Raw genomic sequence first — 243,793 nt, 5'->3', positions numbered from 1 at the left:
CATAAGCCGTAGCCATAAGCCGCAGCCATAAGCACTAGCCATAAGCCGTAGCCATAAGCCGTAGCCATAAGCCGTAGCCATAAGCCGTAGCCATAAGCCGCAGCCATAAGCCGCAGCCACAAGCCGTAGCCATAAGCCATAGCCATAAGCCGTAGCCAAGCCATAGGCCAAAGCCATAGCCATAAGCCATAGCTATAAGACAAGCCACCAGCCAAAGCTTTCAAATACAACTTGACTTACATGTCACCGTTAGGATGGGTCCACCAGGGAATCACCGAGGACAAACTCCCAGGTAAATGCAGCATAGGCTATCACCACATAGATGACGATAGCTACCACAAGTAAACCTGTCATAAGACAAAATAGGATGCACCAGCTACACCGTAGCACAGGATATTCAGCGCTTGCCCTGTAAGCGAAGAATGAGCACAAAAATTGGCGGTAAGCAAAGCCATGAAATTGGACCCAGGTGTTAATAACAAATTACATGAGGAACATTTGCAGCAGTTGATACAGCATTGGATGGAGTATTTTGTGTTTTAGTCAAGGCATTTTTTATTTTTTTACCTCTGCATTTTTTAATGCCCAGAACTTGAGATTTGTACAGAGTGGAAAGTAGCCTACAGATACTATTTACAAGTATAGGATGTCTCACATGCAATTATTTTAAACATAATTTCAACCTTTTTTTATGGACTGCTCAGTTTAATGCTATTAATACTGTTTATATTGAGTGTTGTCAATATCCTTGGAAAAAGCTTAATTGTAGAGTAGAAGATCCGACCCACATAGTGTACATACATTGTAATGTAGGCTTTTATTTAGACTTTTCTTGATATTTGACAACTTTTGAAATCAGATTAGAGTAGGAATAACATCATGCCAAATTTAGAAGTGTGTTTCCGTTTAACAATTTCCTCACAAATTCAATTACTAACAGTTTCCCCCTTTTTTCATTGAGACAACAGTTTTGAACAATATTTATATTTGCAAGTTCTTTCCAATTCCCACTTACGAGGAAAAGATAACTTAAACAAAGATTATTGTTTGATTGTTGAATAAAATTAAACTCTTAATAGTAAACTCTTTCTCCTTTAAAAGAAAACAAGATTAGTTTGGCACTCATTCGTGCACAATACCTTTAAAGACAATGGACACTATTGGTAATTGTCAAAGACTAGTCTTCACAGTTGGTGTACTGGTATCTCAATGTATACATAAAATAACAAACCTGTGAAAATTTGAGCTCAATCGGTCGTCGAATTTGCGAGATAATAATGAAAGAAAAAAAACCCTTGTGTCACGAAGTTGTGTGCTTTCTGATGCTTGATTTCGAGACCTCAAATTCTAAACTTGAGGTCTCAAAATCAAATTCGTGGAAAATTACTTCTTTCTCGAAAACTACGTCATTCAGAGGGAGCTGTTTCTCACAATGTTTTATACCATCAACCTCTCCCCATTATTCGTAATCATAAGGTTTTATGATGATAATTATTTTGAGTAATTACCATAGTGTTCACTGCCTTTAAATTTAATCACGTCAAATGTGATAACTTGGTTTACAATGGAAAATATCCAAACCTGTGACAAAATTTAGAGGTTTTCAGACTCTCAAAATTATTTCACTTAGAGGTCGGATGGTTTGGTCATTATACAAAAGAGCCGAAGGCAAATTTAGGGCCCAGGGTGTCAAATAAAAATTCTTGAAATCACGCAAAATCTTGACAAATCAATGACCTGATTAAGGGATTTGAAATGGAGTCAGTGATTCAAGTTTCTACCATCACTGCATTCAGCCTGTAGTCTTTTTAAAATGTCTAAATGAAGTTTGGTTTAACCTCAAATATGAGAAATAAACAACATTATAATACATTCATAGAAAGTTCACAATAAAATTATCTCTGATGACGCTTCGATTGAAGGTCCAAAATCAGCTTTGATTAATACTTGGTTCAATTTATCCTTTATAATAATCAAAAGCATTTGAAACATGAACTACTTTAAAATCCTTATAGGAACACTTTACAACATCATAAGGCACTTAGTGAGTTGAATAGTAACCTCCGGGCGGCTGGTGATCACTTTCACTGGCGACCACACCGCCTTCACTCCCATCATCTGCCGACCACGTCCAACTAGTCGTTGAATTCCTCTCTCCGCTGGGGTATTCATCAACAACGCCCTCTGTGGTTTTCGTTCCCTTCTTACAATACGCAGCCGGACCCTGGTAGTACGCCGGGGACGAATGAGCTATTGGTTGAAGCCCGCCCTCTGCTGACCAGTTCTGACCAGGCAAGGTTGATCCCTGGGGACTGTTGGACCGATTGGGGTGTTGAGAATCGGGGTTCAGTTGATGCTGACCTCTGAAATCTTGCTGACCTTTATTAAACTCTTGACCCCAAGAGGGTGCTGTTTGTGGGTTGTTGGCTGCCTGGCACGTTGCTACCCTGGCCCACAACTGCAGAAGCTTTTCACCAACAGAGGGCTCCAATTCCTAAGGTCAAAGCAAAATCAATCCAGAATTAACATAAACTAACAAAACCTTACTTTAACTCATCGTTTACTCTGAAAACGACAACTGCAACATGACAAATTTTTGAACATTTTACTACATGCACTAGGCATCAAACGACATGTAGAGTTTTGCGAAAGATCATGCGATAGGGCAGTCACACAGTCACATTGTAAAGTGTCCTGCATGCTGCCATGAAGGAAATGAGGCTGAATTCTTGGCCATTATTTATCGGCCGGTCTCCAGCAGGAATGTTCTGCCATTGTGTGATCAACTTGTGACCTTTTGTTGACACAGCACCAGCCTGATGTGTGCATTGCCTGCCGGACAAGGGCCAGACTGATTATTAATTTCAGTTTGCGATGCGAAACGCAGCAACGGCTTTTAAGTATGAGATAAAAGTAACTTGATTCCCAATCGCTTCCAAAAATGACACCACAGATACAAGGAGACTCGGGGGGCCCCAGCCCAAAATGCCTAGAAATCTGTGACAAACCCACCACTATTACACAGTCTACCCCATTTGGCTTCTTCCTCAACACCAAGAACACCTAGACGATAGTCATAGTCCATTCTTGATTCAAATGATTTACCTGACCGTCTCTGTTCATCTGCACTTTCTGGTTGAGCAAAAACCGTGTCTGGTTGAAGCTGACATTGGCTCTATGAAGGAAACAGAACAAAAAACTTGGACTTGGTATTTGAAATTTTGCAAGGAGAAAACAATTGCAGACCCGTTAGTGTGAGCATTATACAAAACTATTTGTGTGGTAAAGCTCACATATTAGGACTGAGACCATCCATTGAAAGTTGCGTTAATCTGCCTGTGGCAGTCAGCAGCCCTACTGGTTTGTGCAAGATCCAATTAGGTTACTCTTTGGAAGAGGAATTACATGGAGATAACAGGTGTTAGATGTCAGATGGAAAGGATGTTTTAGTCTAGGCTCTTTCTTTAATGGAGCTTTCCCCTAATGACTTAGTTTTATTTTCAGAACTGTTGCAGATCAAGTTTTTGGCCTTGATCTGAATCTCAACTCACTGTAAATGAAGATGTATGTAATATAATGTAAGTTTTTGAGAAAGTTTTTGAGAAAACGAAAATCACAGTGCAATGTTTTCAGGAGAGTCGCGTAAATCCGTTGTACAGGCTAAAATAACTTTTGTCTCAATGAGAACAAATTTTTTTTGTGAATTGTTTTACTAGTTTCTCAAAAACTACAGCACCAAAGCAAGTAGTATTTTACTTTCTACCATCATTATCTTTATTACGTGAAAGTTTGTGTTAAGTGTCCCACATAAAGTACCCAAACCCTTTAAAGCCATTATACAATTTCGGTACAGAAAAAAAAAATTCACAGATTTACAAATAATTTACAGGGTTTACAGAAGGTAATGGTGAAAGACTTCTCTTGAAATATTGTTCCATGAAATGCTTTACTTTTTGAGAAAACATTAAAACAATATCAATTCTCGTTAGCGAGAATTACGAATTTATTTTAAACACATGTCATGACAAGGAGAAACGCGCAAAAACATGAGTGGGTTTTCCCGTTATTTTCTCCCGACTCCAATGACCAATTGAGCCTAAATTTTCACAGGTTTGTTATTTTATATATTAGTTGTGATACACGAAGTGTGGGACTTGGACAATACTGTTTACTGAAAGTGTTTAATGGCTTTAAGCCCACTGTTCAGAAAAGGAATTAAATGGAGATAACAGGTGTTAGTAGTTAGATGAAAAGGATGTTTTATTCTAGCCTCTTCATTTAATGGAGCTTTCCCCCATATTGACTTATTGGATAGGTTCACTGAATCCAAGGAAACTACCTTTTGATCCACTGCACGCCAACTTCAGCGCCGTTCCTCATGGAGCCATCTCTCCACTCCACAGTCTGTGAATAGCGAATGTCCGACGTCATCTTGCTAAATCCCTGAAAGTGATTACTGCCTTGGATTGCAAAGAACAGGAAGATAGCTTGGGACGTCTGTAGAGATACAATCAAGATTTGCATAAATGGATTATACATACAGTTTTCATGTAGGTTTTATTAAATGAAAGATCGCCTAACATCATAAGGCCACACAGCCACTTCAAGGTGAGAGCTACATTTAAAGGCAGTGGACACTATTGGTAATTACTCAAAATAATTATCAGCATAAAACCTCCATTGGTAACGAGTAATGGGGAGAGGTTGATAGTATAAAACCTTGTGAGAAACGGCTCCCTCCGAAGTGACGTAGTTTTCGAGAAAGAAGTAATTTTCCACGAATTAGATTTCGAGACCTCAAGTTTAGAATTTTAAGGTCTCGAAATCAAGCATCTGGCATAGTTATCTCGCAACTCTGACAACAAATCGAGCTCAAATTTTCACAGGTTTGTTATTTTGTGCATATGTTGAGATACACCAAGTGAATAGACTGGTCTTTGCAGTTACCAATAGTGTCCACTGTCTTCAATTGATTCAGGCTATCCAATATAATTGTCACCAGGGGCACGTTAACACCTACTCATGAGGCTTTCATAGTCCCTAAGGATGTGGGCATGGGTGTCATCCAGTAGGAGCCTGGCTGGTAGAGACCACTCGGCCACAACACTCAGTTGAAATAAGTTCATACTAAGAAACAAAACCATTTCAACACACAAGGCCTTGTCCCAGGCCCCCAACCCGGACAGGTAAGGGCCCCACCTGCCCTGTCGTTCATGCTTTAATAACGGACCGCGTCTCCAGAGAAGGCTCGTGGGGGACAGTGCTTCGCTGGCCCCCACGAGCACTCTCCTACAAAGGCCTCTGGCTCCCTACTTTGCTGTGTCAGTAGGATAATACTGTACAAAGAGTTGCAATAAGGTTTTTTTATCACAGCACTATGGGTGCATTATTGGTCGCTTTTTTTTTATATGCTTGGTACAGGGCATGACTTTCCCTCCTTAATACTCACTTGGAATGCACTGCTTAGTATTTTTGCAGTAGTTGGAGACACACACCATAACCCATTGTGAAATGACAGCTCAATATTGAAGGGATCGTGACACTTCATGATGAAGTATCTTACTGCATTCAATGAGCTATCAGGACACTGTGGTACTTGCTGCCCTCCATAAGCCTCAACACCTCCTGCAGCCTTCATCCTGCTGCCGCCACTAGTTATCCCACTGCTGCCACCAGTAGTCCCACTGCTGCCACCAGAAATCTCACCTCTGCCACCAGCATTTCCACTACTGCCACCACTGTAAGATGCCTTCCCTTGCCAGGCAGGAGCTGAGGCGTTCAGGGTAGAAGCTGGCTTACTTGAAGCAGGAGTTTTGGTTTGGTTTGGAGGAGAAGAACAACCCCAATGTTTTTTATTGCCTGATGGTCCTGGTAAAAAACAAGAAGTTGTGAAACAATAAACAAGTTACTTCTTAAAACTTTATCGTTTTTTTAACGAGCAATACCAATGGCAGCATACTCCAATATTTTACCCACACAGGTTGGAAACAAAATGTAAAATTCAAAGGCACTATTGATATTTTGTAAGTTTAATTCCCTTTCGAAGGACACTGCAATAATAGTTAAAGTGTCTTGCTTTAAGCCGAGACTTGAATCCACACTCAGCTGATAGGAAACACCAGAGCTTGAGTTCGGTTGTCTTATCCGCTCGACCACAACATGACTCTTCCCTCATGCAATTTAAGACTGAATTGCATGTATATATATGCCACTTGCATTCAATGGATGTGCAAAGCATTAGAAAGATTGAAAATATAAAAACTGGTTACAGATTTGCACATAACTGACGGTCAGGGTACAAACCTTCCCTTTAAATATTTTTGATTGAAATGCTATGGTTTTGAGAAATCAGCAAACCAATTAGTTTTGATCTTGTGAGTCCAAATCCTGACGATGAAAACATTGAAAACAAGTAAGGATTTCATTTCTGATTTTCTTGTGACTTCGATGACCTATTGAGCATAAACCTTCATTGTTATTTCATGTGTAAGTTGGGACACATAAAGTGGAAAAACATGTAGTGGTCTTTGACATTTACCAGTTGTTGTCCACTTGCATTAAAAACTTACTGAATTCTTGCACTCTGTCGTTGGATACGGTACTTGCCATCCGTGAACCTTGGTTATTCTGATGAGCTTGTTGATTGAACCTATTACCAACGCTCCGTCGGGGCGGGGTGTTATTGAAATGATCCATAGCTGTCAACCATGAATAAAGGATTTGTTAAAAAGTGATAAAAAAAATAAATAAAAAAACAACTTTTCAATCTTACTTTCGCCATGCATAAACAAGCATTTAAGTAAATATTTTATGGCTGTGCTTACCAAAATGTTAGAATCTGCACTAATGGAAGCAGGAAATTCCTTAATCAGACATGCCAACCTCTGGGATCACAAAACTATATTCTGAAACCCCAAAACCTGTGTTTTTCACTAAAAACCAGTATTTTTGATAAAACAAGCGTAAACAAGAATTTCAATTGTTTTTTTTCCCAAAGATAGGCAAAATAGAGAAGGCCATTATTGTTATCGAACAGGTCATAAGTTAAAAGTGAAGTAAAAATAATAACATAAAATAATTTTTTTTTTTTTTTTAAGTTATAATTTTGTTTTGTTTTTAAAGGACATATTTTGGCAAATTCTTTCGTAAACTATCACCATGTTTTTCGTCCATTCATTAAACGACCGATACCATATATGGGCATTTCCGACAACAGCGCCCTCTGCTGTTCAATGGATTGTGTTAGACTGGTTCCCTGTGAAATTCGGACGTCAGATAAACTGGCGTGTGGAATGCAAGGCAGATTTTCGCTAGCGTGCATGCAATGACGATGCGAGGGAAAACGATCTATGTGATGTGGTGAACATTAAATTAATACGGGGGAATATAGTTCACTGGATAATCATTGTACATGTATGCCATAAGTAGTCGGCCGAAAACAAATATTTGTGTCAATAAATAAAATATTGAACTTGAGTTAAAAAAAGGCAGAAAATTGTATTTTTTGTGGTGGTGGAGCTCAAAACTGCAAAATTTTTTGCAAAACCCGTACATCCGTATTTTTTACAAAAAACCTGTACGAAATACGGGAAAATTATACTAGTTGGCATGTCTGCTTAATAACTTCAAACGTATCTCAGATTATCTGGGAATTTTTGCATGTGCCTGTCCGTACTCCACATTTTCAGGCATTCTTCGCTTACACAGTTAATGCAGAAATTCCGCACTTGCATAAGTGGAGAATTGAATCGTAAGTGCCGAATTTGGAGCAAACCAGTGTCGTGAAATTAGGCCCAGGGCTCAAATTCATAGAGCTGCGTAAGCCAAAAAAGTAGCTAAGCATAATAAAACTACTTAGCAATATTTTCTGCTCAAGCAGCTCTATGAAATTTGGACCAGACACATATAATTTAACAGAGAGCTATAAACCTAATGGAAGGAAACTTTTCTAATAATTTACTGCTGGCAATCATGACCTACCCATGGGCTTTGGGCGCTGACCAACACCAACAGGTTGCTGCAATCCTAATGCCTGCTCTTCATTGCTAAGAACTTTGACAATGGTTCTCAAGACAGCCTAAAAATGAGAATGGTTATTCACAGTCAGGCCTATACAAATAAACTGTTTGTTTGGCGTAGCCTGTCAACCAATTCAATGAAAAAAATAGTTTAAAAAATTGTTCATGAAACCCATAAAAAAAAACTACTTAAAGGCAGTGGACACTATTGGTAATTACTCAAATTATTTATTAGCATAAAACCTTACTTGGTAACGAGTAATTGGGAGAGGTTGATAGTATAAAACATTGTGATAAACGGCTCCCACTGAAGTAACATAGTTTTCGAGAAAGAAGTAATTTTCCACAAATTTGATTTCGAGACCTCAGATTTAGAATTCGAGGTCTCGAAATAAAGCATCTGAAAGCACACAACTTCGTTGAGATGTTGAGATACACCAAGTGAGAAGACTGGTCTTTGACAATTACCAACAGTGTCCAGTGTCTTTAAAAGCAAGGATGAGATTTGACAAAATGTGAATAATTCTATAAGAGGTTTGTGCGTAGTTGCTCCTCCGCTTCTCACCAAGCAGACGTTTTTAAGCTGAAACTTCCACATGTGACTTTTATTGTATCTTTCTTTATAATGTTGCCTATAAATCAGCATTACGTTGTCAAAACTAAACGCTCTAATATTTCCTTGTGTAAATTGTTATTGTTTTTTCCCTATTTCAGCTTTTGGCAGTGATGGAAAATGTATTTTTTAATGTTTATAATAAAATCAATAATAATAATAATAATAATAATAATAATAATCTACTGACCTCATCGCCCGGTGTCCATGGTTTAGCTGGCATGCGCATCCTCCGTAGGAACAATGTGTGCCACTTCTGTCTGAGTAACAGTGCTAGATTAGCAGCCTGAAAAGAAAAACAATATCAATTTATCATAGTCTGAAGTTACACGACCTGATTTGTACAAAAATATTTTACTTTTAGTCCCCTTTTTTGCCCTGCATCAACCATGAACAATGAACAAAATAAATGTAACATGAATTTTTTTTCTTCTACATTGCATGCTCATGGATGTGAGATAATGACAGGGTCCTCACCATAATTATCTTATAATTTTTAACCCATTACCACTTATCATTGGCTAATTTGTTCACGGACCCCGAAAAAGACTGGCTTTCCTGGTAGTCACCGTGGTTAAACTGCAAAACTTGCCATCACAATGTTATGGGTTCAAAACCTACCAAGCTAACAACTTCTAAGATCAGTTTGCATATCAATCCGTAACATTGGACACATTCGGAAATATCTTGACAAACACACCACTGAAATACTTGTTCACGCTTTCATTACTTCCAAAACCGACATGGGCAATTCACTGCTTTTTGACATTAGGAGAAACCAATTAAAACGTCTGCAGCGTCTACAGAACATCGCTGCCAAACTAGTTTCTCTCACCAGTAAATATTCCCGCATCACTCCTGTATTACAGGATCTCCACTGGCTGCCAATATCACACAGGATTACAAACTTGCCCTATTCATTTTCAAAATTCTTCACAACAATGCTCCAGAATACCTCATCAACCTCATCCACCCATACACCTCAGCACACACCGGACTGCGTTCTAATGAGCTCATGATGCTTCATCACCCCAGAACTTCCACTATTTTCTGTAGCATCAGCCTGGGTGTGGAACCAACTCCCATTGACTGTCGAATCATCTCCATCCATCACAACATTCAAGACAAACTTAAAATCTCACCTGTTCAAACAAGCATACTCACACAATCCTCAGTCCTAATTTGTCTTTCTCTCCTAAGGCGCCATGAGCGCCTTCCTGAGGCGGATACCGGCGCTCTATTATGTGTTCTTTATTATTATTATTATTATTATTATTATTATTATTATTAACTGATTTCACAATGACTAGAATAAATACTGTCATCTAGTTTTTGAATCAGAATTTCTTGATTTGTGCAATACACGTAAAAGAAATGTTGTTTGAGAGAGATTGGCTATTGCCAGCTTGATGTTGATATCCCCCAAGTGAGAGTTTTGAAGTTCCCTTGATGGGAAGATAATCTAAACAAAAAAATAACAAACGAGAATAAGTACCAACCTCTGTGTCTGCCCTGAGAACGATCCAGTCGTCTAGTTTCAGTCCTGCCCTTTGACCTTTCTCCTCGTCGTCAGCATCGCTGTCGCTGTCGTCCTGGTTGGCTCCGTTGGCGATGTTGTCTTCCGGCTGAACGAGGGCATCTTGAGGAAGACGAGACGGGCCGGTGAAGAGCGCCACTGCGAGGGGGGAAACAATGGTTGTGCAGCGGATACTCGTGTGGCGGTGGAACCTAGGGGAGTGGATCAATAACTTGATTATAGGTTGTTTGAATGATTCATTTAAAATTCAAAGACAACAATAGATTGCTTTGTCTGAATTAAGGCCTTTTCGGCGTTTTAGGCTGAGCAAATAACAACACCCGACTCAAGATTTTGTGTTTCTGATCAGCAGAGTGTCGGTTTGAGTCCCTGTCATGACATTATTGCTGCGCCATTAAGATGTTATGTAAAATCACAGGTCCTGTGTGTTGTGTTATGCATGTAAAAAAACAGTGCACTTATTGTAAAGACTTCAAAACTTCAGGCTAGTCCTAAACTCTGGACAAGACTAGTCTGAACTCTTTGTGAAACCCACCCTAGACACCTTCTCTCTCTTCAAACAGTCTTTATTTTTCTTGAAGCTTTCACCTTTTTGGTTTTGATACCTTTTGTAGATCAAGTTTTTGGACATGACATGAATCCCTACTCACTGTGAATGAAGGTGTAATCTAATTTAGTTCTAGCTTCATTAATCATCAAGTTTTTGAGAAAAAAAAGTAAAAATCACAGAGCAATATTTCTAGGAAAGTCAGGTAAATCTGTTGTACATGCTAAATTAAGTTTCTTCTTACATAGACAACAACAAATTTGTGAAATTATTTTACTTATTTCTCAAAAACTACAGCACCTCAGCAAGTAATAATATTGAGGGAACCTTTCTACCATCAATATCTTTTAAGTTTAATGTAATTCTGTGGATGTTTGTAAAATAAAAATAACTTAACTAGCTCACCTTGTCATTTCCTCGTAGATCAGCCAATCAGTGGGTAAAGAATCTATGATCCCTTGTTGTGCCATACCCATTGATAGCTTGTTATTGGAGGAATCGTGTAGCACCGAGTTGGGATGGAATCGGATCTTGCTCTCTGTCCTGTATTACAAGGTATACACAAACAAAAGTTTCCATGAAAAGAGTAGTAGTTACTGTAGCAAACTGTTTACCAAACAAAATGATCTGCAGTATAAATGCCAATGACTTTTAAGTGGACCCTGGCAGACTGCTTCTTCAAGGCTAAATAAAATCACCATTAAGTTTGCACATTGAGTTGTGGGGAAGTGCTATTGTTGTTCTTGTATTCCATTTTCCAAAGAATTGCCTTTTTGATACCCAGTTTAACACAAAAAAAAGTTGTGGGAACCTTTGTTCATTTGTATAAAAGTCCCCACATTTCTGTGTATGTCATAACACTAGTAAACAGCCTTTCTAATATATTTGTATTTGCTCTTCACTGCTCCTTTACAATACAATGTACATCATCATTATAACGAGCCAGTTCTCTAGAAGCCCAGCAGCTTAGTCTGGCTCTTCCACCTTCCCTTCTACCCCTCCCCCCCCCCCTTCTCAACACTTACTGAGTTGTAAGTTGTTTTCTCTCCCGGTCCACCTTGATGATGTTAGGGTACATGCCGGCACACAGCGACGCCTTTACCACTGCCCAGTTCTCAGAGTTGGTGTTCAGATCTCGGATGTCTCCCGGTCCTCGAGCTCGCACAAATCCAGAAGCTCTGAGCTGGCCTAGAAGCTGGGTCCTGAAACGTAGTTTAGCTTTCGTCAATTTATTTCATTTTTTTTCTTCTTTCATCTCTAAACTACTTCAGGTTTACACTCCTTCAAGGAATCTTTGATCCAGTACCATGCTTCTCCCCAAGGAACCCAAGTCTTGACACTCGTGGGGTCTTTGTCTGTAGCTGTGCTACGCATGTGGAACATAACACTTAATCTTAGATCTTAGTACCACACAAGTTTATTAGGCTGTTTCTCCATTACAAGTTATTTTCAGATTATGACATAACTTCTTTTTCAAAAGGTCATTTTAGAACTAAAAATGACACAGGCGAGACACAAAATTACACAAAAGGTCATAAAAGTGTGTAAAATATGTCAAAATGAAACTTGTATTTTTGTTCACGCATGTAAAATAAACCTCTATAAGTCAATTGTTTCCCCTGAGACTTAAATTCGCAGAGACAATCAGGATTTATTAATTGTCTTTCAGCCTGGAAGACGCTTACCTCATTCCTACTATCATCTCCATGGTGGCCTGAGACAAATAGTTCCTGACGCAGAATGCTCTCTCCCAACCATCACTACGAGCTCTCTGCCACGCCTAGATATCAAACAGGAACATTGTAATCTCAATAATAATCCTTCTATTACACAACTTTTGGATTTTGTTCTGATTTTTGTTATGAGAGATTGCCGATATCTCATGGCTACAAACGGCCACGTCACATTTTCTTTGGTGTTTAGTCTATGGAGAGTGTTAAAATGACAAAAAAAGTCCATATGTTGATAGCCATTAAAAATTTTGTTTATGAGATATTGCCTAGTATCACAGACGGCCACTTCAAGGTGAGGGTTATATTGACTTAAATCACCATGGGCATGTTGCCACCATCCCCTGAAGGTGAAAGGGGGGAACCCCCCCCCCCCATCATAGTCCATGGTTATCATCCACTAGGAGCCTGGCTGGTAGAGCAGAATGTACTTCATACCCAACTTTGAACAGACTTTTATGGTCACCTTAGAGCACACTGATGGAAACGTTGAGTCGTTAACCACCTGTTCTTTTCAGAATCACTACCACTCAAAAGAGATATTCACATAGTGTTACCGCAAACCTCTCGTAGCACCGAATGTACAAAATCTATGCAGAGTTAATGTTTCATTAATTACCTGGAATGCTCTGAGTAAGGCCATGTGGTCGCTGTAGGTATTGGCAGCGTACTTCTTACGGACGGCCATTGCTGCTCGCTTCTCGGAGGGATGGTTTGGCAAAACGACTGCATAAAAGAGATGACAGCAAAGGTTAGGAAGGTGCTGTGGTGCAATGTGCACCAAATAAAGCCCGGAACACCGAGGTAAGCCCTTACTCTTAAAGACACTGGACACACTTTTGGTAATTGTCAAAGACCAGTCTTCTCACTTGGTGTATCTCAACATATGCATAAAATAACAAACCTGTGAACATTTGAACTCAATTATTGGTCATCAATCTTGCGAGAAAATAATGGAAGAAAAAAACACCCTTGTCACACGAAGTTGTGTGCTTTCAGATGCTTGACTTCGGCACCTCAAAATCTAATTCTGAGTAGTCAAATTCGTGGAAAATTACTTCTCTCTCAAAAACTGCGTTACTTCAGAGGGAGCTGTTTCTCACAATTTGTTATACTATCAACAGCTCTCCACTGCTCATTAATACCAAGTCAGTTATTATGCAAACAATTATTTTGAGTATTTACCAATAGTGTCCACTCCCTTTAACAGTAAGTGCATTAGGTTCCTTGTGATAACAAAAGACTGACGGCTTTAAATCCCATCCAAAGGATGAAGCAAAAAATGGTCTAGTGTCTTGCTTTAGGACACAAGTGTCATGACCCAGACTCAACCCACTGGGACTCTACTGATCAGAAACACAAAAGCTTGAGTCCAGTGTGATTGACCGTTCGGGACACAACAAGCCACGCATTTACAGAAAATCTTGGTTAAAGGCAGTGGACACTATTGGTAATTACTCAAAATAATTATTAGCATAAAACCTTTCTTGGTGACGAGTAATGGGGAGAGGTTGTTGGTATAAAACATTGTGTGAAACGGTTCCTTCTGAAGTGCCATAGTTTTTGAGTAATTTTCCACAAATTTGATTTCGAGACCTCAGAACTTGAGGTCTCGAAATCAACCATCTAAACGCACACAACTTCGTGTGACAAGGGTGTTTTTTCTTTCATAATTATCTCGCAACTTCGATGACCGATTGAGCTCAAAACATTGTGTGAAACGGTTCCTTCTGAAGTGCCATAGTTTTTGAGTAATTTTCCACAAATTTGATTTCGAGACCTCAGAACTTGAGGTCTCGAAATCAACCATCTAAACGCACACAACTTCGTGTGACAAGGGTGTTTTTTCTTTCATAATTATCTCGCAACTTCGATGACCGATTGAGCTCAAATTTTCACAGGTTTGTTATTTTATGCATATGTTGAGATACACCAACTGTGAAGGCTAGTCTTTGACAATTACCAATAGTGTCCACTGCCTTTAAACTACACAAATTACAAAATAGTAGTAAATTAACCCATATATCAATATTGTACAGCAACCAAGGAGATATATAGAATTACATCCAACATAATGGGGGCAAAATTTCTAATTCATAGATTTTCAAGTTTGTTCATCATAACATGGAAAGATTTGACTGGTTTCAGGGAACTTGCTGCAAAATCAGGGAGAATTATTTATAAACGAGTTCTGCATATAATTTTTTGTTGACAACTTTTTAGTCAAGTACGTCTTTAAAGACAGTGGACACGATTGGTAATTGTCAAAGGCCAGTCTTCTCACTTGGTGTATCTCAACATGTGCATAAAATAACAAACCTGTAAAAATTTGAGCTAAATTGGTCGTCGGAGTTGCGAGATATTAATGAAAGAAAAAAACCCTTGTCACACGAAGTTGTGTGCTTTCAGATGCTTGATTTCCAGACCTCAAATTCTAAACTTGAGGTCTCAAAATCAAATTCGTGGAAAATTACTTCTTTCTCAAAAACTACGTTGTTCAGAGGGAGCCGTTTCTCACAATGTTTTATACTATCAAAAGCTCCCCATTACTTGTTACCAAATGAGGTTTTATGCCGATAATTTTTTTTGAGTAATTACCAATAGTGTCCACTGCCTTTAATTTTGGAGTTATTTAGGCATACTCCAGTCACATGGATCCCTATACGCCAGAGCACACACTATACGCCTCTCTTAATATTTATGCATGAGGTACGTCAAAATGCTCACCCAAAACGAGGCGATGGGCGCAGCCACTGCAAGTGATGGGGGAGTAGCGCCCACAGCCTCATTTTGGGTATGAATTATGACGGCATGCATAAATATTAAGAGAGGCGTATAGTGAGATATTTATAAAAAAACAAGTTCTGCATATCATTTTTTGTTGACACCTTGCAGGTCAAGTACATCTTTAATTTGTTATTTTAATAAAAGTCATTGTCTACTCACATGGATCCCTGTAAGCCAGAGCACACACTATAGTCAGCACAGGATCAAGGCACTTGAGTACGATGGAGTACAGCATCATCTTGCCTAATCTAGGCTCTACTGGTAGATCAGCAAGGTGGTGACCTAACTCAGTCAGATCCTCCCAGTTGTCTATTGCATCAATGGCCTGCCACACAACCAAAAGAAAACATGATTAATTGCGCCATTATGCACGACCGTTACTTTTTTTATAGTCATGGCATGGCAAAATAAAAATGCTCATAAGCACCATATTCTATATGGGTCTGATTCTTTGTTCTTGCAAGGCTTAAATAGTGAGGAAAATCCCTATAGCTCACCATTTTTACAGGACCAGCATGACCAGAGAAAAAGTTACACAGTTTCACATGTAACAACAAATTATTTGAAAAAGCACAGAGAAAGTTTAACTCATTATTATGGGTGATACTTTTGTTTACTCAACAGAATTGAAAGATCAGACTTAAAACTCAACACTTGGACACCATTTCTTGTTTTTTAAAGGTATTTATTCAATTGAAAAACACAAGACTGCCAAACTTTTCTGGTTGGAATTTACTGGCCCTGGCCTGGGGCTCTTTCACACTTGGATTGCTTTACAACTAATCACACCCAGTAAATGGGCAAACCCCTCTAATAACCACCCTGCTTTGGAGTAGAGGTAATTAGTGGGGTAAACAAATTCCCAGGGCCTCTCGAGGACTGTATTCCAATGGGATAGAGCTACGATGCGTGAAACTGGCTATAGAGGACACATGCCCTCACCCCCGGAGGACACATGCCTTCACCCCCGGAGACAGGACAGCCCCTTTCACCCAGAATCGCCCAATGGTGTTTCTCGACAGATTGTTTACCTTGAGAAGCTGGACGGCATTCTTGACGATGAGAATTGCTGGTGGGTCTGCCGCTTTGGAGAGGAACTCAGCAATGGTCATGTTGACTGGTGCCAAGAGTTTTGTGTGTAGGCACAACTCCTACAAAGAAATATACAGCACATGTTTGTTTGTGAGTGTGTAGGCGACTCTAGTCCGAACATCTGGGCCCAATTTCATAGCGCTGCTTATCGGTAAGCAAATTTTTTTGCTTACTGTAGCAGAAAAATTTGCTAAGGTATTAACGTACTTCACAGGTTAGCAAGAAAATCAGGCAGCCATCTTGCGCGTTCCACATGCAGACAATCGAAACTACAGTTAACTGCTGGTGTATGTAGCTGAAAAACTATGTCATATCGGAGAAGACCAATCATAATGCAAATATTGTAAGCTTTATCCAATGAAATCATTGGGCCTATGAACCATTGCCTGCCTTTATAGGTGACTTCCACTCATATTCAGTACCTTATGGAGACCAAGGAAGAAAAAAAACCCAGTGAAAATAAAAGGTCTCCATTGGAAAATGTTAAACATTTGGGAGCTTCACAAGGGAATATTTGTACAAAGTAGTGTGTCGTGGCAGGGGGTTGGGGGGGGGGTTCTCCAACTGACCTGTAGAGGCAGCCGGAGAATCTCTGGCGTCTGGAAGGCTGCCAGACTCTTATAACGAACTCTACTCATCAGGTGGAAGCACATACCTGGGCGACAGCGACCAGCCCTACCCTCAAAGAATACAAAATATATGTTGATATACAAAGAGAGGAATTACATAATGTGAATAAAATATCCTTTGAACTACAGCTTGAGGTAGATATAAAAAGAATCTAAAACTTGCCTTCCTTTTCTCTGCTTAGCGCTGGCCTTTGAGATCCAGTTGCTCTTCAGCATGGACACAGAAGTCAGAGCGTCAAATGATTTCTGTCAAAAATGCACAAAATGGTCCTTATACTAAATAGTTTTTAATTATTATTATTATTATTATTATTATTAAGTATTATTTATACAGGGTAGCCCCATCAGTGTAAATACACTGTTCTCCCTGGCAGCCCTGTTTTGGTTAAACGATGTAAGTCATTTTTTTGAAATTTTGAGATAAAGCCATTTCCCAGTAAAGTGAGGGCGCTCTTTCCGATTCTGAAAATCTTATCGTCAACGGATGAGTGGTTCAGAAGATACAAACTGTATGTTGACCTGTACAACTCAAAGTTTGTGACTTTAATTCACAAAAAAGATGTATGTCACACTTACACTTATTTTACAAACTAAAAATATGGTAAAATGGTGTATCTCTCTGACATACACCATTTGAGCAAATTAATCAACATCCCAAATGCTTTTTAGTATACCATTGTTATGCACCAGATTGACGACATACGCTGTGTGCATTATTTCGGTGAAATGATGTATCTTTGAATAAACTGTAACAGTTTCTTCAATAATGTTCAAAAACTTATAACAAAATATGGAAACTTATTTTCAGTTATTACATTAGTGAAAAACTTTAACAAAATGACAATCCAATATTCTGAAACAAAAAGGCAGTTATTTCAACTTTAAACCTATTTTTCTTGAAATTAGCTTTTTTGAGATACATCGTTTTACCAAAACAGGGCCGCTGGGGGCCCTGTAGAAAAGCAATACACAGAACAAGAGATAAACAAATACATGTATAAAGAACCCACAAAAGCCAAGACCAAACTGCTGCCGGAAGCCCTTTTCACATTGCTTTTATCCCCATGGGATACAGGCCTGGGGAGGCCCTGAGACTTGTTTTATTCCACGGTTACCCCGGTGCACTTTCACACTGTGTCTCTATTCCATGGGGGTTCCTTTTCCACGCTTCAAGAATACCCCAAGGTTTTAACGCTTACCCTGGAGCACGGGTGTCTATTTCCTGGGGTATACCCTTTTGCCAGGGAAGACCGGGGACCAGACCAGGAAAGCGATCAAAGTACATCAAATTTCTTACAAAGGCTATATTTTTGACCCCCCCCCCCCGCAACAGTTGTTCAGCTTACAATGATAAAGAAACCAGCAGTAGGTGTGTTATAATCTAATTAATTCCTTGCATATACACAAATCACTCACCTCTTTGACCTTTCCAGAATCAATGACAAACACAACATCATTGATGGTTACACTCGTCTCTGCAATGTTTGTAGAAAGAACCTGAAGGGCAAAAACAAAACTGGTTAAAAAAAAGAAAAATGTATAATACGATGGGAAACTGTTGGAGACACTAGGTGGCAGCAGACTTACCAATGAAATTACTTGTTCTCGTTAATGTGTGTATGCTCAGAACTATGTAAACAATGGGAATTTACCTGGTAAATCTGCTGCCATACAGCGTTCCAAAGTCTCCCATTATCAGCTTCCTGTATGACTGACTGCTCCATTAGAGTAAAAGCACTGGTTCATACACCTCCTCTCACAGAATGCCTTGGTAAGCAGAGCCATGACAATGGGCCATGGTCTGGGGCCCAATTTTATGGAGCTGCTTTAGCTGGAGATATTGCTATTAAAACATTTTTTCTGCTAAGCAAAAAGTAGGCAGGATACCAGTCACAAATTGTACATGTTACATGGTGTTTTGGCTGCTAACTTTCTTCTGATCAGCATAGTTTTGTTTTGCTTAGGATTCCATACTTAAGCAGCTCTATGAAATTGGGCCCTCTCTAAGTACAACGCTTAATTATAATCATGATAATTAGAGATTTCTATTGCGCCATTTCCACAACAATTTTTAACAGTGCATTGCACCAAGAAGTATTAAAACATTAGAGAAAAAGTACTGACAAATTAAATACTACTAAAATCTACAATCTTACAATTTTGCGGACTCCAACGACGGATTTCCTGAATACTTTCTTCTGATCAGAGCTTTGCATCGAGGAGTGGAGTGTGTAGACTTGGTAGTGACTACTATCCGAGAACATGCTGTCATCGCTGAGTAAGGTGTCTCGAAGGGACACAATGTCGTCATACCCGGGCAAGAAGACGAGGATTGCACCTGGAGGAAAGGGACAGAAGAAATTAATGAGAAGGAATTGAAATTCTGCATGGTGGAAAGAAAGACTGGAACCTCCGAGGACAGATATTGACAAAATAGGGAGAAGGCGGATAGGGCTAGAATACAAGGATTGCACCTGGAAGAAGGGACAGAAGAAATTAATGAGAGGAATTTAAAACTTTTAACGGTGGAAAGAAAGACTGGAACCTCACAGGAAAGATATTGACAAAATAGGGAGACGTTCAATAGGGCGAGAATACAAGGATTGCACCTGGAAGGAGGGACAGAAGAAATTAATGAGAGGGAATTGAAAATTTTGCTGTGACCTCCGAGCATTTTTGGGTGGAAAGGAGGACAAACCGCCTGGTATTGGACACCATAGAGAATGAGTTGATGCTGAGAAAACAGATGGCTGTGCGAAAGATGCGTTCCTTTGGACATTTCATACGTCTAGGGGGTTTCGACAAAGAATTAATCCAGGGGTCAGTCAAGGGGAAGAGAAGAAGAGGTCGTCTAGTAACATCTTGGATGAACGACATAAAGAAGTGGAGCGGGCAGGGAATGGCAGCTGCAGCGAGATCAACAGCAGATCGAGACCTTTGGCCTGAACTTGTGATGACCACCGCAGTATGATTTGTACAACGTTCAATAAAGGTATCATTGACCGTATTGAATAACCCCTGTTTTGCTATGAAAGTCGCCATCTTGTAGGGCAAACCGTATGCACGTCCAATTGCGTACATCAATGAAGCACGCATCACGCAGCATTCCCGGTTTGATTTTTACGGCACAAGCACGCACACGCACAGACGCCATGCTGTAGGTCAGATATTTGAACGGTGACGTCATATTCAATACGGTCTATCAAAAAATAAAGTGCTGGAGTAAAAATTCATCAAAGGATGACAACTTTTATTTTTTTAAATAACAAATTAATGCATGAAGAAAGAGGAGAGAAATCACAAGACCCTTTTGACAAAACCAAATAAAATCCCAACAGAAAAATAATTGTAACCAAACTGAGTTGGACAAAATAATAGTCTGGTGCCACGTGCAATGAATGTTAGCATTCATTACTGTTATTGGAAACAGGGAACATGACCAAGATGGTGACAGCATGATAAATGTCTATAACTACCTTCTTCAGAGTTATCTAAGATGTAGGTGAGTAATGCAATGATGAGTTTTATGTCGACTCTCTCATCATCGAAGCTGTGATGGTACGCCTGGAGTAACTCTTTGTCCTCGGCAGTGATGTCTGAACTGTCCTCGATAAGGTCCGTCTCAAAATCTGTCTCTGTCTGAGTGTTGGTGCTGTGGATGCAACAATTAAACACGTTGTGTTCAATCGAAAGTCATTTATAAAGCGCTAAAATCAAGCGTTTGCTCTAAGGTTTAAAGATGATGGTGGTAGAAAGATTCCCTTAAAATATTATTTGCTAAGCCAATCATTATTTTAGCATGTACAACAGATTTACGTGACTCTCCTTAAAACATTACTCTGTGATTTTCACCTTTGTCGACCAATAAAGCTGAAACTTCTACAGGTAAATTGTATTACATCTAAATACATCTTCATTCACAATAAGAAGGGATTCATGTCATGGCCAAAACCTTGATCTACAAAAGGTATCACACCCTTTAATCCTAGAGTACATTGAAACAATGGGACACCTGTTTCATCTTTACTGAATAATAATAAATCAACAATACAAAATTTGATGTTTTGGACACAACCAGGGCTTTGTCTCTCTACACCTCTTTCAGTGAAATCTGAAAAGAGGAATGAGGTAAATGAAAAACCCTGAAAGCAGGAGAACAAAAGCCTGACAAATCACAGGCCTTTCTAAACTCACATGTGAGCCTGAAGAACTTCTACAACATCAGTCTGGTTGAATTTCTTGGCCCAGTCTATTGCAGTCCTGTGAAATTAAAAGAGACACCATCATCACATTACTGGATACTCCGCTATAATAAACATCTCTCAAAGATGTTCCTTGGCGTGCCGTGGCCAAGTGGCTAAGAGAAAGCGACTCAAGGTGTGGTGTTTCTGATCAACAGAGTGTGGGCTTGAGTCTTGGTAATGGCACTTGCGACCTTTAGCAAAATACTTGACAAAAATTTGGATGGGCCATTAAGCCGGAGGTCCCATGTACTGGGAAGCACCCTTGTTTTCTCAGGCTTGCAAGCTACAGTGATTAAGTTCAATTATGAGGTATCCTTTTGTTTTATTACCAGGTACATGTATACATAATTATAGTAATAATAATAGGATTTGTTTATAGTAGATAAGGCACATTGATTCAAGTGAATGGGGAAACAAAATAATAAATCATAATAGTTAAAGGCACTGGACATGTTTGGTAGCTGCCAAAGATCAGTTTTCTCACTTTCTGTATCCCAACTAAGCTTGGGCGATATCGATTTATTTTCTTCACGATATATCGCCGACAATATATCGCGATATTCGATATAATCGCGATTAATTAAATTTGACATCATCAGTCTTCAAACTCCAAGTAAAAGTTGTAGAAGAGACAGTCATAGCATAAGAGAGGTGTTCTAATGACCTATTCTTCTGGTTTTACTCCAAACCCATGGGGTGCAAGATGTCTAAGCTAGCAAATACATCGCGATATTTAATCGATATCGCGATATATCGCGATATATCGATATTTCGATTAAAACCAAATCCATCCGATATCGAAATCGTTTCCAAATTAATATCGCGATATTCGATAATATCGTGATATCGCCCAAGCTTAATCCCAACATACAATAACAAATCTGTGAAAACTTTGGCTCATTTGGTCATCTAAATGGCAAGAAAATAATTCCTTCTTGCACAAAATTGTGCGCTTTCAGATGCCTGAAAAAATACTTCAACTTCAAATATTTTAGTGAGAAATTATATCTCTCTCAAAAACTACGATACTTCAGAGGGAGTCGTTTCATACAATGTTTTTATACAACAGCTCTCTGTTGCTTGTTACCAAGTAAGTTTGTATGCTAATATTTTGTTTGAGTCATTACCAAAGTGTTCAGTGCCTTTTAATAAATAAATTATCAAAATCTTCTTACAAAATCTTCTTACATGTCATTTGAAGCTCTCTGTGTAGCATTAGCTCCTAAGCTTAGCAATCTCTCTACGATTTCTACATTGCCTCTACCTGCTGCAAGCATTAGGGCGGTAGCGCTGGTCTCAGCGTGGGCATAGTCAGCTATTTAACAAACCACACCGAAGAAACAATTTGAAAAGATATTTTCAGTGAATGTTGTTCCAAGTTTGTTCCATACAGAAAGTGGGCCGTGAAAATCCTGGTTCACTGATTCTGTGTCCTTCAATGAGACACTCAGACCATAATCGCTTTGTCTTTCCGACATACATAGTATTCAACAATATGTGTTTTTTTTAGGGATACTTGAACTTTCTTTGTAATTCCTTGAACCAGTGAAGCATCTATTTTACAGCAGTTTGGGTGCTCCAATACAGAAGGGTTACCTCCTCTGGTTGCAACCCCCATTTGTACTATAAACTTAGTTTTTATATCTTTATTTATTTACTTGTAACTGTTATTCCTGTAATTTTGTCGTTGTACAGATGGAAATAAAACAAACAAACAAACAAACAAACAAACAAACATACATAATAGGGAACAAGTTTCCATATCAGGGAGATATACAATTCAATCAGATTAGAAAAGATTGGTTTATTTTTATAAATTTTGAATAAGGGAGAGTTGGCAGCACTCAACATAAGATGTTAAATTGTAGGCTGACAAAGTTAACACATCATTAAAAAGAACAAGTGCATAGTCTAACAGTAGGAGGGTTGACTGTGTACTGTGTAGATGCATACAACACAGAATATCATATTGCAGGCTGGCATATAGTTTTACATATCAATCAAAAACCACAGTACGTCTGCTCAGAACTATAGGCTCCTTAGTGCAATTTGTATGGATTTCTTAAAAATGCCTTTGCATATTTTGGAGCTCGTAAAATGGGGTTTATTGATCAAGGGTGGTCCTCAAAGTATTTGTTTGGCAAAAAGAAACATTGTTTTCTATGTAAAACATTAAAAAAATTATTTGGATAAATGTTTCTAAAACTTATATGCATTTTTCATTTAGTTTACTTTTGATCCGTACAAATATAAAATTGTCGTTAACGACCTTATAACTCGAGTAGATGATAGTGGATCCCCCAGGATAAGGTTAGCTTTTGCAAAATCCTTTGTTTCATCACAAGAAATAATCATAAGAAATAACAACTATATCTGTTGCTCACCACTGACGTTCTCCTCCAGTACAAGATGCATGAGTTGCGCAAACGCCTCCTCGGTGCCTTTCAGCCAGCAGTCACCGAGGGCGCTATCCATGTCCTTCTGCAACCAATCTGGCATGTCTGCTACATCCACAGATGCCTGTTTGAAATTAAAACAAAATAAATAAATGAATAAAGAAGAATAAGCAATCACTGATAAATTTCTTTATATTTTTTTTTATGGTGTAGATGTTCCCATTTTTTTTTATTTTGTGCTACCAAAGTTTTTTTTTTTAAAGAGATTTGGCTGGTTGCCAAGTTACCTGTTAGAATTACACGTAATAAACCGCAAGAAAAACGGATGACTGGGTGAATTTAACTCAATTTTGGGTGAACGAAGATAAATTAACTAGAACAGGATTTTAAGGTATGACCTTCGAATTAGCGCCAGGGTGCGATCTCTGGTTGTACGGCAGTTTAAGATTTAAAGGCAGTGGACACTATTGGTAATTACTCAAAATAACTATTAGCATAAAACCTTACTTGGTAACGAGTAATGGGGAGAGGTTGATAGTATAAAACACTGTGAGAAACGGCTCCCTCTGAAGTGGAGTAGTTTTCGAGAAAGAAGTAATTTTCCATGAATTTGATTTCGAGACCTCAAGTTTAGAAATTCGAGGTCTCGAAATCAAGCATCTGATGAAAGCACACAACTTCGTGTGACAAGGGCATTTTTTTCTTTCTTAGTTATCTCGCAACTTCAATGACCAATCGAGCTCAAATTTTCACAGGTTTGTTATTTTATGCATATGTTGAGATACAGCAAGTGAGGAGACTGGTCTTTGACAATTACCAATAGTGTCCACTGGCTTTAACAGCTTCTGGCAGCACAATCAAACAAAGACATTGACTTAATAGGAAGACTGCCATCATAGGGCTCGAGACCTCAGTTAGAAGAGCGCCGGCAAATTACTTGCGTCCAACCCTGCTCTACCTTGTAACTGGCGTTGTACAATGTAGCTAGACCAATTTTTAGTGGTAGTCTCTAAATCCAACTTAGTCCACCAAGGGCAAAATTATTCATGTTTAGATATGGGCCCCTCATACGATGCTACACGTGCAATCTGGGGGAATCTGTGCTGGGCAGCACAGTGTATTTTGCTTAGAGTGCCGGGCGAAATTTGTTGGTTCTGGGCCGGCCCGTCAGGCACCGCCCAGTGTATACAACACTGCTTGGACATGTACCATTACACTTACATCAAGCAATGCCTTGTTGGAGTTCGAACCCCCGCCCAGCCCAGTTGCAGAGAGGTCCCTGGTTATTTTACCGACTCCATCCTCGTTCCTTGAAGCAGCTCCTTTGACTACGCTGGGCTCTTCATACCACTCATTCAGCTGACTCTGCTGTTTAGCCACTGAAAATAGTGATTCATTAACAGTTAATTGTAATGGACACTATTGGCAATTAATCAAAGTAATTGTTAGCACTCTAAAAACTTACTTGGTAATGAGCAATGGATAGTTTAACAAGAAATGAAACCCTCTGAAGTAGTGTAAACAATTTTGCACTCAAATAATTAAAAGACTGAATGTACACCAGGGTGTCTCTTCTTTCATCATCCTCTTGTAACTTTGACGACCATTCGAGTACAAATTTTCACAGACTTGTCATTTTAAGTGAGAATACTGGTCTTTGACAATTTAAAAGGTGTCCAGTGCCTTTAATACACATTGGTGTAAATAAGTTGTTCTAAAAACAGTGTTTAATAATAGTAATGAACAATAATCAAACATCTTACACACGGCGCATTATTGCAATGATACTTACACTTGGACTTTTCCTTGATGAATTTCTGCATTCTATCATTAGTGTACCCCGTGCTGTCATCAATGAGAGTAAAAAGAAAGTAAGAAAGTTAGAAAGTGTAGGTATTACAAGGCAGACCTGGGGCCGATTTCACAAAGCAATATAATTCATCGCAACACAAATTTTCAGTATCACCATAGTGATTTGTATTGTGACATCACGTTTTACTAAGCAACTACGATTGATTTGCAGTTACGATCAATCTTAGATCTTTGTGAAATCGGCCCCTGATACTACATAAAGGCATGGAAAGGCAACAGAAGGTAATAGCACTCCTTGCCAGTGGTCATTTTGATTTAACCATTAGGCCATCAGAAACAAAATGTATGTTTGGTGTAACCTGAACAATTCTAAAAATGTGCAAAAAAAAGAGGTTACTATGGCCTAATGTTTCGACTCTAGCAGAGTCTGTCCCGAAGGCTAAGTAACAACACAACAAATAGCCTTCAAGAAAGACTCTGCTAGGGTTGAAACGTCAGGCTGTTAACCTTATTTTTTGCATTTATACCATCAACCCTTTTGATGGGTAAGCTATTTGCAATAGCTAATTTTTTATTTTAGGATTTTTACCACAGAAAGAATTGATGAGGATATTTAAACAAATTGGGATAACTTACCATTTTAGTGCATCCTCAAGAAAGAGTTCCTCCACCTCAAAGATTTTACCAGGAACTGCGAGAAAAATAGAAACAATTACATTGCCTTTGTTTGTTTTTACAGGGCTCCCTGAGTAATGCAGACAGCTATCCATTTAACGTTATTTTCACAAAGATTATTCTTAAATTGTACCTACCCGAAACCAGAGGGCAGTTGTTGAAGTATCGAACGAAGAGCTCCGTATCCAGAGCGGCACTCATGAGAATGACTTTTAAATGCTTCAATCTGACCATGACCTCTCGCAGTTGGATCAGTAGGAAATCACAGAAGCGGTCTCGTTCATGTATCTCATCCTAATGAATGTACACATGAATAATTCATAAACTAAGAGAAAAGGACTACGCTTAATAATAATAATGATACCGATAATAATATACCGTTCTTGGGTTGTAATGGCCGAGCAGATGGTGACACTGGATTCAAGGTCTGGGGTTTCTGATCAGCAGAGTGTGGGTTGAGTGCTCACCAACCCAAAGTGTTAAGAATCTTATAGGTGCGTGTTAAGTTTGTAGAAAAACTGAAATACAACAATTACTAATGGTCTCACTTCTTTACCCTTGGAGATTTTTTGTCATTTAGCCTCCAAGGGTCGAAAAATCAGGCCCCAAGCTTGGGCGACTAGTTCTACTAGCATCGAAGGCGCCACAACTACTACAACAAGTCGGACTACCTGCTTGGTGAACCAGTTGTGTCGCTCACGACGATTCACGACAACATAATTTACAATTAAACACAATCAAACATCAGTGGCACAATCCTTCCAGCGTGAACTTTACTACATTGAGCCTGCGACAAACAATATCCCTTAATGCATCTTGGGAATTCAAAATTGGTCGTGACGAGTGTTAAAGTCGCAACTATATGAGGCGAGACTAGACGAGTAGTAAATTTCACTAGTCGCCCAGGCCTAGTCAGGCCATTAACAAAAATTTCAGCTATAACAAAGGTACTGTTGGTTGAAAAACAGTTAAAAAACACCCAATTCCCTTTTCTCACAAATTGAATAGTAAAACCCCCCTCTTTTTTCTGCGATAAAATTTTGTACGAACATCTTACCACGATAATGTGTGTGACAGACTGCAGTGCATTATCACCTGCCATCAATGTCCGAAGCAGAACTCCATTGGTGCAGAACGTCAACACTGTCTTAGGTGAGACCCTGTCATGTAAATACAGGCAGATTCAAAATAAACGGCATAAAAAAATCATTCTCTGAATGATGCAATTCTCACATCAAGGATAGAGAACTATTACACAATTAGATCCCGACGTCTTCAAGTGAATGGTTAAAACTGTGAATCCCCACAAACTCCTGGAGCATTCTTTTATCCTGTTTCCAGCTCAACAATTCATAATTCCTGCCAATGCGAGCACCTCAAACTTGCAACAAAAATTGTGTCGCATTCGCAGGAAGTATGCAACCAGGCTAAAGAAAGTTGTAAAGATGCCCAATCTTCTTTCCAGTCTGTACAAGTCTAGTACAATTTGTGACTGTATCCTGCTCATTATTGCTCAGCAGGGATTTTTAAAGCAATTTTCCGCTCGATGAAATTGGGCCAGAAGCACTGCAGAGTGCAAAGGTAACCATACAGACACCTCAAATGTAAGTAAGTTTCAAAGACGCCTTACCTACTCTCCAGTCTGATCTGATACCCAACAGCTTGGCCGATACTTTCCCCTCTCTCTGCAGCGACCCTCTCAGCAATAGACAAAGCAGACAGTCTACGAGGCTGAGTGCACAGGATACGACAACTCTGCTTCTGCTGGAAAGACTCGTCTAGGATGAACTGCGGAATCTGCAGGTAGGAAGAGAGATCACAAGTTATGACTAATGTTTCTGTTTCAAAATTAATATTCTTTATCCCCGATGCAAATTTAACATCTATTAAATCGTTGCGGAACCCGCGGCTAAAACATAGGACTTGAACTGCCACTAGCTACCGCCCAATTCCGGTGGTCTAGTTGTAAGACACTGCTCAAGGGTCGTTGGTTCGAATCCCACCCGAGTGATGCTTGTGATTTTTTTGTTTAAAGGACTCGGGAAAGTAGCGAGTAATACAGTGCTAACACACATCTGTGCAAGGGAAAAAATCAAAATCAAAATTCTTCTTCTCGTGTATAAAGTTGTTCATAAACTGCTCATTTCCAGCTTTCCTCTGAGACCCCATACCATGAGTGATTCTCTGAACCTAAGTGGGCCCTGAACTTTGAGTCCTGTGCATGCACCAAACCATGGCCCAATTTCATAAAGCCTGTAAGCACAAAAACTTGCCAAGCACAGAATAGAATCGCTTAGCAATAAAAGTTTCCAGCCAAATTTAGATTAAGTTGGCATGGCTGGTGCCACACTAAATGCTTGTCAAAGCGATTTATCAAGCAGTATTTTCTGCTTAACAGTTTCAATTCAATTCAAGAATACAGTTTCATGAAAATGGGCCCAAGACAATATAAACACAGAACCTGAGTTGTCTTTCCCGATCCAGTCTCTCCAGAGATCATGACGACTCTCTGTCGATTGATGGCTTGCATGATCTCATCCTTCATCAAGTACACCGGTAGCGTCTGCCGGAACGAGTCAAGATCAGAGCCTGCCCTCTTTGCTGGGGTTTGCGCAATGCCGTTGTTGAGCCGACCAGTGGTTTTTGGTGTTTCTCTGGGTTGTCCACCTGTGAGTTGTTTTGGTTTAACGTTGCAGAAAAAAATTTAACATGAGATTATTTCATTAAAAGCCTTACTTCTTGCCTGCAGGGCCCAATTTCATAAAGCCTGTAAACCTAAAACCTTGCTTAAAGGTTTTTAATTTCTCACTAAAATAATAAAAGACTTCTAGCTAGAAGTCTTTTATTCTTAAATGAAAGCACACAAATTCGTCCAACAAGGGTTTTTTTTTCTTTCATAATTTTCTCGCAACTTCAATGACCAATTGAGCCCAAATTTTCACAGGTTTGTTATTTTATGGTTATGATGGGATACACCAAGTGAGAAGACTGGTCTTTGACATTTACCAAATGTGTACCTTCCCTTTAAAATGAATTTCAACAATTTTGTGCTGACGTTGACCGGAAAAACCTATACTATTATTGATTGAGTAAAGAATACAAGATAACAATATGTAAATGTTAGTGTTCTGACCAGGTACACCATAGCGTCTTCTCTCCATCCTAGGCTGAAGCTCTAACCTCTCTCTCTGGTTGACTGGGAAGCGTTGGAGTAGACCGTGGGACTCATTACGTGAATCTCGGGTGAGATCAAATGTTGCTATGCTGCCTTGTTTATTCTTCTCCTTCTTGAACAGGGTCAAGTATCGACTGGCTCCTTTGCTGTAAGAAAGCAAAGATAAAAAAAAATATTATTTTGTTTTTACCCTAGTAAAAAAAATGCTCATGCAGTTCATAGAACTTGGGAAAGTACCAAGTCTACCTTGCTTAAAGGCAGTGGACACTGTTGCTCAAAATAATTATTAGAACAAGACTTATTTGGTAACGAGTAATGGGCAGAGGTTGATAATATACAACATTGTGAGAAACGGCTCCCTCTGAAGTGACGTAGTTTTCGAGAAAGAAGCAATTTTACACGAATTTGATTTCAAGACCTCAGAATTAGATTTTGAGGTCTCGAAATCAAGCATCTGAAAGCACACAACTTTGTGTGACAAGGGTGTTTTTTCTTACATATATCTCGCAATTTTGACGACCAATTGAGCTCAAATTTTCACAAGTTTGTATTTTATGCATATGTTGAGATACACCAAATGAGAAATACACATTGGTGAGGGTAAAAGCTAAACTATATTCTTCATCTTCATTACATACCAAAAATAAACATCTACTAAATAATTGTGGGACCTGTTGCTAGGGAATCAAACTGCCTCTAGCTGTCCGGCTAGCTTGCAGTGCAAGCGTCGTGGGTTTGAACCCCACCAGAGTGATTTGCCTGTGGATTCTTTTTAAACTGAACTTGCTTGAAGGCCACTTCAAGGTGTGGGCTACAACTATTTCTTTCCAGAGGCTGTTGCCAGACCTGCTCCTAGGGCTGAAACGGGGTTACCCCGTTTACAGTCCATATGGATGTAGGCTTGGGTATCATCAACCCGAATACTTGTAAATCTGTAAGTTTCAACATACCCTTTGCTTTTAGATTTCAGTCCAAAATTTTGGGCCAGGCCATGAATGTAGGCTCTCTCTGTGTTGTTCAAAGAAGATGGAAACTCTAGCTCTAAAGAAAAAGGGAAAAAGGTTTAAGGTATGTGTAATAGTGTGGAGATTTCATTTTCTTTTATGTAAGTAGGCAAGATCAATTTTAATAAGTAGAAATGAAATTTGTGAAATTCTGTGTGTTATACAATGCACATAAAAGCACTCATAACAGAAGGGATTTTTCTCGTCGTTTCTGGCAGTGGCTGCCAAGTGCACAAAAGCAACTTGTTAACCCTTTTAAGGTGTTACTTAAATTGTTCTCAGAATTTCCAATGCAAGTGCCCATATTGCAAAATTAATGGCCTCGCCTTCTCCAACATGATATTCCAGGCCAATGTATTGAATGATCAGACAGTATAAGAAAAAATGATATACCTTTTTTAGTCTCATTATGTCTAAATTCTTGAATAGCGATGTTGACTGATATCTTGATTTCTTCACCCACGAGAACCTCCTTGGGATTGTTCCTCTTGCCCTTGTAGTTCTTCGGCATGTTGCTAGGGTTGATGTCTCCTCCACCGTCAATGGGAAAACCACCTCCAAAAGTGGGAGAGTCAGTTGAGCTGCAAAGAGACGACAGCTGGCCGGATGGAAACAAGTGGGACTGCTGACCGAAATTCCTGTAAATTATACAGAATGATGAGTAAGAAGATCTATGCTTTGTTTTAGTTAGTTGCGATAACCCTCCTCCCATCAGGAGGAGGGCTACATTAGTAATATCACAAATTTGTTTTAATGTGATGTTTTAAATTGCAATATATATGTACATTATCCCATGCAGCATCCTGTTAAGCAGCATCCACCAACCGATTCCAGTATTCTCCTTGAGTCCTGAAGACAATCAGAGCAAACTGATCAAAATGTTGAGTCGTTAACAGTCTGTTCTTTTCACAACCAGTACCACCACTAGGGATATCACTCAGAAGGGATATTCACATGGTACCTCCATGCATGGTGTTACCGCAAACCTCTCTTTAGTTCATGTAGTTATACTTCCACCACAGAGAGTTTCAACTTCTTCATATCTTGCAATTATATGTTGATTATTAAGGAAAAGCTTCCGTATGGCACCACCACTTTTTCATACGATATGAAATAACACAGTATCTAATTAACCTCAATAAGATATCCCTTTTTGTAAAAATTTTTGAAAAAGTGGTGGCGCCATACGGAAAGTTATCCATTATTAAATTTGTATTTGCTGAACGGTAGCTCAAAGGTTCTGGTTTGGGCCAATACCTTGTTTTACGTGTACTACACTCAGCCCCTGTTCACTCAGGTTAATTCAGCTAAAGAAAACATCCAACTTCAATCTACACTACAGATAAGTCTGGCTGAACATTTTTTTGTACAGAACATTTCCTTTAAAAAAAAAATCTTTTATTTATATTATTGCAGATTTTCAACAGGGAACAGGGTGAATTAATTTCTAGACCACTACTACTACATAGTATACACATAATGAATGTTTATGAATGCAATGGTGCGAATATGTTCATGAGTTGAAAGATGGAATGTTCTATTCAACGAGGCGGAGCCGAGTTGAATGGAACATTCCAGCTTTCAACGAATGAACATATCCGCACCATTGCACGAATGAAAAACATTCATTATTTGTTTTATATAACATCCAAGTAGATCTTTGTCATTTTGATTGAAAGATACAACTTTCAAAACAAACAATTTCAACTGTAGAAGCCGAATGCTAGTAATTTTACTATGCCTTCTTGCAGTAACACCTGCTGCATTACCAAAGACACGCGCACGCAGTGATGTTTTTACTCAGCTTTTTCGTTCCATCCGAAAAGTACCATTGCACTCTGCCAGCGTGCAATGGTACTTTTCGGATGGAACGAAAAAGCACGGTGAGTGACTCAGCGTGCAATGGTACTTTTATTTGCTATCACGTGACGGACAATCCTCCAATCAAATGGCAAGGATCTGCTTGGGTGTTATATAGTACATACTAATATAAGAGCTATAGGCTCACTCACTCTGCCATCTGCTGGATAAGCTGGAGTACAATACAAATAAAATTCAAAGAATACACACTGCACACACAGACAGACCCTAGTATGATTGTAAGTTAATATATTTTTGGGGAGATTTGGTTCCCACCCAGAGGAAGAAAACTGTTTGTGATATGATAAAACTATATCCTGGTGTCATGTGTTTTCAGTAGGATAACAGGAAAATTGTTCACAATCAAAAACTAATTTTTTTTTTTCTTCAAATCATCTATCCAATTTTTTAACAATAACACTTACACTTCATGGTGTGTTGAAATTGTTAAAGTTTTGGTTTTACATTGCGAGAGACAGTCCGCCATTAACAGTGCTTATGCATGCACGACATTGGAGCAACGTCATATGTTTTCACACCTTTCATTTGAATATTTGAATATTCAGAAGCTAGTATGGCGTGCAAAATAAATCAAAAAATATTATTCAATTACTACTTAATTACTACTTAATTTAATTACAATTTTGTCCTAAGGCATTTTGGCTACTATATTTAGAATCCAGAGATATCATTAGGCATGAAAGTAAAACACCCCACCCCCTTGAAACACACACACTTCATAACAATCCGTTTTCCCCCATTTCAGACCAGTAATGTTTGGTTTCAGGAGATAAGAAACCAATCTATGATATTTTCTCTTTAATGTAGACTTAATATTTATTACTCTTATCGGAATTTATTATAGTATGCAGTAAATTAAAAAAAAAATTTTTTGTAATCTTCACTTAAAATATTTTAATATTTTCCCATATTGGCACACCATAGAATCCCAAATCGTAACCACCTCACGTGATACATCTAGTGACTTAAGCAGAATGAAACTCAATCTAGCAGATAGTAATTTTGATTTGAACTTTCGAGGTTGGATGTTTCTTTGACTCATTTGAATGTGGGCATAATAATGCACTAGTGATTAGTACCAAAAATCAATCATTTTATAAATGTTTGAGCATAACCAACGACAGGAAACTTTTTTCTCAGCATGATTAAGCCTGATGAAAATACAGACTGTGAGTAAACTGCATAGCTTCTGTCACCGGTGCAGCTTGCACAATCTCGCGGTAAACAGGAATCAAAGTTGGGGACCGAAAACATATGACATGTATGAGGGTCGATAACGTATGACGCAATGATATATAAAAAAAAGGGCTGGGACAGTGGGAGGGTTCTACTACAATCTACATAACTAGGAAAATAAAATGTTGTGCTGAAGTGGTTTGTTTGAAGATGAAGCTGTCATGGACTCATGGCTGTACGAAGTGGAGAAACACAGACCATGCACCGACACGCATGAGTCCATGACACACAGCACAGTTTGGTGGATCGTCAACTTTGTATTCCCAGCATGCGTCGGAATCGAGAATTTACACTCGATCTTCTTCTTCTTGTCAATCATTGCAATCAAAATGTCAAAGACAAAATGGTTAATATAAAATTAACCCATTTCTTGTTGCAACTCAACTATTAAGTATTATAATAATAATAACTATAAGTATAAAACACATTACAGTTAACTTAAAATACCTGTGGATGCAAACTTCCAAAGCTACTTCCAGTGCAGTTAACCATCTATGATCTACACCATCCGGTATTGCTCATTCATTGACAGAAATCCCAGAGTCAGACAACCAAGCGACATTCATTTTTGACACCGGATTGTACGCGTAATATTTGCCGCCCTCAAGCGACAACTTGTTTTCGTCATTGAAAAGGTGAAAGTTTTTCAACTTTACTTACTTGCTAAAAATAGAAGTACGATTTCTCAAACAAAAGTTTACACGTTTTCTATACATTTACCTGCTTTCCTCTTCCAGCGATGATCGACACTGCACATTGTTAGACCTTAAATTTGTTGAATTTCCCCGATCAAGTTGAAATGCCATTGTTGAGTGACAGGAAATTTAAAAAGTTGGAAGTAAAATAAGTTTACAATCTGGTCCCGTTCTAATAAAAAAATCGATGGTTTGATGTAGTGTACAAGCACTTTGAAAGAGGAACATAGGGTGCCAGCTTTGAATGGAAGCGCGGCGGGTTGACCTTTTTTTTCAGGAAACATTAATTGCTATTTAATGTTTATTAATATTAATTTACAGAAGGATTTTATAGAATTAACTGTCGAATGGAGTATATTAAATTTTTTAAGAAATGTAAATCAGATTGCCGTTGAGCTAACCATTTTTGTTGCAATCTTGTGAGAGTACGCGCATGCGCAAGATACAAGGTCAGCAAACTTTGATAAACGGACATTGTCATCACGACATGACAAAGTACCCAGATTGAATGACAGCAACTTTTGAGATTGAATGCCCCCCACCACCTTCCCGCCAAACCACAACTTGGCCAGAACAACAACAATGTGTGAAAAACCACTTGCCTGTGTGTACAGGCCCTCTGAAACAAACCCACTTGGGCAGCGCAAGAGCACTGGACTACTGGTTATAAGAATTGACCTGGGGCCCGTCTCAAACCACGGCTTGGAGGTAACTGATCAAACTCATGCCTCTCAACAAGAAGTTTATGACCACACCACGTGGTGTACAACAAGTGTCCTGATCAAAGGCTTGAATGAGCTAAGTATTGGTCTCGAGACGGTAGCTAGCTTCGCTCGAATCATTTATTTTTAAAGGCAGTGGACACTATTGGTAATTGTCAAAGACTAGCCTTCACAGTAGGTGTGATGCATAAAATAACAAACCTGTGAAAATTTGAGCTCAATCGGTCATCAAAGTTGCGAGATAATAATGAAAGACGAAAACACCCTGGTCACAGAAGTTGTGTGTGTTTTTTGGTTGATTTCGAGACCTCAAGTTCTAAACTTGAGGTCTCGAAATCAAAATAATTCGTGAAACATTACTTCTTTCTCCAAAACTATGGCACTTCAGAGGGAGCGGTTTCTCACAATGTTTTATACCACCAACCTTTCCCCATTACTTGTCACCAAGAAAGGTTTTATGCGAATAATTATTTTAAGTAATTACCAATAGTGTCCAACTTCTTGTCGTTCCAAAATGTGGCCTATGCAAAGTAAACAGCGCCCTCTGTTGGTTAGATCCTGTACATCGTACGTGCCATAACAACCTGTTGACGCCGTCTGAAAGTTCACCCACAATCTCAGAGGGGTCATCTCGTACCTATTGAAAGTTGTGTTTGTTTTCCCGTTCGATCCAATCGATGCAGTGCGAAACAGAGCCACTTCACTCAGTTCATATATGCTCAGTTTGTTGTTCGTGAATCAGAACTCAGTGTTGGGGGACTTTGGTTCTTGAATGGAACTGTGTGATTACGGTGTACATTTTGTAGCCATTTTGTTACAGTGTGAGTTGTTGCAGTGACTGAATGGTTACGGGCCCGGGCTTACAGAGTGCAATACCTTGTGCGCATTGTTTTCTTCTCCAAAATAATAGGGTATTGTTTTAGAGAGATAAGCCTACAATAAGAAACGCTCTTGTAAAACCGACGCTAGAGAATGGCTCATGAAAAAAACCTTTAAAACATCATAACAACATTAGACCTGTCATTTCGAAACACTGGTGATGATACGCAGGGTAAATATTGTGTCAACTCTGGTCTAGTGTTGAGTCTCCAAGGGGCAGTCCAGTTCTGCATCCAGCCTGTGTTCCGGATGCGCGATGTGCCACGCAGATGTGAGTAAGTCAATTCAATGGTTCTGGGAGGATATTGCTATGTATGCCACCGTTTTTGGGGGTATTTTACAAGCTAAATTACCCATTCATAGCTCAAAAAGGTAGTTTTTACTTGACGTAATTTACAATCGCTCTAACGAAGATGACCTCCCACCTTTAAAAATATAATAACAATACAGATTCACCCATTGTCACGAAGGCACGATTAATGGAATAAGCCTATAATCGTATCGCCAATCCACCTGGTTGATTTTGCTGAACAGAAAGACACTGTGGGAAGTAAAAGGTGGTTCCCACAGCGGGGTTCCTATTTATTCAGCGCTTTTCGGTCATTCATCAAAATCAACAGGCAGCAGTAACTGTGACTGTTCACGCAGGAAAAACCCAATAAAACCTAGCCCTGGCGGCCATACACTTTCTATTATACTAGACAGAGGAGAAGAGTCATAGGGCTAAATAAAACCTTAAATTTTACATCAAGAAGAGTGTTGAGACTGCTCATCATCTTTCTTCTCTCTTTTTTTTCTCTCGAATGTACGACTTTAGTGAACATAATTAAAGCTGGTCTTTGCTCTGATTGAGGAGCTTAGCTAGAAAAAGGGTCACTTTGCTCTCCCAAACATGTTTTGGGATTTGACGCAACAAGTGGGGCAACATATTGTGAAACTTGTTTAATTACCGTTTGTAACAACCCCTTCGATTTGTTTTTTTTTCGACTCACTACTTCTTGATCACAGCATTCAATTAAAAATGCTGTTTTTTTATGTGTTGGATGCAAATAGTGCTACACTAACTTTGTATGACCTTTAAAGGCAGTGGTAACTATTTGGTAATTACTCAAAATAATTATTAGCTTAAAACCTTACTTGGTAACAAGTAATGGGAGATGCTGGTAGTGAGAAGCGGCTCTCTCTCTGAAGTGGAGGTGTTTTCGAGAAAGAAGTAATTTTCCACGAATTTTATTTCGAGACCTCATTTTTATAATTATTTTGAGGTCTCGAAATCAAACATCTGAAAGCACACAACTCAGTGTGACAAGGGTGTTTTTTCTTTCACTATTATAATTATGTCGCAACTTCGATGACCGATTGCGCTCATATTTTCATAGTTTTTTTATTTTATGCGTAGGTGAGAAGACTATCCAGTGTATTTAAAGTTTTTTTGTGCTTCTTGTGCGACTCAAATAATATAAACGTACACGGGTGTACACTAAACTCACCCGGTTGTAGAAGAAAGCTTCCTCTAACAATCTGAGGTGCTCAGTGAGACGAAAATCATTAATTTTGTACAACAGATTTATGGGGCTCTCTTGAAAACATTGCTCTGTGATTTTAACCTTTTTCCCCTGAAAATCTTGACGACTAATGAAGCTGTCCTTTTACAGGTATACAAACATCTTTATGTCACGGCCCAACACTTGATCTACTTGGCTTAGGCCTATACAAGCCAACACAGCACTAATAATTATTTTAAATTAATGTACCAGAACCATCTTGTCCCTCTTTTTCCCCAAAACTGCAGGAAACACTCGATATGAAATGACAGATTCACCATAGGGTTGAGCCCACCCTTGCCATGCCTTCCGGCTCCTGCCTTGGGATAGGCCTATGTAAGAATGTCAACACAGTATCTAGATAAATCAGGTACAAAAAATGAGGACTTAACATTGGGTGGTTTTAAAACGTGGCGGGTCCAGAAAAACCTGTAGATTTTTTCAGTAAAAAAAGGCAAAATCTATATTCTGTTATGCACATTTTCATGTCACTAAGGCAGTAAACAATGCTCAGCAATTTTCTGCTAAGCAAAAAAAAAAAGCAAGAATGTTACACGTGGCTATCTTGGTTAGTAACATATTTCTGGTAAACAGAAATAAGCAGCTCTAGCATCCCATCCAAAACTGGCAAATTACGTTTGCATAATGTCAGACAATGTTTTACACAAAACTCTTAATTTCTTTGTTCGAAGAACGCATTGTTCTATAAACCTATTTATTTTTCAAAGAACGTATGTAAAAGAGCCAAGTCCACTTTGATAAGGTTTTCATGCATAATAAGCAAAGAAAAAATAGCTCAATGCAACGTCTATTGTGAGCTTATAGATAATGGATTGGAAACTGTGTGGTTTCGTGCAGCAAATGTTTTTTATTTCCAACCGTAAGATGAAACTTCTAATGTTTTTTTCCAGGGTTGTGTTTTCTTCACGGACGACGATGGGACGAATCCCCAGCCGCAAGCCAGCCTTCGGGTTGCATCAAAGGAAACACATCTATCCGTGAAGCACTGCAGGATTTCTACACAAGAAAGGTAGAAGTACCTGAACACATAGCCGAACTGCGTAAAGCCAAACTCGACCAAATCTTGCCCGGTCTACTTGCCAGAGTCCAGAGAAACACGTCACGAGTCAGGTGCCTTGACGCTATCTACGTTGGCAGTACAGTAGAGGACTTGGTCATCCGGGGCCATGCTGATTACAATGTTATTGTGCCGCTGTCTGTTGTAGGGACGATCACGCCTGTTTCGGCGGGAAAACCTGAGCAGTTTGTGTTGAGACTCCCGCGCCTTTTCAACATCAAGGAAGTAAACGAGGACCGCTGGGCTGGTTGGAGGGGCGAACGGAACTTTCTCTGTCCTACCTTGGCAAATAAAATGTTCCTCAAGTTCATCAAAAAGTGGCATGAAGTCAGGCAACACAGTGACACGGTAGTTATTACAAATTCTGGCGTGAAAACTTCCCCAGTACGAGTAGTGACATCACTCGGGGCTGACGCCACGAATGAAAATACAGCAGTTACCATTGAAATAATTCCAGGGATTGTACTAGGAAAGAAGAGCGCTGATACACGGCGACTTTTCATCGCTAAAGATTTTTGCGGGAAAGAAGTTTCGGCCACAGATGATCCGGTTTGGACGCAGGTAAGCTACGAAAGCGAGAGGGCGCTCTTGCTCAAAGTGAATCGTGCAGACGGGAGCTGCAGAGCACGAGCTTTGAAAATCTTCAAAACATTACGGTCCAAAGATGACACATTGGCACATCTCACCTCCTACCAGATGAAGCACGCCCTCTTACACCTGTGCGACGAGCAAGTTGATCAGTCTCGATGGCAAAGACGAACCATAGAACACTGTTTCGCTGAAATACTTTGCAAATTGACCGATTTCATTTCGAGAAGAGAACTGCCGCATTTTTTCGTCAGCAATTTGAACCTCCTGGAGGACATTCCTGAGAGGACGTTGGCCAAAGTAGAGAGCCGTTTGAGGGTATTGTCCAAACGCGAAAAGGAACTCGGAAGACTACTCAGCAAGGAGTGAAAAACGATCATTTTGCCAAATAAAAAATTGCAATAAGGCAAACAGACTTCTGAATGAAACAAGCTTGCCTGAGCAGATTTAGTCATGTATTTGTCTTTTTCTTGGTTTTTTTCCGGCCAATATTTATAATTCCCGGCTTCTGCTCAATTTAGTTGTAACGGCATTTACAATTCAAAATCAGTTTCTGTCCAAACGTGAAAAGGAAATTTGTAAACTTCTGAGCAATGAGTGAATAATGCTAAAAATAAAATAAAATATTGTGATAAGCAAACAGACTTGTGTGAAACCAGCTGGACTGACAGCATGTGTTTGTCTTTATATAGGTTGGCTATTTTAAACACTACTCGGCTCAATCAATTTCGTTTAAAATTAATTCTCTGTTGCACCAGCATTCAACACGACAAGGCGGAAGTGTTGCTGCACATTGCTGGAAAACACGTCGGACCGGACCACTTTGCAAACTGACCCCATCTTTAGTTGTTTTGATGCATCCAGCAGTAATCACCTGGTCAACTTTGCCGGAAAATTGCAAGAAAATCACTTTATTTCGAAACGTATCTAAACTCACGACTTGGACTTGCATGTACTTGCACGTACGTGTGTTTGATGTTAGATCCAGGCAAAGTCTGCCTCGAATGACGTCACAAAAGGGGTAGGCGGAGTCACCCCAAGCAACTTGATCTAATTTTTAAACAAACATCGTTACACACCATTACTCAAAAAGTTATTTTGTTGTTCATAAACATTACTCTATAATAATGTACGAAGGAAAAAAATTATGTTTCCAGGTGACTTTAATAATTATTTTTTATCCCCAATGCAAATTTAACATCTATTATGGGTGCGTTCGTTTAGCTTCCCTGGGTCGACCCCGGTGTGTGGCGGATTTTTTTTCTAGGACAAACGTGGCCTCTGCCTACGTTCGTCCTGGGGAAAAAAAACGCCACACACCGGGGTCGACCTGGGGAAGCTAAACGAACGCACCCTGTAAGACAATCATTATATCACTTGTTATCCCCCAACATGTGAATAATAACATTAGAAGCAATGTTGCGGTAACGCTTCTCATAGTGTATTCCAATAGCAGTTTACTCGTCCTAGATATATAGCGACCTCTTTTGAATCATCCCCTTCAGCCACATGCCGTCTCCGTCTTGGTCATGTTCCTTGTATCGATTAACAAAACATGAATGCTAATTATCATTGTGCAAATTAATAGGAACCAGACTACTTTGTTCTTCCAGCCTCGGTTTGGTTATATTGGTGTCAATGGGGAAAATAGGATTAGTGCATTACGATGACGGTCAGTAGTTTCCCAATGTTGGCGTGACCTGGCGAATCGGCCCACGTAGCTAAAAAACAACGTTTCGAGAAAAACGCTTTTGAAGTTATTCACGTTTTGAATTCACCGGTCTTTTAAGTTAAAGTGTTAGTTGAATAACACAATTAGATGTTTTTTCTTGGGTGTTGTTTTTAGAAAGCTGTTTCCCCAAATGAATTAATTTTGACGGATTCGCCACTTCGTGAAAACGGTAACAATGGGGGACAGAATTTCCGCCGTTTTTATTTCCCTGGGACATCGGTGTCCCCTTTATATTATCTTGGATGGTGTGGAGGTACAATTTTGAACCTTTTGGGCGTTGAGATAAGGACTGGCCTGACATGCCTACAAGGGTAAAAGTAACGGCCTATTGAGGGAAAAGAATTTTAATGCACACTGTAAAATGTAATTTTGGGACCAGCTTTAAACCAGCTCAAGGATGTACATAATGTGTACCGTTTAAACATAAATCAAAAGTTCACAAATTTACTGAAGGTTGGTGAACAATTCCCTCTTTTGAAATATTATTATTCCACGAAATGCAAAAAAAAAAAACCCAAAACAAACAATAATAACATAAGATTTGTCAATCCTTGACTACGAGTAAGTAAATATTGCCTAATATAAATATTCCCAACCGTGGGCTTACAAAAAAAGTTGCTCATAGGCCTAATTTTCATAATAAGTTTTTCAAATTCCGAATGTCACTTCTCTTTTTTTTTAGTCACAAAAAAAACCAATAGCGTAATCAGTAAAGAAAAGGAGTAGGTCTAAGTTGTTTTGAATCCTTGCTCTTAAGTGAAAGTTCAAATCACGGACCCGTGCCTAATTGTTGTGAACCTTCGAGTCAGAAGGCCGCCCGCAGGTCCAACGACACAAAACGCCCGCGCCGGCCATCGCATCGTCTCGACGGTACGACGGACGACCGGGTAGTGTGAAGTGATCAACACAAAAAACAAGCAACCGTCTTGGCTTTGCATGCACTGCACACACACTGCTGACTGCCCTGATGCGCACACCATGAAGGTAGAACACACATGTACATTGTATTCATGTACATGTACATACACGGATGTCCACCAAACAAACGGCATGCATGACATACGGCAACAAACGGAAGCAGTTTTAGCCCGGTTTCAACCCTTGTGTGTAACATGAATTGAATGATGTGAAATCCCCATGTCTCCTTATCATGATACAACGAGTACAATGTCCACCAAAGGATAACTATTGGCGACCAGCAATGTGTTATTTACAGTTCGACAGCAGCTAGTTTGTAATTATATGCAAGTAACCACGCATCTTGGTTGAGCTGATGACCTCATTACAATGTCACGTATTCTAAGTTAACGGTGACTGCTTGACAACAGACGACAATCTTTATATATAACGGCGAGTGTACACACATATGAACTTATTTTATGGACCAGTATTCAGTAATGCAATCAGCAAACACAGTACACCGATGACCAAAACATTCCCCGTATTGCTAGCTGGAGGAGTACGGAACCACACACGGCATTTAAAAACATGGCTGTCTTTTTATTGATTTTACGGCAGTGATAAGACTTACTCCATTGTGTATAAAACCCGTGTGTATCGACACCGGGGAGGAGTGTTTGGTGCGTGGATGGAGTGTAGTGAATTACAGCAGACAACATCAGCAGAGCAGCTGGCTAGTTAGCAGAGCTCCTCTATCTGCACGTTATGGAACTATCCTTCACACGGTCAGTAAATCATTTTTGTCATGTCAGTGTTGTATTGAATTTATGAGACCTAGAGCTAGACATAACCCATAATGCCACAATGCTTAGCTCGCCTCCAAGAATAGTATTATTACTACAAAATAATCGTCGCACAATCTAGCTAGTTCACTATTTGTGACATACTGGCATGACTGGAGAAATACCTGAGAGTGTACATTCCCTTGGTAGAAACAAGCATGCATTTTAAGTTGTCTATTGTGACGGTCAAGGTTAAACAACTAACAATGAACACCCTACTTGGTAGAGAAATGGAGCATATTTTGGACTTCATTATTTCCAGCTCTTCATGATGGTTCATTAATACAGTCATGTCAAGGTAACAACTAACAGGAACACTGACGACCACCTACCTACTTTGTACAACCAATAATAGTATTACATCTATACACTTTAATTATAAAAAACCCTCATTCACTGCAACTTGTACTGCCTTGACCCTTGGTAAAGCCAAACAGCGTGTATGCCCCAACTAAATAGATGGCCTACACTATCTTAAATAAAAAATACCTGATTTAGTGATGACCATGGACGATAAATGTTTTTCTCATTATTGAGACCTGCTCGACACGGATTGGTATACAATTTGGTGTTAATGTTCTTTCGGGCTCCTGGAGAAACCATTAGAACCGCAATTTCGTGTAATTCTGTGAATTATTTTAAGAGGTAGGGGAAAAGCACCGGGAAATCTTGCTTAGCAAAAACAGGTCACCTTGCCAACAATGCATTGACTTTACACTGATGCGAATGGTGCCCCACTCATCTTGTTGTGCTTGGTTACACACCTATATTCCGACACCCCTATGTTCCGACACCCCTATGTTCCGACAACTCAGCCTATATTCCGACATCCCTATGTTCCGACACCCCTATATTCCGACACCCCTATATTCCGACACCCCTATGTTCCGACAACTGAACCTATATTCCGACACCCCTATTACATAGGGGTGTCGGAACATAGGGGTGTTTTGGTTATCGGAATAAATGGGTGTCGGAACATAGGGGTGTCGGAATATAGGGGTGTCGGAACATAGGGGTGTCGGATTATAGGTTGAGTTGTCGGAACATAGGGGTGTCGGAACATAAGGATGTCGGAATATAGAGCAGTCACCGTTGTGCTTAGCCGAGCAACTGTCAAGCAGTATTTTCTGCTATAAAACTGAGCTTCATGAAATCGGGCCCTGCTAGGTGTAGTTAGATAACCATATCCCAAATGTTGTCAAGTATTAACTACAAATGATCTATACTTAACATAATTGAAAATGGCCTTAATTTTGTTAAACGTACAAACACGAAAATATTTCACAAACTTACCTAAAGGTTTTGACCCTGCACCACGGTTTGCAAAAAATGTGTATGTTTCGAAGTGCATAATTATTTTCTATCTATAAACGTCTGTCCAGTGAACGATTTCCCTAATATTAATAGCAGAGCAAATAAAGGCTACGCAAAATGTTCCAGTTGCTACACAAGAATCCCCATTTGCTACTTACTATTATTAGTATTCACTGTGCACAAAATCTGTTCAGTCGAAATATTTTGCTATGTAGACTTGTTGTATGAAATCGTTCCCTGCCGTCATGAAATGAACAATACAAATGAGTATTTTCTACTAAACGAAAACATAGTGGAGCAGGAAGGGAAAATAGTTGGCTGAATTGTGCCTTCGATGACAAACAATACGTGGAATTTGGCACACGGATAGCTCGGGGTGACACGATATTATTATCAGCCATTGCAGAGCATGCCCTAAGATATACATACAGAATGAAAAGAAATTTTTTTCAAAGTGGCTGCCGTGCGTAAAAGCATGACCTCAGCATCTTCCATACAAAAGGCATTACAAACCAAACAAAACAACACTACACCAAAATAACCCGTTCGAAGTGAAATATTGTTGTGTTCAATAGTTGGTTCGTAGTCCAATGTCACTTAAAGGAACTGATATAGACACCTTTGGTAATAGACCCTTCCCATGAAATATGTAAATTTGCACATAATGGCTAGACAGTGACACCTTGGTAATTGTCAAAGACTAGCCTTCACATTTGGTGTATCTCAACATGTGCATAAAATAACAAACCTGTGAAAATTTGAGCTCAATTGGTCATCAAAGTTGCGAGATAATAATGAAAGAAAAATAACCCTTGCAACACGAAGTTGTGTGCGTTTAGATGGTTGATTTTGGAGACCTCAAGTTCTAAACTTGAGGTCTCGAAATCAAATACGTGAAAAATTACTTCTTTCTCGAAAACTATGGTACTTCAGAGGGAGCTGTTTCTCACAATGGTTTATACCATCAACCTCTCCCCATTACTCGTAATCAAGAAAGGTTTTATGCCAATAATTATTTTGAGTAATTACCAATAGTGTCCACTGCCTTTAATCTTTGATCTTAGTTTCTAGTAGTAGTAGTAGTAGTAGTAGTAGTAGTAGTAGTACAGTAGAGTCAAGGTCTCTGGTTGTCTCACAACAATGTTCCGGTTTATCGCTTATCATTACCACCATCATATACAACATTTTCTCTTCGTACCAGCAAGGCAAGGACACGACGTCATACAACTACACTTTAGCCCTTCTCACATGACAGCAATTTAAACAGGGGCCGGGTACCTTGCTTAAATTTAGCATGGTTGTGAAACCTAACAAACAACACTTCGTGTGGAAGGTTAATATTTTGACTGTCCATGGTCCCCTACTTAGCGAGATCTTCTAAAATTCGCTGTAAAAATACTATAAAGTACTTAAAGGCAGTTGACACTATTGGTAATTACTCAAAATAATTATTAGCTTAAAACCTTTCTTGGTGACGAGTATAGTGGGGAGAGGTTGACGTTTTAAAACATTGTGAGAAACGGCTCCCTCTGAAGTGCCATAGTTTTCGAGGAAGAAGTAACTTTCCACGAATTTGATTTCGAGACCTCGGATTTAGAACTTGAGGTCTTGAAATCAACCATCTAAACGCACACAACTTCGTGTGACAAGGGTGTTTTTTTCTTTCATTATTATCTCGCAAGTTCGATGACCGATTGAGCTCGAATGTTCACAGGTTTTTTATTGTATGCATATCTTGAGATACACAAACGGTGAAGGCTAGTCTTTAACAATTACCAATAGTATACACATAATGAATGTTTATGAGTGCAATGGTGCGAATATGTTCATGAGTTGAAAGATGGAATGTTCTATTCAACGAGGCGGAGCCGAGTTGAATGGAACATTCCAGCTTTCAACGAATGAACATATTCGCACCATTGCACGAATGAAAAACATTCATTATTTGTTTTATATAACATCCAAGTAGAACTTTGTCATTTTGATTGAAAGAAACAACTTTCAAAACAAACAATTTCAACTGTAGAAGCCGAATGCTAGTAATTTTACTATGCCTTCTTGCAGTAACACCTGCTGCGTTACCAAAGACACGCGCACGCAGTGATGTTTTTACTCAGCTTTTTCGTTCCATCCGAAAAGTACCATTGCACGCTGGCAGCGTGCCAGCGTGCAATGGTACTTTTCGGATGGAACGAAAAAGCACGGCGAGTGACTCAGCGTGCAATGGTACTTTTATTTGCTATCACGTGACGGACAATCCTCCAATCAAATGGCAAGGATCTGCTTGGGTGTTATATAATGTTGAATGTTCACTGTCTTTAAATAAAAGGTACAAAAAAGTGTTTAAATTGTTCTTCTTCTTTCCATCAAAATTGCCACTGTCGCTGTGCTCTTCAAAATGGGGGAAATTTATAAAAATATTATGATTTTTATTCGAGTATGGCATTTTTATACTGCAGAAGCACAGCAAACCAGACAAAGTTGGACGTTCTGTTATCAGATCCTTGCTATTAATTATAATGTCGCGAACTTTGGTCGAGATAAATATTTAATATTATATTAATGAGGCCTATTAAAGGAACACGTAATTGCCTTGGACCGGTCGAGTGGTCTTAGAAAAGCGTTTGTAACCGTTTGCTATAAAATGCATATGGTAGGAAAGGTGGTTTAAAATACAATGATCCACACAATATGGGAGTAAATTTTTTGACTCCCATATAAACGGCCGACCGTGTTAGTTCGCAAAGGAAAACCCCGCAATTTTGAGGCAAATTAGTGTGGGTCATTGTATTCTACTTTTAAAACATCTTTCCAACCATATGCATTTTATAACGAACGTTTACAAATAATTTTTAAACTGCCAACTCGTCCGATCCAAGGCAACGTGTCCATAGGAATTGACATAATATCGGATCATTTTTTCCACACAATGGAGTGACAGAATTTAACACATATTTCCAGGGATTAAAGACACTGGACACTATCGGTAATAACTCAAAATAATTGTTAGCATAAAAACTTACTTGGTAATGAGAAAGAGAGAGTTGGTGATTGTAATAAAACATTGTGAAAAATGGCTTCCTCTCTGAAATAGCAGAGTTTTGAGAAAGAGGTAACTTCTCACTAAACAAATTTGTTTTACTATATGTTTAAATGAAGCAAACAACTCCTTATAAATGCAAAGGAGTGAAAAAAGGCACTATTTGAAGAGCCATATATACATGTAAGGGACAACTCTTTTTAGACTTTGTCTTCCACTCTTATTGAAGTTTGCATCTTTTTGAGTGATTTTCACTCTGCCCTGGAGTAAAACCCCTCTAAAAGAGTGAAATATCCACCACTATGTTTAAAAGCCATAATGAGGGACAACTCGAAATGTGTTTTTTTTTTTACTCTTTTACATTTAGAGAGAAGTATAAGCAACAAGGGTGTTTTTTCTTTCATTATTATCTCGCATTTTGGACGACCAATTGTGTTCAAATGTTCACAGATTTGTTATTTTATGGGGATCAGGTAGACACTGGACTTTGGCCATTACAAACCGTGTTTAAAGCCATTATACACTTTCGGAACAGACAAAAAAAATGAAAGTTCACAGATTTACAAATAACTTACAGGGTTTACAGAAGGTAATGGTGAAAGACTTCTCTTGAAATGTTATTCCATGAATTGCTTTAATACTTTTAGAGAAAACATTACAACAATATCAATTCTCGATATCGAGAAGTACGGATTTATTTTAAACACATGTCATGACACGGCGAAACGTGCAGAAACAAGGGTGGGTTCGACTCCGATGACCGATTGAGCCTAAATTTTCACAGGTTTGTTATTTTACATACAAGTTGTGATACACGAAGTGGGGGCCTTAGGACAATAATACTGTTATCAATGGAATGGCTTTAATCAATTCAGATAATCTTTTTTCTGAAACTTCCCCTGGCAATTGTATTGTTCCGGACGAGACAAGTTGAAAACAAAAGAGGAAGAGGTAGACAATACTTTACATAAAATGTTCATGTTGACAAAGGCCATTTCCTATTTTCCAAACACATTAAACTTATTTGAACATACGGAAGCCTGGCTACACTTGTAGCTAATAAAAATAAAGACTTTAGTGAACGACCACAACTGTTACACAACCCACAAAGTCCCCGATTCCGTCATATCCTAATTAACATAATCACGCGTCAAAACCGAACAAAGACGTCATTAGACGTTTCATAATCGAAACAATAATGGTTGTGAGGAGGGGAAATGACTTATTTCAAATCACAAATATGTATTTAGTAAACATGATATTTTAGTAGGCTGCCAACAACAAAATTCATTTATTGTCCATGCGTGCAGCATGCATGAGCAAAATCCGGAGCAGGAGAAATGACGTGTAATGTAACATTCATTTGTTTTACAAAATCAAATAATATGCCACAACATTCATGATATATAAAGGTGATTACCTGGGTGTTGAAGCCACATGTTGGTTGGTGTAGTTTTAAGGGGGGGGGGGGGGTTGGGCTCCAAGTTCTTTTTTCCTTTTTTGTAGGAAGGGGCTTTTGGTATATGCCAATTTATTTATGGATCTAAAGGGGGCGGGGTCCTGCTCCCTGCCCCCCCCCCCACCCCCTCCGGCGCTGGCTTCCGGGGTACTTGGAACTAAAATGCCCAAAGTACGTGTACGGTGCCTTTGGATAGAACTTGGGTTTGTCAGTTGTTAAACAAAGGTGGTTTGTTTGAACATAATATTAGACAGTTTGTATTATGTAAACACTGTTATGGTTGACTAATATTGACTTGATCCACTCTAAACATTGTGTAATCGTGGGTGGCTCGCACACGTGGCATTATTTTACAATCAATATTTATAATAACGATATGAAAGAATGTTTATAGACGCATCATAATGAAATAAAAAAGGGGAAAAACTCGAAATCAGAAACTTGATACCAAATAGGAAGATTCATAGTCATGTTTGTTTCCCTTTATTTAGTCTGAGTCCATTTGTATTGTTGTGTTTAACTTAAGTTGAGTGTTAGATGTGAAGAGGATATTGAACTATAAAATGGAGAGAAAAAAAATCAAGATGGTTTGGAGAGATTGTGAATATAGACATAATTTGTGATACATCACTTACTTTTCAGATAGTCTCTTGTAATACTCTTAACAATTATTATTCGTAAACATTTAGAATAAATTATTTTCCGTAATATGGGGCGCACATGTTTGGATGGGAAAACAGAATAGAAAGAGTTTGCATAGGAAAATAGAATTGTTTTTCTTCAAACTTTAGAGTATATGTTTCTGAACATAAAATAATGTTTGGAGTAATACGCCTCTCTTAATATTTATGCATGACGTCATAATTCTTACCCAAAATGAGGCTATTGGCGCACGTCCCCCCATCACTTGCAGTGGCTGCGCCCATCGCCTCGTTTTGGATTAGCATTGTGACGTACCTACCTCACGCATAAATAAAGGCGTACTATATTGTTTTTAACGATTTATATGTTTAAAAAAAAATATATCGTGTGGGGGTGACTCCGCCTACCCTTTTGCCTCGATCGAACATCGAACACACGTACGTGAAAGTACATTCGAGTTTGTACGTTTCGAAAAGGGTTTATTTCCTTGCATTTTTCCTGGCAATGTCGACCAGGTGTATTGCTGCTGGATGCAGCAAAACAACTAAAGATGAGGTCAGTTTGTAAAGTGGTCCGGTCCGACGTCTTTTCAAGCGCTGTCTTTTCCAACACTTCGAGCCGTCGTGTTTCGAGAATCCGGAATACATGTACACTACACATTTTGACATGAAGAGAAAAGTTCTTTTCTAAAACATGACGCCATCCCACCAATTTGTCCAGCTAGTGGGGGAGTCGAAGAAGGTACCTGAAAGACGTACATTTGCCAAACGTGAAAAATATCAGGTATTGTTTCAACTTTGAGGGCATGTTTTTAGCTTGCGCCAAGCGTCACTATCTTAAGTTGGCACTGCATGCGATTCACCGCGCCTCCATTGACGTCACGAACAGCGCCCTCTCGGGTCGGGCTTTTTTCAAATTTGTAAATAACATGCAAAAACTATTTTTTTTTTTAAACCTTAGTTAGTTGTTTATTCATATTCCACTCATCAAAATAAATACATTTTAGTGTAAAAAACCTTTATTTTGACAAAATACCACTTCCAGGTGACTTTAAAGGCAGGGGACACTATTGGTAATATTTAAAATAATTATTAGCATAAAACTTGACTTGGAAACGAGTAATGGGGAGAGGTTCTTGATAGTATAAAACATTGTGAGAAACGACTCCCTCTGAAGTAAGTAGCGTAGTTTTCGAGAAAGACGTAAATTTCCACAAATTCTATTTCGAGACCTCATCGAATTAGATTTTGAGGTTTCGAAATCAAGCATCTGAAAGCACGCAACTACGTGTGACAAGGTTGTTTTTTTCTTTCATAATCATATTTATCTCGCAACTTCGACGACCAATTGAGCTCAAATTTTTAAAGGTTCGTAATTTCAGGCATGTGTTGAACTACACCAAGTGAGAAGACTGGTCTTTGACAATTACCAATAGTGTCCAGTGTCTTTAGTTAATGTATTTTGCTTTAGGCTACGTATCGATTTGGCACCGCTGTGCTGGACAAGCCGTAATTCATCACATATTCTTTGTTTCCCTTTATGGATTTATGTCAATACTTACGAACACCTGTTTCAGAATCAAGTTTTCAATATCACTCCCCAGTCCCCCACTCTCTTTCTCCCTCCCTCTCTCTCTGCTACAGTTCATGTCTATATACATGTATCATGTTAGATATCAGAGATATAAAAGGCGTATTCGAAAGAAATGCTGTAGGCTGCATATACATGTACTATACATTTTAATGTATTTTTGAAAAACAAAATAGTCTTTGACTTTTTTATTTGGTAGTGTATTTTTTTTACACATCGAGAAAACTGTTTGGTTTTGATTTCTTTGCAATTTGACGAGCTATCAACAACACTTTTTTTCATTGATTCAAACACTGACCCAACAATAGCCGAACACCTAGTGTTTGTTTCTACAAACACTATATCTAGTTAGGTGTTCGGGCAACAGCCCGAACAACTCATTGTTTTTGTTCGTTTTTTTTTTTTTTTTTTTTTTTTTTTTGGTTTTTCTTATTCTTCTCGCTGTCGATTGTCCGCAAGAAAAAGCATAGATGCGAAACTCGCATTAAGTTGAAACTTTGCACACAGGTAGACAATAACCAGTAGATGATACAAAAGTTGACGAGATACACTCATTCAAAGTTTATTATTTCAAAAAATCATAACTTTTGATCTGCATGACGGATTTTTACAATCAATACATCATCGGAAAGGGCATTAAAAACTCCGTAAACACCTCACAGACATGACCCCATTTTGATCTTGTCTTCCGGTTCAAAATCGAGGTTGAAAATTCTAAAATTCATGTATAGGCCTAAAGGACTACAAAATTCCCCCATTGATTGCGCGTAAAGACTTTACAATTACATGTACATGTACTTTGTCACCACGTGTAAGCATGCGGTGCATTGCGGTCACCACGTGTAAGTATGCGATATTATTTTAAAAAAATCATAACTTTTGATCTGCATGACGGATTTTTACAATCAATACATCATCAGAAAGGGCATTAAAAACTCCGTAAACGCCTCACAGACATGACCCCATTTTGATTTTGTCTTCGGCTCAAAAGAGAGGTTAAACATTTCAAAATTCACGTCTAAAGAACAACGTAAATCCCCGTTGGTATGTGCATAAACATTACACTTGGGCATACACACAACGTGTAGTGTAATAGCTGTGCTGGAGAGTCACGCTCCAGTGATCATCCATAGAGCGCGAAAAAGCTTCATGTAGAATAGTCTTCGTTCAAGGTGTTAACCTTTTGATCTTGTCTTCTGATTCAAATCGAATTTATTGTACACTATCTACGACCGTACTGCGTTGATAACACCGGTTCCCGTCCGATCACTGAAGTTATGCTAAATCGGGCTTGGTCATTACTTGGATGGGAGACCAATTGGCGACCAAATTTTGTATTATTTATTTTTTTATTTTATTTTTTCTTCTCCTATTAGCTTCGTTTTTAGTCTGTTTTCAAGTCGTTTTCAACAAACATTTCTCTTCCGGTTAGTTAGTCTCCAGTCGTCATTATGCATAAGTTCCTATGCTTATGCCCTCAACCACAAAAGCTATTTTGACAATCTACATCATATGAAAGGGCTTTACGTACATAGTCTGTTTTCAAGGCGTTTTCAACAAACATTCCTGTTAGTTAGTCTCTTCTCCAGTCGTCATTATGCGTAAGTTCCTATGCCCTCAACCACAAAAGCTATTTTGACAATCTACATCATATGAAAGGGCTTTACGTACGTAGTCTGTTTTCAAGGCGTTTTCAATAAACATTTCCTTTCCGGTTAGTTAGTCTCTTCTCCAGTTCTCCACAAAAGCTATTTTGACAATCTACATCATATGAAAGGGCTTTACGTACGTATGTAGTGCCTTTAGAATGCTTTGAATGCTTTGAAAAAGGCGTTAACTAATGGCTTTTAGGCTGAAATGTACACATTAATGCTTGTGTATAGTCGCGTTCAAGGCGTTTTCATAAATACATTTCCCTCTTTTAATAAGTTAGTCTCTTCCACAGTCGTCAATATTTAATAAGTTCATATTTCCTCAACCACAAAAGCTATTTTGTCAATCTTTACATCATACGAAAGAGCTTTACGTACTTCATAAAAATGGAGATGTTGGTGACCTTCTCTTGACCTTTTGACTTGTCTTAAGCAAGGCTATGAAATGAACAATTTGCTAGGTGCGCCCAGTAAGCACAAAATCGACCGTTAAGCAGCTCTATGAAGTTGGGCCCTGCTCTAGCAGCGGTAAGAGATCTGCTCCAGCAGTGCAAACCTTGTAGGATCAAATCCCACCAGTTTTATAAAACACATTGTGTTAGGATTAAAGGGGTTAAGTTTTGATTTAAAAAAAAATAGATATGTACACCGAACAAGTGTTTGTAAATATACAACCACTACATGTAAAGTTTTTCTTTATACATCTATTTCGAAAGAGCCATATACCTGGAGATACTCGTGTAGTGGTTAAGAAATGTCAGTTTTAGATGTGGTAGGCAACCATTATAGAGGGAAACCCCAAACAATCACGTAGGGTCTGAACAATCAATCCACACGATTCAAGCCTTCGTCCCTAGATTTTAACTGGGGTGCACTAAAAGTTCACATGCTAAAATTTTCACCTAGTTTGTATTTGTGAATTATTCGTGTTTGGAGCATTATCAAGGGTGCCAACAGCCGGTGTGGGCGTTTTTTTATTGTCATTTATGAGCTAGCAACTATTAGTGCAACTTTTGACATTACAAATAATATTAGCTCCCCGTTTAACTGTTTACATCTGTTTTCATAAATACACAAGTCATCAATAAAAACTTAATAAGTTTTTTTTAATGACTTGTATATTTATGAAAACAGATGTAAACAGTTAAGTGGGGAGCTAATAGTTGCTAGCTCATAAATGACAATAAAAAAACGTCCACACCGGCTGTTGGAACCTTAACAATGCTCCAACAATAGCCGAACACCTAGTGTTTGTTTCTACAAACACTATATCTATTTAATTTTGTTTTGTTTTTTCTTCTCCTATAAATAGCTTCGTTTTTAGTCTATTTTCAAGGCGTTTTCAACTAACATTTATTTTCCGGTTAGTTAGTCTCTTCTTCAGTCGTCATTATGCATAAGGCTCCAACCACAAAAGCTATTTTGACAATCTACATCATTTGAAAAGGCTTTACGTACGTAGTCTGTTTTCAAGGCGTTTTCAACAAACATTTCCCTTCCGGTTAGTTAGTCTTTCCTCCAGTCGTCATTATTCATCAGTTCACATTTCCTCAACCACAAAAGCTATTTTGACAATCTATACATCATATGAAAGGGCCTTACGTACTTCACAAAAATGGGTATGTTGGTGACCTTCTTTTGACCTTATGACGTGTATTAACCGGATGTGCCTGTAAAATGCTTTGAAAAGGCATTATTTAAAGGCTTGAAATGTACACTTTTTGATGCTTTACTATAAAATTATTACACATCGAGAAAACTGTTTGGTTTTTGACGAGCTATTAACGAGCTATTAACAACACTTTTTTCATTGATTCAAACACTGACCCAACAATAGCCGAACACCTAGTGTTTGTTTCTACAAACACTATATCTAGTTTTTAATGTTCTTCTCCGAGTCGATTGTCCGCAAGAAAAAGCATAGATGCGAAGCTTGCATTAAGTTGAAACTTTGCACACAGGTAGACAATCACCAGTAGATGATACAAAAGTTGTTACGTCACGACGACGTCATCAGTTGACGAGATACACTAATTCAAAGTTTATTATGTAAAAAAAATCTTAACTTTTGATCTACATGAGGGATTTTTACAATCACTACATCATCGGAAAGGTCATTAAAAACTCCGTAAACGCCTCACAGACATGACCCCCTTCTGGTTCAAATCGAATGTATCGTATATTTTCTTCAAACGTACGTTTTGTGGTTGTATCTACGACCATACTGCGTTGATAACACCGGTTCCCGTCCGATCACTGAAGATAAGCAAAATCGGGCCCGGTCAGTACTTGGATGGGATACCACTTTGCGACAAAACAAATAATTTTTTATTTTTGTATTAATTTGTTTTTCTTCTCCTATAAATAGCTTCGTTTTTAGTCTGTTTTCAAGGCGTTTTCAACAAACATTTACGTTCCGGTTAGTTTTTAGTCTTTTCTTCAGTCGTCATTATGCATAAGTTCCTATGTCCTCAACCACAAAAGCTTTTTTTGACAATCTATACATCATATGAAAGGGCTTTACGTACGTAGTCTGTTTTCAAGGCGTTTTCAACAAACATTTCCCTTCCGGCTAGTTAGTCTCTTCTCCAGTTCTCCACAAAAGCTATTTTGACAATCTACATCATATGAAAGGGCTTTACGTACGTATTTAGTGTCTTTAGAACGCTTTGAATGATTTGACAAAGGCGTTAACTAATGGCTTTTAGGCTGAAATGTACACATTAGTGCTTTTGTATAGTCGCGTTCAAGGCGTTTTCAAAAATACATTTCCCTCTTTCAATAAGTTAGTCTCCTCTACAGTCGTCAGTATTTAATAAGTTCATATTTCCTCAAACACAAAAGCTATTTTGTCAAACTTTACATCATACGAAAGAGCTTTATGTACTTCATAAAAATGGAGACGTTGGTGACCTTCTCTTGACCTTTTGACTTGTCTTAAGTAAGGCTATGAAAAATCTCCCATTTAAATGTTTCTGAACCCCTCCCTTTCTTGAGATTTTTTTATTACAATGCTATAGGCCTATATTACCGCAATGCTTTTTACCAAGTTAGTTTGTTTGTGTCATTACTTTTTTGAGTACACCCTCCCTTTAAAGACAGTGGACACTATTGGTAATTACTCAATTTTTTTTTTAGCATAAAACCTTTCTTGGTGACGAGTAGTTTTACCAAGTTAGTTTGTTTGTGTAATTACTTTTTTGAGTACACCCTCCCTTTAAAGACAGTGGACACTATTGGTAATTACTCAATTTTTTTTAGCATAAAACCTTTCTTGGTGACGAGTAATGGGGGAGAGGTTGATGGTATAAAACATTGTGAGAAACGGCTACCTCTGAAGTGCCATAGTTTTCGAGAAAGAAGTAAATTTCCACGAATTTGATTTCGAGACTTCAGATTTAGAACTTGAGGTCTTGAAATCAACCATCTAAACGCACACAACTTTGTGTGACAAGGGTGTTTTTTTTCTTTGATTATTATCTCGCAAGTTTGATGACCGATTGAGCTCAAATTGTCACAGGTTTGTTATTTTATGCATATGTTGAGATACATCAACTGTAAAGGCTAGACTTTGACAATTACCAATAGTGTCCACTGTCTTTGACACTATACAGCAACTGTGGAGGCTAGTCTTTGACAATTACCAATAGTGTCCACTGCATTTAAGATACAGCAACTGTAAAGGCTAGACTTTGACAATTACCAATAGTGTCCACTGTCTTTAACACTATACAGCAACTGTGGAGGCTAGTCTTTGACAATTACCAATAGTGTCCACTGCCTTTAAGATACAGCAACTGTAAAGGCTATAGACTTTGACAATTACCATTAGTGTCAACTGTCGTTAACACTACATGTATACAGCAACTGTGGAGGCTAGTCTTTGACAATTACCAATAGTGTCCACTGTCTTTAAGATACAGCAACTGTAAAGGCTAGACTTTGACAATATTACCAATGTGTCCACTGCCTTTAAAGGTACACTGCAAAAACTGCAGTGTGCAATAAAACAGTTTGATAGCTGTTGAATGCCGTTTCCTCGAAAATGGCACAGCACCGGATGAACCTTCACCTATAGATTTCCACTGATAATGAAACCAGCTTATAATGGATAGCTATGCTTTTAAAGGTATAGACGATGTGACTTGTGACATCACATGTTTACAAGAGAGCCACAGAGCCTGCATTTCCGGCAGGCACGATTTTTACACAGCCTAGTGGAAGAAAACGTAAAATCTTATGTTTTATGGAGATTGCACTGTCTAGCTATTGTCAACTTCTGATATGATAACGAAAGGGGGCACATCTCAAAAAATGTCAAACTTTTACTTTCATGACTCTTGGATTTATGTGGAAATGTTAACAGAAAATAATATAAACTTTGCCATATGGTCAGTGCAGTATATTGCCTGCCAGAATACCCAAAGAATGTACAATGTCACACTCGTTGCGGTACCCGCTGCCAAAACATAGGATTCGAACTGCCTCTAGCTGCCGGGCAACCTCGGTAGTCTAGTTGGTAAGACACTGCTCTAGAATTGCAAGGGTCGTGGGTTTTCACAGGACTCGGGGAAAGTACTGAGTATACAGTGCTAACACACATCGGTGTATGGGTAAAAACCAAAATTAATATTCTTTATCCCCGATGCAAATTTAACATCTATTATATAATGTCACACTTATTGTAAAACAAGTTCACATCGTACTTTAGTAATGAATCCGAAAAAATCTGAAAGTTTAGAAAGTGTCAAAATCAAAATAATTCATCATCAGATACCAGCATGATTTGAACTACAACCGGATTATATTGCTAACATGTATTACACTCAGTGAACATCCACAAACTTAGGTTGTTAATAAGAGCAAGGTTGTTGGCATGCGACCATCCGTGCTTCAATTAAGTTCCTCGGTATGTTTTGATACTACTGAGAAATGATACGTCTTGTTCAAAACGTCTGGTTTAGTTGGAAACTTTAACTTGGGCTGAAGGAATGTTTCAAAAGAGTGCGCTATCAGAAGTAGTTTGTACACAGTTCACCGTATGGGGGGGGGGGGCATTATTTCCTGCCACACCTTTGATTAAAGGTGACTGTCTCGTGAAGCGTTAGGTGGCGGCAGACTGACAATCTGTTGTAAATCCGCATGCGCCTGAACTGACAATTTACGAAAATTGCGACGAAATTATCTCTCTGAAAAAAATACTTGCAGTTTGTCTCTCCGAAAAAATACTTCCAGCTCCATCTTAAATCCTAAGTTTAACAAGGGATACCAATCCAATTTTGTTTTTAATGCGATCACGTTTGTGTTTGCTGTTATTTCTATACTTTAAGGCTCAATTTTACATGCAAACTAATAACATTTGTAAATGCGGTGTTGAAAACGGGGAGGCTCCCCTGCCAACTATATACCGTTGCAATTAGAGCAGATGGGGCATACGATTGTGAAAATATTCTGATCATGTATCGTGTTGAGGATAACGATTTATCAAAAATATAAGATATGGTGAGATTCCTCAAATTGTTCTTGTGCATGGATCATTGGAGATTTTATGGATGTGCAGAGAAACAGCTGCACGTTGCAGGAACACGGTAGTCGCATACAAAATTTAAAACCATATACATGTATTGATAATAATCAGCAAGGCTCCCATTTTGCCGAGGAGGTTTCAAGTATGTCGTTTGCTATACAGATTACAAGTTCAGTACACTGTAGATGTAATATTCAAATGGGTATGTTATGCTGTGCTAATACACAATGTGCAATGGCTTTTTACGTGAAAAAGACTTGCTGTTTCCTTGTGACTTCCACGTCGACTTCCCTTTCTATTGAAATTGGAGCTCGGCATTTGTAATCATCGTTTTTGAAAGGGTAAGGATTCAAGGCATCTTCTTCTTGGTATAAGGCACCTTAGACTGAGGAAATTGTAAGTTTACTCGAGCATTTCAAGCGCACCTACGCAATGGGGGCATGGAGGCAGTATTTTCTGTATCTAGTCGAAAGCGTTGCTCGTACTGGGACATCGAAGACCATATATTAAAATGAACTCTTCGCTAGCTATCGGGTTAACTTAAAGGCACTCGAGTCACTCAATTACTCAAAACAATTGTTAGCTCAAAAACTTACTTGTTGTTAACGATTAATGGGAGCTGTTGACGGTATAAAACATCGTGATAGACGGCTCCCTTATGAAGTAACGTAGTTTTCGAGAAAGAAGTAATTTTCCACAAAACACAATAATAATTTGATCTCGAGACCTCACGCGTGAGTGTGAGGTCTCAAAATCAAGCATCTGAAAGCACACAACTTTGTGTGACAAGGGTGTTTTTTCTTCCATTATTATCTCGCAACTTCGACGACCGATTGAGTTCAAATTTTCACAGGTTTATTATTTTTGTGCAATGCATATGTTGAGATAGAAGACTGCTTTGACAACAGTTACCACAGGTGTCCAGTGTCATGTACAGGTTATATATTTTGGTTTTAATAACTGAACACGTTTTGAGATGTGCTCTGCACAAAACTGGGGTGACTATATTGGCACCATTCACCATGTGTTGTCACATATAATAATGATACCAAAGAGTGAATTAAAATTACATTTAACTATAGGTTGTGAAATTAACACCAATGTATTTGTTTTGGCAAAACCTTTTGGTGTTATTTTAACACCCTTTGGTGTAAAAGTCGATTCTTTTTCGTATTTATATTTGACAAACACCATAGTGTCAATTTATACACCCACTTTTTGCAGTTTGACCGCCCAACACCAGTTTATTTAGTCTACCAGGCTCAGGCGACATTTATAATGGGCTGAATGAACATCTGACCCTACATGTCATTAAATATTTGTACAAACATCAATTAAATCGGCCAGCGTTAAAAGAGTCTTAAAGGCAAAATAATTGTTGGGATACCAAATTACTTGGTATAACGAGCAATGAAAAGCTGCTGGTAGTATAACACATAACGATAAACGGCTCCCTCTGAAGTAACGTAGTTTTTGAGAAAGATGTCATTTCTCACTCGGTCGTCAACGTTGAAAGACCTCAGCCCTGAAGCCTTTTATTGTGCATCTGAGTGAAAGCACACAAAGTAATGCAGCAAGGCTGTTTTTTCTTTCATTACTCTTTTGTAAATTCGATTTCTAAATAACTGAGTCAAAGTTTTCAAAGATTTGTCATTTTGATGCATGTTGAGACACACAAAGTGAGAATACAAATGTGCCGTCGATTTCACCACTTTCAGACTAAGGACGAGTTAAGTTCCGTATCCAATAGACGTTAGGGCCCATTGAACCCATTCAAAGTTATAACGAGTTACTCGTCCTTACCCGAGATAGGATTAATCCTATCGTTTCATGAAATCGGCTGCAGTGTGCCTTTAATATACATTCTCATCCAGTTTTAATGTTATTATAAGTTTACAAACTGGTTCAGGGAGTCGTGTGTTTTCAAGCGAAAGGGGGGGGGGGGGGGGGGACACATATGTGCGTGGGTTTCCATGGCCCCTACGGGAGCCGAATGTATATAACTGAAACTACTCAGGCGTTTGCCATGCATAGCAGTGTGTGTGTGTGTAAATGCCAACGGGTGTAATTAGCCGGTTTCCCGGTGCAAACATCACTGGATAGTACATCAACCTCATATCGTCTGATGTGTGTTAACACATCTCTTAATTCACACTGTGTTATTTTGACGGGTGTTTCTAATTTCATCATTATTGTGTGGGGTGGGTGATGTTGTTGTTTTGGGTGGGGATAAGGGGGGGGGGGGGTCATCTGCTTGGAAGGCAATTCCATCTACGCGTTTGGTGCTGACCCCTTCTTGGTCAGACCAGTTTTAGGTCAGCCTGGTCCAGAAACTGCTTGCACCCGTGTGCTTAAAGGAACACGTTACCTTGGATCGGACGAGTTGGTCTATTAAAAGCGTTTGAAACCTTTTGTTATAAAATGCATATGATTAGAAAGATGTTTTACAAGTAGAATATAATGATCCACACAAGTATCACTCGAAACTGCACTGTTTTCCTTTTACGTCGCGAACTATCACGATCGGCCATTTATGGGAGTCAAAATTTTGACTCCCATAAAATGGCCGACCGTGTTAGTCGACAGGGTAAAAAGAAAACCACGCAATTTCGAGGCATATTTGTGTAGATCATTGTATTATACTTTTACAATATCTTTCTAACCATACACATTTTACAACAAACGGTTACATAACGCTTTTCAAAGACCAACTCGACCGATCCAAGGCAACGTGTTCCTTTAATTTCCTTGTTTGCTGTTGAGCTATTGTAGCAGGTATTTTAAACAAAACTAATTATCTGGTCCAATATATAGTACTATTGTTCAGATAATTAGTTTTGTGTAATATGCGGCAGTCTGAACTGAAGAAAAAAACAATGAAAGGGGACCCCAACCATAGTACATTGCCTTTATAAGACCGTCCTATAGCGTATTTATTTATGAATTTATGGTAAGCCATTCCACAAGAAACATTGAACACCTTCGGCATGCCGCATTCACGCCATTTTAAACTTCTTGCGGTTTATGAAGTCATCTTCAGGTTGCCGGTGTGGCATGAGATTCATTCACGCCATTTTAAACTTCTTGCGGTTTATGAAGTCATCTTCAGGTTGCCGGTGTGGCATGAGATTCTGTCCCCCATAGATTCGGTGCCCCCCCCCCCCCCCCATTATGGCAAACTGTGTACAAACTTCTTCTGAAGCGCCCTCTTTGTAGTCCTCCTCCTCAGCCCATGTTACTTTCCCATTTGGGGACCGAATCTCCGGCGTACAGAATTCCATGGGACACCGGTCTTTCCCGCTCTGTTTTTCCTGCTCTGCAATATATTTAATATTCAAAAATGTAGTACTAATTAATTACACCAATGTTTTTGAAAATTTTGAACAGCATAGAGCTGTCAACGCTATACCATCCCCGCAGTGTAATACAGTGTGTGTTCGGATTTATGAAGCGTGTATATCAGAGCGAGACTGAATCAATAACTGTTTTAAAAATTAAACCCAATGTTTGTGTGGTGGTTTCCATTCCATTCTTTCCCACAGCATACTGAATAGATATTGTGATGGCTTTCCAATAATGATGCACAGTCTGCTGCCTGTCCTCACAGGTCGGGGCCCAAAGTGTCATAGAGCTAGCTGCTAAGCACGAAAAATTGCTTGCAATGATTGTTTGTCCTTGATAAAAACAGGATTACCAACCAAATTTCTTGCACAATTTGTTGCACATTGCTTGTTACTCGTTTATTCAGCTGTTGTTTGCTTATCCTGAATATCTCGTGAAAATTTGGTTGGTAATCCTGTTTTTATCAAGTGAAAAATTTCACAACCTGTTTTTTTTCTTCACAGAACTCGGGGAAAGTACACCGAGATACTCAGATTGAAAAATGAGGTCTGTCCCCGAGCCACTATGGCTCATCGGACCGGTGTTTATATCCGGTTTCATTGGCATTAAAGACACTGGACACTATTGGTAATTGTCAAAGACTAGTCTTCTCACTTAGTGTATGTCAACATATATATGCATAAAACAACAAACCTGTGAAAATTTGAGCTCAATCGGTCGTCGAAGTTGCGAGATATTAATGAAAGAAAAAAATACCCTTGTCACACGAAGTTGAGTGCTTTAAGATGCTTGATTTCGAGACCTCAAATTCTAAATCTGAGGTCTCGAAATCAAATTCAGGGAAAATAACTTCTTTCTCGAAAACTACTTCACTTCAGAGGGAGCTGTTTCTCACAATGTTTTATACTATCAACCTTACCCCATTACTCGTAATCAAGAAAGGTTTTATGGTAATAATTATTTTGAGTAATTACCAATAGTGTCCACTGCCTTTAACGACTGAAAGTAATAATATTCCCCCTGGATAGGATGGCAATTCATCACAGGTCACTCCACGGCTCTCGCCGGTACTCATTTTGTATTCCAAGTTGGAGAGAAGCAATTATGATATTGATAAGTGTCTCGCTCAAAAAAACAAAAACAAAACGACCAGGTCAGGACTCAAACCTAATTCTGTAGTTCTGTAAATGTCAAAACTTGATTTCACAGCCCTAGAAAACTCGGCCACGACAAACTATCAATGAAAAGGTACTCAACTATATTATGGTCGTGTATGGCACCAAATGAAATATACTTAGACTAACGTTTGCGAACGCCACCATGTAGATAGGTAGGTTTAGCTGCACGTCCATATAAGAAAATTGTGTCGTTCACATCTCGCGTTTTAGCATACGTGAAGTTACCGTTTTTCACGTCAGTTACGTGCGTGCAGACGTCATACGTGAGCATAAAAAAAAACCCAAAGTGGCGACGTCACCCAGAAAAAACACCCTTTTTGACGGTCACGTTCACGCATTATTATTTGCTCTCGTCGTGCAGCTAAACCTCGCTTCAAATGGGTTGTGTAGATCTAATGTAATTATTGGTGGTGACAACTAGAAGTCTCGATCACTATGATCTGACTATCTCGAGAAGAAGAACATTTAAATAAATAAATCAAAATTGGGCTTCATTTTGGAGGTGCTTTTGTCATTAGCTTTGACATCTTGGCTCGTTTTTCTTTTAGGTGTTCCGTTCTCCGTTAGTTTTTCCACTGCTATTTGCGTCTAACCGCTCGTGCGTTCCACATGACTATGCCAGCCGTGCGAGATTGCTCGCCTGGCAATGGGACACCTAGAGCCCGCTGGCAAGACTCGTCAAACTCGCTAATAATTAATAAGCTCAGCCGGACTGAGGTGTCTGGAGAGGCCTTTCCCTCATTGCTTAAAGGCACTGGACACTTCTGGAAATTACTCAAAATAATTGTTAGCATAACAACTTACTTAGTAACAAGCAATGGAGAGATTTTGATTATAAAACATTGTGAGAAACGGCTCCCTCTGAAGTGACGTAGTTTTTGAGATGTGTAATTTCTCACTCAAATAATAAAAAGACTTCAGCTGAAGCCTTTTCATATATGCATCAGACATCTTCACATGCATCTGAAAAAATGCAACAAGGATGTTTTTTTCTTCCGTTATTCTCTTGTGAATTCGATGACCAATTGACCCCAAATTTTCACAGGTTTGTTATTTTATGCACTATGTCCAGGGATACACCAAGTGAGAATACTGGTCTTAAACATTTTTACCAAAGGTGTCCAGTGCTTTAATACAGGGATCAGATCAACCGAAACGTTAAGGGATGTTTTCTTTATTTCTCTGGTGAGCTGATGTGGGAACAATCACCAGGCTTTCAATCAAACGCAATGTTGAAAGGACGTGTTGGAAGCCCATGCAAGGGCTATATCTGTCAGTGTGATGGATGTGAGTTATTTTAGATAATGTTCACTATGTGAGCGAAATGTTTCAAGTTATATGCTGGAATCTCCGTGCCTTAAAGACAGCTTGATTTTTGTGTTTTGTTGTGTTTTTAAGACCTTGGTTTTCACATTGCTCGCCCTTTCATCGCCCATTCGTGGTATTACCGCCCCTTTCGAAGTGCGAGATCAGTGCGGGGTCCAGTGGGAACGGGGCCTATGTCCAGGAATGAGAAAATCTGCATGAACTGTTGTTTCAAAGTCCAGTTCATTTAATAGGCTATCATTCAATGATCGAAGCCTGGGTTCATTTTGAGAACTGTTTTCTGTATGGTTTTCTCACTTTGAACCAACATTCTCAAAAATAGATTTTCACATTTTAAGTGTTGCCGCAAACCTCTCTTCGTTATACACATTCCACAAGTTTCAAATCATATGTTTCAATGTAATCTCCTTTTTATATTGTATAATTAAATTTTAATCGTTGGCAGGGGTCTGGTTTTACACATCTTTTGATGACAGTTTTATACTTTTGTTTTAACCTTGACAGCCCCTGTACAACTTGTAACTATTGTGTATGTCTAAAGATTTAAAATAAATAAATAAATAAAATTGTCACCCTATTAGTATTAAAGATGATTGGAATAAAAAATAAAAAATCTGAAGACAATTTCACACAAGGCATTGTGTATTTACAGAAAAACCAGTTTCAGGCACTCTCTGGTAAGAACATTCATAAGCGTTTCAGTTTCCTCATCATATTTCTTGGAATAGTGAGTTACATCTCCGCGAATGTCTCTTGGGCTACGTAGGTGTCTGTTTTGCATGCAGTGCAGATGGTTGCCATCAAGTCACCTTAAAGAGTATGCATTATATTATATTTATAACACCGAATAAAAACAAAAATTCTTACAGATTGACACGACGTTCATGGTATAAAGATGATCATGGTGCAAAACTTCCCTTGATATTTTGTTTACTTGAATTAATACTTTTGCTTGAAATGCAATAATTTAAGAGAAATGAGTCATAAGTTAAAAACACAATGTTTGAAAAAAGTGAAAACAGATTTTCATCCCTTTTTCGTGTGAATGACCGATTGAGCTTAAAGGAACACGTTGCCTTGGATCGGACGAGTTGGTCTCTAAAATGCGTTTGAAAATGTTTGTTATGAAATGCATATGGTTAGAAAGATGTTTTAAAAGTAGAATATAATTATCCACACAAGTATCACTCAAAATTGGACGGTTTTCATTTTACGTCGCAAACTAACACGGTCGGCCATTTATGGCAGTCAAAAATTTGACTGCCATAAATGGCCGACCGTGTTAGTCGACGAGGTCAAAAGAAACCACGCAATTTCGAGGCATATTTGTGTAGATATTGTATTCTACTTTTACAACATCTTTCTACCCATATGCATTTTATAACAAACGGTTACAGAACGCTGTTCAAAGACCAACTCGACCGATCCAAGGCAACGTGTTCCTTTAAATTGACACAGGTTTGTTGTTTCATGTATACGTTGGGTTACATCAAGAGTGCGGATATTGGACTTTAACACCTACCAATATGACACGTGTGCTTTAAAATCATTAAATGTTACTAACTTTAAGGAATAATTTTCAGAGCATGCAGTGCCACTCGTAGTTGAACCCGCTGTCTGATGTTAGGCTTATAAGAGAGGTTTTAGGTTGCACTATACTTGACACGCCTGCAGAGTATACATTCCGTAGTCTGGCTTTTACAGTTTACATCAATCGACTCCACGGGAACAGCGGGCATTGGCTTTGGAACATTTGAAGTATCATTAATATTTGAGCGAGGGAGGAGTTATGCTTTCTCAGAAACAACGCTCACAGGGAGCCATTTTCCACAATATATGTACTATCAACAACTCTCTCCATTGCTCGTTACCGAGTAAATGTGTATGCCTTTTAGGGATAAATTTCACAGCATGCTATGGCACTATAGGTGAACCCGCCGGTTTAGGCTTTCAGTAGAGGTTTAAGGTTCTACTGTATTGACAGGCATTCATTACAGCGTCTGGCTTTTACATAAGGCCTACTTCAATTGACTCCACGGGAATAATTATCAACATCATTGGCTTTGGAAAGTATATTGTTAGTGCCGCCCACTAAAGTTGACAGGAGAAACCGAAGTGACATTATTCAGGCAAACATATTTCAAGGGAAGTTTTTTCACCATGCCCATCTACCATGGCTTGTAAGTTATCATGTGCAAATCTGTGGATTTTTTATTAATTTTTTTGCAAATCTGTGTTTTTATCCCTCCAATGTGCAATGACCGCCTGATCTGCTGAACCGTTCACAGAGTTTTTTTTAAGAGATGTTAAATTTGCAACGGGGATGAAGAAACTAGAAGTTGTACACTTTCACTGATGTGTAAAGCTTTGTAGTGCTCAGTAGCCTCTATAGGTACCGGCAATCTTGGTGGTCTAGTTGAAAGACATCTGCTCTATAGATTGGTCGTGGGTTCGAATCCTACCAAAGTAATCGCCTGCTGTGTGATCTTTCTTCACCGAACTCTGAAAGTATTGAGTATAAAGTGATTTATCGGTGTGTATGGGTAAAACCAAACAAGAAGAGATTGGATGGTGTGTTTAATAACAAACAAAAGAGGGACACATTTATACTTAAAGGCAGTGGACACTATTGGTAATTACTCAAAATAGTTATTAGCATAAAACACTGCGTTATTAGTTAACGGGAGAGGTAAATGGGAGAGGTTGATGGTATAAACGGTGTGAGACGGCTTCCTTTGAGTTGATGTGGTTTTCGAGAATGAAATAATTTTCCACGAATTTGATTTCGAGACCTCAGAATTAGATTTTGAGGTCATGAAATCAAGCATCTGAAAGCACACAACTTCGTGTGACAAGGGGTTTTTTTCTTTCATTATTATCTCGCAACTTCGACGACCAATTGAGCTTAAATTTTCACTGTTTTTTTAATATTTGTATGGATATGTTGAGATACACAAAGTAAGAAGACTGGTCTTTGACAATATTACCAATAGTGTCCAGTGTCTTTTAATTAAAACAAATCTTCGATTGTTAGGATGTGTGAATGAAAACAATAATTCTTTGTTTTGTGGGTTTTCTCTTGCAGGCTGGTGAGGTCTGTCTTCGGACTGTGTGTTTTGTTAACCGTCGGCTTATTTGCTGTCAAGTTCTACAATCTTGACGTGCCAACTCGTAACATCCAAAGCGGGACTTTGGAGTCAAGGTAAGGCTTTATCGACAAGAAAAATACTTGAAATTTATAAATATATTTTGTTTACATATTATTAAATTCATAATGAGCTTAAAGCCATTGGACACTATTGGTATTTACTCAAAATAATGTTCAGCATAACACCTTACTTGGGAACGAGTGAGAGATTGATAGTATAGGACATTATGAGAAACGGCTCCCTCTAAAGTAACATAGTTTTCGAGAAAGAAGTAGTTTTCCACGAATTTGTTTTCGAGACCTCAGATTTAGAATTTGAGGTCTCGAAATCAAGCATCTGAAAGCACACATCTTCGTGTGACAAGGGTAAACCCGTCATAAGTCCTGAGATGAATCTTAAGTTAGAAAGTTAGGAAGAGTTTGGTGAAATCGACGGCAGGAGCTTTAAGGGCCTTGTCAAAAAGGCAGTGTTAAGGCAATGTTTGAGCAACTGAAGTGCGTGCTGTATGTATAAAAATGGTTTTCATTGACCCACATCCTGTTTCCATTGTTTCATCCCCGTTGTACCTCTAAGATGGCGGCGTTGATGACGTCAATGCATGGTCAGTTGAAAAGGGTAACAATTTTTAAATCCATCTTTCCGTTTTCTTACAGTAAAAAGGTCCCCGACAACAACTTGATACAGAGATTTCTACACAATGTTTTGGAGCGGTCGTTCCACAAAGGGACGTCAACTCCCGTCACAAAGGAAAACAAAACTCTCACGATTATCAAAAGTTTTTCAAACAGTCAACCCGCCAACAGCACCTATGGGGACAAATTTTACAGGGAAATTGAAAATAGAACGAGATTAAGGAAGCCGTTATGGTCGCTTGAGGAGAAGGAGTACGTCCGAAGTAGTCAATTTATACATTACATGGTGAGTTGAAGTATAAGCCATTTTGAGATGTGGTGGACACAATACTACAACACTGTAGGGTTTGGGTAAATCTGTGTACACAAACCACAAATTGCCCTTCTATAATAACAGTGGCCACTATATATGTCAAAAAGGCTAATGGAGCAAGTTCTGGTTGCGACCAGACTTGACCAGGTCGACTAGACTAACCAGAAACCATAGAGCACAGGGAGATTTACTATATCGAACCATGCACTGGAGCATTGTCCACAATAGTCAATTCGAGAGTTACTTCACAGTTTACGGTAAAGTCTAGTCGCTCACCCGAACTTGCTCAAAGATGTACGCTCGGCTCCAGCGGCAAGATCTACCCAGGACCGCTGGGATTGGCTAATCAGCTTGGTCAGATTCCTGCCCAGGAAGTACGTCATGCGAGCAGTGCATATAGATATGGTGCAGTGTGAGTGTGCATGATGGGACTACGCATTTTCTTTCTCACACTACACGAACCAATAAGCGTGTTTGATACGTTTGCCACTCCCAACGCCGTTTGGCGCTGGGAACGAGTGAACTATAGATGTAGCTTTTCAAATACTTTGATGGGAGAGTTTGGAACGCTAGGTGGCAGCAGACCTTCCAATAAAATTTCCAAAAAGTCCCCTGCCAGTGCATCATTATCAACATATTTTAGATAGAATCATAAATAGTGTTAATCTTTGATTATACAACTTTTTGCATTTTCAATCAGTTGCAGCTATTGAGAGAAGATTTGAACTTAAGAAATTAAAGGTGTGGAATTTGAAGCGTGCCTTTTATGATACATGCATGGTATTTTGTCAAACAGTCGACAGTATTGCGTGAGAAAGATATTTGGCTATAGGGCTATTGTTCAAGATAAAATGTAATTAGACTACAAAGCAACGGCAGCTGTTTGAAAGTTATTCTGCAACGTGTTCCAGAGACACAAATTTGCGAAGGTCCTACTTATAGTCAATTACGTTTACCATCTGGGACCCACATGGATAACGACCAAGTTAGATTGTATGCAAAACCAACCACTCAAAGAAATCATGCATAGCATACGAAATTTAAGTGTACAAAAAAAAATCGTAAACTCTATTGTTTAAATTGTTTTTGTAAGAATTACATCAGGTGTTTGAAAGGAGCTTTTTAAAGGAGCGTTTTGGATAGAATTGTTTGAAACACCACCCGTTCGTGACGTCACAACGTTGCAAATAGTCTCGGTTCGAGACGGTCTTGGTGATTTTATTCCACGATTCACTGTCAGCATACATCGCGCAATACACTACCCTCGCCACACACACACACAACCGTCCGCCGTAGTGTATTGCGCGATGTTTGCTGACCGTGGATCGTGGAATAAAATCACCGAGACCGTCTCGAACCGAGACTACGTTGCAAACTGTAGTAAGTTGTGTCCATTTTAAAGAGCAGAAGTCTGTCATATTGAGAGACATTTATAAGGGGAATTAACACATATACCAGGACCTTCACGAAAACTTCAGAGCAAAGTTATCGCAAAGGCAAAATTTCTTGACGAATCGGCAATCATTAAATGGGATCGCGAAAGAGTCTTTCGTCAATTACGGAGTGACCCGCTTAAAGGCACAGAGCACTAATCATATGGTTATTACTCAAAATAATTAAAACTTACTTGATATCAAGCAATGGAGAGCTGTTGATAGTATAAAACATTGTGGAAAACGACTCCCTAGTTTTCGAGAAAGAAGTAATTTTCTACTAAAATATTAAATAATTCTGGAACTCGAAATCAAGTTCATAATGTTGAACTTGATTTGGAGACCTCATAATTAGTTTTTGAGTTCCCGAAATCAAGCACACTGAAAGCACACAGCTTCGTGTGACAAGGGTGTCACTATCTCGCAACTTCGACGACCAATAATTGAGTTAAAACTGTCACAAGTCTGTTATATTGTGCTCTTGTTGAGATACGCACAGCGAGAAAATGTGTAGTTGTCAATGTCACATTAGAAAATACAAGTCACATGTGAAAGTTTCAGCTGAACACAGTTTCTTGATGAGAAAACAGCAACTGCGGTATTTTCACACGCATGTGTCGAATCGATCCACGTTTTAGCGAGGTGACAGCTGCACCGGACCAATCTCCAGAATCAGCATTTTAGCGAATCGTATTAATAGCTTCAAATGGTTTGGGGTGAACAATTTTGCAAACATCTATTAAATTTTGCAAACCATATACTTCTAGGGGAATCCTTTTTCATTCGTTTTTATAATAACAGATGGTTAATACTATCACTATCTGGTGGTCAGGCTGGTGTAGAGGTTTCTTTACTTGCCTCCTAACTCTAGGACTCCGGTTCGAATCACGCCGGGTACTATGGGTGCGTTCGATTAGCTTCCCTGGGTCGACCCGCAGACCGGGGTCGACCCAGGGAAGCTTAACGAACGCACCCACTACGTAGATAGGGATTTCAGTCCCTTCCTGACTGTATGGATTTCCCCGGACTAGTTCTCTGTGGTTTTCATCCTGGTTCTTGGCTGTGGAATGATTTTAAAAAATGAGCTGAAATCAACAGCTATATACAATTCTTCTCAGATGTAAAAGCTTTTAAGTTCACTTGTTGAGAATGTATCAATATATTACCCTATAGGGTATCGTTCAGCGAATGTGGCCATTTTTATTTTGTTCCATTCCAACTCATTGTAACTAAACTGAGGCTGGACGAAATAACAGTCTAGTGACATGTTTGCGCAATGAATGTTAGCATTCACAACTGTTATTGGAAACATGGAACATGACTAAGATTGTTACAGCGTGATAAAGGTCTGTAATATCAGTGTGTCTCACTTTTGAACCCTTCACCGTGAACTTCTACGTAAGTGAACATTGACTATCCTTTCGCCCGCAGACTTGCCCCACAACAGTCAGGAAAAAAATGATGCTGGATGATTTCTCCAGCCGAAAGTTTATTCCGGAGATGCCCATCCTTCTGTGGAATGAACACTTCAGTAAAGCCGAGTACCAGCGACTCTCTACATTCAAAGGCATCAATGGCTGGTCAGACATCGACGCACAGGGTGAGTTTACTATGTCCCTAGCTTGGCCCCGCGGTTGTTTTTGACGAATTGTGCGTGCTTTGCGTGCGTGCTCAGGGCTTCAGACGCGAGAACGGAGCCTGAAGCCGAACCCGAGCGGAAGCCGTGGATTCGAAAAGGGCGGGTTTATGTGAAGACAAATGGAGTGTGGAACCCCTGCACAACGCGCAACGCACTTGCATCCCCCTGTCTTGTCCGCCATTTTGGGAGTTCCAAAATGATCATTCTTATTTTAGTTAGGTGCGCTCAACGTTATGTGCACGGGGCTATACATGGATTGCACATGACGTCTTTGTAAAAGTGCACCGTGTACGTGCGTTCACGACTCTCGGCCAATGATAGCTTTTCAGGCGTGTACATTTCATCAACTATGGCGGCCAATGTAGGGGTCTATCTGTCCTCCATTTTGAGAGTTAAAGTACGCACGAAAGAATCATTTGACTCCCAAAATGATTGAAATGGTAGACGCGCATTCTTAGGAAGTGCACATTCTTATGAGGTGCACCCATGTTGTGCCAGGGGTCTATATTCCGATCGAGTAGACCAATAATTGTACCCGATTTCATTGAGCTGCTAAAACATACAAAACTAGAACAGGGTTACCAGTCAAAATACCATGCTACATGTACGATCCGTGACTGGTATCCTATTTATGCTTCGCAAAAAAAAAAATGCAACATTTTATGCGTAAGGGCACTGGACACTGTTGGTAATTACTCAAACTAATTATAAGCATACAAAATTACTTTGAAGCAAAGGAGAGCTGTTGATGATAATATACAAATATTGACTGCTGTAACTCGTTCTATGGTTAAAACTATGACTCCCTCGGTGATACCCGGAGCGTTCTATTTTCCCTCGGCTTCGATTCGTGAAAATAGAACGCTCTGGGGATCACCTCGGGAGTCATAGTATAACCATAGAACGAGTAAACGTAGTCAATATTTGTTTTATAACACCCAAAACATTTCTTAATACTGTCTTATTAAGTTACAGACCTGAATGCTACAATAAATCGAACCAACATACGACTCCACTCCTCAAGTTTGTGATTTTTTTTTTACTGTGCTGCATGTAGTGTCATGTAATCCGAAATGGTTGCAGACTATTTATCATACTCGCACACGTAACGTTCGCACGCTATATGTAGATACACAGATGCACAGCTGTTTGGGTTTGAGGTTGTTAAAAAGGACGTCTAGGTACTGGACTATCACACGGCAAACGATGCACTGTACCACACGACCATCGTTTCTAGTAAAACTAATGCATATCATGTGACGCACTCTAAACCAATGAAAAGGCACAATATTTGTAAGGGTGTTTAATAGGGGTAGTATAAAACATTGTTATCAAACATTGTTATAAGGTGTGTTGTAAAACATTGTGAGAAACGGCTCCCTCTGCAGTAACGTAGTTTCCAAAAAGAAGTTATTTTCCACTAAAATATAAGACTTTGATATCGAGACCTCAGAATTAGATTTTGGGGTCCCGAAATCAAGCACCTGAAATCACACAACTTTGTGTGACTGAGTGTTTTTTCTTCCATTTTTCTCTTGCAACTTCGGCGACCAATTGAGTTCAAATGTTATGTTCACAGGTTTGTTATGTTGTTAATTGAGATACTGGTCTTTGAGAAGACTGGTCTTTGACAGTTACCAATAGTGTCCAGTGTCTTTAAGGAGCTTGATGAAGTTGGGCGATGGAACTATTGTCCAAATAGGAAGTGCTTATTCATCGTCTGCTCATTACTATAAAGGCCATCTACCACGATTTTTTATTCGTAATTATCAAAAACATAATTAAATCACCTCAAAATTGGAAAAAGAAATGTTAGCGTATTCTGCGACCACCTTTTCTCTGAACACATCTCTTTAACAATAGATTGAAGAGAGTATTAGGAATAGAGACATCTGTAAATACTGGATTTATATTTATTTAATGAATGTATTTTTAGAATAACTTCCAATTTCCCACGGTTGATCGTAAAGCCACATTTTCGTTTACTGTTTCAATACTTGCGGCAGCTGGTATGAAGTGGTAAGCCATGTACAATTTCACAGAATCGATCATTTTTTGCACACCCAATTTAATCAAATCTAATTGAAACGGCCTTTAGATCAACATTTTACAATTTGTTTGTTTCGACCACATGATGTAAAACTTTAAGACAAAAAAGTCAGTTGAGCAATGACGTATTTGTCAGTAAATAAATCACTTTTTAATATTTTGAATCGACTGTTGTTATTTTTTATTATGATAATAAATAACATATAGTGCAGTTCTTGGAACGTTTTTAAAATCGCATTTCTGTTTTCACCTGTCTTCTATTTGTTGTTTGTTTTTGTAAACCATTGTTATAATATTATCTGTCATCGGCGAATTTTATTTAGTTATCCATTAAACAGCCAATAAAGGATGATCTCAAATAAATAGATATTACAGTTTTCTAACAGCTGCAGTCCATCCAGGAAATGTAAAAAAAAAAAAACGAGTCTCTAACCTCACGTTAAACATGGTAAAAATGTTTTTTTCTCTCTCCTGAACGCTCCAAGCCAAATTTCTGAAAAACGTGGGGTCAAACAAACCCGCGCGACAAAGGAATCGTAACGTCAGTGGCGGCTATTTGGTGTGGAAGTGCCAAAGCTGGAGAACTGTGTTCAAAACCAATAGGGGAAATTCGTCACGTGCGTCCAGGGTAATTTATAATAGATAAGCCGTTTTTGACTCTCGGCTGAAAAAGCCGCGCGGCCGGGTGCATTTTTGACTCGAGTTATTTATTACTAAATGCAAATTTTGAGAGTAAAATGGTTATTAACCGGTATCTGCGATGTCTATTTGGCCATAAAAAGGTAATAGTTGACATATTGAGATCATCCTTTATTGGCTCTTTAAGAATGCAGATTAGGTTTAGCTTTGTGCTATATAATATTGTGTGTGTCTGTGGACCTTGGTTCTAATCACAGCACTGACCACAGTGGGGTTGTTTGGTTTGTGTGTTCAGCCCACACACCGCTGTCTACGTTTTCATCGTCTCCTAGTATGTAGCTATAATCAGGCTATAATGAAAGTACATTTTTTGACAATCCGTTTGTTTTATAACAAGGAACTTAGATGTCATTTAGGTTTTCTGTCCCATTTCGTCAGGTTCATGACCACGCATTCAATTCCCATACAATTTCTTAGTCTATTCAAACTTTCCTTTTAGCTAATCTATTGCATTTAATATCGTTTTCGTGTCATGATTTTGTTCTTCTCAGTTTCGTTTCAGACATTCTATTCAACTTAATATTATTGTATTGTATTTAATTTTATTCAAAAAAACGAAACAAACATCATTGTGGCCTAATGAGTGTGAATTATCTTATTTAATTCACTATGTTATGACTGCAGATCCAACTAAAAATGTTGTTAAAATTGACGGGAAACCTACGCTAAACTAAAATTATCGTGTTTCTTTCAAAATAAATGGTACACCTTTTTGGTCTCCCCAGATGTCTCCGACTCCTTGCAGTTACTGAGTGCCCCAAGCAACAGGTACTTGTTCGACGACCGCATGGTCAACGGCGTCATTCCTAAAAAGCCAGGGTGCACGAGGTGCGCTATCATCGGTAATGGCGGCGTGATGAACGGCTCCAACAAGGGAGAAGAAATAGACGCACATGACTATGTATTCAGGTAAACGAACACAACATGTTTTAGTTATTAGCATTATAAAACTCATGTCTAAAGCATTCGTGGAACATTCCGTTATCGGTATAAGGCAGCATGGTGAACGGCTCCAACAAGGGAGAAGAAACATGCATGACTAAGGGAATCAATGTATGGTGAAGAGGTTTTCAACTAGTGGTTTAAACCCGCCGAGTATGGAACGCCAAAGAGGCATTTAATAATCGGTGATGGTCTTTTGCAACCGGTGATCAAATGTGTCATCGGTGGTGGTCCTATGCGATCGGTGATCAACTTTAGCGAGCGGACGAAGTCGAGGTAAATTATCAAGAACCAGGCCTACCTGTGAACCTTGCAAAAGGAGTCTCCAGATTATGGAAAAGTGTAACGGAAACGATAGTGTAATCGCAAACGAGACTGTGAAAATTGTTTCATTTTTTTTTTTTTTTTAACTATAGGCATGCTGAGTACAACGAATGGATACCACCCGGGACTGAACATAAAATTATCATAATGATCGGCACTAGTTTTGTTTCAGAGGGTTTCAAGACATTGGACACTATTGGTAATTGTCAAAGACCAGTCTTCTCACTTGGTGTATCTCAACATATGCATAAAATAACAAACCTGTGAAAATTTTAGCTTGATTGGTCGTTGGAGATGCGAGATAACTATGAAAGAAAAAAACACCCTTGTCACACGAAGTTGTGTGCGTTTAGATGGTTGATTTCGAGACCTCAAGTTCTAATTCTGAGGTCTCGAAATCAAATTCGTGGAAAATTACTTCTTTCTCTAAAACTATGGCACCTCAGAGGGAGCCGTTTCTCACAGTGTTTTATACCATCAACCTCTCCCCGTTACTCGTCACCAAGTAAGGTTTCGTGCTAATAATTTTTTTGAGTAATTACCAATAGTGTCCATTGCCTTTAAAACAAGAAACGCAAGTCCCAGCATGAAGTCGTTTAATTTACACATGTGTGATTGTGTGATTGATCAAATGAATAAGCACTGTATATACTCGGTACTTTCCCAAGTTATGTGAAACAACTCACAGCCATAATGTAGAAATTGTCATGAACTGTAAGTTTAATTATAGGTCAATGTGTCCATCAGGAAACTATTTCATTTCCTGCATGATTTATTTATTGGACAAGTTTTCTTTTTCCGTTTCGGTTATGATTATCGTACTATGCGGTTTCTGTTTATGCAAATGTATGATATGTTTTTTGTTAAAGACACTGGACACCTTTGGTAATACTTGTCAAAGACCAGTATACTTGGTTTATCCCAACATAATGCATAAAATAACAACTCTGTGAAAATTTTGACTCATGGTCATCAAGTTACAAGAGGAGAATGAATGAAAAAACCCTTGTTGCACAAATTTGTGTGCTTTCAGATGCCAAAGAAAAGGTTTCAGCTGAAGTATTTTATTATTTGAGTGAGAAGTTACCTCTTTCTCAAAAACTACTTCAAAGGAAGCCGTTTCTTACAATATTTACACTTAATCAGAAAATGCCAGACAGCTTTGTTCAGAATTATTTAAAAATGCCAAATTTGTTGCGTGTTATGGCCGAGTGGTTCAAGGGCATCAAATTCAAGTTCTGGTGGTTAAGTCATCAGAGTGTGGGTTCGAATCCCAGTTGTGACGCGTGTGTCCTTGAGTAAGATAATTTACACCAATTGCTTCTCTTCAACCATAGAGTATAAATGGGTACAAATGATCAGGTACAGGTTGATATGAAAGAGCCTTTATTTTAGGAGCTATACGGTTGCCCGGGTTGTATACTCCCCAGGGAGTTGAGAACGGTTAAAGCCATTGTACACTTTCGGTAAACAGTAGTGTCCAAGTCCCACACTTCGTGTATCACAACTTATATCTATAAAATAACAAACCTGTGAAAATTTAGGCTCAAATAACGGGAAAACACACCCTTGTTTCCGCACGTTTCGCCGTGTTATGACATGTGTTTAAAATAAATCCGTAATTCGCGCTATCGAGGATTGATACTGTTATACTGTTTTCTCAAAAGGTAAAGCATTTCATGAAAAAACATTTAAAGAGAAGTCTTTCGCCATTACCTTCTGTAAACCCTGTAAATTATTTGTAAATCTGTGAACTTTTTTTTTCTGTACCGAAAGTGTGTAATGGCTTTAATATTAGGAATGATTATTGACCAAATGACCTTGGGTGGATTTCGCAAAGAATTAAGATAAGTCTTAATCTCGAGTTAGGACGAGTTACTCATCCTAATTTAGGACTACCCTTGAGTTTTTATTATTATTATTATTATTATTATTATTATTATTATTATTATTATTATTATTATTATTATTATTATTATTATTATTATTATTATTATTATTATTATTATTATTATTATTATTATTATTGCATAACAATGTTTTTTTGTTTGTTTTAACCCACAGGGTGAATGTTGCCTTAACCAAAGGTTTTGAGAAAGATGTTGGATCCAAGACTTCATTCTACTGCTTCACGATGGTCACCCTCTCCAATTCATTACGGGGTGCTGGGCGGTATGGATTTAAAGCCCCACCCTATCAAAAGGTCAGTTCCTGAAAGAAAGAAGAAGAAAAAAGAAGAAAAACTAAATATTAATAATAATAATAATAATAATAATTACAAAGTACATAAATAAATAGAAACATAAAAAAAAAGAGAAAAGAGACATTAATACAAATTTGCTACTTGTATTCTATGTTTGTCGTTCTGCTGGTGAGTGCCATATGAAACAGTTATGGTTAAATTGGCTTCTAATTTGCCAAAATTGACCGAGAAAATCTATATTAAAAAAACTTGATGGACTAAACATGAATAATTTACTGATACAAACTAAAGACAACGTTTACTATGTGGTGGTGAAACTTTATAGACTAATATAAGCAAACAATCCAATCAAACTGAAAAGCTTTTCAAAAATGGATTTCAGAAACAAATTGCAGATTTACCAGGTGAATTGTTATTGTTCAAGTCATTCTGAGAATGTTCACATTTCCTAGAACAGTGGATTTACCTTGTAAAAGTCTGCTGCCACCCAGCGTCACAAAAAAAGTCTCCCATTCCTGCAGGCTTAAAGGCAGTGGACACTATTGGTAATTACTCAAATAAATTATTATCATAAAACCTTACTTGGTGACGAGTAATGGGGAGAGGTTGATAGTATATAACATTGTGAGAAACGGCTCCCTCTGAAGTGACGTAGTTTTCGAGAAATAAGTAATTTTCCACGAATTTGATTTTGAGACCCCAAGTTTAGAATTTGAGGTCTCGAAATCAAGCACCTGAAAGCACATAACTTCTTGTGATCAGCATGTTTTTTCTTTCATTATTATCTCGCAACGTCGATGACCAATTTACCTCAGTTTCACAGGTTTGTTATTTTATGCATGTGTTGAGATACACCAAGTGAGAAAACTTGTCTTTGACAACTACCAATAGTGTAAATTGTCTTTAAATCCCAACATACAGTGTCAAACTATGATAGCTTTATAAAACTGCTCGTTTATCTTTAGGCGTTCAGATAGTAGAAGTGTTTGACATTTTGTGTTTCTTTCTATTCCTTTTCTTCTTCAGGGAATCAAATATGTTTTCTTCGCCGATAATGAGTGGACGTACAACTATTTGAATGCTGTTTTAAGAAACAAACCGCCTCCTCGTAGCAACGACAAGTACAACAGGTAATAAGGGAATGAAAGGGTAGCAACGAGTTCTTATGCGGCGGCCGTTTACAGCTGGCAGGGTCGAATTGCCGTGTGATAAAGGCCCAAGCCGAAGGCGAAGGCCTTAAGCGCACGACATCGCCATGCAAGGTTTTAAACCGACGTTTAAGAACGAGTCACTACTCTTTTATTCCCATTCATAAATGCCCTTTTGTTAAAAAACGTTAAAAAAATACAACTACAGACACATTGACAGATGAAAATTCGAGGTTTAAAATATTTTTTTCAAAAACTTTGTGAAGAGTCTGTTACGCATGGGTTGGGTGTACGCGCGCACGCTTTGAAAAAGATGTCGCGCGCGCGCTTAGAAGTAGATTATGCGCTGTTACCAATACGCCTTTCTTAATATTTATGCATGAGGTACGTCACAATGCTAATCCAAAACGAGGCGATGGGCGCAGCCACTGCAAGTGATGGGGGACGTGCGCCCATAGCCTCATTTTGGGTAAGAATTATGACGTCATACATAAATATTAAGAGAGGCGTTTAGCTAGCTATGAATTGGTTTCTCAACACCAGCATAAATGAAATGATATGAAATGACTTATTTTTGTTGACGCGGTGTTACTCTTAATGTTCAATACAATGTTTTGTTCATGCCCCAATTGCAGAGGTCCGCCCAACTTTGTGGAGCAATTGAAGGCAGAAGATGTTAAAGTTGTCCATCCAGACTTCGAGAGATATCTTAAATGGAGGTATATATTAGTTTGCTTATAAAATTATTTGGTTGTATTTGACAGGGGCGATTTGTCTTGAGAGTTCTATCTCAGAAGTTATACCCTTCTATTTCTCATTTGTCCTGTTCTTCAAGCATTTTAAATTCAGACGGAAATCTTTAAAAGGTGTTTATTTGTCGCTTAAAGGTATTAACAAATCACTGTGTAATTTTCTTTTTTGTTGCGGATAACGACAGAAGATCAGTGTAATGTTGTGTGTTGCCGAAACATTCAACTTCATTCTTCATGATAATAATTACTGCCTTAAGAAGGGGCTGGGGGCGAAAACCGAAGAAACTGTTCTGTATTTTAAGTTTAATTGTTTTATATATTTGTTTTATGTCCCAGTTGGGTTAACTCCACAGCTCAACACAAGTCTGTCCATAGACCTACAACAGGAGCAATTATGCTTCTTCTTGCTCTGCACACGTGTGATGAGGTAGGTAGATGATATTTTTTTATTTTTTATTAGTTTATTTCATAAAAACATTACAAAGGAGAGGACAGTATGACAACCGATATGGTTGAATTGCACTAGAACATGTACAGTATAAAAATTTCCTTAAAAAGAGCTAAAGGTTAAACAGTTTAAACACACATAATGAGCAAGTATTACAAACAATAAAAACAACAAACAATCAACCAGCACTATAACCAATAATTCATAAATAAATGATGTATTCATTTATTTATGAATTATTGGTTTTATTTACTTTTAACCATTTTTTTCGGGGGGGGGGGGGGGGTGATTGCTTACATCAATGGTTGAGTGTTCATAATAGTATCATATTGTCGATTTATCGGTCTGCATGTCTGCAAGCCATCAAGGCGACCATGGAACCTATTGCCCCTGCTCTTGTTATTAGTGCCCCAGCTGTATGATTGTTAATGAATCTGTATAGCCCCCTCTGTTGACAACGTACAGTGCATATTAATGGTGTAAAAGGTTGAGGTTCATAGGTCAATAAAGTTTAAGGCAGTTGACACTATTGGTAATAACTCAAAATAAATATTAGCATAAAAACTTAGTAACAAGTAAGGGACAGTTGTTGATAGTATAAAACATTGCAAGAAACGGCTCCCTCTGAAGTAGCAAAGTTTTTGAGAAAGAGGTAATTTCTCACTAAAATAATAAAAGACTCCAGCTGAAGCCTTGTATTATGCATCTGAAAGCACACAAAATTGTGCAATAAGGGTGATTTTTCTTTCATTATTGTCTTGCAACTTCGATAACCAATTGTTTTAAGGTTTGTTGTTTTATGCATATGTTGGGATACAACAAGTGAGAATACTTGTCTTTGACAATTTCCAAACGTGTCCAGTGCCTTATAATGATATTTTGTTTCGTCTTCATCTGTTCAGGTCAATGTATATGGCTTTGGTGGTAGCTACACCACCTTCTCTGAACACTACTACGACAAGAGCTTCGTCCGCCATGTTTTCTACGCCAATCACGACAACAATGCAGAGAACGCCTTGTGGAAACGTCTTAACGACCTGGGTATAATCAACATGTACATCAGGAACTGACGAAGGAATTTCACAAGCTTGATATGGACAACTCAAAAATGCCGGTGTGCCAAAAAACAACTGATTGACTTAGATCGGCTGCTAAAATGCAGAGATGTGTCACTTCTTTGGTGCTTGTTTTCAATTTAGATACATTATCCTAAGACTTATTTCGGGCTGAAGTTCTGTTGTACCTGACAAGAGAGGCAACACGAGGTAAACATCGAAGAAGGCACTTGCCTCTCTAACAATGGAAACACCATTATCTACAGCAACATCAAAGATTCAAAAGAGGACTGTGGTACTATGAGTTGGATGTAAGATATAAACCAGTTGGAGATTTGGGTTCTGAACATAAGAACCAAGTTTGTGCGGCATCTTTAACAATTTGTTGAAATTTCAATTCAGTCGAACCGTTCATCCTTCTCAATTGTTTTTTCGTTTTGACGAAGAGAAGGCGATGGATGGCAAGACGATTGCATTATGGTGTCCCAGGGTATTCTGTGTTCCATAGATTCTGTCCCCCCCCCCCCCCCATATGGGAAATTAACATGGGCTGAAGGAGGAAGTTTCACAAGAGGGCGCTTTCAGAAGAAGTTTGTGCACAATTCGCCATATGGATGGACAGAATCTCCTGTCACAGGATGCATGTATGTGTGTGTGAAGTAAACCCCTCAATTTCTAGCCCATTAAAATGAAAACCTGCACGTTCAAGTTCCCTACTACTTGAAGCTTCATATATTTTACTTTTTGGTAAAAAGGATTGGGATAACTCTACACTACTGGCATGTTCTTCTTCCAAATATACATATACATGTATGTATAAATCATGTGTATGTTTATTTGTATTAGACTAGCAGAATGTAATTTTCAACGAAACTCACATCCGAATGTTTTGCCTGTAGATTTTGTCCACACACAGAACAACTCTGGAAAGTACTAAGTATACAGTGCTGCAAAAAGTAATAATAATAGTAATAATTCTTTAGGACTAGTTTAAAATTCGTTCACATTTCATGGAAACAAAAAACATTTTCATTTATGAAAGTACTAACTCGTCGATTTAATTGAACTGTGATCGCACGTTGCCAAAGAAAATGACTTGTTAACAAGTACCAGTACTACTTGTGTTATTATACAAGGTCAGAAAAAAAAATTAGCTGTTGCAAACAACTTACCAACCAAATTGACTGATGGTTTAAATGCAAAAAATAGTTAGTGGCCTGATGTTACAGGGTCATTAGAAAGGTCACGAGCTGTGATCAGAGTAGGTCACAGGGACAAATAGTATGTACTCTTAAACCCTTGTTATCAGTACCGAAGTCAGAAACTTCTCCATAAGCCTGAACGTTGTGCCTTTTCTTACTTCTACCAAAGACGTTCTAGTCGAATATTGTACAGTACTATATGTATCGTGTGTAAATATTGTATGAACAAACTAGTGTTGAAAATTATCCACAATTTCTCGTTGCATATGTTTTACTTCGATTTGTAAGTGAAATTAAATTTTGTTTGGGCTTGCAAGGATGGTAAGGACGGCCATGCTAGTCAATATTTCAAGGCAGGGTATTACTATTCCACAAGTTAATAACAAACTTACTTGGTCAAGAGAACTGCAACTGTTGATAATGTATACTAATTTGAGAAACGATTCACTGGAACGGAATGGCACATGTGGATTGTAAGAGAGAGGAGATTCAAAAATCGATCCAATCTGAGAGAAGTTTCTGCATAAAAGGTTTCTCAGATTGTGTATACGGATTGTTCTTTTTGCGTGGACATGACCGCTCAAGATGTTTAGCAATTATTTCAAAACCGCAGGTTTATTGTATACATCTAGATGTATGTAGGATTTAAACAATAGAATAGTTACAAGAACGAAAGGTAATCTTTGCCTTTAAGTTGATATGAGTTACCCAACAAATTGGCAAACAAAAGTTTCTATATTATAGTTTTGGTGATTCTTCCTATTTGGGACATGACATTATTCTCTACCTATAATGGAAACCGGAGATAACAAAATGTCCTCAAACAATTATTTTTAAAGGACGGATGTTCCGGAAAGACCGTTAGGTTTCCGTTTTTCGCAAATGGTTATTATAATTTTTGTTTCATATTTATTTTGGACGATTTTTTCTCGACAACTTCCGCTTAGGCTATGATTGCATTTCTTTGGTTTTCAATTCCTTAAAATGAAAGCAATTTTTCTCGATTTTATTAAAAAAAAGCTCTCTGAAGTTAAAAACTACATTGTCAGACCTATTAAATATACAAATCGACACAGGGATGCAAAAATGAGCCTTTTTGAGATATGGTGGATACTATAGGAGTGCACTGGTGTTGGTGTATAAAGACAGATTTACCCAAACCTAAAGGGTACCTTAGTGTTGTGTCCACCATATCTGAAACTGGCTTGTGGGAATCTGACGGGAAGGTTTCCCCCATCGATCATCTAAAGTTGTGGTGTACATGTAGTATACAGTTGTAAATATTTATCTGTTGATTATGTTTAATTTAATTTGTCCGGGCTCTAAGCCCCTAGTTGTTAGAATCTACCATGAAATGGGTATGTATAGAGCAGATGAATTTATATAAATTACGGAGTACAAAGTGTATTAAGAAATTAAAACGTTTTAATTATTTAGCTTGTCAGTTCACGTTAGAAGGAGACTTTGGAACGCTAGGTGGCAGCAGACTTACCTATGTTTACGTAGTTCTGAGCATGCGCACATTACCGGGAACAATGGATTTTACCTGGTAAGTCTGCTGCTACCAAGCGTCCCGAAAGTCCCATATTATTGGTTGTTGGTACTGATGAATTTATTAAGTGTTAAAGATGTGTCTGGAATATTGGAAGAAAAATTAATGAGTAGAAGAAACTTGGGTTAATCTTCCTAACATTACTCGCTGCAGCTGAGAAGCTTTTTTTTTACCCAAGGATGCGGCTACAACGTTGTGGAGTCGTATCCTTGTATAAGACGCATTGTGGCAGCCAGAATTTGAACATCTCGACATTTTAAAGGCAGTGGACACATTGGTAATTACTCAAACGAATTATTATCATAAATCCCTTCTTGATAACGAGTAATGGGGAGAGGTTGATAGTATAAACATTGTGAGAAACGGCTCCCTCTGAAGTAATGTTTTGTTTTCGAGAAAGAAGTAAGTTTCCACTAATTTGACCTCAGATTTAGAATTTGAGGTATCGAAATCAAGCATCCGAAAGCATACAACTTCGTGTGACAAGGGTGTTTTTTTTTCTCCATTATTATCTCGCAACTTCGACGACCGATTGAGGTCAAATTTTCACATGTTTGTTATTTTATGCATAGTTTTGTTAAGATACACCAACTGTTAAGACTAGTCTTTGACAATTACTAATAGTGTCCAGTGTCTTTAAGTGTTAACAATTTGTCTGGAATATGGAGAAGAAAAATTGTTGAGTAGAAAAGAAACCTAACTGTCATTTGGGAGGTTAATGTTACTCGCTGTATTTTAGCCAAGTATGCGGCTACAACGTTGTGGAGCCGCATCCTTGTATAAGGCGCATTGTGGCAGCCAGAATTTGAACATCTCGACAAAGTGGGTATAAGAATTATAAAGATTGGTTACTTGTTTTTAAGATAGTTGATGATTCGGACTGAATAATTGTGGCTTATTTGTCGCTTTACACACTGATTAGATTTTCACTCCACCTGTTTCGAGAGAGAATGGTCCTGAAGGTGCTGTTAAAAAGTTCACAAATTATTTTACAGAACGCAACTAATCCTTGCTTAGTAGCCAAATTTAGTAGCCAATTTACGCTGTTTTTGTTTTGCTTTACGCTCAACCAGCAAATGAACTCGTTAATCACTTGTTTTCGCTTAAGTAGGTTTTTGAAATACCTTGTTAAACTTGGGATTACACCAACCATGGCTGAAGGAAGGTACTCGTCACATGAGTTGACTATATCAATTATCTCAATAGACATTTATCACGGTGCAGCCATCTTGAATATCTCCCATTTATATCAATGTTACCAAATCGAGGCTGGAAGAACAAAATAGTCTGGTTCCTATTTGCAAAATGATTATTAGCATTCATTATTGGTATTCGATACAAGGAACAAGACCAAGACGGAGGCAGCATGATAAAGTTCTATTGTGTGTTGAGGATGTTGTTTGTTGATTTTGCTGTTTTAATGTTTTTTTTGAAATGTGTTATAAAAAAATGTGGCACTCCCTGTTGCTTGATATTGGGTAATGCTATAGAGCTCCTTGCAATGACGCAATTTGGTCAAAATGGTGCCTGCCTCACACCACTGCGTGTAAAACGAGGGAAATGGGCGCGTTTGATTATTATAAGCTTCCCTGTGTCGACCCCGCGGTGCTCATTCGGGTGAGCCCTTGACAAGAGCTAATCGAACGATCACTCACCCTCTCGTGGTGACGTCATGCACCTGAGGCCAGCCCCAAAGCGACCCACTCCTCAAGCAGAACACTTGGAGTGAGGCCTTTGAATGACGTCAAAGCTGTTCGAACGTACCGCGGGGGCAATCGGGGTCCACCCGGGGAAGCTAGTCGAACGCACCCGACCAAGGTATGTTTGTGGGTGATGACGTCAGATGATTTGAGTCAATATACATCACCTCTTACGTTGACTTGGCATACCACAGTATCTGAAGAAATGTGCAATATTTGCAAAAAAAGTACAAATCGTTTATTCCAGATAGTTTGCATGACTTACAACTTTGTCTTTATAGTAAAGCCGAGTGTGAACCATTTCCGCTACAGGGTTTCATTGAGATGTTTAGCCTTGATTGGTTGAAGGATAATACTTATTATTCGATTCTATCTGTGTCTCATAAACCGTTACACAAGGAATCAATAGGCTGACTCTCTAGGAATCAAGACAAGGTTGAACATTCTTAAAACAATAATATTAGACTGTTGGTCGATAACGTAAAGCAAATCTTGACGGAACTCCTCTAACTGGGTTTTTTATTTTGTTAGTCTCTTTGCAATAAGACGCAGCTTAAAGGTCTATGTACAAATAGGACAAAAAATATCCACAGATTTACACTAAACGTACGTAATTTAAAAATAATGATGGTAGAAAGTTTCTCTGAAAATATTATTCGCTGAGGTGCTGTAGTTTTTGAGTAATGAGTAAAATAATGTCATGAAAATAATTTTCGTCTCGGTGATCTAGAGACGAAAATTATTTTAGCATGTAAAAACGTATTTTCATGATATTGTTTTACTCGTTTCTCAAAAACAACAGCACCTCGGCAACTAATATTTTAAGGTACGCTTTCTACTATCACCATCTTCAAACGGTGTAAGTTTAATGTAAATCTGTGGACATTGTGTTTTGTGTTTTTTTTTGGGGGGGGGGGTGGGATTTGGATTGAGACACCTCACATTCAAACATACATTTCTTCCATATTATGAACACCTTGTTTTCCCGTTAAAACTACTGTTGCTTTTGTTTCTTTGTATAGTTGATTCAAGCTGAGTTTGTTGAGAAAACAACATGTTTACGTTCAGAATGCTATATTATTCACTTTTCATGTTTACGTTCAGAATGCTATATTATTTACTTTTGATGTTTACGTTCAGAAGGCTTCTATTATTTACTTTTACAATATTTTATTTGACAACACCTACAAATAACGGCACAGAAGTACACTGTAAAATAATTACCGTCAAATGTACGGTCCTTTACCTGGCAGCTCTGGTCCCTGTTAAATGACCGTAAACTTTACTGTGGAAATTTTGTAAAATGTGCCTTTATAAAGGGGTAATTTGCAAAACTTCCACCGTGCAATTTAATACCATTTCTTGACCTGGCACTCCGGATACAGCACCGCAAATTTTACGGTTATTTTTGTACAGTGTAAATTTGATTGGTTATCCGAAAGTTCAATATTACAGTCCCCGGTACCGTATTTTTGTTTACAATTTCATAATTAATGCATATTTTTGGCTGATTGGAAAGTGGTGTTTGAAGATTTTCATAGTGTGAACAAAAATAGGAAATATATAAATATTTGTATTGTATACAGAGATTTAGTACAAGATTGTACCCGCAAGTTAACTGTGTTTTTTTTTAAAAGTTACTTCATATGATTGGGTAGTCGTTATGTTTTTATTTGTTCCTTTTGTTGATGGGTTTTGGCTGTAGATGTTCTGTGCTTTACTTTCAATATTCAAAAAGAATGGAAAATAATGGGCGTGTGATGCTTTATAAATAAGTTGGCAATTCAAAGGAGTTTGTTACAAAAATCCATGTTCTATTTTATGTATTCAACATTGGTTCACATTAATTAATAGAAAATATTTTTGGGGTGTTGACGGCTGCTTTTGAAAGTTCGCATGTAATGGTAACATCTAAAGAAGGAATCGTTGTCATTTGCACGCGAATATATCTATTAGGTGGTATCAGATGTAAGACCAATTTTGCCTGCCAGAAATAGTAACCAGTTAAAAGACCATGATTTACGTTGGCTACTTGTGCCCTGCTTATTTTTGCTTAGCAGAATTTGTTTAAAATAGCATCTGTCTAAGCAGATCGATGACGTTATTTTTCAACCATTTAGGCAATTTCAGTCACGTGCAGATTTTTGAATAATGGATTTGTCTTAATGATTTGTGATCGTTCTGATGCTTTCTGATAACATGTATTTTTTGTTCTTTTACAGAGTTTGAGGTTTGTTTTATAGATATTTGAATGAAATTATCACAAATTGCAGTTTCTAAACCAATTTCCAAAGAAGTAGTAACATGCTTTATTATTGCTAACGGGTTAAATTGTACTGGTTAAATTAAAGGGTGATTTTTCTAGAGAAAATATTTTTCAATAAATGTTAATGTGTCGTTATGAAAATCTTCTTGGCTTTGTGGTCTTTCTTCACAATATGAAATGGTTCATTAATTTAACTGAACGTTGTTGTCTCTCTGTGAAACTAGGTCTAAATATTGATTGGAGCTTGTACGCTTTTTCAGTTGCTGCCCCATGTATCTGGACTAATACCGCTAATAAACAATTTGGGGGAATAAATATTCCTTTGCGTGAGTCGGGGGGAAATGGTGAAAAACCATGCAACACTTTTTTGGTAGTAACAACCGAAATCAGCGTTTAATTGTGTTTTTTTAAGGTTGTCAGGAGAACGCAGGTTTTTTTTTTAATATAAAGGAGGTTTAGCTGCACGTTCAACGTGAACGTGAATGTCAAAAAATTATGTCGCTGAAATCTCACGTTTTAAGCATACGTGAAGTTACAATTTTTCATGTTGTGTACGTACGTGCGCGCAAACGTCATACGCGAGCATGAAATAAGCCCTAAGTGGCGACGTCACCCAGAACGTTCACGTATTTGCTCGCGTAACGGACGTGTAGCTAAACCTCTCTATTAGGCCGTATCCGAGTTGGCGGCTACGGCTACGGCTGGATCGCCGCGTCGTCATGCATTGAAGTATAGGACGCCCTTAGCAACACCCCTGGCAACGTTCGTAGCCGCAGCCGTAGCCACCAACTCGGATACGGCCTAACTTCATTTCAGAGGAAAATTATTTCACAGGAAAACAATACCTTCAACAGTTTTGATAGCTAAATAAAAATACTTGGCTCAGCAAAAAAAGAAAAACATGCATCAGCGTCGTTCCTAATTTTGAAAGAAAACATTATTTTAAAGACACCTTTGGTAATTGTCAAAGACCAGTCTTTTCATGGTCGTCGAAGTTGCGAGATAATAATGGAAGAAAAACATCACTTGTCACACGAAGATGTGTGCTTTAGATGCTTGATTTTGTGACCTCAACATCTTAGTCTCGAAATCAAACTCATGGAAAATTACTTTTTTTTCTCTCGAAAACTACGTTACGTTGTCCACTGCTTTCAAGTAAAGCTTTTAGCAGCATCAAGCAGCATTATTTTGTTCTGCTCTAGGGTTGATGCATCTCTAAAATTCCTAACATTCTTTGAGCCCAAGACTTTGTAAAATTGAACGCATTAAGCTCTTTATTATTCAAATGAGACGATTCCGTATTTCTTATGGTTACGACCTAAAATGCAATGCTTTGACGACAGCCATTGGGCGAAACGCCTGTTGTAGGGTTACACGGGTGCAGTGGTTCGCAGTGGTTGAACACACAAACTCGGCCATGACACACGAAGGCATTCACATTGAATGTTCGCACTATCAACTCGGGGATCGATAGACACTGTTTGAAAAAAATACTCCAGTGCTACATACCAATGTCTTGTGGCTTGCATTGCAGTACTTTCCCAAATTGCCTGTACAAGTCGACTCATGTGACAGGGTCCTTTACACTTGCTCTTCATCACACCACTGCTCTTCATGTCTGTTAATTAGAAACCAAGCAAACTGTCAACATTCTATATCGTATTATTAGCAAGTTAATGTGTGGTAGTCAAGTCGTCACGGTGTTGAGTCTCAGGCATTTTTTTTTTTTTTTTTTTTTTACATAACTCCGTGCTATTCCCGTTACCAGAGAAGACGAACTCAGCACCGGGGGAGCAGAGCTGTAGCAGACGGCCCAGCAAAGATGGCTACGGCCGCTGCGTGTTTAATAAGAGAGAATGGAGTTCATGTTTACCACTGCATATTGAGGAGCACGAATTTAAAAAGGTAAAACAAATACCTATAACTCTTGTGTATAGCTGTCTGAAGAAATTATGAGTTGTCTTCATCCCTCCAGATAGTCATGCAGGATAAATCAGTTCAATGGATCAGTTTTTATATTGTTGGTAGCCATCGTATACTGAAATCCTTGCAAAAGGCCAACCGCAAAAAGATTGTAATAATTACAGCACACAACAATTAAAACATTGTAGGCCTAGACCTGAACGTTTGAACGTGAACATTTTTTATTGCAAGGCTAAACAAGTCCACTTAATAATTAATTGGTTTGTCACAAATGGGGGACTTTGCAGAGCACGTGGTGGCAGCAGACTTACCATAATTCTCGGTAATGTGCACTTGCTCAGAACTAAACACATCAACAAAAGTAAGTGTCCCCCCCCCCCCCCCCCCCTCAACAATTCGTCATAACATCGTCAGGTAAAACATTTTACCAATACAACTAATACGAAATCATTCTGTGACATGTTTCCTAAGTGTTGTTGAAAAATGAAAGATGTCCATGAATTCATGGCTGAATGAGCTCAAATGGAAGACAAAAACTGCCCTTTTCAAAAGTCGCAAAGGTTATGTTGTGTTGCTCACCAATGAAACGAGATGTTGCCTGCGTCACATACTGATGGCCGGAGACGGGTGTGGCGTCGAGTTGGAGAGCAACATGCAGAGTGCTGTGTTCTACGGTTTTGGCGGTAAGTCTCTGGCGTCTTTCACGAGCCTCGAAGTGTGATGTCAGATGATCAGGCTACGTAAACGATGGCAATTTACCTGGTAAGTCTGCTGCCACCTAGCGCCTCAAAGTCTCCCATTGTTTGCAAGTTCTTGACCGAGGTGCCAGATGGTCTACACATTGAGTAAACTAAGACTTATTAAACTAAGTATTTAAAAATACATATGTCTGTCTTGTCTTTCAGATCTTATCACCGACTCCGACTGACCATTGAAGTTGAAGATTTCTTTGGAGATTGTGGTATTGGTTTTCTGACGACGTGGAGTTCTAAATAGGTAGGACAAGATCTTGGGGACATCTAAAGGTAACATAAGATCTAACCAGATTCCCTCCTTAATAACTTTTTGCAGAGTGTTCAAAAAAGTGCTTGCAGTATGTTGTCAACTTGTATGGTTCTATGGTCATATCAGCACATTCTGCGGGCTTTTCCTTGTATGGCATATTGGTCGTGGCCAGTGAATGCCCCTTTCTTAGGTTTGGATTTAACTTCTTTCGGATAGTTTTCCTGAGGAGTTTTAAAAACTGAAGCTTTACTTTGGCATGTTAAATTTATAAAATTGCCATAGAAATGTTGCCCGAAAACCATGTTATTCAACACTTACGTAATTACTACTATAACGCCATAGGGTTCAGTTGCACATTTTTTTTTACCTTTTATTAGGGCCTACGTAACAAGTAAATTAGATATGTATAATCTCATACCTAATTTTGTTGTATCAAGGCCACCTCACTTTAGTCAACATATCGGTACTGTTTATAATACAGACTGGCTAAGTTTCGTTATAAACATCACAATAAATTGCAAAAGATCACTTCTTTAAAGGCAGTGGACACTATTGGTAATTACTCAAAATATTTATTAGCATAAAACCTTTCTTGGTGACGAGTTATGGAGAGAGGTTGATGGTATAAAACATTGTGAGAAACGGCTCCCTCTGAAGTGCCATAGTTTTCGAGAAAGAAGTAATTTTCCACGAATTTGATTTCGAGACCTCAGGTTTAGAACTTGAGGTCTCGAAATCAACCATCTAAACGCACACAACTTCGTGTGACAAGGGTGTTTTTTCTTTCATTATTATCTCGCAATATCGATGACCGATTGAGCTCAAATTTGCACAGGTTTGTTATTTTATGGATATGTTGAGATACACCAACTGTGAAGGCTAGTCTTTGACAATTACCAATAGTGTCCACTGCCTTTAACGGTCGGCCTTTTCTTTCATTTTCAACATCATCAAGCTCTCTCATGAGGGCGCTATTACATTTTCATGGACACAGCACACCCTAGAGCACAACTAGAGACAGAGGACACAAACTAATCTTGTGGCTATTATTTCTTACATGTACAACAATTAACACTATACACTATGTCTATACCATGGTCTATAATATAAGACACAGGGAAATGCACTTTTGTTTTGCATTCCCGTAAATGTTTAATTTGTTTCTTCAACACAGTGAAATAAATGTGAATTTGACTTGAATATGAATAATGGCATTATAATAAAACAATGTTTTAGACAGTTATAAGGGTTACCACATACCAAACCAGTTGTCAGATAAAAAAATGAACTTGAATTTCAAACTCCTGTAATCTGAAAACAGAAAAAGCCAGTAACAGAGATACAAGTGTTTATTAACAATCAGTTGTAGTTTCTTGATTTCGAAACACTTATTGTTTAAAATTCAGTAAAGATAATAGACCCTGTTAAAACTCCAAAATCGGGAGCATTGAGCACCATTACTCCACTGTTTACGTAACATGTTCTTGGAAATCATGAGTTCACCACCACCGATTCTATAAAACATTTTCGTTTCCCCCAGAAAGTTGGTTTTCCTCCCGAAATGTTGGTTTTCCTAGACCGCATGTAAAACTAAATAATGTCTACATGTTCTCGACACGTGTATCTTTAAGCACTAGGCGCTTTTGAGGTTTGTTCTATAATTAAATTAATATTTAAAATAATAGTCTTCAAACTACTTCAACAAATAATATGGAGCCGAAACGGAAAACCAATCGGCTTGTATACCAATCGGCTTGTATACCTACTTTAAAAGCTTCCTAGTATATAACTATCTAAATCATTGTAAACTTTCATATCCTAAGATACTAAGTAATACTGTAAACTATTCATAATTTGAATATATTTATAAAACTTTGTAAAATGTGTAAGTTTAAATGTAGGGCAGCAATGAAATAAATGTGTGCAAATACAAATACAAATACAAATAAGGGAAACTATCACTACAATGGTTTTCTTGTAAGACCAAAAGGATAAACATAAACACAAACACCGACAACAATACCCACTTCTTACCACTATATGCAATTTGAATATTTACTGTCTTGTGTACAGATTGATTACTCCCATATTATGGAGTGTTATCCATAGTTCCTTTTCGGCGTTGCTGTCGTGGTTGGCGTACTGCACGTGTTTTCTAAACTTCGTGTCGTAGTAATATTCAGAGTATTTTTCATAACTCCCTGCGAATCCGTAAACGTTTACCTGTAAACCAAAGTAAACGTTAAAATTTGAAGAAGAAAAAAACTTGCGCAACGGTTTCCCCGTGTTTTGTCGAACCAGGTCAGTGTCGTAGGGAAATCTGCCCCGGAGATCTTGTCCACATTTGTCCTGCCGGACCGGCAGTCTTATCACAGGTAAATTTCATTTGTTTGCGTATTTCTGAACATTGCGCATATTTCCGGAAACAATGGATTTACCTGGTAAGTCTGCTGCCACCTTCCGTTTAAAAAGTCCCCATTGTAAGCTATGAGCATTCAACCGACATACAATACAAGTTAAACAGAATGTCAGAAACTAATTCACTATGAATATAATGGGAAGAATGAAATCATGTATGCACGATTGCATGCAATACGAACTAAAAGAAACACAATTTTTAATAAATCAGAGAAACATTCTTGAATCTGAGTGTGTATTTTATAAAACTGAATTTATTTTTTGCTGCAGTTCACGCGGGAACACCTACATTTATTATTACAAAAACTTACCTCATCGCACGTATGTAACGCTAGGAGTAACATGATTGCTCCTGTAGACGGTCTGTGAACCTCGTGGTATTTTCTAGAAGAGTTAACCCATCTGGTGACAAAAAAATTGGTTTCTTTCAAAAGGGTCACAAAAATGAGTCACCCAAAATATGAATACATAATATAATACTATTGCTTGTATTTTGTTTTTAATTGTCATAACCATATCCTTTTTATCTTTTCCCACTTCCCACCTGTTCTTCTCAGAACACTTTTAATATTTTTCCTTCCTCTCTTAGCCACCAATATTGTTTCTGAAATAGGAACTTTGATTGGCTGTTATTTTCCCGCTTCTTTCTGGATCCTTTCCTTAATCCCTTTCCCCCTCTCTTTTTCTATAAATGGATATGTATTTGTTTGTACTTGTTTTATGCCTCTGAAGAAGGTCCGGATTGGATCGAAAGCTAAGGCCATCTACCCTATTCATTATTATCATTAAATATAATACTATTGATAATGTACACATCCACTTGTGTTTCGGGTATTTTACCTATACAATTGTATACTTTGTATCTAAAGACAGTAGACACTATTGGTAATTACTCAAAATATTTATTAGCATAAAACCTGACTTGGTAACGAGTAATGGGGAGAGGTTGATAGTATAAACATTGTGAGAAACGGCTCCCGCTGAAATAACGTAGTTTTCGAGAAAGAGGTAATTTTCCACGAATTTGATTTTTAACTTGCATCTGAAATCACACAACTTTGTGTGACAAGGGTGTTTTTTCTTTCATTATTATCTTGCAACTTCGACGACCAATTGGGGTCAAATTTTCACAGGTTTGTTATTTTATGCATATGTTGAGGTACACCAAGTGAGAAGACTGGTCTTTGACAAATTGATGTCCAGTGCCTTTAATTCAATGATTACATGTACACTCTGAATCTCGCATAGTTTCAGATGGATCGTTTTTACGTAACTGAATCCTTTTCCCAGTTTGTTTTGGCACACACCCTCTTGGTCTGTCGTCCGCAGGCGTTTGTGCTGGTCACCAAAGCTGTTCACTTTGTTCATAGGGTCGAATACTTTTTTATATAAACCTGTGAGTGTTTGGATCCATGCTAAAGTGTGTGATTCGGCTACCACGGTAAATATATCTGAACACGGAGTTTGTGCTAGACTTGTGGACAAGTCGTTAAATCGGCCCCACGCGGTAGAAGATAGTCGAGTTGTAGCGGTGCTCTCGCGAGATCACTGCTCTCTTACGAACTGCTGGAAATCGGGGAGTCAGCAGTTCGCGCGAGAGCAGTGATCTCGCGAGAGCACCGCTACAACTCGACTATCTTACCGCGTGGGGCCGATTTAACGACTTGTCCACAAGTCTAAGTTTGTGCCTGAATGTGCTTTTCTTATAATAATGTTCAAGTCGGTAAATAATAATCCCGCGGATGGTTGGCAAAACCCCAAACCATCACATATCGCTACATATAAATTATTTGTACTAGTATACAGCACACTCACTTGAATTTCAGGTATCTTTCGAAGTCTGGATGAACAAGTTTAACATCTTCTACCGTCAGTGCTTTGGGAAAATTCGGGGGGCTTCTAAAGTTTGTTGAGAAGAAAATTCTAATGTTAACATTTGACTCATCAAAATTAACTATAACAATCTATTTAAAAAATTCGTGTACTTTTTCAAAATGTCCGCAGATTTACATTTAACTTACAGGGTTTGAAGATATTGATAGTGGAAAGCTTCCCTTCAAATATTACTTACTAAGGTTGTGTATAGTTTTTGAGAAATGAGTAAAACAAGTCACAAAATAATTTTGGTCTCAAAAGACCAAAATTATTTTAGCCTGTATAATCCCCTTACCCAGTTATGATATTATACCAAAACCATAGCATAACTGGTTAATACGTTTTAACATGCTAAAACTGACACGAAAATTTGTACTTTTACTCATTTCTCAAAAACTACAGCACCTCAGTAAATAAAGTTTCATGGGAAGCTTTCTACTATCATAATCTTCAAACTGTGTAAGTTTAATATAAATCTGTGGATATTGTATTTTTGTTAGGAATAACAATATTGTCCAAGGCCCACACTTCCTGTATCACAACTTATATATAAAATAACAAACCTGTGAAAATTTAGGCTCAATTGGTCATCCGAGTCGGGAGAAAATAACGGGAAAACCCACTCTTGTTTCTGCACGTTTTGCCGTGTCAGGACATGTGTTTAAAATAAATCCGTAATTCTCGACATCGAGAATTGACAATTGTTTGAATGTTTTCTCAAAAAGTAAAGCATTTCATGAAATAATATTTCAAGAGAAGTGTTTCACCATTACCTTCTGTAAATCCTGCAAGTTATTTGTAAATCTGTGAACTTTTATTTTTTGTTCTGTTCCGAAAGGGTATAATGGCTTTAAGAGTCAATTTGCATCTAATTTACTCGTTCTCTTGATAAGCTGCCGCCAAGTATTGTTCTCGAAACCCCCGATAAAAGGTGGAATGTGATCTTGTTCCGAGGGTATTGCTCTCGGGCCAAGAACACTCCGCCCGAACTCAACCACTATTTATTTACCTTCCATCTACTGGATTGTTGGGAGCTTCTTGACCACTGAGTACGGCGTTCAGATACAAGTAGGCCCACTTGGTTTTCGGAAAGAACACATATCGGATACCCTATATGGTAGAAAGACATCGGAAACATGAAACGAAGCCTTTGATATTGTTTGAGATTGGAGGAAATAAAATAGCTCCTTTATTGGTTCGAATCCCAACTCGGCCAGCCGAACACGACACTTAACCATGATTTGTACTATAATCATATAGTGAATTTAAAGTGTGTTTGTTTCACCATAATATAGAGGAACTTCAGGCACATGCTGCCTCAGGTGTGCGGGTGCTTTCAATATGGAACTTAAAATATGTATGTTTGATCAGCTACACCTATTCTCGTGTATGCGTGTATAATAGTGACTTAAAAAGTGTGCTTGAACATAATATCATTTGACGGTATACATAACTCTCAATGTGTGTTTTACTCATGACAGCTACACAGCGAGCCTCATATTTGCTTGTCAACTTGAAATCAGTAGACTATCGGAATTCTAGTCCTCTGTCCAGTCTTGATAACAATACCCGGCCTATTCAGTGACGTGTTAGTTTCGGTACGCTGTGGTATCCTACCTTTTGATAGGGTGGTGCCTTGAATCCAAACGGCCTCCCACTCATGAGGGAGTTGGACAAGGAACGGAACGCAGCACAGTAAAACGAAGTCTTGGTTCCAACATCCTCCTCATGCCCCTCTGTCACTGCTACATTCACTCTACGCCGGGAACGAGGTTGAGAGACAAGGTTGACAATTGAATTAGACAAAATATCCCTTGAAGGCACTGCCGTCGATTTCACCAAACTCTTCCTAACTTCGGATTTATCACTGAGACCCTCTTCTAAAGGACTGGATTTGGCTTTGGATTAGGCCCAGAATAGCCCAGGTACGTCTAGCTTGGCCCCACGGTTGTTTTTGACAATAGACCATAGAGCTATATAGCTTTCACAGTTGGTGTATCTCAACATAGGCATAAATAACAAAACTGTGAAAATTTGAGCTCAATCGGTCATCAAACTTATAACAAAAATAATAATGAAAGAAAGAAAAAACCTTGTCACACGAAGTTGTGTGCGTTTAGATGGTTGATTTCGAGAACTCAAGTTCTAAATCTGAGGTCTCGAAATCAAATTCGTGGAAAATTACTTCTTTTTCGAAAAGTATGGCACTTCAGAGGGAGCCCATTCTCACAATGTGTTATACCATTAACCTCTCCCCATTACTCGTCATCAAGAAAGGTTTTATGATAATAATTATTTTGAGTAATTACCAATAGTGTCCACTTTCTTTAACCATAGCAATTAGGACGCATTGAACCCATCGCCAAACCGGCTGCTGGACACGTTTGGTAATATTGTCAAAGACCAGTATTAACACTTGGTCGTTGTATCCCATTAAGTGCAAAAAATAACAAATCATTATACACATTGGGCTGAACTATTGGTCATCGAAGTTGCAAGAAAATGTTACGAGCAAGTCGTTTCTTATAACTTTTTATAAACGCTCGTTACCAAGTCAGTTTTAAGGCTAAAACATAACATGGCTGTTAGTTTACTTAATTTTTTTATATATATACAGGATTAAAACAATCGAACGGTCACCTGTTCACCGTGGCACGTGCATTTATAAAAATCTGCTGCTTTTGTTGAAAGAAAATGATATTGATCGCTCGCTACGTATATTGACTTTTATCGAAATCTATAGCATCTGACGCCTGAATTTACTGTTTACACCACTTGAAAATTTCTACAAAAGCAACGAGTCCGGAGAGTTCCGGGGGGGGGGGCGGCTATAAGCATACTAATCTAGGTCAACAACATTGTAAGGGTAAAACCAAAATTAATATTTGTTATCCCCGATGCAAATTTAAACATCTATTATTATCGTTGCGGTACCTGCTGCTTAAAGGCAGTGGACACTATTGGTAGTTACTCAAATAATTATTAGCATAAAACCTTTCTTGGTGACGAGTAATGGAGAGAGGTTGATGGTATAAAACATTGTGAGAAACGGCTCCCTCTGAAGTGCCATAGTTTTCGAGAAAAAAAGTAATTTTCCATGAATTTTATTTCGAGACCTCAGATTTAGAACTTGATGTCTCGAAATCAACCATCTATAAAACGCACACAACTTCGTGTGACAGGGGTGTTTTTTCTTTCATTATTATCTCGCCAGTTCGATGACCGATTGAGCTCAAATTTTCACAGGTTTGTTATTTTATACATATGTTGAGATACAACAACTGTGAAGGCTAGTCTTTGACAATTACCAATAGTGTCCACTGCCTTTAAAAAAAAAAGAGTTCAAACTGCCTTTAGCTACCGGCAATCTCGGTGGTCTAGTTGGTAAGACTCTGGCTCTAGAATTGCAAGGGTCTTGGGTTCGAATCCCACCCGATTAAAATGCCTGAGGTGATTTTGTTTTTAAAAGGACTCGGGAAGGTACCGAGTATACATTGCTTACACACATCGGTGTAAGGGTGAAATCAAAATTAACATTGTAGTAAAGGTTTGCGGTAACACCATAAAATTATAACCTTTTAATGAGTTGGGGTGGTTCTGAAAAGAAAATCAGTATGCTCTGATCGTCTTCTGGAGAAAAGAACCAGCGATTCTTTTCAGAACCAACGGTTCTTTTCAGAACCAACCCAACTCACTAAATGTTTAGAGATTAACATTAAATGTTGTTAAAGGCAGTGGACACTATTGATAATTGTCAAAGACTAGCCTTCACAGTTGGTGTATCTCAACATATGCATAAAATAACAAACCTGTGAAAATTTGAGCTCAATCGGTCATCGAACTTGCGAGATAATAATGAAAGAAGAAAGAAAAAACCGTGTCACACGAAGTAGCGTGCGTTTAGATGGTTGATTTCGAGACATCAAGTTCTAAATCTGAGGTCTCGAAATCAAATTCGTGGAAAATTACTTCTTTCTCGAAAACTATGGCACTTCAGAGGGAGCCGTTTCTCACAATGTTTTATACTATCAACCTCTCCCCATTACTCGTCACCAAGAAAGGTTTAATGATAATAATTATTTTCAGAAATTACCAATAGTGTCCACTGCCTTTAAAATTAAAATTGTTTTCGTTGTGATATCACCTGAAAACGTACTCGTGCGCATCAATCTCCGACCCCTTCTTTGACCCGTTGAGTATACCACCGTTCCCGATGACCGCACAGCGGCGACATCCATCGTTCGGACCGGCCGATGCTTCGTCGAACAGCCACTCGTTGCTGGATGTGTTCAACGCGTGGAGCGCAGAGGCAATTTCTGACAAACGTAAAATACATAGAAGCTGTTGTTATATTGTTGTAAATTCAATTATTAATTATTATTATAATAAAAGACAGATGTTTGACCTGACCACAACAAAATTTAAGCACATGTCATCAGGGAGACAATTACATCACGTTTGAAATACAAAAGAATAACACTCTTTTGACCAACGCGCATTGCACATTTCATTTTGCGTTTCGTGCAATATCTCTTTTATTTCTAAAAAGCACATAATGATTATGATTGTTAAAAAACGGCGTCTATTAGTCATTTGACCCATCACATACACGAAATCACAACCGTGAAAAATGCAGGTTCATTGGTCAATAGAGTCAAAAGAGAACATTAAAACATATCTGTTTCACTATTTTAGAAACAAAGCATTCTTTCCTACGAGAACAAGCCAATTTGTTGTTCTCATTTTTCCAATTATAGCATTTCCAGCTTCACTATCAAGGGGAGTTTTCATCCACCAGACATTCCATTTTTTTAACCCCTGTGGAAAGATCTTTTGTTCTATCCATTGTTCCTGTACTTAAGATTTTCCCATAGACTTTTATACACAAAACTCCTTGTGGAGCACCCGGTCTTTAGAATTTCTCTAAATGGAGTCCTTTTAATTTCCCTTTTTTGTTTTGCCTTGGTCTCCAGAAAGTACAAAATATGAGAGCAGCTTCACGGATCCGGTTTGTTGGGGTCCTGCTATTGTAACAGTTATTATATTATTCTCTTGTCCAAGAATTCCCTTGTGGGGTCCAAATTGAAAGAATAACTCCCTTGCGGGGTCAATTGTGATAAAGACCCCTTTTCAAGTGCAGCTACCACCATCACTGAACTATTTTCACAACGTTCTGAAAAATGTAGTCTTGGTCCAAGACGATAGTAAGTGTGCGGCGAGGAGGGAGTGAGCGGCATCGTGATAGTTTAGTAATAGTGTGAAATAACAACGTCTTGAACCAAGACTACATTTTTTAAGACGGTGGTGAGCACGGTGTGATAAGGGTTTTACTCACCGGACTCTGTAGACTTATTCCAGCCGTAAATGCCTTGATATTTTGAGAGTCGTGCGTACTCTTTAGCGTTGTAATGCTTGTCCCACATTAAGATTGGCACCTCGGGCATGTATCTGTGCTGGAAGTAGGACCCCGTAGCCAGCATCTTGCGAACTGATGTTGGACAACCCTAATTTAAGTTGAAATCAAACAATCAACAATATCAATTTTGTATTTGGTTGAAGTTTCCCTTTGTGTGCGAAGTAGACATTGGACACTATCAGGATTTTCCAGCAATTTTGAGCAAGAGTAAAGCGTGCACAAACTTAAAACTTACTATGTACATAGGCAATAGTGAGTAGATGAAACCGCCACTGTTTGGGAATGATGACGTCATTGATGACGTCATTGATGACGTCATGGTAAGGTTTTTAAAGTTGAAAATGACATTTGCTTTTAGCTGTATCTCAACAAATATTAAAGCTTTGATGTTCATACTTGGGCAACGGAAAGATAAAGGCTTGGACAACATTTGAAAAGTTAACGCCAAAATCGTACGACCTTAACTTCCGGGTCGTTACCCTAGGTCAAAGTTCGCCTTCGTGTTTTTTTTTAGTTGAACCTTGGTATCAAGACACAACAGGCCTAATTACGTCATAATGACGTCATCGGGTATTAAATAACACAACGTTTAAAGTTAGTAAAAATCATAATCGAGGACAAAAAGGTGTATAACTTGGTGTATCTCAATACACGCATAAAATAACAAACCTCTGAAAATTTGAGCTCAATCGGTCGTCGAAGTTGCGAGATAACAATGAAAGAAAAAACTCCCTTGTCACAATCAGTTGTATGCTTTCAGAGATGCTTGATTTCGAGACCTCAAATTCTAAATATGAGGTCTCGAAATCAAATTCGTGGAAAATTACTTCTTTCTTGAAAATTACGTTTCTTCAGAGGGAGCCGTTTCTCACAATGTTTTATACTATCAACAGCTATCAAAGTTACTTGTTACCAAGTTAGGTTTTATGCTAATAAATATTTTGAGTAACTACCAATAGTGTCCACTGCCTTTAAGTTTCATTATTTTGAGTTATGGTTAACACTATAGATATGCGCACGGTATTGTTTGGGTGTGTACAGACATAGAAACCTTCAGGTCTGAAGTCCTTTACTAGATTCAAATACTAATTGAGTGAGAAATTACCTCTTTCTCAAACACTTTGTCACTTCAGAGGGAGCCGTTTATCACAATGTTTTATACTATGGAAAGCTCTCAGTTGCTCGTTACCAAGTTTAAGTGGTATGTTAATAACTATTTTCTCTTTTTTGGTAATTAACAATTCCAGTGTCTTTACTTATTGCTACGTGTTTAAAATAAGAAGAACAAATTGATCGTTCAGATAATTATACACCATACTTACCAAGTATTTTAGAAACTGTGTGTCACAGCTGTACTGGGTTTCGTCTGTGTTCCAGTCAGTTGTACGTAGGCCCTCTCTCGTTTGTATTCCTTTCATGAGTGCGTCTCGATAGGCTCGATTGGGGTCTATTTCTTGCATTAGAGTAGGAAGATCTTGAAGAAAGTTATCCTTTCCTTTGACGGTAGTTTGGTTTCGTGGCCAGAAAAAGGGGCGATGAACTTGATTGTCATCGGGCCTGCTTCGATTGCTGCGTTCGTAAAAACTAACGTTGATTGTAAAAAAGGTCTTTAAGCATTTTTGTTTTCTCAACTTGGACAGTATTTCCGAAGGACAGATTTTCTGAAGGAATGTCACCTTGTATAAACGCTTTAATCCTTAGTGCGTTCCACTACCAGTTAGCAACTGATACACTTTTTGTTGTGTCTTTTACCCTGTATATAGTTAAAATCCAACATTCCCTGATTTCTACGAGAATACGCCCGAGTAACATAATTTAAAGTTTAAGTGGTCAGGGTAAGGTCGTCGCTTACCCGCTGGAGTTTATACAACCATGGAGGAAGGAAGAGAAGGAGCGCGAACGAAGGAACTTCAAAAGTCCAACCCGTGGTACCGCAACCGTTTAACGACACCTCGTAATCACCCGCATACCTTACACAGACAATGGGCGACCTGGCGTATGTGAGTTTGCGCGTGCGCACTTGGTTCTTCACTCAACTATGGTGTCGTATGTCGTATGGATATAATACAGAAAAACAACTTTTTTGAGACCTGATAAAAATTGTGTACACTTGTGCTCACCAAATTGAAAAACACAATTGAATACCAACCACCCTCGTGTGCTAATACCCAAATGTGAACCACCGCTAGTGACCGGAAAGTCACAAAGAATGTAAAAATATGCCATGATGTTTCCGTGAAACACCACAAACGGTAAATGAAAACGTGTATATTCACAATTCTTGTGTCTAATGATTCAACTTTACACGCAGGCAAGAGTGCAGACTGGCGGTACCACACGTTCTGTACAAAAAGATTTAATCCTACTCGTTAATCGGCCGTCCAGCTGGAGGTCTCCTATCTTTTTCCACTGGTCAGACAGGGGCATTGTCAGAGTATTCTTTTGTTACTCTGCGGTTTTGCGGGTCGTTCGAGCTCCTTCTCTTCCTTCCTCCATGATACAACATAGACTGGTCCACTGTCTCAAGAGAATGTCCGTACACAAAACGATATTATAGTCTGTCGTGTAGTGTATAACATTGTTTGACCCCACTCGTGCAAATATTCATGGGCTGCCCCTGGAATGGTAAAGTTACAATCTCTAAAACAACAAGACTGTGGAATTGAATTAGTTTATCCCTCGGTATAAGACTAGTACAGTGAGATAAACATTGTCAGTTGCCAAAATGGTGTGTTTCTGATTAAGTATTGATGGACGAAAATGGTGGCCATGGGCAAATTATGTAATTAATTATGTTTTAATGTTTTATGTTAATAATTATGTTTCGTGTTCAATTCATGCGTTTTGATGAATGATGTTGTTTCTAAATCGAAAAACACACGAAAACTTAGCAGCAATGACATTACACAAAGTACGTGTGACAAGCAAAGTCGATACATGGCTGATGAACGCGAGCTGAAACCGGGATCCGATATTTTGATTACTTGTTGAATTAACCCGCTTAGCACTGGGGAGTGTTCACACAAGGCCTTTAATTGAATCTTGTACATTATTTAAGAATCTGTAAACTGGCTATTCAAATTTAAATTCGGGCCAAATCGGTCAAAATATGCCTATAGCATCTTTAAAGGCAGTGGACACTATTGTTAATTACTCAAAATAATTATTAGCATAAAACCTTTCTTGGTGACGAGTAATGGGGAGAGGTTGATGGTATAAAACATTGTGAGAAACGGCTCCCTCTGAAGTGCCATAGTTTTCGAGAAAGAAGTAATTTTCCAAGAATTTGATTTCGAGACCTCAGGTTTAGAACTTGAGGTCTCGAAATCAACCATCTAAACGCACACAACTTCATGTGACAGGGGTGTTTTTTTCTTTCATTATTATCTCGCAAGTTCGATGACCGATTGAGCTCAAATTTTCACAGTTTTGTTCTTTTATGCATATGTTGAGATGCACCAACTGTGAAGGCTAGTCTTTGACAATTACCAATAGTGTCCACTGCCTTTAAAGATGAGGTAAACGTTTGGTAAAAATCTGTGGCAATAAAACTTTGGGTTATATTATAAACATACAGCAGCTTTCGATGGTTTATTTGGAGAAAATGTTAACTTCGAGTCGAAGTAATGTGGTTATGGAATAATAATAAATCAGTTGTTGTGCCCCAAATTGTGAATCTGAGAAGCGTTACGGTAAGTAACGCTTCGTGTATTCCTATCATGGTTTATTCTTCTGAATGCCCCCTTTTTATGTAAAAATGAAGTTCTAAACTTACATGTGGTTCACTCTGATGCCAAGATTATCGTTTCCCATTCCAGAATAAGAAAACAAACATGTGACTGTAGAGCTTATCACAAAAACGAGACACAAATTTCTGTGCAAATAAAATAAAAGCGAAATATATATATAAAAGTGCAGAAAACAGAGAGAGAGAGAGACTAAAGGAGGGTGATAGAAAAACAAACTAATTTACTTAAAGACACTGAACACAATTGGCAGTTATCAAAGACTAGTCTTCACAGTTAGTGTATCTCAACATATGCATAAAATAACAAACCTGTGAAAATTTGAGCTCAATCGGTCGTCGAAGTTGCGAGATAATAATGAAAGAAAAAACACCCTTGTCACACCAAGTTGTGTTCTTTCAGATGCTTGATTTCGAGACCTCAAATTCTAAATCTGAGGTCTCGAAATCAAACTCGTGGAAAATTGCTTCTTTCTCGAAAACTACATTACTTCAGAGGGAGCCGTTACTAACAATGTCATATACTATCGACCTCTCCCCCATTACTCGATACCAAGTAAGCAACGGCTGAATTGAGAAAGAGTTAATTTCTCACTCAAATAATAAAAGACTTCAGCTGAAGCCTTTCATTATGCATTTGAAAGCACACAAGGGTGTCATTTGTTTTTTCATTTTACTGTTGCAACTTCGATGACCAATTGATCCCAAATTTTCACAGATTTGTTATTTTAAGCATGATTCTTGGGATACACCAAGTGAAAATACTGGCCTTTACCAATAATTACCAAACGTGTCCATGTGTATTTTTAAAATATATAATCAGGTGTTTACCTTAATACTGTACACCAACTTAGACAGTTGTAGGTTTGGCAAGTCATCCTGGTCATTGCGGAATCACCTTCTTTACTGAATATTGTGCAAGGCGTTCCAAGTGTGTGCGGATCATGATCGATTCTCTTACAACAGGCGTCAATACAGCGTAATATTTCTAGCAGGCGAAACGCTTCGATAAAACAAAACACACAACAGTTTTATTTGACCAACCGAGAGTAACACTGTAACATCGTGATGGTTTTGGTTGCCGTTCTGTCTCTCGTTGCTGGATAATTATTTTATGTTTTAAATCGATTTGCTCTCATCGGCTTGGTTTAACATGTGTTTTCTGCCTCAGTGAACTCGCCAACAGCCGGTGTGTGCGTGACCATATTGATGACCATGACAAAGAACAACAACAAACGTGAAAATGAATAGTCCAGATTTAACTGGCACATTTGTATACAATATTTCATCATTTTAAATTGAGGACTATAATCTTTTTAAATTACGCAACATAATTGTTCAACCGTATTTCAAAGACATTGGACACTATTGGTTATTGTCATAGACCAGTCTTGTCACTTGGTGTATCTCAACATATGCATAAACAAACAAACCTGTGAAAATTTGAGCTCAATTGGTCGTCGAAGTTGCGAGATAATTATGAAACAAAACACACACCCTTGTCTCACGAAGGTGTGTGCTTTCAGATGCTTGATTTCGAGACCTCAGAATCCAATTCTGAGGTCTCGACATCAAATTCGTGGAAAACCTCTTTCTCGAAAACTACGTCACTTCAGAGGGAGCCGTTTCTCATAATTTGTTACTCGTCAACCTCTCCCATTACTCGTTACCAAGTAATTACCAATAGTGTCCACTACCTTCAGAACAAACTTTAAACCAACAGTATAAACATAGTTTTTGAGAAAGAGGTAATTTCTCACTCAAATATTAAAAGACTTCTAGATAGAAGTCTTTTTTCCTATCTGAAAGCACACAAATTTGTCAAACAGGGGTGTTTTTTCTTTCACCATTTTCTCGCATCTTCGACGACCAATTTAGCTCAGATTTTCACAGGTTTATTATTTTATGTATATGTTGAGATACACCAAGTGAGAACACTAGTCTTCGACAATTACCAAACGTGTACAGTGTCTTTAAAGGAAATACCCCAGCGGTATACTTTTTACTATTTTTTTTATTGCTCACAAATAATACTCGAACATAAGCTATTGGTAAGGCAATCATGAGTTTAATTGACGACTTCGGCTTTTTTACAAAAATTCTTATGCATTTGAAAACCAAATTAATTAACCATCTCAATCTCCGAAAACAGAACTCTCTTTACAGTATAGACGATGTGACCTCTGACGTCACTCAAAAACCATAACATGATTATGGGCTTTCCCAAGGTTTTTCCTGATGAGACATGATGTAATTAAGATGTTTCTCCCACAAGTGTCTTTACAGTTGGTGTCCCAGCGCAATGTACGTCGAGGGGCAACGGCTCTTCAGAATGACTCTAGCATGTTCAGGACAGTTTTATAAACCCTACCAGGTGATGGAAGAGGGATTTGCTTTGTGCAAGACATCAACATTTGCTTTCCAAGACATCGACACAAGACGCTGGTTTCAAAAATGCTTGTTATGGTTATTTCTAAGGTAACCGTGTTGAAAGGGGGCATATACCGTTGGGTTCGTAATACCAGTGCCTGAATTTGGCCTCTACGATAACATGTAACCAGTCTATACTTCGAGGTCAATGATTGAACACCTCAAGATACCGGCCTTTAGAACAAACTACCTAAACTGGCATTTAGTTTGTGCATTATACAAAGCTGTGTGTCATTTATTGTCAGTCAATAGTCCGATAGTTGTGAACTGCCCATGGCGTTTGTCTCTACGTTAGTACATTGACACCCTAAAGTTTGTGGACCATAGCCTTGATCAAGGCGCTCCAGCCGTCCCCCATTCTGTCAGCGCACCCCGGCCCGGGCCCCATAATAGCACACAATGCATAAACAACTTCGCTATACTGTTCTCGCTGTACAATGTACATTGTACATTACATTGTTCGTGTATGCACTGCATGCAGCGCGCCGTGCGGGGGCACACTACGCATACAGCCTTGTTCAAGGCTATATGGATGAAGACTGGGGACAAGTCTATAAACTAAAGCAACCTCTTTTGTTTTTGTTGTGCAAAACTTTCTTCATATGATCTGTTCATCCAAAAGCTTTTTTTCGAAAAAAAACAACACCACTGTCGCTTTGCATAATATCGTCAATGATGCTCTAAGTACGAATAGACCTACACACTTTTTGTTTGCTAACTATTTCAATCAGTTTCAGAATTAGATAATCGTAACCTTTGTCAGACATGGATGAGTTAAAGATATTGCTCTTTTTCATTACACACTGTTCAGATCGGTGCATTCAAAATGGCATCTTTAACTTCACTAGTCTGACTATAAGTTAAAGGCAGTGGATACTATTGGTAATTACTCAAAATAATTGTTAGCATAAAACCTCACTCGGTAACGAGTAATGGGGAGCTTTTGGTAGTATAAAACACTGTGAGAAACGTCTCGCTCTGAAGTAACGTTGTTTTAGAGAAAGAAGTGGTTTCCACGAATTTGATTTCCAGACCTCGGAATTTGATTTCGGGTCTTGAAATCAAGCATCTGAAAGCACACAACTTCGTGTGACAATTACTGTAACAAACCGACTTGGAACACCCAGTCATTTTGTTTACGTAGTTATTTTTACTCACCGAATTCCTTTCCTTATAAGTAAGTTAAATTTATAAAGAATACTTCCAGTTCGCTGAGGCGTTTAGGGTGTGGTGCGGAGCTATACTGCACTGGCAGCGCTTGATCCTGCACAAGAAGCGACAGCGGCAAGACGTATTCTAAGTCTTTCGTTCTTGCCGTTATTTTTGGTTCACAACTTTAGTTAAATTAAGTTGTATAAAATCTTCAAGCAATTAATGTCATAATTGCTCCATGCCACATCCCAACGAAACCCGCTGACATCATTCCAACGAAGTTTCTGAGTGGTATAAATCCCTTTTGATGTCTCTCTCTGAGTCCAATCCTCTGGGTAGTTTAACCCGTCCCTACAACTTGTTGAGTGCGAATGGCACAACATCATTCCCCATTTATTTTGCGGTAGCCCCTTTTTTGTATGGCTTATAGACTTTAATTTTTCGGCTCTTTGCCCCATAGCCTTCCTAATTTGTTGTATTATAGTTTTGCTTTGTTTCATCTCAAATAAACCACTGTTTCAATTACATCTGGAGTTTTCCAAAACCGGTTCTTTATTATTGTGTTCCTTGCCACTTGGTTACATTACCAATAGTGTACAGTGTCTTTAAACTAGATTGTGAAACCATACATGGATAATTCCAAAGTAGAGCAGGGTTCGATTTTTCACATTCATCGCAAGACATAAATTACCCTAGTGATTAACTTCACTTAAGAAACTACGACGATTTGCAGTTAAGATCAATCGTAACTCTAATTCGACCCTGATCTGAGCTACTTAGTTGAAAACGCCGTACGCAGCCGTCAAAATAGCAAAGACGAGCGAAGCAGAATCTGATGTGACAGCAAGTCCTCCTGTGTGCAAAACATACAAACAAAAATTAGAAGCATATTGAGGACAACGCTGGGTGGCAGCAGACTTACCATGTGTCATGAGCAAGCGCACATGTTCGCTCGGCCCCAGCCGTCAGGTCTATCCAGGACAGGTTCTTGTTCAGGAAGTACGTCATACTTGCAGAGAGAGTGATGTGAATGTGATGGACACATGATGGGACTGAGCAATAATCAATGAGAGTTCGATACGTTTGCCCATCCCACTGCCTTCAATTAACGCAGGCGCTGGGGCCGAGCAAATTGCACATGGCTGAGAACAATGGATTTACTTGATAAGAAAACAAAGAGCGGCCTCATTAATATTTTGTAGGCCCTCAAAATATTACAGATATACATTATTTGAGAGCCCAGGGAAAACGTGATACAGTGTAAACATATCGCCAATCGTGATACCGTGGTGGAAAATTATTTCAAAGGAACAAACCGTTTTCTTTAGTGACCGGCGTAGCGACCGGCGTAGTCATCGGTGGCAGAGGAGTGCATGCTATCGCCACGTCCATGCGATGGTAACACGAGAGGGCCCCCTGTTCACTTTTTTCGCAGCTGTCCAAGGTTTCTTCATCTCCTTGACAGGACAAAGTCTGGACAAAAATCGGGCCTCCTTTCGTCTCGTTACTTTCAATCTGAAGTTAGTCACAAAATAACAGCTATTTTCAACAATAGATAATCATTACAAGAAAAATTACCTAAATTCTTCATCGTTGTAAAATTTCAGACGAATATAAACCCTATCGATAAAACAGGTTGCAAGATTTGCAACTTTGCAAGTCAGGATGAGGTATGCATTGATCGCATTCAGGAGAGGTGAGGGTGATGGTGGTGGTCGTCGTGGTTTTGTTTGCTTTTGCCGTTGCTGTTGCTGTTGTTGTTGCTGTTGCTGTTGATGTTGTGGTTGTTGCTGCTGCTCCTCCTCCTCATCCCCTCCTCCTCCCCTCCTCCATTCGATCCTCTGAATATAATAATGTTATGTTAACACCCTACGGTGTAAATTGTTGTTATTTGTTGGCATTTTTTTAATTCTTTGGACAACAACTATAATAACAAGCAGAGGCCAGAGGAGGGCAAAAGCAAAAACAAACAAACTATCATCCAAAAAGATGTGCCCTCCCTTCCAGGGCATGTATTATAATTGTGTCAAATAAACGCCCAAGTTTCGGTAGTGTACCAAAACGGTCAGTGTCCTAGATAATTTAAGAACAATTAGAAAAATAAGTTTCGTCTAATATTACCTGTGCTGTATCGGGTGGTCCCATTCCAAGCTCCCTGCATGCGACTTCAGCGTTGGCCATGGTCCAATCCTTGTTGCACACTGTTCGCCATCGTCCATCCTGGTAGATCAACAAAACGTTTCCGTCCTGCTTGATGGGCTGACGAGAAGCTATATCGGGAGCGAGAAGAGGGAGTGATTAGCAGAGTGTGGGTTCAAGTCCCTGTCTTGACACCCGTGCCCATAAAGACACTGGACACATTTGGTAATTGTCAACGACCAGTCTTCTCATACTTGGTGTATCCCAACTTATGCATAAAATAACAAACCTGTGAAACTTTAAGCTCAATTGGTCGTCGGAGTTGCGAGATAATAATGAAAGAAAAAACACCCCTGTCACGCGAAGTTGTGTGCTTTCAGATGCTTGATTTCGAGACTTCAAAATCTAATTCTGAGGTCTCGAAATCAAATTCGTGGAAAATTACTTCTTTCTCGAAAACTACGTTACTTCAGAGGGAGTTGTTCTCACAATGTTTTATAATATCAACATCTCTCCATTGCTCGTTACCAAGTAAGGTTTCATGCTGATAAATATTTGGAGTAATTACCCAAAGGGTGTCCACTGCCTTTAAGCAACTTGAAGACACTTAATATTATTGCTTCGTCCTTCGGATGGGCCGTAAAGCCACGGTGCCGTGTGTTGTGATTGCACGTACAAGAACCAATTGCACTTATCGTAACAGAATGGGTTTGACCCGTTGTTCCCGGTTTGATTGGCTGTATATTGCGTCAAAGCACCTTGTTAACCATAACATGATACTAGTGTAAATTAACAGTACTCATACTTCAACATACTTGCGGTTATTCTGCTCCATCTCAGCCACAAAAAACGCCACCACATTATTAGCTTTCACGCGCCCTAACTCGCAATCTAAGGATAAATTACGAAAGTTGATCACATGAAGTTGTAGTGGCTGCCAGGGCAGGACGACTAAAAAGCCACGATCAAAGACTTGGAACCAAGTCTAAAATAACTGTAACTTACCCTCTACCAGACCACTGCAGATGACACTGACCTCATACCGATCCGAACTGCCACTACACTCCTCCGGTGTCGTCCCAGTAGCATTGATGAAACACTGGGCAAAAGAAGGTTCCCCTCCGTAACAGTCGAAATCACCGACCATGACCGGCTGGAGAGAGCTAAGTCCGAAGCGATTGTCCGTGGGGGACTCCACGCCGTATCCCTGCCCGGCCTGCTGGCAGATGACGTTGGTCTCCTCGTAGCTCAGTTTGACATCGGAGCTTGCGTTGGTCTTGCAGATACTTCCCCATTCTCCGTTAATGAAGACTTCGACTCTCCCCTCTATTGCCGACCCGCCATCGGCAAGTCGAAGCTGGAAATCTTCAGGCTCTGTAATCGTAACGCCAATAAAGAATAATAATAACTAATGAACAAAAAAGTTTGCCACAAAATCTATCCAAAATTTGAATTCCGCAACGCTCTCTATTATCTGTATAGGTAATAAGCTCAATACGGAAAAAAAATAACCGATAATGCGATGAATCGTCAGTGGTTTTTTATTGCGGATAACAACCATAATGAATTCGATGGATGGTTGTTTGTTTGTATTGGGTACTCATTGATCACCGTACCTTCGATTCGGTTACAGCTGACTCCAGCCTCGTGCCCCGTGTCGCACTCCCCGTCCGGCAGATCATCAGCGGGGCACACCACGACGTTCCTCTCGCTACCCTCGCAGTTGATTCGGTCGGCCAGAAATTCCACACCTCCAAAGTTGGCTTCATCTTCCGGGTCGTGTACCCCGAAGTAAGACGATGACGTTGCCATGACCGCGGAGTGATATCCTGCTTGGCGGCAAATCACATCAGCGTTCTCCTTGTCCCAGCTGTCGTCGCATAAAATGTAGGGCTTTGCGTCTGTTACCCCGGGTTGTAATTTCATCAAGACCTTTCCCTCTGCCTTGTTTCCACCATTGAGTAGGTAGGTTGACGTGGTCGTACCTAAGGTCGTTAATATATTGGTTACGGTAATAAAGGCAGTGGACACTATTGGTAATTACTCAAAATAATTATTATCATAAAACTTTTCTTGATTACGAGTAATGGGGAGAGGTTGATAGTATAAAACATTGTTAGAAAAATCTCCCTCTTAAGTGACGTAGTGACGTGAAAATTCGAGCTTAATAATGAAAGAGAAAAAACACCTTTGTCACACGTAGTTGTGTGCTTTCAGCTGTTTGATTTTGAGGCCCCAAATTCTAAATCTGAGGTCCAGAAATCAAATTCGTGGAAAACTACTTCTTTCTCAAAAACTGCTCCACTTCAGAGGGAGCCTTTTCTCACAATGTTTTCTACCATCAACCTCTCCCCATTACTCATTACCAAATAAGGTTTCATGCTGATAATTATTTTGAGTAATTACCATTAGTGTCGACTGCCTTTTAAGCCAGTGTGTGCAATTTGTAATAGTCCACAATTATTTATTTACGATAACAAAATTTAATTGGTAAAAAGCACTGCACTGCAGATTATGTCTATATAGCATTTTGAAAAACGATAACTTTCTAAAGAATGTATGTGGTGTTAAAGAAAGGGATTCACAAATGATTAATCTAATAAAACGTTGCATGCATGAAACATGAAAAGTTTCTCAGATTGTGCATTCCAAAAACAGATTATTCTTCCCCTCCAGACTTTCTGAAGCTAACACCTTTTGAAATTAAATTTCCAAAGGTTTTTTGTGGTATATTATTTCATTTATTTTATTGTTTTTTTATTCAACATCCAACAGCGCAAGCGCCCACTGCAGAGCGGACTATCTACATTTATTTAAGATTAAAACAACTGAACGACTTAAAGGTGTACCTCAACATATGCATAAAATAACAAACCTGTGAAAATTTGAGCTCAATCGGTCATCGAAGTTGCGAGATAATAATGAAAGAAAAAAAACACCCTTGTCACACGAAGTTGTGTGCGTTTAGATGGTTGATTTCGAGACCTCAAGTTCTAAATCTGAAGTCTCGAAATCAAATTCGTGGAAAATTACTTCTTTCGAAAACTATGGCACTTCAGAGGGAGCCGTTTCTCTCAATGTTTTATACCATCAACCTCTCCCCATTACTCGTCATCAAGACAGGTTTTATGCTAATAATTATTTTTAGTAATTACCAATAGTGTCTACTGCCTTAAAACAACTGAACGGCTTAAGGACACTGGACACTATTGGTAGGTGTCAAAGACAAGTTTCCTCACTTGATGTATCTCAACATATGCAGAGTAAGAACAACAAAAAACTTGTCAGATGCTTGATATCGAGACCTCGAATTCTAAATCTGAGGTCACGAAATTAAACTCGTGGAAAAATACTTCAGTCTTTCTCGAAAACTACTTCACTTCAGAGGGAGCCCTCGTGCCTTTAATGTATCGCTTGTTATTTTGCTTTCCAATTAGACATTGACAACAAAACAATAGATAAGACTGAACCTACATACTTAGCGTCTCGTGTCCATAACGCATTATTTATATATCAGGGGCCTCTTGTAATGTATGAACTGTTTGTTTAAAAAAAACTAAAGTGTTGAAAATTAAAATTTTTGGTTTCTGCAAAGATATTGACTATGCTCTATGTTTACTGACTGACTCATATGTGCCATTACTCTTGCTCTATGTCACAAGAACTACGTAAATTCTGCCTGATGAAGCCTACAATTTGTAACGGCTCGGCGGGGGGGGGGGGCTGGGATCAACCTTGGTATACGAAAAGCGCAAATCTCTGGATTTATTTTAAAGGCACTGGATTGACGCATTTAGTAACTATTTTTGAAATAGTTATACTGGGGGCATAACAACTTTATTGGTAAAGAGTAATGGAGAGCTGTTGATAGTAAAAACATCGTGAAAAACGGCTCCCTCTGAAGTATGTAGTTTTTTAGAAAGAGGTTATTTCGAACTTAAATATTAAAAGACTTCCGGCCTGTAGCCTTTTTTAGGCATATGAAAGCACAATATTTGTGCCAAAATGTGTTTTCCTTTTGTAGTTATTCTCTTGCAACTTCGATGACCAATTGAATCAAAAGAATTTTCACAGATTGATATTTCATGCATATGTTGGGATACACTAAGTGAAATCGCATGGTCTTTGACAATTATCACTGGTGTCCAGTGCCTTTAATAGCGGTTGTGTTTTAGAAATTTTTGACATTGTGGAAATGACATTTATCTTGCCTGCCAGTACATTTAATAGAATGTCATCATGATCTTCGATTTCCTACATGATCAAATCAAAATCTGTACCTAGGATGGATTTCGTTGATATAAAGGACACATGTACATTAATTTGATATTCCCTTAAAATAAAAGGAATAAACAATATTATCTATATTATATAACAAAAAAAACACTAATCATTTGTTTATATTTCCATTTGATTGAAGGTTAAAACTATAGTAATTTATAAGAATAAACAAACTGTATACCAGACTAACATGTCTTATTGTACTGCTGAACAGATGCTTCGCGTTCGCTCGGCTCATGTGAGGCTAAAAGGAAGCATCCTTTTTGTCTGACAACTTACACCTGTCATCTTCATGTTATTGCTTTTCCAAACACTGGACTTATTAGATCATGTACAAACCAGTGTCTCTGCTGAATACCCCAGTCAAATTAACTGCTCATCCTTTAAGTTTAATTACCCAAATAAGTCATTGTAAATACACTCGCTAACTGAAAGGATGTACTTTCCGAGTTTTTGTGGCCATACTCTGGCACTTTCCCGTGATATTTCCAGTAAAGTAATACATTATCATATGACGCTATAAACTAATCTCACAGCCAGAATCTTTAAATGTGAATCTTTCAACGTATACAAGGCTGTAAGGGTTTTTTTCTGTCAAAAACGCAAATTGCCTTTTTTTAATCCGAAACAAAAGTGTGTACAAACCGTCAACTTCAGCCAAGTCATAACACGCAACAGTTGCAGGGGCATCAGCTGTACACGAGTATTCCGCCCAGCCGTTGCCAGAGCACAAATCTAGATTGGTCTCCGTCCCATCACACTGCACACCACTAAGCAACGCCGTCTCGGAACCGATTGATGCTTGAACATCAGACCATCCTGAGGCAACCCACTCGTACCCCAATTGTCTACAGACGACCAGGGCGTCGTAGAAGTCCCAACCCTCCTTGCACACGACGCCCCACACGTTGTTGTAGTACACCTCGACTCGGCCCGTTTTGCCACCACCAGTCACACGCACATCAAAATCTAAAACAATCAAGTGATAAAAATGTTAGTTACATGCAAGAAGCTGTGCTTAAATTTATATTCCTATGGATGGCAATACACTTTTCTTTGAATAGCACTACTTCATTGTTTTGCAAGATGACCCAGGTTTAGCAATGCCTTATGGGCCCCGTAATGGGAAATATCTGCATCAAATGGGCCAGAGCCTACCTACCCATATGGTGTGAGATGTTGGGATTTTCCCATTTTATTATGGGTTCCATTGGAAAAACATCGGCAATCCCATAATGGTCAGAGTATATACATTTCCAATCATTATGGGTGTCATATAAATGGGGAAAATTTGCCTCAAAATAAAAGCTATAGTTCAATGCAATTTCTACATGCTTCTAATACCAAGAAGCCAGTTTAGGAAGCTCACAATAGAATTAGTTTCTCCCAAAACAGAATAGCGCTAAGAAGCATTGTCATATGCATAATTCACAACAAAGTGCAACTTTAAACTATTTAAAGGCATTGGACACTGTTGGTAATTGCTAAAAATAATTGTTATCATAAAAAACTTTACTTGGTAAAGAGCAATAGAAAGCTGTTGATAGTATAAAACATTGTGAGAAATGGCTCCCTCTGAAGTAACATAGTTTTTGAGAGAGAAGTAATTTCTCACTAAAATAAAATAACTTGAATTATTTCGAGACCACAGCTGAGGTCTCGAAATCAAGCATCTTAAAGCACACAACTTGTGCGACAAGAGAAGTTCTCATATTCCATAATATCCTCACGCAATTTCGACGACCAGTTGAGTTCAATTTTTTCACAGGTTTGTTATTTTTATGCATAATGTTGAGATACACCAAATGAGACTGGTCTTTGACAAAGGTGTCCGGTGCCTTTAAGAAAGGATTCCCTTCAAAGTATTATACGATTTGATATTGTTCGCCCAAAATCGATATGAAAAATATATAAGGAACGATTCACACGTGAACCATTTGTAAAAGCTGCGACCAGAGACGATGTTGGTACCCGCTGTCAGTTCGCTATTAACGTGGAAGGATTCGACGTTCGTGTGTTAATATCAAGACAGTTTTTTGCTGTTTTCTAAGCAATAACGCAGACCCCACACTGTATTCAGCCGAAACTTGTACCAGTGGTTTTTTTTCTTTCTTTTCTTTTTTTTCTTTTTTTCATTATCTTTCTTGATATAATAATCAGCATAACTTTGACAACAATTACTAATTTATTTAACTATCTTTTTAACAAGACACTCACTCTTAAAGACACTGGACACTGGTAATTGTCAAAGACCAGTCTTCTTACTAGGTGTATCTCAACACATGCATAAAATAACAAACCTTTGAAAACTTGAGCTCAATTAGTCGTCGAAGTTGCGAGATAACTAGGAAAGAAAAAACACCCTTGTCACACGAAGTTGTGTGCTTTCAGATGCCTGATTTCGAGACCTCAAAATCTAATTCTGAGATCTCGAAATCAAATTCGTGGAAAATTACTTCTTTCTCAAAAATTACTTTACTTCAGAGGGAGCCGTTTCTCACAATGTGTTATACTATCAACAGCTCCCCATTACTTGTTACCAAGTAAGGTTTAATGCTAATAATTATTTTGAGTAATTACCAATAGTGTCCACTGCCTTTAAGCAGGTTGACAATATTATGCTAAAATGACTGTCAGAACAGACCTACACTAAATGAAACATGGCAAATCTCAGTTGCATTAATAATTTGTTCTTACCAAATTCACAAAAATGACAGGTCTCAAGCTTGAGATTCCAACTGAATGACAATTTATAATATAAAACTGAGAATATTTACTAGCATGTGTTGCAAACAAATCAAAATGGTGATTCAGTAATGCCTAACAACTTTTTGACATGGAAATAAAAATGAGAATAATAAAACATTAAATGCACTGACACGGCAATACTGAATACACAGAATATATAATCCGGAAAACCCGAGTCGGTTAATACCTCAATACAACATGCAATAACATTATTGACAATGACTAACGTCCATTTTTTTGCTGCGTTTTTTTTTTATGGGGAATAATTTCTCAAAAAAGAAATTATCATCAGTCGATGCTGCAAAAAATTCCACACAAAGACAAAATGCATACCATTAAAAATTCATTAATTTCATGCTTAAGTATGCTATATATCAATCTATATTCATTCCTCCAACTGTGCTTTATAATGTTATTGAATATGGCCTGGAAAAATCTGCCAGCAAAGAAAAGCTACAATTTTGAATTTTTTTTTTATAAGAATATAAATCCCTAATACCTTGGTCTCCATTTGTCACACCAAGCATCAAGGCCAACATCAACGAAGCAGTCCACAGCATCATTCTTGTAGACCTTCTTGTGATGAACAATTGGAACTATTAAGCTACTCCTTTTAGACCACACCCAGTGAGATGATAGCGAGTGATGTGGCGATCCGGTAAAACACACCCACAAAATGTGAAATTTGTTCTTATTCCTATGATTAGGGCTATTGCTTGTGGCCTATGCGACTCAATGATGTGGCGATCCAGCAACTGTGAAGGACACCCAAATGTATAGTGTGTTTTACTCCTATGACGGTTAGGGCTATTGCTTGTAGCCTTTATTACGGTCTGGAACTGGAAGGTCGAACACAAAACACATAGAGCAGCAGTTTAAAGGAATCCTTTCAAATATTTAAATAATTTTCCAAATTGTTCGGTTTGCGATGGTTTGTGTTCATTTATTTGGTTCCGATGTAGAGACAAAGGGCAAGAAAAAACAAAACAAGGGACAAGAAGCTAAGGTCTCCATACAGGGGTATATCTAAAGACGTAGGGGTGCTCTATAAGTATTTTTGTTGTGTAGAGTATTACGGGAGGATGTTAAGTACGGGGAAAATTTAGGAAAAAAAGATGTAATTTGAAGGAAAACAAAGAAACTTTGGGTGTGTGTAAGCGCGTGTGATGTGTTTTATTATGGTGATTTTTTTTGTCAAACCAAAATACTACCCATACCATACGTTTTCGTTATTTTTTTTTTTTTGACACAAAATAATGGGCCTGCTAGCCACGAACATCAAGTTGTATACTTCATTTTGTGTTTGAAAGCGCGAGTGTTTGGTGGGGGTTTACGGATGGAAATAAACTGAGCACATGCAAGCCATTTTGCAGTAGTCCGTTAAATAGTAAACAACGATTTCCTTGTGGTGATCATGTTCAAATTCAGACCAACCGTACAAACAAAACCACCTTTTGTTGTTTAGGGGGTGGGGTTTCTAGAACGGATTTGTTTTATTCAAACTTAGACCAACTCAACACTTTAAAATTCAAAATACTAAAAATCCATGGTAATAAAACAAAATATGTAGAACGAAAAAAATAATAATACAGAATATAGAACACATAGTTGTCATACTGCTCCTTCAATCCATTATAACCAGTGCTGATGTGTGAAAATGTCACATGCCACCCTACGGAAATAATCTCACCCTCGGATTATTATGCATTTGAACTCAGGGGTTCCTTTGATCGTTTTTGTATGTATATAGGCCAGACCTGATTTATGACAAAGGCTCAACATCATTATGATAATGCTGTAGACGTTTTTATGATACTGCTTTGCTTTTTGTCTTGTGATTTAGTCTTGTGTTTTCACTGAATCCCTCACCCGACTTGAGGCCACAAAAAAGGATAGTTATACTATTTCAGAATGTTGTGTATAACACTTCTGTTTTATGTACATGACTGTATAAGGAAGATGTTAATTATTTGTGCATGTCCAACTCTTTGAATTTGTATCCCCATTTCAGTTGCTTTGCACCTTCACACTTTTTGCAAATTGTTTGATTCAAAAAATCTAATGGCTTTTGCCTGCATGGGCTTCGGCTTGGCTGGTGGTTGACTTTTTGGGGGTACGGTTTGCCTGGTGTGGCTTGCTTGGTTATGGCTTGCCTGGGGTTTGACTTGCCTCTGGTTTTGACTTTCTTTGGGTGTGGCTTGCCTGCGGTAGCTTGGAGTTGCTTGGAGTGACTTGCTGTAATGGTTTGTCTTGCTTGGGCTATGGCTTTCATGGCTTAATGGGGACTGGCTTGCCTTAGGAATGACTTGCCTGCATGGGTATGACTTTCTTTGGGTATGGTTTGCCTGGGGTATTGCTTGGAGTTGCTTGGTGTATCGCTTGCTCGGGTAAGACTTGCTTTTGGTATGGCTTGCTTGTGGTATTGCCTGGGGTATTGCTTGCTCGGATATGGCTTGCCTGCATTGGGGGTATGTCTTATTATGGGAAGGCTTGTTTGTGTATGCCTAGGGCATGGCTTGCCTGGGACGGCTTTCTAAGACTTTGGCTTGCCTGTGTATGGCTTTCTTGGGGTTTGGCTTGCTAGGCTATTGCTTTCGTTGTGGGTATTGGCATGCCTTGGGTATGGGTTTCTTTGCTTGCTTGGGCTTTTGCTTGCCTAGGCTATGGCTTTCTTGGGGTTTGGCTTGCCTGGGGTGGCTCTCTTTGGGTTTGGCTTCACCGGGGTAAGGCTCTCTGTGTCGAGGCTTGCCTGAGGTATCGCTTTATTTGGGGTATGGCTTGCCTGCTGTGGTTTGGCCCTGCCATCGAAGAATATTAATTAGGTCGCTCTCATCCGTCGGCTAAGTATAGATTATTCTGCATTGCATGAGTCCATCAAAATGCATCTCTTCAAAAGCTTAGTCTCCCATAAGTCGCTTCCGCACCAACAGTACTTTCACTTCTCACATCTTGTTGGTAATTCCTTATGCTTCCTCATGATTTGCCTTTTCATTTGGTATGGAAATAAATGTGAGTTGAGTTGAATATTAAGTATCGGTGTGACTACGGTCTGATTCAATGCACTCGTGTGGAAGTGTAACCCGTGTATAGGTAATTCCTGAGCGAGTTCCTGCGGTGAATTATTGCACATTATGCCGAAGGATTACAGTATGGGTGAATAATGCTGCTGCTCACACCCAAACAGCCTCATGAAAATAGGCCAAGGTCTTGGTCCCTGGATATTCATGAATAAATAAATCCATACACAGACAAAACAGCCATGCAACCCGATGGAGTTTATTCTGTGTTGTTTCGCATTGCATGAAATAATTGGTCTCTACATTATGTTGAGGGAATCGATCCTTGCACACGGACATTATTATTAATCATCGTCCTCGTATAACAGTCATGATAAGTCTGTATTGTGTTAAAGGCAGTGGACACAATTGGTAATTACTCAAAATAATTATTAGCATAAAACTTTTCTTGGTGACGAGTAATGGGTAGAGGTTAATGATATAAAACATTGTGAGAAACGGCTCCCTCTAAAGTGACATGGTTTTCGAGAAAGAAGTAATTTTCCACGAATTTGATTTCGAGACCTCAGATTTAGAACTTGAGGTCTCGAAATCAACCATCTAAACGCATACAACTTCATGTGACAAGGGTGTTTTTTTCTTTATCATTATTATCTCGGAAGTTCGATTACCGATTGAGCTCAAATTTTCACAGGTTTATTATGTTATGCATGTGTTGAGATACACCAACTGTGAAGGCTAGTCTTTGACAATTACCAATAGTGTCCACTGCCTTTAAAGGCAGAGTGGACACTAATGGTATAAATTACTCAAAGTAATTGTTAACATAAAAACTTACTTGGTAACGAGCAATGGAGAGCTGTTGATAGTATAACACATGGTGAGAAACGGCTCCCTCTGATGAAGTGACGTGGTTTTCGAGAAAGAAGTACTTTTCCACGAATTTGATTTCGAGACCTCAGAATTAGATTTTGAAGTCTCGAAATCGAGCATCTGAAAGTAAAGCACACAACTTCGTGTGACAAGGGTGTGACCGGCAAATACTTTTTTTTAATAATCATGTCAATAAGTCACTGATCTTATGCAATTTATATTCTTATCTCATGGCCTGGATACAAAGGCAATCGGAAAAGCCTGTCTCAGTGTGATTTATTCTACTCAACGCTGATCAATACGGGTACGTTATTTTGTATTATGTATAGTATTCTTTGTCTTTGCTCCGCGTCCGCATTAAAAAATAATGGTTAACTTACCGATATTAACTCCAAAAATGCGAACCACCGGTAACTTACCTGTGGTAAATTATTGCCATACACGTAAACTTAACATGGACAAGAAGTCCAATACGAACGCACCATTAAAGCATGATAACATCCTGATTAAAATAATGGTGTGCATAATGTATAGACCCAGCTCCTTTACCGCAATCAAAGGCAACCATTTTGAAATGGCACACGTAGGCTTAATACTCGCCACGAGTTTCAGCCAATGGTAGGTTAGACCGGTCCCCTGTATTTATCTGAAAGGATGTGACATGAACGCGCTAACAGGCCCAAATGCTATCTGGGATGCGTTTTCGCGGTCTTAACCAATAACTGTTTTAGTTGAATTGGCCATTGGTTAATCACATGGCTGGAATAGTGTTTGGTCAGGCCGTACAGCCACAAAAACGCACAAGTAAACTTGCAGTGACGTATCTTTCAAATTTCTGCGTTATAATAATGGGTCTGCTTCGAGGGTGACGTAGTTTGTTAACCACAAGTTGTTATGCGTTGTTGCGGTTTTTATTATAACAAGTCTATTATGATGTCATGTAAACTTATTATTCACAATTTAATCGTCATGTAGACAAATAATGTAGATTAGCTTTTTACCGTTTCCGTAAAAATTGCTTAATTATTTTTCGTATAGTCTTAGACAATATTTTTAGTATTAATGTGAACCGCCTCGTCTTCCACAGTTATCAGGTGATTGTGGTTTAATTTTGTAAAATATTGAGAAAAAATGTATTTCAACAAGATTAACATAATAAATCTTGTTAACGAATCAAGAATGTCTTGTTTGGTTAAAGTTGGGTTAAATTTCTTAATTTTTCAACCATTATTGTAGATTTGCCAAAACATGGACGAGCGTGTTTCCATCAGCCACCTCCAAATACAAACACACGTCAGTATGATAAGTACGTTGCAGTTATGGGATTACCGATACTGCCATAGGTATTCTTTTCTAATATTTCTTAAGAAATCCTCTGACTACTAGAACAAAGAAACCCGTGGTATCGTTGTTCTATTGTATAGCCCTACTTTTCCCTTGCACTCGCAGTTTCCCGACTTTGCACAACAGTTCTCCATGTGGAGATCTTTCATTTTCCCTTTTTTCCCCAAGGTTTGTCCTTGGTCTTCACAAGGTGCCGAAGAATAATAAGCACATCGCAATGTGGCACTATAGGCTTGACAAAACGGCTCAAAATAGGCCGATGAGGTAGAATTAGGTAGAATTATATTTCTACCTCCATGGATCAACTCACGACAAAAGTATACAACGGCATTGAAACATAAATCTCATTAAAGCCATTGGACACTTTCGGAACAGAAACAAAAATTAAAGTTCACAGATTTACAAATAACTTACAGGCAATGAGAGGGTAATGGTGAAATCCCCGCCTTTGCAGTTTACAGAGAGACAATGAACACTTGAGGGCGGGCTTTAATGTAACCTGCTGCGTGCACATGGCATGCATGATATGAACAACAACATCAGCTGTTCAAAGCTATTTTGGTTGGTAAGTAATTTTGTGTTTTTGTCTCGAAATTATTTTTTGACGACTGTTCAAGCAATATTTGATTAACATTTCAAGAGTTGAAACAATGCAGGTTGTCATTATTTCACGACAAAACAAACGGGGTCTAGGCTACTCCGAGTCCTAGAACTATTTCGGTTTCGTCCGGCCGGTTATCGTCTCCCGTTAATTACGGGAGATGATAGCCGGACGAAACCGAAATAGTGTTTTTGTCTCGAAATTAACTTTTTGACGACTGTTCAAGCAATATTTGATTAACATTTTAAGAGTTGAAACAATGCAGGTTGTCATTATTTCACGACAAAACAAACGGGGTCTAGGCTACTCCGAGTCCTAGAACTATTTCGGTTTCGTCCGGCTATCGTCCTTACTATCGTCTCCCGTTACGGGAGATGATAGCCGGACGAAACCGAAATAGTGTTTTTGTCTCGAAATTAATTTTTTGACGACTGTTCAAGCAATATTTGATTAACATTTCAAGAGTTGAAACAATGCAGGTTGTCATTATTTCACGACAAAACAAACGGGGTCTAGGCTACTCCGAGTCCTAGAACTATTTCGGTTTCGTCCGGCCGGCTATCGTCTCCCGTTACGGGAGACGATAGCCAGACGAAACCGAAATAGTTCTAGGGGTAGGTCTAGGCCTACTCTCTCATGTAGCCAGCCCCATACATAAACTTGTTTTATAAACTTTTGAATACACCAGGGCCCAATTTCATAGAGCTGCTAAGCACAAAAATTTGATTAGCATGAAATTTCTTCCTTGAAAAAAAACATGATACCCAACAAAATTTCCATTTGATGCGCGTAAAAAATTATTGCCTGTGCTGATATTCAGCTGTTGTTTGCTTATCCTGAAAATCACGTGGAAATTTTGTTAGAAATCCTGTTTTCATGAAGGCCAAAATTCCATGCTAAGCAAATTTTTGTGCTTAGCAGCTCTATGAAATTGGGCCCTGTCTGTCATGCCTGTTTAATTGGTCCAATAATCCACTCCGTATGGCCGGCTCCAGCTCATGACCATCAGCACCATTGATGTCATTTCTCTGCTTTTTTGTCTGTAGCGATCTGCATCATGAAACTTACCGATCTAATGCTACTGAAGTTGTAGACGGCCCTACGCCGGGATCACACTTTTGGGTAAAAATCAAATCATTTTTAACTGAGTGTGATATTTTCAAAAAATCTCAACGATCTTGACAGCTTGCCATTATTTTTCGACTGCGCACACATTCTCATAGTTAGTCGGGCTCCCTTAACCACTTAACAATAACGATAAATCAATCGCTACAATTGAAGAAACCCGACTTTAAGTTATATGAGATTCAGAACATCTGATGTGTGCGCGCTTGGAAAACGTGCAAGTTGTCAAGATCGTTGTTTCGATAATGTAGCCCTCCTTCTGACGGCCGGACGGTTAGGCATTGTGTGGCTTGCCAACCAGGCTACATCTTACATGTGCGTGTGTTTATGGCTGATTGCTAATAAGGCATGCGGCACACAGCGCTGTACGCTCTTTTGGCTACACAGAGCCGAAGTTCCGCCCACCCAGGTTCAAATTCTCAACTGTGGATATTTGTGACCGTTTCGCTCCAGGCTCTTATAAGTTTTAGTCCCTTTTCTTCAAAATATTTCCTCAATGGTGTTTTGAGTGTCATGAAAAGATTCATTGGACATTGAGAATCAAGTTAGTGTTCTTAGAATTGGTGTCATGATTTTCGGAAGTGGTAAAAATGGGCCAAATCTGGTGACTAGGTGTCAAAATTGTATAGTACCATTTTGCCCTGTTGGTGTTGAATCAATCTTGTAACCCTCCAGCCTTATGTTATCGCACCTTTGCTCGTTCTAGAAGCGTGCACACGGACGTTCTCATGGATAATCTTCCGCACGTCGCCACCAATTTATCCGCCGTTAATTAACTCCAAAACCACAGAATTTTTTTCTTACCTGAGAAGAAGGGTTACCGCATATATACATACAGAAAAAAGAAAAAAGAAAAAAAAAGGCCTGAAGTTGGTGGCGAGGTCGTAAATTTGTCCGTTCTCATAATTAGTCAGGTTCCTTCAATTGAAGCAATTGCACTCACTGATGATCCACGGTAAGTAACTCGGAGAGAAACTCCAGTGGCAGTACCTGGTGCACTTTGTAATCGTGGCTTTTATGCCATCTAATTATAATTTGATATAGAAATTAAGATCTTTTTCTGAAACACTCAAATGTTTCTTGTGAATTTATGTCACTAAAATGTTAAATTCCACATCATTCTCACTCTCAGTCGGCAGGAAAGATGTCTTTAGTATGAAGCCAGGTGTTAAAACGGATTCTCTTTAACCAAGACTCTCTCCAGAATGGACCAGAAGGAAGATTGGACTTTGGAAGATCATTTTAAGAACCTGGTAACAGAAGCACGGGGTAAGGGTATTTGATGAAGTAATGAATTAACATAGCATGTCGTGGCTCTGGTGGTGTTTCAGTTCAGCAGATTGTAGGTTTGAATCCTGATGCAGTGACACTTATGTTCTTTAAAAGCAATACAACAATATTACTGCGTTCTAAGGATGGGACATAAAACATCGTTGGTTGTGTGTGTAATGTAATGCACATAAAAGAACCCAGAGCAGTAATACCTGAAAGAGAAGGAGTTCACCCAGGTGTTCCTGGGTTGATTGGGTGCATGTTGCCCCACAGCACCTTGTAACTAGGATTTTTCTTTCTTTCAGGGAAGTTTGTGGAATGGTCTAATTGTGTGTGCCTCATGACCAGGGTAACAATGTTGTAAAACGCCTTGATCAAGCTACTAGAATATTTGCGCTGTCTAAAAACCAAGTTTCCTTATTATTATATTATATGTTTAGTTGGGATGTCGTAGGTGGAGGCGGATCTGCAATTTAAAATTGATGCTCCTGACCTAAGTTAAAGGCAGTGGACACTTTTGGTAATTAGGCCTACTCAAAATAATTATAAGCATAGAAACTTACTTGGTACCCCACGAGCAAAGGAGAGCTGTTGATAATATAAAACATTGTGAGAAACGGCTCCCTCTGAAGTAACGTAGTTTTTGAGAAATAAGTAATTTTCCACGAATTTAATTTCAAGACCTCAGAATTAGATTTTGAGGTCCCTAAATCAAGCATCTGAAAGCACACAACTTCGTGTGACAAGGGTGTTTTTTCTTTTTCCGTATTATCTCGCAACTTCAACAACCAATTGAGTTCAAATTTTCAGGGGTTTGTTATTTTATGCATACGCTGTGATACACCAAGTGAGAAGACTGATCTTTGACCTTTACCAATAGTGTCCGGTTCATCTGACAACAACAAACTGATTTTTTTCACAGATCTATATTTATCAGATGAAGTTCCTTGCGTTGATGGTCCGCCAACTCCCTTGGAGTTTCATCGTGACTGGGTGTGTCCTAACAGACCAGTCATCTTCAGGAGGTGTATCGACCATTGGCCAGCTCTCTCTAAATGGACTCCTGCATATCTCAGGTATTATATTTAATGTACCATTATGTTTGGTTTGCGGTACCATGGTGTTCAAATGCCTTCCATGTTTTTGCATAAGTGTCACTGGTTCCCCTCTGCCCTTTACAATTATTAACATAGATCAGGCTATCAGGACCAGTGAAGAAACCATGGTCATGAGGCTGGTTCCAAATGTTCGACCACAGTAGTAAACCAATGGTCGACCACTGACCAGTCGGAGTCTGGGTTTGAGTCAAACCAGTCAACAATGGTGCACACTCAAATTTTCTCCAAGTTTCTGCAACTTGTATTTTCAATTTTGTAATGGGACTATCAACAGTTTCTGTTTGTATTAGGGATTTGTGATACATACAAAGCTGGTTGCTCAACATAGCAGACTGAGCACACGCTCAATGCAGCAATCCAACTTGCCACAACTTGTTTTTCATTTTGCAATGGGATGTTAAAGTAATTTGGGTTAAAAAAGACAAAGTGACTAGAGCAAGATTTGAACCAACTGTCGCTTAGTTAACATGCCTTCGCTTTACTAACGGATCTATCTTGCCTTCTTTGGCAGTCTCCCTATTTCGTAAATATCTTTCGTCGAGGGTGCCAGTCAGAAGTATTCTCAGCATTCAGGCTTTTGAGATCAATGGATCGGATTATTCCACCATTGATAAAGTTTTGATTTTTTTTCTTGTCTATCTCTCCAGAGACAAAATAGGTGATCAGGCAGTTACAGTAGCAGTCACTCCCAATGGTATGGCTGACGCAGTCTATAAAGACAAGTTCGTCATGCCAGAAGAGAGACAGATGAAATTCTCTTCCTTCCTTGACATCTTGGAGAAGAAGGAGAACAAACAGACACAGACCGTGGTTCCACTCCAAGAGGAGGGGGTGTTCTACGTCCAGAAACAGAACTCTAATCTCTTGTCAGAGTTCAGAGACATTATTGATGATGTCGAGACTGAGTTGGTTTGGGCTTCGACAGCTCTTGGTATGATAATAGTATAGGTTTTCTTGTTTCATTTTAGTGAATGAGTTGCCAATTTAACCACCAAGCTATTCTATTTCGCGCGAAATCGAACGCTACTGATAAGGGTCATTCGATTTCATTTCATGATTAGTCAAATGTAATGTTGTGTCATTCGATTTAACAAAATAATTATTCAATTTAACAATTCATCAAAGCAGCATTGAAATTTGCAGACGCTTCTTGAGGCGTCTGTGTCACTAAAAAGAATGACGATACGCTAAATTGAACACAGTGCAAAAGGAATTTGAAACTGGGTCATTTAATTCATTCCTTAAACAATCAGCCTGTGCAACAATTATGCGCTACTAAGCTAACTCAATCACAAGAACCATCTCTGCCCTCACAGGTACCCATTTACCCCTGGGTGGAGAGAAGCAATTATGATAAGGTGTCTTGCTGAGGGACACAAATTCAAACTTACACTCTGTTGAACAGAAACACCAGAGCTTGAGTTTAGTGCTCTTATCCGACGGCCATGACATCCCATCATAATAGGATATATTATCCGTGGAGTAACTCACACAGGCTTATGACTTTTCAAGATGATAGAAGGATCTGTATAGTTTGGGAATGACTCTGAAAATTAATGGCAATAAAAACTTACTTGGTTAGAAGTACAGCAGATTTTTATAGTTTAATGCATTTTGAAAGCATTTTCACTTCGAAGAAACAAAGTAACCAAAAGGTTTGAACTTTGACTTTTTTTCCAGGAAAACAGCCTGATGCCGTCAACTTTTGGATGGGAGAAGAAAAAGCTGTCACTTCCAGTGAGTATATATTTAAACTGTTTTTGTGTACATTAAGAGGGGGAAAAAAGAGGGAATCAGAGTGTGTGAACAAAGAAATATTACCAGAACAGAATTTTAACCTGTGACTTTCGACTTTACATGTAGGTGCACTCCTAACTGAGCTAGCTTATCCTATGTTGGCATTAAATTTGTGGCAATGTACCTCTCTGGGTAGCACTGTTCAGAAGTCAATACATAGAGTAAAAATAACAACGCAAAATAAATACCACAAGTATGTACAATAAAGACTATGGGCGTTTTTCCCCCCTGATTCTCCGGGCAGAGAAACCACTCTGTCTAGTTACAATGTAACACTGGGTACCACTGGGTACCTCTTGTGGCACCACTGGGTACCACTTATAGGGAGCGTCCTCAAAGGTAGAAACGGTTGGAAAGTTTCGCCGGGAATACGACAGCGATCCAGTGGGCATACGGCAACGATCCTGTGTAAACATGCAAACGGTCAATTGGAACTATGCAGTGTGCTCAGCGGTACATTCCGCTGGGAATATGCGGGCATACTCTGTTGTAGGAACGTTCCTGTAGATCGTTCTGTCAAGCACGCAGCAGGTAACCCAATCGCAAATCAGCATGAGGTCGAGGAAGAGCAGTTAATTAAAGCCTTTTAATTTATAAATAACACAGAATGAGATCACTGAAAATGACATTTTATATTTCCAAACTGTTAAATTGGTAGGCTACATGTATGTATTAATTATTATTAAAAATGTGGAAATATAGCTGTTCCGACTTGTGAGACGCTCCCTTATGGCTACCACTTATGGCTACCGCTTATGGCTACCACTTATGGCTACCACTTATGGCCACCACTTATGGCCACCACTTATGGCCACCACTTATGGCTACCACTTATGGCTACCACTTATGGCTACCACTTATGGCTACCACTTATGGCTACCACTTATGGCTACCACTTATGGCTACCACTGGGTACCCCTTAAATATTTGTAGCTCTGTGTAGCACTTGAATATCTGTAGCACTAAGCACTGTGTACTACTGGGCATCATTAGGTAGGAATGTATTTTAACCATCAATGTTGTTAACATCTATTAAATCGTATGCAGTACCCGCTGCTAAAACATAGGATTCGAACTGCCTCTAGCTACCGGGCAATCTCGGTGGTCTAGTTGGTAAAATGCCTGTGATTTTTTTTCACAGGACTCGGGAAAGTACTGAGTATACAGTGCTACACACATCGGTGTTTATGGATAAAAAACCAAAATTAATATTCTTTGTCCCCGATGCAAATTTAACATCTATTAAATGTTGTTTGTGTTTCCACAGTGCATAAGGATCACTATGAGAATCTGTACTGTGTTATTTCTGGACAGAAACACTTTATTCTCCATCCACCCACTGATCTGCCGTACATACCATATGGTAAGTATTCCATACTCTTTTTCTAGTTCACTGTCTGTCCCAAAAACTATTTCAGATGATGAAGGCATTATAGACAAAGGTATCACAGTAATTTGAACAACAAAGTAAGTTTCTAAAAAAACTACACTAAAACAGCACAATAAGACAATGAGTAAATGAGCTTTATAATGAGTTTAATTGGTTAAACCAACCAGCATGGTGAATGAGACATGGTAAACTATTCCAGAGATGCCAAAACACATCAGCAACTGACTAAAATTTAGTATGAAGTTTCCTTGCATACATTCTAGAAGACCCAGTGCTGTTTAGTTAGTAAACATGTGGGTACACCCATGTGTGTTATCTTTTTTGGAGGAGTGTTGCTTCTGAAAAGATTCACTGAGTACTGAAACCAATGTGTGTTACTAAAACGGTGTTGGAGTTTGATGGATTGAGTACTGTTTCTACGAGAGAACTGTTGCAGTTTGATTCACTCATTACTGAAGCCAATAGTGGTTTCTATAATGGTGTTGGAGTTTGATGGATTGAGTACTGTTTCCACTGTAAGAGAATTGTTGCAGCTTGATTCACTGTGTACTGAAGCCAATAGTGGGTTACTATAATGGTGTTGGAGTTTGATGGATTGAGTACTGTTTTCACTGTAAGAGAATTGTTGCAGTTTGATTCACTGAGTACTGAAGCCAATAGTGGGTTACTAAAATGGTGTTGGAGTTTGATGGATTGGAACTGTTTCCATAAGAGAACTGTTGCAGTTTGATTCACTGAGTACTGAAGCCAATAGTGGGTTACTAAAATGGTGTTGGAGTTTGATGGATTGGGTACTGTTTCCATAAGAGAACTGTTGCAGTTTGATTCACTGAGTACTGAAGCCAATAGTGGGTTACTATAATGGTGTTGGAATTTGATGGATTGGGTACTGTTTCCATAAGAGAACTGTTGTAGTTTGATTCACTGAGTACTGAAGCCAATAGTTGGTTACTAAAATGGTGTTGGAGTTTGATGGATTGGGTACTGTTTCCATAAGAGAACTGTTGCAGTTTGATTCACTGAGTACTGAAGCCAATAGTGGGTTACTATAATGGTGTTGGAGTTTGATGGATTGGGTACTGTTTCCATAAGAGAACTGTTGCAGTTTGATTCACTGAGTACTGAAGCCAATAGTGGGTTACTATAATGGTGTTGGAGTTTGATGGATTGAGTACTGTTTCCACAAGAGAACTGATTTACTGCTTTCAAGGCTGTTGTGTAGAAACTACTTTTAAGTTGTGCTTTTTAAGGTGCTTAGGTGTTCAAATCTGCTCATCTTGATACACCTTGATATTGTCTTAATTACAATGGACCAACTTGGTTTGGCCTTCTTTGTTGATGACATCTACATACCATGGATATAAATACTTTTCTTAGCTGCTCATACTTGGATCCATAAAAGACTGGGTTGATGGCAGAATTCACCAATAGCAGAAGTGCATAGACGTCCCATATGGCCATTTTAATATTGAAAGGGTTTAAAGGTAGAAACACCGTAATGGAATACCAGATGGCTCCAGGCAAGACAAGTATAAGGAAAGCTGTGGTGATGATGGCAAGAGTGCTGGTGACTTTCTTGTGAGCTTGGTGCAGTACTTGAGCTGGGCCCTGGATTCCTTGCTCTTCTAGGTTTCTGACTCCTTGTTTCAGGTTGATGAGGATTCTGATGTACATCCAAATTGTAGCTGCAAATGGTAGCAGATACAACAGCATTACTGCAATGCCAAAGACTATTGTCTTTTGTTGCTTTTTAGTCATGCAGTTTTCTGCTTTATATTGTTCTATAATGAAGATTGTTCGTGGCATATGGACCATCACTGGAATCAGCCAAACGACAAGTAACAACAGCGTGATCTTTCTTCTTGTGAAGTAGGTTGTGTAATGCAAAGGTCGACTGATTCCAATAAATCGTTCATAATTGGCCAACGTTAGACTTAGAATCGAAACACCATTGATGCAGTTGGTAAAAGTGACGTATACCCAAGTTATGCTTATTTGATGAAGCCTGTCTGTTGTACACAGGTTGCTGTTAGAATTTGATGAACTGTTTCCATGATGATATGCATGCTGTAAAGAAATATATGGCTGCGGAACATTTAATGCAGCCACCAATGCGTCTGCAACAGCGAGGTTGAGTATCATCAAATTGGTCACATTATGAAGTTTCTTTGTGTAGATTATAGTCACACATACAAGAACATTTCCAAGAAATCCAACACTTCCAACAATTGGCATCAAGACTTGTAAAACTGCGGACAAGTTTGTAACTTCATCCATACTGCCCATTTAGTCACTTTATGTGCAACAGTGTGACAGTGGTTTGTAGCTGTTCTTTTGGGTAGAGCAGACCTGTGTGTGGCTCCAGTACACCATAGTACAACAAATGTACTCAGATCTAGGATCATAAAAACTAGAAAATAACACAGTCAGTAATAACATCTAAAGTAATAATTAAGAGCGACACTCCAGGAAAGATGGACCATCAGCAGATATTGCTTTTCCTCTGCTTGTTTTTTTGTCAAACAAATAATATAAAGTAATCACAAAGCACAACATCTTTACCTAACTGTACAGTAATTAAATTTTTCGAAAGCCGTTTGTGTCATCTGAAACTAGCTTTGTGCAATTTCAAATTTTTAACTTGACTCCCAATACAAACAATCCTGTATGTGTTGCTCAAAATGTTGCTCATTTTGTGCTCATCACACATTTTTATTAAATTCTATAATGGGCTAACAAAAATGTGTGCGGGGTATTCTTCAAACGTACAGCTGATTAGCCGGGCGTGCAAGCCAAGAAAAAAAGTTAGCGCAAGGCCTGATTTGGGATGTGTTTACATAACAACAAAATTGGTCATTTAGCTTGATGAATGAGCAGTGTATCTGCTTCGGAAAGTCTGCTGCCCTTGTGATTGGTGTATGATCCAATAAATTCTCTGTTTGAAAGAGAAAGTACATGCAGATAACAGGTGTGAGTTTTCAGATGAGAAGGGAGTTTCATTCTAACCTCTTTCTTAACAGACACTGGACATCTTTGGTAATATTGTCAAAGACCAGTTTTCTCACTTGGTGTATCTCAACATACAGTGTATGCACAAAATATCAAACCTGTGAAAATTTGAACTCAATTGGTCATTAAAGTTGCGAGATAATAATGGAAGAAAAAACACCCTTGTCACACAAAGTTGTGTGCTTTCAGATGCTTGATTTGTATGAGACCTCAAAATCAAATTCTGAGGTCTCAAAATCAATTTCAAATATTTTATTGGAAAGTTACTTCTTCCTCTTGTTACCAAGTAAGTTTTTATGCTACAGTGATTACCAATAGTCTCCAGTGCCCTGTTTACTGGAGCTTTCACAAAATGCCTATAGACATTTATCGCGTTGTGACCTTCTTGATTTTACTCCATTCCAACTCAATGTAACCAAACTGAGGCTGGACAAAATAATAGTCTGGTGCCATGTGTGCGCAATGAATGTTAGCATTCATTACTGTTATTGGAAACGGTGAACATGACCAAGATGGTGACAGCTTAATAAAGGTCTATATTCTTACAACAGGTACCTATCCAGCAGCTCGCTACAAAGTAACAAACGGAGAGGACTTTGATGTCATGGATGAGCCTGATGTCGGTGAAGTCCCCTGGATTCCCATAGATCCTGTTCTTCCCAACTTGGAACGGTGGCCCAAGTATGGTAACTCCAAGCCAGTTCATTGCACAGTCCATGCTGGCGACGTACTCTATCTCCCATCACTTTGGTTCCATCACGTCAGACAAGAACATGCCACTATAGCAGGTATTTTGCACAAGGGGTGGAGTTCACAGAGAGTTTAGACTGGTCTTATCTCGAGATAGGACGAGTTACTTGTCCTAACTTAGGACTAGCCTTAAGTTTTTGTTGAATAACTCCTAAAGAGTCCTGGGACTAGTCCTAAGTGAGGACTATCTTTGTGAAATCGACTCCTGGGCCCATTTTGTCTTGCTGTATAATAATAATATAAGGCTTTTTTCCCTTTCTGTCCAGTCTCTGGACATATTCAATCACAGGCGAAAAACATCAAATTATGTCACATTTCAAATTTCTTTGGAGTTTTTAAATCATTCCTGTATTTGATAAGTTCAAATGGAGTTAAATTTTACCTCTTTACTTATGAAACATTCCTGTGTGGAATGTATACAGACCAATTTTATTGTTGTCAACCAATTAAGTAATATTTCAAATGTTGCTATCATTTTGCACCATTTTGTGCCTGCTCTGCATTATTGAGAAAATGAGTGCATCACAAAAAGACCCTCTTTTAAAAAGAAATGATTTTTGATGCCAACTTTCAAAAAGAGCACTATCTCAGCTTGCAAGCATTATACAGAACTTACAATGAAACTTGGAAGGGTTTTGAAATTACAGTACTTCAGAAAGTAATATTAAGGGAAGCTATCCATCAGCATATTATCTTTAAGCCGTGTAAGTTTAATGTAAACCTGTGGATTTTTTTAAAAGTATCTTACAAAAAGTACTCCAACCTTTGTAAACGTTTCATTTTGCAGTGAATTTCTGGTATGATATGGAGTATGACATCAAATACAACTACTTCAAGTTCCTTGAGGGCCTGGTCAAGTCCAACCAATCAGCATCAGTCAGGTGACATGAGTGAGGTGACAAGAGTCAGGTGGTGTCAATCAGGTGACATCATCAGTCAGGTGACATTTTTTAAACTTCTGTTTTCTGCATTTTCATTTTTACTATCTCGTTGCATCATCATCACCATCATCATCATCATTATCATCATCATCCTTTGACCTTGGACGGAATAGAGTAGCCTGAACATCTGACATCACATTTCGAGGCTGGTGAATAGCGCCAGAGAGTTGCCTCCAGACCGGAGTTTACTTTCACCTTTGACCTACCCTCATTTCACATAGAGATACGCAGCTAAATTCTATTGCGGACGTGACAGCAGTGACTGTTTGGGCATCGTACATCACTGCACGTTTATGCTGATAGGATTGTATCCAATGGAATCACTGGATCTAGCGGCAGGGACCTGTCTTTATCCTTGCTGATAAAGACATAGGCCCAGTCTAGGAATAGAGCAGCTTTGATGAAAAAGTACCAGGTTACTTTATCCCTAATGAGTTGTTGGGTCTCGTTTTGATTGAGAAGATCAGGTGCGGTATGGGTTGATCAGCTGTACGCAAACAGTGACCAGCAAATCTTGTTACACCTTGGCGTATTTAACCATTCCTCGGCTCAATGCTATAAGGTTGTTAGTTGCAACTTCATTCTCGTAGTAATCAAAAGATCCTTCAGTGAAAAATGTGCAAAAGTTAAAAAAAAAACAATAAAATTCTACAAGTGAAAACTATTCTTAGAAACTGAGTATTGATGCCACTTTTGATCAATAAATTCCATAAACCAGCAGCAGCAGCTCCAAAACAGCTCCAGAGCCAACAACTTAGAATTGTGACCTACTTTATTTAAACTTCCATATTATCTAAAGAGTAGGAGAGCTTTTACAAACTTGCTGGTCTATTCTAAATTGAGATGCGTTCAGGTGTTCTTAAAAAAATAACTGCTTCAAGAACCCCCCCCCCAAAAAAAAAAAAAAAGAAATAAAATAGTACAACAATATTACATCTTACATTTATAAAGATATAAATATAGAAAGGCCGAGTTGGTGTCAACTACATTTTATTTGTGCATCAACAAATGTTTTAGCCACATTAACTTATATGATATCCTGTCGAATGCAATAATGTTAACAAAAAGTACTGCCTCCTTTTCTCAACCAATGTTTTAGCCACCATTACTACGTGATATTTTCCTTTGTAAATGATATCACTTCACATGTTTCCTTCCCAATCATATACTGTTAATAAAAAGTACTGCCTTCTCTTTTATAGAAAATCTTTAGTATACTTTAAAATATTTGGAGACTTAGTCCTGCCTAGAAATATATATTTACGTGTATGGCCAACCTTATTTATGTTGAATGTCGTCATACTCATAGTGTGTTTACCCATTAAGTAACAGCAACAAATCATGATGAGACCCTACTGGTAAGGTCAAACAGCGGGCAATCTTGATAGTGTTTGAATACCCTGTGCATATACGTGCATATACGCCTCTCTAAATACTTATGCATGACGTCATAATTCTTACCCAAAATGAGGCTATGGGCGCACGTTCTCCATCACTTGCAGTGGCTGCGCCCATCGCCTCGTTTTGAATTAGCATTGTGACGTACCTCATGCATAAATATTAAGAGAGGCGTATAGCACACGTGTTAGAATGTTCCCTTCCCAATCATATACTGTTAATACAAAGTACTGCCTTATTTTTTTTCAATAAAAAGTGTTGTGTACTGTGGACTTTAGTCCTGATACTGTTCAAACAAATCACACACAGCTGTTTTGCAGTGGAAACATACACATGTGCATATGGCCATGGAATCCTTCCTCAATGTTATGGCCAACCTTATTGATGTTGAGTGTTGTCACATCGGTGTATGGGTAAACAAACCAAAATTAATATTCTTTATCCCTGATGCAAATTTAACATCTATTATATCGTTGCGGTACCCGCTGCCAAAACATAGGATTCGAACTGCCTCTAGCTACCGGGCAACCTCGGTAGTCTAGTTGGTAAAAACACTGCTCTGTTGCAAGGGTCGTGGGTTCGAGTCCCACCCGAGTAACATGCCTGTGATATTTTTTTCACCGGACTCGGGGGAAAGTACTGAGTATGCAGTGCTAACACACATCGGTGTATGGGTAAACAAACCAAAATTAATATTCTTTATCCCCGATGCAAATTTAACATCTATTATAATGTTGTCCTACTTTAGTGTGCTTATACACCCATATAACAAATGTTACAATGTTCGCTTCCCAATCCTATATTGTTAATAAGAAGTACTGCATTCTCTTTAATATAGAAAGTGGATTGTATACTTTGAAATATTTTAGTCCTGGGAAGAAATATATATATTTACGTGTATGGCAACCTTATTTATGTTGAATGTCGTCATACTCATAGTGTGTTTACCCATTAAGTAACAACAACAAATCATGTATAGAGACCCTACTGGTAAGGTCAAACAGCGGGCAATCTTGATGGCACTTGATACAATCTTAGAATACCCCCATAATAGAAAATGTTAGAATTATATATTCCTAAATTGTTTATACAATGTACATATAAAGTATACTTTAAAATATTTGGAGTCTTTAGTCCTGCGTACAAATACGTAGAAATATATGCATTTACGTATGTAATGTTGAATGTTGTCGTTTGTCATAGTGTGTTTACCCATTAAGTAACAACAACAAGTCATGTGGAGCCCCTAGAAGGTTGGGTCAAACTGCGAACAATCTTGATAGCGATTGATACAATCTTAGAATATCCCCATATAGCAAAGCGTGTGACAGAGATCTGTAATCTGGCGTCTATATGTCCTATAAAGTATAGAGATGTGTTCAATCTAACCATCTCTGCAGACTGTGGCCTTATAAAATAAAACCATCACTCACGTCATGACGTCTTTGGGAAACGGCTCACCATCCCAATCCATTTCCTGATTATGTATTTAATCATTGTCAATGCCAGTGCCCCCCCCCCCCCCCCCCCCATCACAACATGACGATTATTAGCTTCATGCTAACACTTTACCCTAAACATTAACTCACCTGTCATGGCCTAAACTTGATAAATTCACCCCAAAGTCGAAAATGATTCATAGTGAATTAATGTTGTTGCTTGAACATTTCATTAGCCGCACTTGTTCTCACAAAAGAAAAGTAACACCTACACAGAATCGTAACTGCGCTGGTTAACCTTTTGAGATGTGAGAAAAGGGCCTTCACTAAAAAATGATTCTCATGTTGGCAAAATCTTCTTTTTTTTACTTAAGACAATAGAAATTGAGAGATTTCATGTAATAATTACATTTGAATATTCATTGTGTTTTACCCATATACACCGATGACGTGTGTTAGCACTGTATACTCGGTACTTACCCGAGTTGTGTGGAAAAAAAATCACAGGCATATTACTCAGGTGGGATTCAAACCCACGACCTTTGCAATTATAGAGTAGTGTCATACCAACTAGGCCACCTAGATTGCCCGGTGGAGGCAGTTCGGACCCTATGTTTTAGCAGCGGGTACTGCAAATTACAGTAGACTTTTATGTTTCTGCTTGTGTTAGGATTTTCACAATGTAATCTACTACATATTCCTGTTGTGATGAGTGTTATTCCAGACTTTATCTTGATTTTTGTCTGGAATATTTTCGGTAATGAAATTCAGTCTCATGGACATTGACTCCTAAAGATTATTTTGATGATGACGTAAGATTAATTGGTTCTAAACTCTTACATAAAAATACAATAACAATTTGCGGAAAAAATATCGTTAGTGATTAGGAATAATGTATCGATACTCAAGGTATTTATACAGGAAACAAATATCAACACAACACAGCGGCTGTTTTACATATGGTTATGTGTCTTAAAAATAAGAATATGGCAAAACATTACTTAAAATATACTTACAGTAAGAGTAAATATTTAACATTTTTAAAGACACTGTACACTATTGGTAATGGTCAAAGACCAGTCTTTTCACTTGGTGTATGTCAGCATATGCATAAATTAACAAACCGGTGGAAATTTGAGATCAATCGGTCGTCGAAGTTGCGAGATAATAATGAAAGAAGAAAACAAAAACCTTGTCACACGAAGTTGTGTGCTTTCTGATGCTTGATTTGATTTGGAGACCTCAAATATTAAATCTGAGATCTCGAAATCAAATTCCTCGTCACCAAGTAGGGTTTTATGATAATAACCATTTTGAGTAATTACCAATAGTGTCCACTGCCCTTAAGGAGTGAAGACCCATTGTGACAATAATGTTGGAAGCGCTTCGCAGACGCCCTTCGCAGACGCCCTTCTGGCTGTGATAAAGCGCTATATAAAAACTGGTTATTATTATGAACCATATAGTAGGTGCAAGGAGATTTGCTCAGAGTGATGACAATCTCTTTGATTCGTTTTTTTTGACATTGATTAATGCCTATATATTATCATTTCCATCCATTCCAAGTTGTCTAATTGTTGTCTTCCAACGTTGGATATCGAACCTATGACGTTCGGGAAACCCACCTGTGTCAATCACACTCATTGGACGTCATTGACCGCCATCTTTGACGTAAAACAATGGACAAGTAAACGCGTGTATACGCTTGTTTCATCAATTCAAAGATGGCGGCCATTACAACTCAAGGGGTCTATTAACCAACGTGTTTAGAATGGTGATTTTGTAACTAATGGCTGTGCAATTAGCGGGACCACCGCCGAACACACCTTGCCATTTGTAAGACTGAAAGTGCGACGTACGAGAACCGCACAAACACGGCTCTTTTTATATCACCGCTCCACCATCAGCTCGCCCCGTCCTGGGTCCCGAGTTCGCGGTAAGAGATTGATTCTTCAAAGTCTCAAAGTACAGTGTTTCTAAAGAGTGTTGTAAAAAGATGAAGTCACTTATCTCCAACTATGGCCAGGAGATAATGTGTGTACCTGATGGACAACATGCCAGAACTGTTTTGCTATTTAGTGTTGAACTCGTTAGTCATTCAATGTGTCAGGTTGTTCTTTAAGAGGGTAGAAGATGGAAACATACAGCACTTGGCCATAGATTTTGTCAAGTTGTGATTTTCGCGATGTCTTGTGTTTATTCTTATTTGTTTCTCCCTTTTCTTTCTTTCTTTCCTTCTTTCTGTCTTTCTTTAGATTTGTATTGATTATTACTAAGCCCTTGAGGGGATTTTTGTACAAACTTGACCGCAGAGTGATTCCCCAATAGATGAGTTTGTGAAAGTAAAACATATCTTTGCCTCGAGTTCTGTGTTGCCTTTGTTGCTGTATACACTGTGGCATTTATAAAACGTTGCCTTCGTATAATAGTAAAATAAGATTGATTCCATGCACCTTTTGGATGTGAATGCTGCACGCATTTTTGCAGTGTTTAAAAGATAATAATTTTAAAGTTGGGAGAAGGACTTATTGTTCAGCCAAAATCATTTGCTATATCATTTTACACCAATTGAATTGAAGGCAAATTGTTACCACGTTAGTTTTGAGAAATCCTTTTTACCGCAAACTTCGATCCATAACTCACAAGTATTAACTGAATTAATGTTCAAAGCCATTATACACTTTCGGTAAACAGTATTGTCCAAAGGCCCACACTTCGTGTATCACAACTTATATATAAAATAACAAACCTGTGAAAATTAGGGCTCAATCGGTCATCGGAGTCGGGAGAAAACAACGGGAAAACCCCGATAACGAGAACGATAAAAATGCACGCACTTGATTGGTTGAATGAGCGTGGGCGTATTCTGCGTGGAGCATTTCAACCAATCGAGGGCGTGCATTTTTATCGTGCTCGTTTTCGTTCTCGTTATCGGGGCCTGTGTGACCGGGCCTTTAGGACGAATTAAGTTCCGTATCCATAGACGTAAGGACGAGTTACTCGTCCTAACTCTACATTGGATTAATCATATAGCGTTGCGTGTAATCGGCTGCAGTGCATTTAACAACCAGGGCCCAATTTCATAGAGCTGCTAAGCACAAACAAATTGCTGAGCATGAAATTTCTTCCTTGATAAAAACAAGATTACCAACCAAATTTTAATTTGTTGCATATTGCTTACTTCTGGTATTCAGCTGTTGTTTGCTTATCCTGAAAACCACGAGAAAATTTGGTTGTTAATCCTGTGTTTATTAAGGGATACATTTTATGCTAAGCAAATTTTCGTGCTTAGCAGCTCTATGAAATTGGGCCCAGGCTATGCCAATCGATTCAAAGTGAGCACTTTAGGCTGAAATGTACAGGTCAAGTGTGGCCATCGAACAGTTAATAATAAATGACAGTGTGTTAAAAAAAAATACCGCCAAAATTAATAACGTGAGTGCCACCGTGCAAAGGAAGACGCCAAGCCGGTTGCGTAAGTAGTTTGCTATTTAGAGTGTGGGAAAGCAATTTGTAATATCGATGTATACTCTTGAGATATGATGGTATAAAATAATTTGTTTTTTTCCGTAACGTAGTTTTCGCGGTGTTGCGTCGCTCTGGAGAAATCCTGTACTCACTGTAGAGTCACAGTTAATTATCTCCGTTTGTTTTTTTGCGGCTCCTAATTAAAGATTTGATGGTGATACTGTTATGTTCTCAATAATAATATGGCAACTTATTCGTGATGTAAAAGGGGTAAAGGAAATTACTGATTTTTTACAATAGCCAAGGTGTCAAGTGCCTTTAACAACTGTGACCAATAGTATAACTGGGAATATCATCAGCAGGATAGAAGACCCTTTTCCTTGGTTTCCTTTCACCTTCAAACTTTCTTTAAAATGCGAAATTTCGTACACTGAGGACCTTGCAGAGTACAATGATATTGCATAGGAACTGTGTCTGAAACACAATATTATATAGTGTGTGTGGACAAGATAAGAAGAAGAAGAGGCCTCAAATGACCAATCATTCAAATATGATTGAAAACTGTATGTCCATCATCAACAACTGTTTAACATTTTGATATTCTAACGGCACTATCTCCACGCAAAGAGGGGAAGTTTAATTATATTTTCATTTTTTTCAGGGTGTTTCGTGTTCATACGATCTCAACCCTGATTGTGTGGTGGACTCCGTGCCACAGAACGGGGCAAACTCCCTTCTTGCAATTGGAATTACTTGCTTCCACCATGCTTCCACCAATGCAAACAAAAGCCTTCCCCAAGAAATACAATATCTGATCTGCGATTTGATGACGGATATTTTTTGGTTTCCCCTCTTTATTATCGCCGTATAGTTACCGAAAGAATGCAGCCCTCTGACAACAATATTGTTTACACACAAAAATAGTTGTTACGGTGCGCCGTTACGGTAATAAAGCACGCTTTAACGGTTACTGGGAAACCATGAGACTCAAACCATCTTGGAATTAAACTAGTGTTTATGAATAACTTCAGTGAGCTTGGTGACTTTTCTTGGTAAAGATCGTGATCTCTCGATAAATGCACGTTGTGACATCGACCTATATTTGTAACTAAAGGAGTGCAGTGTGTACATCTGTAGAAAAACAATGGGTGTTTCCTTCTTTATTCTCTTGCAACTTCGATGACCAATTGAGCCCAAATTGTCACCGGTTTTGTTAATGTGTGCATTATGTTGGGATACACATAGTGAGAAATACAGGGGCCAATGTCATAGAGCTGCTTAAGCAAAAAAAATCGCTTAAGCACGGAAAAAGCTCGCTTATTTTACACATGTTACTGGCCAAAATTTCATGCCATATACATTGCTTGTGACTGGTATTTAGATGTTGTTTACTTAGCATAACAATTGAGTGGAGTTTTGGCCGGTAAATTAATTTTACTAGGCAAGGATTTTTTTGCTTAAGCAAAATTTTGTGCTTAAGCAGCTCTATGAAATTGGGCCCAGGTATTTGACAGTAATTAACAAACGTGTCCAGTGCCTTTAACACCTTCATAAACATACAGCGTTTAAATTTAGTTTGATTTTTGATTTAACGGACTTTCCCAACAACATCAGTGTTGTATTCGTGCGTGGGCCGGGAGGGAGCTTATATAAACAAACGGGTGTGCCAAGAACATTCCATGAAGTCATGCTGAGATAGGAGAAAATAACATCATTGACAATGAAACCCATGCATGCCTTAACACTTTCAAAAGCACAAGTTCAATTATACAATACATCCTTATGGACTGAAGGGTGTAGAAATAACCCTGTTTCAACCCTATGAGTAGGTGGCAGCGGCCCCTGGGAAATAGTTGATTTGTATAGCCCCCACCTTGAAGTGGCTTTCAGGCCTTGTGTGTCTGGTGACTGACATAACAAACAAAGTGTGAACAAGAAATATTTCGGGAAATATAGGGACTTCCCCCTTTACGTCAGTGTCGTTATTGTAAGCCGTGGGAGACTAGCTTTTTGTACAATGTGCGTTCCCCACGTCATGCTGTGAGCCAAGACCAATGGAAGGAAGGTGGCTTATTTCACGAGGGAACACTGGACACTTATTGTATGTGTTTTGAGATGTTTTAAACTCAGATGCAGAACCATAAAACTATACTTCCGCCCAGATTTCGTCGTTCGTGTAAAAACATCGATACTTGTTTCTGTTTCTCAACACATTAAAAGGCAACTATTCAGCTGAAACTTTCTCTTGTGACTTTTATTGTATCTTTCTGAATAATTTGGCATAAAAATCAGCATAACGTTGACAGCAACGAATTGTATTGGTATAAAGTGGCTGTTGGCTATATAGCAGCACTTTTAGTTAATAACATAACGTAATCTAAAACACCACCCAAAATTTACTCAAAAACGTAGTAGGCCCCTATACAATGTAACTAAAAATATTCAATTCAAAATTCAATTTACTTCGTATATGAAGCGATGAAACAAAGAACTCAGTGTTAATACCACACTAGTTTTTTTGTTTTTACCTGCACCTCATAAAATAGTCGTCAATTACTGAACATAACATTTTCTTAAAGCTTAAAACAGCCCTTACTGTGAGTATTATTTACTTTATTATTACCAAATCTTACAAAATCCTTAGTCAAAGTTGAGCAATATATAAGCCATATTGAGCCATGATTGACACATTACTAATAACACTATTTGGTTTAGGTTAATTTGTCCACCGCCTATTATTTACTCCAAAGTGTCCACCCTATCTCGACAAAGGGGCTAATTGTATTCATAGAGGGAAGGGAAACGGATTTAAAGTACAATTGCCAAACGAGCAATCAGCATAGTCATAGCAATGTGTGGCCCTGTCGCAGTGACCATTCCAACGCCATTACCAGGTTTGGTGGTATCGGCTTGGGTGCCTAATTCCGGTTCGGGGGTTTCCGGTTGGGTGGCTTCCGGTTTGGTGACGTCACCCTTGGCTGTAACCAATGAAAAGACATTGTTTGCTTGCTTTCCCTCGATGCTGATATACAGTATGCCGATTGGTTCATTGTTCGCCTCCGTATCATTCTGATTGGTCGCCTGAGGAGGGGCAAAACAAAAACATTTGGTATCGTGCTTAATACACCGAGGCTTCAAATATGCTTGACACGTACTTCGACGACCCCAGCCAAAGCATAAACTTACAAACATTATATACGAACAGTATTTTGGTTGGTAACCTTATTCTGAAAAGCATAAGGTTGTAGTGGATATTGTGTTTTGTGTCGTGCAAAGAGCTCACAAACCCTTTAAGAGTGTTACCAAACATGTATGCAGTTCTATAAAATTGGGCCTTTAAATACCGTCCAGTTGAAAAGTCGAGTGTCATACCTGACGTCGTCTACGGTCGTCGCCATAACCACTGCTCCTATTAAAGAACACGGTTCCAATGAAGATATCCACGGAGCCCTGTCCTTCAGTAGCTGTCAGTATGAAATCATTTAAGGCCGAGTTGGGTTTCTCAACGGTTGCCGATCCATAGACGACTATGGTACCATCGGTCGTTTGGAAGATCATGGTCGTACCCTCTGGGCCTATCTCATGTGCGAGGTTTTGTGTTTGATCCTGTCCGATTATAAGGTTGAACTCAGTGATATTATCAGGCAACACAGCAACTTCTGTCAACAAAAATAAATTCCAAGCATTTGAAGACGAGAATTTCTTTTACAAAATAATGTGGTGTCATAGCCGAGCTGTTGTGTTTTTGGTGTTTGTTTTTTTCAAAGTTACACCATTTAATCCAATAAATAAATGACTGCTAAAATAGCAATGGTCTTTAAATAAATGATGAAATGATGAGACGATCTGTGGAAAACATGTTTAACTTTAATGCTGGCTTCCCCCTTTCTTTTTCTCAGATTTTTACGGTTTTAAATGTCTTTTTAATATACCATGGGTCGATTTCCATAAAGTCCCGATTTGCGATCATCGCTATTATACACTTGCGATATTAACATCGCAAACCTAAGAAACATTGCTCTTGCGATGTCGCTGATTTTGCGCTTCACGAAAGTCATCGCATTTGCGATGACATTAGAAAGGAAAATAACGGTTGTTGTTTTTTTTTTTTTTTTTTTTGGGGGGGGGGGCTAAAATAGAAACCTTCGACATAAACTCGCCACAAAATTTTCGGTCATCGCGATTATAAAACGAAATGCATGATTTCCAGTTTTATCAATCGTTTTCTTGTGGTGCATAAAAAATAACAACAATTGCGGACGATGAAATAAAATTCACTTAATTTCTAGATTTCAATAAAAAATTGTTGTAACATTGATATTGATGATCTTTTGACTTACGATTACATGCATTGTCTTGGAGTGTAGCACCGATGTTGGGGATAGCGTCAAAATTGCTGACTTCGAATACGTAGGTATCGCTCGGTTTGTTTGCAATGGCGTTCAGCTCAGCCTCATTTATGTTTAACGTCACACCGACTGCAAAGATTTGAATGCCCTCTTCGCGGGCTCTGTCTGCTGGCACACGGACACGGTCAGGGCCTTGTGATTGACCATCTGTTATGACAACTGCCACACGTGGGATACCAATTTCCAATTCCCTGGCTCCGTTGGTAACACTGAAACCTTCATCTACCATGACATTCAAAGCATCCTCCGTATTAGTACCTCCACCCATGTAACTTATATTGGCAATCGCCTGTTGGGTTGACATTTTATCCGTGTATTGGTTCAGGTGAAATTCGATGTTTACAGAGCTGGAATATTGGATGACACCTACTCGAGTGTTTTCACTACCAATCTCAAAGAAATCTACAATGTCATTGACAAATGTCTTGGACGTCATAAAATCTGTAGCACCAACACTACCAGAACCATCAAGTACAAAGACTAAATCAATGCCCTTGCTTGAACATCCTGGTGAAAAAAGTGAGACCAAAATTTAAAATAGCAGCACTTATTATTAATGTTATACTAATTGCAATAAACATGTAATTTATTTTGAGTAATTATCAAGAGTGTCCGCAGTTACTTTACAACTCAGTCAGTAAACCTGTGATTGTAATAACAAAACCTTCATACCTGGTATTTCTGAGACTTCTTGGGAAAAATACGTCGTGTTGCCAGTAGGAGGAACGTGTGGGTAATGGTCTCGCCAATAATTTGCTTGTCCCTGAACAGACCAGCCCTGTGGTATCAATTAAGAAAACATGACATGTTTTAGTCAGGGATGTGATTCTTCAGACTTTTATCTGAAATCAGACTTTTTATGTCGGTCTAGTGAAGAAAATCAGACAATATTGTTTTCCACAATCAAGAAATCCTGCTCATTTGTCAACTTCTCTAGTGCTTGGTTAATGTTCTCAAAAGCTGTTTAGTGATCAAGGCTAGATGTAACAAAGAAAGCCATAACTTATAACTAGTTCTGCGACTCTTTTGGAGCGATTAAAAAACTTGAGGCTAGTTCTAAGTGGTTTTTTTTTTTTTTTTTTTTTTTTTTTTACCATTACAGATAAATTAATAAATGAAAGCAATTGAACTTACAGGTGGAATGACGGGGTTGGCGTTGTGGAGAAATAGACGAGCAGCAAGACCAGAATACAAAGGTCGGCGACAGTCTTCCCAGGTAACCTGGATCCAGATGATTCCCAGTTTAGTTGTTATCTCCTCAAATATGTCACTGTATTCATTTGTGTTGAACATCCTCATAGTCACATCAAACGTATCACGATCGACTCGCCATATCCCGCCGTGGTAGTTGGGGCCGGCGTAGGTATTCGGTGCCGTGCCGAACTTCGTTTCTACCCATGCTATTCGCAAGAGAAGCCTGTCGTCCGGTTGGAGTTGGCTGTCACGTTCTACTTCAGCTATCTTGCTTATGCTAGCATCCACCACAGCTCGACCATTGGTTCCCGGGACGATGGTGCTGTCTGTACCAGCCAGTGATTGCTTGAAGTAGGAAGCGACTATCAGAGAGGCCCACAGGGCAACTGCGAAAAAAAGTTTTTAGGAAGACGATCAACTCGGTGTTCACCCATTAAATACACTGGGCACAATTGGTAATTACTCAAAATATTTTAAAACTTTACTTCGTAACGAGTAATCGGGAGCTGTTGATAATATAAAACATAGTGAGAAACGGATCCTTTTGAAGTAACGTAGTTTTCGAGAAAGAATTCATTTTCCACGAATTCGATTTCTAGATCTCCGAATTAGATTCTGAGGTCTCGAAACCGAGACGGGTGTGCTGAAACTTCTTGTTTAGTTCCAGCGAGACTAAACGAAATTTACTTCTCAAATTGCTCTGAGGTTAACTCTGTGCTAAGAAACATGTAGTTATGCGGAAGCTACTGGTTCAATTTTAGCGAGTTAGAAGACAAACATTTTTCAAACTTCTCAGAATTGCTCTGAGACTAACTCTGTTCTAAGAAACACAGCTGTGCTGAAGGTACTGGTCCAATTTAAAGCGAATTTGGAGACAAATTGCTCTGCCGAGATGTATTCTGTACTATAAGAAAACATGGGTGTGCTGAAGCTACTGATTGAATTTCAGCGAGTTTGAAGACAATTTCAAACTTCTAAGATTGCTCTGAGATTAACTCCGAATATGTATGGGTGTATGTACTGAAGCTACTTGTTGAATTCCAGCGAGTTTTAGGACAAACATTTGTTAAACTCCTCAGAATGCTCTGAGATTAACTCTGTTGGCCTACTAAGAAACGTATAAGGTGTGTCTGAAGCAACTTAAGAAACATAGGTGTGCTGAAGCTGCTGATTTATTTTATTCAGCGAGTTTGATGAAAACAATTTTTAAACTTCTCAGAATGCTTTGAGATTAACACTGTTGGCCTACTAAGAAACGTATAAGGTGTGTCTGAAGGAACTTAAGAAACATATAGGTGTGTTGTAGCTGCTTATTTTATTCAGCGAGTTTGATGAAAACAATTTTTAAAACTTCTGAGAATGCTCTGCAGATTAGATCTTTACTTAGAATTAGGGTGTGCCTGAAGCGACTGGTTCAATCTCGGTGAGTTTGAAGAGCTCTGAGATTAACTATGTATAAAAGAAACATGGTGCGCAATAACTTGATTCCGAGACCTGAAGTTTAGAATTTGAGGTCTCGAAATCAAGCATCTGAAAAGCACACAACTTTGTGTGACAAGGTTTTTTTTTCGTTCATAGTTATCTTGCAACTCCGACGACCAATCGAGCTCAAATTTTCACAGGTTTGTTATTTTACGCACACGTTGAGATACACAAAGTGAGAGTGTCCAGTGTCTTCAAGGCATTGTAAAATTTATGCTATAACCCTAATTATCTTCTTGTGGATCACCTACCTTTTATCAAGCTCATCCCCATGGTTAACATTGATGACTGTTCAGTTCTTTATTCCGTTTAGCAAGAGTCTTGCAAAAATTGTGAAGAAAAACTATTGCAACACTTGAAGAAGTACTGACGCTGTAGCCATGCGCATGATCAGTTGAAGAACTGGGGACCCACGTCTTAAACTTGAACATGTAACCATGACAATACCGGATCAAAGCCATTTGTAGAGATTGACCCCTGCAGGTGTTTCTGGCTGTTTATAGACCTGATGTGAACTATGACATCATTTATGTTTACAAAAGAACCACATATAGCCTAAATTGACTTACTGCACGCACATTTTGTACACAGCTCAATGAAGAATTCAACAAATCTGATGTTGTACTGAGGTCGCACTTTTTTTGTTCAACTTTTGATATGAAGAAAGGGGACATGTCAAAAGCTGTGCAGCTATTGCTTTAGTAAATGTTGACTTTATGTGGAGAAAAACCCCACAAATTGTGACACATAATTAAAACTTTATTCACAGAAGAGCCACATACTGCATGCACGTACAAAGCTCAATGGAAGAATGCACGAAATCTTATTTTGTATGGAGATCGTAGGCCACCTGTTTGATTACTTCATCTTTTGATACGAAGAAAGAAAGACATCGCAAAAGCTGTTCAGCTGTGGCAGTGATAAATTTTGACTAAATATTGTGTGAAAATTAAGAAAATTAATTTTCTCCTATATATAGCCCGTCTGGATATGCGTTTACAAGGTCACAGCTTTGTAAACAATTGCAACATGGTCTATAGGCTCAATTTGAGCGGGAAATGTACCATTGGTATGCTAATGTTGTGGTTTTCCCGGATTTGGTTCCGTTTATGTTGCACCGAACAGAATCTGAAGACAGGTTGCCTTTTGCAAATTTGAGTTATTTTTGAAAAGTTGGTACGGACACAAATTGACGTGTTGTCATAATTATATTTTGACGACACATCAATCAATCAATCATAATCAATAAAGACGATCAGAGCATACTGATCGAACCACCCCAACTCAGAGATAGTCATTACATGGTGTTACCGCAAACCTTTCTATATCATAATCAATTAAGATTTGATGCTAATAATTGTTTTGAGTAATCACCAAAAAAGTGTCCACTGCCTTTAAGAAATGACTGGAACATGCTGAAGGATGTTGTGTCCCTGATGTGATTGGAAAGTTTATTCAAGAGTTTGGGTCCATATACCGAGAAGGCTCTATCAGCAAAAGTGATGCGACTCGTTCCTTAGCACAACAAAGTATGGTGAACATGAGCTATTTGATCTAAGGTGTCTCCGTTCAGCACCAACTTGCAGCATGCCCATGTCCATGATGATAATCAGAAGCTTGTTTGTGAAAGGCCTTGAAAATGAGAATGATGACAAGTGGAGCCTTTACTCACACATCGATTGACAAAATAAGTGTAAAATAACGGAATGATTGTAAAACGAGAAGTTATCAGTTTTATAGATGTTGGAGAAAACCCACGCAATGCAATGAACTAAGTTTACACGAAAGGCTCCAGGTCTTAGTTGGGACTCGAACCGGGATCTACAGAGGTGAACGGCAGGGAGAACCCGCTGAACCAACCCGATCCCAAGATTTTGAAGTGATTTTTTTTCTTTCTGAAGTTTGCCCGACCAGAACAAATTCTGCGACTGTCATCATGAACACACCCAAACTAAAAACAACAAGTGTAATACTAAACAAAAACATTCAGCATATCTTTAATGTTTTTGTTTTGTTGAGAAAGGTACAGGTCTACACAAACATGTAATATTTCGGGAAATATAGGGACTTCCCCCTTTACGTCAGTGTCGTTATTGTAAGCCGCGGGGGACTAGCTTTTTGTACAATGCGCGTTCCACACGTCATGCTGTGAGCCAAGACCAATGAAAGGAAGGTGGCTTATTTCACGAGGGAAAACTGGACACTTAGTGTATGTGTTTTGAGATGTTTTAAACTCAGATGCAGAACCATAAAACTATACTTCCGCCCAGATTTCGTCGTTCGTGTAAAAACAGCGATAATTGTTTCTGTTTCTCAACACATTAAAAGGCAACAATTCAGCTGAAACTTTCTCTTGTGACTTTTATTGTATCTTTCTGAATAATTTGGCAAAAAAATCAGCATAACGGTAACGTTGACAGCAACGAATTGTATTGGTATAAAGTGGCTGTTGGCTATATAGCAGCACTTTTAGTTAATAACATAACGTTATCTAAAACACCACCCAAAATTTACTCAAAAACGTAGTAGGCCCCTATACAATGAAACTAAAAATATTCAATTCAAAATTCAAGATAAAAAATAGTGTCATTTATTTTGTCATTGAACGAATTTCGACAGCGTGCTTGTCAAAAAGAAAAACCATACAAAAAAATTGAACAATGCAAAAAAAACATGCATAAAATGTTTTTTAACAATGTAACAATCAAGTTTGCGTGAAATTCTGTGACGCTAGGTGGCAGCAGACGTACCATTGTTTTTGGTAATATTTCGTGTCAAGTCGGCCAACAATAGGACTTTCACGTGGATTCTAAGGTAAAGCACACACTGTTAAGTGCTTACTTGAAATAGCTTACCAGCCAAACTCGGGTCATATTTACAGTGTGACCGGTTTTCAGCTTATTATTTGCTTACCAGATTTTTTTAGCACAATTGACTGCCTTATTATGTAGGTCTATAAAATTGGCCTTGCAATTATCGTTTTCTTTTACAAAAACTACAAAAAATGGTTTGTGTATTCTTTTAAATTTACTATTATTAAACGACCAACGAATAATTGAACATGATGCACATGTACTATTTTAAAGGTAGGGTTATATAATTGGTAAATACTTAACACATTAACGACCATAACAACATGCCTGGTGGGAAGCACTGCACTATTGTAAACTATTTTGAGAAAGAATTCCCTTCAAAATGTTTTGATTTATTTTTTTTGACATTTAATCGATTCGATGTTCTTGTAAAGAAAAAAAATTGATATAATTGTTGATGTTTGTCAACAAATCATAGACACCGTTCAGCTGAAGTTACTAGTGTGACTTGTGTCTTTCTTTATATTGGCCTATGAATCGTCATTAAGTTGAGAATAACTAATTCTATGACCCTACCTTTAATCTCTAACTGTCTGTGTAGAATTATATTGGTATATTTAAAATGGCTGTTGGCTATAGCAGCATTAAGGCTTTTAGTTTAAATTCTCTATGGTTTAACTTAAGGCACTGGACACCGTTGGTAGTTTCCAAAGACCTGTCTTCTCACTTACTGTATCTCAACATATGCATAAAATAACAAACCTGTGGTAATTTGAACTCAATTGGTTGTTGAAGTTGCAAGAGAATAATGGAAGAAAAAAACACCCTTGTCGCACAAATTAGTTGCTTTCAGATGCACTTTTCTCGAAATGTGCTTTCTCGAAACCAATTCAATTATTTCAGTGAGAAATTACTTCTTTCTAAAAAGTTTGTACTTCAGAGGGAGCCGTTTCTCACAATGTTTTAACTATCAGCAGCTCTCCATTGCTTGTTGTCCAAGTAAGTTTTTATGCTAAAATTTGTATGAAGTAATTACCATTATTAGTGCACAGTGCCTTTAATATAAAAATATATTCTAAAACACCACTAAGTTCAAGACCTTCACCTAATAGTTTTATACAGAGAGAGAACAAAAGACTCCCACACAGTGTAGGGTTTTGAATAAGGAGAACTTACACACGTCCACACAGTGTCTTTTTTACACTGTTGAGCTTATGCGAACCCATGCATGTCCACAGAGTGTATTCAATAAATGGGTTTGTATGGCCTACCCTCCGAGGACAAGGTCCTCACTAGTCAGTTCTTTGTTTTTATGGTCCTCACTAGTCATGTGTGTACAAAGGGATTGCTTCAATACAGGAACAACAGAAAGTACACCAGGTGTCCTCAAACGTAACGGTCAAATACAACTCTGTGCATGTGTGGGACGTGTTTAAGTACACATAGTGTTTGAAGTCCCTACATTATGTGGACTTCTTTGGTCCCGAGTTCCACACTTCGTATATGAAGCGATGAAACAAAGAACTCAGTGTTAATACCACACTTACTAGTTCTTTTTTTGTTTAGCTTAAAACAGCCCTTACTGTGAGTATTATTTACTTTATTATTACCAAATCTTACAAAATCCATAGTCAAAGTTGAGCAATATATAAGCCATTTTGAGCCATGATTGACACATTACTAATAACACTATTTGGTTTAGGTTAATTTGTCCACCGCCTATTATTTACTCCAAAGTGTCCACCCTATATCAAGAAAGGGGCTAATTGTAATCATAGAGGGAAGGGAAACGGATTTAAAGTACAATTGCCAAACGAGCAATCAGAATAATCATAGCAATGTGTGGCCCTGTCGCAGTGACCATTCCAACGCCATTACCAGGTTTGGTGGTGTCGGCTTGGGTGCCTTCCGGTTGGGTGGCTTCCGGTTTGGTGACGTCACCCTTGGCTGTAACCAATGAGAAGACATTGTTTGCTTGCTTTCCCTCGATGCTGATATACAGTATGCCGATTGGTTCATCGTTCGCCTCCGTATCATTCTGATTGGGCGCCTGAAAAAAATGCAAAACAAAAACATTTGGTATCGAGCATAACACACTGAGTCTTCAAATATGCTTGACACGTACTTTGACGACCCCAACAAAAGCAAAGACTTAAATAAAATTAAAAAAATGAATAGGGTAGATGGCCTTAGCTTTCGATCCAATCCGGACCTTCTTCAGAGGCATAAAACAAGTACAAACAAATACATATCCATTTATAGAAAAAGAGAGGGGGAAAGGGATTTAGGAAAGAATCCAGAAAGAAGCGGCAAAATACCAGCCAATAAAAGTTTCGATTTCAGAAACAATATTGGTGGCTATGAACCAATAGAAGTGAAGTGGCGAGGACAAAGGATGTTTAGTATGAAAGGATGGGTTACTGGACCATAAAAGTGGTAAATGTATTGTTTGACAACAATGCAGAGAGACATGAAAGGGTAGGATTAGAGAGCAAGTTGCATCATGATGCAACTAACCATGGTCAATTAATAAGAATAGCAAGATCAAAGGGACTTATAAAAATATTTTATACAAGCAGTATTTTGGTTGGTAACCCTATTGTGACAGTGTAGGTAAACCTGTGGATATTGTGTTTTGTGTCGTACAAAAAGTACACAAACCCTTCAAGAGTGGAAGGTCAAAACGTCATACCTGACGTCGTCTACGGTCGTCGCCATCACTGCTCCTATTAAAGAACTCGGGTCCAATGAACATATCCACGGAGCCCTGTCCTTCAGTAGCTGTCAGTATGAAATCATTTAAGGCTGAGTTGGGGTTCTCAACGGTTGCCGATCCATAGACGACTATGGTACCATCGGTCGATTGGAAGATCATGGTCGTACCCTCTGGGCCTATCTCCTGTGCGAGGTTTTGTGTTTGATCCTGTCCGATCGTACTGTTGAACTCAGTGACCATGTAAGGCAGCACAGCAACTTCTGTAAACCCAAACAAATTCCGAGCATTTGAAGGCGACAACTTAAAAAAAGATAATAATTTTGGTGCCATGGCCGAGCTGTTTAGAGCATCGATTTCAAGTTGTGGTGGTTTATAGGCATAAAGGTGTGGGATTGAATCCCTGCCATGACACTTGTGTCACTGAGTGAGATGCTTACTATCGCAGCTTCCTTTACCAAAGGGTATATATTGGTACATGCGAGGGCTAAGTTTGATATTGTGTTTGAGCGACCCGCCAGCCCGGGGATGTGTATACTCCCTGCGGTAGATTTCACAATGAATTAGGACTAGTCCTAACTTAGGACTACTAACTTAGGACCAGTTCTATGAAATATACTAAAGACCTGCTTAGACGAAAATTTTCAGTCGTGAACTTTGCTGAATTTAATTTAATTATGTTTTCAATGAACAAGGATATCGAGTCATATGATTATAAACAGATTTTAATTATGTAAAATAAACAATTTCGAATACCCTTATTCAGCGCTTTTCTGAGAGATTTGCGGAAAAGCTCCGTTATGCAATCACTCTCAAAACGTCATAATTCGGAGCTCCAATTTGTAAAGCCAGCGTGGAGGTTTAACAAAGACTCCCACAAATGACGTCAAAGCATTGTCCTTTCAGTTTTTCAAAACCTTTACGATGGAGGCCTGATTTTTTAGTCGATAATTACGAAAAGTTCAGAAGTGTACACATATCAAAATTTCATTAAAATGATGAACAAGTGCTTTATGAACAAGGCAAACACCATTTCCGTTAAAAACTTTCCGTTCAGGTAGCTGTTTAAAAACCTGAGGCTAGTCCTTAGAATGTGTTATGTGAAATCCATCCAAGGGAGCTGAGAAAGTGTAATGGAATGATTGACCCAATGAAAAGGGCACCAATGTAAAGCTCATTTAAAACATGATTTTTTTAAAACGAGTTAATATATTATTCAAACAATATTGTAAAGAAGATTGTATTTCAAAGTTTCACAATTTATTCCCAGAACAACATGACTGCTAAACAAAGGTTGAAATAATGACGATCTGTCACCACCATTTATCTGAAAACATGTTTGATTTAATGCCGGATTCCACCTGTTCCATTTCTGACATTTATTAGATTGTTATACTGTTGTAACTACTTACGCTCACATGCATTGTCCTGGAGTGTAGCACCGATGCTGGAGATGGCGTCAAAATTGCTGACTTCGAACACATAGGTGTCGTTCGGTTTGTTTGCAATGGCGTTCAGCTCAGCCTCATTTATGTTCGACGTCACACCGATTGCAAAGATTTTAATGCCCACTTGTCGAGCCCTGTCTGCTGGCACATGGACTTGGTCGCCCGATTGTGAGCGACCATCTGTTATAACAACTGCCACGCGTGGGATACCAATAACCCTTGACCCATTCTCTTCCTTGAAACTTTCATTTACCATGACATTCAAAGCATCCTCAGTATGAGTACCTCCATCCATGTAACTTATATTGGCAATCGCCTGTAGGAGTGAACTTTTATCCGTGTATTGGTTGAGGTGAAATTCGATGTTGACAGAGCTGGCATATTGGATGACACCTACTCGAGTGCGGTCACTACCAATCTCAAAAAAATCTACAACGTCATTGACAAATATCTTGGACGTCTCAAAATCTATGTCACCAACACTCCCAGAACCGTCAAGTACGAAGACTAAATCAATGCCATTGCTTGAACATCCTGGTAAAAAAAAGAGTAAGACCAACATTTAAAATACCAGCTCTTATTTTTAATGTCATACTATTTGCAATAAATATGTAAAACAAAAATAACCAGCTTCGTGTAAATTTACCTTTATTTACAAGCTTGTTTGACGTTTTCTTTAGAAAACTCCAACACATCAGATAAACATACACACAAAGTTATAACAAAGTTCCACATGGCTCTGTACTTGGTCCCACACTGTTTCTGGTAACATTAATGATTTGCCCGATGAACTTTTGTTTCAGCTCGCCATGTATTTAAATGAAACAACCCTCTTCTTTGTTTCCCTTACAAATAGTTTCAACAATGTTCCACAGGGCCCTGTACTTGGTCTGACTTTCTTTCTTGTTGACATTAATGATTTGCCCAATGAACTTTTGGCTCAGTTTGTCATGTATGTTGATGATACAACCTTCTACTATGTTTCCCCTTATACAAATAGTTTCAACAATGTTCCACAGGGCCCTATACTTGGTCTGACTTTCTTTCTTGTTGACATTAATGATTTTCCCAATGAACTTTTGGCTCAGTCTGTCATGTACGTTGATGATATTGTGTTTCCCCTAACTAATAGTTTCAATAATTTTCTTTCTTAATCCTTTCTTTCTTGTTGACATTCATGATTTGGCCGATGAACTTTTGTCTCAGTTCGCCATGTGTAAGGATTATACAACCCTCTATTGTGTTTCCCCTAAAACATAGTTTCAACAATGTTGTGTTTCCCCTAAAGCATAGTTTCAACAATGTTCACAGGGCCCTTTACTTGGTCTTACTATCTCTTTTTTATTTTTTTTTACTGTGTCTCTCATTACTCTTCCAACACTTCTTGCTTTGAGGTGACTCAATAATGGTTTAATGAATGTGCTGAGATGGTCGAATAATTGGCAATAGTAAACTTAAACCCGAAGGAGACTAACTGTCTCTATCCCATCGGCTTGTCCTGAGGTATCAGAGTTTCGCCTTGCTAGACATGATATCTCCAATTGCTACTTGGGAAGCTAGTTGTTCGGGCATTGCACCGAGTATACTAACATTTGAGTTGTTTATTGGCACTGGACACGTTTGGTAAATGTCAAAGACCATTGTTCTCACTTGGTGTATTCACATGAAATAACAAACGAGTGGAAATTCGGCTCGAATTGGTTATCGAAGTTGCAAGTTTGTTTGTTTGTTTGTTTGTTTGTTTGTTTGTTTGTTTGTTTGTTTGTTTGTTTGTTTGTTTTTTTTGAGAGAGAAACTACCTCTTTCTAAAAAACTACGTTATTTCAGAGGGCGCTGTTTCTCACAACAGTTCAGCTCTTCATTGCTCGCTACCAAGTAAGTTTTAATGCTAAGATTTTCTTTTGAGTAATTACCAAAAGTGTCCAACAAAACCTACCTGCTATTTTTGAGACTTCTTGGGAAAAATACGTCGCGTTACCGGTAGGAGGAACGTGTGGGTAATGGTCTCGCCAATAATTTGCTTGTCCCTGAACAGACCAGCCCTGTGGTATCAAGTAAGAAAACATGACATGTTTTAGTCAGGGTTGTGATTCTTCAGACTTTTATCTGAAATCAGACTTTTTATGTCGGTCTAGTGAAGAAAATCAGACAATATTGTTTTCCACAATAAAGAAACCCTGCTCATTTGTCTACTTCTCTAGTGCTTGGTTAATGTTCTCAAAAGCTGTTTAGTGATCAAGGCTAGATGTAACAAAGAAAGCCATAACTTATAACTAGTTCTGCGACTCTTTTGGAGCGATTAAAAAACTTGAGGCTAGTTCTAAGTGGTTTTTTTTTTTTTTTTTTTTTTACCATTACAGATAAATTAATAAATGAAAGCAATTGAACTTACAGGTGGAATGACGGGGTTGGCGTTGTGGAGAAATAGACGAGCAGCAAGACCAGAATACAAAGGTCGGCGACAGTCTTCCCAGGTAACCTGGATCCAGATGATTCCCAGTTTAGTTGTTATCTCCTCAAATATGTCACTGTATTCATTTGTGTTGAACATCCTCATAGTCACATCAAACGTATCACGATCGACTCGCCATATCCCGCCGTGGTAGTTGGGGTCGGCGTAGGTATTCGGTGCCGTGCCGAACTTCGTTTCTACCCATGCTATTCGCAAGAGAAGCCTGTCGTCCGGTTGGAGTTGGCTGTCACGTTCTACTTGAGCTATCTTGCTTATGGTAGCATCCACCACAGCTCGACCATTGGTTCCCGGGACGATGGTGCTGTCTGTACCAGCCAGTGATTGCTTGAAGCAGGAAGCGACTATCAGAGAGGCCCACAGGGAAACTGCAAAAAAAGTTTTGGGAAGACGATTACTCGGTGTTCACCCGTTAAATGCAGTGGACATTATTGGTGATTACTGAGATTAGCATAAAATCTTACTTTGTAACTAGTAATGGGGAGCTGTTGATAGAACACAACTTTGTAAGAAACGGCTCCCTCTGAAGTAACGTAGTTTTCGCGAAAGAAGTAATTTTCCAATAATTTAGTTTTGAGGTCTCGAAATCAAGCATCTGAAAGCACACAACTTCGTGTGACAAGGTGTTTTTTTCTTTCATTATTATCTCCCAACTTCGTAGACCAATAGAGTTCAAATTTTCACAGGTTTGTTATGTTTTGCATATGTTGAGATGCGAAGTCTGGTCTTTGATAATAATATAGTGTCCAGTGTCTTTAACATGCGCAGTATTATGTTTTACTTCAGTCTGATATCTGATTGTTTGAGGGTTCCCTTCCCCCTTTTGGGGGAGGGGGCATGCACTCTTGGTAAGGGGCTTCAAGAAGAAAAATTATATATTGTGAAAATAGCTCAGGGGAGCTGAAGGTATGACTGATATTCCTCTTAAAACAGTCTAGATTGTGGGATGCAGGGAAACATGCACCAAGCAATGAGTTCCAAAGAGATGCAGTTATAGCCTACGTGGCCGGAAGAGAGCTGTTGTGGTTGTTCATTGTTCTACATATCAGCATTTCAAGGTTTAAAGCCATTTGACACATTCGGTAAACAGTAATGTCCAAAGGCCCACACTTCGTGTATCACAACCTATACATATAAAATAACAAACCTGTGAAAATTTAGGCTCAATCGGTCATCGGAGTCGGGAGAAAATAACGGGAAAACAAACTCTTGTTTCCGCGTTTCGCCGTGTCATGACATGTGTTTACTATAAATCCGATGTCGAGAATTGATAATTGTTTTTAATGTTTTCTAAAAAAGTAAAGCATTTCATGGAATAATATTTCAAGAGAAGTCTTTTACCGTTACCTTATGTAAACCCTATAAGTTATTTGTAAATCTGTTAACTTTTATTTTATTTTTCTGTTCCTAAAGTGTATAATGGCTTTAAGTGTATGAAGAAGCAGAAAGTCTGGTTTCACGCCCAAAAATCTTATAGGAGGATCTAGGTCGGACACACTGGTGGCACATTTTACTATGAAAATACCCTGTAGAAATTGTTTGCTTAGAAAAATTTGCAACAATGTGTTATTTCCTGAAACGTATATTGTATCAAACAGTGCGTGTTTTGTCAGCCCTGACTCGTCCTAAATAACATTCCTTGTTTTCCCCACCAAGGCCAAATATCGTTCCTGCATGGTTGATTTAGTTAATTCAGATTTCTGGATGTGCCTTTGGCTCATAATTTGAGAAAGACTGACAGCAAACACTTTTGATTGATTGGTTAAACTTGTGTTGACGATATTTGCAGGAATGAAAAAAGGAAACACGAACTGAAGGTGCCTGTGAATGGGTGCGGCATTAAAGGTATTGTACACTTTTGGTATTTTGTCAAATACCATTGTTCTCACACAGGTGGTGTGCCCCCAACAAAAGCGAGGTTTAGCTGCACGTTACGCCAGCAAAAACGTGATCGTGAACTTCAGTAAAATGTTTCTAGATGACGTCACCGCTTTGGGCTTATTTCATTCTACGTATGACGTCTGCAGGTACCTACCTGACGTGGGAAAAACTTTCACATATACTTAATACGTGAGATTTTTACACGTTCACATTAATTTGTGCTCGCGTAACTCGCAGCTAAACCTCCCTGTTATTGAAGTAATAAATATGTTATAATTTTGACATTGTTCATCGAAGTTGAAAGAGAATAATTAACAAAAATAACATTGTGGCACAGACGTCTACTTTTAGATGCCTAAAAAGTGCTTCAGGGCTAAAGTATTTTATAAATTTGAGTGAGAAGTTATCTAAAAAAAAAACTATACGTTTAAAGTCACCTGGAAGTGGTATTTTTTCAAAACAAAGCTTTTGTCACTAATATATGTGTTTTGATGAGTGGAATGTGAATAAACAGTTAGCTAAGGTTTTAAAAAATCAGTTCTTATGGTATTTACAAATTTAAGAGTAGACCCCGACCCGAGCAATGTCGACCAGGTGTATTGCTGCTGAATGCAGAAAAACACTTTTTGAAATGTACCAACTCACGACTTGGACGTACATGTACTTTGCACGTGTGTTTACTATACGCATTGCAGGCAAAGTCTGCCTCGATTGACGTCACAAAAGGGGTAGGCGGAGTCAGCCCCCAAACAACTTTATATATTTTTTTAAACATATAAATCGTGACAAACAGTTACTTAAAAAATTGTTTTATTGTTCGTAAGCATATACTCTTATGTTTGAAAGAAAACAATTCTATTTCCAGGTGACTTTAACTTAAAAGGGAGTCGTTTTGTGTAACAATTATTGTGAGTAATATAATAATAATAATAATAATAATAATAATACACAGTTTTTATATAGCGCTTCACGCAAAAAGCCCCGAAGCGCTTTACAAGAAAAAAAAACCAACAACAATATTATAAATTATTACCAAACATGTCCTGTGCCTTTAAGGGAGAACGCAGGAAGTTATTTTCGATTGGAAAAGTGTTTTTCTTGAATGTTCTGACTGAGATTTTTCTAAAAGAAATTTCCCGGAATGCTCCGAGATTTACTGTGTTACACGGGTGTGTTGAAGCTACTGGTTCAATTTCAGCGAGTTTGAGGACAAACATTTTTTTTCACTTCTCAAATTGCTCTGCTGGGATTAACTTTGTACTAAGAAACATAGTTGTGCTGAAGCTACTGGTTCAATTACAGCGAGTATGAAGACAAACATTTGTTTTACTTCTCAAAATAATTGCTCTGCTGAGATTAACTCTGTTCTAAGAAACATATGTGTGCTGAAACTACTGGTTCAGTTTCAGCGAGTTTGAAAGCAATTTTGTTTTAAACTTCTCAAATTGGTCTGAGATCAACTCGTTTCTAAGAAACTACCGGTTCAACTTCAGCGAGTTTGAAGACAATAGTTTGTTTGTTTTACTTCTGAGAACGTTCTGACACGAACTCTGTGCTAAGAAACATAATTTTTGCTTTTTTATTTCTCAGATTGCTCTGCTGAGATTACGTTGAACTAAGAAACATCGGTTTGCTGAAGCTACTGGTTCAATTTAAAACGAGCTTGAAGACAATTATTTTTCAAACTTTTCAGAAAGCTCTGAGATTAACGCTGTACTAAGAAACATGGGTGTGCTGAAGCTTCTTGTTTAGTTCCAGCGAGTTGGAGACTAAACGAAATTTACTTCTCAAATTGCTCTGAGGTTAACTCTGTGCTAAGAAACATGTAGTTATGCGGAAGCTACTGGTTCAATTTTAGCGCGTTAGAAGACAAACATTTTTCAAACTTCTCAGAATTGCTCTGAGACTAACTCTGTTCTAAGAAACATAGCTGTGCTGAAGGTACTGGTCCAATTTAAAGCGAATTTGGAGACAATATTTTTTTTCACTTCTCAAATTGCTCTGCCGAGATTAATTCTGTACTAAGAAAACATGGGTGTGCTGAAGCTACTGATTGAATTTCAGCGAGTTTGAAGACAATTTCAAACTTCTAAGATTGCTCTGAGATTATCTCCGAGTATTTATGGGTGTATGTACTGAAGCTACTTGTTGAATTCCAGCGAGTTTTAGGACAAACATTTGTTAAACTCCTCAGAATGCTCTGAGATTAACTCTGTTGGCCTACTAAGAAACGTATAAGGTGTGTCTGAGGAAACTTAAGAAACATATAGGTGCGCTGAAGCTGCTGATTTATTTTATTCAGCGAGTTTGATGAAAACAATGTTTAAACTTCTCAGAATGCTCTGAGATTAACTCTGTTGGCCTATTAAGAAACGTATAAGGTGTGTCTGAAGGAACTTAAGAAACATATAGGTGTGCTGTAGCTGCTGATTTATTTTATTCAGCGAGTTTGATGAAAACAATTTTTAAACTTCTCAGAATGCTCTGTAGATTAGATCTTTACTTAAAATTAGGGTGTGCCTGAAGCGACTGGTTCAATCTCGGTGAGTTTGAAGAGCTCTGAGATTAACTATGTATAACAGAAACATGGTGCGCAATAATTTGATTCCGAGACCTCAAGTTTAGAATTTGAGGTCTCGAAATCAAGCATCTGAAAGCACACAACTTTGTGAGACAAGGATTTTTTTCTTTCATAGTTATCTTGCAACTCCGACGACCAATCGAGCTCAAATTTTCACAGGTTTGTTATTTTACGCATACGTTGCGAGCAAGTGATAGTGTACAGTGTCTTTAAGGCATTGTAAAATTTATGCTATAACCCTAATTATCTTCTTGTGGATCACCTACCTTTTATCAAGCTCATCCCCATGGTTAACATTGATGACTGTTCTGTTCTTTATTCCGTTTAGCAAGAGTCTTGCAAAAATTGTGAAGAAAAACTATTGCAACACTTGAGGAAGTACTGACGCTGTAGCCTATTTGCGCATGATCAGATGTAGATCTGGGGACCCACGTCTAAAACTTGAACATTATAACCATGACAATACTGGATCAAAGTCATTTGTAGAGATTGACCCCTGCAGGTGTTTCTGGCTGTTTATAGACCTGATGTGAACTATGACATCATTTATGTTTACAAAAGAACCACATATAGCCTAAATTGACTAACTGCATCACGCACATTTTGTACACAGCTCAATGAAATAATTCAACAAATCTGATGTTGTACTGAGGTCGCACTTTTTTTGTTCAACTTTTGATATGAAGAAAGGGGACATGTCAAAAGCTGTGCAGCTATTGCTTTAGTAAATGTTGACTTTATGTGGAGAAAAAAACACACAAATTATGACACATAATTAAAACTTTATTCACAGAAGAGCCACATACTGCATGCACGTACAAAGCTCAATGGAAGAATGCACGAAATCTTATTTTGTATGGAGATCGTAGGCCACCTGTTTGATTACTTCATCTTTTGATACGAAGAAAGAAAGACATCGCAAAAGCTGTTCAGCTGTGGCAGTGATAAATTTTGACTAAATATTGTGTGAAAATTTAGAAAATTAAATTTCTCCTATATATAGCCCGTCTGGATATGCGTTTACAAGGTCACAACTCTGTAAACAATTGCAACATGGTCTATAGGCTCAATTTGAGCGGGAAATGTACCATTGATATGCTAATGTTGTGGTTTTCCCGGATTTGGTTCCGTTTATGTTGCACCGAACAGGATCTGAAGACAGGTTGCCTTTTGCAAATTTGAGTTATTTTTGAAAAGTTGGTACGGACACAAATTGATGTGTTGTCATAGTTATATTTTGACGACACATCAATCAATCAATCATAATCAATAAAGACGATCAGAGCATACTGATCGAACCACCCCAACTCAGAGATAGTCATTACATGGTGTTACCGCAAACCTTTCTATATCATAATCAATTAATAATAAAGCGCCTAAATCAAAGGTTTGCTCAAAGGCCCTGAGGCACAGGGGAAATAAATAAGACATTGATTGCAGGCCTCTTGAAAGAAGTTGGCTTTAAAGTCACTGGACACTATTAGTAATTGTCAAAGACCAGCCTCACTTGGTGTATCTCAACAAATGCTAAAAATAACAAACCTGTGAAAATTTGAGCTCAATTGGTCGTCGAAGTTGCGAGATAGTAATGCAAGAAAAAACACCCTTGTCACACGAAATTGTGTGCTTTCAGATGCTTGATTTTGAGACACAAAATCTTATCCTGATGTCTCGAAATCGAATTCGTGGAAAATTACTTCTTTCTCGAAAACTACTCCACTTCAGAGGGAGCCGTTTCTCGCAATGTTTTATACTATCAACCTCTCCCCATTACTCGTTACCAATTAAGATTTGATGCTAATAATTTTTTTGAGTAATCACCAAAAAAGTGTCCACTGCCTTTAAGAAATGACTGGAACATGCTGAAGGATGTTGTGTCCCTGGGGCCGATTTCACTAACGTCTATGTTTGCGATCATCGCTAACACACTTGCGATGAGATCGCTAACCTCAAATCCATCGCAATTGCGATGTCACTAACTCTGCGTTTCACTAAAGTCATCGCAATTGCGATGACGTTAAAAGGGAAATAAAGTTTTTTTACGAGGCTAAAAGTAGTGACCTTTGACATCCCGCAACAAAATCGTCGGTCGTCGCTCGAAATGAAATGGCATTGTGCAGTTTATATGTAAATCGTTGTCATGTTGGTGCACACGTACGAACTATTGTGGACGATGTTTAGGCACTCATTTACAAAGGGTTAAAGCATTTATAGGCCTATGGCCTCTATTATAATTTTAGATTTTAATAAACAGTTTTCGTAAATCTGTTGTAACGGTGGGATTGATGACAATTCTGACATATCTGTCTAATAATACCATGGAGGAAGAAATAATACCAAGTTCACACTGTTAATTTGCCAATACATTACACATTATTTTTTTCTAAAAATGATGGTTAAAATAATCGAACCCATATAGTATCTCCTTTTTACCGATGATAAGGGGCTCTTTGCTGCAGTTGCGTCGCTGATAGTTGTCATCGGCAATCTGAGATTACCAGGTAAAAGACCGCAAGACTAAAATAATGTAGCGCCACTCATTTTACTCTAAATCATGGGCAATTTATACGTCAAAACGTACACCGCTAATAAGCACATAATGGCGCAATGTATCATAAGTTTGCGATGAACTTTTACTTTGCGACCACTAACATGTCATCGCAATATTGTCATCGCTAAATAAAACTTTGCGACGAGTATATTCATCGTTAAGTTTTAGTGAAGTCGTCGGCTAAAAATCCATCGCTAAGTTGCGATGGATTTTAGATTTAGCGATCGATTTCGGCGTTTGCGATGACCAAAACGCGTTAGTGAAATCGACCCCTGATGTGATTGGAAAGTTTATTCAAGAGTTTGGGTCCATATACCGAGAAGGCTCTATCAGCAAAAGTGATGCGACTCGTTCCTTAGCACAACAAAGTATGGTGAACATGAGCAATTTGATCTTATCAGTTTTATAGATGTTGGAGGAAACGCACGCAATGCAATGAACTAAGTTTACACGAAAGGCTCCAGGTCTTAGTTGGGACTCGAACCGGGATCTACAGAGGTGAACGGCAGGGAGAACCCGCTGAACCAACCCGATCCCAAGATTTTGAAGTGCTTTTTTTTCTTCTGAAATTTGCCCGACCAGAACAAATTCTGCGACTGTCATCATGAACACACCCAAACTAAAAACAACAAGTGTAATACTAAACAAAAACATTCAGCATATCTTTAATGTTTTTGTTTTGTTGAGAAAGGGACAGGCCTACATCTATAAATTAGTTTTGCTGATATGATTTCTTTCTTTGATGATGCATATACCTGAATTTGACTTCGTGTCAATATGAGGCAAACATTTTGGTTTATCATTTCGATTTGTTTGAAACATTTGCTTTACAACTTACTATTTGCTTTGGCCCCACTTGGCTACACCCAGATCATATTAGTCCTGTATAATTTGCATACAGCGAATTGAAAATGTCACGTGCATTCCAAGGGATAGTAAATAAAACGGGGTTTTTTTTCTAGTATGGCAACTCCTTGGCACAGTGTTTATTTATTTTCTGCAATCCCACGCGAACTACACCACAACAACCTGGTCGGGTTGGGTGTGCGAGCATGAACACAACCAAATGTGGTTGTATAGTGTGACCTTGCATTTCAAGCGGTTAGATAAACGGCATGGGGACTCGCATTCAATTGATTCCGCAAGTTTATAGTTTATGTGTAAACGTTGTTGAATTCCAAAAATAAATAAGTGACGTGATTTTTATGTAAATTAAGACCAGAAAGGTTGACCACTGAGAATGCAGAACAGGTTCAAGCATTTTGACTCCACCACTCGTGATTTGTTTGGAATCAGGAGGGCGGCACAACAACAAATCTTTAGAAAAGGCCCTCGTGACTTACATCGTGTGGTCTCCGATTCCAGTCGCTTCGCCGCTATACTTTGAATCCCGAAAATGGAATACCGTGGGCAGACAGTAGAGGGCGCCCTCTGTAAAGTGGGTACAGCTCCGTAGAGAGAGTTGCGATAACTTGCAATTAGAAAGCATTTTATGCCTAAATAAACGCACTGGCAAAATGCAGGGTGCCAGACAATAGACCTTTATCATGATACAGCCATCTTGAATTTCTCCAAACCGAGGCTGGAAGAACAAAATAGTCCACGACCAAGATGGAGGCAGCGTGTTAAATATTTGTAGTCCGCCAACTGGGTTGTGATGCGTTTAGACCGATAATGGCGTCCGGCGGCCACGTGACCAACGAGAATTTGTCCCTCTCTGTCACAACTCTCTAAATTCACCGCTGTGGGTGGTGGGTAAACAAAACAGTGACGGATTTGTTCAGTGAAATAAACGTAGGACAAACATTATTATTTAGACACTTTGTTTTAATGGATTTTCTTGAAATTAATGACACACGGTTGGAATTGGATAAAAGGTACGCTTCAAAGGGTAAAACAAAACCAAACATTTATCAAAAAAATTATTGCAAGCCCTTCCCAAAATAAATTATCTATGATGGAAGTTCTGCTCAGGCTTGGCTTGTTTATAGGCGTACAACAGTTTATTAACTTTTACCCTGAACCTTTTAGTCACCTGGACCCAATTTCATTAATTTTATTTATTCTCATCAAATAATGACATTTCAGGCAGAAATATTTCAAGGAATGTTTTGTACTATTATCACCATGATCTTGGACGAGCTTTGTTCTTAACAACTGTAATGTTCCTTTAAGCGCTGATGACATGAGGGCCAGATGTTAAGAAATTGAAGTTCATTGTTTTTGATTATCGCAACTTCTAATTATTGCAGACAAATTGAAATTGTCAATGAATCTTAACATTATTGCCAAATTTAAAACAGCCAAGCATATGCACATATCTTAGATTGTTATTTTAAATACCAGGTCCCAATTTTACATATAGCTGCTTAAGCACAAAATGCTGCGTATAATTACACTAAGTATAGATACTATTAGCAGATGTACCAATTACAACTTTTAGGCTGTGCGACATGTTAGTTTGGCCGGTAACCTATTTGTTTTATTTGGGTAAGCATTTTTCTGTATTGCTTAGCTATACTTTGTGTGCATTAACGACTCTATGAAATTGGGCCAAAGTCAATCATTACCATTGGCGAAAGTCAATCAACAAACACATAAATACAATATAAAACCGTTTCTGCTCTAACCAACTTAACATTGTCATCATCAGCCAGGCCTCAAACACGTATTCATCCTTGTTACTTGTGTGTTTCGTATGCCCGACCACGCTGCGTTGATTAATTCCCTTTAGTGGCAACGGGAAAATCACTTCAACATTTCAGGAAACCCGGCAACAATTAATAAATTTCTCTCAAAAAATAACAAACGCATACAAATAAGATTGGTTGTGTTTTAGTTTGAACTCCTTGTGGGGTACGTGTTTTAAGCTGTAACCGCCGGTAGTGTATTGAGCCTTCTGTGTGTGTACACAAGCATTCGTGTCCGCGCATACCATTCAGCTGTTATTACACAATCATAACCACCCACGTTTTTTTTTTTTTTCAAACAAGAGTGTTTTTAATGAATAAATTAGTTAAATCAGTTTGCGCTGTAACACTCTGGGGTTTCTCGTATATAGTTTTGCGTGCGTTTGCCCGTCTTGACGTAAAGCGTTAAAAGGTATACCTTGTCCTTCGTATGGTATCGTCCAAAAGTTTTAAACGGAAAATTCCCGCAAATTTCTATTTTTCCAGTCAAGTTTAAAGAGGTTAAGCTGCGGTTACTAGGTGTTGTTGTTTACTATGTACATTGTTAAATAATTAGTTGCATTGTCCAGACCTTGTGTTCTTTGCTGTGGAATGTTGGTTTGGAATGAGCTGTGAGAACGTGAGGGCAAGAGAAAAATAGTGGTAGCTTTTTTTTTTCTAACCAGGGGTCACCGTTAGGCCTACTTTAAAAATAGTTGCGACAACCTGTTTGGTGAACCAATTGTGTCGCTCACGACTAATTGTAACAACATAGTTTACCTACGAAACACAAACACAAATCAGGTACACAATCCTTCATACTTTTCTGCTTGAATTTTACTACATTGCACCTGCGGCAAACATAGCCACAATGCATCTTGAGAATTGAAAATTAGTCGCGACTATATAGCGGTAAATTTCACTAGTCGCACAGGCCTAGTCTTGATAAGCAAACTTTCATGAGAGGACTATTCATCATTTGCTAAAAAGCAAATGGTGACATGCGTGATTCATCCTTAAGCTGCTTATAGAATAGGCTCCTTTTCAAGTTGACCGTTTTATCTCCCTCCTGTCCACCTGAGTATTTAACTAAATAATTTCCTGAGAAAACAGTAGTAAACCTTTAAAACAATGTACACATATTTAACAACGTATTTACACAATATCATCACTCTTGTTACTGGCGAAAGTGGAAAATTTGGAACATTTATAGTGAGTGAAGATTTCCACACTGTTTCTCTGCACTCCAAAATACTCTTGGGTTAAAATTGACCCGAATTCCAAGTCTCATGGGGTCTGACTCATTTCAGGGTCAGTTTGACCCTGAATCTGTTTCAAAATGACTAAGAAATGGTTCAAACTGACATAGAATCCCGAGTATCACACTTTAAAGCCAATTTCGAGGTAACTTTGACCCGGAAGTAGGTGAGGCTCAACGGAACTCGGAGTCCAAGTCATTTCTGACACAGAGTTTTTTAGTCTGTGTTTCCCTATTCGATGAGAGAGCCATGTGGCGGACAACTCTTTTATTTAGAGCGAAACAGGGGTACTTTTAACCCAATTTGGAGTTAACTTTCACTCTCAAAAGAGCGATACTGACACCACTCAGGCAAGACAGTGAAACTGAGTGTAAAATTGTTGAAAACATCTTGCCATAATGCACCATTAAGAAGAGTTTACTGTAATAGTGAACTGCACGTCCTCTTGACAGTGCTAGAACTGTACATGTTTAACTCCATCTTCTTTGGGCGTTGTAGGTGAGCCTTCCTTGGGCGTTGTAACTTGTTTCATGAGTTCCATACTGCCGCAAAATCTACCATATTATATCAATCTCAGGAAATAATGTCGTATGCTTGGTAATTGTAAAGTTGACCTTCTTTGGTCGCTGTAAATTGTCCTATGAATTCCAAGCCGAAAAATTCACCATCGCAATCGCAGGAAGTAGTGTCGTATATGCTTGTTCAATGTAAAGTTGGCCTTCTTTGGGCGTTGTAAATTGTCCTATGAATTCCATACTGCGAAATTCACCTTTCACCAATCTCAGGAGGTAATGTCGTATGCTTGGTCGTTGTGTGACTGGGGTACGTTGACAACCGCCGCTCTCGATTTGTTGCAGCACCTGGCAAAACGCCGACACTTCTGGTTGCGTAGAAGTCGGCAGGCCGTTTCCCTCAAAGCTCCGTTCATGCAAACATAGATGATGACATTGAACCAACTGTTCGACAACGCTCCCCAGGTCACTAAAAAACCCAGCCATTGAGGGACCGGGACGTTCTGGATGCTACTGTATAAGATAGCCACGCTATACGGCAACCAAGCCACCGTGAAGGCTATCGTGATCACGCAGAACATTTTGATGGCCTTGTGCTCGCCTTGCGGTAACTGGGGAGCCGCGCGTTGGGGCTGCTGCGTCACAACGTCCCTCGACGTCGTCGGCACCGGGGCCTGGTTGGCTATCATCCGGGTGTGCTTCCGGCTTATCTTAAACATGATCCAATACATCACTATTAATACCGAAGACGGTAGTATGAAAAAGCACAGTGAGATTACGCACGCATAGATGATGTGGTCGTTGTCCCACTTCCAGGCACAAGTAGCTGAGACATTGCTGTAGAGTACCGGCGGGCTAACCAACCACGACCCGCCGATTGCTGCTACCGAGGCAACGCACACACCCACAGTTATCACCACAGCCTTTTTCCGTGTCATGATGTTCGGATAATGGAGTGATTTCTTAACAGCTATCATCCTGTCCACGGACAGACACACCAAGAAAGACACCGACGCAAGGCAGAAGATGGTCACGAGAGCCGCGGTGGCACGGCACAGTCCCTCTCCCCAGAACCAGTTGCCCGTGGCGGCCGGTACGACCGAAAAGGCCGCGATAACTCCCACGGAGAAATCCGCCGCGGCTAGGGCGATCATGAACACCTTCGCGCTGTCGGACAAAGTGAGAGTCCGGTATATCACCCATATACAAAATAAGTTGCTGAGGATTATGAAGACGGAGTCAACGGCGATGAAAATTGTCCTCAAGACCACAAGATGGGTGCTTATATCATCCTTCCTTGGTGTGAACACTTGCAAGAAAGCAGCCTCAGCTCCCAGATCGGATACGTTGACATTTTCACCAGCAATATCCATTGAATTCATCATATCCGCAGATGTTTATGATACCTTCCGAATTTATGAGAGTAAACCCAGCTGTGGAACACGCCGTCAAACATTGAGCAAATCCATTGCCAGCTATAGCTCTTGAGGTTGCGAAGTGGAAGATATATCAAAGCCACTATCGAATATGTTTCCTTGTTTTATATAAGCATGCACTCAGCAGTGAAAACAAACCACTGCATTGGTAGTTTATTATTAACTGAGTACATCGGTTATTCCATTATTCTTCAAAGGTACACGACTGAAATATTAAGAGTGAAAGCCACTGATGATAGATACAGCAAGTCAGTGACACGAGCACGAAGGGAAGGGGTCTTTCAAACGAATGGGTGGGCGTGTGAATGGAAAGAGTTATACACGCACTGTGCTTGTTCAGTTAAAAACAATATTTTAGGGGTCATCCGATGGGCGAGTTGTACTGCGATGCGATCTTTGGTTGCGGTTGCTGTTTCGGGTTGTTTTTATCACTGTTATTTATAGCTACACACAACATAAACATTGAAACAGCCAAAGCTCAAGTACAACGATGGTTATTCCTGGCCGAACCATAATGTTTTTTTGAGAAAGATTTGCGAGCGGCTAACGGGTGCCTGGGTGGGTTTGGTCTTTGACGTCACCCATGCACCCCTGTCCCTTCCCCCACCCTTTCTCGCTCTCATCACTCTTCTCTCTCTGGCATCAAACGGAAAAACTGTTATACGGGAGTTTACAAATTAAAGGCAATGGACACTATTGGTAATTACTCAAAATAATTATCATCACAAAACCTTTCTTTATTACCAGTAATGGGGAGTGGTTGATAGTATAAAACGTGAGAAACATCTCCCTCTGAAGTGCCATAGTTTTCGAGACAGAAGTAATTTTTCACGAATTTGATTTCGAGACCTCAAGTTTAGAACTTCAAGTTTAGAAATCAAGCATCAGAAAGCACACAACTTCGTGTGACAAGGGGATCTTTTTCTTTCATTATTATCTCGCAACTTCTACAACCGATTGAGCTCAAATTTTCACAGGTTTGTTATTTTATGCATATGTTGAGATACACCAAGTGAGAAGACTGGTCTTTGACAATTACCAATAGTGTCCACTGTCTTTAAACATTTCTGTAAAATTTGTATTCTTTTTTTCAACAAATATTGTTCACTTTTTGTTTGTATCTGTCGAATCATAGAGCAAAGACAGCGATAACGAATATACATGTTTATGCCAGTCTATATGCTCTACTTTGAATTCTTTTTACATAAAACCACTTATGGTAGTAATAAAAAAATTCTTTCATATTGCGCGCGTATCCGTCAATCAGTGACGCTCAATGCGCTTTAACATACAGTATTTTTATGTAAGGTTTGTGGGACTACGTTTTGAATTATGAGACCTACTCCTTTTACACAGCACCATGTAATGGTTAAACAAGGAGCTGTGGGGCAATATGCTACCAATCAAACCAGGAACACCGGGGCGAACCCCCTCTCTTTTCGATAAGTGCATGCACTTAGTTATTTTACGTGCAATGCAAAACACACGGGACCAACGGCTTTACGTCCCATCCAAAGGACGAGGCAGCCATTATGACGGAGGAGTCCTACAATTGATTATACTCGGCGTACATCAGTGCATTTGTTAGTATCGTTGGTCATATGCTCACTTAGAGCAACATGTTAGACTTAATGAAACAACTGTGTGGTTCGTAATGGCGCTTCCGTGTGTGTATACTTTCATTATCCCCGTCGGGTTATTGTAAATACCCCGTGACAGATACCGCCGATGTAAATTGATTGATGTGGTAGCGTGTAATAGGTATTTGATATTATTTAAGGGGCATGAAAGGGCACTAGAATGCTGCTCGATCACCGAGTACCTACATGTCGGTCAATCAGGGCATTCATTAACGAGTGAATTGGACGCGGTTTTTTAATTAATCTTTTGTACATCTTTATAATCCGTTGGTCAAACATAGATGTCCTCCATGAGTTAGGCCACTGTAGAAACGGAACAACAGCCTCTTTGGTTAAAGACTCGGTGGCTGTAGGGATAGTTCATCCGGCATCTCCGTCCTTCCGTTTCCAAGAAACAATAGAAATTTGAATATTAGATATTAATTTTTGCACAGGGGATTAAGAATGTTTAATTACCATAACGGTGTTTGTTATACGGTGTTTTGCAACGCTGTTTGTTAAGCACTGTATACTCAGTACTTTTGATATTTCTGTGAACAAAAATCCACAGGCAAATTACTTAGAGTTGAATTCAAACCCACGACCTTTGCATTGCTAGAGCAAGTGTCTAACCACTATATAGACCAACGAACTAACCCGATGGCTATAGACGCAGTTCGAAAGGCAGTTTGGTAAAAGAAATGATAACAATATAGAATATAATCACAAGCTATCATTGTTCAAAATGCTACTATGTTGCTTATAATTATGTTTTGATAGGGTGTTGTGGATGCCAGTATTTCCTGTTTTATTAGGCATACCACTGCCAGTTAATATTTTAACGACGAATTTAACAACCATTCTCTCGAAAGTGACACATTTGCAGACGGAAATGTTTGGTGACGTAATCTTGAGTTGCACTTATAAATTCCGATCTTAAAGGCGTTGGACGCTATTGGTAATTACTCAAAATATTTATTAGCATTAAACCTTACTTAGTAACAAGTAATGGGGAGAGGTTGGTAGTATAAAACAAATTGTGAGAAACGGTTTTCGAGGTCAGTGTATTGACCTACATAATAGTGATATCAGTTTTCCAGAATCATAAAATCATCAGAACTTGTAAGAGATACAGGGTCAACTTATTGAAGTATTTTTATAACAGGTGGTGGCGTTTCCATACCCCGTATTGATATAGCGTGAAGGGAAGCAGTCGATATATTATCTGTGCATGCAGCAAGACCTGAGAAAAGCTAACAAACTGCGTGAACACTCCGGTAATAGGGGTCACTGTACACTAATATTTAGCATATGGCAGGCCACGTCTCGCTGTAATAATATCGATGTTTGGGTTGTGTGTGTTTTCTGGTGCCATTTTCAGCTGGCCATTCCTTGTCAGTTGTCATTCTGATTTGGGGTAGCTGTTAAAGGCAGCTGGGGTAGCTGGTAAATACTCAAAATAATAATTAGTATAAAACCTTAATTGGTAACTAACGAGTAATGGGGAGAGGTTGATAGTATAACAGAGTGTGAGAAACGGCTCCCTCAGAAGTGGCGTAGTTTTCGAGAAAGAAAGCATTTTCCACGAATTTGAAGGTCCATTTAGAATTTGAGGTCTCGAAATCAAACATCTGAATCACACACCTTCGTGTGACAAGGATGTTTTTTTCTTTCATACTTATCTCGCAACTTCGACGACCAATTGAACTTAAACTTTCACAGGTTTGTTATTTTATGCATAGTTGAGATACACAAAGTGAGCAGACTGATCTTTGACAATTACCAATAGTGTCCAGTGTCTGTAAGACAATATTATGGTCCGAAAGTGTCACATGAAATCGACTGAATAATGACCGCTGCAGTAATGGTGTGAACAAAATATCTAGAAAATGCTAAACACGTCCAGCTGTATTTGACAAATCAATAGTGTGAAGAAGAAAAAACCTGCATGTATTATATTATGATTGTTTGTCTTTCTATGTAGACTTCTGTTGAACTGTTAACAATTGCTGTCTTCCTGAATACAAATTGTGTATTGGCATAAATGCCTTTTTAATGTGTTGAGATGTTTCGGTTGGTGTTTTTCGTTTGTTTGTTTGTTTGTTTGTTTGTTTGTTTGTTTGTTTGTTTGTTTGTTTGTTTGTTTGTTTGTTTGTTTGTTTGTTTGTTTGTTTGTCTGTTTGTTGGAGTGTTGTTTCTGTCCTTCTTTCTTTCTTTATTTTTTTCTTCGTTTATGAGATCATGAGTTTACCCCGTGCAATGCCAGTAAACAATAATCATGACATGTTTTCGCTATAATGATGCAGCAAACGATGCAGCGTGTGATGTTTGTTTTTTTGTTTGTATGTTGATTTATTTCCTTCTGTTTTCACTTTGAATGGCATTATGAGTTCCACCCAGTGTAATGCCAGTAAAAATAGCTTTATTTTTTTCGCTAAAGATGCAGCGTGTTTAATTAATTAAGGATACAAGGTTCGCGAATTGATAAGTCAAGATTAGACTTGTAGCTTTTCGAGATTACCACCACATACATGAAAGTGTGTACCGCATTATAAGATAACTATGTAAAGACAGACTGCAAATAGCTGTCATGTATAAATGATTAAAAAAAATGATGTCCGTTTAGAAGAGAAAGACCTAAAAATAGTCTGTTGAAAGTTAGAAAAAGAGACCGTACGAAGATTTACGCTTGTGTATACATCAGCTACAGTAAACATAGAGTTGAGCAAAACCTTGGTTATATATGTACTTTCACTTGGCCTTATATTTTGTGTACATTATAATAGCTAAGGTGGTGTTTTATAATAAAAGGTAAAATGATTAGATTTAAAAAAATTTGTTTACACTCTACAAATTCCCAGGTCAGAGTTGTCCATGTAATGGTTTATCACCCAGTAGGGAACCTGAACCATTTTTAGGCAAGCCTCATTCGGAATCATCATGTCGCCCGCAGTATACACATATAAGGCTGTGAACTGGCACATTGACACAGTTTCGGGTCAATTTGACACAGATTCTATGACATACTGACCGAATTGGGTCAGGTCTCTGCGACCTGGAATCCTAAACAATTCTGACCTAGGAACTGTTGAAGTGTAGAGATATGGGCAAGATAGGTTAGAATTTTAAAAGTACCTGGTATTATTGTAGATGAGGTCTGCAGATAATGCAATACTGATACAGTGTGACCTTTTTACATGGGCCATCCGTGATTATAATCTGTCACGCAAATTAACAGTTCACAAAAGACATTGTGAATATTTGTTTTACTGCCACTATCGCAATTTTGGGAGTCGAGTCATGTGTCACGTACACATTATGACAAGCGTGTAAACGTCACATTGTGTGAAACGCGCACTAAACTGTTTATAACAGGCAGAAACAATTTGCTTAAAGACACTGGACACCTTTGGTAATTGTAAAAGACCAGTCTTCTCACTTGGTGCATCTCAACATTATGCACAAAATAAACCTGTGACAATTTGAACTCAATTTGTCGTCGAAGTTGCGAGACAATTAATGGGAGACAAAACACCCTTGTCGCACGAAGTTGTGTGCTTTCAGCTGCTTGATTTACTCTAATTCTGAGGTCTCGAATTCGAATTCAAATATTTTAGTGGAAAATGACTTCTTTCTCGAAAACTACGTTACTTCAGAGGGAGCCGTATCTCACAATGTTTTCTACTATCAACACAGCTCTCCATTGCTTGTTACCAAGTAAAAGTTTTGATGCTAACTAGTATATTGAGTACCCAATAGTGTCCAGTGCCTTTGGCGTGACAAACATGTGATGTCTTAGGTGAATTGGGATAGCGAATACAACGTCTGCTTGATTTTGGGGGATAATTTCCTTTATTGAGCTGAACTTCTGCAGAAACATTTGTTATTTCCTTTAAAGACAGTCTAGATACCTCACGAGCATGCCAAACCTAGAACTTTCGTCTACACTTGATACTGTACATTGCAGCCATTTTGATTAATTGCATTCAAATCAAGTGTGACGTGTCGAGGTATACATCAATGCTTTTGACCCGTAAACATTCACAATGTTAAACCATTTGTGAACATCCCTAATCATTAGTTACAGGCACATTCAGTATATCCTGATGCACCATTTCACTGTGTATACAATCATTGGACACTATTTCCTTGGCACATTATTGTAACGCATATAGCTAAGAACTTGATAGTGATTGAGCACACACCTCCACCCTTAAAGGCGCAGTTGATTTCAAAAAGAGTTAGGACTAGTCTTATCTCGAGTTAGGACCAGTTACTCGTCCTAACTTAGGACTATCCATGTAATTTGTATATCTCCTAGGACTAGTCCTAAGTTAGGACTAGTCCTAACTCTTTGTGAAATCGACCCCACTTTTGGTAAATATACTCAAAATAGTTGTTAGCTTATTAGTGGTAACAAACAATGGAGAGCTGTTGATAGTATAAAACATTGTGAGAAACGGCTCCCTCTGAAGTAACGTAGATTTTGAGAAAGAAGTAATTTCTCAGTAAAATATTTGAACTGATGTCGAGACCTATAAATCAAGCATGAAAGCACACAACTTCGTGCAGTAACGTTTCTCAAATTGTATTTTCCAAATGCAGATTATTCTTCCTTAAGGACAAAGCCGCTCTGGGATGTTCGATAATAAAATTAAAAAACCGCTACCACCTTTGGAATTGAAATTTACACACGTTTAGTTTTATGGTAAATATCTTACAGGATTGAAACAAACGGTGGGTTCCATTGCTCTATGCGATGACCAAACGTATACAAACCCTTCAACATGATGACGGCACTTCCAGTGGAAATCACCTTTTCACCGTTCAATCACACAATTTTGTCCCACCTTTTCCGACTAAAACGTCTGTACATGCTGTATGCCCATGTGTTGCTTGACACACTGCATTTTGCTTATTTCTGTCAATTTACACATTAGCTCTATAACCCAATCTGACCTATAGACTATAATTATTTCCAAATAAATAAATGAATAAACATTGCACTGGATCATAATTTTAAAACAAATTTATTTATTGTTCATGGTATATGGCTGATTAACAAAGTTATTACGAATTGTATCAAACGTATAAGTTGTATACATTACCCTAGACACTGTAGCAAACAAGAAATCAGTGCATTAAAATAACATCATGCCATCTCAACTGAAATGTAGGGTTCAACGTCTGTTTTCTGTCAACGTAATGCTGATTTACAGGCAAACATTTTCAAGGAAAGTGTAACCAAAGTCACCCGTGTATGTTTCAGTTTACTAAAGTGTCTAATTTGTTGAGAAAACTTCATCATGAAGGTTAAATCCATCCACATATTTTAGTGAGATGAACAAGGCTCTGTGCCTGCCAATGATCGCCAAAATTTCAGAAACTTTTTCCACATAACTTTTAAAATTTTAAACTGTCCTTGTTTTTTTAATGAGAGATCACCTAACAAAACAAAGCCACGGACGGCCACTTCAACCCAAATCAACTGCCACCAGGGGCACGTTGCCACCTACTCCTGGGGTTGCAACAGTGTTACCCTCTTCATTGTCCGTTAAGAATGTAGGCATGGGTATCATCCACGAGGATCCTCGCTGTATGGTCAATTGCCTTGCTCAAGGGCACAAGTGTAGCGACCAGGTATCGAACCCACACTCTGCTGCTGACAACACCACCGCTTGGGTCTGGTAGACCGCGGGATGATCATAACCATCTTAATAACAAGAGGGCTTTCCGATAAAAAATTACACAATTTCTTTTCAGAGAAAAGGATATGACCATAATGTTGGTAGTTTTGTATAATTAAGTGACACAGTTCATGGTCTTCCTACTCTTTTTTGTTATACTATTACATGGACATGCCCAGCCACTACACAATACAGACAGTATCTATAAAGGCACCAATAATCATAATCAAGATGTCAAACACAGATAAGGGAAATGTCAGCTATGTTCATCTCTTCAAGAAAAGGATGCATTTCTCCTTGTGATAATGACAAAGATTGGCCATGATATCAAATACATGTACAAGTATACTGACACTCATAGCTAATCGTGCCCCCACGACTACTACAAAAATAGTCGCAACTACCTGTTTGGTGAACCAATTGTGTCGCTCACGACTATTCATGACAACATATTTTACTTACGAAACACAACCAGACATTAGTGACACAATACTTCAATCCTATTTTACTATGCTGCGCATGCGGCAAACATTATGCCGCAATGCATCTCGGGAATTTAAAATTAGTCGCAACTGGTGTCAAAGTGGCGACAATTTGAGGCAAGACTAGTCGAGTAGTAAATTGAACTAGTCGCCCTTGCTTACTCATAGCCAACGGCCATTAACTCGGTATCAAAAAGTTTATTGTGGATGGGGGGGCGAGTTTCAAGCTAAGATGCATCAGTTTTTATCCTGATCCGGCGATGTTGTGAATTTGTTCCTGAGCTCTGTTTCTTGTTGCTTTATATTCCTCATCAGGTCTTTCTCCGCTGATTTGATTAGTTTGAGTTCTTCTCTCTCCGTCTCCTCTGCTATTCCGTCCGTTATGGCCTTTTGTGCGTCCGCCGTTTGCTTGTTACTGAGATTGCCGTAAATTGCCATTGCCTGGTGGAGAGATATGCAAGAAAGTATTATTTGTGTGTTTTTGTCTTTATTCCTTCTTCTACAGGTTCAATATATCTCAGATGTAGACTTTCTTATAGCTGGTCCTTAACTATGGAACTCTATCCCAATCAACATCATTTTGTTCTCGTATTAACTCCTGCCTTTGTATTTGTTCTTGTCTTATTCAGTTAAGCGCTTTGATCTCTTTGTAAAGGCGCTATTTAGATACCTATTTCAATTATTATCATTATTTGTTGAGAAATTCTGCTTCAGCTTTTGGGCAGCAGTCCTTCACGAGTCAGACCTATAGATAGTTCCCACAAAAAAATCACTCAACAAGTGTAATCAGCCATCTTTATGAACAAATAATTAATTTTTGTAATGCACAACTATGCGATTTGTGCCATAATTCGTGTGGCCTGTTGGAGTTTTAAGTAAATGGCTTGTACAAACAACACAATGGTCAGTCTCTCCACTTATTGCATCTAGGCTTTTCAAACTGGCTTCCCTTGCGTAAGACCCATGCCCAAGACATGTTATAATACCATAGTAATAACAATAGTGGCTTTTTGTATAGTGCGCATATCCGTCACTTAGTTACGCTCAAGGCGCTTCAACATTCAGTATTTCTCTGAAAGATGTGGGACTACAATTGAACTATGAGATCTACTCCTATTCAGAGCACCATGTAATGGTTTACAAGGTGCTGTGGCGCAATTTGCTGCCAATGTTATATAACATGTATATTTTTGTTTCTGAGCTTTGCGTTGTCTTACCTGTCCAACCATACTACTGATGTCTCCTGTATTAGTCGGTAAAAGTATGGTATTCCCCGTTTTAGCGAGGTGACCAAACGCTGCTACGTACTGCTCGGCTACATTCAGGGAAGCTGCATTACCTCCGTCCTGTGCACAAAATATAAATACTTCTTTAACAACAAATTCAAAATTGCTGTTTGCACACGAATCATAAACAAACATTTATGGGAGTTTGACAATTTTGAACATTCTCAAGAATGAGTTGCAGGCTTGGATTCCATGATTCTAGACCCATAACCTCCCCAAATTTAGGATTAAGGCAGGTTTAGACACTTTCTCCTTTTGGATACTACTCATTTCGAGAAGTCTCATTGGGATTAAGATGCCTGAACCGCATTCAACACAAACACTGGCAACAAAAACTCTCACCCTTTTCCCAATAGCTTCAGCTACAAGTGCAAGGGCTTCGGCTCGCGCCTGGGCCTTAGCGATGATGGCATTAGCTTCACCAGACGCCATGTTGATCTGCTCTCGTTGTAAGGCCTCGGATGCTAAGATCTTGGCTCGTTTCTTTCCCTCTGCCACATTGATTTCTGATTCTCGAACACCTAGAAGTGTGTAGATTAATGCATTAGAATTAAAATTATAGCTCATACAATTTACAAAAAAAACCAGCACAAACAATATTTTAGAAGTCCTACCTTAGGAAATTTCCTTTCAAAGTGAATTCCACTGTAGTCTTTTGCGGGCATTAGGTGGCAGCAGACTTAACTGTTCATTGTCCTAAATTTCCAGGTACATGTATATCTATTTCAACCTACACTCCCGAAGTTTCCAATTCCATGGCGAGGCAATTTAAATAAGCATGGCAAAATCATCATAATCATTTTCAGGAATACTGTGCACACACATTAAAAACTATATTTTTCTTGAATCAACCAAAAATAAAAGTTAACCAAAGACATACATCCCATCAAACTTTTCCTTCTCAACCTCACAGGGCAAAATTGTAAAGAGCTGCAGAGAAGTAAAAAAAAGTAGCTAAGCACAGCAAAATGGTGTTTACCAGAACAAGGTTACCAGGTGAACTGCCATGTGGCATGAAGGCTTTATGGCTGGTAACCTGCTCATTTCTGTTTAGCAGACACTTGCTAAGCAATATTTTCTGCCAATGCAGCTCTATGAAATTGTTAGGCCCTGATCTGTGTCCGATAACGTACCTTCAGACTGTAATATGACGGCTCTCTTTTTCCTCTCAGCTTCAACCTGCATCTGCATGGCTTCCTGCACCTTGTCTGGAAGCTCAATGTCTTTGATTTCATAGCGGAGGCACTTGATGCCCCATGGCTCCACGGCAGCATTGTTTATGGCCTCTGTGGAGTGGAAGGAGGAGGAGGAAGTGTAGAGTGTCAAAATTGTTTACTGAGAGAGTTGCAACAACTTAGGAGCCAGTTTTGGTAAAAAAAAACACCCATGAGGCAAGACTAGAATGCTCAATGGGTTGTGCTACTCTTAACCTGAAAATGAAACCCAGAACACTTATGGGGGTGTTGGGCCAAGCGAATAAGAGCGTTGGACTCAAAACCCTGGCCGTGACACTCGTCTTCTTGAGCAAGACACTTAACCATTGCTTCTCTCCATCAAGGGTTAAAATGGGTACCTGTGAGGGCAGAGATGGTTTATGTGAATGATTAGCTTGGAGTGCGGCAACTCACACCACTGGCTGTTTACTCCCCAGGGAGCTGAGATGGTTTAAGGAATGATTCAAAGCCCAGTGACCAGCGATAATAATGTTGAAAGCACTTTGAGACGCCCTTCGGGCTCTAATAAAGCGCTTTATATAAAAAAATATTATTATTATAATTATTATCATGGAGAGTAGGGGCTAACCCTGTTGTTTCTGGTTCACAAAGCAAGCACCCTTGTTTACAGGTTTCCTCAGGCTTGCGAGCTACAGTAATTAAGTTCACTTATGAGGCATCCTTGGTTTCGTTACCAGACTGATACTTCAGGGAGGCAATGAAGGCCCCCCTAGTAGTTGCCTTGGTGCCCTTGAAATGCTCCAGTGGAAATTAATTTACCTCCTAGAGTGCCCTCTACTAAGGAAAAAATGCCTTGGTGCCCTTGCCATTTCAAAAATGAAGCATACAGGCCTAAAAAGTGTCTTATACCCACCTACTATAGAGATATTAAGCGACTCTCTCTCCTTGAAGACTTGATCCAAGGTGATTTTACCGATCTCAGATCTCATGGTGGTTTGTGCTAACTGAGTCACTGCATACTCTGGGTCCTCTACACCATAACTCGCCTAAAGAAATAGTTTTACAATGATTAAAGGGAAGGTATCCGTTTGGTATTCACTCTTAATAGTTGTAACAGTTTCACAGAAAATTTGATAGATGAAACTTGTGCATAGGGGATAAAGAATAGCATTTGTTTTTACCCTTACACCGATTTTTGTATCAGTATTAAGCACTGTATGCCATAACTTGCCTGAATAAATAGTTTTACAATGGTTATATTGAAGAAATAGTTTTACAGTATTATAATGAAGAAATAGTTATACAATGTTTATAATTGAAGAAATAGTTTTACAATGGTTATACTGATAGTGTTATAGTTTTAGAGCAATTAAAATTTGATCGGTATACTTTTGCATTGGGTATGAAGAATAAACAAAATTTTACCCAGACACCGATGTGTTTTAAGCACTATGCTCAGTACGGAGGTAAAGTGGTAAGATGTACCTGATGTACATGTAGCAATGCAAGAGGTCGGAAAGTACCGAGTATACAGTGCTTTTAGTGTAAGGGTAAAACCAAGGTGCAGTTCTTAATCCCGATGCGAAACTAACATCTTTTAAATCGTTGCGGTACCTGCTGCTATTATACATATGATTTGAACTGCTTCTAGCCACTGGGCTAGCTCAGTGGTCTAGTGGTAAGACATCTGCTCTAGAAATACAAGGGTAGTGGGTTCCAATCCCAACCGAGTATAATCATTGTTTTTGTCCTCCTTGATCAGACCCAACAAATTGAATAAATTGCAGTTTCAGTATGTTCACCTTGTAAGGATCAGTCACTCTTAGATACAGCACACCATCTATGCGAAGAGTTACATTGTCTGAAAGAAAAAAAATTACAAATTGGTTTTATTTAACTTAACGTTACTTCATCTCAATTGAAGACACTGGACACCTTTGGTATATGTCAAAGACCAGTCCTCTCAACATTTGCATAAAATTACAAACCTGTGAAAATTTGGACTCAACTGGTCGTCGAAATTGCACAAGTTGTGTGCTTTCAGATGCCTTGAATTCAAAACCTCAGCTGAGGTCTTGATTTTAATTCAAATATCTTAGTGAGAAATACCTTCTTTCTCAAAAACTACGTCACTTCAGAGGGAGCTGTTTCTCACAATGTTTTTATACTATCAACGGCTCTCCAATTATTTTGAGAAATTACCAATAGTGTCCAGTGCCTTTAAAGATGCAGAAACAAACAGCTGATTTTTTTTAGTTACAAGTTGAAAGATGCACACGCCTGGAATTTCATCTTTGAGTTAACAAGGCCATTTTATATTTGCAAAGGGCACTTCCATTGTAAAATGTTAACGTCTATAATGGGAAAGCGTTGAAAGGGCACCAAGGGAAGACCAGGGGCAACAAAGGCCATGGCCTCCATGGAATTCCAGGCCTGAATGTTTACAAGTTTATTTACTCAATTTGTTCCCTCACCATTTGTGATAGCACTCTGTTCTGGTATATCAATAGCGATTTCCTTCAGACTCTGAACATATTTGATCTTGTCGAGTACTGGAATCAGGAAATTAAGACCCTGGAGAAAGAAAAAAAAATTAGAGAAATTACTGAGCTTGTCAATCACAAAGATCTTTGGAATAAGAAATTGGCCAGTGAGTATAGAGGGCAGCCATTAGAATGTAGGCTTACATGTATGCTTCAGAATGTTAGAGACGACAAACACCCATACACAAGTTTGAATGAAAATGTATGGCACAATGGTACAAAGGGTTTGCCAATTTGGAGGTTGCTGTACAAAAATTGGCCCTGAACCATTTTACATAGCAAATCAGGCCTGGATTTTCATCTTCGAACACGTTGAAAGGGCAAGGCCATTTTCATTTTGCAAAGGGCACTTCCATTGGAAAAGCTCACAGTCAATGGGAAACTTTGTAGGGCAACAAGGCCAAGACCAGGGGCAAACAGGGGCCATGACCTTTGTGGTCTGGGTGTATTTCCAGGCCTGGCAACTGTCTCTATACATGTAGTATAGCTGTAACATGTGACTAAGCCAGTAATAGACCCTTCCCATGAAATGTGTAAATTGCACATAGCGCGTGCGCACTAACGTTTTGGTTGGCAAATTGAGGGAACATCGCGCTGTTTTGTACACGGCTAATGGGTGCAGGACGCAGAAGCGATTGTGCGTCTGCTTAGTGCACAACTCTATGGCGTTTGCCAACCAACAGGGTCTGTACGCATACGTGAATGTAATTAGCATATTTCATGGGAAGGGTCCATTGTACGAGACACTATTGAAATCTAGACCTTGCAATAATGACGAATTGCCTCCATCATTGTCTATGAAATATCGGGCCTGAATCGTTGGGTGTTGACCGATTCGGGACGGAACCCACACAAGATCTCCTCATTGGTTTTGGTTTATCCAAAGATCACAAATAAAACCTTTCCTGTTAAGCCCGGTTCATACTTCCTGCGAATGCGAATGCGATACGAATGTTGACGTCACAAATTCGCAATGAATAATTCGCAGCAGTTCAACTTTGCTCAACTCACTTGCGAATCGCTGCGAAAGGAGGGTTGTGACGTCCTATTTACGTCAAATTCGCGTCGCATTCGCATTCGCAGGAAGTATGAGCCGGGCTTTAGTCAGCACCAGTGTTGTAGCCACGGTGGGCAGTGCTGGGCGGGCCTGCCAAGGACTAAAACAATTCGCCCAGCACTCTGAGCAAAATACACCCCTATGCGGCAGCACAGATTTCCCCCAGATTGCACTTAGCAATAGATAGCCCCATATCTAAAAATGGATATTTTTGTTGAACCGTTCACCCTTGGTGGACTAAATTGGATTGAGAGCCCACCACTAAGATCTTGCTACAACACTGTTCAGCACTTACCGGACTCAGCACATTGTGAAATCTGCCCATTCTCTCGATCACCCATGCTTCCTGCTGTGGCACAAAGAGAATGACCGTATTGACCTGTCCACCTGACGCTGACCTTACTTGTACCTCTGATGTTAACATGCACTGACGGCGGAGAAGACCCTAGGAAAACACAAAAAACAAGCATTATTGTCATAAGTTCATTATTAAAATTGACAGCAATCTAAAGTGAAGAAAAGGTGTGATAAATCAACAAATTTATCATACATATCCTGGTATGGACAATGTAGCCGAAAGAACTTGTCCACTCTGAAAAATGTACCTGTCGACTCTGGTAGTGGCAGGGTGGGTGGGGATTAACATTAAATATAGTTTATACTGATGTGATAATCATAACCCCTCATCTCGCTGATGGTCGGGACCAAAGGCATGAAGTTAAAGGGTTATCGCCAACATTCATTTAGTTATTATTAGAGTTAAACACAGCATGAAGAAAATTGTAGATTTGAAGTATAGATGGATTGCAATACGCGTCGTCAACCGCCATCTTTGATGTATTAACAAGGGAAAAGTGCACATGCAGAGCATACACGCGTGCCATTTTCCCTTGTTAATACATCAAATATGGCAGTCAATGAAGCGTATTGCAATCCATCTATTGATACATGAATCGGCCAATTGTAAACTGCTTAACAACCCAAAATTGACCAATAAACTAGATGGTATCGATAGTTTTGGCTTTGCTAACTTGGCCCATGGAGGAAGGAAATGCACATGGATGTATTTCCTTCCTCCATTCCTTGGCAAAGTCTTTCCCTTTGCAAACTGCCAATCTTTCCCGTTGCAAATTCTTTCCTTTAGAAGGCAAAGCAAATACCTACACTGCATTTACTTAATTAATTAAATTAAATTCAGTTATATTATTATTCTAATAATATTATTTAAGGATAAGTAATAAAATTAAATAAATCATTATTATTGTCAGCTGAAACTGGAATCAACGGTTGGTGGTAAGAATTATTATTCATATTAGTAAAAAAGTTACAGTACTTCACTCGGGTGAATACCCATTCACTCGAGTACTAATAATAATTAAAAATGCACAGGAACAAGTTGTTGGCCTAATTGTTTTTTATACATTTAATTTTGTAATAATTATTTAACACAAAATATCTTAAAATTGAAGTGGAATAAACTACCTGCGCCAGTCGTGCATTCCTCATAACAGACAACATTATTCGACCTTTCTTGACTGTCTCACCAGGGGTATCAATGAATTACCCAAATCGTTGTCTCAATAATAAAACTGAGAGAGATGAAAGCCTAACTCTATTGATCCAGATAGTTTACTTCCAAGTTACATCATCACGTGTGATTCACAACTATTACGAACAGCAGCGCCCTCCTTAGTTCACATTGTCTTTGTTTCATGTAACGGCTTATGTCATTGGGCAATTTTTTCTCGCTCCTGACTAACGAGGTTTTCCATTGGCTACTACATGTGTTGGCTTTCAGAGCAGCAAGAAGGCTGACAGGTCAAACGTCAAAGGTCGTCGTCTTGCCGAAAACACAAGCTTTCGAAAAGTTGAAAAGCTCTATCGTTTTGAAATGAAATACTAAAATATAGAGAAATTTCTCCAATTTTAAAATGCCGATTGCGGTTAAAGATTACTCGTGGGACGAAACAGAGACTTTGGTTCATGTGGTAGTCCCGTTAAAAGGTGTCAAAGCCAGTAAAGCGGATATTTTTTCGACGGACGATTATCTGAAAGTGAGTTTATATTTTAACAATAATGAATAACTATAAATATTAATAAACTAGGCTTACAAAAGTACAATCATTACATTATTACATGAATTATTTACTGTACTACTAGCTACTACTACTAGGGGTTCAATCATTTGATCATCATGTATTCACCAGTAGTTGTGATATGATTAAAGCAATAGAAATAGGACAAATTTAGTGTTAAAAATGTAATATGATTATGAGGTCCTCTTCCGTTTAAAAAATATATAAATATATTATAAAATATGTAATTATTTTATTACTGGTGGTCAGGCAGAACATATTACAAGTAACGGGATAGGGGGGGGCCTATCTCAATCTAATTGTTTTTTGAGGTAAATTAGATACTAGGCCTAGGCCTAATTATTTCATATTGAATGAAAAAGTGGTGGCGCCGTACAAAAACTTAATTGGAAAAGTTTCCATATCACGCCACCACTTTTTCATTCGATATGAAATAATATATTTTAGTTCTGAGTTATAATTGTATCCAATTTACCTCAATGAGACATCCCTTTTAAGTTTTTGTAAAAATGAGTGAAAATGCGGTGGCGCCATGCGGAAAGTTATCCTTTTAAACGAACTATTTTTACTTGTAAATGTACTTTTTTCGGCCTGCTTGGCCGCCAGTGCAGTTGATAAATAAACCATTAACAAAATATATAAAAAAGTGAAAAAGTGGTGGCGCCATACAGAAAGTTTTCCTTGAAGTGAATTGAATTGAATTGAACAAAGTGATTTTGTGAGTCAGCCCTCGAACCTCATATGCACCTTCAAGTTCCGGAAGGTTTAAACAAATTCCATTTCTATTCTAGACCTGAGGCTGAGGTGCAGGAGCACCAAATGTTTGGAATGAACCGAAATTAGTGCGCCTACAACTCGATGTGATTAAATCGTAACCATCCATCCATCTGACTTTCACTCACTAGACTTGAGAGTTACAAAAGAGTGTGCGATTAATCACAAACCATTTTTGTCATTCAACTATCGAGTTACCAGATTTACCTAATTTTTACCCTTTTCAAAAATCATGATGGCACATAATTGTAAGAACGCAGATTTGATCTTCAATGTGTAATGAATCAGTTCAGGAAAAAAAATTGAGAGATTGGCAGACAAAAATTACCAAAAACACACTAGAGACTAGCCAAATTATCCAAGAATGGCAGTGCAGGTCATGAGATAGTACTGTACATGTATGTGATTTTGAACCCTGCAATTGCAGAATCTGGGGATTCTCGACCAATTAGCATAAGTGAAACCAAACCGCCGAGTAGGCTTTATCCCCACAATGGGATGAGTGTATTTAAACATTGTCTTATTTGGATGTTTTTTATTTTATTTTTTTATTTTTTTATTTATTTATTGATATACAACAGCGGATAGCCGCCACTTACAGGACTCATGAAAAACTATGTATAAATATAAATATAAATATAACAATATATAACACTTAAAATTACACAATATTGATAAAAACATTTTTAAAAGTAGACAAAAATAGTACACTGAAACCCACATCAAACAGACCAGGGAACACCAACAAGTACACCAACACACATCGGACATTAAAACAAACACATGAAGTAAGAATACACAAACAGAACAACACACGAAACCCCAATTAAGTACAACAAACAAACAAACAAAAAACAAAAGACAGACAAACAAACAACACAAACACCAACAACAACATAAACACAAACACACCAACAAACACCCCAACGAGCAAACAAACAAACACCTCAACAAACAGACAACTTAAACAAATTAATTTAGAAATAAACTGACTAAAATGTTAAAAGGGGGACAAATCCATCATTAAAAAACAATGTGATATTTTTGGTTGTTGCCAATACACCTCTCTTAATATTTATGCATGAGGTACGTCACAATGCTAACCCAAAACGAGGCTAAGGGCGCAGCCACTGCAAGTGGTGGCGAATGTGTGCCCATAGCCTCATTTTGGGTAAGAATTATGACGTCATGCATAAATATTAAGAGAGGCGTATAGCACCAATAGTGTTGTGTTTTGAGTCTAATTTTGTCCAATGTTGATATTGACCCCCTTTTTTTTCTTCAGGTGAACTTCCCACCTTATTTATTTGAAGTGGTTTTATTTGAGGGAGTTGATGACAGCAAGAGTGAGGCACAAGTTGGCGATGGTGTCATTACCTTCACCCTACAGAAGAAGGAAGCCGGGTTGTGGAACCGTCTCATTTCCATTAATTCTGGTAAAGCAATATTTTATATTAATGTGGACTTTGATATACGGTAAAGCAGAAATTCCAAGGATGTGCTCCTACTCACGAGTATGACTCGCGAATACATGTAGGTGTAACTGCTGAACCCTACGATACACTGTAGCTCTTTAAATCGGGGTAGACTGTGCAAGTCTCGCGCATATTCAAACTTCGTGAACCAAATTGTCCTGACCGAGCAGACAAGAGCACCCGACTCAAGCTCTGGTGTTTCTTTTCAACAGAGTGTGGGTTCAAGTCCCAGTCGTGACACTTGTGTCCTTTAAAGCAATCACACTTTGCTGTGTCCTTCAGCATGCTCAGACGGGTCATAAAGCAGTTTGTGTAATCCATGTAATTGTAAAGAGAAGGAGTTCACCTCAATGTTCCTGGTTTGATCATAGGAGCATATTGCGCCACAGCACCTTGTAAACCATTAAATACTTTAGAAACCCTGTTGTGTCACATGCAGTAAACTCATGCACAAGAATACAATCAGTCAATCAAAACAAAAAAGTCCAGTGTCATGAGCGTCCAAGATGTTTCAAGACTTATTGTGTCTGTGAATATTTTCTTAATATTTTCTTTGTGAACAAAATATATTTTGAGCAAAATGTCACTTCCTGAAATGGAGAATGATCTTCAGACTTACATAAGTAATTAACATGTTTTTTATTCACACACTCTACATTATTTTTTACTTTGTCCAGATGACAAGGAGTTGATGAAGAGCAAGAGGCAGGCAGCCATCGATGCAGCTCACAAGAAAGCTCAGGAGGAGACGAGGCGAAAGGCTGCTGAGAAACAAGGGAGAGATAGGCTGGCTCTCAAGGAGCAAATGAGGGTATGATATGATGAAAATAATGTATGATTGCGAGCCAGCTCAATCCTTGGACCTATAATCCCGGCCATAATTCTGAGCAAGGCTCCACATACACATGTTGGCATCAGCCTACTGGCTGTTTTATTTCGGTAGTAAGATCAAAAAGAAAAAGTAGGGAGTAGTCTCTGAAAAAGCAGTTTACAAAGTTTCCTTAAAAACACTGGACACCTTCGGGTAATTGTCACAGATCAGTCTTCTCACTTGTTTGGAGTGTCATGGCCTAACGGTTAAGAGCGCCGGATTCAAGCTCTGGTGTTCGATCAACAGAGTGTGGGTTTGAATCCCGGTCGTGACACTTGCTACAAAAAAGTTGGGGAGGTAGTGCTTTCTACCAGCCAGGATTCTGATTGATGATACCCAAGCCTACATCTTGGAGTAGGTGGCAGCGGCCCCTGGAAGAACAACAAATTGTAGCCCACACCTGACACCTAGAAGTGGCCTTGTGTGTCTGGTGAATTACATAAGATAAAAATAAAACTTTACTTTTTTGGCTGAGAATCCCCCCCTCTCTGTTCATGTTTTAGTTGGAGGAAGAAGAGAGAAGTCGAGTTGAAGGAGTGAAGGAATCAGAGAGACAGAAAGCCACCAGCGATTTTGAAGAATGGAAATCGAAGGAGCTTGCAGCCGAGAAGCAATTGCAGATGGAAGAAGAAGAAACACTAAAGTCAAGCCCAAGAATTATGTCAGGTACAAGAAATTATTCAAAGTCAAAAGATTTGAAATGTGATTGGTGATGATTCACAATAATTGTGACCAATGCTTATCTGGAAAGCTTAAGCCATATCTGAATTGGCAGCTACAGCTATGACTGTTTCTAAGGGTGTTAACATAAGGATGGACTTAACTCACAGAGTTATATGTAAGAACTATAGGGCGCACTGGTGATGCTTCTCGCACAAATGCGACGGGACCGCAAGGAGACACGCGCGCCATTCTGCACGCACGTTGAATATGAAGAATACGTTGGAGTTTGTGTTTATTGAACGCTGACGCGATGCTGTTTTGTCAACTTACAAAATGGCCGCAAAAACACACGCTAAGCAATGCCTGTTTGTTTAACTTAGAAAATGGCCGCCTGCGCGCATACGGCGCGTATATAGGCGAGTGCGCCCTCTAGTTCTTATATATAACTCTATGACTAAACTTCAATGCTTTGTTGACATGCCAAATATGAAATCAAGAATAAAGAAATCGACACAATCACTACAAAACAAAGGGTTTGTGTGTTTTTGATGTTTTCAATGGTTTCGTCAAACAAATTTAACTCCTTGATGACATTTTCTGTAAACTTTTTCAAACAACTAAGCACAGTGTAGCCCAAGTAAATATTTGAAGAATTTTTCTTGCTTTGCCAACATGAATAAAAACCTTCTTTAAACATCTTTTCAAACATGTACAATTTGAAAAAAATATCAGCTGAAAAATCTGGACAGTAAAAGTATAAAGAGATATCCAGCCATGGGAAAAATAAAAGAACACAATGTCAGACCATGACCTCAGCACCAGTCCTTGACACTACTGCACAAAATTTGTGCCTCGCCTAGTATCCTGCTTTTTCAACCATTTTTTTGACTGGCAGTATCATTGAAAAGGTTGTTTTTTATGATTAAAAAAAAAATGGGGTCGGGGGGTTTTGATTGGTCGGGCGGGGACGATCAACAACTTTTTTTTGTATTTGGCCTTACATGTAACATCCTCCTTGTCGTGGATCATTATTCAGCCGGTTGAGCAAAGATTTGAAAACATTATAAACTACACAGTTTCTGTGTGATGGCATAGAGAACAAACCCTGTACTTTGTGCGTGAATTTACCACATAATATCATATATTGCAGAATGGTAGAGTTTTATCTGTCATTCACAAATATCTGGGACAGTTTCCATTCTGATTGGTCAAGAAACCATATGTGGCCATGTTTAAACATGCGATAAAAAACATTGTGAGGAGTGTTTAACCATTAGATGATTGTGTGACACGTGCAAATTGTATGACCCAATTTAAGTTTGTAGGTCACATATTTGGCTTGTGCAAGTTTGAAATTCGCTTGCGGTAGTTAACTGTCAAATTTATTTTCGAAACTTTTCATATGTTTTTGAGATGTTTTTAAGGGAATGTTATTTATGAATGGGAATAAAAGAACCTTTTATAACATTGCAGGGTCATGGTCAAATACAAGCAATACACATCCACATTCCTGTCCTTTTAAACTGCTGTTCGAGCCCTAGTCGCCTACTAATTTATTCCCTTATTCAAAATCCGCAGTGGATAATATTAAAAGGTCAGACAGAAGGAGGGTTTTTAAAAAATTATTATTTACTTTCTTCACGTTGCCTTTATTAACTTCATCAAATCTACCTGGTGTTATACAATTTAGATGCAGCTGATATATTTGATACAGAAGATGTGGTACAAGCTCCTGTCATTTTAAATACAAGTGAGTAAATTGAACTACAACCTTTTGCACCTGGCTGCCAACAAACATTATGCAGTCGTGGGTTCGAATCCCACCAGAGTAACATGCCTGTGATATTTTTTCACAGGACTCGGGGAAAGTACTGAGTATACAGTGCTAACACACATCGGTGTATGGGTAAAAACCAAAATTAATATTCTTTATCCCCGATGCAAATTTAACATCTATTATAAAGTAGAATATGAAGTAAGACTATTCTCTAAAGAAAAAAATCTACACCTGACAAGTAGACACACACACATGATGTTCAGGTGTTTACTGCAAACCAATTATATCCAGTGTATTTGTATTAACCCTTTCACATCGGTATTAAACAAAAAAATACTGTGATGTGCCACTCCTGAGTATTTTTTTTTTTTTTACTTTTTGGAGCTACTTGAGTAATTGTTTTCCTTTTGAAAATAAAGTTCACAATGAAACCCTGACTTTACAAATGAAAGCAAACAAAGGTTATCATAATTAACACAAGGATACGAAATTGTCTTGTGATAAAATTGAGTGGGCTCTCACTGTGATTCAAATTGAGTGGGCTCTCACTGGGTGCGTTCGTTTAGCTTCCCTGGGTCGACCCCGTTGTGTGACGTTTTCTTTTTCCAGGACGAACGTGGGTAATTATCTGCACCTGTTCGTCCTGGAAAGAAAAAACGTCACACACCAGGGTCGACCCAGGGAAGCTAATTGAACGCAACCACTGTGATTCACAGAATCTCAGCCATGAGTCACTGCCCAATATCTGTTATTCTATCTGGAATCTGTGAATCTTGTCCTGTTGTTGTAAAAATGTGGCACATAAAAACGTAGTGGCTACCGCCATTGTTTATCATAGTATATGGATTAATGGGAAGCAAGTTTTGAGATTCCAGCATACCACAGCAGATCATCAGATTAATTTGTTCCTGATATGTTTTTTAAGCTCTGTATACTTTTTACTTTTCCTAACTACTTTCCAAATATATCTCTATGTAGTTTTATTGTAAGAATGCACACTAAAAGACAATGTTCATGTTTTTTAACAACTTTCATAATAAATTGAATTAAATTGGTTCCAAACACCAAAGGTATACATTCCTTTAAATTTAACACATCACAGTTGATCGTTTAGCTGTGGTTTCTCTTACAACTTTGTAGGACAAGAAAACAACTCCAAGGTGACATCAGGGAAGGACGTACCACCACCCAGGTCATCAGCGAGCATTCAAGTCACCTTCACACCCAGGGTCTTCCCAACCCCTCTCAGAGAATCCAAAGTGGAAGCAGAAGAAGAGGTAGGATATTGTTTTAATAAGGCTGGTCATTATCAACCGTTTAAACACCCCCACGTGACACGCTCTCCACCAATAGAAATAGCAAAACTGTCTGAGGTATTTATGAATAAATAGTAATTATGGCCATATGTAAGTGATGCGATCAAGCAAATTGAATCGTTTGTCGACCCAGGTTATTATTATTTTTTGTACATTTGAAAAGAGCATCTATGCTTTAAGACCGTTAAAACCCCATTTTGAAACCATCTTGGTTCAAAAGTTTGGAAAGTAGAAACACCAAGAGTCGGATAAAATACAACTGAGAAAAAGGATTTGTAATCGAGTTGAAAAAACATCTGCACATTTTCTTTCAGTGCAAATTCTAACCCAGTTTGGATTGTTTTGTTTTTTTAATCACGAAAGAAGTTGCCAATATAAAGTAAAATATATTTTGCCATTTATTAATTTATGCATACGTTGAGATACACCAAGTGAGAATACTGGTCTTTGAAAATTACCAAAGGTGTCCAGTGCCTTTAAGCATTACTTATTTGTACACAAGTATTGCATTTCCCTTTATAACTATGTATGTACATGTAATTTGTTGTTTTCAGTGGTTAAGAAAGCAAGCAGAGGCAAGACGGATACCAGAGATCGATGACCCAGACTTAAGTGAAGAAGAGAAAAATCCTGTCTGGCTCAAAGACAAAGGAGAGTAAGTTAAACCCATCTTTATAGTGCTGTAGTCGAGTCCCTGTGGTCCAAGTTAAATTTTGTGTCAGAGTCTTGGTCCCTATAGACTGATGATCCATTAAGCTCCGCCCCATTGCGTATTGACCAATCACAACGCAATGAAGGTCAGACACTAAGGTCCGACATGCGTGCGCGTATGCTTGGCGCGCGGCAGAGTTGTGCAGAAAGGCATTGGAGAGCCCCATATGTTCATGCTCACACGTGCAACGTGGGTGGAGCCTACTGGATCGGTCTATTGTCTAAGTCTAGGTCTTAGTCCATGTTGTCCAAGAGTTTAAGTTCCTGTTGCACAGTTTAATTCCATTTTTTCCAAGTCAGAGTCAAAGTTCTTGTTCCTAGGTCTGAGTCCCTGTTTTTCCAAGTCCAAGTTCAATTTCCTGTTGTCCAAGTCAGAGTGTTAAGTCCCTGTTTTTGTTTTAATTGAAAGAGCGTTTTAAGAGTCAAGGCCCCTGTTTTCAGAGTCAAGGCCCCTGTTTTCAGAGTCAAGGCCCCTGTTTTGAGAGTCAAGGCCACTGTTTTGAGAGTCAAAGCTCCTGTTTTCAGAGTCAAGGCCACTGTTTTCAGAGTCGAGGCCCCTGTTTTCAGAGTCAAGGCCCCTGTTTTCAGAGTCAAGGCCACTGTTTTCAGAGTCAAGGCCACTGTTTTCAGAGTCAAGGCCCCTGTTTTCAGAGTCAAGGCCCCTGTTTTCAGAGTCAAGGCCACTGTTTTCAGAGTCAAGGCCCCTGTTTTCAGAGTCAAAGCTCCTGTTTTCAGAGTCAAGGCCACTTTTCAGAGTCAAGGCCACTGTTTTCAGAGTCAAGGCCACTGTTTTCAGAGTCAAGGCCACTGTTTTCAGAGTCAAGGCCCCTGTTTTCAGAGTCAAGGCCCCTGTTTTCAGAGTCAAGGCCCCTGTTTTCAGAGTCAAGGCCCCTGTTTTCAGAGTCAAGGCCACTGTTTTCAGAGTCAAGGCCCCTGTTTTCAGAGTCAAGGCCCCTGTTTTCAGAGTCAAGGCCCCTGTTTTCAGACTCAAGGCCTCTGTTTTCAGAGTCAAGGCCTCTCTTGTCAGAGTTTAAGTCTCTGTTTTCAAAGCCTTAAGTCCAATTCCATTTCCCTATCGTCCAATTCGGAGTCTGAATCCATGTCTGTGTCCGATTCAGAGTCTTAAGTCTCGGTTAGAATCCCTGACCCCTGTTGTCCAAGTCCGAGCCCAAGTCTGGGTTGTCTGAGTAAGAGACATGCGCACAGAATTTTGCCAATAACTGACATTATTTTCAAGCAACTGATGTCTAAAGTAATGTAGAATTTCATGTCGGTTAATTCTCATAAATCATCGAAAACTCGCTCAAAGCACTCCGCTTGGCTATAATTTAATACTTGATGTATTTCTTTGTGTTTGTTATCCTCCACAGCGGTTTCTTCAAGTCAGGGAACTACCTAGCGGCCGTTAATGCATACAACCTGGCCGCAAGACTAGACAGTAAAATGCATGCGTATCCTTTTAAATGCTGTGACCAACGCACAAGAATCTTTTGAAATCAAGTCGCTTTGAAGTTCCCCTGCCTCAAAACGAGGGGGAAAAAGAGAAAAAAACTCAGCTGAATTCAGTGTCTACTTTACTGGTGGTTACGTATATCTGGCTGCAGCATCTGTGAACGGACACCAACCCTCGTTTTTCAGATTGAAATATTATTTGATTTCCAATCAATGGAGCCATTTCAGACGAAATAAATTCGTGGAATGCTTACTACCATTACCATTTTTATAACAAGTAATGTTTCAGAATTTTATCCAGCGATCATTACCAAAATATGACCCTACCCTTTAAGACTAGATACAATTTACACTTTTTATATGAAGAGGATTTTGTGCCGAAAGACAAAATGGTGTCTATGTTTTCCTTAACTGTTCTTGTAGCGTGTATTCCAACAGGGCAACTTGTCATCTGAAATTGAGGAATTTCATAAAGTGTATTGAAGATTGTTCAAAGGTAAACCTTTCATTTCCATTTGGTTTTTAAGTTTGATGTCGTCACATTTAAAATTTTGCTTTTAAAGAGTATCAACTAAAATGGCATGTTTAGCCATTTTAACGTGAAGTTAGACACTTACAAATTACCCCCACTTTCATGGTGACTGTATCTATTGCAAATTGAGTGCACCACAAAATAATTTGACCTTGGTACCCCCTAGAGATCAATCACAACATGTGTATTGAAAGTAATTCATTCGGTTTTTCTTTTTGTTTTTCTTTAGGCATTGGATCTGCTAACACCCCCAGTAGATGCAAACGCCAAGTCCAGATTAAGAGCTCATGTTAAACGAGGCACAGCATTCTGTGAACTGGAACTGTACATTCAAGGTATTACAACAATGTACATGTATGGGTGTCGTGGCCGAGCAAATAAAGCCTGGTTCATACTTCCTGCGAATGCGAAGCGAATCTTGACGTCACAAATTCGCAACGAACAATTCGCAGCAGTTGAACTCTGCTCTACTCCCTTGCGAATAACCGCTGCGAAAGGAGGGTGTGACGTCAGATTCACGTCAAATTCGCTTCGCATTCGCATTCGCAGGAAGTATGAACGGGGCTTTAGAGCTCCGAACTCAAGCTCTGGTGTTTCTGTTCAGCAGAGTGTGGATTCGAGTCCCAGTCGTGACACTTGTGTCCCTGAGCAAGACACTTAACTATAATTGCTTCTCTCCACCCAGGGATAAATGGGTACCTGTGAGGCCAGAGTTGGTTCTTTAGCCGAGATTGATTTAGCTGAGTAGCGCATATTTGTTGCAGGGGCTGTATACTCCACAGGGAGCTGAGATGGTTTGAGGAATGAATTATTAAGGCCCAGTGACATGGGGTAATAATGGTGTAAGTGCTTTGAGACGCCCTTCATGTTATTATTATATGAATGCTAGAAGTCCCCAAACTTTCCAAACCCATGGCGATATAAGTTTGTGGTGTTTTTGCTGTCAAACAGAAAGCATGTTTAAGACTTTATTTTATAAGAAAAACCTTCCTTTGCCAATTTTTGCCTCGATATTTTATGAGATTATTTCATAAAATTTGGGAAAAAAGTTAATCTTGTTTAACTGGGCATCACGGGAGAGTGCATTATGCGGCCAATCCAGAAACACCAGGCCCTAATCTGATGACACCTGTATAAAGCAAACGTTTTCTGTTCATGGAACGGTATTAGTAAAATTTTGGTTTCATAAACACTGCTAACTGTAAGCAAAGCAAACTGCACACCAGCTTGCCAAATCCATTTTGAACAACCTACTCAATGTCAAGTCTTTTTGTTGGCTTTATGAAGTTTGGCCCAGAGCCGAGCCGGCACCTCTCTTTGATGATTAGTGTTGTGGGTGTTTTATGTGCATTACACATTGCACAGGAACTACATTATTACATTTCAAACGAAACATGCAGGCTTAAAGTTAAGGAGCACTTTTGTGTCCCTAGCCTTGCTCAAGGCAGTCGAATTATTCACTCCGAAAAAAGACCGCCGCTGTATAAAAACCCGCCCGTATTCACTGTGCGCAACATCGCACGACACGATGCCCCCGTACACTATCCCCATGCATTGGTCGTCAGGCCGACAGCCTTGTAGGGTCTGTGTTGAAGCCACTGACCTCATTACTATAATAAGCGAAGAGTTCCCACGGTCAGCTCATTACCATAATGCCCGCGAAAGACGAGACATGTTTACATCACACCACCACCACGGACGCTCAGCGAGCATGATAGGGTCCAAAGGTCGTGATAAGGGAAGTGCGTGATTGGACGTCAAAATGAATAATTCATTTGCCTCACATCCTATGTTGTCTGATAATGTCTGACGAAAGATATACATATTCATGGGCTGCATACTAGCATTTCCGAGAGCCCCCCCATTTTTTTCCACTAGTGGACATTTTTTCATGAAACACATTAAACCCAGAAGTTACAGACCCGACAAGGCTGTCGGCCTGACGGCCTCCGCATGCGGCTAGTGGTACGAGTGCGGATGACTTGTGTGCACAGTAATCAGACGATGTGACAGTGTGTAAACGGGTGGGTCATGCGGTGTGATCACACGCACCACGCACAGGGTATACAGGTGGATTTACAGCGGCGTCTTTTCGGAGCGAATAATGCCACTGCCTAATTGTGCAAGGCTATTGTAACCCAGGCAAGTTATTAGCCACAAAATGGTTTTCCATCCAATTACTGGCCACGGGCAATGGTGGTTAACTTAGCAGTTATCTTTTCCATTGAGCTAACAATTTAGGATATTTTTTCTCATTTTACCAGGTTTACAAGATTACGAAGCAGGACTTAAACTTGACCCTAAGAACGAACAGCTCAAAGCAGACTCGGACAGGATTCGAACCATCATCCAGAGCACTGTGGACTGAAGCAACAAACATCTGGCACTTGAGGTGGTTCACTTTGATTATTGTCATGCCTTGCATTTACAAATAGTTTGAGTTGATATTAATATTGGTTTTTACCCATACACCGATGTGTGTTAGCACTGTATACTCAGTACTTTCCCGAGTCCTGTGTGAAAAATATCACAGGCATGTTACTCGGGTGGGATTCGAGTTTGAGTTGAACTCAGTTTGAGTTGGCCAGTAATTGGATGGAAAACCATTTTGTGGCTAATAGCTTGCCTGGGACACAAAAGGGCTCCTAAACTTCAAGCCTGCATGTTTCATGTGGACCATAATAATGTAGTTCCTGTGCAATCTGTAATGCGAGTTTGAGTTGAATTAATGACCAATTGTGGGAGCAGGCTTTGAACCTGCAACCTCCAGAATAAGGTGCCAGCGCTCTACAGAATCATTAAATAAATTTAAATATTCATTTTGGTTTTACCCATATCTATTAAAGGCAGTGGACACTATTGGTATTTACTCAAAACAATTGTTAGCATAAAAGCTTATTTGGTAACAAGCAATGGAGAGCTGTTGATAGTATAAAACATTGTGAGAAACGGCTCCCTCTGAAGTAACATAGTTTTCGAGAAAGAAGTCATTTTCCACGAATTTGATTTTGAGACCTCAGAATTAGATTTTGAGGTCCCGAGATCAAGCATCTGAAAGCACACAACTTCGTGATTTTTTTTCCATTATTATCTCGCAACTTCGACGACCTATTGAGTTCAAATTTTCACAGGTTTGTTATTTTGTGCATATGTTGAGATACCGTGAGGTAAGTGAGAAGAGATAAGTGAGAAGACTGGTCTTCGACAATTACCAAAGGTGTCCAGTGCCTTCAAAACTAAAATAAATAAACAAAACTTCATGAAATAATCAGACAATAAAAAACGCTGTATCAGTTCAATACGGTTGCGACAATTTATTTCAAGCAAATCTAGTGCATAACAAAGTGTACAGCCAAGCTTATAAAACGGCACAAGCATTTTAAAACTATTTTGTTATTAACATTTAATTAATAAATTTAATGTGAACTGTGCTGATGTGCAATCGTTAACATTTTTAAATTTGAAATTTAAACCATTTAGAGACCATAGCAGACTGCAAACCACTGAAACACCTGACCTACTTCCACTCAACCAAAAGATCAAAGCAAAGGTCATGACCTGAATTGACATTTTCCAATGCCAATGTTTGCTGTGTTAACAACATACAGTATTTTTGCTTCCAAAACAACATTTCTGTCATGTATTATTTTTTCAGACGCTTATTACAAAAAAAATTGTTTCAAAAAATCAACAATACAGTTTGGGAGTATGGTGATGATTATACAGAAATGAATGGTCTCTTAATGATTACCCAATTCTTGAAGCCTTGTCTTCCTTTTAAGCAAAAAGTTTTTTGGGAAAAGTGAACACTACATGTACATCTGTACATGTATAAAGGTAACGCACCAGAACAAACAAAATTCATAATTTCATAGATTTTACAAAAATACAATCCTTTTTTCCGTGATTTGTTCCTTCTCCTTGACCCAAAAAATACACTCCATTTGTTTTAAAATTGTTCACTAAAACTGTTATTCTTAAAAATATATCACACATTTTACTTATAGTTTTAAAGGCTTGGATGTCTTCCAAGAGTGTAGATATTTTATCATTGGTAAGATAATTAAATTGTTTTATAGCCCAGGTTTCCATTGATGTAAGTTTTACTTTCTCAATGTACTCCCTTCATAAAAATAAATTGAGAGAGATAGCCTACATTTCTCATGAGCTACAGTACTTGCAGTTCATTAGGCATTGTACAACAGTAGCAAGGTACATGTAGGCCCAATTTCATGGCGGTGTTTGACATGGAATTCTGCATTTGCGATCGCACTTCTTCGCTAACCATGCTTACACTACCAAACCTTGTTCCCAGGGGTGATCGATCTCGTGCACCATCTTTGCCAATTACCAAAGGTGTTCAGTGTCTTTAAGGTAAGTAGCAAGGCCATCATATTGGGCCCTGGTTAGCTGGTTACCCCCATTACAATCTCCAAAAAAAGAATTCTTTACTTTTTTGTTTAAACACATGGAATAAGAGCAACTTCTTTTCAAGGAGCATGTCATGTGCCATAATCAGTAAGCATTCAAATAATAAACTGGTGAGCTGGGACTGGAAAACATTTGCCGTAAAATGTTTTAAAAACAAATGTTACGCTGCATATTGTTCGTTGTTGCTGCGATCCCAGAATTAAATGCTTTTAACTAGTCTCACCCCAACACAAACTCTATCAGCTGCGAAAAGTGCAAGCAAAAGTATATCAGCCTATTTAAATAAAGCACTACAACAGCATAATTAGCTACTGACACGAATGGGTCATTCCATGTCAAATCATTACCCCTGCAAGGGTAAATCTCACAGATTTTCTGTAAACTAATTTGCTAAACGTAATGAGAAAACTGCAACATTCAAATTTACAGGTTGTTGAATTTTTGACCTGGCATTTTTTCACTGCTTTTTCTCAAAGTTTCAAATGTCAAAGATTTGTTTCTTAAAAGTAGGGTCATAGTTTGTTTTTTTGTCAACGTAATGCTGATTTATAGGAAAAAACTATAAATGAAGATACATTAAAAGTTGCATGTGAAAGTTTCAGCTGAATACAGTGTCTACTGATTGAGAAAACAGCAAAACAGATGTAAGGGTACTTTTACAAGGATGTCAAATTCATGTACATGTACGCTCAGAGGCGACAGCGGGTACCAACCGCAACTCTGGCCACAACATTCACGAACGGACACCAACCCTCAGAAAGCTGAGAAAGGATCCATGCATGAATCTTTTCTCAGATTCAAATTTTGTTATTGAAATATTTTGCAAACCATGTTACTTCAAAAGAAATTCTTTCTCAAAGGATTATACTTTCAACAGCTGCAGTAAGTTGTTAGGGTAATTAATTGGTTGGCGTATGTACCAATCTATGACCTAACCTTTAAGTTAAAGCTTTTAAACTTAAAAGAAAAATCAACTGAGCATTAATGATTGTAGCAAATTTTAAGAAAGTCTTTAAGGTTTACCCTTGGAGGTGTGTCAGTTTGACACGGAGTGACCAGAATACCGAGTACGTTTGTACATATTTCAGGTTCATACAATTTCATATTTTGTTATCACTGAACCAAGGCATCTAATCAGTACTTCAATTACAGTACTTCAATCAACATGTCTACGTTATGGCAAGATTGTCATAGCTCTACAAGACATTGTAAACTTTTGGTAATTTCTCGTATTTGGTGGGATGAGTGCTTTTGACTATTAAATAGCATTGCCGTCTTCTTATTGACCCAGGTCACCTGACCTGGGGCACATTTTAATGGTAAGCAAATTTCCGTGCTTACTGTAGCAGAAAAATTTGCTCACAGGTTAGCAGAAAATTGGGCGGACATATTGCACGCCAGTTACCATGGATCTGCATTGTGACGTCATTTATTTTCGTGCAGTAAGCACAGTAAGGTTAGCATGCCTTTTCGTGTGCTTACGGTTAGCAGCACTATGAAATGGAAATCGCACAGTAAGCACAAAATCGACCGCTAAGCAGCGCTATGAAATTGGGCCCTGATTTCATAGAGCTGTTGGAGCAACCAAAAAAAGCTTTAAAATGAGGAACGTGGGTTCAAATCCCACCCAACACCTGTTTTGAATATGAGAGATCATGGGTTCAAATCCCACCCAACACCTGTTTTGAATATGAGAGATCATGGGTTCAAATCCCACCCAACACCTGTTTTGAATATGAGAGATCATGGGTTCAAATCCCTCCCAACACCTGTTTTGAATATGAGAGATCATGGGTTCAAATCCCACCCATTGAACATGAGAGATCTTTGTTGAAAAGTTCCTTTTTGACGAATCGCCCAATTATTTGCTTGTTCTTGATATCATGTTTTGACAGCTGAAGAGAGATTTACCAAAAGCTTACACTGGGCTTGATGTTTTAATCTACATTACATTTACATAAATTATCTATGTACAATCATATACATATAATTCCCATTTTAATCGACCCTTATTCTGGAATGTTACTCTTTTATATATGTTATTTTTTTACATTAATTTGGCATTTTTACATGTTGTAAAAAGGTGTTATTAATAAGCCCATCCCTTCCACTTTGCAAACATCCAAACAAAAAATTTCTTAAAAATAAATATGAATATTGAATATAATCTTTAGTTGGCTTATTCCAAAAGTTACAGGGAATTCAGCATTTGTGAACAACCGCTTTATATTTAAACTTGTTTGTTGTGCTGTTGCATCATTCTTCTTCACAAGCTTGTCTCTTGAATTTGAAATTGAAAGAAATCTGTGCAGAATAAGGACCATAGTGCAAACTGGCTTAGCACTATTTCATAAAGCTGACCGAAAAAAAATCTTTCTTAATCAGGAAACAGGTTACCAGCCAAAACAATGTGTAGTAAATTGTTTGAGTCAGGTTGCCTGCTCATTTTTGCTTAGCAGACAAATTTGCTCAGCAGAATGTTCTCCTACTTGCAAAATAGGGCCCTTTAACGATCGACTACGCCATGATGTTTTGAAATGTGTGAGTCATACTTCCCCCCCACACTCCCCCCTCCCCCCCCCCCACACTCCCCCCTTCCTGAAAAATAAATAAATAAAATAATTAAATACCCACTTGAGATCCGAATTCCAAACGATCCCGTTCCCAAACTTCATTCTTGACCCCCTATATCAGCTGCTTAGTCTTCAGTCTCGCCAGCAGGCAATGAACTGGCCAACTGGTCTGGTATATTCTTCAGGTGGTCTGCCCAGTGGTAGTTGTAGGTCACACATGTATCGGAGACGGGCAGAGGCTCATGTTTGGTGTAGTACATCATGTAGAAGTTGCACATCTCATCATTTGTGGTCGGTCTGATTCAATAGAGAAAATAATAAATAGTTGCTTCTTACATGTACATGTTAACATATGTATAACGCTCGTCAGTGTTGTAGCCACGGTGGGCGGTGGTGGGCGGTGCTGGGCAGGCCTGTCCAGGACTCACAATTTTTGCCAAGCACTTTGATTGAGCAAAATACAATGTGCCGCCCAGCACAGATTTCAAAATATTGTGCATTCTCTGAGGCACAGCATAATGATAAGGAGTACGAAATGTCACAGCTAAAGAACACTGTCAAAAGGCCAATCAACTTATTACATGTATACATGGCCACAAACATTATGCCATAAGGTGACCAGTTTGGAAACCTGGGGTGGATTTCACAAAGGTAGTCCTAATTTAGGACTAGTCCTAGACAATGCTAAGAGATAGGACTGGTCCTAAGTTAGGACCAGTAACTCATCCAAACTTAGTACTGGTCCTATCTCTTAGCATTGCCTAGGACTAGTCCCAAGTTAGGACTACCTTTGTGAAATCCACCCCTGGATCCACTTCAGCAATAATGGCCCATGATTAGCCATGAATAATTTTATTGATCAGCTCGCCCTTGGTGGACTTTAAATAAATTTGATTTTTTGTTTTCCCATCACCTAAAATTGGTCTAGCTTCAACCCTGTCGCTCATATCCGTCACTCACTGACACTCAATGCCTTTCAACAGTTGGTATTTTCATATGCTTAAGGTATTTTTGAGCGAAAAGAGGATTTAAAGAGTATAAGAATAGGAAAAAAAAACAGAAAAAGTAATTGGAAAGTCTTGTTGCAAGACGTTTCTCGTTTTCCTATCACACACAGCGCAGCCACAGCGCCAGCATCGCCCGTAACGAGAAACGTCTTTCACCGAGACTAGCGCGTAATATCCGAAAACAACCGGTTATAAACAACTCCATCTGGTCATTATCAACCGTTAAAACACCCCCATGTGATGCGCTCTCCACCAATAGGAAGAGCAAAACTGTCTGAGGTATTTATGAATGAAGATTTATGTCCAAATCGAAATTGAAAAATAAAACTGCAATGCCATGGCTATGACTGCATTGTTTACTGTGACTGTCTACTCACCCAATGAATGTATCTGTGTTTCGATCACTCTCAAACGTACACCTCATGGCCTGAAGGAGATCATTCAACATAGAAATTACAACAACAAAAAACATGCAGAAGTATATGTAGTTCATGCAATACAACTGAAGTACTGTTTCTACAGGGGGTCCAATTTCCGCTCAATTTATATCACCCAGACATATTTTTGTTGCTGAAATGGTTTGTTTTTTTCTTCTTTTTCCCCATTTCTTTCTTGTAAAAGTGTCTAAAAAATTAATATAAGGATGTATCGTAAACTTGGGTGTGATCCCTGACCACTAGGCAGTTAACGGTTTTATGGCTTCTGACTAGCACCCCTAAATAAAGATATTGACAAAATAGGGAGACCTCCAACATGAGGCCAGATAGTTCGGTTGGTAGGGCCCATGCAACTTAATCTAGAGGTCATTGGTTCAAATCCCGCTCTGGTCATTTTTTCTTTGTTCAACTCAAAATTATTTAAAAATGTTCCCAGTCGGCTTATCACTTTAAAAAAGGGTGTATATTTATTTGGAAAAAAAATAACATAAACAGGTATTTGGTCTTGTGTTAGAAACATACTATAGGCTATTAAAGGCAGTGGACACTATTGGTAATTATAAATAATTAGTAGCATAAAATTTTACTTGGTAATGAGTAATGGGGAGCTGTTGATAGTATAAAACATTGTGAGAAACGGGTCCGTCTGAAGTGACAGGTTTTTTGAGAAAGAAGTAAATTTCCATGAGTTTGATTTTGAGACCTCAAGCATCTGAAAGCACACAACTTTGTGTGACAATGTCATTTTTCTTTCATTATTATCTCGCAAGTTTGACAACCGATTGAGCTCAAATTTTCACAGGTTTGTCATTTTGTGCATACATGTACGTTGGGATAAACCAAGTGAGACTACTGGTTTTTGACACTTACCAATAGTGTCCAATGTCTTTAAACGCATAAGGAAACATTAATGTTAATTCAGGTCGTGATCTTTGTCCTTGCTTGAGAGGAACTAAATCTTGCAGCCATTTCTGATCGCTACACATGTATGTTCTGAAGGGGTAAAGGAATCATTGTCAGGCACTCAAGCCTAATTGATTGCTAATAATTAATTGAAATCAACAGCTACTCTTACCAATGTGTCGCCTTTCTCGACGGTGAAGTCAGGGTTAGAAACGGGATAAAACATCTTTAAACAAACAAAAAACAAGAACTGGTTATTGTTTGTTTGGGGGTTTTGGGGTGGGTTTTTTTTCTTCATTTTTTTTCTTCTTTTTCATATGACATTTTCAATCTTTGTTTTCCTACCTCCAGGAATTCAACTAAAAGAAGCAGATTCTAAGACAATGCTGATAACACAACCACATCACACGTAAACGATTGAACAGCAATGAGCATTTTTCTACATCACTGGAATGTGATCTACGGTCAAGACTTCCAGCGTAGCCAAATTTCAAAAGGTGTTTCCAGTCAGGAAATTTTTCTCTCACTATGTACAATGTATGGAGCGCTATTGTGGCAGTTCAAAATAAGTACATGTACCTTAAAGTATGTGTATTTCATACACAAGATTACTTTGCAAACAGAACGGTTTCACCATGAACACAAGTATGCAAGTAAGATAACCATAACAAATCAAGGTGTGATGGTATGTTTTGGCTACAATTGTCTTCCAGTAGCCCTACTCAAAACAGGAGCCAACAGCTTCATTGTATAGTTCCCACAGAAGTCGCTCCAAATCTGATAATAAGTTTTTAGTTTTAAGGCACTGTACACGTTTGGTTATTACTTAAAATATATGTTAGCATAAAACCTTACTTGGTAACGAGCAACGGAGAGCTGTTGATAGTTTTTGAGGAAGAGGTAATTTCTCACTAAAGTAATAAAATACTTCAAGCTAGAAGCCTTTTATTCCCATCTGAAAGTACACTATTTTGTACAAAAAAGGTGTTTTTTTCTTTCATCATTTTTCTGTCAACTTCAATGACTAATTGAGTCCAAATTTTCACAGGCTTGTTATTTTATGCATATATGTTGGGATACACCGAGTGAGAATGGTCGTTGACAATTATTACCAAACATCTTTTGGACTGTGACTGATGCATCAAAGTGTAGGATTTTGCCTTCTTGATCTTGCATTGGAACGTTCAAACAAAACACGCTTTTAGAGAAGTGCGAATTCCCCTATTGACAACCTTCTCCATACCTGTGGTAGTTGTGGGCTCCTCTTGCCTATCTCTTCCCATTCATCATTTCGGATGCGATATCCAGACACCACTTCACCTGTGATGAAAGTTAGTTAAGATATATCATTTGGTTTTGCCTTAGGGCTATGTCACATGAGGCAATTTACAAGCAAACAGGGCCCAAATTCATAGAGCTGCTAAGCACACAAATTTGCTTAGCATGAAATTTTTTCCTTGATAAAAACTGGGATACCAACCAAATTTTATTTGTTGCATTTTGCTTGTTACTGGTATTCAGCTGTAGTTTGCCCTTCCTGAAAATCAAGTGGAAATTTGTTTGGTAATCCTGTTGTTATCGAGGCAGAAATTTCATGCTAAGCAAGTTTTTTGTGCTTAGCAGCTCTATGAAATTGGGCCAAGTTCCAGCCAAGTTCAAAGAGAATCCATTCACATTTGAATGCTCACATATTATTCTTGGGGATCATAAGACATTGTTTATAAGACATTGTTTGAAAAATGACTCAGGTGCTACCAAAGTGGTCAGGTGTCATGCACTGCAGTTGGTTGCCTGTAAAAGCTGCCTGTAAAAGTTGCACTTTGTATTGACACTATTGGTAATTACTCAAAATAATTATTAGCATAAAACCTCACTTGGTAAAGAGTAATGGGGAGAGGTTGTAACATTTTGAGAAACGACTCTCTCTGAAGTGACGTAGTTTTCGAGAAAGAAGTTATTTTCCACGAATTTGATTTCGAGACCTTAACATTTAGAATTTGAGGTCTCCAAATCAAGCATCTGAAAGCACACAACTTCGTGTGCCAAGGGTGTTCTTTCTTTCACAGTTATCTCGCAACAACGACGACCGATTGAGCTCAAATTTTCACAGGTTTGTTATTTTATGCATATTTTGAGATACACAAAGTGAGAAGACTGGTCTTTGACAATTACCAATAGTGTCCACTGTCTGTAAGCCCGGTTCATACTTCCTGCGAATGCGAAGGCGAAGCGAATTTTGGTGACGCAACAATTGGTACGCGCTCCTTTTCCCTTTGGGACGCGATGAAATTCGCATCGCCCGAAGCATTCGCAGGAAGTATGAACCAGGCTTTAAGGAGTCTTTTATTTTATTTTTTTTCTCAACTGCAGTTATCCAGCTTATCTTTTGGGCACTTACTCCATAAGAAGGGTCATTTAGTATGTTTCAATATTAAGCCATTTGCGAGTTAGATTTAATAAAGTATTCTACAATTACTTGCTCAGTCACAACTTACCACTTACATTTTAATTCCTCAGACTATAGAACTAGGTGCTATGGTTCAGGGCAAGCTTTTGTGTAGCAACATTGGTAAAATTGTGCCATACACACGAATTCAGAACTGGTATGGGTGTCCACCCTTTTGCGAAACTATGCAAAAGCTTGCCCGAACCATAGTCTGAGGAATTAAAATTGAAGTGGTAACTTGTGATCAAGCAAAAGAACATTAAAATCTTATTAATTTCAGATTAATCGGTTTGCTCTTACCAAGTTTGTGTGTGTGCACTCTGTAAGCAAATGGGTAGAGTACGCTAGCGTCGTCATAGAGACAGGCTGCCTCCAGGTTAGCTTGAGAAATAAAGAACAAATTTGGGTTAGTCAGTTTGAATTCTGTCTGTAAAATTACTTTGGCAAGTGTTGGTGTTCTTGATAGTAATAATATTAATAGCAATGTATTTATATTTGTAAATTGCTTTCAAGACCAGAGCACTGCAGTGTCATTTGAGCTCAAATTTTTGCAGGTTTGTTATTTGATGCATATGTTGAGATACACCAACTGTGAAGGCTAGTCTTTGACAATTACCAATAGTGTCCACTGCCTTTAAAGATGCTATGTCAGAGTTTTTAATGTTTGGGGCTAAAAATCTCACATAGCATCTTTAAGCAGACAATACTGCTTGACAAATTTCTTTGCAAAGCAAAAATAGAGTCAGGCACCAGCCTTAGCAACACAAATTTAATTTAAATTGGACTGGTAGGCCTTCATGAAACCTGATTCTGCGCTTAGCAAGTTTTTTGTGCTGACAGGCTTCTTGAAAGGGCCCTGGTCCTTATGACTAATCACTAAAACATTAAGGGCTAACCCTGTTTTTGTGAATGGTCTGATTCAGAACTTATACTGTCATAATTGCCTTACTTGTTTCATGTGCTTTAATGTTGCCATCATTTGTCACCATGAAGTACACCCCAGCTTTGTGTTCCTGCCTGAAAATTAAAATGGAATTACAAATTTTGTAAATTATCAAACATTTTAATTTCCCTTCTTTTTTTGTTCGCTTCTCCAAAACCCTGCATCAGATTTTAGAAACATTTTCACAAAATTCAAGGCTCATTTTCCTGTGTGACTTTATATTTAACTTCAAATATTCTTGGGGGAAAAATGCAAGGCTCATTTTGCCCATTTTTGCTACAAAAATGCTAGGCTAACCCCTGCTTGGGATACCCAAAATTGTTGTTGTTTCCCTCATTTTGTTATCAAAAATTGATGAAAATACTGGTTCAAAATTTTATAAAATTTCACCCTTGGTTTTTTTTTGCCATTTTGGTCCCAATTGTTTTTAAATGATGGGCTTACCAATGCTTATACTTGACAAAAACTCAGTAAAAAGATTTTTTGGACATACCACCTCGATGCTGTTATATTAACGCCACACTAGACTTGGTTCCAAGTCTTTGATCACAATACACATCAAACTCCAAACCCACCCAACTCCCTCCCATGTCACACAACATTATTTCTTCTGTTGTTAGTGTCATTCTACATTATTCAAAATTATGCAAATTGGATTTGAACTTACTGTTGGAATGTCATTTGCATATCAATGCCCGAGTAGTCACGTGAACCATCTACAAACAGAAAACAACCAATAATGGGTAAAGTTATTATACCGCTATGGCTTATAGTGTCACACTCACCTTTGTTTGTCTTTGAAATTTCAAAGATTTTTTTTCTCTAGAAGAGCATACTGTTGAGTTGAAATCAACGGTTTTTTTTTAGAACCACTCACAGTCACACTCATTAGAGATTATCAATACATGGTGTTACCACAAACCTTTCTGTATTGTATTTTAATTTTGGTTTTTACCCAACACTAGTTGGTAAGACACTGCTCTAGAATTGCAAGGGTCGTGGGTTCGAATCCCACCCGAGTAACATGCCTGTGATATTTTTTCACAGGACTCGGGGAAAGTACTGAGTATACAGTGCTAACACACATCGGTGTATGGGTAAAAACCAAAATTAATATTCTTTATCCCCGATGCAAATTTAACATCTATATTGTATTTGTTGCTGGGGAACCTTAGAAAGCCTACCTTTGAATTTGTCTACATTGTTGTAATGCACCTGTAGAACAAGGTAATCAATGCCGGTGATGCCTCCAACCTCAAAGCCAACATCTAGATATAAATGTCAAAATGTAGGAGTTATTATATGAAGTGGGGGAAACGCATAATTAGGCCAATGACGAAAGTTAATCAGAAAGAGGGCGCTATATCAGGCAATAATGTGTTTGCCTATCGGGTAGACTAAAAGCCACGATCACTGGCACCAAGTCTAGCATCAGTGGCGTAAGGGGGAACGTGCAACACTCCCTCTCAAAAAACAAAACAAAAACAACAAAAAACAGTAAACTACATCTTTAATTGCCCAGAAGTGCCCCTTGCCCATATTGGTGCAGCCCCCTTGTGCCCCTTGGCAAGTGTATAGTTTCAATAGTTCCACATTTATTTAAGCCAGAATGGCTTTTGCTTCCTTTTTAATTTTAATACGACAGATCTTTTAAACCATGAACCACTTTTCTAAGTTTGATGCATTGTTTCATATGAAAGTATGACAAATTGGTATACCCAGGGTTAGGCAGGGTTACCACTGAAGTATGAAGGTGGTCAAAACAAATTCAAGAAATTGTCTTGGAAATTTGCCCGATGGTAAAGTTCATAGAATTGTGAAACCATGATTTTAAGCGCTTTCAAAAGAGCAGTATCCATTGTGTGACTGCACACAGCATCAACATCCCTTAGTTCCGACACCCCAAGTCATGTGGTTATGAAGAAAAAAAGTGGGGAAAAAAAATATATTTCCAAAAATTTGAGAAAATCTGAGAAACGTATTGTAGCGGAATATGCGTTGCGTGCTAGGGGGGAATTTCCCTTTTTGACTCCCGTACGTGGCAGACCGTGTTAGTTCGCAAAGTAATAGGAAACCACGCAATTTCGAGGCTAATGTGTGTGGATCATTGTATTCTACTTTTAAAACATCTTTCTAATCATAGGCATTCTATAAAAATGGTTACATACGCTTTTCAAAGACCAACTCGACCGATCCAAGGCAACGTATTCCTTTAAAGATGCTATGTCAGATTTTTGGCCGATTTGACCCCAAAATTTTGATTTAAAATTCAATAGGTATTTTGATGGGGGTCGAGAAAGTTACAAGCTTTCATTTTAGCCATTGCTCGAAAAAGTCCGCCAATTATTAGTAGCAGTGAAATAAAGTGCTCAAAATTAGTTTTTGTCGGGATCCCGACAATTTATCACGTGACCAATTCTTATGTGTTTTTATATAAGAAACCTTTTAAATCTTTGTCATGGTTCCTGACCATAAAAAGTAAAAGTTTAATTTTGTGTCGTTAGATCGGGTGATACTCTTTGAAATACCATTCACTCAAAAAATTCTATTTTTTAATGTTTGGGGCAAAAAATCTTACATAGCATCTTTAAGCTTTGGGATGGGGAGTGTTTTTTCATGATTCACTTACCGTTTGGTAGTTTAAGTGCTGGAGCATCCATGGCCCAAGCGTACAGGATCTTTTCACCCATCAGACATGGAGGGTTGCCTCCAGCCCCTTCCATCTCGCCGCAGTTCCTGCACAGTCAAAACAAACACAGAGAAATTGGTTACCAATAGAAATTAGTTCAATTCTATCAGGGACTCATTGCAGCTCAGTTTTCCTCATTCTTCAACTGTCTCAAATTTTACGGTTTTAAGCCATTGGACACTTTCTCCACAGAACAAAAATTTAAAGTTCACAGATTTACAAGTAACTTAGTTTACAGTAGAAAGACTTCCCTTTAAATATATTTCCATGAAATGTTTTACTTTTTGAGAAAACATTAAAACAATTATCGATTTTCGATATCGAGAATAACGGATATATTTTAAACACATGTCAAGACACGGCGAAACGATGACCGATAGAGCCTTTTATTTTCACAGGTTTGTTTTTTGATATGTAAGTTGTGATACACGAAGTGTGAGCCTTTGGACAATACTGTAATACCGGTGTTGTGCGATTGCTTTAAAAATGGCTGGCTTTTGGTTTTCCTATGGGGATGTGAGGTTTATATAGACCCCTTATTGCATCGTTTGTTTGCCTGATTTCGTTTACTTGAGTATAAGGTTTCCGACGAAGAAACAACCACCAAAGTAACCAAACACGCTAATCTTGCTCTTTTTATTGATGTAAAAGGCAGTGGACACTATTGGTCATTGTCAAAAACTAGCCTTCACAGTTGGTCTCGCTCAACATATGCATAAAATAACAAACCTGTGCAAATTTGAGCTCAATCGGTTGTCGAAGCTGCGAGATACTAACGAAAGAAAAACACCCTTGTCACACAAAGTTGTGTGCGTTCAGATGCTTGATTTCGAGACCTCAAATTCTAAATCTGAGGTCTCGAAATCAGATTCTCAGAAAATTACTTCTTTCTCGAAAACTACTCCACTTAAGAGGGAGTTGTTTCTCACAATGTTTTATACTACCAACCTCTCCCCATTACTCGTTACCAAGTAAGGTTTTATGCTAATAAATATTTTGAGTAATTACAAATAGTGTCCACTGCCTTTATAAGTATACTCTGATTAGTTGAACAAAACTGCCGTATTTATTAGGAAGAAATAGAGCCAATTTTGAGAGCGACCGTCTGATTTTGTGTCAAACATTTCAGTTCTAATTGCCTCATGCACGATCTGGAGTTTTTCAACTTCAACAGTAACTTTTATTTGCCCGACTTTGTGGATTTAAACTGTAAGTAGGCCACTTGGAATTTAATATAGTATCCCTATAGGAGCTTTTACATTATTCTGTGATTCTTGTTTTACGTTTTCTTAATGTTGACTATAATAAATGCATGGAAAATTGTCAGCTTTATGCAAGAGCAGTTCTGATTTTGCCCAGGCTTGTTCCGGTGGACACAATAAATGTACACGTTTATTGAGACAATACATGTTGAGTCTTGACATGATTTTGGGGAATACTGTGGCGTATTGGGATTCATTGAGATTCTTTCCCTTCACGTTTCTACACGTTTGGTAATTACTCAGTACAAATATTTACTTGAAAACTGACTTAGTAACAAGCATTGGAGAGCTGTTGATAGTATAAAACGTTGTGGGAAATGACTCCCTCTGAAGTATTTTGATAAAGAGGTTATTTCTCACTAAAATAATAAAAGACTTCTAGCTAGAAGTGTTTTATTCCTATCTGAAAGCACACAAATACGTCTAATAAGTGTGTTTTTTCTTTCATCATTTTCTCAAAACTACGATGACCGATTGAGCCCAAAATTTTCACAGGCTTGTTATTTTATGCTTATGATGGGATACTCAAAATGAGAAGACTGTTCTATGACAATTTCCAAAGGTGTACCTTCCCTTTAAAAGTAAAGTATTATTGGTACAATTTTACAGAAAAAAGAGCAACAGTTAAAGAGCAGTTTGTAATATTTCTAGCCATTGGACACTTTCGGTAAAAAAAAAATAAAAAGTTCACAGATTTACAAATAATTTACAGGGTTTACAGAAGGTAATGGTGAAAGACTTCTCTTGAAATATTATTCCATGAAATGCTTTATTTTTTGAGAAAACATTAAAACAACTTTATCAATTCTCGATAGCGAGAATTACGGATTTATTTTAATAACATGTCATATGACACGGCGAAACGTGCGGAAACAAGGGTGGGTTTTCCCGTTATTTCTCCCGACTCCGATGACCGACTGAGCCTAAATATTTACAGAATTGTTATTTTGTATATAAGTTGTGATACACGAAGTGTGCGCCTTGGACAATACTGTTTACCGAAAGTATCCAATGGCTTTAACAGGAAAGCTCGAGTATTAATTTACAACATTAATCAGTCGTATTCAACTTTTTTAAACGTTTGGTAATCAGTAATCACTCAATCAAATTAATGGCAGTAAAAGCTTTTGGTTTAGAAGCCTATACACATCAGCTTTCGATAATATAAAGAAATGTTTGAACCAGTTCACTTCGAAGTAATGTTGTTCTAAATATAAAGTATCAGTTGTTGTGCCCCTTGACATTTGAATCTGAGAAGTGTAACCGCGATAACACTTCTCAGATTGTTTGTACATTGGAGATTATTCTTCCTGCGTGGACATAACCTCTCCAGACTTTCGTCGATATCTAGAAACGCGCCTTTTAATCATGACGCAAATGACGCTCGCAGTTTGTGCGCTGATCAGCAGATTGTGCGTTCACATTTACTGCATTTTTTGCTTCGATGGCACATAAAAAAGAACAGACGCACGATCATGCAAATAGCCGTACAATTGCCGTACAAAATTTCAAGCTTTTGTATTGGTTTGTACATAAACATGGATGCGCCCACATGGCTTCAAAACTTTAGTGCGTGTATAACGGGGTGTTAGCGCTCTAGTCTAGTCAATATAGCTCTATGTATAAAACATTGTGAGAAACGGCTCCCTCTGAAGTAACGTAGTTTTCGAGAATGAAGTAATTTTCGACGAATTTGATTTTGAGACCTCAGCATTAGATTTTGAGGTCTCGAAATCAAGCATAATATTCTGAAAGCACACCTTCGTGTGACAAGGGTGTTTTTTTCTTTCATTGTTATAGATCTCGCAACTTCGACGACTAAATGAGCTCAGATTTTCACAGGTTTGTTATTTCATGCATATGTTGAGATACACCGAGTGAGAAGACTGGTCTTTGACAATTACCAATAGTGTCAAGTGGCTTTGACGCAGAATACGAATTTGCGACAAAAAGAAGAAATTTAATTGCCAAATACAACACTTACCATACGTCATCTATGCCACCCGGCATAGAACAGCCGAATAATATCATGTGGTGAGCAGTGTTCTTTTGAGCCAACGGGTCATATCCAACTGAAAAAGAGGGAAAATTTAATATTTTTTTAAAATCAAAATTTCATTACTCAGGACATAGGACAAGGATCAACTGAAAGATAATTTCGATGAAATATTTGGGAAAAGGTATGAAATTTTTAAATTCAAAAAATTGTGTATCTTTTTCTGACAACTGTGTTTCTAAATACTTTGCCATTTCCTCCCCCAACTTAATTCGCAGATGTTTCTAGGTGCCACCTTTATGCTTGGATCCCATGAGAAAACGTGTTCAGAGAGCGAAGAAATAGTGCGCTTTCAATCTTCCCTTAAATTGTTTTCACTTGAGTAGGCGGTGATCAGATGAGAGATCAATGTCCGAGGAGCGTCGTGGGTTTGTCTGTCATCGTGACCGATGGAAGGCCCTTAATTCCGGCTGCTGATTCGTTCGGTTTCGCACGACCGACTTTCTCACTTGCCTCAATAATTTACCGCGCGGTGTGGGGGTCTGCTCTTCGGCTAGTCTTGGTGCAAGACGTTTCTCGTTTCCTTTTCACGCACACCGCGGCCAATTCACCGACAGCGCGCGCGCCGACTCACCTGACTTTAGTTCACTCACTGTTTCTCCGGGGCGGTGAGTGGACTATAAGTCAGGTGAGTCGGTGCGCGCGCTGTCGGTGAATTGGCCGCGGTGTGCGTGAAAAGGAAACGAGAAACGTCTTGCACCAAGACTACTCTTCGGCTAGAGGCATGGCAAGTTGCAAGCACCACGCTTTGAATTCACCAGGGCTCAATTTCATAGCGCTGCTTCAAGCACATTTTGTGCTTACTGTAGCAGACAAATTTGCTAGGGGTGCAAGCGTATTTCACATGTTGTAGCAGAAAAATAAGGCGACCATATTGCTCGTTCACCGTGGATTTGCATTTTGTGACGTCGTATATTTTCGTGCAGTTAGCACAAGGTAAGCATGCCTTTTCGTGTGCTTACGGTTAGCATCGCTATGAAATGGAAATCGCACAGTAAGCACAAAATCGACCTCTAAGCAGCGCCATGAAATTGGGCCCAGGTAACATTAATCACATGGTGGTAACGAACTGTACGGTACTGCATGTAGTACTTGATATACAGTAGGGCCTATACCGTGGGTTCAAGCATCGTTTTCGGCTCAGTGGTACGAGGTTGAAAAACCATTCTTCGACCCACGGTAACACTGTACTGCATGCGTGTCTATTTTGTTATTCACGCCACATGTGAAATTTAAAGCGGTGTGCTTGATTGCCTGCGTAAAGAGCCTCGAGACAAGGCTACTCTTCGGCTCATTGGTCGTTCCATCAGAACGGTCACCCTCCGTCGGGCAAAACGGCACGCATCAACATGAGAGTTTTTCTGCCCCAGAAGACGGCAATGTGACGCCATGGTGACGTGTCACGGGTCGTGTATTAAGAGTGAAGTTATGTTTTTGTAGTATACACAAAATGAAACGTTAGTTCGTCCGGTACAAATGGTGTAGGTCTATCTCGGTTCATTTTTCTCATTGGATCTTGGGGCATGGAGATAATGTGCCACGTATTATGCAAATATTTGTCTGTCCCTAAAAATAACCGTGATAAATGTGATTATGAGTGTTAAAAAAAAAAATGGGTTCATACTTATTGCAACATATCATATTTTAAACAGAAGACATGTTTCATCTTTAGGACAGAAAACAATCAGAATGATTAAAATTCCAAGAATGAATAATTTCGAAACCAATATTTCGGCCAGTCCCCGGAAGGTGTACGTTTAGTAATGACACCATATTGATGGCAATAACACTAATATGTTATAGAAGACTACAGCTGCAAGTTTTTATTCCATAGCGAAAAGGATATTGAGAAAAAGTTCACTTCGAAGTAAAATATTGTAATGTAAAACAATATCAGTTTTCATATTGTACATTTCTAATTATTTTCGCCGACATCCCAAAAGCGTGACCACCTTTTAAAAAACAATTTGTCACATGTTAGTTTGATTTGATCGTTTTACGAATAATCACAATGGAATTTCCCACATAATGCCAAAAGTAATCTGACATGAAATAACCTAAAAATACGATGATCACGAAGCTATAGGCTACATTCCCTAAAGGATACGTAAGTTTTAAATTCTTTCAATGGGTTTTGCTCATTGAACCTTACCCGAAAATTATGGAAAGAATAAAAACGCACCACTCGCATTCTATTCAAATTCAAAATGGCGGCGAGGATAGATGTGTGGGTTGTTGTTGTTGTAATATGGCATTCACTGGCGTGAATTATGGGTTCAAAGATTGCCATAAAAGTGGCATTCGATTCGGTCGTGCAGCACGTAGTCCATGAACCGTAATTTATCACAATTGAATCGTCTTTGTGATGTTTTTCATCGGTATGGCTACGGGGGGGGGGGGGGGGGGGGTTAATGAATGTCTGTTCCCGCGTAGGCTAATGGCGGAACAGTGAAGCGTGGTGACTCTCCACTAGCCATGTTTCAATGCACGCGGGAATTTACTGCGTGGCGATGAATATCTTAAACCCATTTTAACATTGCCATATATTTCAGTACAATATAAGCACTGTTTATTGTATTGTTTTACTTTATATAGGCCCAACTGCTTCTACACATTTCGTTTTGCACTTCTTTAAAAACAAAGTGTCGTCAAAATGGGTTCTCCTTTGGGTACCACACATGCAATGTGCGTCTGACTGAAAACTCCGACCTCCTTGCTCTATACGGTTAGCCAGTTCATGTTTCGCACCACGTATTCAATCCGGGACCGTTATTTTTTTTACCCATACACCGATACACACTCAGTACTTCCCCGAGTCGTGTGAACAAATATCACAGGCATATTACTCGGGTGGGATTCGAACCCACGACCCAAACAAAACCAACGATAAAATTTGACCTCTGTCCGTTTTGCCAAACTGACATTTATTTTGTCATTAAATCTTTAGATGCATTTTGTTGTTTGATTCATTCACTTATTGCTTTCTTGTATACGTGTATATTTAGCTTGTCCCTTTCATCTGATGATGACGTAGTTGTTGCAACGAAAGCTAATGCCGTTTTTTTATGAAGATGGTTTGGTCTACACCACAACGGCTATCTTATCAAACCTTTGCAACAGTCGCAGACATTTTGGCGTGATTGGCCAAATGGGGTTTCCTCATCCCCTTTATAAATTCTGTTTCATTGTAAATGTTATCAAAAAAGTCCTTCGTGTTTATAACCAATTGGTGTGTTTTGGGGGGTTTAGTCCTGAGCCGTATATCCAAAGGAAATCAGCACTTCAACCTTGACTTAATAACGATTTCTATTCAGATATTGGTTGCTTTGGATGTTGTTTGTGTGCATGGCAACACTGTGTGTGCATCATATTGTGTTCGGTGATTCAGCTGATGTTGCCATAGAAACGGTGGACAATCTAAATTGCCTTAATTTACAAAAGCTATGGATCGCGTGGGCACGTTGAATTTCCACTCATATTATGGTAAATTATGCCCCTGTCCGGTGTTTTTTTCTAGCGTTTGTGTTATTTTATGTTTTACTTGAAAGCGTTTGATGCTCTGATGTGGTTGTAATGTTATTTAGACAGTGGTTAGACTTTAACACCTGAATTTACTCGATATTGAACACGCATTAAGCTTCCAAATGGAGATTAAATATTTGAATTTGATTTTGTAGTCTCGAAATCAAGCATCTGAAAGCACACAACTTGTGCAAAAAGGGCGTTTTTTCACCCATTGTTATCTCGCAACTTATACGACCAATTCAGCTCAAATTTTCATATTATGTTGAGATACAGCAAGTGAGAAGACTGGTCTTTGACAATTACCAAAGTCCAGTGGCTTTAAACCAAGTGAGAAAACTGGTCTTGGATAAGTACCAAAGGTGTCCAGTGCCTAATCGAATCGACATGAAACTACTCATACACGGGAACACAGACTTGATAACACAATGTGATTACTAGCAAACGATGACAGACGTTCATTTCGCTACACACGTACGTCGGGCTTCTTCGTCTCGACAATCAATTATCATCTACTAATCGTTGTGTTGAAAACAATGTACCCCCACATCAATTATAGTTTCCTCTTTGTTTTAATTGATGAGGTACGACAAGCTCGTATCAAATTACGATAAGGGCTGTTCGATCTCCGGTGGGAATTGGTCGTGATGATGAAAAAGGCAGTGGACACTATTGGTAATCACTCAAAATAATTTTAATACTTGGTAACGGGAAATGGAGAGCTGTTGATAGTATAAAACTCTGAAGTAACGTAGTTTTCGAGAAAGAAGTAATTTTCCACGAATTTGCTAAATTGAGACCTCAGATTTAGATTTTGAGGTCTCGAAATCAAGCTTCTGAAAGCACACAACTTTGTGCGACAAGGGTGTTTTTTCTTTCCGTAATATCTCGCAACTTCGACGACCAATAGAGTTCAAATTTTCACAGGTTTGTTATTTTATGCATATGTAATTGAGATACACCAAGTGAGAAGACTGGTCTTTGACAATTACCAATAGTGTCTAGTGTCTTTAACAAGCCAGAAGGACAAAACTTAGGATTAAGTGAAGCCTTGGCTTTTGTACCCTAACCTATTTGTCTTTAAAAGACAAACTGCTAATAAGACTCACAAAGACAAAGACAATGGACAACAAGGGCAGACAGACACATCATACCATAGAGGGTGTACCATAGAGGGTGTACCAGCAAATACCAATAAGCAAGCCATCATTGGATTGACTCATACTATTAAAGTCATGAACTAAGTGACGTGAAGATTAAACAGAACCACTTATTCTAGTATATACTTACCGATTGATACAGAAATGTCATCCGAGAGCGGCATGGAGTAGCAGTAGTATGTATCAGGCTGCAAGAAAAGACAATGGCACTGGGTGATTACAACCTTATTCTAGAAACACATTTTAAAAACATCTTTGAGTAAGATGTTAAGTTTGCATCGGGGATTAATGATATCCATTTTGGTTTTACCCATAAACACAGATATGTGATAGCAGTGTATACTCATGTACTCAGTTCCGATGTGACAAAAATCACAGGTATATTACTCGAGTGGGATTCGAACACACGACCTTTGAGTAAGTGTTTCATCAAACACCAGTATCCACACTTGATGTGACTCAACATCATTTACATCCCATGAAATACCAAACTTCAAACTTCAGAAATTAGTCACCAGAGTCGAGAAAAGAGTGAACAGACTCTTGTATTTCAGGCATAACTTGTTGTACAGTGGAAGTTGTTTCACCATGACCATATTGAACAAGGTTATTATGCAATTAATAAATACACGTATGTTAAAGTCACCTGGAAATAGAATTTTGTTTATTCAAACATAAGAGTATATGCTTACGAACAATAAAACAATTTTTTTAGTAATTGTTTGTCACGATCTATATGTTTAAAAAATATATAAAGTTGTTTGGGGGCTGACTCCGCCTACCCCTTTTGTGACGTCAATCGAGGCAGACTTTGCCTGCAATGCGTATAGTAAACACACGTGCAAAGTACATGTACGTCCAAGTCGTGAGTTGGTACATTTCAAATAGTGTTTTTCTGCATTCAGCAGCAATACACCTGGTCGGCATTGCCGGAAAAAAACTATTTTTTATTTTTTAAACGTACAAACTCACGACTTGGTCCGTACATGTACTTTGCAATTGTGTTTACTCTACGCATTACAGGCAAAGTCTGCCTCGATTGACGTCACGAACAGCGCCCTCTCGGGTCGGGGTCTACTCTTAAATTGGTAAATAACATAAGAACTGATTTTTTAAAACCTTAGTTAACTGTTTATTCACATTCCACTCATCAAAACACACATATATTAGTGACAAAAGCTTTATTTTGAAAAAATACCACCTCCAGGTGACTTTAATATTTATGTTTAAAAAAATTCCAATATTGTGCTCCTTTATCACTCCATTGTATCTACATTAAATATATAGGAGAAAAACAATCGAACGACTCCAAAAACCAAAGGAATTGTTTGCCTTTAATCTTCTATTAATATTAATGTATTCTGCCATCGCAGAAACGATCAGAATGGTGTGGAATGATGAGAACACGCCACTAATTATGCCGTCATTTCGAGTAGTCTTTGAAGCGATTACAATAATTCAGTTTGTTTATCAAACACAAACACTCTCGCGATATTGAAAAAGGTCTTAATAAATGCTTGACACAAGTGGTTATTGAGAGAGGGAGCGACGGGGTGAGATTATGTAAATGCGGAGTGTAGGCCTACACCCTCTGTGTATAATCAAACTAATTGAAGTGATATTGACCAACAAACTTAATCTGGTTGTTAATTCTAGGCATTCGGTGTTCAAGACCACACTAATTTTAGCAGTGATAATTCCTAGTTTGTGTGTAAAATATTAACGTGTTTTAAAAAATAAAATCAACATCCCTTGCAATTGATAATATCAAAATCAGATCCTTTTGTTGCTGCACTCAATTTAATATTCATTATACCCGAATGTCATTTTTAATTTCGCATATATCATTTTGAATAAATTTGTAACTGCTCGTGTGATTTAGTAAAAATATAACAATATTTGATCAATCGAGGTATTAAGTAGTTTTTGAGATGGAGTTAAATTCACGCTGTGGCTGCCCTCCAATACGCGAAAATTGGAACAGCATGCAAGTGATCATTAAATTGACCAAGAACGAAGACGGCATGGAAATATTTATGTGATGTCTTAGAATAGACGGGCAATGCTATCGCACAGCGTAATGTTGAGAATTACCTTAGGGGGTCGAACTCCCGGCATGGTCAGGTTAACATCAAATAATCCATTGTCGTCAACAAACGGGATTTCCTCCTCCGAAGACGAAGACGGGTCGAAAAACTCCGGATTGTCTCCGTAAAGATTGTAGAAATAATCCAGATCGGGGTAGGCTCCCCAGCCACTGGCCGCGGCCACAGCAAGCAGGGAGAAAAGGAGAGACGAGCGAATCAAACTCAAGTCCGCCATCATTGCTAAGTAATAAGACTGTTCTGTTCCAGAGGGCTGATGATGATGCTGTGGCCGAAGATTATTATAAACAGGTTTGATGGTGCACGAAACGTACGTGTGGAGAAATTTATGGAACGCCAAAGAGGCATTTAATCATCGGTGATGGTCTTTTGCAACCGGTGATCAAATTTGTCATCGGTGGTGGTCCTATGCGATCGGTGATCAACTTTAGCGAGCGGTGATAAAACACGATCGGTGGTCCATTTTAGCGATCGGTCATGCATATTCATGATCGGTGATGGTATATAGCGATCGGTCATGCATATTCACGACCGTTGATGGCTTTTTGCAATCGGTGGTCAACTTTAGTGATCGATGGTGGCTTTTTGCAATCGGTCAACTTTAGTGATCGGTGGTGGCTTTTTGCAATCGGTCAACTTTAGTGATCGGTGGTGGCTTTTTGCAATCGGTCAACTTTAGTGATCGGTGGTGGCTTTTTGCAATCGGTCAACTGTAGGGATCGGAGGTGGCTTTTTGCAATCAGTCAACTTTAGGGATCGGTGATGGGATTTTGGGATATCCGAATTTTGCGTCCGGTCGGTGCAGGCCTACTTCAAAACCTATGATTGTGTAGATTGTGGATATTAGTTGTTGTTATTTTCTAGTTCACACCACCATGGAGGAATAAATTACACTCACCAGCGGGTTGACTGACTTGCCAAACATTTTTAGAAGAGTACCATTTTATAACTATGTAAGGGGGAACGCAACAAACATCAAATTAATCAGCTCTTTCTAAGAAGATAATAATAATAATAACAAATTGGTAGGAGAGGGTGTGGAAGGGTTATCTATGTCCCACAATTGGTTGTCGTCTTCCGGAAATGGTGTATGCCGGGGAAATACAAATATTTATATTCAGTGAAGGGAAATGTTTTTGAACAAGAGTCTCTACCGATAGTTTTGTGTGTAAGGGGAAATCTGAAATCATACAAGTAGCCCTGTGTAAACAGACCCGGAGGTGAGAACATTATGACCACACAAAAACCGTTTTGATGGAAAACACATATTATGTGCATCATGAATGTGATGGACAAACACAGACCGGGACGCACTCAACACGTTTTATAAAAGGCTAGGTAAAGTATTATACAAATACTTCCTTGTAATAAACGGAGAGGTACGTATTAATTGAATCCAAAGCGAAAAACGTACTATATAAAGTTCTTAATTTAGGGGGGGGGGGGGGGTGGTGTATAAAGTATAAAGATAAAAGAGTTAAATCTTATATAAAATTGAAGCTTGAAAATAAGCTTTACTCTTAACGTAATTTTGTTTTAAATTATTAATTAATTAACCTTGTGATCTTCATTTGCTTATTTAATTAGTAAATCTTAGTAGAGCGCCATATCTCAAGAAGTATACTTCCGGGTCAACCGGAAGTTGGCCCATTTTTTGTTTCAGTTATACTACACAATCAATCTTCATTTTTGGTTTTAGTTATAGACTCCTTTTAAATTTTTACTTTGAAAAACCGTGACCCCATGTTGACCTCTATTTTCGGGTCAACCTGAATTGGGAGCAGATCTCAAGACCTATACAACCTATTTCAAACTTGTTCCAGTTTCCGCGACCCCATGTTGACCTCTACTTCCGGGTCAACCGGAAGTGGGACCATATCTCAAGAACTATACAACCGATTTTCAAACTTTTTTTTCAGTTGCACACTCCTTTGTGTTAAATATTAACTTTGAAAAATGTGTCCCCTTGTTGACCTCTTCTTCAGGGTCAACCGGAAGTGGGACCATACCTCAAGAACTACACAAAAAAAGTTTTCTATACCATTTTGTCAAAATGGCGTGGCGCTAAAAAAAAAGTATTGGCCCAGAAAAGATTGTCTATGGTGCAGCTACAAAACCAATGTTGGCACAATAGAGGTTTTCTACCATTTTGCCAAAATGATGTGCCGCCAACAAACCAGTAGACAGATGACAGAAAGTAAAACTTTCATTATCAGACGAAAATTCAACCAGCATTCTAACTCGTAAGTTTTTATTAATAAAATAAAAATGCAAAAAGTATATCAAATATATTAAATTTAAATGAAATTACTTTGCAATAAAAAAGTTCATTACAATAAAGTGTAGTTGTCCATGATAAACGCAAAACATAAAAAATTAAAAAACAGCAGCAATGAATAAATCAAATTAAAAATGCTATGTAAAAACCAATAAAATAATAAAGGAGGTATACATTTTAGAATTTTGTTTTATTAACAGTATTCGGTTTCTCAAAATGCCGGTACCATCAGGGGTCGACTTCACAGAGAGTTAGGCCTAGTCCTAACTTAGGACATAGTCCTTGGAGATATAAGAAACGTATGGCTAGTCCTAAGTTAGGACGATTAACTCTTCCTAACTCGAGATAGGACTAGTCTTAACTCTTTGTGAAATCCACCCCAGCTTCAATAACTTGCATGGGCTAATTCCTTTTTAAATATCAAGTCGGTTTAGTAATTAGAAAATATTTCTTTACCGTTTTGCCAAAGCCAGTATTGGCATGATTGGCCCAGAAAAGGTTTTCTATATGACACCATTTTGACAAAAATGGTGTGCACCATAGACAATCTTTTCTGGGCCAATACTTTTTTTTTAGCGCCACGCCATTTTGACAAAATGGTATAGAAAACTTTTTTTGTGTGCCGCACAAAACCAATATTGGCCAAGACAGGCAAACCTCCGTCCTAACTAAAATAGTTTGCCTCTATAAAACCGACATTGGCCCAGTGTGGGCACTTTACTGGCAAGGACATGACGCTTGACCGGAAGAAGGCCAGCAGCACTGGCCCAATTCTTGCTCAATATCATCATCATAATTAACGGCACCGTATCGAAACTCGACGCCGGTACATGCCACCATTGGCCCGATACTGTATTGTTTGTAAGGCTATAACTGAAAAAAGGTTTGAACATAGGTTGTGAAGTTCTTGGGATATTGTCCCACTTCCGGTTGACCTGGAAGTAGAGCTAGGTCAATATGGGGGCCAAATTTTGCTAAGGTTAATCCTTAATGCTCAAAGAGTCTCTAAGTAAAAAAGGGTTTGAAAATTAGTGGTGTAGTTCTTGAGGTATGGTCCCACTTCCGGTTGACCCTGAAGAAGAGGTCAACAAGGGGACACATTTTTCAAAGTTAATATTTAACACAAAGGAGTGCGCAACTGAAAAAAAAGTTTGAAAATCGGTTGTATAGTTCTTGAGATATGGTCCCACTTCCGGTTGACCCGGAAGTAGAGGTCAACATGGAGTCGCGGAAACTGGAACAAGTTTGAAATAGGTTGTATAGGTCTTGAGATCTGGTCCCAATTCAGGTTGACCCGAAAATAGAGGTCAACATGGGTTTTTCAAAGTAAAAATTTAAAAGGAGTCTATAACTAGGATTTGAAATTTTGCGTGGTGGAAGTAAGATATAGAAAAGTTTGCGGTAACACCATGTAATAACAATCTCTAAATGAGTTGGGGTGGTTCTGAAAAGAACCGTTGGATTAACATTCTCCAGAAGACGATCAGAGCATACTGATCGAAACGTCGAGTTAATCCAACGGTTCTTTTCAGAACCACCCCAACTCATTTAGAGATTGTTATTACATGGTGTTACCGCAAACTTTTCTATATAGAGTCTATAACTAAAACAAAAAATGAAGATTGATTGTGTAGTATAACTGAAACAAAAAATGGGCCAACTTCCGGTTGACCCGGAAGTATACTTCTTGAGATATGGCGCTCTACTAAGATTTACTAATTAAATATGCAAATGAAGATCACAAGGTTAATTAATTAATAATTTAAAACAAAATTACGTTTAGAGTAAAGCTTATTTTCAAGCTTCAATTTTATATAAGATTTAACTCTTTTATCTTTATACTTTATACACCCCCCCCCCCCAAATTAAGAACTTTATATAGTACGTTTTTCGCTTTGGATTCAATTAATACGTGCCTCTCCGTTTATTACAAGGAAATAATTATTTGTATAATACTTTACCTAGCCTTTTATAAAACGTGTTGAGTGCGTCCCGGTCTGTGTTTGTCCATCACATTCATGATGCACATAATATGTGTTTTCCATCAAAACGGTTTTTGTGTGGTCATAATGTTCTCACCTCCGGGTCTGTTTACACAGGGCTACTTGTATGATTTCAGATTACCCCTTACACACAAAACTATCGGTAGAGACTCTTGTTCAAAAACATTTCCATTCACTGAATATGAATATTTGTATTTCCCCGGCATACACCATTTCCGGAAGACGACAACCAATTGTGGGACATAGATAACCCTTCTACACCCTCTCCTACCCATTTGTTGTTATTATTATTATTATCTTTTTAGAAAGAGCTGATTAATTTGATGTTTGTTGCGTTCCCCCTTACAAAGTTATAAAATGGTACTCTTCTAAAAATGTTTGGCAAGTCAGTCAACCCGCTGGTGAGTGTAATTTATTCCTCCATGGTGGTGTGAACTAGAAAATAACAACAACTAATATCCACAATCTACACAATCATAGGTTTAGAAGTAGGCCTGCACCGACCGGACCAAAATTCGGATATCCCAAAATCCCATCACCGATCCCTAAAGTTGACCGACTGCAAAAAGCCACCACCGATCACTAAAGTTGACCGATTGCAAAAAGCCACCACCGATCACTAAAGTTGACCGCATGCAAAAAGCCATCACCGATCCCTGAAGTTGACCGATTGCAAAAAGTCATCACCGATCCCTAAAGTTGACCAACTGCAAAAAGCCACCACCGATCCCTAACGTTGACCGATTGCAAAAAGCCACCACCGATCACTAAAGTTGACCGATTGCAAAAAGCCACCACCGATCACTAAAGTTGACCACCGATTGCAAAAAGCCATCACCGATCATGAATATGCATGACCGATCGCTAAAATGGACCACCGATCGTGTTTTATCACTGCTCGCTAAAGTTGATCACCGATCGCATAGGGACACCACCGATGACAAATTTGATCACCGGTTGCAAAAGACCATCACCGATGATTAAATGCCTATTTGGCGTTCCATAGAAATTCACGTCCTCGTACGGACGTAGTATGGTTAATGGGGACTTGCTCACGCAGACCGCAGCATCAGTGGGGGAAAATTCAGATCGGCTGGCCACCGAGCTTTGGCCAACTGCTATATACATGTAGTGCGTCATCCTTTCTTTGGGCATCATTATCAAACGTCAGTCGTTGCTATGGCGACAAGCGTTTAAGAAATCCTAGGATTAGGGAGAAGGTAGAATACATGCGCAGTGGTTGTTGTGGAGAAACTGAAACACACATCGTGTTTTCTACTAGAAGGATGTTTGGCGCTCTTTCCGTCGTTCCGTTTGGCGCCTATTGTCAGCTTGTTGTTTGTCGTCTGCTCGAAACAATCAATTCATTGGTTCCATTTGTGAGATTTCAAAGAATTTCTCGTTGCATGTTTCGGAGTTCTTTGTAAAATAATGGGTTTACAAATCAAGTGTGGTCGTCAAAGCAATATTGCCTGGCAAAGGGAAACGTATATTTTCTAAGTACAACGGTCTTATGTTGAACCATTTAAATTTACTTCATAACATTCGCCAGATCCAGGGCAATGTGTACTGTTTTCAGGGACCGATTTCTGCAACGTTACATGTTAAATGTTTAATGTTCAACACAAAATAATAATAAAACAACTGTTCATGTTTCCATTATGATTTATTTGACTTGAAATCATATTTTTCTGTTTAAGCAAATAACGAGCGTTTTCGGAAATTTGTAGGGTATACATGGATACATAGATATATCATGACAAAAAATGCTTCACGGTGGAGACTCGACTTGATGTATTTTATTAAAACTACTCGGATATAATCAATGTCAATTTGCCAACCAAGTGATGTTAGTTTGATTTTTATCCTTTTAATTATTTCACTCTGGGGACTTAGAAAGTCATTGGGTCACCCAGAATTAATGGAACTACAACTGTCTTCTAATCATTGTTCTTATGACAGTTATATAAACAAAGACCTTCTCTGAAGCATCTTCCTTACACTTAACTTCGTCGGGATCTAAGATTCCTAAAAAGACGGCGGACAGTTCCCTGTCCAAATTTCGAATCTGTAATAACGGATTATAACGAATCCGTAATAACGGATTACTAATCCGTAATAACAGATTGCGATGATCCGTAGTAACGGATTTCAAATCCGTAATAACGGATTGCTAATCCGTAATAACGGATTGCGAATCCGTAATAACGGATTGCGCATCCGTAATAACGGATTAGTAATCCGTAATAACGGATTGCGAATCCGTAATAACGGATTGCTAATCCGTAATAACGGATTGCGGATCCGTAATAACGGATTGCTAATCCGTAATAACGGATTGCGAATCCGTAATAACGGATTGCGAATCCGTAATAACGGATTGCGAATTCGTAATAACGGATTGCGAATCCGTAATAACGGATTGCGAATCCGTAATAACGGATTGCGAATCTGTAATAACGGATTGCGAATCCGTAATAACGGATTGCGAATCCGTAATAACGGGTTGCTAATCCGTAATAACGGATTGCGAATCCATAATAACGGATTGCGAATCCGTAATAACGGATTTGAAATTTTTATTTTACTGGGGCTATTAATGGGCTTCAGTAGATGTTCGGGGGTTATAGGGTGACTTCTCAGTTCTGAAAGAACTGTCCTGCTTTTAAAGGAACACGTTGCTTTAGCGTTTGAAACCGTTTGGTATGAAATGCATATGGTTAAAAAGACGTTTTAAAAGTAAAATTTAATGATCCACACAAGTATAGGCAAGGAGTTCCAAAGAGTTCAGGGGAAACAAGCTGTTGGAATGGCTCATTGTTTTACATCTCAGCAAATCCAGAGTGTATGGGTGAGAAGAATCAGAAACTGGTTTCACGCTCACAAATTCTGAAAAGAGATTCTAGGTAGGACACACTGGTGGCCTCTCGTAAATACCCATTGCGCAGGTGCTAAATGTTAAATGAGGTGCATGCTGGTCTAGCTAGGGATCAAACTTGATCGCTAGCTAGACCAGCATCAAGGCCTACTACAGCGTGGCACGTACCGAGTATTTGCGATAAGGTCTGAACATTAAATTGTGTAGAAAAGACAGAGGCTGGCTACAGACCTACGGTTAGCCTTGCTCAAGGCAGTCGAATTATTCACTCCGAAAAAAACGCCGCGGTAAAAACTCCGTAAAATTAACCACATCGCACGACACGACGCACAATGGGCCAGAATTGAATCAAAGTGTGCAAAAAATATATTTTGGATGAAGATTATATTTAAACATATTTATGATGGAAAGTTGGTTGTAAGGGGTTTTCTGATACGTAGAATTTGATGGTCATGGTTTTAAAGGTCTATGACGTCATCATAGTCCTGAATCGTGATTGGTCGGCAAGAGTTTAATAAAAACTACTAATATGCGTTTGTTCATTTTTTTCTTCAATTAAACCTAGGCATATCAAAGAAACAGTTTGTGAACAAATTTGTTGCGATGCAAAGTGTGTTTTCATAAGGGTTTCTAAAAGTGGTACTTATAAAGGGTGGTCTTTCTTTGATGCTGAACAGAGAAATATGACCGCTGACACACGCACGAGTCGTTACAGGTGGTCGAGTCCAAACAGGCGTTTCTCATAGGGGTATACAACTTCAAAATTAAATAATTTCCAAAGTTGCAAAAAGTTGCAACCAAATTTTGTTTTAGACTATTCCTGAAGGTTCAGGCTACTGAAAAAAAGTTAGAATTAAAGGGGCAATTCTTTTTTTTAACATACCCCGGGACTATTAAAGCCATTGGACCCTTTCGGTACAGAATAAAAAAAGTTCACAGATTTACAAATAACTTACAGGGTTTACAGAAGATAGTGGTGAAATACTTCTCTTGAAATATTAATCCATGAAATGCTTTACTTTTTGAGAAAACAGTAAAACAATATCAATTCTCGTAAACGAGAATTACGGATTTATTTTAAACACATGTCATGACACGGCGAAACGCGCGGATACAAGGGTGGGTTTTCCCGTTATTTTCTCCCGACTCCGATGACCGATTATAAGCCCAAATTTTCACAGGTTTGTTATTTGATATAGAAGTTGTGATACACGAAGTGTGGGCCTTGGACAATACTGTTTACCGAAAGGGTCCACTGGCTCTAAGAACAATAACAAAATGGAAGTACTGATCTTTGAAACAATCACCAGTTGCCTATTTTGGCGCAGTTTGACCTTGACGCGGCCCACTGTGCGACGCCCCCCGTACACTAGCTGCTCGTTAGTGGTACGAGTGCGGATGACTTGTGCACAGTGGTCGTACGACGGATGTTCAGCGATGTGACAGTGAGTATACGGGTGGGTCACACGGTGTGATTACACACTACGCACAGTGTATACGGGTGGGTTTACAACGGCGTCTTTTTCGGTGTGAATATAATGCGACAGCCTTGATCAAGGCTAACATGCGGTGGGAAAGATGTGAACAAACCAAATAATGGTTAAACGTTCAAAGGACATAATATAAAGTGGAATTACGAAAATAATCCATACAGAGAAAAGGAAGGTTGTTTAAACACTTTGTGGAAATATTTATTTTGGGAGTAATAAACCAATAGTAGTTTACGGATAACAACATCTGATATTATTCATTTCATATTCAAAATAATACGATGTACCATAAATTGTTATACTTGAGATTATAAGTTCAGGATTTTTCTACCATCTTTAGATTTAAACAAGTGCCAAAGAAGCAAGTATATACTCGGTGCTACACCAAATTCACTGATTACTACAGCAGAGGTTTGTATGAAGCAAGTGAAGACACACACAAATTTCATTTTTGAAAAAGGATCACAGTTTTGGATCCCAGTCCCAAGCTGACCTCTTGTGGTCTGGCAAAAGAGCTGACACATAAAAAATAAATGTTTCTGAATTATTTGGGGGCATTTTCTTTATAAACACTAAACACTCGAAACATGGACGTATGAATAGGCTATTCCTAACTCCATGCTCTAAACGTTTTGATGTGTTCCTTGTTATCAACATTGTTGGCCTATACTACACAGCACTTTCTCATCATGACTCAACATGTGCACTTCACTTTAAAAAAAACGTACAGAGCTCAATTTCATACAGCTGTAAATTCTGCTTAGCAAATATCTTGCATGAGCGAGGAATGACCATGGTACCAGTCACACAATGCTAACCTATTTTAATTGGCTAAGCCAAAATTTGTTTGCGCTTAGCAAGTTTTTGTGCTTACAGACTTGATGTAATAGGACCCAGGTCAGAATTAACCCAGATCCCAGCAGTCCCGTGTGGGGCCTGCTCCATTTCTGGGTCAGTATTACATGGAATCTGTGTCAATTTAATTCTTAATGGGTCAAACTGATGCAGAATAAATTTTTTATATATATTAATATAATATACATCCTTACCAATTTCCAGGTTAGTCTGACCCAAAATGGGTTAGGTTCCCTGGGGTCCTTTTCACAAAGAGTTAGGTACTAGTCCTAGGAGATATTAAAAAGGGAGTTGGGGCCAGTAACTCGTCCTAACTTGAGATAAGACTAGTATTAACTCTTTGTGAAATCAACCCCTGGGACCCCAAAATCCTGGTCAACTCTGACCAGTAAATTTTCTTTTAGAGTCTATATGTATACAGCATACTACTACACACAGGCCAGGTTCGAAAATGCACATGATACATATTCCCTAAAAAAAATCATTTAAAATTGTTGTGATTTGTTTTTCTTAAGTGAAAGTGTTATTTTAATAACAACTCTGCACATAATCATAAAAATGAAAGAAGACTTCAAAAAGCACTCAAAGTTACATGCTGGAATTGTGAAAGCGAAACAATTTTTTTTAATTTAATTAGTTTGCATCAAAAGAGGGAATGATTGGTGAAGATTAAATATTTAAAAATAACTTGAAAGTGTAAAAACCAACACTATCTACTCTCTTATTACATTATATTTATATACAAATAACTGTCTTTGATGAATGGTGTTTGAAGCTTTGCATGGTGTGGAGAATAAGAGTAACTATAAATTTAAATATGAATAGTAAACTTGCGGGTACAACCATGAGTAAAATCTCTTTTGAGGGAGTAGTGGCTCTAAAAAGAGCCAGTTTTGGCTCTAAAAAGAGCCAGTTTGGTCTCGATGTTTCAAACAGTATACTCCGCTAGTCTTCAGGAGCAGATTTTTCATCTGCCCCAAACAATAGTTTTCGCAAAAAAGTTATTTTAAAAAGGCAATGTTACATCGTGTTTTAAGATGGACATCATTTTAACTTTTGCCAGTGGTATATTGGCAGAGGTTGGTATGTTGTCTCTTCAACACATCATCTGTGTATATGTACAGAAGAATGGTTCTTCATAGATTTGTACTTTTGTGTGTTCAATTTAGGAGGGATGCTTGTCCATGGTCTGTTGGGCATGTTTTGATTTGTGTATACAGTGGTATGATTTGTTATTATCAGTACATATTGATTATTTACGCACTTTATAAAGGTACAATAATGTTTCATTCTAAACTATTTGCATTGATCATTATCCATATACATACAGAGTTTATTTCATTTAGTTAACAAAACTACATGTCCCTTCATTTCTGTTCACATTTTTTCTAAATGGCAATTCAATTTGTACAAACAAACTTATTGGGTTTTATACCAGGGTAGTTGAATAAAATATCTTTTGAAATGTTGTGAACAAATTTGTGGCCTGACTTTTGGTGCCAAGAAGAGTCTTTCTCAATTAAAAAACAATTAAATGGTTGGAGGCGGACACAATTCGCAACCTTGGTATTCTGTTTGCCTGTTCCCTGATATGCCCTTGCCAGACAATACTCCTTCCCAGAGTCCAAAGCATGTTCAGAGCCTCATTGTATGAGGCTGAAAGCTGCATCAACCAGTAGCGAGTGTGCACCATTGTTGACTCAAGCCCAGGCTGGTCGACCATTGGTTGACTACTGTGGTCGACCATTTGGAACCAGCCTTGAGCCCATTAGTTTGTTCACTAGTCCCAACAGCATGTTCCTATCCAACACAGTAAAGCACAGAGGGGAACCAGTGACACTATAGCGGAAGGTTGATAAGACTTTCAATTCAAACGAGTCGTTAGTCAATTACAGGTCGCCTAAATGTGGCCACTCAAACTTGCTCCAGAGATGCGATAGGCTTCTGGGAGTGGACTCTAAATCACTGTAGGTTTTCACATGGCAAAATAAAGGCAATGATAGGTTCCTTCAACAGACTATCAGGGCTTGAACTTAAAGGAACACGTTGCCTTGGATCGGACGAGTTGGTCTATAAAAAGTGTTTGTAACCGTTTGTTATAAAATGCATATGATTGGAAAGATGTTTTAAAAGTAGAATAGAACGATCCACACAAATTTGCCTCAAAATTGCGTGGTTTTCCTTTTACTTTGCGAACTAACACGGTCGGCCATTTATGGGAGTCAAACCTTTGACTCCCATAAATGGCCGACCGTGTTAGTCGACGAGGTAAAAGGAAAACCGTGCAATTTTGAGGCATGTTTGTGTGGATCATTGTGTTCTACTTTTACAACATCTTTCTAACCATATGCATTTTATAACAAACGGTTACAAATGCTTTTTAAAGACCAATTTTGAGGCATGTTTGTGTGGATCATTGTATTCTACTTTTACAACATCTTTCTAACCATATATGCATTTCATTACAAACGGTTACAAACGCTTTTTAAAGACCAACTCGACCGATCCAAGGCAACGTTTTTCCTTTAACTCTTGGAGGTACACAGCAATTTTCTTCTGGTAAGGGACACTTCTATGTAAGTTTGTATTGGAACCTTGCAAAGGGCACAGGGCACCGGGGCAATTGCTTGGTGCCGGGGGTTATTTCGAGGACTAGACTTATATATGGGCACATCAAGAATTCAGGAAATATTTTACTCTTAGCATCATATCACATTCAGTTTCCTCATTACTTGTCAGGCAGTACATACATGTAGCTTACCTTGATCAAGGCGCTCCAGCCAGCCGCAACCGGCATAATCCGCGCGAGTCTCCACTGAATTCCGCCAGCGCACCCCATGAATAACACAAAGCGTGCATATAATACGTGTAAAGCGTATGTGCACGTACATGTACATGTACATGTACATGTACCATTTGTACGGTATACATTACATTACATATTATGTGAGTACTTTCTAAGTAGCTTGAACCACGCATACGAGGTTGACAGACTCGACCGTACTCACTACTTCGCGATACTGTTCTCGCTGTACAATGTACTGTACATACAATGTATACGTTGTTCGTGTATGCACTGCGTGCAGTTCGTTGCCGAATTGTGCCGCACCACAGGCCGGGGCACACTACGCCAACAGCCTTGAATCAAGGCTATACATAGCTTAGACTTGACATGTACACTGCAAAAACTGGGCTGTTAAGCTTGGCACCATGCAGCCGTCATATTTATAGATAAAGAAGAGAGAATATAAAACCAATGTAATTGGGTATTTTTCCAGATAAGACACAAAACACAATGTCCACAGATTAACATTAAACTTACACGGTTGGAAGATAATAATGGTAGAAAGTTTCCTATAAAGGCACTATGGACTCTTTTGGTAATTACTCAAAAAAACTGTTAGCATAAAAACTGACTCGGTAACGAGCAATAAAGAGCTGTTGATAGTATAAAACATTGTGAGAAACAGCTCCCTCTGAAGTAACGTATTTTTTGAGAAAGAAGTAATTTCTCAGTAAAATTGGATTTGGAGACCTCACACATGAGGTCTCGAAATCAAGCATCTGAAAGTACACAACTTCGTGTGACAAGGTTTTTTTTTTTCTTCCATTATTATCTCGCAACTTCGACGACCAATTGAATTGAGTTCAAATTTACCCAGGTTTGTTATTTTGTGCATATGTTGAGATACACCAAGTGAGAAGACTGGTCTTTGACAATTACCAATAGTGTCCATTGTCTTTAAAATATTACTTAGTGAGACGAAAATTATTTTAGCATGTACATGTACAATGTAATTACCAGTAATTGGTACTTAAATACAAATACCGGTAATATACGTTGTACAAGCTAAAATAATTTTTGTCTCCTGAAAATTATTTTTGTGACAAAGTTTTACTCATTTCTCAAAAACTACAGCAAAAATTTCTTAGCAAGGAATATTTTAAAGCCATTGGACCCTTTCGGTTCCGAAAAAAAAAAAAAAGTTCACAGATTTACAAATTTACAGAAGGCAATGGTGAAAGACTTCTCTTGAAATATTATTCCATGAAATGCTTTACTTTTTGAGAAAACAGCAAAACAATATAAATTCTCTTTAACGAGAATTACGGATTTATTTTAAACACATGTCATGACACGGCGAAATGCACTGAAACAAGGGTGGGTTTTTCTGTTGTTTTCTCCCGACTCCGATGACCGATTGAGCCTAAATTTTCACAGGTTTGTTATTTGATATAGAAGTTGTGGTACACAAAGTGTGGGCCTTGGACAATACTGTTTACCGAAAGGGTCCAATGCTTTAAAAGAAGCTTTCTACCACCATTATCTTCAAACCGTGGAAGTTTAATACAAGTCTGTGGTCATTGTATTTTGTGTTACATAAAAAGTACCCAAAACCTTGAGTCTCTCTTCCATATCCAAGAACAGCCAAACTGAGAGTAATGCTTGAATGAATTCAATTCAAAATTCAATGTGGGACCAGCCACAAGCAATATATTAATTTATAAACAACATGGCATTTTAGCTGGTGACTTGTTTCTGCTAAGCATGTATGTTATTTGCTCAGCATAGCTGCATGCTTAAAGGTATGGTACACGATTGGTGATGAGTGTCTAGTGTCGTTAATGAAATCTCACCACTTTTTTATTTATACCGGTCCAGAATATCCTGAGAATTACTTTCTGACTCAAAATAAGCAAAAATAAGCAAAAAGAATCAGGATATCAGTCAGAGATGTTGTACAATGTATGTTGTATTATGGTAAGTACAATTCTGTTGTGCTAAGCTGCATTTTGGTGCTTGAACAGCTGCGTAAAATGGGACCCTTGTTCTTGTTGAATATAAGCACAAAATTTGATGCAATTCTCATCGTTAGGGAGTACAATGAAAACTAAGTTTTGAAAAGAATTCACACGCCCCAAAACCAATTGTGTATGGTACCTTGAAGCTTTAACAACACTCACACCTGTGTTTCAAATCACACAGACACCTCAGAGTGTCACCTTTGGGTGTTAACCTGACTAAATTGTTAAGTACAGACGGGCCCAATCTTATGGCTCTGCTTACCATCGAATTCTGTGCTTACGTTCAGCATTCTCCGCTTGCATTGCTTGCACGGCAAGCACCAAATTTCTGCGCTAGCTGTGTAAGCGTAGAATGCCTAGTAACGTAGAGTACGCAGGCGCACAAGCCAAACTTCACCGCTAACCTGTGAAATAGGCTGGAGGTTAGCAAAGAGTTCCCTACTTCGCAAGCGCAGATTCTTTGCCTACGGTAAGCAGAGTCATGAAATTGGGCACTGGCCACAGATCAGCCTTTTTCAAGATACTATTCCTGCACCCTCTATATCTAAATAACCTACCCTCGTGGCCTGTTAGAGGGGCCTTTGTAAACTTTTGATCGTCTTCAGGATACAAGCAAACGTTGGTCTCTTCCTGGGCTCAATATCCCAGCATTGCTGCATTATCTTGTAGATGAGATCCGGGCAGCTCTCCGGTGCCGTCATGCGGTAACCTTTCTCTATATGCTCAACAACTACGGTTAGATTCTGCAAGATACACAAAGTGTTAAAAAGAGTCTTAAGTTCAAATTGTTTAAATAGCGACATGATGTCAATATTTCAAAATGATAGATCAATTACCACTCCAAATAATCAATATCTTAAAGGCACTGGACACTATTTGGAATTTCTCAAAATAATTGTAAGCATAAATACTTACTTGGTAGAGAGCAATGAAGAGCTGAATTTCTTATTCAAATATTAAAAGACTTAAGGCCTGAAGCCCTTTTAAAGGCATCTGAAAGCAGACAAATTTGTACAACTAGGGTGTTTTTTTTCTTGTGTCATTCTTTTGCATCTTTGATGACCAATTGAGTCAAAATTTTCACAGATTTGTTTTTGTTTGCATATGTTTTTGACAATTACCAAAGGTGTCCAAGCGGCCTTTCAGCTTTTTATTTTATTTTTTTATTATTGATATCCAACAGCGGATAGCCGCCACTTATAAAATCAGCTATCAGTAAAAACTATGGACTGGTTCAATATATATATATATATAATGTTGAAAATTACAGTTGCATAAAACTTTTAATCATTTTATAATTATAACATAAACAACCAACACTATAAGTCATAGTTCAAATGACAGACACTATTCAAGTGTGTAAAAATTTGCTGGAAACTTTAACACTTGGTGTCCAAATTGTTCGCTTACAGGGTGTCTATATTAAACAGGGTGTCAAAAAGACACCCATACGCCCCTCTGTCTAACACTATGTGTAAGAACCATGACAAATATTAAGCACCATCAACAACTTTATAATCTTCATCCCAAGTATGCGATTATTACATCAATTAAAAGAGAAATGTTTCAGTTGTATATACTTACAAGTTTTGGATAGGGTAATTTTCCAAATGAGTACAACTCCCATATAAGAATTCCGAAACTCCATACATCTGACTTAACGGAAAACTCCTGTGTAAAAAAATTACAGAGCAATGTCAGACAACAACAAAAGTATATTTGGTTTGCCGCTATTAAACACCATTTTACTGCATATATTGCTTTTATAAGAACTTGTGCGTCATGTGCCAATTGGAACTCAAAATGTTGACTTGGGAAAACAATTTTTCACACCTGTGTAAACCTCCTTAGTCTCTACACCCCTACTGATGATATCAGGGCCAAATTTTATTGTTCTGCTTACCGCCAAATTTTGTGCTTTAAACACCATTACGATCGTCATTCTTACTTGCTGTGCAAGCGCCAAATTACTGCGCTAGCTGTGTCGGCAAAGGATGCCTAGTAACAATGAGAATGCAGGTGCGCAAGCAAAACTTCCTGCTAACCCGTGAAGTATGCTTGGAGTAAGTGTGGAATTCTCTGCTTATGCTAAGCAGAACCATGAAATTGGGCCCAGCAAAGATAGGCCATATCCGAATTGACGTCCACACCTTTGGTTTAGGGTGTTGCTAAGGACGTGCAATACCTCAACGCATGATGACGTGTTAATCTAGCCGTAGCCATAGCTGTAGCTGCCATATCGGAAATGGCCTTACATTGCGATGTAATTGCGACTGTCTGCTTACGTTTCTCCTAAGGGCCTCCGGAGCTGTCCACTTAATAGGAAACTTGATTCCTTGCTGAGTGACAGCCGCTTCTTTGGACAGACCAAAATCCGCCACTTTGGCATCGTCGGTCTCCGAGATGAGGACGTTTCTCGCTGCGAGGTCTCGGTGGACAATGTTTTGTGCCTCCAGGTATGCCATGGCTGAGGCCACATGACTAAACACGAAAGGATAATAGAGCAGTTAGGAAAAATCAAGTAGAGGATCGTCCATTTTGGTTATACAATCCTAAGTTTACAACAACAAAAAATAAGCCATAAAATTTCAAATAGTATTAAGACTGATAATAATAATACTAAAAATAGTTAACTTTAAATTCTTACAGAATCTAAAATTTCAAACAGTCGGAATGATAACGATAATACTAATTATTAATTGACTTAATTTTTCTGGATTTTTCTCCTGAAGACAAGCAAAGTATACAGAAAACAACAAGACCGTACAAGAATATCATACTTATTAAAGACACTGGACACTATTGGTAATTGTCAAAGACCAGTCTTCTCACTTGCTGTATCCCAACATATGCATGAAATAACAAACCTGTGAAAATTTGAGCTCAATTGGTCGTCGAAGTTGCAAGATAATAATCAAAGAAAAAACACCCTTGTCACCCGAAGTTGTGTGCTTTCAGATGCTTGATTTCGTGACCTCAAATTCTAATTTTGAGGTCTGGAAATTAAATTCGTGAAAAATTACTTCTTTCTCGAAAACTACATTACTTAAAAGGGAGCCGTTTCTCACAATGTTTTTTACTATCAACAGCTCCCCAATTACTTGTTACCAAGTAAGTTTTATGCTAGTAATTATTTTGAGTAATTACCAATAGTGTCCACTGCCTTTAACTTAACTTAACTTAATTGCATGTATAAAGCACTTTAACACTGTTTAAAAGGGCTGTACAGTCAAATACATACATACCGAATAAAAACAAGAGCAGAAATAACAATTTGATTTAAAATACACAGCAGTTTAAAAAGAAGCAAATGGAGTAAAAGTTGCATTACAAACGTTTACATTATATACAATGTACATGGTTTTACCCGCAAGTTTAGTCCTACTACTTTAGTGTTTAGAAAAACTAAAGTAGTAGTCTAAACTCGGCATTATACATGTTAAAGTGATGAATCAATGTGCATTACATTAGTGCCCTTGTCACTGGGCCAACATTCCATTACTCGTTCTCAGCTCCCTGGGCTGCATGTGGTGCTCTGAAAGCTCAAGGGGCTGGCTAGTACTGCAAGGCGCGGGTATCGCGGAGAGCGTCAGAACGCTATCACCGAGACAGATATTTGACGACTTGTCCACAAGTCTAGTAATAGCCAAGATGAAAAGAGATTCACAAAAGTGATTCAAAGGGCCCCCTTTCCATGACACAGGTGCCAACAATATAAAAAGAAAAAATGCAAAAATTGTATACATGAATAGGAAAATGATTAATGGCTGTCTGAGAAATTGAGCAGAAAGCCTGGTTTCACAACACCCTGATAGGAAGAACCAGGTCGGACACGCTGATGGCACATTTAAAAAAAGGAGAAAATCTGAAAAAAAGACATGGCTACATACCTCCAGCGGGAAAAAAAAGGTTGTAACGTTGATCAAAAACACTTCATCAAGATTAACAATGCACTTCTGCATTAATAACAATAAATGAAGGGCAGATGCTGCGGCCCAAATGTGACAACAGTACTCCATTAATGGGCATGTTCAGGGCCCAATTTCATAGAGCTGCTAAGCACATAAATTTGCTAAGCATGACATTTCTTTCTTAATAAAAACAGGATTACCAACCAAATTTCCATGTGATTTTCAGGATAAGCAAGCAATATGCAACAAATGGAAATTTGGTTGGTAATCCTGTTTTTATCAAGGAAGAAATTTCATGCTAAGCAAATTTTGTGTGCTTAGTAGCTCTATGAAATTGGGCCCGGGTCTTATACAGATAGAGGGTAGCATCAGGAGGTATATAAAACACTTGAACGAAAACAAGCTTCAACAACTACATTTACAAAACTGCGGATATTTTTGTGTGACATACTCACATGGCAAAGTGTAGTAGCTGAGGCTGCTTGATAACCGTTCTCCCTCGAGATCTTAAATAATCTACTAAATTGCCCTGAAAAATACAATTCAATTCAGATAAAAGAGAGTGGTTAAAGTAACATGAAGGGAATGTTAAGAATATAACCTCTACACAGGTTAGACAAGTGAAGCTTGCAGTTGGTTATAATAAGTGAACAACAGAGTGACGAAAAAGTCTTAGTTGGCCATTCATAAATACCCCAGACAGTTTCTCTACGCTCACGCACTTGGATACGGAACTTAACTAAGTCCTAAGATTAATCCTAAGTAAGGAAGAGTTTGGTGAAATCGACGGCTTGGTATTTACAAGTATATTATTATGTAGTTGTGAAAAATTAATGTCACATAAACATACAAAGCAACAAAAAACACGAATCTTTGAAAATATCAAGTACCCTTAAAGACAATGGACACTATTGGTAATTGTCAAAGACTAGTCTTCACAGGTGGTGTTTCTCAAAATTTGAAGAAGTTGCGAGATAATAATGAAAGAACAAAACACCCTTGTCACACGAAGTTGTGTGCTTTCAGATGCTTGATTTCGAGACCTCAAATTCTTAACTTGAGGTCTCAAAATCAAATTCGTGGAAAATTACTTCTTTCTCGAAAACTACTCCACTTCAGAGGGAGCCGTTTCTCACAATGTTTTATACTACAACCTCTCCCCATTACCCTTTACCAAGTGAGGGTTTATGCTGATAATTATTTTCGGTAATTACCAATAGTGTCCACTGCCTTTAAAGGCATTGGACACTCTTGGTACCTACATTGTACATGTACTCAAAATAATTGTTAGCATATTTAAAAAACTTACTTGGTAACGATCAATGACGAGCTGTTGATAGTATAAAACATTGTGAGAAACGGCTCCCTCTGAAGTAACATAGTTTTTGAGACAGAAGTTATTTCTTACTAAAATATTTGAATTAAAATTTTAGACCTCAGCTGAGGTCTCAAAATCAAGCATCTAGTGAAAAGCACACAACTTTGTGTGACAAGGTTTTTTTTTCTTCCATTATTCTCTCGCAACTTCGACGACCAATTGAGTTAAAATTTTCACAGGTTTGTCATTTTGTGCATATTTTTGAGATACAGGTCTTTGACAATTACCAAAGGTGTCCAGTGCCTCTAAACCATACAGCATCACACAATCATGTAGAAAAAAGTGAGCCCTGATGATACAGACTGGTAACCTTATTCTGGTAAGCACATTTTTATTGTGCTCAGCCATTTTTTTTCTTCTTCTGAATAACATGAGGATACCTTACCTTCTCTAAATATTCTAGGACTATAAACATGGGGCTCCCACCGCTGGGTAACGCTACTCCAAGTAACTGTACAAGATTAGGATGCCGTAATTCCCTGTTTGTAAAAACCAACACAAAGTAAGAATTTTTATTATATTTTGTTTACGCAAGTTCGCCAAACACAAGGGTTTGTTTGCTCAAGTGGATGAGATGAAGAGCTTTCAAAACTAGGGCCTTGAGTTTGAAGTATTTCCTTTTATGTTATGGTTGTCTTCAAAAGCCATTACACTGTATCCGACTGTATCAGATGCCTGGTTTTGATATGAATTGTCACAGGCCTCAAAATAAGCCGCGGCAGCCACAGCAATCGCCATGGAACCCTGGGCTCAATTTCATATACTGCTTGAAACAAAAATTCTTTGCTAAGCAAAAAATTAGCTGGGCACCAGCCACAACAATGCAAACTTATAGTATTTTTGGCTGGTAATCCATTTCTGCGAAGCAATACTCTGTCATATTTAGGAAACAGCAGATAACCACATCCTCTTCATGATTAAAAAACATAATTTGATAAAGCTAGACGGAAATTTTACCAGTCGTGTTTCAGTTCCAAAGTGACAAAGCAATTTTGTTCATCTGCTTTCCTCTATTCTGCGAACGCATTAAAGTTGCCGTTGTAGAGTAAGAAAAGGCAGAGGAAATACTGAACGGCAGTTAAACATTTTTTTTTTAAAAACCTGAAAATTAAATGCTAGTTTATCATTTTTCTAATTTCTTCATTTAATGTTCATTATTTTTTAACAGGGTTCGCCTAAGGATTTTTCAAAACTGTCATGACTGTGGGGCAGCTCCCTGGGGAGTATACAGCCTGTGCAACATTAATATGCGCAACTCGGCTAAATCAATCACAACAACCATCTCTGCCCTCACAGGTACCCGTTTACCCCTGGGTGGAGAGAAGCAATTATAGTTCAGTGTCTTGCTCAGGGGCACAAGTGTCACGACTGGGATTCTAATCCACACTCAGCTGAATAGAAGCACCAGAGCTTGGGTTCGGTGCTCTTACCCGCTTGGCCACGACACCCTATGATGTAGGCATGGGTATCATCATTAGCCCTGGAGTCCTTACACTTTCATATTATACTACAGTAACGTCCTGGATATCAGGGTCCATTTATGGGGTGGAAAATTTCCAAAGCTTCATAACTCAAATCTTACCTGCAAGAAGCCACTAATTTCAACAGATTCACATTCCATTGCAGTATACATTTTTCTGCGGTGGGTTTTGTTCGTCATATATTCGTCACAAATCCGTCATTTTCATGAAATAATGCAGCTCCCAACGTTAAGAAATTCACGATTTTAAAAACGGGCCCTATTAGTAAGGACTCTGTATCTGTGTACAGCACAGAGGAAGAGTCCTGTATAGGGCTAGGGTATCATCAATCAGAAGCCTGGCTGGTAGAGCAGACAGATAGAGTGTAATGGACTTACGTCATGACTGATGCTTCAGCAAGGAATGTCTGAGCCGCTTTACTGTCATCTTTAAGTTGTTTGATTGCTACTTTTCTTCCCATGTACGTGCCTTGTCTTACATCTGCAGAGGACGAAATCACAGATTTAGAAAAGCATTAAGACTTGGAACAGTAATCCTGAGGAAACCTAGTTTAATTTTAAAACATCAAAATATTACGGGGGAAAGATTTTATGGCAAAATGTAAGAATTCCCCAAACCATTTCTCAAGAGTATGCAATTTTGACAAAGCCAAATTGGCTAATAAACAATGTTAACAATCCATAAACATGCAGGTACACACAAATGACTGGTATTGTAAACAAGTGGTGTAACTAGACATTATTTCATCTGGGGGAGGGGGCAAGGTGGAGAAAAGACATAAATTGGGGTGGGGACTTTTGATGAATCGAACCATTAATTTGTGCTGTCCGTCTCAACAAGGAGTTAAATATAAACTGTGCCTCCTTATTTTCAAGATCTTACAAGGTGATGCCCAAGCATATTTAAGTGATCTTTGTAGAGATATATACCCCAGGACATCGTGGCTTACAATCTACAAAACACAAACTCCTTAAGGAAAAAATCAACAAATCATTAATGGGGAGAGAGAAGTTTTCAGAGCACAGCACCGAGGCTTTTGAACTCCCTACCCGAAACTGTGAAACTTTCAAACTCACTTGGAGCATTCAAGAACAGTTTAAAACTACATCTATACATAGAGAAGCATTTTGTTAAGTTTATTTTCCTAATTATGTTAGGCTACTTTCATTGCTTGTTGTTTTTGGTTTTTTTGTTATGCGCTTATGGCCATTTTATGGAATGGGCGCAATGTAAATGAATAAATTATTATTATTTATTATTTTGTAGAGCAGCGCCATGAGCACGGCTTGCAGCGGATACCGGCGCTATACAAAATTTCCATTATTATTATTAGGGACCTTTAGATTCCGGTGAACGCGGACCTCGTTCACATTATAACGTTAGCCTTTAGTCAAGGCGCTTCGCTGCTTCGCCACTCGCGCTGGTCTTTTTTCTTGAGTGACATTTCGGGTCGTGCGTGACATCTGGGTACCGCGTGCGCCTTCATTTGAGAGTGTGACGTCAAATGCAAGGGGTCTATCTCTACTGATAATAATACGAAGAATAACCAGTTTTTAAATAGCACTTTTCACAACCAAAGGGCATCTCAAAGCGCTTCCAACATTATTACCCCTGATCACTGGGCCTTAATTCATTCCTTAAACCATCTCAGCTCCCTGGGGAGTATACAGCCTTTGCAACGAATACATGCACTACTCGGCTAAATCAATCACAAGAACCATCTCTGCCCTCACAGACTCAAAGGTGTATATCATTGTACTAACCTCCAAAATTGCCTTTGCCGATGATATCCCCCACATGAATGTCCTTCCTGTTGATGGACCAGCCCGCTGCAAGTCAAGAACAGACCAAAGTATTTATTTATAACAATAATAATAATAATAATAATAATACTCGGTTCTTATATAGTGCTTTATCACACCCAGACAGTCTTAAGACAGCTTACATTCGTCCCCTTATCAAGAAGCCAGGTTTAGATGTTGAGACTTTGTCTAACTACCGACCGGTGTCTAATTTGAAGTTTATTGGCAAGACCATCGAGCGCATTGTTGCATCCAGATTGAATACTGTTATCTCTGACTCTGGCCTTGCTGATAAATTTCAGTCAGCATACAGGTGCAAGCATAGCACTGAATCTGCACTCTTGCGAGTGCAAAATGACATTCTATGTGCTATGGATAACGGCTATGTGACTGCCCTGATTCTGCTTGATTTGAGTGCGGCTTTTGACACTATGGATCGCACTATTTTGCTCAAGAGACTTCGTGATTTTATTGGTTTACAAGGTAATGCCCTTAAATGGTGCCAATCCTATTTGCAAAACAGACCACAACATGTTCGCATTGGCAATTCCACATCGGATCCAGTTGTTCATGATTTTTCGGTCCCTCAGGGGTCAGTTCTTGGACCGCTGTGGTTTACAGTTTACACCTACCCAGTTCATAGCATCATCATGAAACACAATCTAAATGTATATGCTGATGACACTCAGTTATATTTCTCTTTTAAACCATCACAAATTTCTGCTGATGAGAGCATTAATCGTATTGAAACATGTGTTTCTGAAATTCGTGTTTGGATGCAGGACAACTTCCTTAAGCTAAATGATCACAAGACAGAATTTCTTATACTCGGTT

General features: G+C 38.6%; 12 protein-coding genes across 16 annotated transcripts in view; 4 read left to right on the top strand and 8 right to left on the bottom strand.

Annotated features, from left to right (window-relative positions):
- Window positions 1-1,465: 1,465 nt before the first annotated feature.
- Window positions 1,466-33,941, bottom strand: LOC117295863 (3'-5' RNA helicase YTHDC2-like). Its single transcript, XM_033778643.1, has 33 exons — window positions 33,824-33,941; window positions 30,653-30,897; window positions 30,206-30,296; window positions 29,214-29,401; window positions 28,542-28,747; window positions 27,711-27,877; window positions 27,138-27,240; window positions 26,218-26,374; window positions 26,042-26,096; window positions 25,386-25,438; window positions 24,815-24,972; window positions 23,582-23,717; window positions 22,386-22,512; window positions 21,148-21,213; window positions 20,430-20,605; window positions 19,110-19,291; window positions 18,370-18,450; window positions 17,117-17,199; window positions 16,894-16,999; window positions 16,264-16,383; window positions 15,392-15,557; window positions 13,065-13,171; window positions 12,401-12,495; window positions 11,741-11,917; window positions 11,121-11,258; window positions 10,131-10,359; window positions 8,822-8,917; window positions 7,981-8,077; window positions 6,570-6,698; window positions 5,450-5,868; window positions 4,340-4,497; window positions 3,106-3,175; window positions 1,466-2,494 (listed from the first exon to the last, which is right to left on the bottom strand). The coding sequence occupies exons 2-33, from the start codon at window positions 30,768-30,770 to the stop codon at window positions 2,042-2,044; spliced, it is 4,707 nt and encodes a 1,568-aa protein (XP_033634534.1). The 5' UTR covers window positions 30,771-30,897; window positions 33,824-33,941; the 3' UTR covers window positions 1,466-2,041.
- Window positions 33,942-35,459: 1,518 nt separating this feature from the next.
- Window positions 35,460-39,826, top strand: LOC117295829 (cyclic GMP-AMP synthase-like). Of its 2 annotated transcripts, none has more exons than XM_033778599.1 (3): window positions 35,460-35,943; window positions 37,465-37,586; window positions 38,128-39,826. In XM_033778599.1, exons 2-3 carry the CDS (start codon window positions 37,559-37,561, stop codon window positions 39,249-39,251), a joined length of 1,152 nt encoding a protein of 383 aa, XP_033634490.1. In that variant the 5' UTR covers window positions 35,460-35,943; window positions 37,465-37,558; the 3' UTR covers window positions 39,252-39,826. The 2 variants fall into 2 exon arrangements, with proteins under 2 accessions (XP_033634490.1, XP_033634489.1); XM_033778598.1 differs by having other exon boundaries at window positions 35,460-35,947.
- A 1,718-nt stretch (window positions 39,827-41,544) lies between these two features.
- LOC117295728 (alpha-N-acetylgalactosaminide alpha-2,6-sialyltransferase 2-like) lies at window positions 41,545-82,469 on the top strand. Its single transcript, XM_033778448.1, has 10 exons — window positions 41,545-42,299; window positions 66,515-66,631; window positions 67,232-67,496; window positions 70,388-70,556; window positions 74,069-74,252; window positions 76,674-76,812; window positions 77,839-77,942; window positions 78,596-78,679; window positions 79,049-79,139; window positions 80,063-82,469. The coding sequence occupies exons 1-10, from the start codon at window positions 42,280-42,282 to the stop codon at window positions 80,228-80,230; spliced, it is 1,341 nt and encodes a 446-aa protein (XP_033634339.1). The 5' UTR covers window positions 41,545-42,279; the 3' UTR covers window positions 80,231-82,469.
- Window positions 82,470-91,775: 9,306 nt separating this feature from the next.
- Window positions 91,776-104,736, bottom strand: LOC117295848 (alpha-N-acetylgalactosaminide alpha-2,6-sialyltransferase 2-like). Its single transcript, XM_033778623.1, has 10 exons — window positions 104,149-104,736; window positions 103,348-103,446; window positions 100,895-101,141; window positions 99,492-99,660; window positions 98,301-98,472; window positions 95,774-95,912; window positions 95,166-95,266; window positions 94,097-94,180; window positions 92,593-92,683; window positions 91,776-92,086 (listed from the first exon to the last, which is right to left on the bottom strand). Exons 1-10 carry the CDS (start codon window positions 104,202-104,204, stop codon window positions 91,919-91,921), a joined length of 1,326 nt encoding a protein of 441 aa, XP_033634514.1. The 5' UTR covers window positions 104,205-104,736; the 3' UTR covers window positions 91,776-91,918.
- A 2,692-nt stretch (window positions 104,737-107,428) lies between these two features.
- LOC117296062 (deleted in malignant brain tumors 1 protein-like) lies at window positions 107,429-116,861 on the bottom strand. The gene is made up of 7 exons (XM_033778929.1): window positions 116,567-116,861; window positions 113,965-114,288; window positions 110,655-111,023; window positions 110,044-110,412; window positions 109,021-109,169; window positions 108,216-108,414; window positions 107,429-107,752 (listed from the first exon to the last, which is right to left on the bottom strand). The coding sequence occupies exons 1-7, from the start codon at window positions 116,628-116,630 to the stop codon at window positions 107,676-107,678; spliced, it is 1,551 nt and encodes a 516-aa protein (XP_033634820.1). The 5' UTR covers window positions 116,631-116,861; the 3' UTR covers window positions 107,429-107,675.
- Window positions 116,862-121,781: 4,920 nt separating this feature from the next.
- LOC117295241 (bifunctional peptidase and (3S)-lysyl hydroxylase Jmjd7-like) lies at window positions 121,782-134,810 on the top strand. 4 transcript variants are annotated; one of them, XM_033777774.1, is made up of 9 exons: window positions 121,785-121,866; window positions 122,949-123,024; window positions 124,160-124,296; window positions 125,222-125,375; window positions 126,065-126,348; window positions 127,098-127,154; window positions 128,482-128,577; window positions 132,165-132,401; window positions 133,151-134,810. In XM_033777774.1, the coding sequence occupies exons 3-9, from the start codon at window positions 124,233-124,235 to the stop codon at window positions 133,246-133,248; spliced, it is 990 nt and encodes a 329-aa protein (XP_033633665.1). In that variant the 5' UTR covers window positions 121,785-121,866; window positions 122,949-123,024; window positions 124,160-124,232; the 3' UTR covers window positions 133,249-134,810. The 4 variants fall into 4 exon arrangements, with proteins under 4 accessions (XP_033633664.1, XP_033633665.1, XP_033633667.1 ...); XM_033777775.1 differs by having other exon boundaries at window positions 121,811-121,862; XM_033777773.1 differs by lacking the exon at window positions 122,949-123,024 and having other exon boundaries at window positions 121,782-121,866.
- A 7,376-nt stretch (window positions 134,811-142,186) lies between these two features.
- Window positions 142,187-161,029, bottom strand: LOC117295677. The gene is made up of 12 exons (XM_033778388.1): window positions 160,867-161,029; window positions 156,061-156,506; window positions 155,605-155,710; window positions 153,633-154,202; window positions 152,200-152,483; window positions 151,312-151,557; window positions 150,801-150,855; window positions 145,153-145,598; window positions 144,691-144,796; window positions 143,950-144,525; window positions 142,982-143,268; window positions 142,187-142,690 (listed from the first exon to the last, which is right to left on the bottom strand). Exons 1-12 carry the CDS (start codon window positions 160,895-160,897, stop codon window positions 142,418-142,420), a joined length of 3,426 nt encoding a protein of 1,141 aa, XP_033634279.1. The 5' UTR covers window positions 160,898-161,029; the 3' UTR covers window positions 142,187-142,417.
- A 6,831-nt stretch (window positions 161,030-167,860) lies between these two features.
- Window positions 167,861-168,973, bottom strand: LOC117295676 (trace amine-associated receptor 9-like). The gene has a single exon (XM_033778387.1). The coding sequence runs from the start codon at window positions 168,971-168,973 to the stop codon at window positions 167,861-167,863; it is 1,113 nt and encodes a 370-aa protein (XP_033634278.1).
- A 6,691-nt stretch (window positions 168,974-175,664) lies between these two features.
- On the bottom strand, window positions 175,665-184,586 carry LOC117296057 (stomatin-like protein 2, mitochondrial). The gene is made up of 9 exons (XM_033778922.1): window positions 184,359-184,586; window positions 183,172-183,321; window positions 181,751-181,850; window positions 181,079-181,137; window positions 180,190-180,322; window positions 179,235-179,387; window positions 178,444-178,622; window positions 178,033-178,161; window positions 175,665-177,256 (listed from the first exon to the last, which is right to left on the bottom strand). Exons 1-9 carry the CDS (start codon window positions 184,392-184,394, stop codon window positions 177,053-177,055), a joined length of 1,143 nt encoding a protein of 380 aa, XP_033634813.1. The 5' UTR covers window positions 184,395-184,586; the 3' UTR covers window positions 175,665-177,052.
- A 141-nt stretch (window positions 184,587-184,727) lies between these two features.
- On the top strand, window positions 184,728-197,359 carry LOC117295887 (dynein assembly factor 4, axonemal-like). The gene is made up of 11 exons (XM_033778674.1): window positions 184,728-184,930; window positions 187,032-187,182; window positions 187,899-188,032; window positions 188,596-188,758; window positions 190,446-190,505; window positions 191,673-191,809; window positions 192,403-192,503; window positions 193,930-194,010; window positions 194,435-194,507; window positions 194,773-194,878; window positions 196,808-197,359. The coding sequence occupies exons 1-11, from the start codon at window positions 184,808-184,810 to the stop codon at window positions 196,909-196,911; spliced, it is 1,233 nt and encodes a 410-aa protein (XP_033634565.1). The 5' UTR covers window positions 184,728-184,807; the 3' UTR covers window positions 196,912-197,359.
- A 4,208-nt stretch (window positions 197,360-201,567) lies between these two features.
- On the bottom strand, window positions 201,568-220,342 carry LOC117296047 (peptidylglycine alpha-hydroxylating monooxygenase-like). The gene is made up of 12 exons (XM_033778908.1): window positions 220,067-220,342; window positions 218,103-218,160; window positions 213,219-213,306; window positions 209,913-210,019; window positions 208,468-208,551; window positions 207,951-207,999; window positions 207,290-207,357; window positions 206,641-206,721; window positions 205,138-205,214; window positions 204,067-204,120; window positions 202,932-202,981; window positions 201,568-201,844 (listed from the first exon to the last, which is right to left on the bottom strand). Exons 1-12 carry the CDS (start codon window positions 220,295-220,297, stop codon window positions 201,673-201,675), a joined length of 1,119 nt encoding a protein of 372 aa, XP_033634799.1. The 5' UTR covers window positions 220,298-220,342; the 3' UTR covers window positions 201,568-201,672.
- A 13,509-nt stretch (window positions 220,343-233,851) lies between these two features.
- The window catches only part of LOC117295960 (tyrosine-protein kinase CSK-like), a 22,386-nt gene continuing 12,444 nt past the window's right edge, over window positions 233,852-243,793 (bottom strand). Inside the window, exons 7-13 of the mRNA XM_033778772.1 lie at window positions 242,921-242,986; window positions 241,535-241,637; window positions 240,062-240,155; window positions 238,754-238,827; window positions 236,673-236,868; window positions 235,972-236,058; window positions 233,852-235,130 (exon numbers count right to left, since the gene is read on the bottom strand). Coding sequence (XP_033634663.1) covers window positions 234,957-235,130; window positions 235,972-236,058; window positions 236,673-236,868; window positions 238,754-238,827; window positions 240,062-240,155; window positions 241,535-241,637; window positions 242,921-242,986 — 794 coding nt within the window. The 3' untranslated portion in view covers window positions 233,852-234,956. The remainder of the gene's footprint in view (window positions 235,131-235,971; window positions 236,059-236,672; window positions 236,869-238,753; window positions 238,828-240,061; window positions 240,156-241,534; window positions 241,638-242,920; window positions 242,987-243,793) is intronic.

Source organism: Asterias rubens, chromosome 10 (assembly GCF_902459465.1).
Source record: "Asterias rubens chromosome 10, eAstRub1.3, whole genome shotgun sequence".
In the NCBI taxonomy this organism is placed as follows: Eukaryota; Metazoa; Echinodermata; class Asteroidea; order Forcipulatida; family Asteriidae; genus Asterias; species Asterias rubens.
The sequence above is the reverse complement of the archived record's forward strand: the minus strand, read 5'-3'. Positions and strand labels throughout refer to the sequence as shown.

Excerpts from the sequence above, each read along its gene's own strand:
- LOC117295728 (XM_033778448.1), top strand. The coding sequence starts at position 42,280 with ATGGAACTATCCTTCACACG. Across the intron at positions 77,943-78,595 it reads AGCAACGACAAGTACAACAG|AGGTCCGCCCAACTTTGTGG; the intron begins GTAATAAGGGAA and ends CCCCAATTGCAG. Across the intron at positions 78,680-79,048 it reads GAGAGATATCTTAAATGGAG|TTGGGTTAACTCCACAGCTC; the intron begins GTATATATTAGT and ends TTTATGTCCCAG.
- LOC117296057 (XM_033778922.1), bottom strand. The coding sequence starts at position 184,394 with ATGTTGTCTGTTATGAGGAATGCACGACTGGCGCAG. Across the intron at positions 178,623-179,234 it reads CGTCATATTACAGTCTGAAG|GTGTTCGAGAATCAGAAATC; the intron begins GTACGTTATCGG and ends ACACACTTCTAG. Across the intron at positions 177,257-178,032 it reads TCAGTAGTATGGTTGGACAG|GCAATGGCAATTTACGGCAA; the intron begins GTAAGACAACGC and ends TCTCTCCACCAG.
- LOC117295848 (XM_033778623.1), bottom strand. The coding sequence starts at position 104,204 with ATGACCAGGATGACTTGCCAAACCTACAACTGTCTAAGTTGGTGTACA. Across the intron at positions 101,142-103,347 it reads GGCATCAGAGTGAACCACAT|CAATCGAAGCAGGCCCGATG; the intron begins GTAAGTTTAGAA and ends TTACGAACGCAG. Across the intron at positions 92,087-92,592 it reads CGTTACATACGTGCGATGAG|GTAAACGTTTACGGATTCGC; the intron begins GTAAGTTTTTGT and ends TTTGGTTTACAG.
- LOC117295863 (XM_033778643.1), bottom strand. The coding sequence starts at position 30,770 with ATGCCGAAGAACTACAAGGGCAAGAGGAACAATCCCAAGGAGGTTCTC. Across the intron at positions 10,360-11,120 it reads ATCTACGAGGAAATGACAAG|GTTCCACCGCCACACGAGTA; the intron begins GTGAGCTAGTTA and ends CCACTCCCCTAG. Across the intron at positions 3,176-4,339 it reads GGCGTGCAGTGGATCAAAAG|AGCCAATGTCAGCTTCAACC; the intron begins GTAGTTTCCTTG and ends TTTCCTTCATAG.
- LOC117295829 (XM_033778599.1), top strand. The coding sequence starts at position 37,559 with ATGTCAACACAGTATCTAGATAAATCAG. Across the intron at positions 37,587-38,127 it reads ACAGTATCTAGATAAATCAG|GGTTGTGTTTTCTTCACGGA; the intron begins GTACAAAAAATG and ends GTTTTTTTCCAG.
- LOC117296062 (XM_033778929.1), bottom strand. The coding sequence starts at position 116,630 with ATGATGCTGTGGACTGCTTCGTTGATGTTGGCCTTGATGCTTGGTGTG. Across the intron at positions 110,413-110,654 it reads CAGCTGTAACCGAATCGAAG|AGCCTGAAGATTTCCAGCTT; the intron begins GTACGGTGATCA and ends TTACGATTACAG. Across the intron at positions 108,415-109,020 it reads GACCACCCGATACAGCACAG|ATTGAAAGTAACGAGACGAA; the intron begins GTAATATTAGAC and ends GACTAACTTCAG.
- LOC117295676 (XM_033778387.1), bottom strand. The coding sequence starts at position 168,973 with ATGAATTCAATGGATATTGCTGGTGAAAATGTCAACGTATCCGATCTG.
- LOC117295241 (XM_033777773.1), top strand. The coding sequence starts at position 124,233 with ATGGACCAGAAGGAAGATTGGACTTTGGAAGATCATTTTAAGAACCTG. Across the intron at positions 124,297-125,221 it reads CCTGGTAACAGAAGCACGGG|ATCTATATTTATCAGATGAA; the intron begins GTAAGGGTATTT and ends TTTTTTTCACAG. Across the intron at positions 126,349-127,097 it reads TTGGGCTTCGACAGCTCTTG|GAAAACAGCCTGATGCCGTC; the intron begins GTATGATAATAG and ends CTTTTTTTCCAG.
- LOC117295677 (XM_033778388.1), bottom strand. The coding sequence starts at position 160,897 with ATGTTAACCATGGGGATGAGCTTGATAAAAG. Across the intron at positions 155,711-156,060 it reads CCAACCCCGTCATTCCACCT|GGCTGGTCTGTTCAGGGACA; the intron begins GTAAGTTCAATT and ends TTGATACCACAG. Across the intron at positions 142,691-142,981 it reads ACGACCGTAGACGACGTCAG|GCGACCAATCAGAATGATAC; the intron begins GTATGACACTCG and ends GCCCCTCCTCAG.
- LOC117295887 (XM_033778674.1), top strand. The coding sequence starts at position 184,808 with ATGCCGATTGCGGTTAAAGATTACTCGTGGGACGAAACAGAGACTTTG. Across the intron at positions 191,810-192,402 it reads AAGTGGAAGCAGAAGAAGAG|TGGTTAAGAAAGCAAGCAGA; the intron begins GTAGGATATTGT and ends TGTTGTTTTCAG. Across the intron at positions 194,011-194,434 it reads CTAGACAGTAAAATGCATGC|CGTGTATTCCAACAGGGCAA; the intron begins GTATCCTTTTAA and ends CTGTTCTTGTAG.
- LOC117296047 (XM_033778908.1), bottom strand. The coding sequence starts at position 220,297 with ATGATGGCGGACTTGAGTTTGATTCGCTCGTCTCTCCTTTTCTCCCTG. Across the intron at positions 218,161-220,066 it reads CGGGAGTTCGACCCCCTAAG|CCTGATACATACTACTGCTA; the intron begins GTAATTCTCAAC and ends CTTTTCTTGCAG. Across the intron at positions 202,982-204,066 it reads TCGAGAAAGGCGACACATTG|GCCATGAGGTGTACGTTTGA; the intron begins GTAAGAGTAGCT and ends GATCTCCTTCAG.